Source organism: Leucopleurus acutus (assembly GCF_964270905.1).
Source record: "Leucopleurus acutus genome assembly, chromosome: 13".
NCBI classification, from domain to species: Eukaryota; Metazoa; Chordata; class Mammalia; order Artiodactyla; family Delphinidae; genus Leucopleurus; species Leucopleurus acutus.
In genome coordinates, this window is record NC_139155.1 from 66,378,945 (window position 1) to 66,638,273 (window position 259,329).

The 259,329-nt window shown below is 45.6% G+C and overlaps 5 protein-coding genes across 7 annotated transcripts; 3 read left to right on the forward strand and 2 right to left on the reverse strand.

Moving 5' to 3' along the window:
- Nucleotides 1-12,803: 12,803 nt before the first annotated feature.
- On the forward strand, nucleotides 12,804-48,978 carry PISD (phosphatidylserine decarboxylase). Of its 2 annotated transcripts, XM_082853115.1 has the most exons (8): nucleotides 12,804-12,886; nucleotides 19,188-19,267; nucleotides 22,989-23,164; nucleotides 46,699-46,935; nucleotides 47,106-47,244; nucleotides 47,477-47,623; nucleotides 47,889-48,049; nucleotides 48,636-48,978. In XM_082853115.1, exons 1-8 carry the CDS (start codon nucleotides 12,822-12,824, stop codon nucleotides 48,858-48,860), a joined length of 1,230 nt encoding a protein of 409 aa, XP_082709241.1. In that variant the 5' UTR covers nucleotides 12,804-12,821; the 3' UTR covers nucleotides 48,861-48,978. The 2 variants fall into 2 exon arrangements, with proteins under 2 accessions (XP_082709241.1, XP_082709242.1); XM_082853116.1 differs by lacking the exons at nucleotides 12,804-12,886; nucleotides 19,188-19,267; nucleotides 22,989-23,164 and adding exons at nucleotides 43,286-43,485; nucleotides 45,077-45,242.
- Nucleotides 48,979-49,892: 914 nt separating this feature from the next.
- Nucleotides 49,893-128,888, reverse strand: SFI1 (SFI1 centrin binding protein). The gene is made up of 32 exons (XM_082853117.1): nucleotides 128,760-128,888; nucleotides 120,087-120,214; nucleotides 111,865-112,038; nucleotides 110,320-110,391; nucleotides 102,416-102,526; nucleotides 98,810-98,904; nucleotides 95,224-95,341; nucleotides 94,093-94,195; nucleotides 85,234-85,390; nucleotides 83,367-83,528; nucleotides 81,535-81,605; nucleotides 80,423-80,515; nucleotides 78,664-78,761; nucleotides 77,178-77,244; nucleotides 73,793-73,923; nucleotides 62,091-62,172; nucleotides 61,595-61,773; nucleotides 60,828-60,903; nucleotides 60,229-60,324; nucleotides 59,740-59,816; nucleotides 58,806-58,908; nucleotides 57,513-57,609; nucleotides 54,891-55,051; nucleotides 54,387-54,461; nucleotides 53,766-53,840; nucleotides 53,498-53,674; nucleotides 53,198-53,424; nucleotides 52,472-52,576; nucleotides 52,157-52,370; nucleotides 50,689-51,026; nucleotides 50,105-50,216; nucleotides 49,893-50,031 (listed from the first exon to the last, which is right to left on the reverse strand). Exons 2-32 carry the CDS (start codon nucleotides 120,182-120,184, stop codon nucleotides 49,927-49,929), a joined length of 3,849 nt encoding a protein of 1,282 aa, XP_082709243.1. The 5' UTR covers nucleotides 120,185-120,214; nucleotides 128,760-128,888; the 3' UTR covers nucleotides 49,893-49,926.
- A 4,470-nt stretch (nucleotides 128,889-133,358) lies between these two features.
- On the forward strand, nucleotides 133,359-175,766 carry EIF4ENIF1 (eukaryotic translation initiation factor 4E nuclear import factor 1). Its single transcript, XM_082853764.1, has 19 exons — nucleotides 133,359-133,409; nucleotides 134,360-134,479; nucleotides 146,745-146,818; nucleotides 149,064-149,191; nucleotides 152,187-152,473; nucleotides 152,723-152,921; nucleotides 156,468-156,643; nucleotides 161,675-161,810; nucleotides 162,030-162,209; nucleotides 162,847-163,079; nucleotides 166,116-166,187; nucleotides 166,627-166,810; nucleotides 167,746-167,825; nucleotides 168,165-168,304; nucleotides 170,821-170,905; nucleotides 172,172-172,304; nucleotides 173,467-173,811; nucleotides 174,065-174,229; nucleotides 174,809-175,766. Exons 2-19 carry the CDS (start codon nucleotides 134,387-134,389, stop codon nucleotides 175,048-175,050), a joined length of 2,952 nt encoding a protein of 983 aa, XP_082709890.1. The 5' UTR covers nucleotides 133,359-133,409; nucleotides 134,360-134,386; the 3' UTR covers nucleotides 175,051-175,766.
- A 3,787-nt stretch (nucleotides 175,767-179,553) lies between these two features.
- Nucleotides 179,554-200,212, reverse strand: DRG1 (developmentally regulated GTP binding protein 1). The gene is made up of 9 exons (XM_082852636.1): nucleotides 200,082-200,212; nucleotides 199,180-199,303; nucleotides 197,686-197,861; nucleotides 191,830-191,899; nucleotides 189,020-189,189; nucleotides 186,581-186,711; nucleotides 185,051-185,218; nucleotides 184,663-184,785; nucleotides 179,554-180,086 (listed from the first exon to the last, which is right to left on the reverse strand). Exons 1-9 carry the CDS (start codon nucleotides 200,121-200,123, stop codon nucleotides 179,987-179,989), a joined length of 1,104 nt encoding a protein of 367 aa, XP_082708762.1. The 5' UTR covers nucleotides 200,124-200,212; the 3' UTR covers nucleotides 179,554-179,986.
- Nucleotides 200,213-231,143: 30,931 nt separating this feature from the next.
- On the forward strand, nucleotides 231,144-249,279 carry PATZ1 (POZ/BTB and AT hook containing zinc finger 1; the record flags this gene model as incomplete). 2 transcript variants are annotated; one of them, XM_082852962.1, is made up of 4 exons in its annotated part: nucleotides 231,144-232,421; nucleotides 233,804-233,867; nucleotides 240,258-240,429; nucleotides 247,822-249,279. In XM_082852962.1, the coding sequence occupies exons 1-4, from the start codon at nucleotides 231,151-231,153 to the stop codon at nucleotides 248,238-248,240; spliced, it is 1,926 nt and encodes a 641-aa protein (XP_082709088.1). In that variant the 5' UTR covers nucleotides 231,144-231,150. The 2 variants fall into 2 exon arrangements, with proteins under 2 accessions (XP_082709088.1, XP_082709089.1); XM_082852963.1 differs by lacking the exons at nucleotides 240,258-240,429; nucleotides 247,822-249,279 and adding an exon at nucleotides 235,091-235,369.
- Between the last annotated feature and the right edge of the window lie 10,050 nt (nucleotides 249,280-259,329).

The following is a 259,329-nucleotide window of genomic DNA, read 5'->3' on the forward strand; positions in this document are numbered from 1 at the left end:
GAGAGGAGTGAGTGGTGCCGTCCTGGATCATGTCTCCTGGGTCCCTTTGGTTTCCCTGTCTGTCAGGGGATGGGAGGATGGGGTGGGGGTGGGGGTTTCTATGTGCCTTTCCTTTGCAGGTTGACAGTCTGTGCCACACTGGAGCAGAAAAACTGACAGTGCGAGAAAAACGAAGTGCCACGTCTGTCTTGTAGGTCCAATGCCTCAGACAGAGCATTTAGTAAGTGAAATACACACCTGGTGATCCATGGAGGCTTCTAAGGCCACAGCCACGTAGCATTAGAGGGGAGCCTGGCTTCCGCACCAGCTCTGAACAGTGCAAACCAGATGCTGCCATCGTGCATTCGCTTTGCCCAGACTGTGTAGACACGACCTGTGTTTCCCCTCAGTACCTCTCCCTTCCTGGGACAGGGTCCTTAGACACAAATGCTTCTCTCTGTCTTTTTGCTTAAGGGAGTGAGATGAATTTGTGCCCTTGTACAAACGTTTTTAGGAATCTCCTGCTGCACAGCTTGCAAACTCCCAGCAAATCTACAGAGCCCTGTTTGCCAGCTCCATTGCCAGTGTAGATGGGTCTGCAACGTGGCAAGCGTGGCAGACTGAAGTTGACGTGGTTGCAGCTGTGGCATCACCAACATTACGGAGATACAATTTCAAGTTTGCCCGTTGCAGGAGTGGCACTTGTCAGGGCCAGGAGCAATGATTTGGAACATTGGCGTTTGGAATGGGGGCTTGGGGGAAGTGGAGACCTGGGTTCCTTCCTTGTCCTGGGAACATAGGAAAAAGCTCCGCTGAGGCCAACCCTCTCCTTGTAATTCTTGGCGTGCATCTGGCCGAGGCCCTTCCTCATTCCAAAGTTAAGAAGGGGCCCCCACTGCAAACTTGAAATTGCGTACCTGAAGTTGCCACATCGTGTTCTAGCCGTGCTTAGCCATACCTGTCTTAACATCCATTTTTACCAGTGGCCTAGCCAGCTGCAGTGCTGTCTGTGGTCCTCGGAGCCAGCCACCTGCCCATAGCTACAGGAGGTCTGGTTCTGGGGTGGGACTTGGTACAGTTTCTGAGTATGGGGACTTACCACCCAAAGACACTTAGTGTTTTTAATATGGGAAAGAGAGGAGAAATCTCAGGTCCAATCAGGGTTCTGCACGTCAGCTTTTCACTGAAACTTTCAACTATAGTGTTTTCCATCTGTCAGTTTATAGCTATATTTGCCCCCCCCCACCTTCCCCCTCCTCTTTTCTTTTGGTTTCATTTCTCTATTAATTTAAATGTACCTCATCACCTGTTCAAGCAGATTATGTCCACTTTTTTTTACTGACCTTATTCTAAGAGCTACAGCTGAGGGAGGTACAGTGGAGAGACATACAGCGTTTGCCTTACTCGGAGCCTGAAGAGCTCAGAAACTCATGCTGTGAATCCTGAAACAGCGCTCCTCCAAGAGCTGTGAAAAACATGACGCTTCGTCACAACTTTGCCTGAAAGGGTCTTTTGCACGAGTGCCAGAGCCAACCTGAGGTAGATTCCAGATCCCACCCTCTGGGCATGATCCTACCCCTGTGGCTGGTTCCCTGTCTGCCAGGCTAAGGGCTGCACAGAGTGCAGGACTGGGGCTGCCGGTCCAAGGCTTGGTGCGGCCTGATGGAATGCAGAGCCAGTGCTCCGTCTCCAGGCTGGGATTTCATCTCATAATCAATGTACATCAAGATCCGCGAAAGACGAACTTTTAGACGGTGGTACTTTTCTCCCATTCCCTGGGGGCAGAGTATGCAGTTGGTGCTTTCTTTAATTCCCTTGTGTTTTGTTTCTGTAAGCTTCCCTCACCCCGGTATCATGGAAAGGACCTTTGAAACACCACATCATGGGTGGCTGTATCCAAAGTCTTTAAGTAGTTGGCCAGAGGTGCGGAGTATCCTTTCCTGGATTCATGCGAGGGAAGGGCTCCTTGCCACGACTGAACTTCCTGTGTAAAAAGCTGGCCGGGAAGAAGGCTTGATTTACTGAAATCAAAGTTTAGTACTATTATCTAGCCACAAATTGATCAGCAAAGGCTATTTATTTTTATTGTGAAGTGAGGGCCCCCACATAGCCTGCCATCTAGCACAGCACTCTCTCAGATTGGATGTTTGTTCATTGTGTGTCTCCACGAGCCCCTCTCTGGTGCTGAATCGGATTTTAATTCTTGGCAAGAGGCCTCAGCATCATTTCCTTGGGCTGGTCTAGGCCAGTAAATAGCTGCCTGAAGTGTTTGTATATTATCATGGTCAATAGTTCAGTGAAATTTGTACATTTTTGGTAACATTGGCATACATGATGCCCCTGCAGTTCCTTTTCTGTTTGGTAGTTTGTGACTCTAAAATTCCCACTGTTATGTGTGTTAATTTATGAAAATAAAAAGGAATTTTTTTTGGAAAACCTTTCAAATAACTCTCAAGGCTGTTACTTTATTCTTATGGCTTCATAATAAGTTAAAATTCTACCTGTAATATCATGAGGTTGCTGTTGTTGGTTTTTAATAAAACATTCCAAAGTTATATATATAATCCCACAAGCATTTTCTCTTCCAAAGTGGTCACCATTTTCTGAGGACGGCGCTGTGCTCAGAACATGTGTAGAGCTCCACCTCTGGGTGGCCTTCCAAGACTGTCGTGGAGCTTTTAAAATTTACTCAGGTGGCAGATCATCTCTTGTGAGGGACTTTAGTATTTGGAAATGCCAAGACTCACTCAAATGAGTCACACCCAATTAAGTTAGGTAGGGATGCCGAGCCAGTATTCTAGGTGTGATTTTTGAATAGTGTTTATTTTCTCGCATGGCTGAGAAATGAAAAAGCAATAATAAATTCAGGTCAATGGGGCTTCCCTGCTGGCGCAGTGGTTAAGAATCCGCCTGCCAATGCAGGGGACACGGGTTCGAGCCCTGGTCCGGGAAGATCACACATGCCGTGGAGCAACTGGGCCCGTGTGCCACACTACTGAACCTGCGCTCTAGAGCCCGTGAGCCACAGCTACTGAAGCCCACATTCCTAGAGTCTGTGCTCCACAACAAGAGAATCCACCGCAGTGAGAAGCCCGTGCACTGAAACAGAGTAGCCCCTGCTCACCGCAACTAGAGAAAGCCTGTGTTCAGCAACAGACCCAACGCAGCCAAAAATAAATAAGAAAAATTCAGGTCAAAATGTCAAATATTAGCAACATATCTGGAATAAGAGCTTAGCTTGCTAAGGAGGCTACTTGGGAGAGTATAAATATGGTGGAGCACATTCATTTACTTTTTTTTTTTTTTTTTTTGCGGTACGCGGGCCTCTTACTGTTGTGGCCTCTTCCGTTGTGGAGCACAGGCTCCGGACGCACAGGCTCAGCGGCCATGGCTCACGGGCCCAGCCACTCCGCGGCATGTGGGATCTTCCCGGACCAGGGCACGAACACGTGTCCCCTGCATCGGCAGGTGGACTCTCAACCACTGCGCCACCAGGGAAGCCCCATTCATTTACTTTTTAAAAGGTCTTAAAAAAAATAAAAAGGTCTTGCCTTTTAGCTCATATCCTTCCCAGCTGTACATGAGGTTAGGTTGCGAGTCCTCTGATTCTCAACTCTTTGTTTAACCAGTGGAAACTGGTGAAAGAATGACTGAAAATAAGGCTGTTTAACACCACGCCTACGTGTTCCAGAAAGAAGCGAGATTCCTGAGGATGTTCTTCCTCTGTCCAGAGGGAAAGCAGTGCCCAATGTGCCTTCCTGGCCTTCTTCCAATTCTTGGATTTCTACAGTCAAGACCTCTCTCTGTCCTCCTGCCTGGCAGTTGTGTTTCTGCTGCTTAGGTTTCACAATTACCTGGAGAAGAATCCTCTCTGCAATTTTTCTTGCTTTAGAAGGAAGAGGCCAGTGATCACCTACGGCCCTGTCATTCCTTTAGCACCCCCATCACAGAATCTTAGCCTTGGTAGGGCCTCCTGAGAGTAAGAGGTCCAAACCGATGGGAGAATCCTCCACCGTGTCCTGCCCTCTTCACATGGTGGAGACCTCATTTCTTCAGTTCCTTCTGTGACTTCTCTTGAGAAGTGTTCTAGAAAACTCCCAATACTTCAAGCAACTTTCAGGGTCACCGGTGAGTCTTTCTAACATCCTTCTCAAACTTACAGCGTCTTCTCCCTCCTTGCCGTCAGCTGGTGCTTCTGCTTCCGCGTTTTCCTGAGGTGGAAGCCGTTTGTATAGGACTTCCATGCGGACCCTTTTTGCAGTTCCTTGGCCAGCGCCGGCATGGTCCTCCCTGATATGTTCACCCAGCGCTCTCTGTGCCCGGAGGGCTCTTCTCCCACACGGCCACATGGTTCCCGCAGGCACTGTTCAGATCTCTGCCTTCCCAGATCACTCTTCCTAAAAGTGTATCTCCCCCCACCCCACATCCTCCTTCTGATGCTTTCTTTTTCTTTTTCCTTTTTTTTCAGGCCGCCCCTGCAGCCTGCGGGATCTTAGTTCCCCGACCAGGGGTCAAACCCGTGCGCCCTGCATTGGGAGCATGGAGTCTTAACCAATGGACCATCAGGGAACTCCCCGACGCTTTATTTTTGAGGCTCCTCTCTGGTCCCTCCTGTGACCCCTCAGGCACCTAAAACAGTGCCTGGTATAAATCGTAGGGGCTCAGTAAACACTTGATGGGTGAATGAATGGCCGCCTTCATTAACAGACCCTGTTGCTTGACAGAACGGCCGAGGTCCTCTTCCTCCTGCCGATTCTGAGTATTTGAAGACCTCGTAATTCCCCTCCCTTCAATTACTCTTCAAAGGACCAGTCGCAGGTGAACCGGGAGCTTTTCTGGTGCAGCCACACCCACTGCTGACCTCGCGCCGTCTGATTGGCTGTAGCTCACAGGCTGGGCGGGGCCAGTCGAGGAGTTACCACCTCCTGTGAGATCTACCTGGAAGGTAGGTTCACGCGGCCCAACCCGGAGCCTGCATCCCTGCCTCTGGGCACGGGCATGCTGGGATGCTGAGGGTGGAGGCTCATGTGGATAAGAATCGGCTTGAGAATCTTTCTCCCTTTTGCATTTTCATTTCAGATTTTGGGAGAGGGTAAAATGGTCTGGAAGAATACAAACGCGGCGGCAAATAACCCAGGTGCTGCAGCAGCCGATGAGTTTTTCCCCTACTGCTGCCAGCCTAAGTGATCTTTGTAAAATACAACTTCGCACTTGTCAGAACCACTGCCCTAAAATCCTTCTGCGGGTTCCCCTCGCCCCCACATAAGGATAGTAACTCGGCGTTTGTTGAGCTCTGACCAAGTGCCAAGCATTCTGTGTTTATTACCTTCTTGAATCCTCACAACAACTTGATGAGGTAGATGTTTTTAATCCCCACTTTGTAGATGAGGAAACTGAGGCTTAAAGACATTAGACATTAGGCGGCGCCTGTGTGGTAAGTGTTAGAGCCCAGGTCTATTCCTGCCCCCAGGATCTGCTCTAGCAAACCAGACACCTCCCCCGACACCTGCCTCTCCAGCTCGGCTTCCCACAGGCGCTCCACACTCTGAATTTCCTCTAGTTCCTCAAATCCTACATGCTGTCTCTTGCCTCGAAGCTTTTGCACAAAAGCTGTACCATCAGCTGCAAATATTCTTTCTCCCACCCCTTCACTTGACTGCCTCCATGTCTTCAGATCTCTGGAGGTTTCCCCCACCTGTTCCTTCTCCCGCTCCCCTCCCTGTCAGGCAGGCTTCTTATCTGCTCCCTCAGCCCACACCCCCCCACCTTCTGAACTGCCTGCTGTAACTTCTGCACCCCACACCACCCTGTGAGCTTCCGGAGAAGCCCCACCGGCTACATTTATCTGCGTACAGGTCACGCACCACAGTTAGGTCTGCAACACAGCTTTGGAACAACTTTCACAATGTTCTCTAAGAGGCCGGGCGCTGGAGGTGAGGCCCCCCACCCCCCCGTGAACCCGCCGCCTTCCTTACAGTCTCCTTTTTCTATCTGCAGCTCCTTATGGGTGTGTTTGTTTCCATCGCTGCTTCTTCCTTTTCTCCCAACTTCTCTCCCTCCCCCTCTCTTTGTCCAATACCTCTCCCTTCTCCTCATTAGACACAATCAAGAACTGATTTATTATTTTAAAAATTTATAGAACAGAATCCCAAATCAGGCACATATTGCCTTAAAATCGTAGAACTTTATAGCTGGAAAGAGGCCTTAAAGCTTTGATATATAAATAATTTACATACACACAGACACATATATGTATATATTCTTAAAATTTAAGAGGGTTGGAACACGTCCATGTGTATACATATATATGCATATATATATACACACGTCCACGCTTATATATATACTTAAAATGTAAGGGGTTGTATCTTGATGTCTTTTAATTTGTTTTGTTGTTGTTCACTGTTGAAAAGTGTTGATGACCTTCCCCTGCAGAATTGTGCTAGGGATTTCTATAGGAAGTTTCTGTGCCCACAACCTATGTGGAGCCTCAGATATGAGATGAGGTGCTGAAAGCCATGACCTCCACTCCTCTGGACTGGCTGGGTACTTGCTTGTCCCTTTACCACCTCTGAACTCATCAGCAAGCCTTCCCTGGCCTTTTCCACAAAGATTTCCAGTTCTCCAAAGCCCTCTGTGTCTTTCTCCACCAGGACAGTTAACCTGATCCAGGTTCCTCTGATTCAAATCTGAATTCTTGGTAGTAACTGAAGGTCAAAGAGCATAAATCATCCTGTGGAGATACTTTTCCCTTTTGGTAAACTATATCCAAACCCTGTCCTTTATGTTTTTTTGTGAGGCTGTGGCCGGCCCCTATCTCTGATGCCAGGACAGAGGCCCCCCAGGGAGGGTGCTCTAGACCACAGTTGAGCCAGCTTTCTCTATGAAGGGTCAGATAGTAAATATTTCAGGCTTTGCAAGCCATATGATCTTTCTTGCAGCTACTCATCTCTGTGGTTGTAGCAGGAAATCAGTTGTAGGTGATATATGAACAAATGAGTGTGGCAGTGTTCCAATAAAACTTTATTTACAAAACAGGCAGTGACACCTAGTTTGCCAACCTTCACTCTGGAGGATAAGCATCTCTACTTGTACTCAGGAAACTCCTCCCCCTAGGATTTTACCAGGGGACTCACCAATCTAATGTGTTTCTAAATGAGATGACTTAAAGGAAAAATGAGATGAAACAAAATCTGTCAGCACATGAAATCCATATACTTACCCTGACCAAAGAAGACCATTGTCAACACAGAAGTAGCTGGAAGCCTCTAGTCCAGTGCATGTCAAAGGGCTGCTGGGAGGTAGCCAGGGGAGTCTGGAGCAGAGGGTTCCATCTGACCATGGCAAATTCCCTGGAATCTATTTCAAGCAGCTGCACTGTTTCCTCCTCCTTTTAATACAACTAGGACCTGGTGTGACAGTAGGCGGGCTGGAAAGAAAAGGGTCATGTCCCTCACTGTACATCGAGCCTGGGCTTTAAAAGGATCATTCCAGAAATGGTCTCTGGAAAACAAAAGTAGAAAACTGTTTTTTCAAAACTTGCTTGGCTGCAGTACAAGTCAGAGAGAAAATGGAAAAGTTTTCATGGAACAAACTAATAAAAAAAAGAAAAAGAAAAAAAAAGTAAATCAGTAGTTTTTGGTTTTGGTTTTCCCAGATATTTTCTTTTTCTTGATGTATAATTTACCCACTGGAGAATGCACAGAGCTAACATTTATTATTTGATGAGGTCTGACAAATGTATACCCATGTAACCACCACCCAGATATTTCCATTGCCCCAGAAAGTTCCCTCAGGCACCTTCCAGTTAATCACTCCTGCCTTGAGGAAGGCAACTATTCATAATTCTATCCCTCTAATATTATAGTTTTGCCCGCTGTTAAATTTCATAGCACTGCAACCAGACAATGTTACTCTATGGATGTCTGACTTATTTTGCTCAATGTAATGTTTTTGAGATTCATCCTCCTTGTTGCAAGGAGGATGTGAGTTTGTTTGTTGCAAGGAGGATGTGAGTTTGTTCATTTTGTTGCACAGTCACATTCCATTGTATGAACACACCATGATTTGTTCATCCATAGTCTCGCCCGCTGATGGACATTTGTGTTGTTTCCAGTTTGGGCATCTTACGAATACAGCTGCTATGTACATCCTCATGAAAACAAAATCTAATAGAATGAAGTATAACAATGTCATCACAAAAGGCTGGAAGAGAATAAATAGAATTTAAATGTTCTAAGGTGCTTGCATTGGCCAGGAATGAATAAAAGTATAGGCAAACCTCAGAGATATTGGGCATTGGGTTCCAGACCACCGCAATAAAGCTAATATTGCAATAAAGTGAGTTGCACATGTTTTTTTGTTTCCCAGTGCATATAAAGTTATGTTTATGCTATACGTTAGTCTATTAAGTGTGCAATATCATTACATCTAAAAATATACACACCTTAATTAAAATTTTATTTTTAAAAAGTGCTAACCATCATCTGGGTCCTCAGCGAGTCATAATCTTTTTGCAATAGTAACGTCACAGGACACTGATCACAGATCACCATAACAAATATAATAATAATGAAAAAGTTAGAAACAGTGTGAGAATTACCAAAATATGACACAGAGGCACAAAGTGAGCAAATGCTTTTGGGAAAATGGTGCCAGTAGATTTGCTAGACAGAGGGTTGCCACAAACCTTCAATTTGTGAAAAACCACAATAACTGTGAAGCACAATAAAGCAAAGTGCAATAAAATGAGTATGCCAGTACTAATTTACATACCATATTTTTGGTTGTAAACAGTCAAAGATGGAGCGATTTATCAGGTCCATGTATTGGGAGGCTCAATATTGTTAAAATGTCAGTTCTCCTCAAATTGATCTCTCGTTTCAACACAGTCCCAATCAAAATCCCACCAGACATTTTGCTAAAATTGACCAACTGATTCTAAATTTTTTATGGAAATGCAAAGGACTTATAAAAGCCAAAATAATCTTGAAAGTGAAGAACAAAGTTGAAGAATCCATGCTACCTGATTTCAAGACTTATAAGTAAAGCAGCCATAATTAAGATAGATCAATGGAACAAATGGAAATCTTTGGAACCCAGAAATAGACCCATGCATGGATGTTCAGTTGATTTTGACAAAGACACCATGCAATTCAATGGGGAAAGGAAAGTCTTTTCAGCAATAGTAGTGGAATAACTGGATAAGTGTATGGTGAAATGAACCTAACTTCATACACCTGAATCAGTTTGAGATGAAAGTAATAGTCCAATTCTCTCTCATAAAGTAGATACAAAAATCCTAAACAGAATATTAGCAAATTGAATCCAGTGATAGATAAAAAGGATAATACACAATAACCAGCAATGTCAGGTTGATTTAACAAACGAAAATCAATCAACGGACAACTGGATAGCCACAGGCAAAGGATGAAGTTGGATCTTTACCTCACACCATATACAAAACTTTTTTAAACTTTAAAACTCTTAGATGAAAACGTGGTATAATCTTCATGACCTTGGATTTGGCAAAGGATTCTTAGATATGACACCAAAAGCACAATTAACAAAGGAAAAAATAAATGAGATTTCATCAAAATTAAAAACTTTTTGCTTCAAAGGACACCATCAAGAAATGAAAAGACAACCTAAAGGATGGGAGAAAATACTTGCAAATCATATATATGATAAGGGAATTGTATCTAGCATATATAAAGAACACAACTCAATAATAAAAAGATAAATAACCCAATTTAAAAATAGGCAATGAATCTGAATAGATATTTCTACAAGGAAGATATGCAAATGACCAATAAGCACATGAAAAATTTCTCAACAGCATTAGTTATCAGAGAAATACAAATCAAAACCACAATGAAACACCACTTCATACCCATTAGATTGGATATAATGATAGTAATTTTGAAAAGAGAGAAAATAACAAGTGTTGGTGAGGATGTGGAGAAATTGGAACCTTCATACACTACTGGTGGGAATGTAAAATGGGGCAGCCACTTTGGAAGACCATCTGTCAGTTCCTCAAATAATTAAGCTATACAACCCAGCAATTCCACTCCTAGGTATACACAGAAGAGAAATGAAATTATATGTCTATACAATAAACTGTATATGAATGTTTATAGCAGCATTTTTCATAATTGCTAAAAGGCGGAAATGACTCAAATGTCCATAGCTATGACTGGATAAAGGAATGTGGTCTATCCATATAATGGAATACTATTCAATCATGAAAAGGAATGAAGTACTGATACATGTTACAACATGGACAAACCCTGAAAATATTATGCTAAGTGAAAGAAGCCAGTTACAAAAGTCCACATATTATATGATTCCATTCATATGAAAATGCAGAATAGGGACAGAAAGATTATTCTGATTTCTCCACATCCTCATCAACACTTGTTATTAACTGCTTTGTGTGTGTGTGTGTTGAAATATAATAAAATTTACCATTTTAACCTTTTAATTCATTTTTAACTTAATGTATAATTCAGTGTCATTCAGTACATTCACATGTTAAACAACCATCACACTATCCATTTCCAGAACTTAATCATCATCTCAAACAGAGACTCTGAACCCATCCCTCTTCCCTGTCCTCTCAGCCTCTGGTAACCTTTATTCTAATTTTTGTGTTTATCAATATGCCTATTCTAAGCACTTCATATAAGTGGAATTAAACAATATGTGTCCTTTTGTGTCTGGCTAATTTTACTTACCATAATGTTTTCAAAGTTTATTCCTGTTGTAGCATGTAACAGTACTTCATACATGCTTTTATAGCTGAATAATATTCTATTATATGGATATATCACATTATATTTATTCATCTATTGAACCACTTTCTGGCTATTGTGAATAATGTTGCTATGAACATTGGTGTATAAGTCTCTATTTGAGTCCCCGCTTTCATTCTTTTAGATTATACCTAGGTGCTGGATCATTTGATAATTCTGTTTAACTTTTTGAGGAACAACCGAATTGTTTTGCACAGCCATTTTACATTGTTACAGCAATGCAAAAGTGTTCCAATTTTTCCACATCTTTGCCAACACTTGTCACTTGTTATTTTCCTTTTTCGATAATAGCCATCCTAATGGGTGTGAAGTTGATATCTCATTGTGCTTTTGATGTGCATTTCCCTAATGATTAGTGATGTTGAGCATCTTTTATTGGTCATTTGTATATTATTTTTTGAGAAATGTCTGTTCAAGTCCTTTGCCTATTTTTGAATTCGGTTATTTTTTTGTTGAATTTTAGGAATTATTTATATATTCTGGATACCAGACCCTTATCAGATATATTGTGACTATTTTCTCCCATTCTCAGGGTTGTCTTTTCACTTTGTTGACAGTGTCCTTTGATGCACAAAACTTTTTAACTTTGATGAAATACAATTTATCTTATTTTGTTGTTGCCTGTGCTTTCGGCGTAATATCCAAGAAATCATTGCTGAATTCAATGTCATGAAAATTTCCCTTATATTTTAAGAGTTTTATAGTTGTAGTTCTTAGCTTTAGGTCTTTGATCCATTTTGAGTTAATTTTTGTATATGGTGTAAAGTAAGGGTCCACTTCATTCTTTTGCATGTGAATATCCAGTTTCCCCAAATGCGTTTCATTTTGAAATAATCTCCCCCTCCCATTTTTTTCTTCCCCCTGGTTTTGAGTTACTACTCTCAATTGAATAGTAAAACCAATTCTATACTTTTTTTTTTCCTCCTCTTCAGACTTTTGAAAACCATAGAGGGAAGTGTCTCCTCTCCAATAGGAAATCTGCTCCCTGTTAGGCTCCCTGTAGGGCCCCGTTATGCCCTAGTTGAGCTTAAATAACCATGTAGAAATAATTGCAGGTACCAGGCAACATACCCCTCCTCCTGTGTCAAACGCTTGGTGAAGACAAGTGCTATTAGCAGCTTAGGGGAGAAAAAAGAGGAGCTGTATTCCTTCAGTTTGGGGACCCATACTCAGCCAGATTGTAGGCAAAGGGCTTAAAAGGAAGGATGTTAGATCATGGGTTTGGGAATCAGAGATGTATGTTCAAATTCTAGCTTTTCTCCTTTATAGCTGTGTGCCCTTGAGCGTTCTAATGGTTAACTTTCCTGAGCTCTGTTTTCTCTATCTTTAAAATGAGAATAATTCTCAGGGCTGGCTAGCGGTCTCTAGTCTCTGCCCACTAAAAAAAAAAAAAAAAAAAAAAGCTTATACTACTGAAAAGTCTATTTTTCCTTAAATCTGAAGATCAGGAATCTTTGCAGGAGCACGCGCTATCACACCCGGCACCTTGTTCGACGACTAATTGCACTTCTAGGTGATCCAAGACCTCTGGTCTCTGGACTCCCAGATAGTACAGCGATGGGAGGTAAGAATGAGACACCATGCATGCTAAGTCATCAGCACAGAGCCTGGCACTTAGGAAGCGCTAAGTCAATGGTAGCTGAGTTGTGGACGCTCTCAGTTTCCCCATCCGTAAAATGAACGATTTAGCTCAGTTGATCCATTCTCGGACCTTGAGTAAATCAGATTTTCCAGGCAGATGCGGAAACGCACGTCAGAAGGAAATAGGAGAACTGGCAACGCTGTGCCCAGGTCCAGGTTTAGCACTGTAAGCACCGCCACCGGCTGCACCTATCCGACCTAGCCCATTAGCTGCCGGAAGTGTCAGGCAGAGGGTACCCGGAGCAGCCGGGGGAGGAGCTTAGACAGCTCCGCCCACACACGCTCCGCGTTCTTCATTGGCGCTGTGAGTTCGAGCTCGTGACGTCACGCGCGTGCGACCAGCGTGTAAAAGGGGGCGTATCCCGCCGAGAAGCTGGGGACAAGATGGCGGCGTCCGTGGGGCCGGGTTGTTTGAGGTTGCTGCGCGGGGTCGCGCCGTGGCGGAGCAGGTACAGCTGCTTGGGGACCTGCCGGGGGGTGGCCCGAGCCAAACTGGGGTCTGGAGAGAGGAATCGTTTCTCTGTCGCGGGCTCGCCCTGAGCAGAGCTCGAGTGGAGACGTAGGCACTCACCTTAACCTGGAGCTCTCGAGCAGGTGCGACTGCCGCCGGGTAGGGCGTTCCGCGTCTATCCTAAGCGCTCTCTCCTTGCCCTTTTCACAAGGGACAAAAAACAAAGATATAAACAAAAAGACCCAACCAGTGAAATAGGCTGTGTGCCCGCCACTTATAGCCGAGGCAGGGCTGGACGCCTCTTTCTCAGGGATTCGTGTTGCTGGGAGGGGCGGCGTGATGTGGGAAGAGCACTGGACTGGGAGTCGGGCGGCTTTCACTTCGGATTCTTGGTCTTTGAAGCGAGAGGGTTGGACTCGGTTATCTCAAAATCGTCCATGATGGAAATGGGGTCTTAGTTACCCTGGTGACTCCCAACTCTTAGGTTGTTAGAGGGGTCATCTAAATCAACCTCTTTTTGGAGTTAGCAAAATTGAGGCCATGAGAGAGGAAGGGACTTGCTCAGTTTCACCCGGCCAGTTAGTAGCAGAGCCGGGACCCCTACCCGGATACCTCTGTCTCTCTCAGGCAAGGACCTTTCCCTCAGGCTGCCCACCGTGAGGACATTCATTATTCGAAATAGCTTATGTAAGAACCAGCTTGGGAACATTTGGACTCTCAGAAAATGGATTAAAATGTTGGTAGCTATGACTCAGAGTCTGCTGTTCCGTGTCATTTCAAAGAGCTAAGGTTTGAGAGACACACAGTACTTTTGTGTTTCAGGCAACCTTCATTTTGTCAGCGTTGACCAAAGCTTGCGCTGTAATTTTGGGAAGTAAGGACACTGGTTTCGGACTGAAAGGGAACAGAAACTGTCATTGCCCTGAACAGGAAGCTTCACTCTATTATTAACTACTCAGAACTGGTGTAACTTTCTCAGGAGGGGGCTCTGCAATGTGATGGTAACTGTTAGGACTTGGACAGGAGAGTCTCTGTGGTTTTAATATTGTTACCAGGTGTGCTGTTTATGAGTCAGTAGTGAAATCATCTAAAATGTGTCATAAGTTGTGTCATAAGTTGGAAAGACTAAAAAATGACCCTCCTAAAATTTTTTCTTTTTTTTGTTTTTGTTTAACGATGGTGAGGAGGATGTACTTCACTCATTATCATTTAAAAAGGGAAAGGGAAAAGAGTCATAACTTTAGTACCAGTGTAGGTAGATAAGACTGGATTTAGGTGCAATTTAAGGAGGGTGAGGATTTGGGTACAATAAGAACTCAGTTTTCAAAGGTATTACATATCCAGGTGGGAACTATATTTAGATGCAAAAAAACCCCAAAAGAGAACATTTCCATGATTTTTAAGTAAAGCAGTGTCTGTGAGACATATGTTTGAAAACCTCATATTGCAGGGAAGTTTTTCAGTACCTGGGTGATAGGTGACAGGTGAGAGAACCAAAAGAAGGCAATTATGGGTGATAATTTAGGGCCATGTTTCCCAAATTTGTTTGATGAAAAAATGGGGTGGGTGTTTATCAGAAAAAGAGAGTCCCAGGTATATCCCCCAATACTGCCAAATTCAGGTTCAGTAGATGTAGGTTGGGGCCCCGGCAGCTGTGTTCTTTACACGTGTCCTGGATGATTCTTAGGTTCAGGCAAGTATGGACATAGTGCCCAAGGAGTGGTTGCTTGTGCAAGACTTTCCTTCAGGAATACTTATGACATTCCTACCACTGCCAACTGCAGTGCCAGGGATCGGGAGGGGGAGGGAGAGCAGGGGAAGAGAGAGGAATTAAAAGATATAGGCCTCATGTTTAAAGAACTTTACAGTTTAGTAGCAGAGCAAGGAAACATTACTAAATAATATGAGATAGAACGTGGAATGAGGCCTTCAAGAGGCCTGCCCGTTCATTTTCAGAACTTTCACAGTTCTAAAAAGCAGGAGAGACACAAGGACTATAGTTAGTGTTACCACCAGGGGTGATGTTAAAAATAATTTAAAACTATGACAGTGTGGACACAAACCATTCAGAGTGGTCACAGACAGTTAATATGGCCATCCCAGTGTGTGCCAGCTGAATATCAACTCTGTTACTTTTAATAATAGTAATATGTAACTAGGTGCCAGGGCCTGGGCTTAAGGTTTTATGTGATTGTCTCATTTATTCCTAATGAGGTAGGTCCTGTTTTTACAGGTGGAGAAACTGAGGCTTAAGATTAGTTAAGAAATGCCTTAAGGTCACACAGCTAATTAATAAGTGGCAGGATGGAGATTTGAGCCCCACAATCAGACTTGAGTGCTTAATCCTGGGCTTTAATTGCCCTCTTGCAGGAGGCCCACGTGAGTTCACCATGTAGACGGTACATGTGATTGAACCTAGCCAGCCGTTCATTTCTCTGAAGCTTAATCTCACTGCTGAGATTGAGGTCCAGGGGGAAGACAGACAAACCCCTGCATTTGAGGGGTACAGACAGTAAACAAATGAGTGAATATATATAAAATCTGTTCATTTCGGGTAGTGAGAAGTGTTACGAAGAAAAATAAAGGCAGGTAATTAAGGGGTTAGAGAACGCTCCAGAGGGACAACTTTTGGGCTTGTGGTGAGGAGAAACCAACCAGGAGGAAGCATTTGAGCAGAGAACTGAATGAGGAGGGACTGAGCCAGCTGGAGGGGTATGCCCAGCAGAGCAAACAGCAAATGCAGAGGCATGAGTGTGCAAGGAATGGGGGCAGGTGAGTGAGAAGGGAAGCAGCAGGAGGTCTGAGGGTTCAGCGAGGACCACTTACATAGGGTCTCGTCTTATTTTCTGTTTTGAAAAGGTCACTCTGGCTGTTCTGTGGTGAATGGGACACAGAAGCCAAGCAGGGAGAACAGGCTAGTGCAGTCCTTCAGTGCAGTGATAGATCTGGTGGCTCAGGCCAGAGTGAGAGTGGTGGCAGAGAAGTAGGCAGATACGGGTATATTTTGAAGGTAGAGACTTCATGCCTTGTCACTGGATTGAATGTGGATAGTGAGAAAGAAAGGACTTACAAAAGGAGTCCCTAGGGTTTCGACTTGTGCAGTTGGGTGAATGGTGGTGCCTTTTTTCTGAGATGGTATATTAATTATAGCAGTGTTGCTGTGGTAACAGGTAAACTCCAGCATCTCAGTGATTTAACACAGTAAAAGTGTTGGTCTCAATCATGTAAAGTCCCAGTGGGTGCTCCTGATCTGCAGGACAGCAGTGATTTGAGGACCCATCTCCTGACATCTTTAACACATGGCTTCCAAAGGTCTGCATGTTTGCATCAAACAGGCTGAAAAGGGACAGCCTGGGAAGCCTGAATGGTTCTTACAGTGGTTAGAACTCAGTTATGTGGCCACACCCTATTGCAAGGGAGGCTGGGAAATGTAGTCTGTTGGGTAGAGGAAGTGGATTTAATAACCATCTGGCTAGTCTCTGCCACAGATGGACAACTCTGGGGGTGGAGCAGGTTGAACGGGAGTGAGGGAGTGTCAGGAATTCTGTTCTGGACAAACTCAGTTTGAGGTGATTCAGAGTGGGGATGTTGGGTAGCCAGGTGGAAATATGGTCCAGAGGTCTTTGAAGGAGCAGCGAGGGAGTCCTCAGTATCTGGCTATTTAAAGCTGCAGGACTGGGTGAACATGTCTCAGGGAGAGCACAGAGAAGAGGTCTGAACCCTGGGCACGGCAGCTGTTTGAAGTTAGGGAGAGGCTGGAGAGGTAGGAAGATCAGGGTCCCAAAGGCTAAATGTGTTTCAAGAAGGAGAAAGTGAATGAAGTCAAAAGATACAACTTATAAAATACCTAAGTCCTGCGGATGTAATGTGCAGCATGGTGACTACAGTTAACAATACTGTATTGTATATTTAAAAGTTGCTAAGAGAGTAGATCTTTTTCATCACAAGAAAAAAGTTTTTGTAAATATGTATGGTGAGGGATGTTAACTAGACTTATTGTGGTGATCCTTTCACAATATATGCAAATAGGGAATAATGTTGTACATCTGAAACTAATATAATGTTACATGTCAATTATACCTCAGTGGGGAAAAAAAAAAGGAGGAAGGGCTTACCAGTGGCAGATGCTGCTGAGAAGTCACATAACACGAGGTCCAAGAAATATGTGTTGGGGTTGACAATGTGGAAGTTGGTGACCTTGACAAGAGATGAGGTGGTGGGAACAAAAGCCTGGTTGAGTGGGATGAAGAGAGGGGGGGAGGGGAGGAAGTGATGACAGGGAACATTGCTCTTTTAAAGAGCCTGCAGTGGGGTGGACAGTGTTTCTGTAAGATTGGAGAAAGTACAACATTTATATGAGGATAGGAATGATCCAGGAATGAAAGACAAGCTGATGCAACTGGGGCGTTTGCCAGGCACTTGTTCCAGGAGCTGGGGCTATAGCAGTGGACAAGAGACCAAGACTCTGCTCTCAGGAAGATCCGTATGCAAACCAGCCACCTGAGTGCCGTGCATTGGGTTACAGTGGATAAATGATTATCTCCCACTTGTACCTCCCCCAGCCCACACCCCCTTCCCCACAAAAAAAGCCTTTTTCAACAGTCTGCAAACGTTCTTTCAGTTAGGGGGTTCAGCAGCAATTCTGGAACACACAATGTAGCAGTGTGCACAACACAACAATACAGCCTTTAGTCAGATTTTACACTTCTTGTTCTTATTCCATTTGGAAAGCAGGGTTTTAGGCGCTTAGCTTTTGCAGTGGGAGTGCCCAGTCTAAGAGATGAGCATTGTTCACTGCTGAAAGAACATTCAGATACTGCAACACACCCTCCTTTGTGTTAATAACTGTCCATCCACCTGGCCTCTGAGGGGGTGGTGATTGTCATGGTTCCAGGCTTGTTCTCCATACAGACCTTGCTTGCCTGTAGGAGAATCAGAGTCGTCATGTTACCACCATGCTGTGAGAGTGTTGTTAAGTCAAGGAAATTTCATGTGAAAAAACGAAGGTGTTTAAATCTGATAAAATCTACAGGATGTCTGTGTGAGACATAACTACTGACTATCCATGAATGTCAATATCATTGTATGAAAGTCATAAATGCAGTTCTGTTCTCCACAGAAATAGCAGTTTAGACATTTATAGAGTAAATTTCTGCTTCTCTCATAAAGGGCTTCAAGGGAAAAAAAAACACTGACAAGGACATAGTTTCTTTACTTTAGATTTCAGGCCAATATTTGGGGGAACTTAAGTGCTATCTGAATTGAAGGTGGGGTGTTTGCTTTTTGATTAAGGAGAGAGCCAGTTCACTAAAAATTCATTCATGCTTTCCTTGCTGGCCAAGTCACTTATTGCCACTGGGTATATGTCCAGTTTCCCTGGGTGAAGAGGAAACAAAGAAGAGAAACAAAGAATTGGAAATAATATTTTCTTAGAGCTTGAAGCCATGAAAGTAGTCATTTTTTTCTCAGAATGCCTGAAAACCCTCTTCACTCTTTGAAAGTAGCTTTTGTGGCAAAGTAGCCACAAATATTAATTTAAAAATTCCAAACCAGTTGAGCCTTCCAAACTCAAAGTAGATTAGAATAGTTCAGCCTGGTTTGTGTCATTTCTTTTCCAGGGCAAACATTTAAAGTTTAAAATTTTAGGGAATTCACTGGTGGTCCAGTGATTAGTAGGACTCCACACTTCCTGCTGCAGTACCATGGGTTCGATCCTGCAAGCTGTGGCGCAGCCAAAAAAAAAAAAAAAAAAAAAGTTTAAAATTTCAACCACTTTATTAGGTTCTTTAATGAGTAGGGGTTAGAGGCTACAAGGCTGTGTATAGCTCTTTGTTTGTGGTGAGGAAACGTATGGCTTTGTGTAAGTGCCGGGTTTACTTCTTATTATGCTCTTATACTTAATTAAGAAAAGAGCAGCTTTGTGTGTGAAAAAATTTTAGACTTACAGAGAAGTTATAAAAATAGTACAGAGTATTCCCAAATACCCTGTCCTCTGATTCCCCAAATATCAACTATATTTGCTTTATCATTCTCTCTCCCTTTTTTTCTCTTTGTGAGTGTGTGTTTGTATATATTTTTTTCTGAAACACTTGATGCCCCTTTACCTTTAAATATTTGAGCCCTTTTTGTATAAGGACGTTTTCTTATGAAAACCACAGTACAATGGTCAAAGCCAGGAAATTAACACAGACACAATACTATTATTGAATCTATAGACTATATTCAAATTTTAGAAGTTGATCCACTAATTTCTTTTTAATTAAAAAAATATTTAATGCTTCATTTTTGCTTGATTGTAGGCGCCGTCACTGTGAAGACATTGCCCTGAGCCATTTCCTTCAGTCCTTAAGGAAGCTGCCTCTCAGAACCTTTTCCACAAGTAAGTAGCAATTAGAGGCAATGCTGGCCTCTCTGCTTCAGTTTGTCAGTAAATTGGGATAAACACAGCACATATTTCATAGGGTTGTTGTTAGAATCAGATGGAATTGTGCTTGCAAAGTGCTTAGAGTACCTGGCGTGTAGGTACCACTGAAGCATTATCTGCTGTTATCTGATTGTTCTTACTGGCTGTGTAGTATTCCGTCGCATGACTGTACTGTTTGGTGTTGGACATTTAAGTTGCTCCTAGTCTTTTCCTATTACAGTTCTGTACTAACATACTTTTGTGCATCCTCAGGATAAATTTGTAGACTTAGAATTACTGGATCAAAAGGTTTATGTATTATATAATTTGGTATTTAAGCCAAATTACTCTTCAGAGAAGGTTGTCCCAGTTTACACTCCTCTGAGCAGGATGTGCTCATGAGTACATCAGTTCCCCACACCCTCATCAGCACTGGATTATGAACTTTTTGCATCTTGTAAGCAGCTATTTGAACCTGTACAAAAATGTATATTGTCTTTATTAACTAAAAATCCTTTTTATTCTATCATACTGGAGGCTATTTTTGACTGTCCAGTAATCATACCTTGGGAATAAAATGAGATGGTTAATGAGAATAAAAACAAAAGGCTTATTAAGGTAGTTAATAGGGGCACATCTGGGTGTTACTTATTTAATTAGGACTTGCAGGCTGGAACACAGGAATCACTTGAAGGGTTCAGGGGGAGCCTCAGAAATCAAGCCAGAATCTTGGATCTGCAGAAAAGCTGTGCTTTTTTAAAGTGACAAATGCAGCAGAGAGGCGGTCAGGAGTGGAGGCACCCTCTGCTTACTACTTCCTGTTGGAGGAGTAAAGTAAGCCTGTGGAAGGTAAGAGAAAGACCTATAGTTGAAGAAAGGTCCCGTGTAGCAGAAGCATGCAGGAGAGTGTGACCAGTCAGCCTAGGGTGCTGGTTCAGTGCAAGTAGGGAGTGTACAACAGTTCTCTCATCATCAAATATTTCAGAAAGAGGGAAAAAAAATGTTTCTTGCTTTTTGACAAGATTTTCTGGTCAGAGGTAGAATATTTAGTTGTTAAGTAGTAAGGGTTCATTAGGAGTAATCAGAAAATGGAGGAGATTAATGACATCTATACTTGTTCATTTAAAAAAAAGGAACAGGGCTTCCCTGGTGGCGCAGTGGTTGAGAGTCCGCCTGCCGATGCAGGGGACACGGGTTCGTGCCCTGGTCCGGGAAGATCCCACATGCCGCGGAGCGGCTGGGCCCGTGAGCCATGGCTGCTGAGCCTGTGCGTCCGGAGCCTGTGCTCCGCAATGGGAGAGGCCACAACAGTGAGAGGCCTGTGTACCGCAAAAATAAATAAATAAAAAATAAAAAAAGAAAAATAAAAAAAGAAACAGCAGGAAATTCCCTGACGGTCCAGTGGTCAGGACTCCACGCTCTCACTGCTGAGGACCCAGGTTCAATCCCTGGTTGGGGAACTAAAATCCCACAAGCCTCTCGGCACGGCCAAAAAAAAGAAAGAAAGAAAGAAAAAGAAACAGCAACAACCAAAAGGTGGTGGAGGGACAGGGACAAATGGGCAGGATGATTTCCTTCCATTGGAAGCCAAGGACAGGATGAAGGTTTTGTGCAGGCTACTGAGAAGTCAGCTCTTGAGATTTTGTTTTAACAATAACTTTGAGATACAATTTTCATACCATAAAGTTCACCCTTTTAAGTACGCAATTCAGTGTTTTTTTTATACTTACAGAGTTGTACAACCATTAGCACTACCTAATTTTAGAATATTTTCATTCCCTCCTCGCCCTCCCCACAATAGTAGCACTTGATCCATTAAACTGTCACTCCCCATTTCTCCCTACCCCTAGTCCCTGGCACCCACTAACCTACTTTATGTCTCTCTAGTATGTTTCCTATACCAGACACTTCATATAAGTGGAATCATACAATATGCAGCCTTTTGTGGCTGACTTCTTTTACATAATGTATTCAAGGTTCATGTGTAGCATGTGTCATTACTTCATTCCTTTTTTCCTTTTTTATTATCAATATTCCATTGTATTGGTATACTACTTTTTTATTCATTTGTCAGTTGATGGACATTTGGGTTATTTTCACTTTTTGGCTATTATGAATAATGCTGCTGTGGAGCATGCATGACAAATTTTTGTGTAGATGTATGTTTCACTTCCCTAAGAGCTGAATTGCTAGGTCATGTGGTAATTTTATGTTTAACATTTTGAAGAACTGAAGCCCCATTTTACAATCCCATCAGCAGTGTATGCGTGTTCCAGTTTCTCCACATCCTTACCAACAATTATCTGTCTTTTTGATAAAACCATCCTAGTGGGTGTGAAGTTGTATCTCATCATGGTTTTGATTTGCATTTCCCTGATTACTAATGATGTATTGGTTTGCTAGGGCTACTGGAACAGAGTACCACAAACTGAGTGGCTTAAACGGTAGAAATTTATTCTCCCATAGTTCTGGAGACGAGAGGTCCAAGATCAAGGTGTCATAGGGCTGCTTCCTTCTGAGGGGTGTGAGGGAGAGCCTCTTGTCTAGCTTCTGATGGATTGCTGGCAATATTTGGCTTTTTTGGCTTGTATTATAGAAGCATCACCCTGATCCCTGCCTTCGTCTTCAGATAGCATTCTCCCTGTGTGCGTGTCTGTCTCCAAATTTTCTCTTTTTATTTTTTAATTTATTTTTTAAAAATTTATTTACTTATTTGTTTTCTGGCTGCGTCGGGTCTTAGTTGCAGCATGCAGGATCCTTCATTGCGGCGCATGGGCTCTTCGCTTTGTTGCTGTGCGTGCACAGGCTCCTCTCTAGTTGTGGCGCGTGGGCTCAGTAGTTGTGGTGCGTGGGCTTAGTTGCCCTGTGGCATGTGGGATTTTAGTTCCCCAACCAGGGATCGAACTGGTGTCCCCTGTATTGTAAGACAGATTCTTATCCACTGGACTACCAGGGAAGCCCCCAAATTTTCTCATTTTATAAGCACACTAGTCATATTGGATTAGGGCCCACTGTGCTGACCTTATTTTAACTTGATTACCTCTGTAGAGACCTTTTATCCAAGTAAGGTCACATTCTGAGGTGCTAAGGCTTAGGACTTAAGCATATGAATTTTAGGGGGACATAATTCAACCATAACAGATGTTGAGCATCTTTACATGTGCTTACTGCCCACTCATATATCTTCTTTGGAGAAATATCTATTCAAATTCTTAGTACGTTTTAAAATTGGACTATTTATCTTTTATCGTTGAATTGTTAGAGCTTACGAGATTTTGCATTTGGGAGAATACTACTGTCCAGTCAGAACTGGGCCTGGATCGTAAAAGTAAAATCAGAGAGCCTGCGTGAGAAATGGTACCTGTCCCAGTCCTGGCCCTGTTGGTATCCAGCGGGGCAACCTGGATTCGTTTCTTGACCTCTTTGCAATTCAATGTTTTCATCTTAAATTCTGTAATTATGGTGGCATTTGGGGTGCACTGTAGTGTCACAGGAAAGAAGCTTGTACCTTACTAGATAGAATTTGGAGGCAGCAGGGTCTTTGCAGTGACTCAGGGCTGCACCTCCCTGTCAGATCCCTTCCGGGTCCAGTCAGCTTTGCTGAGGGCTTTTCCCAGCCCTCCTGTTGGTGCTGTGTTTGCGTGACTCATACCCGTCCCTTTTCTCAGGCTCAAAATTTTCCTGCTTTTTGTTACAGATGCCAGAAAAGTCCACACTGCCCCTGCCCGAACCTTGTCCCTGCTGCGCCCCCTGCTCTTTTTGGTCGCGACGGGTGGCGGGTACGCAGGTTACCGGCAGTATGAGAAGTACCAGGAGCGAGAATGGGAGAAGCTGGGCTTGGAGATCCCGCCCAAACTTGCTGGTCACTGGGAGGTAACAGGATGGAACCACCTTGGGTTCTCATGGAGCACAACTGCCTGTCACTTTGTAAATTGCTCCAAAGTTAAACTGTTTGAAAAAGTGAAATGTGCTTTCTTGGAGCTCACATCTCCAGTGGTTTTAGGGCTATTACAGAAGTTATACCTTGGGCATCATGTCCGGCTTCCCTCTGTCTCCAGATCCACCCCTGGTCTCCCCAAGGCCTCCGAGTGGAAATTTCCTGCTGTTGAAATATTCAGAGCTCGTGCCTTATACTCAGGCTGGCGTCCTGACAGTTCACGCCTTCTCAAATCTGAGGATGAGCTGGAAGGGTTGGACTTTTGTGATGTGGATAAGTTCTCACCAGAGACCAGACTGAAATCATCAAATTCCTTTATCGTTACTGCTCAAAATGCTCTCCCCGCAATTGGGCCGTGCAGTTGGGGCGGCCTTCGGTGTCGTTGTACCTTGTGTGATACGTAATGAACTGTCTTACTCATCTGTGCTTCCTGAGGCCCAGGATATCTGACTCAGAGCAGACATTCAGTAAATACTGAAATTGAATATAAAGGTGTAAGTTTAAAAATTGCTTTCTTTTTACCCATAATTTAACAAGTGAAATATCTGAAATATCAATAGACCCTGATAGCTTGGGCAACAGAGGGGGTGAAAGCAGAGACGATGGTATTTGGGATGATGCATTTGGATTTCCCCATGAGCTGCGCCATATCAGTAATCCAGCTCAGCTGCACCCAGCAGCCAGGGTCCCAGTCCTGAAGGCAGGTTCTAACCATGCTCCTAGTAGCTGTGTGGACTTGGACACGTCACTTGCCAAGTTTTCTGTTTTTGGTTGTATATTACAGAGTCCTTTTTTACAGAATTGTATAGTATGTGAGTCATACTTTTTAAGTATGCTGAACACTGTTTCCCATAACATTGGTTGTTTCCTCTGTAAACATACCCTTCTCCTTCAAACTAGTAAAGTACTTGTTAAGACTGTGATTCATGACCCCACTCCAGTGTTAAACCCAAGCTGGCTTCGCTCTGACCCCAGGCATCTGTCAGGCTGACCCACCTGGTGACATGCCCACCTGCTTTCAGGAGATTCCCACTCATTTCAAAGGTATCCCAAGAGAATCTACATTTGGAAGAAATTTGCTACTTCCTCATTCATAAAAGACTAATGTCAGTAGTTTTTCATAGCATCCACTGTTTGTATAATTGGGATTACTGCCATATATGAGTCAATACCTGAAAAACGATTATTTGTAAAGAGGACAGGGTTGATTAGCTTCTAAGTTCTAGGCTCTGGACAGTGACAGGACACAGGAGCAGAGTGGCCTAGTACAGTGAGAAGTCTGAAGCCCCTTTTGGTAAAGAACTGGGCTTAAGTTAGGTCCTGTTCTTTCGGTGGAATAAGATGCCTCCTGGGTTTGCAAGTTGGGCAACATTTCATTTATGAAGGGGAAATGGTCTGGGCTCAGAGTAGATGCTGTAAGATTTCAGGAGAGGCAGCAGGTTTGGGGGGGAGGGGCAGGTTTGGGGGGCAGTTCTTGAATGGGCAGATGGGGGCTGGATCTTAGTCCCACCCCCGGCTCTACCTAATCACTGACACCTCATATGAAAAATGAGAGAGTACCCCAGTCTGGCTGATCCTCAGAATTGTTTGGGGAGCTTTAATGATATGGACTCTTTGGTCTCAGCTCACTCTAGAGATTTAGAAACTTTGGGCAAGGCTTCAAGATGTTTGTTCTTACAAGGCCCTGCGGGTGATTCTCATAAGTCAGATTTAGGAATCATGGGCAGATGAGCTGTAAGGGTCCCTTCAGGGCTCCATTAGTATGTGGCAGGTGACAATTTCTGGTGGCGATTTTGCTGGAATATAATCCCTTCCTATCCCTGAAGTCAAGTCTGGCATCTCCAGAGCTAAGAAAGAAGACAGGTTGGAAGTTACTGCTGAGATGGCCTCTGGGGTCAATGGCACAGTTGAGGTGACTGGGTGATTTTTTCTTACCAAATAGTGTTTTCTGGGTTTCCAGGAGACAGACATGGGCTGTATAGCCATCCCCACACATGAAGCCTTCCTATTAGCCCCTCTTGGTCAGAGTGCCAGAGTGCCAAAAGCAGGAAGCTTTTGTCCTTTCCTAGCTTGTGAATTTCTCTTGTTGCAGAGAACCCTCTGGTCTTCCCTCTGTATCAAAACTCTCAAGAGCATGGTTGTAGTACCTTATGTTGAACAGCACCTCGCAGTTTTTCTGAACCCTTTTAGTTACAACAGTTCACTGAGGTAGGAAGGGCAGGTGTTAGAGCTATTTTACAAATGGAAAGACTGGTTGGTGGCAGAATAGGTTCCAGAACAGAGGTCTATCGATGCCAAATGCCGTACTCTTGGAACAATAAATACCATGTTGCTCATAGAAGGTGCTCTTAGTATAGGAGCTCGACGGTGGCAGTGAGAGATGGAGGGAGGGCTTGCTGTGTATTTGAGGTACCTCCATTCTCTGGGGCTGACGGTTTAAAATGGGAGGTGAATTTGAGTGGCCTGACTTGAACAGTTGTTGTCTGCGATAATGTGACGAGCATTCACATTATCCACCGCGCCCCCCGCCCAGCCCCCAGCACAGCACTCCTGAAGAATTCATGCTCACATCTTTCCTTCATGTAAATAGAATTTCCTCTTTTTTTTTTTTGAATTTCCTCTTTTTGGTAACAGTTTAGAGGAAACCATAACTCCAAAATCTATGCTGCCTCACTCCCTGCAGGCTGTCCTCTGGGCTGGGGTGGGTGCAGCGCTCACGTAGGAGCAGTAAGGAGGGAGGGACAGGGTGTCAGGAGACTTGAGATCTGGGCACCAGCAACTGCGAGGCCTTGGGTGAGTGGTGTCACCTTGGGGCTTCTGTTTTTACACATTTAAGAAAATGTTTCTAAGATTTTTGCCTGATCTAAGATTCATGTTGTTTTTATGGTAGAAAAGAAGAAAAAAAAAGTTCATGCAGGGACTTCCCTGGTGGCAAAGTGGTTAAGAATCCGCCTGCCAATGCAGGGGACACGGGTTTGAGCCCTGGTCCGGGAAAATCCCACATGCTGCGGAGCAACTAAGCCCGTGCGCCACAGCTACTGAGCCTGCGCTCTAGAGCCCGCAAGCCACAACTACTGAGCCCGCGTGCCACAACTACTGAAGCCTGTGCGCCTAGAGCCTGTGCTCTACAACAAGAGAAGCCACTGCAATGAGAAGCCCGTGCTCCGCAGCAAGAGAAGCCACTGCAATGAGAAGCCTGCGCACTGCGACGAAGAGTAGCCGCTGCTCGCCACAACTAGAGAAAGCCTGCGCGCAGCAAAGAAGACCCAATGCAGCAATCAATCAATCAATAAATTTATAAAATTAAAAAAAAAAAGTTCATGCAATCTGCTGAGTAGAAATGAAACCTATGTGTTTGCTGCTGTGGGATTAAAGGGAATTCTGTAACTAGCAACAAAGTAACCTGTTAAGGAGAGTGGAGTCTCTGGAAGCTTTCAGGAGCATTCAGGTTCCAGTAGCTCCACTCTTTCTCTCTCTATATATATGGCATCACTTTCCCCAATGTGGAAATAGCTTTGTCCTTTATCTACTTATAAAGATGTGTTCATCTACAAAAAATAAGGAAGTGTTGCAAAATATGAAGATGAAAAGAGTTGATGACCTGTAATCCTACAACCCACAGGAAACCAGTTAACATTTTGGTGAACATCACCCTTCTAAGCTTTTGGCTCTGTTTAGGAGTATGTATTGTTAAATTAATTTTTATTTTTAGTAAGATAGTTTAAAAATTTTAAATAAAATATGATCATGTGAAAATTCAAATAGTAAAGAAGGGATTACATAAAAATGAGCCTTCCACTCTCCACCCCATCTGCTAATCCCATTCCTGCTCTCCAGAAGCAAGCAAGAGTTTTTCATGTTTTTTTTTAAATTTATTTGTTTATTTTATTTTTGGCTGTGTTGTGTTTTCATTGCTGTGGGCGGTCTTTCTCTAGTTGCAGCAAGCGGGGGCTACTCTTCGTTGTGGTGTGCAGACTTCTCATTGCGGTGGCTTCTCTTGTTGCGGAGCATGGGCTCTAGGCATGTGGGCTTCAGTAGTTGCAGCACGCAGGCTCGGTAGTTGTGGTTCACGGGCTCTAGAGCACAGGCTCAGTAGTTGTGGCTCATGGGCTTAGTTGCTCCGCAGCATGTGGGATCTTCCCAGACCAGGGCTCAAACGTGTGTCCCTTGCATTGGCAGGCGGATTCTTAACCACTGCGCCACCAGGGAAGCCCCAAGCAAGAATTTTTAACATTTCTTGTGTATCTTCCAGAAAGTCCCTCCATACTTACATATTTATTGAAAGTTGATTTAATTTTTTTCCAATTTCATTGAGAAACAATTGATATATATCACTGTATATGTTTAAGGTGTACAGCATGATAGCTTGATACATTGTGAAATGATTACCACAGTAGGTTCAGCTAATATCCATCATCTTATATAGATACAATAAAAAGAAAATAAAGAAGAAAAGAAAAAAGGAAAAAAAAAAGTTTCTCCTTGTGATGAGAACTCTTAGGATTAACTCTCTTAATTTTCCTGTATGTTAATACAGCAGTGGTAACTATAGTCATCATATTGTACATTACATCCCTAGTACTTATTTCTCTTATATCTGGAAGTTTGTACCTTTTGTCCACCTTCCTCTAATTCCCCGCTCCCCCTCCTCCTCAGTCTGATCTGTTTTTCTGAGTTTGGTGGGATTTTTTGTTTTGTTTTTTGTAAGATTCCACATATAAGTGAGATCATATGGTATTTGTCTTTTTCTGTCTGAGTCATTCCACTTAGCATAATGCCTTTAAGGTCCATCCATGTTGTCGCAAATGGTAGAATTTCCTTATTTTTTATGGCTGATTAATACTCCATTGTAAATATATACACCATAACTTCTTTATTCATTCATCACTTGATGGACACTTAAGTTGTTTCCACGTCTTGGCTACTGTAAATAATGCTACTGTGGTGATTTAATTTCTTTTTTTAAAAAAAATTTATTTATTCTTTGCTGCATTGAGTCTTCGTTGCTGAGCGTGGGCTTTCTCTAGTTGCAGAGAGCAGGGACTACTCTTCGTTCTGGTGTGCCGGCTTCTCATTGTGGTGACTTCTCTTGTTGCAGAACACAGGCTTTAGGCACGGGCTTCAGTAGTTGTGGCTCGCGGGGTCTAGAGCACAGACTCAGTAGCTGTGGCGCACAGGATTAGTTGCTCTGCAGCATGTGGGATCTTCCCTGACCAGGGCTCAAACCCATGTCCCCTGCATTGGCAGGTGGATTCTTAACCGTTGTGCCACCAGGGAAGCCCTGATTCAATTTCTAAGTCGACTTTACTGAGGTATTGTTTACATGCAATAAAACCCTTTTTAAGCATATAATTCATTGGTTTTAATAAATATATAGACTTGTGTCATCACAACCACACTGGAGATATAAAATATGTATCCCTTTGCAGTCAGTATCCACCCATGGTTCCAGGCAATCACTGGTCTGCTTCCTATCACTATAGATGAGATTTTTCTTTTAAGAAATTTTATTTAAATGGAATGTACTCTGTTCTGTGTGGTTTATTTCGCTGACCATAATGTTGAAATTCATTCCTCTTTATTGCTGAATAGTATTTCATTGGGTGGATATGCCACAGTTTTTTTTTTTTATTTTACTTATTTATTTTTGGTTGTGTTGGGTCTTCGTTGCTGTGCACGGGCTTTCTCTAGTTGCGTGAGTGGGGGCTTCTCTTCATTGTGGTGCGCGGGCTTCTCGTTGCAGTGTTTTCTCTTCTTGTGGAGCACGGGCTCTAGGCACGTGGGCTTCAGTAGTTATGGCACGAGGGCTCAGTAGTTGTGGCTCTCGGGCTCTAGAGTGCAGGCTCAGTAGTTGTGGTGCACGGGCTTAGTTGTTCTGCAGCATGTGGGATCTTCCTGGACCAGGGCTCGAACTCGTGTCCCCTGCATTGGCAGGAGGATTTTTAACCACTGTGCCACCAAGGAAGCCCCACATATTATTTTTAACCCTTCATCTGTTGGTGGACATTTGGGTTGTTTGCATCTTTTGACTATTATGTATAAAGTCTATATGAATATTTGTGTTTAAGTCTTTGTGTAGACATTTGTTTTCATTTCTTTTGTGTAAATACCTAAAAGTACAATTACTATTCATAGGTAACTGTGTATTTATAAGAAACCACCAAACTGTTTTGAAAGTATTAATAGTTGTTTTACCATTTTGTATTCCCATTAGCAATATATGAAAATTTCTGTAATCTTATTAGATTCACTTATTCTAGTAGCTTTTTGTAGAAATTTTCATTGAAGACATTCTGGTTTTCATTTTGGAAGTTTCAAGTTGTTCTTTTTTATGTCTTCCATTTCTCTCATTATGATCATATTTTCCCGTAAATCTTTGAGCATATTGTGCTTGTTTATTTAGCTGTCTCAAAGTCCTTTTCTCCTTTTCATCATCTTCTGTCATTTTGGGGTCTATTTCTTTTTCTTTTTTTCAAAAAATAAATTTATTTATTTATTTTTGGCTGCATTGGGTCTTCGTTGCTGTGCGCGGGCTTTCTCTAGTTGCGGTGAGTGGGGGCTACTCTTCGTTGCAGTGCGTGGGCTTCTCATTGCGGTGGCTTCTTTTGTTGCGGAGCACAGGCTCTAGGTGTGCAGGCTTCAGTAGTTGTGGTGCACGGGCTCAGTAGTTGTGGTGCACGGGCTCAGTAGTTGTGGCTTGTGTGCTCTAGAGCTCAGGCTCAGTAGTTGTGGCATACGGGCTTAGTTGCTCCACAGCATGTGGGATCTTCCTGGACCAGCGATGGAACCCATGTTCCCTGCATTGTATTTTTGGCTGTGTTGGGTCTTTATTGCTGCACGCGGGCTTTCTCTAGTTGCGGCAGCAGGGGTACTCTTTTGTTGTGGTGTGCAGGCTTCTTGTTGAGGTGGCTTCTCTTGTTGCAGAGCACGGGCTCTAGGTGCACGGGCTTCAGTAGTTGTGGCTCATGAGCTCTAGAACACAGGCTCAGTAGTTGTGGCATACGGTCTTAGTTGCTCTGCGGCATGTGGGATCTTCCCGGACCAGGGCTCGAACCCGTGTCGCCTGCATTGGCAGGCAGATTCTTAACCACTACGCCACCAGTGAAGCCCCATCATATTGTTTTGCAACCATTACCACTATCCGTTCCTAGAACTTTTTCATCATCTCAAACAGAAGCTTTGTACCTTTTAAATAATATTCCCTAGTCTACCTCCCACCCAACCCCCTTAAGCACTGTTCTACTCTGTCTCTGTGAAGACTGTTCTAGGTTCTTCATATTAGTGGAATCATACATTTGTCTTTTGGTGTCTGGCTTATTATTTCACTTACCAGATTTTCAAGATTCATCCATGTTTAAAGCATGTTTCAGAGTTTCTTTCCTTTTTAAGGCTGAATAGTATTCTATTTTATGGATGGACCATGTTTTGTTTATCATCTATTGATAGATAGTGGGTTGTTTCCACTTTGGCTGTTGGAATAGTGCTTCTGTGAGCATTGGTGTACAAGTATCTGCTTGAGTCTTTGTTTTCAGTTCTTTTGGGTGTATAACTAGGAGTGGAGTTTCTGGATCATATGGTCAATCTATGTTTAACTTTTTGAGGAACTGCCAAACTTTTCCACAGTGGCTGTACCATTTTATATTCCAATTCGCATTGTATGAGGATTCCACTTTCTCCACATCCTCACCAACACCTTTTTTAAAAAAAATTTTTGAATTTTATTTATTTTTTTATACAGCAGGTTCTTATTAGTCATCAATTTTATACACATCAGTGTATACATGTCAGTCCCAATCGCCCAATTCATCACACCACCATCCCCACCCTGCCCGCCGCTTTCCCCCCTTGGTGTCCATATGTTTGTTCTCTACGTCTGTGTCTCAACTTTTGCTCTGCAAACCGGTTCATCTGTACCATTTTTCTAGGTTCCACATACATGCATTAATATACGATATTTGTTTTTCTCTTTCTGACTTACTTCACTCTGTACAACAGTCTCTAGATCCATCCACGTCTCAACAAATGACCCAATTTCATTCCTTTTTATGGCTGAGTAATATTCCATTGTATGTATGTACCATGTCTTCTTTATCCATTCGTCTGTCAATGGGCATTTAGGTTGCTTTCATGACCTAGCTGTTGTAAATAGTGCTGCAATGAACATTGGGGTGCATGTGTCTTTTTGAATTATGGTTTTCTCTGGGTATATGCCCAAGAATGGGATTGCTGGATCATATGGTAATTCTATTTTTAGTTTTTTAAGGAACCTCCATACTGTTCTCCATAGTGGCTGTATCAATTTACATTCCCACCAACAGTGCAAGAGGGTTCCCTTTTCTCCACACCCTCTCCAGCATTTGTTGTTTGTAGATTTTCTGATGATGCCCATTCTAACTTGTGTGAAGTGATACCTCATTGTAATTTTTTTTTTTTTTTTTGCGGTATGCGGGCCTCTCACTGTTGTGGCCTCTCTCGTTGCGAAGCACAGGCTCCGGACGCACAGGCTCAGTGGCCATGGCTCACGGGCCCAGCTGCTCCGCGGCATGTGGGATCCTCCTGGACCAGGGCACGAACCCGTGTCCCCTGCACTGGCAGGTGGACTCCCAACCACTACGCCACCAGGGAAGCCCCTCATTGTAATTTTTGATTTTCATTTCTCTGATAATTAGTGATGTTGAGCAGGTTTTCATGTGCTTCTTGGCCATCTGTATGTCTTCTTTGGAGAAATGTCTATTTAGGTCTTCTGCCCATTTTTGGATTGGGTTGTTTGTTTTTTTAATATTGAGCTGCATGAGCTGTTTATATATTTTGGAGATTAATCCTTTGTCTGTTGATTCATTTGCAAATATTTTCTCCCATTCTGAGGGTTGTCTTTTCGTCTTGTTTATAGTTTCCTTTGCTGTGCAAAAGCTTTTAAGTTTCATTAGGTCCCATTTGTTTATTTTTTTTATTTCCATTACTCTAGGAGGTGGATCAAAAAAGATCTTGCTGTGATTTATGTCAAAGAGTGTTCTTCCTATGTTTTCCTCTAGGAGTTTTATAGTGTCTGGTCTTACATTTAGGTCTCTAATCCACCTTTTAATTTTTTTATAATAGCCATCCTAATGGGTGTGAAATTGTATATCATTGAGGTTTGGATTTTCATTTCCTAATGACTAGTAATGTTGAGCATCCTTTCACATGCTTATTTGCTATTTATATATCTTTGGAGAAACGTCTATTCAAGCCCTTAGTCCATTTTTAAAAATATTTATTTATTTATGGCTGCGTTGGGTCTTCGTTGCTGCACGCGGGCTTTCTCTAGTTGTGGCGAGCGGGGGCTACTCTTTGTTGTGGTGCGCGAGCTTCTCATTACGGTGGCTTCTCTTGCTGCAGAGCACGGGCTCAAGAGCACAGGTTCAGTAGTTGTGGTGCATGGGCTTTGTTGCTCTGTGGTGCGTGAGATCTTCCCAGACCAGGGCTTGAACCCATGTCCCCTGTATTGGCAGGTGGATTCTTTTTTTTTTTTTTTTTTTTTAATTTATTTGGTTGCACCGGGTTTTAGTTGCGGCACGCATGTGGGATCCAGTTCCCGGCCAGGGATCGAACCCAGGCCCCCTGCATTGGGAGCATGGAGTCCTAACCACTGTACCACCAGGGAAGTCCCGGCAGGTGGATTCTTAACCACTGCACCACCAGGGAAGTCCCCCTTTGTCCATTTTTGAATTGTGTGGTTTTTCGTTGCTGAGTTGCAGGAGTTCTTTATTTTTCTGGATACTAGACCCTTATCTGGTATATGTATTTGCAAATATTTTTCTCCTATTCTATGGCTTATCTTTTTACTCTCTTGATCATATCTTTTGATGAAGTCCAATTTATCTATTTATACTTTTATTTCCTGTGTTTCTGGTGTCATATCTAAGAAATCATTTCTGAATCCAGTGTCATGATTTTCTCCTGTTTTCCTCTAAGAATTTTATAGTTTTAAGTCTTACGTTTAGGTCTTTGATCCATTTTGAGTTGTTTTTTTATATCGTGTAAGGTTAAGTATCTGACTTCATTCATGGGGATGTGCAGTTTTCCCAGCACATTCCCATTGAATGGTCTTGGCCCCCTTCTGGAAGTCAGTCTCATTCTCTTGTAAATGACAGAGGTGATGTAACGCTCTGACAGAATGTTGGAGAACTGGGAGGACAGTCATGATTCCCATCCCTTCTCACCTGACGACTTGTTGCATAATCACGGGCTTTATTTTTCACTTGATGTCTGTCTGTTTTTTAAATGGATATACAGTTGACGCTTGAACAATGCGGGTGTTAGCGGCACTGACTCCCCTCCCCCCAGCGACTGAAAATATGCGTATAACTTTACAGGCCACTCTCGGTATGCGTGGCTTCACATCCTCCAATTACGTAGTACTGTAGTGCGTATTTATTGAAAAAAGTCTGCTTATAAGTGGACCTACGCATTCAAACCTGTGTTGTTCAGGGGTCAGCTACTCCTGTTTTGTATCTTGCCTTTTTTACCTTATACATATTGCTACATATGATGATTTTGCAAGACTTCATGTAACTACATACATTAAGTGGCTCTGCTACCATAGTGGATTCTGGTGCCCTGGTGGTTTTTACCATCGTGATTAACGTTGTAGAGCACATCTTTGCACGTAGGCCTTTTCCTCAGGCTGAATGCCTCAGTGTAGAATTGCTGTCTGAAGGGGTCTGGGCACCTGCACGATTTTTGCTACATGTTTGCCGTCTAAAACTATTGTACCTGTTTGTAACAGGCATTGTTGGGTATATGAACCACACTGGGTGTTACTGAAACAGTTGTCATAGATGAACACCATTCCTCTCTTCTTGCATTTGCTGCTTCATTCAACAGATCTTTGAGCTCCTTCCATATGCCAGGCCCTGTTGAGATGCTGGGGATCCACTGGTAGAGCTAGAGCTCCCATCCTCAGAGAGCTTCCCTTATTAGGGGCTGAGATAGCTGAGAAACAGATGGACACATGGACATGTCTAGTGGTTGAAAGGCCGTGGAGAGAACATAGGTAAAGGGCACAGTGTCTCAGGCTGGGGCAGAGCTGGGCTGGGACCAAGGCAGTCAGGGAAGGAAGGAAGGCCCCGCTTAGTGCCATGTGGGCTGAGAGGGCATCTGAGGGGCCGGGAGAGTGGTCCAAGTAGAGGCTTGAGATGGATAGAGAACACTTGTCTCTCTTTAGGGAGAACAAAGAGCCCCTGTGGCTGGAGGCACAGAAGGCAGGAAGGTAGGAGGGCAGGAGGACCCGTGGCGCCAGCTCAGCCTGTCCTCTGAGTGAGTGCTGAATGATCTGGGTTCTGATCCAGTTGTCCTGGCTGCTATGGAGACAGATTAGGGGACCTGTTGGGAGGCTCTGACAGGATCCCAGCAAGAGAAGGTGGTGGCCTGGATCAGAGTGGGGAGCAGTGGAGTTGGGGTAGGGGGGAGGCACTCGATTCTGGTATTTTTTTATTGAAGTATAGTTGATGTACAGTATAAGTTACAGGTGTGCGATATAGTGATTCATAATTTTTAAAGGTTAAACTCCTTTTAAGGTTATTATAAACTATTGGCTATATTCCCTATGTTGTACAGTATATTCTTGCAACTTATTTAATTCATTAACTTATTTATTTTTGGCTGTGTTCGGTCTTCGTTGCCGTGTGCGGGCTTTCTCTAGTTGTGGCTAGCGGGGACTACTCTTCATTGCACTGCGCGGGCTTCTCATTCTTCTCATTGCGGTGGCTTCTCTTGTGGCGGAGCGTGGTCTCTAGGCATGTGGGCTTCAGTAGTTGTGGCACGCGGGCTCCGTAGTTGTGGCTCTCGGGCTCTAGAGTGCAGGTTCAGTAGTTGTGGCACACAGGCTTAGTTGCTCCGTGGCATGTGGGATCTTCCCGGACCGGGGCTCGAACCCGTGTCTCCTGCATTGGGCAGGCAGATTCATAACCATTGCGTCACCAGGGAAGTCCTTGTAACTTATTTTATACCTAATAGTTTGTACCTCTTACTCTCCTATCCCAATATTCCTCCCCACCCACACCCCCCTGCCACTGGTAACCACTAGTTCTCTATATCTGTGAGTTTGCTTCTTTTTTGTTATATTCACTAGTTTGCTGTATTTTTTAGATTCCACATTCGATTCTGGGTATGTTTTGAGGGGAGAGTGGACAGGATGCACTGATGGATTGCATACGAGGGGAGAGAGAAATTGAAAATGACTCGTGAGTTTTGACTTGAATGGATGCGAGGGGTGGAGTAGCTCTTTACTGAGAGCAGTGGAGGAAATAGGGAACATCAAGAATCATACCTTAATACAGTTTGTAATTTGCTTTTCTTTAAATGTGAGTCCACTTCAACATTTTCATGTGTTTATTCTCTGTCTATACTGGCTCAGAGTATTTGTAAGTTTAACGTTTAGTCTGAATAGCACGGAACAAGGAATCCACCACATTCCTCTGGCTCTGGTCAGACCAGGAGTACGCCCTGCCCTTAGAACTGGAGCCTCGAGCAGGCCGAGTGCCGCACATGAAGGAGGGGACGCTTCCATGAGTTTCTTTTCAGGAACTCATGGTGTCCTTCCTGAAAAAGGTCAGGGTTTGGGGTCAAAGAGCCCGGCTACCTTATTTGGGCTACCTGGGCCTGGCGTTTGGCCTCAGTGGGGAGGGTGGTCGCCACCAGGCCTCTCTGGAGAACTGGCTTCAAGGGAGCAACACTGACCGGAGCTGGAAGGCCACCGCCTGTGCCCGAGCATCGCAGTCTGCGTTTGTGTGGCAGCTATAATTTCAGATATGCTGTCCTTTTTGTCCCTATAAGTCAAAGGGGGGAACAGACCTTCATAAGTGCTTCTTACCAAGAGGGATGGAAGGTGTGTAGCGTCTGTAAGCCCAGGTCACCAGGTGACCTGGATGGCAGGTGTGTATGGGGGGAGTGCCCAGGTGTGCCGCCCCCCTCCCGCCGGGGTTTCCTGTTCCATGAAGGGTGGCATCTGGTGGCAGATTTCCCTTGGTCTCTGGTGCTTCTGAGGAGTCCTTTTTGCCTTCACGGGTCTTGAGGACAGAGGTGCAGGCGGTGGGGAAGCTGGCCTGGTAGAAAGGGGGGCCCTTTGGGGAAGAAGCCGTCCATGTGTCCCTCCTCCTGCAAACCAAGGAGCTGACTCTGCAGAGATGGGGCCCTAGGCTGCAGAGTGGGCTGTGGTCATGGGAGGGCTGCTGCCTGGACAGGAGGGAGGGGTTCGGCTCGGAACTGCCCCACCCGCCTCATGAAGCAGGAGTGGTGGGCATGATGCTGCCTCAGGGCCAGAGAGGCGCTGTATGCTGAGTGTGGTCTTGAGTTTTTCTCCCTAGTAGAATTTAGAGGTTTTTCTGTGGCTTAAAGCAAAGTCTTCCAGTATTTTATTGTGAACACTTTTGAACAGAGTAGAAAAGTTGAGAGAATTGTTACCCACACACACTGCTTGAGTGACCAGTTATTAATGTTTCCTCGTATCTGCTTTGTCTCTATGCATATGTACAGACTCTCCTCTGAGCCACTGAAAGTACATAGCAGACATTATGAAACTTCACCCCTAAACACTTCAGTCCACATCTGAGCACATCTGGTTTGTTGTCATCTCGTCTGGCCATGGGGTGCGTTAGCACTGCTTCCTTGTTTCTGCCCTCAGTTTAGTATTTTTTAAATGTGAGGTGTGACTTTACAGTTCTGAAAAGGAATAAAGCCAGATCAGCCTGTCAGGTCTCCCACGTCGCTCACCGCTACCCTGTCGATCTGCACTTGGCATTTCCTTCGCTCCACGAGTCCATGACCTTGGACAGTGTAGAACATGTTTTGCATGTTTTTAAACTTCCTGTAATTTTTATAGCTTTATTGTTCCCCTCTGTGAACAGGCTGCTGTTAAATGAGAATGACATAGGTGTAAATAAATACCTGGTCCTATGCTGGCAGGGGGTGGAGATTCAGGAAGTACTATTTTACCTCTTACCTAATAGGTGTTGAGAAGACAGTTCTGGATGTTAAAATGGGCAGACAGCCAAGTTGGTGGGAAGTAGACCCTGCTGCCTGCCCAGCTCTGACCTCAGAGAATCCTGGCCTCATTCCAGGGCAGGAGGACATCTCAAGGCCTCAGGGACCTCCTTCGTGGTATGTGCCAGGAGCTGTGGCAGCCACTCCAGCCTTTCCTCTCCCTTGCCTCCTCCAGCCCAAGGGGGTGCTCTGTGCCTGCACCACTAAGGGGAAAGGGAATGGACAAGGCTGGGCTCCTGCCTGGAGGGAGCTTTCTGCTGCGCTTCCTTACCCTGCTGCACCCTCCTCGCTGCCTGGGTGGCAGAGAAGTCATCTGGGCTGGTGGGATTGCTAGGAAACATTCGAGAACACGAAGGGAGAATTTGGCAGGGCTGTGAGAAGCCTTCACATGAAGGAATCACCTGAGGGTAGTCCGTGCTTGTCTGGGCTCCTGCCCAGGCTTCTGTGAGGCTGATAACCTGCCCCTGGCTCCTCGTGCCAGCCTTGGGACACCGACCATCACCTCTCTTCTTCGAGGGGCCTCCATCGGCCCCCAGGGAATGAGAATTAACAGAGAGCACCTGCCACCCCTGCCCCGCCACTCCCTTCTGTCCTCTGGCACAGCAGGGCACGGAGTTCACTCTGCAAGGAGCGGGGGAGTGGCAGTGGGTTGCCTGAGGAGGTTGGCCTGTCCACGGGTGCTGCGGCCAAGTGGCCTGGGGCCTGCAGAGCCTCGCAGTGGCACTAGGTGGCACTCCCGCCCAGGGGAGTCCAAAGAAGGTGGGAGGACTAGAAATTAAGGACCAAGTGTGGGTAGCCGGAAGGGACCTCATTTGGGCTGGGAGAGTAAACTTTCCAAGGGGGTTTTTCTTACTCCCAGAAATTATGTTGAGTATTGTCTGGAATATTGTCCAGAAGGCATTTCCCTCCTGAGATGTACGTGGTGGAGGGCAGGTTAGAAGGCTGGGCGGGCTAATCTCAGGGCAGACCTGTGGGCTGGTTTATGAGTTTCCTAGACACCAGTCAGCCTGAGAGGCTTTGAATGATTACAGAGGAGTTCTGGTCCACGTGGAGCGGCCTAGTTGGTCATTTTACAGTGGAGAGCATCAGCGCTCCACAGGCCGCTCAGCGAATAAGAATCTGGGCTTTTGATCCAGACTTGTTTTTCCCCCTTAGGTCTAACTTCGGTCCTGCTGGATGCACTGCAGGCTTTGGAGAAGTCAGGACGGTCTTCCTGGATTTCTGGTTCTGGAATTTAGTGTTGCTAAGATTGTGTGTCAGCATCTTCCTGTGCTTTTAACTCCTTTTTATTCCATCTCGAGTGGTGGTTGGTTGGAGCTCTGAGGTGAGCAGGGGTCTAAAGTCTCGCTGGGGCTCCGAGAATGCTGTGAGCCCAGGCAAGGAGGCTGAGTGGGCTGTGCACCTCCCTGCCTCCCAGTTCCTACTGGCGTCCCAAGGATCCCTCCAGCTTGTTATGGAGCACTTGGTTGGGCTGGATCCAGATGAGGGGGCAGGTGTGTGGGGCTGTGTCTGCATGTTGCTGTGTCCTCTTCCAGGCTGCTTTGGCTGAGCTGGCCATCTCTTCACAAGCCCTGTCAGCTCTCTTCCGGGTCTAAATGTTGCTGTAGAAACTAAATTCCCAGTGGTCAAAAGAAGCTGGGGTTGTTCAGCTAATCAGGCTCCTGAATTCCACATGCTTTTTGTGGTTGAGTAGTGGTGGTGTTCCCCGCTGGACCCTCCCCCTCCCCTAAAAAGTGTTAAGCTGGTTCATTCCATCCCACGTTGCCTGCTTTCAGTGGGCGTGGGGGTAGGGTGCTGACCCTGCAGTGGGGTACCATCTAGTGGGGTAGAAAGATAAGGTGAGAATCACCCCACAGGTCTTGATCCCCGCTAGGAAGCCTACGTGCTGGGCGGGGGTGGACCTTGCCCACTGGGTCTTGTTTGCTGGTCTGCACCAGGGGCTTTTGTGTGTCAGGGTGTGTCTGCCTGGAGGAGAGGGGGTGGGGTGAGGAGCAGCCTTTGTCTTCAGGGTCGGGTGTATGAAGGAGCGAGGGCTTTGAGGGCTAGAAAAGGTGTCTGGAGGTGGCTTTGTGTTCAGTCTAGAGAAGCCGGCCCTCGGGTGAGGTCGGCAGCACGTGGAGGCCCTGGCGGCCCGGAGGGGTGTGTGGGAGGCGCTCACGGCCCAGGGAGCCCAGCCCCGCCCTCAGGAGGCACCCGCGAAGTCCTGTGGCCGCCTGCCGGTCGCCTGTTCCCGCCGCTCCCCTGGCCCCGCCCCTTCCCTTAAAGGAACCCCAGGCTGGGGGGCGGGGCGCAGCTGACTAGCGAGCCTGGTGTCCGGTCTCCTGCCGCTGCCCCTGACTGGGTGGAGCCGAGCCCCCGCACGCAGTCAGGCTTCCGAGGAGCGAGGAGCGGCGCCTCCCTGCGAGTTCAGCCGGTGCGCGGCGCCGCGGAAGCCAGCGGAGCGGACCACCTGCTGGTGAGTGAGCGGCCGCGGCCGAGCCGTCCCGCGCAAGCGGAAGGCCTGCTCGCGTAGCCGGGAGGCCGGTCGCCCCTCACCGCTTGGGGCCTGAGGAGCCCACCCCCCAACCCCGATCGAGTGTGGCTTCCCTGGCCCCACACGGTGGGTCACGGGGCCGGGCAGGATGAGCTCACTTCCTTCGCGTCGTGTAGCATCTCCTTGCCTCCCGGCCCGGAAAAGGGAAATGTGGGCGTTGCGGGCGGCTCGATGTCCTCCTGCGCCCATTTCCTCAGTTCTGCCCGAAGGGTCTGGGACGGGCGCCAGAGGGGTAGGGAAGCAGCAGTGTTCCTCGGTGGGACCCGGACATGCTGCAGTTGTCACCATGTACCAGCCAAGGGGCAGGAGGGGGTGACACTCTGCCCTTCCCAGGACCCCGTTCCCCGCTAGTGCCAAGGATTGCCCCAGAGAAGGTTGCTTTCCTTCAGGGGATTTAAGAAAGAGTCTTGCCGAGTCCTGTCCCCATCTCTACCGCCCTTGAAAGAGGTGCCTCTGGATCCTTCTCTCTGCTTCCTCTTCTCTCGCCCAAGGCTTCCCCAAGATGGCTCACCCGTTTCACCTGGGAGAATCCATTTTCCTGGTTCCCTACTTCTGACATTTTGTCAGCTTCTAGCCTTGGAACTCAGGGGAGGAATGGTTGGTGGCCCCACCTGGACACAGCTACCCAGCAGCCCTGCCCTCCAGAGCCGGGAGTGTGCACAGCAAGTCAGGCTGGGGACACATGTTTTGGGGGGCACTGGGGGTTTCTGCTGAGGCTTCAGGCCAGGTAACTGGCACCCGGTGAGCTTTCCACTCAGGGAGCAGGAGCACATCCTTGGGCTCTCAGGCTGGACACGTGCAGGGTTGCAAGGCCTTCATCTAGGGCGGTGAGGGGTGGGTGGGGATGTTGTAGCACCTCTGGGGTGTGAACCCCCAGAACAGCATGTCCTGACAAAGGTGAGCTCCCCCCAGCATGGTCCTGTTGAGCCATCCCTTCCTACTCACATCATCGCTGCGCCTGTGGTTTGGGCTCCTCTGTCAGAACTGCCTCCTCTGCCCTGTTCCTTCCATCTTCCCAGCGGTAGCAAACTTCTGTCCTCCCAGAGCGTGGGTTTGGAAAGGGAGGGGAGGCACTGGGAGCCAGGTCTGGGGGGTGAGGCTGCACTAAGCTCTTGGATGGAAGAGAGGCATGGGGTTTCTAAGCAGAGTTGTTCTTGGCCTTGGTCACAGCTTTGATGTGAGACTCAGGGCGGGTGAGCAGGAGGAAGGACCCTTCGCATTTCCAGATGAGGAAACTGAGACTCAGAGAGCACGTGTGACTTGCAAGGCCTTTCCTAGCTCTCAGGGCGAGGGTGGGGGGAGGGCGTCCAGGATCACAGTAACCAGATTGTCCTTGCCCCCCACCAAAGCCTCTGTGTTCTCATGTTCCATATGGCCATGTAATGACTTTAAAGTCCTACTGGTCATAGCCCCAAACTCACCTCCACAGAGTGTCCTTGAGACTCTCAGGAGAGAGGGAAGGGGTCTGTACTTCTCTGCTTCAGGGCGCTCTCCTTGCAGGCTCCTCCTTCAGGCCTGAACTCCCCAAGTTGCACTCAGGGAACCAGAAAGGGAGAAAGCTCTAGCTTGGCCTCCAAAGGCCACTGTAGGCGCAGAGGGCAAGTGGGGCTCTGAGATGGGGATGCTGGGAGCACTGTTGGTTGAGGAAGTGGCTCTGCTCCTGGGAAGTGAAAAGGGGTGACCTCTAGGGACCCCCTTCCCTCCGTCCTGCGGCTCTGAGCTAGTCAGAGGGAGTTGGCCCGTTTCCTGGTGGACAGCTGAATTCATGTCAGCTTGCTGGGGGCCTTTTGGGGAACACTGGTGATTTAAAAGAAACCTGACCCTGGTCTCAGTGTCTCATTTTAGAAGAGGAAGTAGAGTAGTGACAGAGACAGGACTGAGGCGTGAAGACCTCCTGCCCAGCTTCTCAGGGCAGTTCCTGGAGTCTCTCCAGGATAGCAGCTCCTTGGGCTGGTCCCCCAGAGTCCCCTCCACTGCCCTGGTGGGCTGTGTGGCCCGGTCAGGCCCCTGGACTGGAGGCCTTGGGGGAGAATGCAATGCAAAGGCACACACGGGGGATCTGCTTTGAGGTCCTGAGGTCTTGGGCCAAGCTGGGTTTGTCTGTGGCTTCCTGAATGTGCCTTTCTGACAACATCCTGCAGCGGTCAAGGTCCCACTGTGGAAAACTGGGAGGAGGAGGCCTGGCTCCCATCCCCGCCCACAAGGCGTCGCCAGCCCCCACTGTGAATCCCGGGTGTGCGAGCAGCCCAAGCTTTCTAGAGTTTCTAGAGTCGGGGAGAGAGCCTTGTCCTGGAGCCTAGCTTCAGGCGCAAACCTGACTGCCCATCACCCCGCTGGGCCTGTTTCCTGGGGAGCCACGGGGAGGCGAGTTTGGGGCCCCGAGGCTGGGAGGGCGGGGCAGGGCTGTGCTCCGCAGGTGGGTGGGGCTGTGCTCGGCAGGTGGGCTGTAGGAAGGGACTTAGCGGGACCTCAGCTCGAGCCTGGCCAGGCAAAAGCCAGAGTGTCCATGGGGCCTTGGGCAGGAGGAGGCCTGTGCGGGCACCCTCCTGCCATTCAACGGCCATTCAGCGAGGCGGGTAGCCTGGGGAGATGAGCTTGCCGAGGGGTCCTGGTCTGAGGTGGGGTGGGCCTTGGCAGGGGTGGAAATCCATGCTAACGTCCAAACCTTAGTCAGCCTCATCCAGCCCCATGGCCACTCACACCTAGAGATCTGGCAGGTGTCAGGCTGGCGGTTTTAACCTCCTTGGCTGAGGTGGGTTTGCCCAGGACCTCAGAAGTTCAGCCTGTGAGGGTCGAGCTATGTCCGAGTTGGGGCCTCCTGTTCGGTCTTGGCGTGGGGGCCTGGGCCGGGTCAGTTCTCTGCCTTTGGAGCAGCCCTGGGACCCCGCATGTCTTCATCTAAAGACGACGTGGGGCACGTGGGTTGGGGGCTGCGCTGGGCGGGGCTGTGACTCCCAGGCTGCAGAATGTTTGCTCTCCCCCTGCCTGTGATCTGCAGAGGCTGGGCGTCCTCTCAGGGAGCTGGGTGGCCGCGGACCAAAGTGCTGTTCCTCCCGAGAGAGATGGGAAGGCGGGGTGGCCGTTTTCCCTGAGGTCGCCCTGGTGCCCCTCTTCAGAGGAGGCAGGTATGGGGGACCCTGAGGCGGGGGCTGGGGACGACGACGAGGAGAGAGCCGGAGCAGGCCAGATGCTGGGGTCTCACTGCCGTGCCTCTCCCGCCTTCCTGCGCCCTCATCCCTCAGATGCTACTTTGTCATCTGAAAGGAAAATGGGTCAGGTCCCAGCGAGGGAGGGGCCGCCGGGGCCGCAGACAGGCCGACGCTGGGCGCCCGCCTGGAGCGCGGGGCTCAGATTCCCGCTTGTGCTCCTGGGTTCAGAGGCGCCGGGTCCCCTCCCTGCTGGAAGCAGGCAGGCAGCCAGGCCAGGGACAGAACGGGCCGAGGGCGGGGCCGGTGCGCAGGCCGAGCAGGTGTGTGATGGGTGCCTGTCTCTGCAACAGCCCTGATCCGTTGGACTGGACCTAGCCAGGGAGCGGTCCCCCAGCCGCAGCCGCCGGGGCGAGGAGCGGTGACAGCGCAGGAGCTCCGGGGGGGAAGGGAGGAAGGAGGAGAGACAAAGGGAGCGAGCCTGGCACTGCCTCCCTGCGCCGCCCACCATGTGTCAGTCAGAGGCGCGGCGAGGACCGGAGCTCCGCGCGGCAAAATGGTGAGATGCTGTGGGCCACGCCTGCGTCCTAACCTGGCCTCACCCCGCCTTGACCTCCGAAAGGTCAGAGTTCACGTCCAGCGGCCCCATGGTGGAGGTGGTGGCGGCAGCAGGGGGCCAGGGTACCAGCTCCCGCGGCTGGAGGGGCCCGGTCCGGGGGACCAGAGTCAGAGAGCCCATTTCAGGTACTGGGGGGCCAGCAGGCTGGTGGGCCAGTGTCTGCGCTGCGCCTCCACCCCGCTGCAGCGCAGCTCCTCCGAGATTGGTCCCTGTACTTCTGCAGAGAGCGAGGTGGATGGGGGGAGCCCAGGGGAGAGCAGTGATGTGTCAGGCTTTGCTTGGCCCCTACCCACTTGCCAGACCTTTTTAAAGCTGGAGGGGGTGGGATGGGAGAGACAGTGGACACAGGGGGTCTGGTGAGCAGTGGAGAAGCAGCGCCTCCCAGGGCCACCATTGAGCTGCAGGGCCTGGCCTTCGGCTCAGTTCTCCATTTTTTTCTGCTTTTCATATCAGCTGAGGTGCCTCTTTGTTCCTTGGTTTGTTGAGCAATTGGGGGCAGAGGACAGAGCTTCTCTGAGAGCACACAGGCACAGATGGAGCCTTATTCTCCAGTTGAACGCAGTGTTTCTGTAGATGAGGAAACCGAAGCCCCGGGACATTCTCAGAGTGGGTAGCAGTGTGATCTTGTGATGGCCACACTGGGGCCTCAGGAGCACTTTCTAGGTCCTAGGCATGTGGCAAGGTAACTTGGGCCTCAGTGTCATGCCTCAGGAGGGCCAGGGTTCCGGTGGAAAGGCTCATCCCAAAGTCTGGCTCCCTCGAGGCTGAGCCTGGCTTAATGCGCTGAATTTGAGCTGGTGGGGTCTGGGAAAGGCCCACCTACCTTTATTGGAAGGAGGGGCCTGGGTCAGGTGTATGTGGCCCCAGCAGACCTGGAAGGTGGCCTGAGGGTTGGCGGGGAGCTTATCCCCACCAACCTCTGGATCGTTTTGGAGAACCTGACCTGATGCAGAAAGAGCACGGGGATGGATGGAGCAGTAGCGTGCGTGCGTGTGTGTGTGTGTGTGTGTGTGTGTGTGTGTGTGTGTACACGCGCACTAGTGCTTGTGCATGTTTGTGTGTTCCTTTGTGATCTTGTCAGGCCCCTCAAATGAGGAAATAAGATGCTTGGAGCCATGAAGAGATTTTCCCAGATCCTGCGCTGCCAGGGGCTAAGGGGGATCAGACTAGCTCTCCTTGGAGCCTGTGTGGGCAGAGCTGGCCCCAGGCCGGTAGGGAGCCGCAAGGCAGGTTCTGCACCATCTTCCTGGTGCACTCAGCCCCAAGGTCCTCTCCGGGGTCCCTGCCAGGTTCAGAAGCTACTCCATCTGAGAGGCGCCTCACCCTGTGTGTCTCAGCTGACAGGCAGGTGGGGAGACTGGGAAGTGAGTCTGCCAACCAGAGGCAGCCAAGCCCCCACCTCAGAGTGGGGTTGGGATGAAGGAGTTTGGCCGGTGCTGCCCGGCTCCATCGAGAGGCGAGCCTGCTGAGGGTGAGGTGGGGCCCCCAGTCCTCCACTGACCCTGGCTGTGTGCGGACATGTGCCCTGCAGGTTGTACTTCCCCCAGCTGGCCCTGAGGCGAAGGCTGGGACAGCTGAGCTGCATGTCCAAACCCGCCCTGAAACTGCGCTCCTGGCCCCTGACGGTCCTCTACTACCTCCTGCCCCTTGGCGCCCTCAGGCCACTCAGCCGGGTGGGATGGAGACCCGTGAGCAGGGTAAGTGTGCAGGGGCTGCTGGCCTGGCCTCCCCCCAGGCAGGCCTGAGGTTGGGGCCCAGGAGACCGAGGAGGAGAAGACATTTGTCAGATCAGAGGTGGTGCTGTGGGGCCTGAGCGCTCCAGCAGGGTCACATTGGAAGGCGAGCCTGTGGAGAGGGTGGGCTGCAGACAGGTGACTGTAATGGCCCACCGTCCACTGCCTGCTGTCTCTGCCTGCATTTCTGCCATGTGGGGACTCTGCTTCTGGAAAGAACCCACATTGGGCATTCAGAAAATGGTGCCTGAAAAGAGCTTAGGGGTGATTTTGAGAAGAATCCAAATTAATTTCTGGATGCCAGAGGGTGGTTCAGGGAGGCTGGAGCCTGTGTGGGCCCCTTTGAGTGAGGATGCCTTTGAGGACCCAGGAGCCCCAGGCAGGGCTGCGTGAGGGAACGGCCTGGCTGCGCCCGGCTCTCAGGCAAGCTGGCCCCAAGGAAGAAACCCTGCTCCCAGGCCCTTGGACAGCCCAGGTGGGCGTTGCCAGGGCTTGAAAGCTCAGGGGCACCTCTGGGCATTAGGCCTGGGGTCATAGGGCAGCCCTGGGCTGCCCCCGCGGATGGGCGTCAGCTGGGAGTGCTGGGAGCCGCTAACTTATTGCCTCTTTAAAGGTGTTTAAAGTTGGAGTGGAATTGCTTTTATGCTTTGGGGACTTGGTGTCTTGGTTGTGTTCAGCAAGCAGCAGCCACCAATTAGAAGCACGTCCCACTATGGCAGAGGCACTTGAGGTTTAAGAGGCTGCCCCTTCTGGGTCGTCTGGCCCCGAGTTTGGCTGAGAGGCCGAGTCCCCTCTGCCTCCTGGAGGAGCACCAGGTGGGGACAGCTGTGTGGACAGGTGGGCTCGGCGGGCGTGTCCAGGTCCTCGGAGCGCAGGTGTCAGTGGTCAACCCGTCTGCATGAGTCCCCAACCTCAGGGTGGGGGGCGACGAGCACATGCGCGTTGGGCTGTGGACTTGCCCACACACCAGAGGCCTCTCCTTTCTGTGCTGGTCTGGGACTCGGGCAGTAGTGCCCGCGCCACGGCCTGTGTGACTGTGTCAGATCTGTTTGCCCCTCCCCACCTCAAGAAGTGAGGCTGTGTTGGCCAGTCTCCCCGGGGACTGGGGAGGGAGTGGGGTAGCTGCTGTGGGAAGTCTGCAGGAAATGGCTGACAGCTGAGCTGTAAGTCACTGTGTCACAGGCCTGGCCAGTACTGTGTGTGAGAGATGAGAGATTTGGAAGCTCAGTCTGGTTCCTGGTGAGAGACGACCATGTCACAAAGCCCTCGTGGGGACAAGCTGCTCAGGCCTCGGGAGGTGGCCCCCATGGGGAGGGGAGAGGGTACCGGCTGATGGGGAGGAGGGGGGTTGGGGGGTGAGCACACCGTGTGGCTGACTCACCCGGTGTGGCTGACTCACCCGCCTGCCCGCGGCCTGCAGGTGGCCCTGTACAAGTCGGTGCCGACGCGCTTGCTATCGCGGGCTTGGGGCCGCCTCAACCAAGTGGAGCTGCCGCACTGGTTGCGCAGGCCCGTCTACAGCCTGTACATCTGGACTTTCGGGGTTAACATGAAGGAGGCCGCCGTGGAGGACCTGCACCACTACCGCAACCTCAGCGAGTTCTTCCGGCGCAAGCTGAAGCCACAGGCCCGGCCAGTGTGCGACCTCCACAGCGTGGTGAGGCCCCAACCCCACCTTCTACTCCTGCCTCCGTACAGGCAGCTCTTGGCTGTGCCTTTAGGAAGAGGTGGCCTGGTGGGCACTCCTCCCAGGCCAAACCCCAAGGAAGTGGCCCTGCCCTCTGCCCCCTGCCCTCCCCCACAGCGAGCCTCTCCTGGCCCTTCCAGATCAGTCCATCGGATGGGAAGATCCTCAACTTCGGGCAGGTGAAGAACTGCGAGGTGGAGCAGGTGAAGGGGGTCACCTACTCACTGGAGTCGTTCCTGGGCCCTCGCATCCCCGCTGAGGACCTGCCCTTCCCACCAGGTGGGTCCTGGCCTGGTGGCGGCCAGGCAGCTGTGCTGTGGCGTGGCTGCGCTGGATGTCAGAGGGTAGAGGGTGGGGATGGGAGTGGGTCCGGGAGGGAGGCCTGTGGACCAGTAGTTACTCTGCCCGCAGCTTCAGGCCTCCCTGGAGCCAGTATCCAGGCTGCACGCAGGCTCCGTGTTGGGTAGCATCAAGTGCTTGTCTGAGCGCCTGGTTCGTGTCTGCCCCACAGCCACCTCCTGTGGCTCCTTCAGGAGCCAGCTGGTCACCCGAGAAGGGAACGAGCTCTACCACTGCGTCATCTACCTGGCCCCCGGGGACTACCACTGCTTCCATTCCCCCACTGACTGGACTGTCTCCCACCGGCGCCACTTCCCAGGTAGGCCTGGGCCAGCACATGGGTGGGACCTGCCCCTGGGGGACTCAGAGAGGTCCTCAGCTTCTTGGTATCAGGAGACGCAGGCTCCAAAGCTGTGAGGTGACTGCTGGGCATGGGTGGCAGGGGCAGGCTGGGAGCCAGCCTGCTCTGCATTTGGAATGACATGGGGGTACAGTGGGTCGTGGGCCCTCCCAGAGTAGACACACTGGGCTCTGGGAGGCTTGTCCTCCCGATGGGCAGGGAGTGGCAGTGTCTGTCCCCACAGGCTCCCTGATGTCCGTGAACCCCGGCATGGCCCGCTGGATCAAAGAGCTCTTCTGCCACAATGAGCGGGTAGTCCTGACTGGGGACTGGAAACACGGCTTCTTCTCACTGACGGCTGTTGGGGCCACCAACGTGGGCTCCATCCGCATCTACTTTGACCGGGTAAGCAGAGCCCAGACCCTGCCGAAGCCCAAGGGCTAGGCCACTTGCACTGTCTCCTGTGCAGCCAGATCCATCTGGACTGTAAGTTCTAGGAGGGCACATCCCCCACCAGGCCTGGCTGTGCAGAGCAGCTGCCCTGAGGAGGGGCTGGGCCCTGAGCTCCTGCTCTGCTTATCCCCCACCCACCCCTGTCTCGAGGTGGCTGGTGAGGGAGGGAATTAACTTCCCTTCCTGGCACTTTGCTTCTGCAGAAACCCAAGGGGAACTTGGGTGGGGCATGCTGATGGAGGCCAAGTGTGTGAGGGGTGCCAGTACCCATGCCTGCAGGGCTTCCCCTCTTGGTGTCAGTTTGCCCCTCAGCCCTCCGGGTGCTGGTGTTGTGGCACCGTTCGTACTAGTGAACAGTTGGGGGTCTGAATCCTCCATTTCTCTCCAGTTCAGAGCTGGTCAGGGGCTATCAGGTTAGGCCTAGTCCATGGCCTGAGCTGCTGTCCGGACCTCCCTTTCTGAGCAGGGTGGGGGACAGGTTCGGGACGGCAGCAGAGGTGTGTTCAAGGTCCACGTGCTCTGCCTCCGCCTCCCACAGGACCTGCACACAAACAGCCCACGGTACAGCAAGGGCTCCTACAATGACTTCAGCTTCGTGACGCACATGAACAAGGAGGGCATCCCCATGCGCAAGGGCGAGCACCTGGGCGAGTTCAACCTGGGCTCCACCATTGTGCTCATCTTCGAGGCCCCCAAGGACTTCAACTTCAAGCTGAAAGCGGGACAGAAAATCCGATTCGGGGAGGCTCTGGGCTCTCTCTAGAGCCTCTTTCATGGCCACAGCTGCTGAGGGGTCTTTTCCACAGAAATGTGAGGGTCTTTTCAAGGGGAACCTCTGAGGCTATCTAGGGAGGGGACCATCGGGTCTGACCAGGCAGGACCTGGGTTGTCAGAGCCCCTCTCATGTCCTAGACCTACATCTTCCCCCTACCCACCTGAAGAGAAAGTGCAGGCCAGGACGATTGATTCCCTCTTGGAGATCTTCTAACGTGTTGTATAAACTGGAGATTCTACATGTCCTGGCTGAGCATTCAGTTGTTCTGATTTCCGTTTTAAGATAAGTGGTAGTTAAAGTACCTTCTTGCTGCTCCTCCTATCACTGCTTTTTGGCCTCCCTTGCATGGGGCGAGGTGCCTCCTGGCACTGACTGTGGGTCCCAGACCAGGACCTTTAACGCAACTGCTCCCAACCTGCTTGTTGGGAAAAGCTGTCTTCTCTCTTTGCACTTATGGCTGAATGCATCACCTCCGACTCTGCCATCAACTTCCGAGGGTGCTCACTAATGGTTCAGGGCGTTGCAGGCCCCGCTGAGTGACCTTCTGGAGCTGGCAGGTCCTCTTTCCAGTAGGCAGGACCCATCACCAAACCCCCTCAGTGGTGTCCAAAGCAAAAGGGGCAGGCAGCTAGCTGGTGGTGGCCCAGCTGGGGCCAGGGGAGAGCTTGGGTCCCCTCCCTGTAATCCAGACCTACAGAAAAGTTGCTGCTATTGATCAGGGGCTTATGTTGGAGGCAAAGGAACCTTGGTGGTGTATTTGATGTGTGGGGGAGGGGAGAATGTCAGTGCCTAGAAAACCCGTCCCCAGGCAACAGGTACGCAGTCCTTGGGGAGCCACTGATTGTGGGGACAGGGCCAGATTTCATGTTTCCTGGGGATGCTGTGAATTTCTCCTGCAGGAGAAGCCATTTGAACTTTTTCAACTGTATCAGTAGCACAGTATTTTTGTATGAAAAGTGGGAGACTTCTGAACAGTAATTCATTTAATTGCAACATTTTGAAATAAAAAAACTCGCTGCAGTTTTGCATTCTGTTCCTGGACGTGGGGTGGTGACTAGCACAGAGCCTGCCGCAGGGCATGGATGCGGGCGATACAGGTGCGGATGGGCTGGCGCTGGGCCTGCAACTTGGAGGCCAGCTGCTGGATCTGCGCTTCCACCTGGGGAGGTTGAGGGGGCAGGCTAAGAGGAAGCCCCGCCTGGGAGCCTTCCGGGGGCTGCCCAAGGTCTCACCTCCTGCAGTTCTTCCTGAACCTGCTGCTCTGCTTCCTGGTCCTCGGGCCTGGGCTCCTCCTGGCTCAGCTCCAGCCACTGCCGCAGGCTGCTCGCTTGCCGTTGGCAGGACCTGAGGGAGTAACGCACCTGCTGCCTGGCTTGGCCCCAGGCAGAGGCCCAGCACACTTCTGGTGTGGGTGGAGGGAGAAGGGCTCCTGTTCCACCATCACGCAGAAACGCCCTCTGTCCTCTTCCCTGTGCAGAGCTGGCCGTGTGGGACCTGCCCGCTTCCCTCTGATTAAGGTTGCTGCTCACACTGAGGGTCCCAGGCCTGGCCGTGGGGTACGTGGGCTGTGGACCCAGACAAAGCAGGGCGGCTCACTGCATCATCCCGTGTCAGTCACACTCGCCCGGTAGACCACCGGCTTCCACAAGACACAGGTGTAAAGTTTTGCTTAGCTTTTCCTGAAGGTAAGGCCAACCTGGGCCTTCCTGAGCAGGACGGAAGGGGAGAGGTGCCGCCTGCATGCAGGGGCCATCACTGGGCAGACAACTCCCCCTGTTCCCCATGGATGGGTGCCACGTGGGTTTCTGGGTCTCACCTGAGATTCTGCTTCGTGGTCTGGTAGTCTTGCAGTTGCTGCTGGATGCCCTCAAGCTCGGCCTCCAGGTCCATGTGGCCAGTGGCAATAGGAGAATAAGCTTGATCTTGACCATCCTCCTGTCTGGGCCCGGGCTGAACCCAGGGATTCCAGGTGCCGGGAGTGACCTGAGCACTTGAGGCACTGACAGGCTCCAGGTACACACCTGCAGTGTCAGAGCCAGGCCCAGGCCTGGTGCCTGTGAAGTCCCCAGGAAGGAGCAGACGGGGGTTGGGGACACTGGCCAGGGATGAAGGGGCCTGGGACTTAAGCCCAGGTATCGTCGGCTGGGCTGATGCCTGTAAAAGAAGGATGAACACTGAGCAGGGAAGTGGGAGAAAGGTGGGGAGCTGGGGCTCCCCACACCTGCACCTGCTGCGGCCAGCTCACCTGGTCCTGCCCCTTCATTCAGCACCTGACACCAGACCACCCAAGCAGCTGTTTCCAGCCTTACTGACCTTTCACACCCACTCCTGCAATGACCGTGCATTTCAGTGGCAACTGTTCTTGTCCAACCACAGCTACAACCCTCCTCCCTTCCCTCCTGGTGACAATGTCCTCTGGTGGGAATGGACACTCTCCCATCCCCCACCCTCTCCCCACCCCTACTTAGGTCGCAGCTCTTCAGGCACCAGCGCCTTGGGGGGCCCAAGCCCAATGCACACTCCTGCTTCCTCACCTCCTTGCCCGAACTCCTTGACTCCTACGTTACAGGCCCCAGAGTCTCGGCCCCACTCCTCCCCATGACCCCATCAGTTCTTTACCTTCAACCTGTGCTGCGAATTGTTAACTTTGATCTCCAGCCCTGACCTTGTTCCTGAAGGCCAGGCTGAATCTGTTGTGTTACCTCAAATCTGACAGGTTCAAGACACACTTGTGATGCTTCAGCTGTTGGGTTCCCACCCTCCGTCTTCCCTCTCACAGTAAAGAATGCATCACTCCCTGAGCTTTTCAGGCCGGAAACCCAGGAGCCATCCGCAATTCCTTCTTTCCCTCTTATCAGACTCATCAGAGCAAGCCCTACGTAGTCTGCCTCCCACGACATCCACAGCCACCGCCCCGCAGTCCCAGCCACCAGCACCCTTTGCTGGACCCGAGCACAGCCGCCAACCATCCTCCACAACTTCCTGTTCTTAAAGTCCAGACTTATCACCAGGGCCTGTATGACCCTCCATGATCCACAGTCTCTTCATTCGTCTGCATGCTAGGGTTTCTTTTGTCTCCACCACCATGTAAGTGTCACGAGCAGGGATGGGCCTCGGGGGCTGTTCCCTGCTGTGCCCCTAGGATGCTGGCCCCTGCACAGGCCTCCCTGCATCTTCCTGAAGCAATGAGTACTGCTGTGGCTACAGCACCAAGCGCACAAAGGAGAGCACTGGCACGAAGACCAGACCAAAGAACAGGACCCCAGGTAACCAGGGGGACTTACCCAGGTGTGTGCTTCCGCCCCACGCAGCATGAAGGAAGAAGGGGGCAACAGCTCCAGGCCTGTACTCGCTGTGGGCGGCGGCTTCAGGCCAGGGGCGCTTGGCAGGGGGCTGCTTGGGTCCAGTGCTGTCTGGGCCTTTGCCAGGAAGGGTGTTGTCAGCGCAAGGCCTATTGGCTGGACCTCGCCTAGGCCATGCTCCCACAGTGCCTCAGGCCTGAGCAGAGGGAAGACAGGAGGTGGTCAGGCGCGGTACCCTCCTGAGGAGGACAGAAGGGGGGCCACTGGCCCTAAAGTCCCCAGAATCATACCACCTACCCCTGCGCCCCGAGGGTGCCACACCCCAGGGGCGTCTGGCTCTCAATGGGCTCCAGCAGGAAGCTTGGGCGTCGCGGTTGCTTTCTTGCCCAGCGGGCAGCATTCCTGGGAAGAAACACAGGCTGTTCCTCCAGGCTGCCCAGGGGGTGCTTGGAGCCTGAGACCTCTGTGGGGTGGGGTAATCCAGTCCGACCCCTTCCATCTTACAGGGAGACTGAAGAGAGAAGGAAAGGCTCCGCCCCAGGCACCCTACTGAACTTCTAGTAATTCCAGTGAGCCTGCTGGTGACGGGTGCTCCACCCATGCTGTCTCACTTGACCCAGGCAACCAGGCTGGAGCAGGCTCAGAGATGGGGCCCTTGTCAGCTACAGCAGCACAGCATGTGGGGATGGGGTGGGGCCAGGTCACAAAAAAGTGGGGTTTCCAAGAGGGTACCTGTTTCCTGGCTGTCACGGGAGACGTGGGGAGACTACCAGGTCTTGCGGGGGAGGGGGGCTGCCCAACGGCCCATTCCTTTGCTAAGGAACCGTACATTCTCTCCCACGTTCGGGAGGAACAGAGGCTGTGGTCCCTTTGGTTAGGGCCGAAGAATGGGGGCACAGGATCCTGTATAGAGGGTTCCGAGTGGCTCGGCCATGACCCTCGAGGCCCAGTGTCATTCCTGTACCATCCAAGCTTTGCCGCAGGTGGAAGCGAGGAGGAAGAGGTGAGGGAAGGGCTACTCACAGCTCCAGAAGTTGGGTGTCCCCAGCGGCCGATGGCAGGCTGTCCAGAGCTCCTCTTGTCCTCTTGGTCTCCAGGGAGGCATCGCCAGCCCCAGCAGCAAGGTGGCTGGGAAGGGGACCCTCAAACGTCACTCTCCTGCTGCACACAGTGGACCTGCCCAGGCCCAGCGCCGCCTTCTTCCAGAGCGTGGCACAGCGACGGACCACGCGGTGGAGACTGTGGGCCGCCTGCAACCAGCCTCTGGTCAGGTCGTGCTGTGCCTACCCGCTCCCCACAGAAGGGTGGGGGACCCCGGCCCACCTGCACCTGCTGCTGGGCGTGCAGCTGCTGCCGGAATGCCTTCATGCCCGCTGCAAAGCACAGGAGGCGCGTGACGCCCTCCCGGAGGAGCTGCTGGTGGTAGGCCTGCACTGCCCGCTCCTGCCGCGCCTTCTTTCTCCTCATCTCCAGCACGAAGCCCAGCCATGCAGCCCACACCTCCAGGGAGAGGAGGAGGTGAGGCCCAGCCCTCCTGCTCAGGCTCCCTCCACCGGGGCACGGTCCACTCCTGGGACAGGGAGCCCATTACCTTCGCCTGTAGTGAGAAGGCCCAGAACCACAGGGCCCGCGCCGTGTCCTGCTGCTCCCGCCTCCTGTCCGCCAGCTACGGGCCAGAAAGGAAATGTCTCCTTAGGGAGGCCACCCTGACCCCATGGCCCCGGTCTCTCTCCGACCCTCTCTAGTCAGGCCTGCCCTGAGGTGGGGGGGGGGGGGGGGTCAAGGAAGCTCTTTTGGGAAGAACAAAGGCCAGGAGCTCTGGGGTCGGGAGCAGTGAGGCAGTGCGCCAGGCTCCAGTGAGAAAAGCTAGGACTGCTTGCACTGCGGGCCCGAGGGTGAGGGACCTGGCCCACGAAGGGCCACTAAGCAGGACGCAGCCCCACTGGGTGTTTTATCAAGGCCTTGGCAAAGACCTAAAATGCATTTCCTATTCATTTCTGGATATTACCCTGACAAGTTTTCAACATGACACTGTAGAAACATGGCCCTGAAGTGGCTTGGCTTTAAACAGATTCCAAGTGAAGGAAGCTGATGGTGCCAGGAGGTGGCTGGGGGTGAGGGAACCCTGGGAAGAGGGTGGTATGAGAAATGATGAGCTAGAGGCAGGCTCAGGAGGCAGCGGAGCGAGAAGGGGCTTCTCCACGGCTCCCACCTGCTGTCTCCACTGGTGGAAGCAGGTCCGACTGAGTGTCTGGGCCAGGAGTCGGGCAGCCTGTCTCTGCAGAAGCTGGGGAGAGCGTGCGCACAGGGGGCTGTGTGCCCGGTGCAGCCAGGTGTCCATACCCGGACCCCTGTGGGCGGTACAGGCTCCAGGCCCAAGTGAACCATCCTCCCACCACCAGGAGTCATCCTGGTTGAAGCCAAGGGCCTCCTGCCCCAGACAGGGGTGCCCAGATGCCTCAGTAGGTCACCCAGCTCTGACAGGCATGGTTCACACTGAACCAAGTTCTTTGCTGAGCCATCTTCCACCCGGAAGGCCGGCTGCCCCAGCCTTCACTGAACACCCAGAAGGGCAGCCTTGCGCCCGCAGGACTCCAAGCATCCACAACAGAAGCAGTAAGTGCTTCTGGAAAGACCTTTCCTCCTCGCGATGCGGTCTCCTGGCCCAGACAGCCCCGCCGCACAGGGGAACTCGGGGGGTTGCCGTCTGCCTCACCCTCTTCCTGATGCAGCTCAGATGGTGCACCTTCCACCGGGTCATGGCCTGCAGCAGCAGCTGCCGGCGGTAATGCTGCACGACCCTCTCCATCTGGACCCTCTGCTGGGCTGCGCTCCAGCTGCGGTCCCTCCAGCGCCGAAACCAGATCCTGAGACAGCCTAAGGCAGGTCGGAGTCAGTTTGCTCTTTTGGAGGAAGTATCAATATATGGACGACTATGCAATGGTGAAAGTTTAGAGGGTGGAGAAGGCTGTGTGGGGACAGAACTAGGGTGTCAGCCTACACTCGGTGAGACACCACGTGTGGACGGTAGCCACCCTGGGAGGAGAGCTCCGGCCACCCACCTTCAGTGACTAGGCACTCCCTGACTAGAACCAGATATGCTGCTTACCACTGGGCCCTCCAAGGACCCCCCGCCCCCAGCCATAATCCTGTGCACAGCGACCACAGGTGTGCCAGGGCCCCAGCGGAACTGCCCACAAGATGCTGCTGGGCACATGAACGAGAAGACCCTGGGTCTGAGGGAGTGGGAGGCAGTGGCCCCATTTTCCAGAGAGGAAAACGAGGCTCAGAGGCCCAGGCAGCCTGAGACAGGCTGGGGAGAAGCAAGGTGTCTGCTGGCCGTGTCCTGCCCGGGCTCCACAGGCAGGCAGGGGCCACACCCTGCACTGCATCTGTGTCACCAGATTCTCTCTTGAGGGAGCGAGCACTCTCTTCTGATTTATTTCCTCTTCTTCAGCCCCAAGAGAAGTTTCTTTTAGAGAAAACAGAAGAGAGCTGACCCCAAGGCACAGAGGCCAAGATGGGGTTGTCCTCCAGGACCTGCCGGAGGTGGGCAGGGAAAGCCACGTTCACAAGCTTGGAGGCGTTAGCACTAAGTGCTGAAATTTCCCAGGTCCTGCTTTATGCGGGGATATCTTAGCCTCACTGGACCCTCGTGATCAACTCCAGAGGCAGGTACTATCATCCCCATCCACAGACGGAGACACCAAGGCTGAGAGGAGGCCGTGCCCGAGGTCGTATAGCCAGCAGGCGGCCCTGCCTGCACCTCTCAAGCACCGATCAGCGTGAGTGTCCACGACTCTGTCCTCCTGCACCACCTAGCCCAGCCCTGGACCGCTAAGGTGTGCCTGAGACTCAGAGGCCTTAATTAAGCCAAGACATGGTCCCACAGGTACTGACTGCACATCTGCTGTGTGCTGACAACACAGTGTCTTCTCACATGGTCTCCCCGGTCCTCTGTACCAGCCCTAATGGACACAGCGAGCCCAGGGCCAGCCACGTGCTGCCACCCCGTCTAAGGAAAGCTGCTGCCTGCAGGCCAGCGGAGGGAAGAAGCTTTAGCTGTGTCCTGTGCCTGTCACCTCCCCACCGTGGCCGCCTGACCCAAACTGGAAGGCCCATGCAGCACCGGTGCCAAAACTCTAGTCCAAGCAGAGGCCAGGGACGGGCTGAGCCCCTCGGCATCTTTCCTGGGAATGACTAGAAACACAGCCCTGGTTTCCGGGGCAAGGGGCAGCCTGAGGACACAGAGAAGCATGCTGAGGGCGGACCAGGTGCGGGATTCTGGACCCCAGGATTCCATTCAGGGGGAAGCAGGATCTGTGTTCATCAACACAAGAAAATAGTCAGAACCAAACCTAAGTGGATTGTCCTGGAACAAATGCTATTAAGCCAATTTAACAACGTGGTCCGTTTTCTCTCTGGTCTGATTTAAACCATTTCCATTTGTTTTCTCATTTATTCTAATAGGAGCTGCCTCTTTAGAGCATCAGACTCCCCGCAGCAGAGCCAAGGGCCTCTGTTTCCACGCGTCTCTTGAACAGAGGCTCCATCTGGACCGTTTCCCAGGCTGTTTGTTCGGCAGGTCACGGGACTACCTGGTGCCAACCAGGCAAGTCCCTGCTCCCGAAACGGGCAAGGAAGCGGACTCTGACACGACGGGGCTCACTTGACAAGCAGCCGCCGCCTTCCCATCAAAGCGCCCCACCCCGGCAACCCCCAAGTCCCCCCTTCCAGCTCCGTGTCTGCATTTCTCTGTAGGTCTCAAGCCTTGGCCTTTCATTTTAATATAAACTGGTTGGCAATCAGTTGGGAAGAGAAAGTGAAGATGTACTGGACTGAATAGTTACTCCCTACCAAGTTCACGTCCATCCTGGAACCTCAGAGCTGATGTTATTTGGGCAGAGGGTCAGTGCAGTGCAGTAACTGACAGCTAAAGTGGGCTGGGGCTGGGCCCTTAATCCCGTATGACTGGTGTCCTTCTAAGGAGAGACACAGATACACAGGGAAGACAGCCATGTGACAACAGGGCCGAGGCTGGAGTGACCTGTCTACAACCTGAGGAACAGCAAGGATTGCCGGGAGCCACCAGAAGTTGGACAAGGCAGGAAAAGGGGCCTCCCCTAGAGCCTTCGGAGGGAGCACAGCCCTGCCGACACCCGAGTTTGGACTCAGAGAACAATTTTCTGTTGTTTTAAAGTCTGTGGTCCTTGGTTACCTCAGCAACAGGAAGCTAATACACATGAGAAAGAGACAAGAGACTGAGGGGAAGCACCTTGGGAGAATAAAGAAAGCTGTGTCCTTCACAGGCCTCTCCTCAGCTTCCGGGCCCACTTACCCCTATTCAGCGCCACCTGGGCGTCCCTGACAGCCTGGCCCTCCTGCTGTCGGTAGTATATCTGCACTGACACTGCCTCCCGCCACGCGATCAGGACCTATGGGCAGAAGAAGAATAGAGGGGTGATCACGGCATGTCCCGACTCCCCGGGGTCACCCCAGCTCTGCAGGCAGCTCCTTGTGGAATGAGGCCAGGTGTACGGCACTCACACACGTTCCAGAAAGCGCCCGCCGTCCACGCAGATGGCAGGCAACCATGCCCAGCACCCTCGCTGGAAGCCCTGTATCTCAGGCGACAGGACCAGAGGAGCTAAACTTCATACCATGTCACGAAGAAGTCAAGTCCTCACGTGGGCTTTCATTCTACTATTTGTTAAATGGAAGCCTTACGTTTCACGCACTTTCACATATGAGGTACATACGAAATCACAGTAGCAGAACACAGTAGCAGAACACAAATCACACGCCTGCTCCCCAGTCACGAACTCCATCCCCCCACAAAGGCCTCCTCCCTTCTGAGCCCTGAAGCCAAGCAGAGTCCTGACCGTCCTTCCAGGGGGAGGGGACACACATGCTGGCCTCGGAGCATTCCTGAGAGCAGACTGCACCCTGACCATGTGTAATTAACACTCATCTGTGGAGGCTCCAAAGCTGTCAGCACCAGTTCTGGCCTGCCAGTGCGGGGCTCCCAGCGAAGTGCTTTCTTCTAAAACACCCCAGAGTCCAGGGACCACCTCTGTCATGTCATTTGAGTCTCCTGTCTAGTGACACGTCTTCTTCTCATAGCCATGTCTCTCCCCCAGCACGTGGGCCCAGGCCACACCAAGTGGCATTTTGGGGGCCACTTCCCAGCGACAATGACCAATGACCTCACATTCCTGGATGCTCTACAGAAAGCCCGCACAGTCACGAATCCCGCAAGGCCGATGAGCAGGATGGGGGAAAGGGGGCACCCAAGCATCCTATGCCCACACAAAGGGACAGAGGTGTGGTGACTTACACGATTTGTCCCAGCGGAAAATTCCATGTGTGTGGGAAATACTGGTTCTGGTAAGAGCTGGTTCATACTCACTACATGCCATGCTTTTGTTTTAACGGATATTGGTCCATACTTCAGTACAATAAACGAGTGAAGAAACCCACCTGCGGGCACAGCTGTGTGTGCTGGAGAAGGGAGCCATCTCGTTTTCTAGGCTCCTCATTCAGCTCAAACCTCCACAGCCACCCCCCACGCCACCCCTCACAGGAACACGGCCCCCACCCCCCGGCGACCAGCTGGCTTGCCAGGGCTCACCTTGGAGCACAGGGTCCTTTTGTAGTGAGCTGCTGCTCGAGAGGCTTTCTTTGCTTCGTCCGCTTGGGCCAAGGCATTCTCTCTCCAGCGACGTAATGCACCCCTGCGGTACATGGGGGGACAGGGTGATATGGATGTGAACAGTGCGAGGCTCTTCAGCCTGGTCCTGAATTGAGGTCTCCCTGTGCCCAAGTGTATCTGTCGCGCTGACAGCCACGTTTACGTTGACTCCACACCCTGCACACGGCTGAGCTGCTCTGTGCAGGTGCCATGCGAGCACCACAGGCACTGCAGCCTCGTGCATTCACGCACCACGGGGAATGCTAAGCCGTTTCCAGGTGACGATGACACAGGTGATGCACCCATGATAAGAGAGGTGGAGACGGGGAAAATGGAGGAAGGGCACGGGCAGCCTGGAACAGCACGTGCTGAACAAACACAGAGGCAGGAAAAGAGCGAGCGGAAATGAGGGAGGGAGTAGTTTAGAGATTGGCTCAGCAGGAGCTGCGGGACAGGCTTTGGAGGCAGTGGAGCCAAGGGGTATAAGTGAGTCCACGGGTGTGAGAGACACAGATGGTCCCAGAGGCTGGGAGAAAGGCCTGGAGAGCCGGGGGTGGGGGGACTGACTGGGAGCTGAGAGGAGGTGAAAAGGCGAATCCTGCAGGTCTGAACTGGGCAGGGAGAGGCGCTCAGACGAGCAAGACACGCAGGAGATGGCTCAGCTGCTTCCCAGAGGCCCTGCTCTGCACAAAGTGTGGGTGCAAGACATGAGGGGCCCAGGAAACGGTGCTTGCTGTGGAAAAGCCAAAGCCATGCTCTGAGCAGCACGAGGCAGCCAGGCCCCATCGCCTGGCCCTCGTCAGGGCCCCCAACCCACCCGGGTCTGCAGTCTGTTCCCTGTTCCTCAGGCTGGGCTGGGGCCATGGAGACTCACCGCAGCAGCCGCCTCTCGTGCCGGCTCTCCCTGGCTGCCACCTCCTGAAGGACGCTCCGCACCCGGCTCTGGTAAACCTGCAGACGACCAGGAGGACTGGAGGCTACCCCAGGCCCACACCACTCCCCACTCTCAGGCAGCCGCAGAGGTACAGGGGCTGTGATGCCCAGAGCGCTTACCACAGAGGGCGGGGAGTGGGCAGGAGCCCACCCAACAACAGGGAGATGACTTGCTAAGCTCTCACCTGGTGAGTCCAACCACTGGACCCCTGACAAGGAGTCCCCCTGGTGGTAAGGCTGGTACCCTGGGCAAGGATGGGAGAACTTAGCTCTGCAGTTTAAGACCCACTGGCCAGGGCACTTGCCCTGAGTCTTGTGGAATTACTACTCTGTTTTGGGAGGGGCAGGAAGAAAAAGGAAGGGAAACAAAGCCTCCAGAATCCCCCTCCCTACCAGGCAAGGAGATTTGGAGGAAAGCAGCATCTCCTACCCCCCAGGTCTGCAGCGCGCTGTACAGCAAGGTGTGCTGGCGATGCAGGTCGGCTCGCATCAGCTTCTGCTGCTCGGCACTGTGCAGGGCCAGGCGCTGCGGACACAGGAGACAGCTGGCTGCTGTGGGCCCAGTGCCAAGGAGGGCTCGGACGTGCCTCCGTTTCACACTTCGTTTGGGGGAGCTTGGGTAAGGTGCTTATCAACCTCCGAGCCCCAGCATCTGCCTCCATAAACGTGCTCCTCTTAGGGGTTTGTGAGGCTCACAGGGAGCAAGTGCCTGGCTGTGGGTAAACGCTGACCAATTTCAGCTTTAACATTTTTCATCCTGAAGAGGATGCCTGTGACCAGTTAGATCAGGAACTTTAAATTCAGAGCGTTACGGAAGAACAGCCTGGCAGTTAACAGAACATGGAACTGTGAGCCAATCATCTCATGAAACCAGGTTAGCACTGCACCTGCACCCTGGCCTCCTCCCCACACTCAGAAGCAGGTGGTTTCCGAGGGACCGTGGAGGAGACCGTATGTTCGCCCTGAGCCTGACACATGGCTCCACCTGCCCATAACCCCACGCGGGCCGCACTTGTGCCAAAGCCTCACCTCCCTCCACCTGCTCCAGGCCCAACACAGGAGCTGTGCCGCGTGGAACCGTGCAGCCCGTGCCCTGCCCGTCCTCCTGTGGGGAGACAGTCAGTGCTCAACCCAGGTCCTCCAAAGGCCCTCTCGAGGGGTACTCCTTCGCAGCCCCTGGCCCCTGCTCAGTGGTTCTTCAACATGGACGGGAACGAAGACCCTTTCAGAAGAGCTGCCAAAGGATTTAGGTTCTCCACCCAGAAAAGCACACATAAAATCAAATTTTTGTGGACAACTTCACAGGGCTCTGTATTCGTGTGGTAATAGGTAACTGAAGAGGAGGTTAAATGTGGCCAGAGTTTGAGAGGTGAGAGACCCTCAGAGCATGAAGGAGATCTAGAGAGGAACCAAGGCAGGATGACGCCTGCAGGGAACACAGGGGCACCTGCCCTGGCCCCTAACCACATGGCGAGGTAAAAAATGCCACGACCTGCCCCTGGGCACGGTTGCTTCGAATGGGCCCCAATCAGTGAGCAGGATGTAGCTGATGGACAGGACCTAAGATCCACAGGCACATCTGACCAGCCGAGTTCCTGAGTCCAGAGATCCATGTGGTGCCCCAGGAGCCTCTCCCTACAGCCCTGGTCTTGCTTAGACTGTTTCAAGTTGAATTTCCAGAACTTAAGACCAGAGTCTACGCTAACACGACCCCTCAGACTGATGCTCAGTGCTGCTACTACAGTCAAAGCTGCCCTGACCTGGGAAGGGCTTCAAAGGCAGAAGCGGCCACTCACTCTGTTCTGAGCCCTCGGGCACTCTCTCTCCAGACACAGAAAGCCTTCCTGAGCCACCTGAGGCGGTGGTGGGCACAGGCCACTGCTTGTCGCTGCCGCTCCAGGCGATGTGCTACTGCTTGCTGGCACCACATGGACCAGGACCTCCGCAGAAACTGCCGCTCTGCGTGGAGTATGGCCTGCGGCAGGGAGAGATCAGAATGGGTCAAGTAGGAGGCGACACAGAAGCCAGGGAGTCTGCACGCCACAAAGGATGACCAAGGCAGAAGAACTGGATGTGCAGGAGCTGCTCTGGCCCAGAAGCCATCTGTAAACTCCACTGACAAAGGAAACAGATGCCCAGACCCTGCCCCTGCCTCATGAGTCCTGTTCACAGGCAGGTCGCCCTTCAGGGTGGGTCTGGGTCTGGATAGCGTCCTAGGAGGGGAGGCAGTGAGTGCAAAGGCTTGAAGCAGGTCCTCCCGGTCCCAGTACCTCCTAGGGGAGAACCACTTACCATTCTCTCTGCCAAGCGGTGTTCTCGATGCTGAGATACCTTCTGACACCAAAGTGCAAACAACCGCTTCTCTAACATCACCCTAAAAGAACCCAAATGAATAAGAGTAAACAACTCCAAAAGAATGAGAAGTTCCAAATAATTGGATTTTTTCTTTTATACGCTTCCATTAAGAGCGAAATAAGCCTAGGTGGGGAGGAAGGAAAGCATACAATAGACAAAAACCCCACAAATGACCCAACACATTCCACATTATTTCTGGCCTCACCCAGACGGTACGAAAAAGACTCAGACTTTGAGACCCTATTTCTTCATCCACCCCACGCTGAATCACCAATGGTGCTCAACGCTCACAGTGAAAGTCTTTCCAGTCCATGCTGAGCAGCCAGGCTGCTGCTATACAAATTCTTGGGGGAAGTAGTTAAAAAAACAGATGCCAGGGCTTTCCTGGTGGCGCAGTGGTTGAGAGTCCACCTGCCGATGCAGGGGACACGGGTTCATGCCCCGGTCCGGGAGGATCCCACATGCTGCGGAGCGGCTGGGCCCATGAGCCATGGCCACTGGGCCTGCGCGTCCGGAGCCTGTGCTTCCCAACAGGAGAGGCCACAACGGTGAGAGGCCCGCGTACCGCAAACAAAACAAAACAAAACAAAACAAAACAAAACAAACAGATGCCAGACCCCCAAAGCTGAGCTGGGCCCTAGGAAATGGAATTTTAAACAAGTATTCCAGGTGAGGTGAAAAGAGAGACAGGTTTGTCACCTTTGCCTACTTGCACACCATAATGACATCAAAACCTGCAAAAGCAGCACTGGGATGACTGGTCAACAGCCTGCAGGGGATGTGTCTCAGCAAAGCCATCAGGACTGACACTGTGGGACAGAAGAAGACGGCTCCCCTGGCATTTAACCCATCAGACACACCACTCAAAACACTTCCAACCACGACACAGCAACTGGTCCTAGGCCTGCCCTCCAGCCATGTGTATTACAAAATGGGACAAGCTATATGAAGCACCTGCTTCCAGGCACTGGGCAATAGGCAATGCACACGTGATACTTAAGAGATGGGAAACATGCAAGGTTAGCCCCTTGGCTGCCCAGGCCCTCTACTGGGGGCAGTTTCTGGGCACTGGAGGCAGGGGAGGGAGTCCAAGGAGAGCACGACAGTCTCACTGAGCTGAGGCAGAGACTGGAATTCGAGACCAGAGAGGAGGAACTGGGTGGACATGTGTGGCCTTCCCAGGCCTGGGCGGTAGTGACCCTACCCCACCCCCAGGCATGCTCATGGACACCTTGTGCCCTCCACAGATGAGGCTGCACAAGCAGACTCCATGAGCCCTAGCAGAGCAGCTGCTGCAGAGCTAAGAGATGAATGGAGATACCAGAGGTTGGACAGGGCTGGGAGAGGGAGTTCTGGCCTAGTCAGAGTGAAGAGACCTCCCTGGGAACCTCAGACTCAGAAAGCCTAGGCCCTAAGAATAAAAGTCATGCCCTAACCCTGAATACAAAATAAAAAAAGACCCACACAAACCACACTGGACAGGATCAACAGGAACCACCAGAATAAACATGAACTGTCACCTGCCAGAACAAAATGCAACACATTGAAAAGAAGCTGAAAATAATGACCCAAATGTTGGAATTGGCAAACACTTAAAAAGAGCTATTATATGTAAGTTTTGTATTTTAATGAAAAGATGAACAGAATTAGTTACCAGACAGGGACTCTCATAAGAGAAACAAACTACAAAAAAAGAACTAAATGGTTTGGTGGTTCCTCAAAAAGTTAAACACAGAATTACCATATTGATCCAGTAATTCCACTCCTAGGTATATAGCCAAAGGATTAAAAGCAGGGACTCAAACAGGTGCTCACAGCAGCATTATTCACAATAGCCAAAAGGTGGAAACAACCTATCTATCAACCTGACCTATCTATCAACACATGGATGGAAAAACAAATTGTGGTATGTCCATACAATGGAATGTTATTAAGCCATAAAAAGGAATGAAATTCTTACATGTGCTACAATACGGATAAACCTTGAAAACGTCATGCTAAGTGGACTAAGTCAGGCACAAAATGACAAATATTTTATGGTTCCACTTACGGGAGGTACATAGAATAGGCATTGCAGAGACAGAAAGTAGGTTAGAGGTTACCTGGGCTGGGAGTAGATGAGAGTGAAAAGTTACTGTTTAATGGGTACAGAGTTTCTGTTTAGGATGATGAAAAAGTTCTAAAAGTGGATAGTGGTGATGACTGTATAATATTGTGAATGTACTTAATGCCACTGAATTGTGTACTTGAAAATGGTTAAAATGGTAAGTTTTAAAAAAAATTATCTTAATGATTCAGTTTATTTCAGTGGAATATTAGAACTGGAAATAGATGCATATGTATATATACATGTTTTAATTTAAAAGTAAATGGAAAATAAAGCCAAACAAATTGAAGAGGGAAGATTTGAGGAGACTAATCAACTAAGCATCTTGAAAACGTAACTTCTCTTTGAACTAAGAAATATTATATCCTTTTGGCAAGTCTTTCCTTTCAGTATAATAATAGCTACTAAGACATATAACTTATTTATTTTAGGTCCAAGAGACATTCACGGATTAAGATTAAAAGATAAATTCTTTCCCATTCCTCTCTTCTCCACATTTTCCTTCCATTTTCTCAGCTTTTATTTTACTGTCTGCTGTGATGCTATGTGTATAACTCATTTTTTAAAAAAGAATTTATTTATTTTTGGCTGCACTGGGTCTCTGTTGTGCACACAGGCTTTCTCTAGTTGCGGCGAACGGGGGCTACGCTTTGTTGCGGTGCACGGGCTTCAGTAGTTGTGGCTTGCGGGCTCTAGAGCGCAGGCTCAGTAGTTGTGGTGCACGGGCTTAGTTGCTCCGCGGCATGTGGGATCTTCCCAGACCAGGGCTCAAACCCGTGTCCCCTGCATTGGCAGGCAGATTCTTAACCACTGCGCCACCAAGGAAGTCCCCCACAACTCATTTTTGACTGAAATACTTCCAACTATCAAATGATACAGTAGACAAAAACACCAATTGACAAGACAATTAATTACCTTTACAGAAATCTTGCCAATTTATACTGAAATATTTAAAATCATGTTCTTTACACCAAAATGAAACTAATTTTATATTTTAAAAAAATTAATAATTACAATTCCTCTTTGGTTGTTTCTTTTGTGATTGTAATAAATACATAAAATACTGAGCAAACTTCACCTTTTAAAATATAAAATGGTAAGTTTTATGTTACATGTTTTACCACAATTTTAAAAATAAAAGGAAGCAAATGAAAATCCCAGAACTGATAAGTACCGTATCTGAAGTAGAAAAGTCACTGGATGGGCTACAAATTAGAAACTGCATAAGAAAGACCACTGAACTTGAAGACACATCAAGAGAAAAGTATCCAATCCAAACACCAGAGAGAAAAAGGGAAGAAAAATATTGAACAGAGCCTCGGTGACCTGTGGGACAATATTAAGTGGTCTAACATAGTATAATTTGAGTCTCAGAAGGAGAGAAGAGCAGATATAGGGTAGATAAATTACATGAAGAAATAAAAGACTTCCCAAATTTGGTTGGAGTGGGGGTGGGGTGACACCTCTGATCCAAGCAGCTCAGTGAACCCCAAGCAGGACAAACATAAGAAAACTACACCTAAATACATCACACCCTAAATGCTGAAAACCAAAGATTGGTAAGAACGTCTTAAAAGGAAAGGAAGAGAGATTACATTCAGGGATACAGTACAAATGACACGTGACTTTTCATCAGAAATAATGGAGGTGAGAAGACAACAGAACACTGTCTTAAAAACACTTGGACTGATTCACTTTGTTATAAAGCAGAAACTAACACACCATTGTAAAGCAATTATACTCCAATAAAGATGTTAAAAACAAAACAAAACCAAAAAAACACTTGGAAGTGAGGGGATGGAGAAGACAACTCATTGTTCCGTAGCCAGGGAAAAGTCCTTTAAATATGAGACAGTGAAATGAGCATAAAACAAAAGCTGAGATGGTTCATCTCCAGCTAACCTGTACTCTATAAAAATGCCAAAGGAGGGCTTCCCTGGTGGCACAGTGGTTCAGAGTCTGCCTGCCAATGCAGGGGACACGGGTTCATGCCCCGGTCCGGGAAGATTCCACATGCTGCAGAGCAGCTGGGCCCGTGAGCCATGGCCGCTGAGCCTGTGCGTCTGGAGCCTGTGCTCCGCAACAGGAGAGGCCACAACAGTGAGAGGCCCATGTACCGCAAAAAAAAAAAAAAAAAAAGCCAAAGGATCTTCTTCAGGATGAAAGGAAATGATACAAATAAAACCCACAAATCTACAAAAAGAAACAAAGTACACCAGATATGTAAAATATGTGGGTAAATATAAAAGACTATATTTTTTCTTCTCCTTATTTAAAAAAAATAATTCTGATTGTTTAAAGCAAAAATAGTAACATTGTATTGGGTAAAAAGTATTGTAGACACAAAATATATGACAACAAATACCATCAAGATAAAGAGGAAACAAATTTTACTATTTTTATGTTCTTACATTTAACATGAAGTAGTACAGTAGTGTTCTAAATAGGGCTTCCCTGGTGGCACAGTGGTTAAGAATCCGCCTGCCAATGCAGGGGACACATGTTCGAGCCCTGGTCCAGGAAGATCCCATATGCCGCGGAGCAACTAAGCCCCTGTGCCACAACTACTGAGCCTGTGCTCTAGAGCCTGTGAGCCACAATTACGGAGCCCATGTGGCACTACTGAAGCCCGCACACCTAGGAGAAGCCACCCCAATGAAAAGCCTGCGTACTGCAACAAAGAGTAGCCTCCGCTCGCCACAACTAGAGAAAGCCCACGTGCAGCAACGAAGACCCAACACAGCCAAAAAAAAAAAGTATTCTAAATAGAACTGTAATAAGTTAATGATGCATACTGTAATTCCTAGAACTACTTTAAAAAAATACAAAAGGTAGACCCCGAAATGCCAAAGCAATCCTTAGAAAAAAAGAACAAAGCTAGAGGTATCATACTCCCTGACTTCAAATTATACTACAAAGCTGTATTAATCAAAACAACATGGCACTAGCAGGAAAAAAAAAAAGACACACAGATTAATGGAACAGAATTGAGAGCCCAGAAATAAATCCACACATATATGGACAACTGATTTATGATAAAGAAGCAAAGAACATACAATGCAGAAAGGATAGTCTCTTCAAAAAATAGTGTTGAGGGCTTCCCTGGTGGCGCACTGGTTAAGAGTCCACCTGCCGATGCAGGGGACACGGGTTCGTGCCCGGGTCCGGGAAGATCCCACATGCTGCGGAGTGGCTGGGCCCGTGAACCATAGCCGCTGAGCCTGTGCTCCTCAACGGGAGAAGCCACAACAGTGAAAGGCCCGCATACCGCAAAAAAAAAAACAAAAACAAAATAGTGTTGAGAAAACTGGACAACCACATGTAAAAGAATAAAACTAGACCACTATTTTACAGCACACACAAAAATTAACTCAAAATGTATTAAACACTTGAATGCATGACCTGAAACCATAAAAATCCTAGAAGAAAATACAGGCAGTACAACCTCTGACATTGGTCTTAGCAATATCTTTCTGGATACACCTCATTCAGGCAAAAGAAACAAAAGCAAAAATAAACAAATGGACTACGTCAAACTAAAAATCTAGGTAGAAATAACAAAATAAAGAGCTTACATCAATTAAAGAAAAATAAACAAGAAAATTAGCAAAAGTTGGCTTTTTAAAAAAACAAATTCTTAGCAAGACTGATCAAGAAAAAAAGAGAAAACACACAAATTACCAAAATCAGGAATGAAAGTGGTGGTATCATTCCAGATTCTACAGACAATAAAGGGCACCTTTTTAAATTAAAAAAAGAATAAAAAGAAAAATCAGAAACTCTAGGCCCAGATAATTTCACTAGGAAATTCCATCAAAAATTTAAAGAAATAATACCAACCTTAAAAAGCCTTTCAGAAAATAAAGGCAAAACATTACAAGAGAACTATAGACCAATATCCCTTGTGAAAGTATATGTAAAAAATTTTAACAAAACATTAACAGACCAAAATCAATATGTAAAACGGATAATACATCACGACCAAGTTGGGTTTGTCTCAGGAATACAAGGTTGATTTAACATTTGAAAACCAGGAAAACTATATGATCATCTCAGTAAATGTGGAAAGAGCATTTGGCAAAATTTATCCACCATTCATAATAAAAACAGTCAGAAAACTAAGAATAGAAGGGAACATTCTCAGTCTAATAAAGGGCATCTATAAAAAGCTAATGCCTCAACAGTGAAATACTAACTACTTTTGTTTTCCCCCTAAGATTGGGAAAAAGACAAGTATGTACCCTCTTATCACTTCTATTCAATACCTTATTGGAGATCTTAGCCAGTGCAATAAGAGGGGAAAAAAAGCATACAGACTGAGAAGTATAATTAAGTTGCCTTTGTTTACACATGACATGATTATTTATGCAGAAACCCTATGCAATTTTAAAAGGAAGGAAGGATGAACTAAAACTAGTAAGTGAATTTAGAAATTTAGAATGGTCATGGAACTCAAGGTATCGACTGTACTTCTATATATTAGGACAAACAATTAGAAAATGAATTTTAAAAGTAATTCCATTTACAACAGCATCAAAAAAATTAGATATTTAGGAATAAATTTAACAAAATATATACATAACTTCAATACAAAGTTACAAAACACTGCTGAGAAAAATTAAAGAAAACCTATATAAATGGAGGATGTACCAAGTTCTTTTTATGGGAAGTCTCAATATGGTTAAGATATCGAATCGCCCCTAAATTGATCTATACAGATTCAGTGTTATTCCAAACAAAATCCCAGGAAGAATAAACTGATTTCAAAACCTGCTATAAAGATACAGTAATCAAGATAGTATCTTAATGGCATAAGAATAAACACATTAAACACATAGACAAATGAAACAGAAGAGAAAGTCCAGAAATAGATACAAACATATATGGCCGGGTTTCCCTGGCGGCGCAGTGGTTGAGAGTCCGCCTACCGATGCAGAGAACACGGGTTCGTGCCCCGGTCCGGGAAGATCCCACGTGCCGTGGAGCGGCTGGGCCCGTGAGCCATGGCCGTTGAGCCTGCGTGTCCGGAGCCTGTGCTCTGCAACGGGAGAGGCCACAACAGTGAGAGGCCCACATACCGCAAAAAAAAAAAAAATACATGGCCAATTGATTTTCAACAATGGTGCCAAGGCAATTCAATGGGGGAATGCAAATCTCAAGAAATGGTGGACTGCATGTTGCAACTAAGAGTCCGCAAGCCACAACTAAGAAGTCCTCATGCCGCAACTAAGAAGTCCGCATGCTGCAACTAAGAAGTCCACATGCTGCAACTAAGAAGTACGCATGCCACAACAAAGATCCTGTGTGCCACAACTAAGACCTGGCACAGCATGCACGCATGAATGAATAAATAAATAAATATTTAAAAAAAAAAGAAGTGGTGCTGGAAAAAACTGAAGAACAGAAAAAAAAAAATCCTTGACTCCTACCTCATACCATATACAGAAAAAAATTCAAGATGATCACAGACCTAAATGTAAATGCTAAAACTAGAAAGCTTCTGGAGAAAATGTAGGAAGATATCTTTTGAGATCTTGGAGTAGGCAAATTATTTTAGAGAGAACCCCCAAATCACTAATTATAAAAGAAAAAAACTGAGGAAATGGACTGTATTAAAAAATTTTTTAAACCACCACAATATAATTTTTCTACTTTTAATTTTTATTATTATTTTTAATTTCTTTTTTTTGGCCGCACTGTGCAGCATGTGGGATCTTAGTTCCCTGACCAGGGATTGAACCCGGGCCCCCTGCACTGGAAGCACAGAGTCTTAACCACTGGACCACCAGGAAAGTTCCCCTGGACTGTATCGAAATTAAACACTTCGACTCATCAAGAAAAAAAAATATATATATATATTAATTCATTTCAGTACATATATAACCAGCTACTTTGCTCTCAATTAAAAAAAATACTGTTAAAAAATGGAAAAGCAAGCCACACACTGGAAGAAAATATTTTAATACCTAGTCCAATAAAAGAAATAATACGAACCAGAATATATTTTTTAAAAACTTCTACAAATCAATAAGAATTTTAAAAAGACATATGACCCAATTTTTTAAAAAGCGAGGAAAAAGACTTGAACAGACACTTCACAAAAGATATAAAATGGTCAATGAGCACATGATAAAGGCTGAAAGAGTCAAAACCTGTCTGGTATTCAAAGAATGAAAATCAGTTCAGATTGAAAAGAAAGAACAAGTCTACCATTCATCAGTCACACAGAAAGCCAACTGCAAAGAAACACTGTTTCTCTCAACATCATGCAAGATGCCACAAGGACTCCCTCTTTGGGTGGTTATTGCTTCCTCACCACTGATGCCCCAGACAGGCTTTGCTATGTCCATTCACTCCTGAGGATACTCATGACAGCTCTCCCTAGTGAGTCCCTCCTCAACTTGCCTCAGAAACAGCAATCAATCCAAAACAGATCCCTGTTTCTCTTAGAGTCTCCTCAGTTCCTTCAGTGGGAGCCCAAATATTACAAATTCCCTTCCCTCAGGTACAGCAGCAATCCAGAGTTCCTCTAGAATTCCCTCCTTCCTGGCAATCAATCTGACTTGGTCAAATTACAGAGGCTTCTGTTCCTGGCTCATTAGGCTTTAAAGAAATGCTGGACAATCATTAGTCATCAGGAAAATGAGACAGCACTCCACACCCACCGCAACGGCTAAGTTAAAAAGACTGTCAAAAACAAAGTTGGTGAGGATGTGGAGCAACCAGAATTCTCAGATTTGCTGGTGGGAGCATAAAATGATGCAACCACCTGTAAGATTAAGCATAAACCCACCCCTGATCCAGAAGTCTACTTCTTGGTATCTACCCAAGAGAAATGAAAACATATTCCACTAAAACAAATGTTCACGGCAGCCTTACGCATAATGGCCTCAAACTGGAAACAACTCCTCTGTTAAAATGGATCAAAATACTGTCTTAGATTCATACAATAGAATACTACTCGGCAAACAAAAAACAGCTACAGATACATGCTACAACCTGGCACAATCTCAAAAACATTACGCTGAACTTTAAAAGACTTGCAGGCACAATAGAGTACGTACTGCATGATCCCACTGTACAAAGTTCAAAAACATGCAAAATTAACCTAGAATGCCAGAAATCAGAACAGTGGTTATTTATGCAGGATAGGAACTGGCTGGAAAATGGCTTGAAGGAGCTTCCTGGGGTGACGGAAGTGTTCCGTATCTTGACTGGGGTGTTGATTATCCAGAGATGTAATTTGTAAAAACTGATCAATCTCTTTACTTAACATCTGTACCTTTCACTGTATGTAAATTTTAGCTCAACTAAAAAAAAAAAAGGCAAACCAGTCTTGTCTCATTCTCAGTATAATATTTCACTGGCAGGTTAATAAACTACCATTTTTATTCATAATTCGAGATTCCACCATAAATTCCATCCGTATTCCTAAAATATTTTTTAACTACCCTAAGAATTATGGAAAGATAGAACATACACATTTATTTAGAACTTTGATTTGCTAAACTCCAAACCAAACCTCTGGATATTAACTTACCCTAAGAGTCACAAATCAATTCTAGGGGTCAGGGGACAGTTAATATTTTATGCTGGGCACTCTGCTTGTATTTTACATGGATTATCCCACTTAGTTTTCATGACAACGCTGTGAGATAAGGACTATTATCAAATCATCTCCATTTTAAACTTGAGGAAACTGGGGCCCAGAGAGACTGAGTGACTTGTCCAGGGTCACAGAGCTGGCAAGCATGGAGCAAGGGTCGGAATTCGGGCAGGCCTCTCGGCTTCTAGGCCAGGTTCTCAATCACTCTGCCTTCTTGTGAACCAGGACGGTGGGAACCTGAAAAACTAACTTTTCTAAAAAGATCTCACTAAACCCGAAAAAAATAACGCCTAGATCCTCTTCGCCATCCTTCAAGCCTCTGTGCTACTTCCTGCCTGATTCACCTTCCACCCTCTTGTCTCAAGTGATGGTTCTAAACTCACCCATGCCTGCCCCCCAGCAAAAGCCGTTTTAGGAGCTCCTCTTGGCTGCTTTGAAGGTACCCTCAATTTCTGGTCCCCACAACATGCCAAAATACGAAAAAGCAATAGAACCAAACATGACTCATTTGTAAAGAAAACAAAGGGGTGTGTATGTGTGTGTTTTCGTAGTGAAGCCATTTTTTGAATGAATCTTACACTAGACCTCAACACAGGAACTAAGGAAAGGCGCAGCTGCTCTCTGCAGGGGAGGGGGCAGAGGTAAGTGCTAGCCCACGTCAGCCACTTTTCCTTGTGGCCACCCCCTAGAAACATCTTGAACTTCGTGTAAGGAGCCCGGGGTTCTGGCTGATCCTCTCAAACCAGCATTCAGAGTCCTCCAAAGCCAAGTTCACTGCAACTTCTCCCAATGCATGTCCCTCCCCCTTGTTTCACTGTCCTAAGTTGATGCACACTGTCCTCAGGGCAAACTCCCAAACTGTCAACGTACTAGTTCCATGCACCTGCTCAAACACCTGTCCATCATCTACCTGTAGGAGCAGGCAGCCCCTCAGTCTGGCCCTCCTCATCCCGCCAGCCATCCTCACCCCCAGCTCACAGAGAGCCTCCCCAGGGCACTTCCCTCAGCACCAGCTCTGAGCTCTGGAAGAACTTGTGCTGACACCATTGAGGACACATGGGTCTATTCTCTTGAATTGTTCTTCAATTGTCCCTTGTATATCAGTCTCTCCTCCTCACCAAGATTTAAAGTTCCTACCCAGTCATCAAAAAGATATTCCTCTTGATCCAGTAGCAAGTACTTGGACTTTGGAATCAGGGAGACTGAATGTAAACCCTAGCTCTGCCACTTAATGGTTGCTACACGGGTGAGTCATTTATCACTTTGAACCTGTTCTCTCAGGACTGCTGTGACAAGGAAATTATTAGTGAAGATGATGATGTCACAGGCAAATGAGCTTCTATATTTTCCTTTTTCCCATCACACCGCACCCACCACAGTGGCCAACAGTTAGTCATTAATAATCTCTTCATGAGATTCCACCAATAGGTAGCACGGACCTGGCTCTGGGCAAGTTTGCCCCTGTGAGAGTTAAAAGGATGGAGCTCTGCTCCTTGCCTGTTCTAATTTTGTTGACAACGATAATTTCAAGACTTCAAAAAGCCAGGTCTAGCCGAACAGGAACCAAGCGTTTCAGGGAAATCACGCTCAAGAAAGCCTGCCAAGGCGATGCGAGGTCCAACCACACTCTGATCCAGAAAGCTAATGGGCAGCTTTAATGCGGCTCACTGCGGCTTGTAACGAGGGAACGGGCATAAAACCAGGGCTGTTCTGAAAGCACTTGCTACACAGATAGACACAAGTTTTCCCAGGAGAAATACTGTCTTTTTCTGCTAGATGAGCTCAAAGAGCCCACATTATTGAAAATCAAGGAAGAACCAGGGTGTAGGGGACTGGCAGGCTAAGAAACAAAGCAAATGGCTATGTGGGTGGCAGAACTGAACCTGAGACACCTGGCCCAGGGCAGACAGGAGCCGCATGGTGTACCTGTGAAAGCGTGCTGCTCTGGCATAGAGGACTCTCTCCTGCTGGTGCCACTGCCAGAGCCTTCTCCATGCCTGGAAGGCCCCAGGGAGGGCTTGCCGCTGAAAGTGACTGTCTGCTCTGGCCTGCAACAGCTAAAGTAAAACAATGAATGACCTTTATTTGTACTTTACATTAAAAAGAAAAAGACCTTTCAGGGTCACACTCTCGAGGAAGGGATGCTTCCTACACAAACATTTTTTAAAATGAAAATCATTATTTCTAATCTTTGCCAACATGACAGGTGAAAAATGAAATATGATAGGTGAAAATGCTTCCCTTTAATTAAAAGTGAGTTAAGCATCTCTTTATACATTTGTCTATGTATGTGTATAGATATATATTTATCTAAACTTTTTTCCTGTGTTCAGGAAAAAGTGTTCATCCTCATTGCCCATTTTACTGATTGTCAGCATCTTAACTCTGATATATATGGGCTTTTTCAACCTTAAATTTATTAGTCCTTTGTCTCATGTGTTATCAATTTTGTTCCTACCCTGTAAAATATCTTTTGATTTTGTTTATAACGTTTATTTGTAGTACAGATTCTTTTAATTTGAATGTAATTATAAATTTCACTGATACATTAGTAAGAAGACAGACAACTGACATAAGACTATATATGCCTCCATGATCCAAAATTTGGGAGGAAAAGCATATACACGTGTGGTGGCTTTTAAAACAGGACTGCAAATTCTTTCATCCTCCTTCCCTTGAATGTGGGTGGACAGTGACTACTTTGACCAGTAGAGTATAGCGAAAGTGACACTAAGTGACTTCCCAGGCTAGGTCTTAAAGGGCCACACAGCTTTTGTCTTGTTCACTGGAACACTCACTTTTGTTGCCCTGAGCTGCGACACAGGAAGTCTGGCTACCCAGGGGCCACCATGCTGTAAGGAAGCCCAAGCCTCTTGGAGAAGTCATATGCAGGCACTCTGGTTAATAGTCCCAGTAGAGCCCCATCTTCAAGTAATTCCAGCCCAGGAACCAGACTTGTAAGTGAAGAAACTTCTAGATGACTCTAACCCCCTACCGCTAGGTCTTCCCAGTGGAGGTCCCAGTAATCACAGAGCAGAGACCAGCCATCCTTGCTATGTCCTGTCTCAATTTTTGACCCACAAAATCCTTAAGCATAATAAAATGGTAGTTGTTTTAAGCCACTGAGCTTGGGGTGAGTTTTTACAGAGCAACAGAAAACTACAAGCATTCCTATGTGTGTGTTTGTGAATACATGGGTACACACATTCCTACCCACACAGAGGAAAAAAAATACCAGGTTTACTCATCAAATGTCATCTTAAGAGGCAGGATTATGGGTGTTTTAATTTTTTCTTCTTTATGTCTTCTTATACTTCCCAAATTTTCTGTGATGTCTACATATTGCTTATGGGCATTTTCAAATGTAAACAAGAGTAGAAGCAATAGTATAATGAATCCCCTCAAACTTATTGCCCAGCTTCAACAATTAACATTCTTGCCATTCTTTATATATTACTTTTTAAATAGAAAGAAACCCATAATAAATAATATTTTTATCTTTTCCTAAAATAGAAGGAACTGATGAGCTCCTCGGATATCTAAACCAAGAGATAACATTCAGATTGTTAGCTAAAGATTTTTTAAAAAACAACAGCTGAAAAAAACCAAAACAACAGCTGAGCAGGGCTCTTACTATTTTTCAGACCTTCACTGTGCAGGCCGTGCTGGAGCCCTGTAAGAGATAAGGACTCTGACCCTCGACCTTCTACCAGTGCTGGGCGCCAGGGTCGAGGAGATCCCTTTTTTCAGGGAGAAACTAAATGAGACCCTTTGCTTCTTTTCCACCTTGAATAAACATAACCTTTCAACTCTGGGGCTCATGTTCTTTTTCTAAAAGGGCTCTTTCTTCACATTCTGTTGTGCTTGCATTCAATGAGCTTAAGAGACCCAGTGGCAATGTCCTTTCCGAAACAGCCACATAATCCAAAGGGACGTGAAAGAATGTACCAATTCTAAACATTTTCTAGGTGTGGAAGGCAAAGGTGACACAAAAACAAGCCATACCCTGGGTTAGTCCCATCCAAACACCAAGAACTGAGGTGATCCTTGGGGAAAACTCTGAAGCAATCACCGGCAGCTCATCTGTTTGTTCACTTGTGTGTTCATTCACTCATCCAAATACTAGTCAGCAGCTACCCTTTGTCAACAGTTCAGGAGAAGAATGAGGCAGGACAGGCTGTACCCTCAAGGAGCCCCCAGCCTGGCAGGGAGGGAGGCCAGCCAACAACATGCTATGAGAAAGCTACACGAGGGGTGGAGCAGGGGGAAGAGGTGACACCTGAGCTGAAAGGGCAGCAGGCAGATTGGGAAGCAGGAGCTAGCAGAGAATATTCAGGGAAGGACCGGCAGCTTGACTGAGTGCAGCTGTGAAGGGGCAGAGCGGTAACAGGAATAGGGAGAGAAGTAGATAGAACCAGCTCCCAAAGGAGTCTGTATGCCTCCCCAAACTGAGGAGCCAGCCAAACTCTTTAGATTCACTGTTAGACTCGAGCAGCAGATAGAGGAGGGGGTGGAGAGGACAGCACAAAAATAACCAGGAGGAGCTTCGTTTGTGTCCTCCCCGTTTCACTGCAGGGATGGCCAAACAGAGGCCTGCGTAGTCTACCTCCCACTGCAAGGCCTGTGCAGACATCATCAGTTGAACACACACTCCCCTGAGCCTGAACGTGGCCTGGAAAATCCTTCTCGGTTCAGCGCTCCAGACGGCTACCTATCATCATTAGAGCCACCCTGGGGCTAAACTACAAGCCCCCCGAGAGCAGGAACTTTGCCTGCTTTGCATCACAGCTGTATCCTCAGTTCTTGGCCTGGCATCTAAGGCATAGCAGCCACTCAGTAAGTCTTTCTTTAATGGAACTGAATCCATCTTTTTCTACCTGCCTTCATTAATCACTCAGCCTGACCCCCACCTCCTCCCACCACTGTGGGCACCTGTGTCTCACATCATTTAGCTCTGGGATATGGCACTCAGGCTCTGCACCTTCCCCAACATCTCCTGAAGGTCTCAGGAGGGGCTGGCTGAGTAATATAATCAACAATTTGGGTCAAGATGTGAATGGAATGGCTGATACGCTCACCACCTTCAGAGAGCAGCTGCATTTTCAAAGCAGATGAAGGGACAGGAGTTATGCAGACTTTCTGACATCCCTGGGGGGGTCTGGGGCAGATACCTTTGAGCTTTTCACAGTACCCTCTCTTCCAAATCAGAACACCAGACCTCTTGGTACAGGCCTTTCCTGAGAATCTTTCCAAAGCAAACGCATCCAAGAATGTAAGCCAACAGAGCTCCCTGCTCTGAGGAACTCCATACCTGCTGGGATCGCCTCTTCTGAGTATACTGTAACCACAATTTGAAACACTTGCGTAGCAATGTTATTCTGAAATGAAACACATAACACCAAGGTAACTGCCCTCCCACTTTCAGGTTTCAGGTTTTCAGAATTTTGTTTTGATTTTAAGGAAGGTAAATCTGGGCATAGGTACATCTTGAGCGGTAAAGGCACCCCAGGGGTTTCATTCTAAGGGAAATAAGAACCTGTTTTCTGTCATGAAATCTGCCAAACCCCCACCCCGACTTTGGACTGTGGCTTGCCCCCAAAATTTGACAACTTTCTTGTAAAGGTAATTAGACCACCAAGCACAGTGTCTCTGGAACTCAGGTAATATGTATGAAATCCCCCAAATATCCTGAATTTTCTGATTTTACGGCCAAACTCTGGGGCCTGTTTAGGACCACCTGGGTCTGTGACATGCTTTCACACAGTGATACTGAGAGTGAGAACCACATTCAGCTTTATAAACCAGGATTTAGAATAATGATACATCCTGACAACTCCAAATTGACTCAGTTAAATATTGTGATTCTCACTGACTCATTAAAAAGTGCCCCAAAATTATACCTACAACTATGCAAAATAAGTTAATTATACTCTTGGGAGAGGGTTTATCGAACATTTCTTTTCTTTCTTTTTTTAATTTTATTTTTGGCTGCATTGTGTCCGCATTGCTATGTGCGGGCTTTCTCTAGTTGCTGCGAGCAGGGGCCTCTCTTCATTGTGGTGCTCTGGCTTCTCATTGCGGTGGATTCTCTTGTAGCGGAGCTCAGGCTCTAGGCACATGGGCTTCAGTAGCTATGGCCCGCGGGCTCTAGACCGCAGGCTCAGCAGTGGTGGCTCACGGGCCCATGCTCTGAGGCATGTGGGATCTTCCCGGACCAGGGCCTGACCCGTGACCCCTGCATTGGCAGGCAGATTCCCAACCACTGCGTCACCAGGGAAGCACTATCGAACATTTCTTGCAGCAAGAAAGTGAACAGTGGTTCCCTCTGAATAGTAAGACTAAGGGGTCGAAGGAAGGGGTCCAGGCATACTTTATTTTTAACTTTCTACTTCTTTCCTATACATTCTGAGTTTTTCTTGTGGACATGTGGTGCTTTTATTTATTTTAACTGAATGATTAACTCTAAAAAATTGAGGACACACTCTACACCCTCCAAGACCAAGCCACAAACACCCACTTGCCTGGGCCGTCTCTGTAACACTATCAATGCCTACATTCCACGATGGAACGTCACTAACATCTGAAAACTGAGGCAGTGGTAGCCGAGCACCAGCACAAACATCCTCATTCTATCTCGCATCCCATCAACCAAAAGGAAAAGGCAAGCTCAGGAACACTGGTTTACAGCAGGGCCTTTCTCAATCTGCCACAGTAACACTGAGGGTGATGATGACTCCTGGAGACCAGCCAGTCAGTCACAACGGGCCCCTGGGGAGCCTGAAGGCCACAGTCCCTACCTGTAGTGGTCCCACGCAGCACACAGGAAGGGGAGCTGCTCACTTTCCTCCCTCTGTTCAATCTGAGACTGCCAGAGGTTCCAGAACCTGTGCAGTAGCTGCAGCAAAACAGGAAGGAAACAGAAGTTGATTAAGGCAAAAGGTAAAATGATCTCTCTTGACCCATTAGTTAGCAAATCTGTAACTCCAGAAGACTGTAAGCTCCCCCAAAGCAGTAATTACCTCAATTTGGAGCACCCAACATATAAAAGATTTGCAAAATAATTATGGCCAAGCAATATGGAATTATTCTGGGCCAACATAAAAGGCAAAAAGCTGGATCTACCAAATCTATGTAAATCAGAATGAAGAAGGTATTCCTAATCTGGGCCTCATGGAAGACAAAGCCATTTTAGAAGTTAAAACTGATCTTATCACCTACTACTGCCTATAAAGTAGTCTTGCCAAAAAGTGTTTAACTTCAATCTAATCAAGACCTTAGATCTAACTTCTAGTTTATAAGAGCTACACAGGAAAAAGGAAAATCAAATGACGTCAGAATGAAACAGAAAATTGGAGAATATGGAAGACTGTACAAAATAATTGGCATTCCTTTTCAAAAGGTTAATGTTATTAAGAAAGATAGTGTACGTTATGCTAAGTGAAATAAGCCAATCACAAAAGGGCAAATACTGTAAATATGAGGTACCTAGAACAGTCAAATTCAAAGAGACAGAAAGGAGAATGGTGGTTGCCAGGGGCTGGGGGAGAAGGAGAATGGGAGTTATTGTTTAATTCACAGAGTTTCAGTTTTGCAAGATGAAAAAGGTTCTGGACGTGGATAATGGTGATGGTTGCACAATAATGTGAATGTACTTAATGCCACTGAACTGTACACTTAAAAACGGTTAAGATGATAAATTCTGTGTATTTTACAATTAAAAAATAAACATGTTAAACAAAAGAAGTGGGGGTGGGGGGACTGTTATTGACTAAGAGTCTTAAGAGACATAACCAAATGTAGAGTGAGCCATCAATCCTTAATTGAATCCTGGTTTTAATAAAACAGCTATTAAGACATTTTGGGGGCAACTGGGGAAATTTGAATATGGGTTGGGTATTGGTTAATATTAGAGCATTACTGTTCATTTTGTTAGGGATGATAATGATACTGTGGTTATGCAGGAAAATGTTCTTACTTTTGGGCAATGCATACTGAAATGTTTAGGTGTAAAAGTGTCATAATGTCTGCAATTTACTTTGAAATGATTTGGGAAAAAAGAGCAAATATTAACAATTGTTGAATTTAGATGGTAAAATAGAGGTTTATTACACTATTCTTTGTATTTTTCTGTATGCTTGAACATTTTCACAATTAGAATGCCCCTTTCTCCTACACTCAGAAACACAATCTACAGGGGGAGATAGAATGTTTGTTGCCCTCAGGTAAGTTTAACCACTAAAGACAACAGACTCACAGTGCAAACATAACCAAAGCCTCCTGGAATGCAAAACTTAAAGTGTATTCCCTAGGTCAAGGTTGGAATCCACAGTCCCTGACCTCTGATTCAACTATCAATTTTTTTAGCAAACAGATAAAAAAATGGGATTAAACAAGAGAAGAATAAGAGTTTCTCTAGCCTCTGGCATAGATTACTAAAGAAAATGGACACTAAGGATTTGGCGTCTAAAGGTCTGAACAAACCTCTAAGCACAAAGGTTAAAAGAAAAAGAGAATGGCCATCAGAAGAGGTGCCTTGATACAGAAGAGGACTCTCACCGTGACATCATGTTGCTGGTGAGCAAGATTCTTTCTTATTCGTTGGAGATGGGCACGGGCCACATTGTCTTTTAGGGCTCTAAAGCAAAAATGCTGTGAAAAGAAGAATGGACACAAATCAGTGGTGTGTCTGTAACAATAAGAGCAATGCCCAAGAGGGTGGCAAGAAGCTCAGTAGTAGCTGTTCACAGCTGCTCCCATGTCCCAGAGAGTGTTTCTCTGTTTTGAGATTCAACTGAGAGCCTGATACAAGCCAGCCTGCACAGTAGACACTTAATAAATAGCTGTGGGACCACTCCCTGCGGTCCACAGATACTGCACAGGAACAAACACACCCGCACCTCTGACCAGGAGAGGTCCCTGTGACCCAGATGGAAACACCAGACAAAGGTCAAAACATCAACTCTGCCTCTCAGAAAAGAGACAGACTTCCAGCCTATGGTGGGTTTTTTTTTTTTTTTTTTGCCATGTGGGGTCAATGTGTATGCTTACACAATTATAAATGCAGTTTTGTAAGAGTAAAATAGAAGGGAGAGAAGGAATTTTGACAGAAGGTGACTGGCGGTGGGGGTGGGGTAGAGGCAGGACATGCTGGCCTGGCTCCAGCTCTGTCAAAAATGCCTCATGTGTGACTAAGCAAAGCACATTCCCTCACAGCCTGGCTTCAGTTTTCTGAGACAGAAGTGAAGCAGCTAGGGCTTTTCATATCGTGCTCTGTGGACCCCCCGAGGCTCCTGAAAGTGTTCGGATGGCACCTCATGTGGTGAGGGTGGGGAAGAGCAGCCGGTAGAACAGACACTACTCCCCAGACCTAGCTTTGTCCACAGCATCTCTACTTTGATTGATTTCGAAGACTAGGTTTCCACCACTTAAAAAGGGGGTCTGCCATGTAGAACACCCCAGGACTAGATCACTTTTAAGGCTCCTTTGCAGCCCCAAAACCCTCTGATCCCACACCATCACCATCTCTGATCCAAAATGAAAATAGGGACATGACAATGAAGGGAGGCTTCATGATGGAAGCCATCCACACAACCAGATGCACTTAAGGAGCATGACGTGGGCCAGGTCCCCCAGGAATGGCTGCCTGAGCGAGGCTGTAGCGCCCTTACCAGCAAGCCTCGCCTGTGGTGCTCTTCTGCCACCTTCCGCTGCACAGCTGTCTCTGCGCACAGCAGCACGTCTACCAGAGTTAAGGCTTCTTGTCTCAACAAGGTCCCACCCCAGCCCAGAGTGATCCTAGTGACCCATCTGAAGGGTCCCGGCTGCAGGAGATGATGGGCATGCCAGGTGGGCTGGTGTCCGCCTCTGTCTCCCCCTGACAACCCAGGGAAGAAAGAACTAAGGGGAACCATGTGAGTTACTTATCTGCCTTTCTCCCCTCTCATGCCCATTTCATGAGAGGCAAAAATAGTTGAGATAAACTGCCACCAGTTTGAGTAAACATTTCAAAATCTAAGCAGAACCTGCTCCAAGTTCTCCTGCATTCTGTTTTGGCATCACAATCCAGTCAGAAGTTTGTGCTAAAAACCTTGGAGTTATTTTCAAACCTTTTCTCCTCCCACCCCTTCCATCTTCTCAACTGCCAAGTCCATCTGCTGCTCCCCTAGGTCTCCCTGGTTCTGTCCCCACCCCCAGCACCGTGCAGTACACTTGACTTGGTCCCCCTGTGCCAGCTTTGCTGCTACCATCGAGCTTTAGCCTTTCTAAAGTACAGATCTGCTGCATCACTTCTCTTCTCAAAAACCTGCAGAGGATCCCCAGCGCCACTGGGATTAAGCCCAAATTCCTGACCACTGCACACAAGGGCCCTACAAGCCGGTCCCCAGCCTGCATCTACCTGCCCTCCATACCCCACAACTCACTGCAGACCCCGGTCATCACCCCTGGCTGCTCTTCCTCACCTACACCTGCGTAAATGCCACTCCTTACACCTGAACCACCCTTCCCGACCTCCCTGTTGGGAGAACGTGTCATCCCCCAAGGCTTAAATTCAGCTCAAACATCACCTCCTCGGCTAGATCTCCACAGTAGCCCTAGCAGGACTTGATACAAACTTTTATGATAGCACTTATCACGCCACATTACAAAGACTGGTTTTCATGTCTACTTTCCCCACTAGACAATGAGCTACTGTTAGTCTCTAAGTTTCCCTGTATTCCAGAATTTAGGCAGGAGTTTAAAACAAAGCAAGAGTTCAGTGAACAAATAAAAGTGTGGGTGAACACCCAAGGCGGTCCAAATCCCACACCTGGGCACGTATTGCAGCAGGGGCAGTGATTAAGAAGGTGCACTGGAGTCAAAAGCCTGGCTCTGCCAATGAGTTTGAAAATCACTTAGCACCCCCCAACCTGTTCCCTCATCTGTAAAATGGAGACGGTGAGACCTACTCCACAGGGTTGCTATGAGGATTAATGAGATAATGCAAAATGTCTGCACACAGTAAACAGCTCAATGAATGGAAGCTAGGATCATAATGACAGGGCCATCAAGGACAGATGGCTTTCTGAAAAAGCAATGAAATGAAACAAATCTGAAACAGAAATGAAATGAAGCAGAAATGGCTGTGGCTATTTCTACCATCTAATGGGTAGAAAAAAGCAATGAAATGATAACAAAATCAGGGCAGTGGCAATGCCTCTGAGGGGGAGGAAAGGGAATGTAGTCAGGGAGGAGCAGACTGGGGTGTGAGCAATGTTCTAATTTTTTGAGTTGTGCTCATTTTACCATTATTCTTTAGACTATAAATGTTTGTTATATGCACTCTTTTGTATGAATATGCCCAAAACGAAACAAAATATTTTAAAAAGAAGTCAACAGAGATCCGAATTGTCTTAAACTGCTGGGTAACTACTTCCTATGTATCTCCTGACTCTTGTCCTATAGGCTGGTGAGCTCTTGCTGTTCTTGCTGTACAGACAGGGCTGGATAGTGCAAAGGATACAGTGTTTCCAGTGAATAAAGGCCCTCCGCAGCACCATCCTCCTGGCCAGCCCCTCTACCCGCTCGTGGTTGATGTACAAGCTCTCCCTCCGCTTCCAGGCCCACCGCCAATCACAGAAGTGTGTCTGGAGCACAATGACGCAGTGGAATCCCTCAGCCATCTCTGCAACAGAGAAAATAGCTTAAGTGCTGCCCCCTCAAGGTTGGGCGATGAGCTGGAAGCACCTTTAAGACAGGATGAAACCCACTACTGGCAGGCATCAGGGCTTCAAGGCTGCTTGAAGAACGTTAGAATAAAAGGTGTTTTCTTGTTTTTTTTTTTCGGCCGTGCCATGCAGCATGTGGGATCTTAGTTCCCCCACCAGGGATCAAACCCATGCCCCCGGCACTGGAAGCGCGAGTCTTAACCACTGGACTGCCAGGGAAGTCCCAGAATAAAAGGTTTTTAAACACGGGAGGAATCCCTTAGCTATCAGTGTATCTCTTCTCTCCCAGCAAAGAGTAAAGGGTTCTATCAAAGGGCTGAGGCTCCTAGTTAGCTACTGAGGAGCAGTAATGGCGACTGCTGCTTTCAAAGAAGACTCCGTTTCACTTTTGCCTCTTTATCAGTGTTTCCCGGATGGGATTTCAGGGTCTGAGTCAATGACACACAACTTGGTCAACATGCTGTCAAAGGCTTTTGTGAGCTTTCAGCCAGGCTGCTACAGGCTGCCAGCTCCATCTCCTTTTAAGACTAATTAGCAACTGGCCTGATGAGCTTAAGTCCAGCAAGTGGAAGGGAACTGGTCCTGGAATGAGAATGCCATAACTGGAGGCATGTTAGTCGGCAGCTCATCATTAAATAGCTTCATGCCTTCAACTTCCAGGCTTGGGCAACCAGACAGGTGGTCTCCCGTCACTATTTTCACACGGACACATTCCCTTTCCCAAGAGACAGTGTAGGCAGCCTAGGAGGTCCCACAGGGAGGCCTAGGGTAAGCAGGAGAGCCTAACCCTGCGGCCAGCACAGTGTTCAACTCACTTCTCTGTGGGCTCAAGAAACTGAAGTACAAAAAGTACCTATGATCATGACCTATTTATCATTACTTCTGACCTCTCTCGGGGAAACAAAACCATCAGAATAGTGTTCAAAAGCTCAACATCATAAATCACATGCATCTGCATAACTGAGGACAAACAACCCAAATATCTATTAATACAAGAATGGCTAGGGACTTCCCTGGCGATCCAGTGGTTAGGATTCTGCGCTTCCACTGCATGGGGCATGGGTTCGATCCCTGGTCGGGGAACTAAGATCCTGCAAGATGCACAGCGAGGCCAAAAAAAATAAATAAATAAGGTAAGCCCCTCTCCTGTAAAATACAATCATTTAAAAACTAACATTTATTAAAAACACTTAAAGACACAGGAAAGTATTGATTAGTTGTGTGAAAAAAAAAAGCAAGATACAGCCTAGATGGGAGAGGAGTCTAGGGGAGAATGGATACATACATGTATATGTATGGCTGAGTCTCTTTGCTGTGCACCTGAAACTATCACAACATTATTAATCGGATATACTCCAATATAAAATAAAGTTAAAAAAAGATACAAAATTGTGTGTATCATACTAATCATAATAATCACAGTATTTATAGCATAATTAAAATCCTATTGAATTAAATATTGATTAAAAAACAGAAGGAAATATCTTAACTGTGAATTGAGGATGATTTATCTTCCTCCTCAATCTCCTTTTTGAAAATCTGTGGTGTAACACGGTTATATCTCCCCTTAATAAGTTACCACCCTATTGGCAGTAACAGGCAACAGGAGAGTGGGCACTCTGACCAACCCTCTGTCCCTGGAGCCCAGGACTTCCTGCTCACCTTTCCGCTGCCTCTTCTCTCTGCGCACCTGCAGGTATTCCAGCCAGGCCCTCAGGGCTCTCCACTGTTGCCAGTGCTGATGGTGTTTCACTGCGGAGACCATCTTCTGCCTCTCCCTCCAGACATGCAGAAGCCGTTCCTGCCACCGTGACCAAGCCTGAAAACCAGAGAAAAGACAACAGTCAATGGAGGCAGGAAAACAGAGGTGAAGTACTGGTGAGGGAAAAGAGAAACACACACACTGGAAAGGCTAAAATTAGATACCCACACAGGAAAGGCTAAAAAGGAGGGGAAATTCCCAAGGAGAATCGTAAGTGATGGGAGTCTGGGGTGAAAAGATCTTTAAGAAGGGCATTCTCTGCTTCCAAAAAGTAATTTTTTTTTGGATTAAGAAGGGGGAAAAAAAAGGACTAATAAAATCAATGCATATACAAGAAGCAGGGACAATCCAAGGGGTGATATAATTAATTCAGATTGGGGATAGGAGAGGAGGGTCTGCCTTTTCTTTCAAAGTGGGAGGAAGCCTACGGTCAAGAGGCCCTTTCTCAGGGACATTAGTCTCCAAGACGTGGACCTACAGAAACTGAGGGTCTACAGAAGGATTCCCTTAAGATTATCCATAAATGCACACCCTTGGGAAAGTCTTCGTGCACACTCAACAAAACGCATGCCCTACTTTGAAGGTGACTGTCATAGATGACTTGATACCTTCTCTTATACCTTATACCTTTTTTTTTGGTTTTGTGTTTTTTTTTTTTTTTGCGGTACACGGGCCTCTCACTGTTGTGGCCTCTCCCGTTGCGGAGCACAGGCTCCGGACGCGCAGGCTCAGCAGCCATGGCTCACGGGCCCAGCCGCTCCGTGGCATGTGGGATCTTCCCAGACTGGGGCATGAACCCGTGTCCCCTGCATCGGCAGGCAGACTCTCAACCACTGCACCACCAGGGAAGCCCCCCCCCCCCGCTTATACCTTTTTAAACCTATAACACCTCTTCCCCTTTCCTTCCTCTCAGCTGAATACCATTTTTCCTATTTCACCAAGAAAATAAAAGCAATCAAAAGACAATTTTCTCAAGCTCCCACACGTCCCCCACCTGCCAACAGGCTCTGCCTTCTCTCCTGTTGCTCTGGATAAATTGTCCACTCTCCCATCACAGGTTACCCCTGCCATGCATACAGCCCATCTTCTCAAGTTTATCACTCTGGCAATTCCCCCCACTCCCTTCTGCATCATCAGTTTCCACTCTCTACTAGATTTTTAAAATCAGCATTCGAGTGTGTTGTTATTTCTCCCTTAGGGGATGTGACAACCAAAAGCAATGGGTGACCTTTGATTGTACCCTGTACCTGACACTAAAAGAGCAACAATATACAGCTGCAATATGAACTGTATTCTAGATATTACTATATCAACATTACATTTCTTAGATATGACTGATATTGTGGTTATATAGAAGAACATCCTTATTTTTAGGAGATATGAGCTTAAGTATTTAGGGTAAACTTTATGTCTGCAACTTTAAAGCAACTCAGAAAATGTAAAAAATATACTGATACACTTGAGAGAAAGCAAATGTGGAAAGATGTTAAGGATGGGTTAAACTAGTGAAGAGAACCCAGAATCCACCTTTTCTGTGATTTGTTATTTGTCAAAATTAAAAAGTTGGGGATGAAAGATTATTGTCACACAAATACTTCCTGAAGGGAATAAATCAGTGATCCTCAAACCAACCACCGAACACCCCTCTCTAGACCACTATGCCACCCAGCTAACACCCAAGTGCTTTCCTTTCCAAACTCTTCAAAAGGGCTCTCTACCTTTCTCATTTCTCGTCTAAGCTGGTTTTCTTGAATCCTCTCCCCATTGGGTTCACTGAAACTGCTCTTATCAAGGGCATCAATGACCTCCACGTGGCTCAATCCGAAGGCCAAATCTCAGTCCTCATCTGCCCTGGCCTGCCAGAAGCACGTGACACAGCTCATCACACCCGCCTCCACCCGGCTTCCAGTATACCTTGGCCACTCCTCTGTTCCTGCCGCTGATTCCCATCACTTCACCAGATAGGCTCAGTTCCACTGGCTATACCCATTCCCTTTGTGCTTTCACCTAGTCTCATGGCTCTAAATGTCATCTGCATGCTGAGGACTCCCAACTTTACATCTCAGGTTTGGACTCATCCTCAAGACTCCACACATATATCCAGCTGCCTCCCTGACACCCCCTCGTGGACATTTGGAAGGCCCATCAGGCTGAAGATATGGAGCTCAGAATGGAGCTCCTCCTAATCTTTCCCTACAAATCTGCCTCTCCCTCCAACACCCCCATTTCAGTAAATAGCAACTCCATTGTTCCAATTACTTAGGCCAAAAACCTGGGAGTCCTCTTAGACTTTTTCTCTAACACTTCACATCTTAACTATCCACTAGCAAATCCTGTCGGCAATACCTTCAAAACATACCCAGAATCCAAAACCATCTTCCTATCATCCTTGTCCAGAATCTCTCGTGGAACTTTGTAATCGCTTCCTAACTGTCCTCCCTGCTTTTATCCTTGATTTTCTGAGGTCTGTTCTTAACACAACAGCCAGAATTGTACTTTCTCATTTGTTGTGGTTATGTCACTTAAATCTCTCCATCTTATATGACAATTTCCCTCCCTGCCTTTTTTCTCTTCACGCTACCAATTTGTTAGAGAAACCAGGTCATGTACGCTATAAACTGTCCCACGTTTTAGATTTGTCCGATTGTCTCCTCCAGATGTCTCTAACTTGTCCCTCTGATCCCTGTATTTCCCATGAACTGATAGTCAGATTCATGTTTGGCTTGGTGGGAGTCATGTTCAAATTTTAGGCAAGAACATGTCTCAAGTGCTGCTGGGTACTTCCTGTTACATCACATTGTGGTTGGCTGCCATAGTTTTAGCAATGCCAAGACTGTTCCAGTGGCTTCAGATGGCATTAATCTGATTCCTCCCTTATATTTCCCTGTTGTCTTTCCTCTGGGTGATTGCTGCCTAGATCCATTTTCTCACTGGGGTGGCAATTTTATAATTCTAATACTCCTACGTTTATTAACTGAAATTCTATAAAGAAGCCTTACTCTCTCATTAACCCTCTCGTTTTTCAAAGATTAGTTTGTATAGGAAAGGCAGGATAAATGCTTGACTTTGGCCTTCATTAATTTCCAAAGAGTTGAATTAATGCTCTAACAACCCAAAATTGTGACCAATGAGTTTTTTCTCATTATGAATGCATGAATTTTTACATATTTGATATGTTTTCAATCCACGGCAGTCATTATTCTTTTTGATGCTCAAATTGTTCTATCTTAAGCCTATGGGAGTCCTTCTGACACAACCCCATTAACCTCTGTTAATTTCCTCATACTCCTGCACACTATCTCCTAGGCTTATGATGTCTATTTCCTGCTCTATACCTGGAATCAGCCATTTCTCCAAAAAGCCTCAGTTCCCTTTAGTGGGAAACAGAAGAGACCACAACTTGGGCACTGGGGATGCTAGAAGCAGTGCCAGTAACAAAGCATTTAAGTCTTTTCAGTAAATAGAGTTAGAAATTCACTATTTTAGGGGGAAAAAAACCATGAGTCCATACTGATATTGACATTTCCAATTTCAGATAACAGGGCTTTTGTTTAATTTCTGATTTTGTACCTGTAATCTTTCCTTTTACACTGAAAATCATGTTTCCTAATGACACAGCCATAGTTATTTGCTTTATCTTACAATGTAGCTGTAACAGATTCAACCCAACAATCCAAACCTGCTACTTACAATAAGACCACTGAATGCACTTTTAGATCTCTTAGTAGTTCTTTGTGTCCTTAGAACACATCCCACTCGGGATGAACAGCCAAAATATTGTATTTTAAAGTAATTCTTTTCTCTTTGTAGTCATTGCTACAAACTTGGTATGTTTGTTTCAGCGTGTTCTAAAATCCTAGGGATTGGTTCTTTTCCTTTTTGATTAATTTTTTGTTTTTATCAAATATTTACATGGTTCCAAAGTTAAACCTATGTAACAAAGTAAATTCACAGAAGTACTTTGTTCCCTCCCTTCCCCCATAGGTAACCACTTTTCCTTAGTTTTTGGTTTATTTTTCCATTGTTTCTTCTTGAAAACGGAACACACACACACACACTCTCCCTTTCTCTCATATCTCTCTCTCTCTCCCTTCCTTCCTCAAAAGGCAGCACACGATGAACCAGAGGGAGCCTGTTAAGAGGTGGGGTGTGATCACATCACTCCTCCTCTCAAAGCCAGTAGCTTCCCCCTCCCCTGGAAAAAGAGCCAAAGCCTTTATGGGCACAGCCTGCAGAGCCTTACTATTACATCTGCCTCCTTGTCACCTCATGGCCTAATCTTTCCTACTCTCCCTCTCACGCCCATCAATAGATCACAAGCTACGTCAAGCTCACGGGTGGGGTGACTCAATATCACAAACATGACAATTTTCTCCAATCTAATGTAAAAAGTCAGTGTACTATAATAAAAAATCCTAGTAGGCTTTGTTGTGGAACTTGACGAGTTGATCCTAAAATTAATAAGAGTAAAGAACAACTGCCAAGACAATTTTTAAAAAGAACAAGAATAAAGAAGATCTCTTTCCACATATGAAAACTTAAGAGCTATACAGTAAGATCAGGAGTAGTAATGAACAGTTAGCATTTACTGAGGATTTCCATACTCAAAGCATTGCTCTAAGCATATTACATATATCACTACACTTAATCCTCAACAATCCTATGAGGTAGGTACCATTATTATTTACTTACAGATAAGAAATATAAGGTGGGGTGGTGGTGGGATGAATTGGGAGACTGGGATTGACATATATATACTAATATGTATAACCTGCTGTATAAAAAAAATGAAATTAAAAAATAAAATGCAATAAAAACCAAAACGCAATATTAAAAAGAAGTCAAGGTACAGGGAGATTAGGTAACTCATTAAAAAAGGCACAAAGCTAATAGGTAATGGCAGCAGAATTTCCACCTGGGCAGTCTGACTAGAGAACCTCTGTTCTTTCCTACCTGCTTCATTAAATCATAATCAAAACAGTGTGTACTGGCTCAGAGATAGACAAATAGACCAATGGAATACAGAGCCCAGAATAGACCCATGAACAAATGGGACGTTGCTCTATAATGGAGGTGGACTAATAGTCAGTATAAAAAAGATAAAGGATGAACTAACCAGTAAACAGTGCTGTAGAAATTATCCATAAGGAAAATGACAAACTAAGACCCTGTTACACACAATTTATAAAATTAAACCCAAGATGGATTAAAGACCAAACCATAAGATACAAGAATTAGGTACACTGAAAATAATAACACTTGTATGAAAAAAAACCCACCATAAACAAAGCAAAATAACAAGCTATGGACTAGAAGAAAATACTTGCAATGTACCTAACAGTCAAAAGATTAGTAAGCAGAATGTATGACAATGTCCACAGAGCAGAAAAAGGTAAATAACCCAACAGAAAAAAAGGAGTGAGGGATAGTAACAAGCTGAAAAACAGAAATTCAAATGGCAAACAAGCGTCTGAAAAGATGCTGGGCTTCATTAGGAATCAGCGAAATGTAAATTAAAGCAACAAGGAATTACCACTTCAGACCTATCAAACTGGTGAAAATGACCAAGTCTGACAATGCAAAGCGCTGATGAGGCCAAAAGAAATGGGAACTGAAATGTTAGCACATAAACTGGCACAGCACTGGAGCAAATAGGTGATGCTTGATAAGGATGACGAGATGATACCCAAAGAAGTTTCACTTCCAGGAACAAGAGAAACTCAGACTCTTGCACAGGGATCTGAGTTTAAGAGTGCTGTCTGCCACATTGTTTGTAATTGTAAAAAACATAATCAGAAGGAATCAACAGGTCAGCAGCACTGAGCAGGTAAATTGAGCCTTATTCAGTACAAAGACATATTATAGGTAGTTAACAGACGTCTATGTATCAACATGGATAAACCTCAAAAATACACTGTTGCATTAAAAAAAAGCAAGCTGCAAAGTAAATGTACAGTATGACACCATTCATAAGTTTCCTAACAACACAAAGTCAGAACACTTATTCTTTTTTTTTTAAAAATTATTTATTTATTTATGGCTGTGTTGGGTCTTCGTTTCTGTGCGAGGGCTTTCTCCAGTTGTGGCAAGCGGGGGCCACTCTTCATCGCGGTGCGTGGGCCTCTCACCATCGCGGCCTCTCCTGCTGCGGAGCACAGGCTCCAGATGCGCAGGCTCAGTAGTTGTGGCTCACGGGCCTAGCTGCTCCGCGGCATGTGGGATCCTCCCAGACCAGGGCTCGAACCTGTGTCCCCTGCATTGGCAGGCAGACTCCCAACCACTGCGCCAACAGGGAAGTCCAGAACACTTATTCTTTACGTATATGTATGCACACATTTTTACAAGTGCAAAAGAACACAAGAAAATGGGGACTTCAGTATCAGGGTACAGGTTATCGCTAAGGAGGAAAGGTGGCGGAAGGAAGGAAGTGGGGGGCTTAAACTGTGAATTTAATTACATTAAATTCTGGGGCAAGTATGGAAAATGCTAACACCTTTTAAACCTGTATGTTGGGTACTTGGATATCTTTTAATATTTTTAATAAATGTTTTATATTTAATGTTTTTATTTTTGAAGTACATAATTTAATTTTTTAAAATTTCACATATCTCATGACGTCTGCCCTGCTTAGTTCAGAGATGCTGTGAGGATTAAGAGAATGACTTAAATTTAAGTTCTTGGTAAATCATATGGTACTTATCAGGCACAAGGATTTTATTTACAATCTGCACTATAAAATTTGCCTTAGAGTCTCATATAGTGTGCTCCGTATCAGTGTTATCTTGATTGCTCACGTTTTTCATTGGATTTGATTCTGAATGACTCTCAGCTGTCTTCTAAGTTAAATCTAACCTCAAACAATGAAAACCTGCTATCACTAAAAATATTCATTCAAATCTGTTGTTGCAAGCTTTGAAGGCAACAGTAAAAAAGGAATTCTAAAAGTGTTCTGAGCAATAGCAGCACCAGGAGAACGAGTTTATAGGTTCTCAAAGTGACTATCTGAAAGGGACGATAGCTGAAGTCCATCAGCGACAGAAAACCAGCCTCATTATGTTCCTATGCTTCTGGCATTTTCACATTCATAGCTCCCTCTCCCTCCTGAGAGCACAAGTCTACTGAGGACAAGGCAGCATGATAGTTAAAAGAACAGCTTTGCACTTTTCAGGCTGCCTCAGTTCAAATACTGGCTCTGACCTTTGCTAGGTGCATGACCCTCATTTGAGTTATTTAACCTATAATAATACAGGATTTAAAAAGTAATTTTGAAAATTGAGATAACACATATAAAGCACTTAGTCCAGCACCTAGGACAGTAAGACCACAATAAATACTATTACTGCTCCTGCTGTTCTTGTTACCGTTATTATCACTGGCAAGAACTATGTCTATTTCCTTGCTACTGCTTCAGAAGACCTTATGAGTTCAGAGGTCAGCAAATTTTTTTCTTAAAGGGTCAGATAATACTTTTTTTAGGCTTTGCAGGCCACATGGTCTCTGTTGCAACTACTCTACTGTTGTAGCCTGAAAGCAGCTTAGACAATACATAAATGAACAGGTGTAACTGCGTCCCAATAAAACTTTATTTACAACAACAATCAGCTGGCCAAATCTGATCCATGGGCAAGTTTGCTGACCCCAATCTATGCTGTCTGCATATGATCTCCATATACTGCATATTCTTCCATGGATGATACAAAATGTTGTCAGATTAAAAAGCTATTACTCCTACAGGGACTTCCCTGGTGGTGCAGTGGTTAAGAATCCGCCTGCCAGTGCAGGGGACACAGGTTCGAGCCCTGGTCCGGGAAGATCCCACATGCCCCGGAGCAACTAAGCACATGTGCCACGGCTACCGAGCCTGAGCTCTAGAGCCCACGAGCCACAACTACTGAGCCCATGTGCCACAACTACTGAAGCCTGCGTGCCTAGAGCCTGTGCTCTGCAACAAGAGAAGCCACCACAATGAGAAGCCCGCTCACTGCAACGAAGAGTAGCCCCTGCTCGCTGCAACTAGAGAAAGCCTATGCACAAAAACAAAGACCCAACGCAGCCAAAAATAAATCAATAAATAAATGAAAAAAAGAAGTTATTACTCCTACAATATAGTAACACGCACTTCTTTTTCTCCTCCTCCCTGTTCTATTCTCTATGACTGACTTGGCAGCCCTATAAGTACCCAGGAGACACTAAAAAGTGACTGAAGTTCAGAAAGCTTATCAAAGGCCATAAAAAAGCTTCACCAGAGCATACATTTGGTACAGATGTTAAGCCTTTATAACTGACCAAAAGCTAGTGGCTTTCCCAAAAGGAACTCTAAGAAATAAGCAAAATTATATGAAAAAGCCAGGTTTTCTTTTCAGTCTTAGTTTCTTTTCTGCCCTCGTTTTCTAATTTGCTGTAGGAAAAGAGTAATGAGGAAATAAAGAATATACTGCTGTTTCTTTAAACATATTTATAATTAATTCATAAATCCCGTTCCGGCTCCACAATTAACAGGAGCTCTCTAAAGATTACTGGAAATCACATCTAGCAGATTCCTTCCAGCGGCCTCTGTCTGTTGAAGAGTCCAGCCTTCCAAGTTGCCTCGCACCCCACTTCCATCCCTTGAGCTGCAGGGAGGGCCCAGCAGAGAGGCAGCAGCATGACGGTCAGCTTTCTGCTTGGGCGTCCGACCCCACCTGCCCAAGCTCCCACTGTGGGTATGGTGCCTGACGACGTGGACAGAGGACACCAAAGCCCGAGTCTGCTGGACTCACCTGCAGCTGGAGGCTCCGGGCCCTGTGCTTCACAGCCGAGGCATGGAGGGCACGGCCCAGGTGAACCTGTCCCAGTTGCCGTCTCCACGTGCTCCACCACACCCTGTCAGAGAGCAAATCAAAGATGGGACCAGTCAGAGCAAGGCCAGCCAGAAAAGAGAAGGGCAGTGAGGGCTGGGCCTCAGACCCTGAGCTCAAGTCCCTCTCCCTAAACAGCCAAGAAACAGTTCTAGAGCTGCCAGTTAAGGGTTGGAAACGGATGGTTCCTAAGGTCAGATCCAGCCTTAGACACTACAGACACGCTCTGGAACTGAGCTTTTAAGACACTGCCATTTGGGACACCAGAGGACCACTGGGAACAATGTACAGTGGAATCAGTCCCATTATAAAGCAGCTCATTGCTACGCACACCTGGCTTTCAGAGTGGACTAACTCACCCTCCAATGTGTGGACAATGCTGCTGAGATGCAGTGCAAGGCAGCAGTTAAGAGCATGAGCTTTGGCATCAGAGAGATGGGTGGGTAAGCCCTAGTTCTGCTAATTACAACTTATACAGTAAGTCTCAGAAAGGTTGAGTAACTTGCCTGAGCTCATATATCTTAATCTGTGCAATAACAGTATTTCATAGTTTATGGTAAGGATTAAATGAGACACTTTACATTAAAAAATTAACACACACAGAAACTTAACACAGGGTTTTCTAGTAAGTACTCAATTAGTGTTACTTATGATTTAGTGAAAACCTGATCTCAATGTTGAACAAGTTATCAATAAATATTTATTAGGTATCAATTATGTTCAAAACATTGTTTTTGGGTTTTTTTTAAAAATACTTATTTATTTGGCTGATTGGGTCTTAGTTGCGGCGCGTGAACTTCTGTCTAGTTGTGGCGCGCGGGCTCCAGAGCGTGTGGTTTTAGTTGCCCCGCGGAATGTGGGATCTTAGTTCCCCAACCAGGGATCAAACCCACGTCCCCTACATTGGAAGGCAGATTCTTAACCACTGGACTACCAGGGAAATCCCCAAAACATTGTTTTAAGGTGGGTTTTTATGCTGGTTTTCCAGTAGCATAAAGCAAAGCTGAGGTAAAGTGAACGCTGCTGATCTGTAGGGCAATGGAGCACACTCACCACAAAGTACTCCGCTGTCTAAACTCCAGGGCAGTGGTCTGCATCCGAAGTTTGGTCCTACGAAAAACCACGTAGATCAACCAGGACTTCCAGGCCTGTCGCATCTTTTGTTTTGCATCTAGATGGCACCAAAGAGATTTTCAAAATGGGGCTGGGGGAGATGGATCACTCTGGGTTAAGACAAAAGTTCAAAAGCTCTGACATCCCTCCTTTGAATATCTAAATTCCTCCAGTCTTCTAGTGCCCTCTGCTGGAAAACTTGTGAAGCTCTACAAAATTAATAAGGATGATGTGAAGAATGGTTATATAAGTGATAACATTTACAAAACTTTTAAAGGAAAATCAGTGTACTGCACTGTTCAGAAATCTTTTATTTTAAAAGTCCTTATTTTTTTTAGAGTTATATTCTGCAATATTTACACATGAAATAACAGAGGAAGCAGAGAAGTGAATGTGGATATGGATATATGTGAGTCGATAATTATTGGAAGCTGGATGATGGGTACACGGAAGTTCATTATTCTACCGTTCCATTTTGTAGATATTTTTAAATTTCCATAATATAAAGTTAAAGAAGTCATGTTATAAAATTTGCTGTTTGAAACAATAATTGTAAAGTAGAATAAGCAAGACAAAAGGAAAGGATACTATCTGTACTGGTTTGAGAAACAGAATAAGAAGGACCAGTAATGATCCTGGAGGAAAGAGAATTTACTAAATATGGGAGGCACAAAAGTCCATAGGTCTCCCTTTGTGGTAAATTCCATTTTCATTATGAAAGTCATCACTGACGACATAAGTTTCTTTTCTTTTTAGAACACAAAGGAGAAAATAAAATTATGTAAAACATTTTGAGGACATTCTCCAAAATGTGGTCAGGATGACTAGAGCTATACTTTATATGTCATAGTTGTTGACAAGTCAAGTCAAAATATGAAAAAGAATTTAACATGCAGCTTCTTTGGGCCCACCTCAGACCTCATGAATCAGCACATCTCAGGCAACAAGGACTAGTATGGTGCTGTAGCTTAGAGTTTAAGCTCCTGAGTAAGATAAGCTGGGCCTGAGTACTGACCTTGTCACTGAGCTAAGTAACCTCACACCAGTTCCTCATCTGCAAAATGGTGCTTCCCTTCAAGGTATGTTTGCAAAGAGTAAACGAGATTATCTATAAAAAGAAGAAAATAAATCCAAGGAGATAAAAGAAGAGGTACTTATAATATTCTGGGGAAAGAGATGAGGCTTAATCTCAGGCATTGGCAAAGAAAAGATGAGTGCAAGGGACACCTCAGGAAGGCATGTTTTAAGAGAAGATAACTAAATGCTGTTATGACGAAGCCGTTCGTAAGTAAGGTTTCTTGCTTAGCTAGGAAAAGTAGGAAGAGCAGGTCTAAACGGGGAGCAGTGGACAAGCTGTACTGGGGACTTGCTGAGTTTGAGGTGCCTATAGGACATTCATGTGAAATGGCTATGAGAAACAGCAGGCTGCATTATCATTTTGAAAGTTAGTGCCTTTTTTCCCTTAGGCTCCCCACATGGGTTTCTGGGTTCAACTCGAGGAATCAGACACTGACCAGAGCTAAACTGTCCACAAGATCACTAAGGGACAACCTGGACAAAGAAGATCAGAAGTAAGCACTGCAATGTGACACATGGCAGCAAGACAGACAACAGTCCCAAGTGCTGCGAGAGAAACACAGCCAGAACACTGCACCAGCAGGGCAGGAACAGCCAGTTCACACAAATCATGCTTAAGTGAGTGGTAAGGTGCCAAAACCATGCCGTATAGAGAAAACCATAGGGATATGATCACACAGGAGTTCCTGCTCAGAGATCACACATCCTGGAAAACAGGAAAGGGAATCGAACAAGTCTTCCCTTTGACTTGGAGTTATTCTCTCTCAGAGACAATGCACTCATCCTTCACAAAAGCTTCTGAGATTTTGTGAAGGCAAAAGTAAATCTGGGCTCTCAGTAAACTAGGAAAAGTGGGGATTTTCCTCAACTTGATAAAGAATATCTACAGAAAGCCTATAGCATACTTAATGGTGAGAAACTCAAAAGCTTTTCCACTAATCAAGTATAAGGCAAGGATGATCCCTCTCACTCCCTTTCAACATCATATTAGAAGTTCTAGCTAGTGCAACTAGACAAAAGCAATAAAAGGTATACAGATTGGGAAGGAAGAAATAAAACTGTCTTTGTTTGCAAATGACATGACTGTCTATGTAAAGAAGCCAAAAAGAATTGACAAAAAAACTCCTGGAACTAATAAGCAATTCATAGCAAGGCTGCAGGATGCAAGGTTAATATACAAAAGTCAACTGATTTCCTATATAACAGCAATGAACAAGTGGAATTTGAAATAAAAAATACACCATCATTCACAGTAGCACTCAAAAAAATGAAATATTTAGGTATAAATCTAACAAAACATATATGAAATCTGTGTGAGGAAACTACAAAACTGTGATGAAAGACATAAAAGAAGAACTAAATAAACGGGGAGAGAGTCCATGTTCAGGATAGGAAGACTCAATATTGTCAAGATGTCAGTTCTTCCCAACCTGATTCATAGTCAATGCAACCCCAACCAAAATCCCAGCAAGTTATCCTGTGGATATCACAAAATGATTATAACATTTATATGGAGGCAAAAGACCTGGAATACCCAACACAATATTAAAGAAGGAGGCTGGAGGACTGACACAACCTGAGTTGAAGAATTACTATAAAGCTACAGTAACCAAAACAGTGTGATATTGACAAAAGAAGTGACAGATCAGTGGAACACAGCAGAGAGCCTGGCAACAGGCTCTTATAGTCAACTTATCTTTGACAAAGGAGCAAAGGAATACAATGGAGCAAAGACAGTCTTTTTAACAAATGGTATAGAAACAACTGGACATCCACATGCAAAACAGACACAGACCTTACACCCTTCATAAAAATTAACTCAAAATGGATCACAGACCTAAATGTAAAACACAAAACTATAAAACTTCTAGATGATAATGTAAGAGAAAACCTAGATGACCCTGGGTATGGTGATGACTTTTTAGATACAACACCAAAGGCACCATCCATGAAAGAAAAGATTGATAAGCTGGACTTCATTAAAATTAAAAACTTCTGCTCTGCAGAAGACAATGTCAAGAGAATGAGAAGACAAGCCACAGAGTGGAAGAAAATATTTGCAAAGGACGTATCTGACAAAGGATTATTATCCAAAATATACAAAGAACTCTTAAAACTCAACAAGAAAACAAACGATCCAATTAAAAATGGGCAAAAGAACTTCATCGACACCTCACCAAAGAAAATACACCCTAATGTAAACTATGGACTTTGAGTGATTATGATGTGTCAGTATAAGTTCACCAGCTGTAACAAATGTACCACACTGATGGGGGATGCTGATAATGGGAGAGGCTATGTATGTGTTGGGGAGTGGGTATATGGGCAATTACTACCTTCCCCTCAACTTTGCTGTGAGCCTAAAACTGCTCTTAAAAATAAAATCTTAATAAAGGAAAAAAAAGACAAATGGAGGCATTTTCTTTAGACGTGTACTTCCTTTTCTCACCATGATCCTCGGCTCTCAGGTACTTGTTCCTCATCTCCCGCTGCTGATGCACGTAGGTCTTCCAGGTTTGGAACATCAGGTTATACAAGTAATATCTGAGGAGCCAAAAAAGCAAATAGCGTTTCTTTAAAACAAAACAACTCCTAATCCGACATACCCAGTCCGTTCTGTACTTAGGAGAAATTAACAGGAACACTTCTGACACAAAAAAGCCAATCTATATCCTAAGCTAAAATTGGAGTGTCGTTCTCCACACCTTATATTATTACCAAGTAAGAAAGGTGTGAATTATCCTAGAATAACTTCACCTTCAGCACCCACAAAGCTGTGGCATTTGGAATGACAGTCATATCTCAATCATCCACACCATGTAAAACATAACCTCTCCTTTGCACTAAAACACAATGTTCTCCTTTGTCTTTTCTGTCTCAATACATACATTATACACATTAAGTCTGTCAGTCCCAGGGCTTCCCTGGTGGCGCAGTGGTTAAGAATCCACCTGCCAATGCAGGGAACACAGGTTCGAGCCCTGGTCCGGGAAGATCCCACATGCCGCAGAGCAACTAAGCCTGTGTGCCACAACTACTGAGCCTGTGCTCCAGAGCCCGCAAGCCACAACTACTGAAGCCCACGCTCTGCAACAAGAGAATCCACTGCAATGAGAAGCCTGCACCGCAAGGAAGAGTAGCCCCTCCTCGCTCCAACTAGAGAAAGCCGCGAACAGCAAAAAACCAAAAAGCACCCAAAAAAAAAAAAAAAAAAGACTGTCAATCCCTCCATATCTTCACTATCCCATTTCCTAAAACTTGATTTCATACTCTGTCAGCTTCTTAGAACGATTCAGCGATGTCTGTATTTATGGATATCTGAAATATCCATAAATCAGAAACCCTGCCCCGAAGAGCTTAAAGACATGATTATAATGAGTGAATACCATTTGAAAAAGACACAATGTATAAGACATACTAAGTTTTTACTTTAAAAAAGGTATAGGGCTTCCCTGGTGGCGCAGTGGTTGAGAGTCCGCCTGCCGATGCAGGGGACACGGTTTCATGCCCCAGTCCGGGAAGATCCCACATGCCGCGGAGCGGCTAGGCCCGTGAGCCATGGCCGCTGAGGCTGCGCGTCCGGAGCCTGTGCTCCGCAACGGGAGAGGCCACAACAGTGAGAGGCCCGTGTACCGCAAAATAAGATGTATAAAGATACGTATGTGATGTAATTCCCAATTTTTACTTTTTCTTCCACTTATCTTTGGGAATACAAATGTCAAAGATTAAGAGTTTCTTCTCTCTACTGCTAAAAAAATAAATAAATTTTTAAAGTTTTTTCTATTTCTATTTTCTTAATGTTCTATATTGGGCATATATTTTCTCCCAATCAATACAAATTAAAACTTTATTATTTTAAAACACAGAATTAGAAATTATACAGAAGTGAGAGTCAGTGAGAAAAACATATTCAAATCATTAGCATGATCATTACATAACGATTACTTGAATTAGAGGGGTATCTCTGTGTATATGTGCTCACATGCACACAGTATTGTGTGCTTGGGCTTAATTTAGGACTTTGATCTTGCTTACTCTAAAAAGAATTTGAAGAAATACAGAAAATAATCCAAAACCCTTCTCGTTGCAAGGATGGTCCAACCTCCTGAAACCATGAAATTCCTAGAAGAAAATATAGGAAAAAAGCTCCTTCACATAAGTCTTAGCAATGATTTTTTGGATATGACACCTAAAGCACAAGCAACAAAATAAAAAATAAACAAGTGGGACTACAGCAAACCAAAAGGCTTATGCACAGCAAAAGACACAGCCAACAAAGTGACAACAACAACCTACAAAATGGGAAAAAAATATTTGCAACCCACATAGCTGATAAGGAATATCCAAAATATATGAAGAACTCATATAACCCAATAGCAAAAAAAACAAATAATCCAATTTAAAAGTGGGCAAAGGACCTAAACAGACATTTTTCCAAAGGAGATATACAAATGGCCAACAGGTACATGAAAAGATGCTCAACACTACTAGTCATTAGGAAAATATAAATCAAAATCACAATGAGATCAAAATCACCGCACACCTGTTAAAATGGCCGTCGTCAAAAAGACAAAATAGAATTATAATGTGCACCTAAATTTATATAATGTTATAAACCAATTTTACCTCAATTAAAAAGGAAAAGTAGGAAATTAGGTCTCCAAAAAATAAGACATAAGAAAAAAAAAGAAAAGAGAGAACAAACGCTGGTGAGGATATGGAGAAAAGGGAAACTTGTGGACTGTTGGTAGGATTGTAAATTGGTATAGCCAAACTACCAGACAATCCAGCAATCCCACTTCTGGAAATATATCCAAAGGAAACAAAAACACTAACTTGAAAAGATATCTGCACCACCATGCTCACAGCAGCATTATGTACAATAGCCACGACAGGGAAACAACCTAAGTGTCCAAAGGTGGATGAATGGGTAAAGTTGTGGTATCTATATACAATGGAATTTACTCAGCCATTAAAAAATGAGGAAATCCCATAAAAACATATACATTAAAAAAAAAGAGGGTGCTTCCCTGGTGGCGCAGTGGTTGAGAGTCCGCCTGCCGATGCAGGGGACACGGGTTCGTGCCCGGGTTCAGGAGGATCCCACATGCCGCGGAGCGGCTGGACCCGTGAGCCATGGCCACTGAGCCTGCGCGTCCGAAGCCTGTGCTCCGGAACGGGAGAGGCCACAACAGTGAGAGGCCCGCATACCGCAAAAAAAAAAAAAAAAAAAAAAAAAAAAAGAGGAAACCCTGCCATTTGCCACGACATGGGCCTTGAGGGCATTAGGCTAAGTGACATATATCAGACAGAGAAAGACCAATACTATATGATCTCACTTATATGTGGAATCTTAAAAAAAAAAAAAAAAAAACAACTCAGAAAAAGATCAGATTTGTGGTTACCAGAGGCCGGGGTGGGTTGGGGGAGGCAGTCAAAAGATACAAACTTCCAGTTATGAGACAAAGAGGTTCTAGGGATGTAATGTACAACATGATGACTATAGTTACCACTGCTGTATGATATATATGAAAGTTGTTAAGACAGTAAATCCTAGAAGTTCTCATTACAAGGAGAAAATTTTTTTCTTTTTTTCCCCCCTTTTTTTTTTTTTTGCAGTACGCGGGCCCCTCACCGTTGCGGCCTCTCCCGCTGCAGAGCACAGGCTCCGGACGCACAGGCTCAGCGGCCATGGCTCATGGGCCCAGCCGCTCCGCGGCATGTGGGATCCTCCCGGACCGGGGCACGAACCCATGTCCCCTGCATCAGCAGGTGGACTCTCAACCCCTGCGCCACCAAGGAAGCCCTCCCCTTTTCTTTTTATCTATATGAGATGATAAACATTAGCTAAACTTATTGTGGTAATCATTTCATAATATGTAAGTCAAACCTTTATTCTGTACACCTGAAACTCATACAGTAATTAATATATGTCAATTATATCTCAATAAAACCAGAAAAAAAATTTCTATCCTTCTGACCAGAAACATGCCAACAAGTAATTATTTGATAACGTGTATCAGTAAAATTAAAGTAATGTAACATGAAATCCTACCTATAGTGACAGTCAGCGCGAACACGGAGTTTCCACTCTCGATGGGAAACCCACCACTCTTCTTTCCATTCTTCAAAGACCTTCTGCAGAATTCTTTGCTCATAGTAAAACCTAGGGCAATGAAAAAAAAAACCAGAGAGACATAACTGACAATGTTGGAGCTGATATCTATTCCCAAATCACCGTTTCATATGGCCATTGCTTTCTCATAGAAAAGTGTGGTTCATTATTTGATAACACCAAAGTAGATTAAAAATAGACATATTCAACTTTTTCAGATCAAAACGTTAGAAATACTTAAACTAGAAATGAGGCTAAAAACTTTTATACTCTAGATCTCACCAATTAAAGAGGTGAAAGTAAAAAAATCTGACTTTTCAAATACCATAAGTGAGTTGAGAATTAACATTCTCAATTTTTTTCATTCACCAGACTAAAAAATATATTTGATTAGTAAAAGATAGTAGCTACACTTCTCATTTACATACCCAGGAGATTAAAAGTTATAAAATAAGCAAATGCCTTATGATATTCCTAGGACTTAACAGAATATATTAGTTTAACTGAAATCTGACTAGGGGAGTTATAACAAGAGCAAAAGAGAAGAGAGAATAAGAAGGGAAAAAGCTATTAAGAAAGAAAGCAGCAGGGCAGTGAGACTGTGCTGATGTTAACAGGCATGGTCAAGAAGACTGGTAACTCAGGAACTCTGGCCTGTCAGTCACTCCAAATTTCTTTTCATGGTTCTGTAGGTTACTAACATGTCCTTCATCCTCACCCACTCACAGGTTTTAAAAAACTGGCTGGCAAAAATATACATAAATTCACCTCCCAATGTTTATTGCAGCACTATTTACAACAGCCAAGACATGGGACTTCCTGGTGGTCCAGTGGGTAGGGCTCTATGCTCCCAATGCAGGGGGCCTGGGTTTGATCCCTGGTTGGGGAATTAGATTCCACATGCTGCAACTAAAAGCCTGCATGCTGCAACAAAGATCCAGCATGCCGCAACTAAGACCCTTCGCAGCCTCAATAAATATTTTTAAAAACAAAAAAAACAATAGCCAAGACATGGAAGTAACCTAAATGTCCAATGACAGATGAATGGATTAAGAAGGTGTGGTACATAAATATACAATGGAATATAACTCAGCCATAAAAAAGAATGAAATAATGCCATTTGTAGCAACATGGATGGACCTGGAGATTACCATACTAAGTGAAGTAAGTCAGACAAAGAAAGACAAATAGCATATGATATCACTCATATGCAGAATCTAAAAAAAAAAAAAAAAAAAGGATACAAATGAACTTATCTACAAACAGAAACAGACTCACAGACTTAGAGAATGAACTTATGGTTACCGGGGGGAAGGCTGGGGGAGAACAAACTGGGAATTTGGGATTGGCTGCTATATTTAAAATAGATAACCAGGGCTTCCCTGGTGGCGCAATGGTTAAGAATCCGCCTGCCGGGCTTCCCTGGTGGCGCGGTGGTTGAGAGTCCACCTGCCGATGCAGGGGACATGGGTTCGTGCCCCGGTCCGGGAAGATCCCACATGCCGCGGAGCGGCTAGGCCCGTGAGCCACGGTCGCTGAGCCTGCACGTCCGGAGCCTGTGCTCCGCAACGGGAGAGGCCACAACAGTGAGAGGCCCGCGTATTGCAGAAAACAAAAAAACAAACAAACAAGAGATGCCAACAAATTTTTGATGACAGAAAGCAGGCAGGTGAGTGGCAACTGAATCAACAGGTGAAAGAAGGCGGAGAACTAAGTGTTGGTGGGAGGAGAGTCGAGAGGCAAGGGGCTGGTGGCATGAACCCCAGAAAGGCATGGGAACAAGAGGTATCAGGAAGCGGGGAGCCCTGGGTGGAAATGAAAACACAGGATTGTTTGGAAGCCTGTGAGTAAGAAACAGTTAGGCCCTTGGATCCCATTATTCACCTGGGCAGAGACTCAGGCTTATCTCTGGAGAGGCTGAACCTGAGGGGCACTGGACTCTCCAACACCAGGCACAGCTCGGGAGACAGTCCTAAACCGAGAGTCTACATACTGAACAGTGAGACCCACATTCCCTCTCCTCTGCTTGCCGCCAAGCTTATATCCACCGCCCCCCGCCTCCACCCCACTCTACCCCAGAAGGAGTTTGGAGGACTCCTCTCCTCTGGGGAAAACTGATCAATCTAAGGGAAAAGGACTTCAGATACTGACAGATGGAGTTCCCCCAATGAAACTATCTGGTCTCTGCCTCAAAAGCCTAAAGGGAAACCCTCAGCTTACAAGTCCCTATACATACATTGAATGGGTATATAAGCTTCTAATATTAACTCTTAAATATGAGCAGACAATAAAAGGATCTCTTGACATTTGAGGAAAGACTACAACATGAGACAGTGAACAAAAGCACACAGAAAAAAGGAGCTTGGAAGAAACAGAGCAGTCAAAAACCTTAGAAATAAATCATTACATTAACCTCAAAAAAATTATGAGCCTCCAGGATGTTATTTTTTTTAAAAAAGGACTATTCAGAGAGCAAAAAAGAGCTCTTGGAAATTAAAACTATGATGGCAGAAATGAAAAAGAAAAGATCCATAGATAGGTAAAACAAAAAGGTGACTAGTCTATAGGTCACAGTAAGGACTCTGGCTTTTACTGTAAGCAGGATGGGAAGCTGCCCAAGGTCTGAGCCGAAGAGTGACGTGACTGGATTACTCAGACCGCCTGTGTGAAGAGACTGACTAAGGACAAGGCTCGGAGCAGGAGACCAGTGAGGAGGCTCCTGGAGTCATTCAGGGGAGACATGATGGCCTGGACCAGGGTGGTAGCAACTGGAGGTACTGAGAAGAGCTTGGAGTCTGAATCTATTTTGAAGGTTGAATCAACGTAATTTTGGCATTTGGCATTGCAATCGGGGAGTGAGGGAATAAGATACCAAGGATGACTCCTAGGTTTCTGACCCGAGTCCCTGGAAGGATGGGAGCTTCCTTTACTGGAGAGAGTAACACTCAGCAGGGAGGTCTGTGGGGAAGGTCTAGACTTTGGTTATGAACATACTGAGTTGTGACGTCTATTGGGCGCAGAGTGGAATGTCACGTGTGTAGCAGTCCAGGAAGAGGTCTGGGCTGGGTGTGTACCTTTGGGAATCATGGGATGAGGTTGACATGGTTGGGAGGTAGACAGAGAGGCAGTGCAAGGACTGGGGGTGGGATATTTAGATGAGGAGGAACCAACCAAAGAGAGTTAGAGGGGACAAAGAGGTGGAAGGGAAACAGAGAGAATGGTAACCTTGACGCTGGGAGAAGAAAGGGCTCCTTGAAGAAGGGAATGATGGGCTGTCTAATGCTTCTTGGTAAGTCAAGTGAGAGGAAATTTAAGAATTCACCATTGATTTTAGCAAATGTAGTGACCTTACAAAAGCAAAAACAATTTTGGTGGCATGATGCAATCAAAAGCCTCGTAGGATGGACTTGAGACTACAAAAAGAGGTGCTGGAGAGGTTGGGGATGGCCAGGAAATGTAGAGGGAAGCAAAGAGATGGAGAGCTAGCTGCAGAAAGAAGTAGCATCAAAGAGACTTTTTTTCTTTCAGGATAGGAAAATAATAGCATTGTATGCTGGTACAAATGATCCAGTAAAGAGGGAAAAATTGATACAGAAGAGACAGAAAAAAAACTGCTAGTGTGATGGCCTGGAGTAGGCACAAGGGGAACGCAACACAAAAGGATTTTGCCACAGATGCCACAGTTGGGAAAGCAGGTCATACGGCAATAGATGCTGGCGGTCAGTAGACTGAGTGATGGTCTCTTCTGTTACTTCTATTTTCTCAAGAAAATAGGAAGCAAAGCCTTAACCAAGAATGACGAAAAATACGGATAAATTAAATACTATAAATGGACGTGACTGTTTTATCTACTTCCCAAATTAGCCAAGTAATTTTGTTCAGACCTTCTCTTCAGAAAAAGAGGTGATACTTCCTATTTAAGACTGCCTTACATATGGACACATACTGTATGTATTATTTTTGCCCTATTAATTCAGTGGTCATTTTGGTTCCATTTATTAATGATAAAACAACTCCAGTTTATAGAAGTTAAAACATTCTCCAAGCACATAAAGGTATTATTCTGAAGTTTCTGGTATATCATTACCCTCTAACATTTCTAAAAGTGAGAAATAAATAATTCAATATGGAAAAAGACCAAAAAGAAAAAAAAAAAAAGCAAAGATTAATATGCCCAACTTTACCCAAAGTAACAAATAACCCACTTGATTTAAAAAGAGATTACAAGTTGAAACTGACCACCCCATCACAAATTTCAAAGTCAATGAAAACATAGTATCAGAATTACAATTCTGGTAGATACTTAGAGAAAAAATATTCTCTCTCTCTCATTTTACAATTTGAGAAACTGAGGCCTAGAGCCGTAACTTAACCCCAGATCAAACCATTATCTAGGGTCTAGGTAAGAACCAAAATTCAGGTCTCCTAAAATCCAGTCCAGTATTCTTTCCTGCCACCATAAAAGAGCAAAGAAAGGAAAAAGAGTACAATGTGAATGCTCTAACAGTGAGGCAGACATCAGTCGTAGATACCCGACACCCACCGCCAAGCCTCTGCTTCCTCACCAGCATCCACTAGGAAGGCTGGAAAGGTTTCTCTCCCAGCCTCTTCAGAAGCTAAAGATGGCCAGTGACATAGCTCTGGCCAATGAGGCAGAAGCAGCTGAGGGTTTCTAGGAAAGTTTTGCCTTCCTGATAGAGACAGGTCCAGCTGACACCACCCTTCCTCCCCCTTCCTGTGTAAAGCTAGAACAGTCATCTTGCAACTATACAGTGTCATCTCTAAGGACAAAGGGCCAGTATACTAAGGATGGTAAACTGGAAAGGATCTAAAAGCCTGAGTCTCTGATGACATCACTAAACAGCTGAACCAATACCAACCTCCAAACTGTGAGAAGAAGCAAATCCCGATTTGTTTAAGCCATCGTCAGAATTTCTCTTACTTTGAGTTAAATGCATTTCTAACATAATCAGCGTTTCCCGAGTACTTGGAATATAAATAGATATTATTTGAAAAGAGGTTTCCAGTTAAATATGAGTCAAATATGAGTTTAACAAAATCAAGCAGGAAAAGGATTTGGGGAAGAGAGTGAAGGTGGCAACATAGTTTTTCAGTCTCTGAATCCCTACAAAACACACAGAGCAATCATGTAGCAAAACCAAAAACTCATGTATCTATTACAACAAAACTAGGTGACAAGGTATCCCTACAACCCCAAAATGCAAGCAGGTGAGGACAAATCACCCAGAGTCAAAAGACCACCATGGTATTAACATTTGTACAGAAGAAAGAAGGAGCGATGAAGGTGGTATCTGAGGAACCTGAGAACAGAAGAACCTGAATCAGCCAATAAGTAGTCACTGGAAAGTGCAGAGGCCCAACTTGAGACCAGAAGTTGAAACTGAGAGGAGTTTTGTTCTCTCCAAAACCAGGGCTCATGTAAGAGCTGAAGCTGCTGGAGCAGTCTGGCCCCAACAGTCTCAAAACCGACCTGACCTCAAAAACAGACAGGGCTTCATACTGAGGAGGAACTGCTGGGAGCAGAATAGAAACTGAGCAGGAGAAGGACAAGGAGACAGGAGGACAAGGAGGACAAGGACAAGAAGGACAAGGAGGATCAGACCAAGCGTGGTAGGGGAACAAGCCAGGATACCCCATAGAGCAAGCCGCCGCATCTGTGAACACCACGACAGAGACAGAAGAGGGAGCTCTGTGAAATTAGGAAAGCTTAACTAAACCTCACTTCACTCTAAAAGTTCAGAAAAATTAATATCATATAAAAGTGAGCAACAGAAAAGTAAATGAAGTAAAATCATATACAAAGTTACTGTAGGGCTTCCCTGGTGGCGCAGTGGTTGAGAGTCTGCCTGCCGATGCAGGGGACGCGGGTTCATGCCCCGGATCCCACATGCCGCGGAGCAGCTGGGCCCGTGAGCCATGGCCGCTGAGCCTGTGCGTCCGGAGCCTGTGCTCCGCAGCGGGAGAGGCCACAGCAGTGAGAGGCCCACAAAACAGGAAAATAAAAACAAAAACAAAACCCAAGAAAACCCTGTAACCTATCTCAAAATGAGCTAAGACGTTAAGAAAATAAACCCACACCCAGGCATACCATATTAAATCTTTGAATAATAAGTCTTCAAAAGAGCAACAATTAGATCAACATATTACAAATGGAAGTCACAGAACAATGGAATATCTTCAAAATGCTGGGGGAAAAAACTGGCAATGTAGCCTAATATACCCAGTGAAATATCTTTCAAAACTGAAAGCGAAATAAAAACAATTTTAGACAAAATCTCAGAGAATTCATCACAAGCAGACCTACTGTAAAGGAAATGTTCAGGAACATTTAAATGATAGAAAGAAAATATTCACAGATAGAAACCTGGAGATACAGGAAGAAACAAAGAACAAAAAGTGTAAACACATGCATAAATATAAATGAATACTGGCTGTGCAAAATGAGAGTAATAACGTTCTGCAGATTTTAAAATATAAACTGAATTAAGGGAATTCCCTGGCAGTCCAGTGGTTAAGATTCGGCGCTTTCACTGCTGTGGCCTGGATTCGATCCCTGGTTGGGGAACTAAGATCCTGTAAGCTGCATGGCCCAGCCAAAAAAAAAAATTTTTAATTTAATTAAAAAAAATAAACAATTAAAATACCTTACAATAAGGGCATATAAGTGGGGACAGAGACAGGAGAGTTAAAGTGTTCGAAGGACCCTGCCTTGTTTGAGAAGAGGGCAAAAAGAAACAATTAACATTAGACCCCAGTAAGTTAAACAAACACATTATATTTGTTACGGCAGTCAGTAAAAGAAGGATAGAAGAGTATATAATTTCTAAGCTAACAGGGAGGAAGATAAATAAAATACTCAACTGAGTAAAAATAAGAAAAACAAGAGTCTTCCGATAATGGCAAACTATGTTACTCCTATCAGTTCTCCCACTGAGAACAAGAAAAGACAAAAAAAAAAATTATTGAAGGCACGAAGAGCTACCAAGGCAGTAAAGAAGGGCAGGGCCAAGGTCCAGGGAAAGAAGGAAAAGCAGAAGTAGACTATGCCTCATCCCTGCAGCTGCGATGGGCTGTGGCCACATTGGGAGCCTCACTGGTAAAGACACACGAAAAAGATGGGAAGAGCAAGGCCCTCCACAAGGTATACCAAGAAAAAATTTCAGAGAACACACACAGGCCAAATTTGCTTGAGAAACCTTGAATCAAGAGACCTTGATGTTCCAGATCAGGAAAGCCATACTGTCAGAAAAATGAAACAGGAAAGGGTATAGTAAGTGGAGAAGTGAAGGGTGAGAACCCATAACATTTCAGTTTTTAAAAAACACTTACATTTTCAATGGCTGTCAGTTCTCTGAAACATTCCCTACACTGCCCCTTCTTTCTCTCCATCCCTCTGGCTTTCTGCACAGTGTCCCTGACCCCTTGCGATCCACTTAGGGCGCTGCAGCTAAAGCAATGTTAACCAAAACCCACAGCAGCAGGTGGTAGCCTAGAAAAAGTGAAGCTACCGGGCAGAGGGACTTACACTTGACTCAGTTTCACTCCTCTTGCCAATGCCAACTTTTTCCCCAGGTTCTGCCCTAGACCAAGTCAATCTGCCAGTCTCGCCAGGGACCTGAAAGAGCTCATTTACTTCTCCTGGGCAAACATTCATTCAAACTAATATGTGTTAAGTTACCATTATATGATATACCTCCTGGAGGCTGGGGAGGAGCAGGAAAGGAATGCAACACATGCCATAGTAAAGGTTATATATGGGCTTAATACAAAACAAAATCCTAGAATGAACTCAACAGAAGTGCAGTGTTCTGAACTAATACTACCTGGCTTTAGAGGGAAATACTCTTCCAAAAGTCATTCGAATCCACAAATACAAGAACTTTCTGGCCATGCATCTGAAAGAAATGACATACACATTTTAAAACTGCATTTAGTTTATATCATCAATTTTCTGGAAAGGAGACAGAAACTTTAAGGTCCCAGGAAGTGGGATACTAGTATGAGTCAAAAGGTGAATCATATATAGATAATATTGCATCAAACAGAGCACAGGATGGGACAGATTTGTAAAGCTAACATCAAGCAGATTATTTTTAAAAAATACTTTCAGGGCTTCCCTGGTGGCGCAGTGGTTGAGAGTCTGCCTGCCGATGCAGGGGACACGGGTTCGTGCCCCGGTCCAGGAAGATCCCATATGCCGCGGAGCGGCTGGGCCCGAGAGCCATGGCCGCTGAGCCTGCGCGTCCAGAGCCTGTGCTCCGCAACGGGAGAGGCCACAACAGTGAGAGGCCCGCGTACAGCAAAAAAAGAAAAAAAAAAAAACCAAAACTTTCAATGTAAAGTATTTTGTTGATGAAGATTTCAGAGATGAGGGAAAGGAAGTACATGCTAGTGCTTTTGCTCGTATTATTCTTCCTGCCTAAAACACCTGGCAAATGCCCACTTACCCACCAAGGCTCATCTTCAATGCTCACTCCTACATGAAGCCTTCCTGGACCTTCCCCAACCAAACAGAGCAAGTAGCTTGGTACTCTCAGACCCCGGCTCCAACCCCTAGTGTAACATTATGACACCAAATCCCAGGGAGCGGCTCGCAGGGTGCCTGTTGTTCCCTCTGCACTGTGAGCCCCTGAGAGCAGGGACCATGGCTCACAGTATCCCCAGCTAGCACAGTGCCTGGAACACACAGAAAAAGTTGGCTTGTCTTGGCCAGTTGATCTCCAGGTTCAGCTTGGAATGCTCTTCCTCCCGCCCTTTACCTGGCTTTCTTACATTATCCTTCAGGACTTGGCTAAACTCCACCTCCTCCAGGAAGTCACTGCTGGCTACGCTGGCATGGCTGTTCTTGCCAGGTGGCCTATGGCACCACATCCTCCCTTCTCACAGCACTTACCACACTTCGCTGTTGTGGCTTGTTTAACAGTCTGCCAAGCCTACCTGATTTTACGCTTTCATGAGGTCTTGGACCAGGAATGTCTTATTCACCTTGTACGCTCAGCATCTAGCATAACACCTGGCTGGGTAGGCACCTGATAAATTTTTGTTGAATGAGTAAAAGGATACCTTTCAAAGACCTAAACAAGAGTAGCAGAAAATGATCATTTTCTTGGACTATGCTTAGACTTCTTCTGGAAGACTCTTTATAGCTTATACATTGTGGGGCACAACTGGAGACCATGAATGAAAACAATGACAGATCTTACATCAGCAGATTCCTAAATATTTTGAACATTCTGCCATGAAGAACAGTCAGCAAGGTCTCCAATTAACTGAGATAAGAGAATAAGAATCATCCCCTCATTTTAACCAACAAGGGAAGACAATGGAAAAGTCACTGAGACAGGGGAGGGGAGCCCTCGCAAGCTCACCTGATGCGCAGTTCTCTTAGCCGGCCCCTTCGGGTCCAGGCATATGAGGGATGATACTGTACAGGGTGCCTGGCCCTAGGTATCTCACTGCAGATCCCAGAAAAGGCAGAAGACTTCTTTTTGGACATTATCTTTGGAGAATAAGGTTTCTTAACTGCACCATCCCTTGAAGACCTTAAATTTGAGGAGTAAGGGAGAAAGGAGAGAATCGAATTATCTCTGCATGTGACGCAAATACTTTTTAACATACAAGTGAAATTAAACAGATAAGCTCATTGAGACGGAATGATAATAACTCCCCTTCAAGGACAATAAGCAGCCCAATCTCTGACAGAAATACCCACCCTATCTGGAGGTGGGTACTGCTGGCTCAGCTCTAAGCAGGAGCTATAGAGCTGGAGGGTACCTTGGAGTCCTAACACACTCTTTTTTAATGTGTCATTTAACGGGAATCATTTACAAATTGGAAACAGATTCCTTTACATAAAAAACTAGGAATGATTTTCAGATTGTGACAACTGTAACAATACACAACTACACACTTTTACTAAACACTAAACTTATGACTTTTAATCCCATTCCAGAAACATTAAGAGATCTTATTGGTATGAACTCAAGATTTTTAAAAAATGTATGTCAGAGATCTGCCTGCAGGAAATACCTAGAGGCAACAACATCCCATCAGCAATAAGCAAACTGATAGCTCAAATATTGTTTCTAAAATACCACTGCCAACTAGTATTCCAAGTAATGGGCCCTAGGAAAGCCGTCTCTAAAAAAAATAAAATAAAACAAAACCAAATAAAATAAAATACCATTGCCAACTAAGAGGAAGCAGCAGTCCTTGGAAATATAGCTGACTTTTAGGTCTGAGACAAGGAAAATACAAGATGAGCCTGGAATATCTTAATGGGTCAAAAAGTAAAGAAATGATCAAAGAATGACAAGGGCATGTGAAAAGGACACAGGAGCCAGCTTGAAAGGGCTCCCACTGGCCAAATCTGGGACAATTTCGGCAGTAATATATTAAAACCCACCAAATAAAATACGAAATAAAATACAAATCCACAAAATACTGATATAAGTAAATAAATACATTAGGGAGAATGGAAAGCTCTACTTTGCAGTAGAATGCAATTAATAAACTTTTAGGAACCATCACAGTAGCAACTGATTCAGACAAGAATCATCAACGGATGTAAAAACAAGTGGGTGCTAGTTTGATGAGAAACAGGCTATTAATGTAATTTCAAAATATCTTGCCACAAGATACTTACTCATTTCTTTATAGTGGAGAAACCTGGCAGACATCATCTTAACCAAGTGATAAAAGTGAACATCAGGCTTCCCTGGTGGCGCAGTGGTTAAGAATCCGCCTGCCAGTGCAGGGGACATGGGTTCGAGCTCTGGTCTGGGAAGATACCACATGCTGCTGAGCCACTAAGCCTGTGCGCCACAACTACTGAGCCTGCGAGCCACAACTACTGAAGCCCGTGTGCCTAAAGCACATGCTCCGCAACAAGAGAAGCCACTGCAATGAGAAGCCGGCATACCACAACAAAGGGTAGGCCCCGCTCGCCGCAATTAGAGAAAGCCCGCACACAGCAACGAAGACCCAACACAGCCAAAAATAAATAATAAAAAAAAAAGAGCAGCCCCTGCTCGCCACAACTAGAGAAAGCCCACGCACAGCGACGAAGACCCAACGCAGCCAAAAATAAATTAAAAAAAAAAAAAAGTTAACATCAATGGTAATAGGACCAAATATCCTGGTATTGATGCACTGAGAACACAGCATCACTTCTGCGAAATTCCTGCCAAAAATGCACAACCTGAGTTCAATCATGAAGAAACACTGAACAAACCCAAACTGAGAAATATGCATAAAAGGTAAGTGATCTGAACTCTTCAAAATGCTTAGGTCATGGAAGATAAGGAAATACTGAGAAATATTTCCAAATTAAAGGGGACTAAAAGTACAAAATGAACAAAAAGGGAAGTTTTTCTTACATTTTGTTTTCTTTTTGCTATAAATAACATTTTTGGAACAACTGGCTTCAACTTACTCTCAAGTGGTCCAGGGGAGGGGGGAAATATAGATATTTGATTCTCGTTATTTGCGATAAGTTCTATAAAGTCCATAAACACTGAGTTAGTGAATATACTGAACCATTGTCCCTAAGGGAAAATACATGGTTAGGTTCCTGCCAGCCTTCAAAAACATTCTCATCAACTAATCAATACAGAACCTTGTGGGCTTCCTTGGTGGCGCAGTGGTTGAGAGTCCGCCTGCCGATGCAGGGGACACGGGTTCATGCCCTGGTCCGGGAAGGTCCCACATGCCGCGGAGAGGCTGAGCCCGTGAGCCTTGGCCACTGAGCCTGCGCATCCGGAGCCTGTGCTCCTCAACGGAAGAGGCCACAACAGTGAGAGGCCCGCGTACTGGAAAAACAAACAAACAAACAGAACCTTGTTTTATGTGTACTTCTGTTTAAAGACACCTTATTTAATACATATAGTGAATCATTAAATTGAACTCACAGCCAACAGCCCTATAACTCATGCCTGAACAAAGCTCACCTAACATACACTTTCTTCATAAGGTACATCACAGCGTTCCTGCACTTAAGAACACTAGACAGAACTTCAGCACTACGTTTGGGGGCCACTTTAAACAGCAAAACTGTCAACAAAAAGCACAAAACTGTGAAAACGTGGGACTACACAGACTGGGAAAAGGACCCTTGCTTAAAGTATGAGCTGAAACAAAAAGGCAGAACACTGCCTTGTTTGGCCTCAGCTGGGAGCATGTGCATCAGTGAGTAAAATGTTTTGCCCCTCTGCACATGTCCACAAATGAAATGAAAATGCTGAGACAGACAGAGAGAGAGAGAGAGAAACAAACAGGCAGACAGACGAATGTGGTAAAATGTTAACAACAAGAGAATCTGGGAGAAGAAAGGTTCTTTGTCCTATTCTTGCAACTTTTCTCTAAATTTGAAATTATTTCAAAATAAAACTAACAAAAATTTTAAAAATAAGACTTTCATCCCACTCATTTTAAAATAAAAATGAAAGAGGCTCTAAAAAGTTAATAGCCTATGAAACAGCAAATTGAGGGAAGGTGTGCGGGGACAGTGCCCTCTTGAAGCCCTGTTACATAATCAAATAGGTAGTCAGACTGGGAAGCCCATGCCTAAAAGTCCCTGCCCACTGCTCTCTCCTTTCATCAGACTCTGAGCTCCTTCTCACCAGCTACTGAATCAGGCAGCAGATGAACTCTTTACAGCTCTGGAAATTTAAAGACCATAAAGATACCAACATTGGTGTAAGTCAGGTGGCTCCAGAAATCTAAGTTATTTTAACACCTAAAGGAAGAGATCACAAACTGAAACCACAGATTTGTCTATGTACATATGTGCCTGTTCCCCATCGGAAAACCTCATGATGATAGGGACCATTTTTATCTGCTAATATATACTGAGCCCCTAATATATTGCCAGGCACTCATAGTAGGCAGGCATATAAAATTTGTTAAATTGGTCTTCCCTGGTTGCGCAGTGGTTAAGAATCCGCCTGCCAATGCAGGGGACACAGGTTAGAGCCCTGGTTCGGGAAGATCCCACACGCCGCGGGGCAACTAAGCCCGTGCGCCACAACTACTGAGCCTGCGCTCTAGAGCCCGTGAGCCATAACTACTAAGCCCGCGTGCCACAACTACTGAAGCCTGCATGCCTAGAGCCCGTGCTCCACAACAAGAGAAGCCACCACAACGAGAAGCCCGCACACCTCAACAAAGAGTAGCCCCCACTCGCCGCAACTAGAGAAAGTCCGTGTGCAGCAATGAGGACCCAATGCAGCCAAAAATAAAATAAAATAAAAATATATAAATATTTAAAAAATTGTTAAATTATGGAACAGAGGAAAGGCAGAATGATGGAAAGAAATATGAAACAGAAGGCACTTCAAAAACAATATCAGAATCCAAAAATCATGAAGAATGGGGGAGAAGAATAAAAACATAGGAATTCAATTTTTTTTTTTAATGTCAATGGGAGGACTGATTAGCCAAGAAATACAGAAAAATGGAAGTGAGGAGAAAGACAGAATTTGAAAATGTTCATCCAAAAGTGACAAGGGGGAAAGACGATAACTAATTTGAGGGACTTCCCTTGGTGGTCCAGTGGGTAAGACTCCACGCTCCCGATGCAGGGGGCCCAGGTTCGATCCCTGGTCAGAAAACTAGATCCTGCATGCACGCTTCAACTAAGAGTTCGCATGCCGCAACTAAGATCCCACGTGCCGTGTCCCAGCACAGCCAAAATAAATAAATTAAAAAAACTAATTCGAAAAGATACATGTACCCCAATGTTCACAGCAGCACTATTTACAATAGTGAAGACATGGAAGCTACCTAAATGTCCATCGACAGATGAATGGATAGACAAGATGTGTATATTCCATATACACAATGGAGTATTACTCAGCCATAAAAAAGAATGAAATAATGCCATCTGCAGCAACATGGATGGACCTAGAGATTATCACATGAAGTGAAGTAAGTCAGACAAAGACAAATTTCATGTAATACACATATATGGAACCTAAAAAATGATACAAATGAACTTACAAAACAGAGACAGACTCATAGATATAGAAAACTTACAGTTACCAAGTGAAAGGGGGGGAGGGATAAATTAGGAGTTTGAGATTAACAGATACACACTACTATATATAAAATAAACAACAAGGACCTGCTGTATAGCACAGGGAACTATATTTAATGTCTTGTAATATCCTACAATGGAAAAGAATCTGAAATAGATATATATATGTATGACTGAATCACTTTGCTGTACACCTGAAACTAACACAACATTGTAAATCAACTATACTTCAATTTTTGAAAAATTAAGAAAAATTAGAAAAACAAAGAAGTGCCAAGGCGAAGGCATGCACTGACCAATTCATTTAACTGTTTACTTGGCAGGTGTATCCTGTAATGTTTGTTTATTCAATCAATATCAAGGACCTACTATACGCCCAGCAACATAGCAAGGCCAGGGGCTACGAAGACAAATATGTATTCAATGTGTTTCTCATGTCTTACAATGAGAAAATAAGACACTGATAGCTTACAGCAAGCATAGGACACTGACACACACCCAATATCTATAAAAGACAGTTTCTCAAGAGCTTATGGTGTATTGAGATGATAATGAGAACACCAATCGTTAAATGCTAAGAAAAAGGTAAATTTAGGGTGTTATGGGAACGTACACACTGGGTGGGAATAGGGCAGTCAGAAGAGGCTTCCTGGAGATCATATTAGAGTTGAGTTTGGAAATATGAGTAGAAATTAGCTGGGAGTAGGGAACTGGAAAGAGTTGGATGGGAATACTCGGCACATGCAGTGTAGAAGGAAAGTTCACAGAGAGTCAAGGAACTCCAAGGAGTCCTATAGGACTCACAACAGGGGATCTCAGATTGCTTTACAGCAGAATACTTAGGGAATTCATTCCCTTCTCAAGGCTCCCCAACCTAAAGCCGCAGAGTATCTGAGGAAACAGAGCTTCATTTTAAGGCCGTGGTTAATTTGCTTCAGAAGATGAAGTAAGGCAGGCCTGACGAGTACTCTGTGGATCGTTGGTAAACACTGTCAGGGTGTTGATTCAGCTTTCAAGGATGGATCCCTCTTCTGTGGGATCAGCAAGGGTAGGACCTCAGCAGCTGTGCTGGGAGCTCCATGTCCCACTTGATCAGAGCAGCAGAAGAAATTTGACTCACGCTGGATGAACCAGATTAATTCTCCCAGGATTGAATTTTGAGCTGAGACACAGTCTGAACAGGAGGTGGGGGGTGAAGCACAAAGATTGCACTGCTCAGGAGGAAGGGTCCAAACACTGCTGAATAGGTCTCTCCAGCTACCTGACTTCCACCTTGTCCAAGACCTAGTCGATTCTATAAAAAACTTCTGTATGTTAGTTAGGATCCTAGGTTTCAAGCAATAGGAACCCAACTCAAATTAGCTGCTGCTAGTATAACAACAGGAGCCCTTCAGCAAAATTGATAACCTTTTAGCTAAAACCAAGAAAAAAGAGAGAAAAGACACAGATCACCAAAAGTAGGAATGAAAGAAAGGACATTATCATTGACCCTTCATAAATTAAAAGAATTATAAAGGAATACTATGAACTTTATGCCAACAAATTAGACAACTTAGAGAAAATGAACACATTCCCAGAAAAACACAAATCACAAAAACTGACTAGAGAATAAATAGAAACTCTGAATAGATCTATAACAAGAATTGAATTAGTAACTATAAATTTTCCTAAAAAGTCCAGATCTTGATAGCTTAATTGATGAGTTCTATCAGACATTTAAAAAATAAATGATGGGGACTTCCCTGGTGGCGCAGTGGTTAAGAATCTGTGGGAGGGAGGGAGACGCAAGAGGGAAGAGATATGGGAACATATGTATATGTATAACTAACTGATTCACTTTGTTATAAAGCAGAAACTAACACACCATTGTAAAGCAATTATACCCCAATAAAGATGTTTTAAAAAAAATTAATTAATTAAATAAATGATACCAGTACTCTATAAACTCTTCCAGAAACAAAAGTGGTCAGAACACTTCTAGAATTATTCTTTTAGGCCAGTATCACACCCGGATGCCAAAATCAGACAAAAATATGACACACACACAAAATATAGACCAATATCCCTTGTGGCTATAAACACAGAAATGATCAAAAAATATTAGCAAACCAAATCCAACATACAAAAACCATATAACAAATACTATAACCAAGTTGGATTTATCTTAGGAATACAAAGCTAGTTTAACATCTGAAAATCGATTAATGTAATACACCTTACTAGTAGAAAAAAGGACAAAAACCATATGATCATTTCAGTAGATGCCAAACAAATATTTGACAAAACCCAACACCAGTCATGATAAAAACTCTCAAGGGTCCCAAAAGAAAACAGATGACATACTAAACACAGGATAATTTGAGGATGGCATATTAACAAAGGTATGGGTGTAGACGAACCACTAGGGAAAGTGCAGGAACCTCAAGCTGGTGAAAGCGAAGGCGGTACCACCTCTAGGCCCAAAGGGATAAAAGAGAGAATAATCACTAGAATCCAGGAGAGTCATACAAAGTCTGCTACCTTATGAGGTACTGTGGGCTTCAGCAGAGGGACACAGCCAACCCAAGGCATCTTGCAAGGAGGGAGCCAAGGGGATAAATAGTCTGGCCTCACTCTCCTCTCTCCCTCCTCACTATCTCCTGACAGAGCACCTCTTTGACCAAATCAAATGGGAAGCACTGGATACACGAGTGGAGATTAGATCTGGATGGTTATATTGAAGACAGCCAGCACAAAGAGGTAATTCCCTAGCTCACGTACTTCAGAAGAATTCTGAACCAGAGACTCAAGGACTAGAACCGGTGTCTCAAATTGTTAGCTCTTCCTGCTTCTCCCAGTGTGCTGACCTGCGTAACTCCTACGGTATAGGGTCCCCTATTGCCTATGCAGGGTGGAGACTGAAACAGCTGCTACAGCAACCCATTAGGTAGGTCTCTCTCTCTCTCTCTAATGCCTGTCTCGGCCTTAGAGGAGAACTTCTGATTGGCCCCATGCAGTCACATGCACATCCCTGAACCAATCCCTCTTAGGGGGCGGGATACTCATGAAGGGCCAGCTGCAAGTCACAGGCCCGCCACTGTGAGTCTGAGGTTTGTTAGTAAACTGCAGTCTCCTTCTTGTAAACTCCCTCCTTTTTCCTAGGCGAGCCATAGTTGGGAGTCTCCTATTTGGAATCAAAAGAACCTCAAAGCAGGCTGAAAGCAATCATAATCAAAAGTAGGAGAAAGATATACTAGCTAGCCTCGATGTTATAACTTCTCGGGAAAATCATCCTTATTTCAGCTCAAAGTCAAAATTTCAATGACAGATATCTCCACACACTCAAAATGGATTTTGACTGTAACATAAAGTGTGAAATGTGCATTATACGCTATACTCTAGATAAGAAACCCAAAATACCAACAAAAAACTGTTACCCAAAATTCCTATCTCACTACCCATGATTTAGGAAAAAACTACTTTTAAAAAATTTATTATTTTCACACACAAAATATTTACAGGCTTTTATATGGGCCATAGTTTCAGTTATCTTTTTTGTCAAGTCCCATCACTCACCTGGAATCAACCTTCCTCTCCATTCTCCACTTAATCCCTTTTTGATGAAAATTCAACCAGTGGCTTGATACACACTTCTCAGTGAGCAGATTCTTCATGAATCAAAGTCTTTTATCTTCCTCTTCTAACTATAAGAAAAAGTAGAATGAGAGTAATTTACCTGAAGCCTCTAAGGAGCCACATTCCTCAACAGCTACACATCAGCTTCTAGTCTCCTGCACCTCCTTCTTAATTCAACAATAGATGAACATGGGAAGTCACTGATTTTTTTTTTTTCTGGGCCTCACTGAGTGGCTTGCAGGATCTTGGTTCCCCGACCAGAGATGGAACCCTTGCCCTCAGCAGTGGAAGCGTGGGAGTCCTATCCACTGGACCTCCAAGGAATTCCTGGGAAGTCGCTGATTTAGAAACAAAATTTTTCATTGCATTTTTTTTTAATACATTTATTTACTTATTTATTTATGGCTGTGTTGGGTCTTCGTTGCTGCTCGCGGGCTTCTCTAGTTGCGGAGAGCGGGAGCTACTCTTCGTTGCAGTGCGTGGGCTTCCCACTGTGGTGGCCTTTCTCGTTGCGGAGCACCGGTTCTAGGCGCGCGGGCTCAGTAGTTGTGGCGCGCAGGCTCAGTAGTTGGGGCACACGGGCCCAGTTGCTCCGCGGCACGTGGGATCCTCCCAGACCAGGGCTCAAACCCGTGCCCCCTGCATTGGCAGGCGGATTCCTATCCACTGTGCCACCAGGGAAGTCCTCATTGCATTTTTAAAAGTTATTTTCTAAGAAACAAAACTGAGAGGAGAGTGAGCCATACTAAAAAGGTTATGACTGACTCACCCATCCTGTTCAGGTGATGCTCCAAGACCTTCAACTTCCCTTCATAAGAACACCAGGAGAGGCCAAGATTTCCTATTCCCCCCCACTCCAAGATTAATATTTATGGTTGTCAATGTTATCTATAAGAATCTTCAGGCAGTTTTTGATCAGTGTACAGTTTTCATTTTCATTTAGTGATAAAGTCTACCAATAATATTCATTATGAACTTAATAAATAACATAGTTTTTATTTATTTCTTAGTACAAAGAAAAGCAATGTTGTAGGTTGAATTGTGCCCCCCAGAAAGATATATTGAAGTCCTAACCCCTAGTACCTATGAATGTGACCTTGTTTGGAAACAGCCTTTGCAGATGTAATTATATATAAGTTAGGATGAGGTCTTACTGGAATAGGGTGGACCCTTAATCCAATAATGATTGGCGTTTTTATAAAAAGAGGAGAAGAGACAGAGGGACAGATACACACAGAGAGGAGAATGCCATGTGAAGACACAGACACACAAGGAGAACAGCATATTATGATGAAAGCTGAAACTGGAGTAATGGGTCTACAAGTCAAGGAACACCAAGGACTGTTGGCAACACCAGAAGCTAGAGAAAGGCACAGAACAGATCCTTCCCCAGAGCATTCAGAAAGAGGATGGCCCTGCCTACATCTTGATTCCAGATTTCCAGCCTCCAGAACTATCAGACAATAAGTTTGTTGTTTTAAGCCTCCCAGGTTGTGGGTTTTGTTACAGCAGCCTTTGGAAACTAACATTAAGTAGTAAAACAAAGGAGGAAAATTTAAGTATGTGGTGGAAGAAAGCTAACAAACAGGGTGGACATGTCCCGTGTTGAGTAACTGTGATGCATTCATGAGACATTAATTCTAAAAGAATGAAATTACCCTTTATAATCAAGGTCACATATTTCAATGACAATCAGATAAGAAATCAGCCAGAAAAGAGAGTTTATCCATACAAAATGAATAGTCCTTATTGAGCTCAAACCTATGTCCTAGTCTTTCTGGTACTACATTCCAAGTAACAAAAGTCACAATTACTGACTATTTCTGTAAATAAATTAAACTGAAAGATGATTCAAATAGAGATTTTTTTGGTGTGAAATACTGCTATAATAAATGGGTCACTGCCTTAGGTTTAATAATGATGCTATGGAATGTTTTCTGCAGTCAAAGACTCCTTTGACACTCTGTGCCAACATTCTAATTACTTTACATATCTGCCTTCCCTATTAGGATATAAATTCCAGGGACTTCCCTGTTGGCACAGTGGTTAAGAATCCGCCTGCCAATGCAGGGGACACGGGTTCGAGCCCTGGTCCGGGAAGATACCAAATGCTGCAGAGTAACTAAGCCCATGTGCCACAACTACCGAGCCTGTGCCCTAGAGCCCGCGAGCCACAACTACTGAGCCCACATGCCACAACTACTGAAGCCCATGCGCCTAGAGCCCATGCCCCACAACAGACAAGCCACTGCAATGAGAAGCCCGTGCACCACAACATAGTCCCTGCTCGCTGCAACTAGAGAAACCCCACGGGCAGCAACAAAGACCCAACGCAAAAAAAATTTTTTTTTAAATTTTTAATAAAGAATATAAATTCCATGAAAACAGGAGCCGTATCTGATCTCCTCATTACTGTATTTTCAGGACCTAAAACACTGTCTGGAAACTAACAGGTGAGATACATAAATACTGGAAAGATCAGGACATAAGTTTGATCTCAGTAAGGATTTGTATGAATATGAACTTATGTCTGAGTTGGAATATACATAATGATAACCAAATATAAAAGACAGCCCAAGAAAAACAAAAATCATTAGGTGTGGACTCCAAGGTAAACCTACAGACTGACCTCCTAAGATGACAGTAAAGGATAAAAGGGTATAAACCATAAGGTCCAAGAGATGGGAGAAGAGATCACAGGAAATGAAAGATTTCCACAAATTTTTGCAACAACTAGGAAGAAAATTAACTGGCCTAACAGACTTGAAGAAGCGAAAACCTACAGAGTGGGATACCAAAGAGAAGCAGGCCAATAGAATTCCCGAAGCGCTCAGAACTAGAAGGAACAAGGAAAGGCGCTCAGAACTGAAGCCACAGGCCACAAATGAGGGGACTGACTGTAAGTCTATTTGGTGAGCATTTGGGGCCCCTAGTCTCTTCCCCAACCCTGCTAGGTAGGGTATCCAGCTCCCTCCCCCCAGCCTCCATTCAGAATTCTGGCAGCTACACTTCTTGGCTCCCAATCAGAAGACTGGAAGAGTCTTCTCAAAAGTAGATAAGACTTGGGCTTCCCTGGTGGCGCAGTGGTTGAGAGTCCGCCTGCCGATGCAGGGGACACGGGTTCATGCCCCGGATCCCACATGCCGCGGAGCGGCTGGGCCCGTGAGCCATGGCCGCTGAGCCTGCGCGACTGGAGCCTGTGCTCCACAACGGGAGAGGCCACGATAGTGAGAGGCCCGCGTACCGCAAAAAAAAAAAAAAAGTAGATAAGACTTAACAGACTTTGAAATAAAGACATCTGTGCCCCACCTCCATCAATGAAAAGGCAGGCTTGCCCCTAGAGAAAAGCGCACAAACTGACAAGCGGGCTCAGACACTGGAAGCTTCCGATTAATTTCTCAGTTGCTGATACTCAAGTATGAACGGACAGTCAAGAATCACAAGACATTTGGAAATGACCTCCAACAAAAAAGAATGAAACCAAAATATGGGATTTCCCTGGTGGTTCACTGGTTAAGACGCTCCGCTTCAAATGCAGGGGGAATGGGTTTGATCCCTGGTTGGGGAACTAAGATCCCGCATGCCACGCAGTGCAGCCAAAAATTTTTTTTAAAAAAGGAAAAAAAAGAAAGAATGAAACCAAAACAAAGGAATCCTGAGGAAGCGCCACTACTTGTGATGTATTCCTGCCAAAAACTTGAAACTAAATATCATCAAGCGTCATCTAGAACTAAGTACCATCTTACAAAAAATACAAGGGACAAATAAAAATGACTTTAAAATCAGCAAAATCAATGATGTAGGAAACTTTACAGGACAAACGACTCAGTTCTTTCAATAAACTGCTAAGGAAAGATAGGAAAACTTATACATTAAAAGAGACTTAAGATGCTTATTGGGACTTCCCTGGTGGCGCAGTGGTTAAGAATCTGCCTGCCAATGCAGGGGACACGGGTTCAATCCCTGGTCCAAGAAGATCCCACATGCCACGGAGCAACTAAGCCTGCGAGCCACAACTACTGAGCCTGCGCTCTAGAGCCCGTGAGCCACAACTACTGAGCCCGCGTGCCTAAAGACCATGCTCCACAACAAGAGAAGCCACCTCTTGCTGCAACAACAGAAAAGCCCATGTGCAGCAACGAAGACCCAATGCAGCCAAAAAAATAATAATTTAAAAAAATAAAAATTAAGAAAATTATAATTAAAAAATTATTTTTAAAAGGATGCTTATCGGGCTTCCCTGGTGGCACAGTGGTTGAGAGTCCGCCTGCCAATGCAGGGGATCCGGGTTCGTGCCCCGGTCCGGGAAGATCCCACATGCCGCGGAGCGGCTGGGCCCGTGAGCCATGGCCGCTGAGCCTGCACGTCCGGAGCCTACTGTGCTCCGCAACAGTGAGAGGCCCGCATACCGCAGAAAAAAAAAAAGGATGCTTATCAACTAAATGTAATGCATGGACTTTGATTCTGGATCTTGATTTTAACAAACTACAACTGTCAAACAAAAAATATGAAACAATGAGGGAAATTTAAACTTTAACTTTTTTGAACTTAATGTTTTAATGAGTTATTAAAGAATTATCATTTTTTTTGCTGTGATAGTGGTGTTGGTTCTTTTAAAAGGATACTGTGTCTTTTACCGAATATGGAGAACAATTTACAGATAAAATATAAATTTAAGCACTAAAATAATTAAGGACAGTAATAAATTATAACACATTAAACAAAATGGGAATCCATGAGTCCAATCTGACAATAAAGGGATGAACAGATAGTTAGATAAATGGGATAGAAAGGAGGGCTTATCCATACACAAAATGCCCAGAGACAAATATGGAGGGAGTTGTAGAGTTGGATAACCCCCATCTTATGACAATCATGGAGAAAATGATTTAAAAAAAAAAAAAAAGCTAAAAAGTGATAAATGTGAATAAAGGTATATGGGGGTTCTCTGTATTATTTTTGCAACTTCTCTGAAGACTGAGATTATTTCAAAATAAAAAACAAAGCAAAAATAATACAGTCGCAGAGATATAAATGAAAGAAGATAGGTCATGAGTTAATTTTTGAAAATGGGTGATGGGTACATACTATACACGGTTGAAATTCTTCATAATAAAATTTTTTAAAATTCTGGAGTAAACAAAGATAATATGGGAAAGAAAAGAAAAAACCACCAACAGCAAAAAAGAAAACCCTATGATTAATATCCTCAGTGAGATAAGAGAACATATTATATACACATAGAATAAAATAAGGATATTATTTAAAAGAAAACAAAAAGAGAAGAAGAAAGATATAGGAGAATCAAAACATTAGAAGGTGGCTAATAAAGTTGAAGAAATGTCCCAGAAATAGGAAGAGGGGGGAAAATGACGAAAGGAAATAAAGTTAGAAAATCAAAGGCTCAATCCAGGGGATCAGATATATAACTAGCAGGAATTCCAGAGAGATATGAGAGAACGAAAGAGGAAGAAATTATCAAAGAAATAAGAATTGTCTCAAAACTGAAAGATGTAAATCCTCAGATGAGAGGTCCTGAACCAAGGCCAAATGTCACGGTAGATCAAACACTTTTTCCAACATGCAAGGAGAAAAGGCTTAAGATATGCATTTATTGAGAAGATACAGGAAAACTGGACATTATCAAAATTAAACATTGGTGGGACTTCCTTGGTGGTCCAGTGGGTAAGACTGCACTCCCAATGCAGGAGGCCCGGGGTTCGATCCCTGGTCGGGGAACTAGATCCCTCATGCATGCCACAACTAAGAAGTCCACGTGCCACAACTAAAGATCCGTGTGCCGCAACTAAGACCCAGAGCAGCCAAAATTAAATAAATAAATTTTTTTATTGAACATTCGTGCTTCAAAGGACATCATCAGGAAAGTGAAAAGAAAAAAAAAAGAAAGTGAAAAGATAACTCAATGAATGGGAAAAATATTTGCATATTTGCTAAGGAACTTGTGTCTAGATTATATTTTTTAAATTCCTGTAACTCAATAATAAAGACAATTAACCAAATTTAAAAATGGATAAAGGATGTGACTAGATATTTCTTCAAAGAAGATATATAATCAGCCAATAAGAACATTGAGATGCTCAACACCATTAGCCATCAGGGAAATAAAAATCAAATCACAATGAGGTACCCATCAGAATGGGCATAATCAAAAAGACAGAAGGATAATAATAAGTATTGGTGAAGATGTAGAGAAACTGAAACCCTCCTACACTGCTGGTAGTAATGTAAAATGGTGCAGCCACTTTGGAAAACAACCTGGCAGTTACTAAAAAGACAAATACAGAGTTACCATTTGATCCAGCAATCCCACTCTTGGTATATATCTAAGAGAACTGAAACCGTATGTCTATACAAAAACTTGTACATGAATATTCGTAGCAGCATTATTCGTAACAGCCAAAAAGTAGAAGCCCAAATGCCCACCAACTAAAGGATGGATAAACAAAATATGATATATCCATACAATGGAATATTACTCAGCCATAGAAAGAAATGCAGTACTGTTACATGCTAAAACATGGATGAGCCTGGAAAACATTATGCTAAGTGAAAGACGCCAATAACAAAGGACCACGTATTGTATGATTCCATTTATATGAAATGCTCAGAACAGGAAAATCTATAGAGTCTGTAAGTAAAATGGTGGTTGCCTACAGCTGGGAGGATTGAAGGGAAACAGTGAAGTGACTTACTAATAGGTAAGGGTTTCTTTTTTGGGTAATTAAAATGTTCTAAAATTGATTAAGGTGATGGTTGGATAACTGGGAATATACTAAAAACAACTGAACACTTTAAATGTGTGAACTGTATGGTATGTGAATTATATCACAATAAAGCTATTAAAAAAAGAAGAGGAGGAAGTACTAGAAGTAGTAGTAGTACAGGAAAATGTGCTCCAAAAACCAAGGAAATAAATCAAGAAAAAAAAAAACAAAAAAAAAACCAGGGATCTGGGAACAGTGAGTCTAAAACAAAAGAATAGTAAAAAGAAACAAACTCCAGGACAGATGTGAAAGTAAGTGTCTGGATTAGAACTGGGAACAGCAGGCACAGAGCCACCAGAACAGATTAGAGCAGAGGAGGAAAGTCTCCAGGAAAGAAATGGAACTGATGGTTTTGAGAGTATGCAAAAAATTACTGACAGGTCTATGAGAAATACTGAAGCATTCAGAAAAAAAACATTAGTGATCTGTGCATGGAACACTAGGAAAATAAGAAAATAAGACAATTATTAATTCTCAGAAAAAGTGACGGGATGTAAGAGAAAGGAAGAATTGCAGTTAGTCTACTCGGTTCAGCAGTGAATATCTGTTATATAATGTAAACACTGACTATTAACAACAAATTACCACATAACCACGTTGGTGAGATGAGGGAAGAAAACCTGTGCATTTCCCATGAATGGTCAACACTTAACGTGTAAACCTAACAAATCAAGAAATATCACCTATAAGGTTATTTACTTCCAATTTACAAAGAACATCAGGAGGAACAGAATGGAAATTGGAATTAGAGCCTGGAAACTATTTTCTAATTTAAGGTTTTAATATTAATTTTTAAATACACATGTGAATTCGAAAAATGTAAAAGTATCTTAAAGAAGTTTCTACAGTATTCTGCAGCTCCTAACAATAACTGAGAAATGAATGATCTTACTAAAGAAAAGCAAGAAAATACCCAAATTTATATACTAGGTCGCAGAATAAGCTTCAACTACTTCTTCCAGGAAGCCTTCCATTACACCTCCAAGTCTCATATTTCCATGGCACTTAGGCGGGTACCATGCCACCTAGAGTGTATAGATTAGATTCAAAATAGCATTCATGGGGGCTTCCCTGGTGGCGCAGTGGTTGAGAGTCCGCCTGCCGATGCAGGGGACACGGGTTCGTGCCCTGGTCTGGGAAGATCCCACATGCCGCGGAGCGGCTGGGCCCGTGAGCCATGGCCGCTGCGCCTGCGCGTCCGGAGCCTGTGCTCCGCAACGGGAGAGACCACAACAGTGAGAGGCCCGCGTACCGCAAAAAAAAAAAAAAAAAAAAAAATAGCATTCATGGAGCTGGTACTCTGTGCCAGGCACAGTACTAAACAGTTTTCATTAATTACCTGCTTTAATACAACCACCCCAACAGGTGGTAACCATCTTTAAAGAAGAAGTGCCCCAGGTCACCAGCTAAGTAGGACAGCTGGGGCTGGTACTCAGGGCCCTAACACGATTCAGTCAACTAATAACAAATCTTCACTATAATCCTGAGATTAACAATAAATCTGAACGGCCTCCCATCAAATAAAAACGGAGCACTAATCTCCCGCTGTGGGTGTTTGCCCAATTAGCCCTCGGGGCTCAGGTGTGGCCCCTACGGTCTGAAAACCCTCGCCCGTCGCTCGGCCACGCAGCAGGGATCCAGAAACCCCGAATTCGGATACGCGCACGCTAACGAGCCTTGCACTGACGCGGCACCAGCACCCGCCTGCGGCGCCCCAGACGCGCAGGAGGACGTCGGACGAGGAACGTGGGCCCCGGGAGCCGTCCTGCACGCCCTTTCCACCTCTCCTCCATTCTCGGACCTCAGCCCCATGGGGAGGTAGCCTCACCTGCACTTCTAGAGGAGGAGGAAACGGACGCTCCCACAGGGCAGTCACCGGCCAGGCTCGGAGGGACGTGCGCTCGTCGCTGGGCTCCGGCCGGAGAGGCCGAGCACTCCCGCCTCACGCTTCAGAGAAATCCCGGTAGACGCGGTGCAGCCTCCTCAAGCCCGCGCGGCCTACGCCAGCCTCCGCGCTTTCCCGCCCCTTAAGACGCAGATCTCGCGCCGGCCCCGCCCCCATCTCCACGGCGACGCGGCGTGCGTGAGGGACGCCCAGCCCGAGACCCGAGAGACAGCCGAGCCTCAGGGCAGCAGGCGACTCACCTCCCCGTGGCCGCCTTGGAGCCTCAGCAATGCGAGTTGGCCTTGAGGTGCGTGGATAGACGCGCTGTCAGGGCGGCCTCGCGGAGGGCTCTCTGCCCCTGTGGCCCACTCGCTTCTTTCACAGCTCAGCCTCCCACTGCTACTCTTAGACACGAGGAGTGGGAGCTATCTTGAAGCGGATTTCCGAGTTACGCTTCGCGTGGCAAGCACCAGGGACGAGGCTCCCGTGTAGAGGCCGGCGCGGACCGAGGCCCTCTTTCCCCCACCTCCCGGCTCCCGCGTGAGCCACTCTGGCTCTCGGTTCTCGATGGTTTCCGGGGAACGCAAGCCGGTCCCCGGGGCCTGGGGCGCGCGCATTCGTAGACTGGGAAGTCGTCAATCTTGACCGCGCGGGTGAGGGTTGCGCCGCCGGCGAATTAAGATTATCCCAGGTTGATGGCGTCTCTTAACCATTACTTTTAAAATGTAATTAACAAGCATTGTTAGTAAATAGTCATTAATTTAAAAGATGATCAGAGTGGGCCCAAATTTTAAAAAGTGGGGATGGGTAGGTAGGGCATTTTTTTAAATTAACGAATAGTTGGTTTACAATGCTGTTTCAGGTATACAGGAAAGTGATTCAGTTTTATGTATATATATACACTATTCTTTTTCAGATTATTTTTCATTATAGGTTATTAAGGTAGGGCATTTTTATATCCTTTTCTCCTGTGCTTCGTAAAGCATCATTTGAAAGCACTTGATATTTCTGGTGGAGAGCGCAAAACAAAGGCTAGCATTATGCATTTAAATGCCTGAAAGATTTTACATTAAAAACATGAAGGAAAAAAAACTTGTTGGGTGCCTTGGTATTAGAATCACAGGTAATTTGCATTTTTGCTTTTTTTTAACCTATGTTAATTTTTGTAATTAAAAGTGTTTAAAAGCAGTTCCATTTTAGCGGGACACGGGAACCAATCTTTAATCTGAAGTTATGTGGCAAAGTAGTTTTTAAATAATTTAGTTACTTTCAAAGTCCTGATTAACACTGTAACTAATATTTACTTACTGTAATGTTACTCTTATGAGTACTTTATTAAATTACATTTATACAAATTATGACAATCCAGGATGAAAAATCAGTAAGCACGCTTTCTAAATGATTTGCTGATACTTTGTCATGTACATTTACCACCATCAGCTTTGACTAATTTAGGAAGGAATTAAAGGCATTTGCATTTGAATTATAATGAAAATAATTAGTCCCATTGGGTAAGATTAGATAACAATATAGAATAACAATAGCTAGTGCAGCAGCGCTTGGTGATGTCAGACTCTTTTAACTACTTTGCATATATAAAATCAAAGATGTAAAGTGCCAGAAAGGGTTTAGGCTCAGCAAATAATTTGCTCTATGGTCTTACAGAAGTCTCTTAATAATTTCTTTGTAGTCGTTGAATACATGATGCCGCAACTGTGAAACTGTTCAAATCCTATTTTCTTGGAAGTAGGGATTACCCTTGGAGAAAGAAAAGCTGAGTAGGAAAAAGCTCATTTAGAAAGGTGGAGAGCAGTGGAGGTCTGAGTTGAGGCTGCTCTCAAAATTTTTAGGTTTCTGATTTCTATTTGCTTCTCTGCTGTTCTTGGACTGTTAATTTCCCCAACTGACTGAAAGTTGGGAGTCCCCTTATGCCAAATTTTGAAACAAGAATTTGAACCTAAACCAAGATCTTACAAATATTTAGTAAAGAAGTAGAATCTTTTTTCTCTTATTCTCTCAAAGGGGGTTCCTATACTGATATTTGAAAATTCATTATCATTGCAAAAGGGGGCATTTAGAATTACAAATTATCATTCCTGCCAAAGAGAATAACATTCAAAAGCAACAATGAAACAAGGATTTGCAAGCATCTAGCTTTTACATGACACAGGTGAAAGAAGTTCACAGATGCCCTCCCTTAGTAAATGATTACCTTTATTCCTAGGTAATAATTGTCTTCTCCTTTAATAAGGATAGATTAAGGCTTTGAGAGGTAAGAAGTGAGTTGAGAACATGGTTCTACAAGACATTAAAGAAGAGCCTGGGGGAAGAGTACATCCTCCATAGGATAGACTAGAAGACACCCAGGAAATGAGCTTCAGGCCAGGCCTTTATGATAATACCTACAATGCCTTGAGCACATTTCATATATGGCTGGTGGTAATTTTAAAATATGCCCACAAATTCTGTGACACTCTTCCCGTATAAAGGTGTAGTCTAAGTCCTCTTCCCTTGAATATAGGCCAGCCTTAGCGATGCCTATCTAAGGAACAGCATGTGGCATAAGAGACAGTGACTTCGAGGCTAGGCTGTACAACTGTCTGGCCCTCTCCTAATTGGACACTTGCCTGGGAATCTAGCCACCATGTTATGAGGGAGCTCACGCCACAGAGAGACCAGGTGTAAGTGTTCCAGCAGTAGCTCCATTGGCTCCAGCTGACAGCCACCAACAACCACCAAACATGTGAGTGAGTGAGCCATTAGATGTTCCTAGCACACAGCTTTCCAGCTGATGTTGAAGGGAGCAGAGACGAGCTGTCCCAGTTAGGACCACCCCAAATTACAGATTTGGTGCAAAATAAATGTTGGGTTAAGCCATTGAGTTTGGGGGTAGTTTGTTACACAGCAAAAGATAACCAGAACAGTGGTTTTAATGTTATCTCTTTAAAGCCTGAAAATTAGGTACTACTATCTCTTTCTGCGGTACGCGGGCTCCTCACTGTTGTGGCCTCTCCCATTGCGGAGCACAGGCTCCGGACGCGCAGGCTCAGCGGCCATGACTCACGGGCCCAGCCGCTCCGCGGCATGTGGGATCTTCCCGGACCGGGGCACGAACCCTTATCCCCTAAGCATCGACAGGCAGACTCTCAACCACTGCGCCACCAGGGAAGCCCTGCTATCTCTCTTTCATAGATGAGTAAACAGGTTCAAAAAAGTGAAGTGACTGACTCCAGTTTCACACTGAGTGGCAGAGCCAGAATTTAAGAGCTTCAAAAAAATAGGCCTTCTCCACTTCTCCACAGTGGCTTGCAGAGAGAGGATAGTTGTGAGAAACTCATTTTATTCATCATTACAGACGAAAAGAAAAAGTTTTCATAATTGTTTTGTCCGTTGCCAATATACAAGGACGGGAACTTAGTGCGAAATCACTGCCCAATCGGCTGATTTCACAAGTGAAGCTCAAAGAAAGTAGGCCCCTTCAAAGAAATGTAGACTTCACTATACTTTGGCGAGAAAAATTACATTTCCCTCCACAGCCATGTATCATTCCACTGTCCCACGGGGCAGAAACCGGCTCACACGTGACCTCCGTCAAACCTTTCCTCCCCGCATGGCAATTACTCTCATTTGTTCACAGAGGAGGAAAATTATATGTGCGTCTGTGTGGCCGTCAGCCGGTCTCAGCACTACATACTAACCACCTGACATTCGCAGTTTCATCTTTCACCCAAACGCACTTGCACTTCTTCCCGTGCAGGCTATGGGGCGGGAAAGAACATTTCAATGAATCTGTCAGTCGCCTGTAGCTCATTCAAAAGCAACCGTGGCAAGTTTGCTTATCAATGCAGCAACGCGTAATCTCGCTTATTCCTCATACACATAGAGGCCATTTTAATAAGAGCGAAACTCAGAAATCAGAACTTTGCCCAAGATTACACCACCAGTAAAAAAAGAGCCAAGGTTCGAACCCCAACCGGAAGGCGCACAGCCCTCAAGTTCGCCTAACTCAAGATTCCCGCTGCCGAAGCCCCAGGGTTCTCTGCCGACGCGAACCGTGCAAACGCATCGGCCGACCCACTGCCCGACCGCGGTCACCCTGCCTGGAGAGCAGCCGGGCGGGGGTCGCGGGCTTCAAGCTCCGCCCCGCCCCGAAGCGCACGTGGGAACTGGGCGTCCTCCCCAGGGCTGCCCAAGACGACCGCCTGAGCACACCTGGGAGGGTTTCCGCGGCCCCCGGCCAGGCCTCCTCCCCCTGCCGTCATCCCCTCCCGGCCTCCGCCTCCCCGCCACCGTGCGTACGCAGGGGCCGGCGCCCAGGGAGCGCGCCGCGATGTTTCCTTTTTCCGGCCGGCACCGCCGCGGACACCTCACATCCGGGCGCGCGTCGGCGAAGGCTGCGCTGGGGCCTGGGTGCGTGGAGGGAGATATTAAGGGGGAGGGGGCCGGGGAGGAGGGGCGGAGGGCTGGGTTGCGGTTACGGCGGCTGAAGGGAGGCAATCCGAGCGGGTTGGGGGGGGCGAGAGCGAAGGCCGCGCGGAGCAGCCCTCGGACCGGCGCGGGCGGCGGGCAGGGGAGCGGCGGCCGAGGCACCGAGTAAGGGCTGGGTGGCGGTGGGGGCGCTGGGATTCGCGGCGTCGCACGCCTGGGCCCGCGGGAAGAGAAGGGGCGCGGGTGCGCTGCGCCCAGGTTCGCGGGCGTGAGCGCGAGCGCCGGGGCGCGCGCGGGGGCCGGGCAGGGGCGCGAGGCCAGCGGGGCGGCCGGCTAGCAGCGGGCGGGCTGGTGGGGCCCGAGCCGCCGGGCTGGATGGCGGCGGGCCTGTACCGGCTCCAGCTCGGAGTGCCCGGGCCGGGGGATTCGGCCTCCCCGCTTCCTCCGGCCCACCTCCCCTCCGTGAGTACTGTCCCCGCCCATTCTCCGAAGGAGGCCGCTGGGTGGGGGCCTGCGCTAGAGGCCGGGGGTTGGGGTCTCGGCCAGGGGAAGCTGAGCTTTGGAGCTGAAGCCTGCGCTCGCCCCTTCCTTGCCAGGGGCTCCCCTGACATGTCCACAGGTGCGGCTGGCCTAGTGAGGGGCGCTCTGGCCCCGTCCCCAGTCCCTGGCCTCCGGTAACAAGGGGCAGCTGGCGCCGTCCATTGGCAAGTGACAGGCACTTTACCACTGCCCGACTTCCCGGATCCCCAGCTCCAGCCAATCTCCTACCTGCCCCCACTACGAGAAACTTCTCCACTACTGCCTGAACGGCCCTCACGGGTGGCAGCGACTAATGTTGGTTTCTTTTTGTATTAAAACTGCTTAAAGGGTGGACCCTGATTTGGGCATGTTGCACTTCTCCTTTCCTTATCCTGTGATGCTTAGCTCTTTGATAGAAGAGGTATCTAAGTACCAGTGTTTCTGTTTCTAAGTGGGTTCTGGTTTATAGCGTAATTGTTGGGTGAGGGTTTTTTAAAGGTAGTCAGTCTAAGAGATATGAATTTCTGTTTCTTAAACAGTCAGGACTTATGAAAATTTATTGTTCTCAGTGACAGTTTTGTGCTGATTTCTTCCAGGTGCAAAGAACTGTAGACCAAGGAGCCATGGATAGAAGTGTGGGTGAAACAGAAAATGGAGATGCCTTCCTTGACCTGAAGAAGCAACCGGCCTCCAAATCCCCGCATCGCTATACAAAAGTAGGCTTTGTGGGCTTCCCTGGTGGCGCAGTGGTTGGGAGTCCGCCTGCCGATGCGGGGGGCGCGGGTTCGTGCCCTGGTCCGGGAGGATCCCACGAGCTGCGGAGTGGCTGGGCCCGTGGGCCATGGCCGCTGGGCCTGCGCGTCTGGAGCCTGTGCTCCGCAGCGGGAGAGGCCACAACAGTGAGAGGCCCGCGTACCGCAAAAAAAAAAAAAGTATGGTTTGTTATTAATGAAATAGTGTTTTATAGGTGAGGAGATTAGTAACATTGTGTAGGAATTTCATTAGTATTATTTAAAGTGGTAGTCTCATTCTGACTCACTATGTGAACTAAATATTAACTAGATTTAGTAAAGCATTGCTTTGAACTTTTTTCTGCAGTGTGAATACCCAGAGTTTAAACTAGAATTTGCCCCTAAGTAGCCTTCAGGTGAAGGGAATATTGGCTCGATATTCCCTGTGTGAATTTGCGGATCAGTATATGTTGGCAGACAAATTCTGTAACAGCTGTGTAATTGATGTGTTATTGACTTACATTCCATAGAGTAAGGATTTCAGCTCTGGGATGCCTCACAGAAATCAGTGTCCTCTGTATTGATGTTTCCTTGAGAGGCGAACTCCCCACAGGAATACTCTGGTGTGCTTGCCTAGGGTAACCAGATTTTTTAATTCTTTTTTTTTTTTTTTTTTACTTCCTGTTGTAAAATGCATATGGACTCAACAAAAGTTAAGACGTCAAGCTAAAAACTTGTCGTGATTTAAAACTCCTCCAGATATCTCCTCTTTCAGGGGGGTGGGGGAGGAGGAATCACCTGAAGGTTGTATATTTATTGAAGCTATTGTTTCACTGTCCTGTGGGCTACTGAACATTTCTGAAGAGGTTGACTGGAGCAGTGAATTCTCCTAGTGCACTGAACTGTGTTGAGCTGGAGTACATAAAATGTGCATGGGACTGTTGACGGGAAGGGTTGTGCCCTAGTTGGGCCCATATCTGTTATTTCCCTGGTGTGAACCCCATCAAGGATTCTAACGTGGTTATCATCCCTGGCTTCCCAGAATACCGATTGGTTAGTATTTTAAACTCGGGCTTTGTTTGTGTACTGATGCTACTACTCTTAACTACTTGATAAACTATCCGATGCTATTGGAGTAATATTCATTTTTAGCATTAAAAAAAAAAACTTGAGGAAAAGAGTGTTTTCAGGTGTAAAAGAGTTTTGGTTAATTGCTGTATTAGTACAATCTGTTTTGGCATGACAGAATGTGAGTTGATAGAAAGCACTTTACTTCTTCATTCAGATTTGGTCTTCCCAAATATAGTTTCCCTCAAACCTGAGAGTGCTTGTATAGTATTTCACAACTTAAATTCATTACCTAAAATGTTGACAGGTGAAATCTGAATGGAGAAAAGCTTATTAAATGAAGGGAAAGTGATTTAAACTGCTCTTATTGATATAAGCTCATGTGAATTCAGGTCTCCCAGCAGTTTTTGAATAAAAGTTCTGACTGGTACTTTATGTGTAGAGTCCAGGCATAGAGGCTTTTGAATCACTGTCACACACTCATCAGAGGGTAGTATGTATATTTCATCTTTAATGTATATGCATCTTTATGCATAAGTCATTTTTAGGAAGATATTATTAGTCTTTCTTAGTGTGGAACTTATATATGTCTACAGTAAAGACTGAGAAGCTCAATATTGCCCATTTTTGACAATCCAACCTCAGAATTCTGCCATGCTTAGATAAATGTGCCTTAAAGAAATTTTTAGGTTGTCAGTTAAGTTTACATTCAATGGTCTTCTCTCCCCAATTTAGTTAGAAATAGTTTTACTTTCCACTTCATTCAAGAGTACTTAGTTAATGGCAATTTTAGGGTCATGTTTAGGCAGTGTTGGGGTATTAGGGTAGTGCTTTCATATATATGTTTCTCAACACTCTGGTAATTTTATGTGGGATTTGAGGCAAACTAAGCCTTTTTCCTTTTGAAGGAAGTTTGAAACAGTCCTATGTTCTGAGCACTATAATAAATGTCTTTTGGTTCCACAACGGGAATAATATTTGAGCCATCGTACTCCCTATATACATACTGGGATCAAACTATTGGAATAAATAAAACATTTAGTAATGTTTCTGCCACTTCAGGTTCACAAGCTAGAAAGTTTAGAAGCAGTAGAAGGAAACTGTTCTCAGTGATTTTTGTAAGTGATGTCTTTTCTGAAAACTTTTGTAATTGAGGGATTTGTAATTAACTACAGGGTCAAGAAAACACTGGCCAGATGAGAGGGTTTCTTAAGCTTTGACCCTTCTCCACTTAGTAGTATTCAGTTGTTTTATGGAATAACGTGAATAGTCTGTTCAGAATTCGAGGTTTTTTCCCTATGCAGGAGGAGGAGTTCAGATGTTTGGCGAGTGCTTTTCAAGGTAACAGACCAGAGTTTCCTGTGTGGTAGGACATCCTTTAGTCCAGCTAGCTTCTCAAACCTTAATGTGTCTGGGGATCAGCTGTGAACCTTGGTAAAGTGTGAATTCTGATTGTTAGGGCAGGGGTGGACTTGAAAATGTGGCCTCTTAACCAGCTCCCAGGTGGTGCCCATTCTGCTGGTCCACTGACCATGCTTTGAGTAGCAAGGCTTTAGTCTTCTGTGGAGAACTTAAAATATGGTGTTGATGTTGTCAAGCAACTCAGGTGCATAGTTACTCCCCAGGGTTCAGTTGGTGTCGATTGTGTTTCCATGAATGTCTCAGGAACTCAAGTTAGGGTCACATTGGGAATTTTCAGGCCTACTACTAAGCCTCAGTGATTATTAATTTGGATGGTTATGAGTAGCTTTATTATATGCACCTGCTATCCTGAGGGTCTTGAGCCCTTAATTTATAAGCCCACTCAGGTCCATTTTGCCAGGCCAGATTCCTAAGATCAAAAGCTATGTTTTGGTAGTATTCAAATGTGCAATTTTTCTAAAGTGATTGCATTATGTTGAAGGACTTTGGGAGGTTATAGACTGGGGTCTCACATCAAAAGTCATGGATTAAAAATGGTTTAGACAGTGGTTCTCAAAGTGTGGTCCTCAAAACTACCATTTAGTATCATCTGGTAAATTGTTAGAAATACAAAATCTCGGGCCCCATCTCAGAGGTATTGAATCAAACTCTAGGGTTAGGGCCAGCCATCACTGGCTGAATAACAAGTAATTCAGAGAATTCTGACTCAGATTCAAGTTTGAGAACCATTAGTTTAGAAAACAGGAGGTAGTGAGGCTTATTAGTGGAAAAAGTTTGGGACTCATTCAGCTTTTTCTTACCTTCATCAGTGGTCCTTGTTTACCAGTTCTTGAGATGTAGTACCTGCTCTTCTATCAGTGATACCATCTTCTGCTTGAAGTACAAAATAGAAATGCTTTGGCCTGTCCCACTATTCAGATCCATGTTTTTTCCTTCAAGCGAACAGACTGATCTTCTTAGATCACAAAGTATTACGTACTTTGTGCTTTCTTCTTTGCTCCTGTAGCTTGCCACTGACTCCTTGTTGAATGCAGTCACCTGCCAGTTGGACACGGAATAAAAGCGGAGGACACTCAGAATATTCAGCTTGATACTGACCATTGTTAACCATGCATGTTAAATCTACCAGCTGAAAAATAGGTGTTGGATTTTCTGAGTTATACCTGTGTGCTCTTCATTGCCTTGACCAGTTATAAATTGGCACCATTTTATTTGTCATTGTAGGGATCTTTAAAGGAGCCCACCCTAATTTGTGGCTGATGGGCAGTTGGTCACAGTGGTACAGCCATGTTTGTGTCTTTGCTTTGTTTCTTTGTTTTGTTTTGTTTGTTTTGGCCATGCCACACAGCTTGCAGGATCTTAGTTCCCTGGCCAGGGATTGAACCCGGGCCCCAGCAGTGAAAGCACCAAGTCCTAGCCACTGGACCACCAGAGAATTCCCTGTCTTTGCTTTAAAATCATTAAGAAAACAGACAAGCAACTGAATTGGACTGATTTGAGTAATCCTTCTAGCCTTCTTGGAGAGAATCATTTGCAAGACTTGAAGTCAAGCCTTTGAGAATACTCTTTGATTTAAATTCTAGGTTGAAATCAGTAGTCCGATGGTCAGTTTTTGCTATACAAAGATCTCATTTGATAACTTCATGGGTATCTCATAAACTGAGTTGAATAGTAGGCTCTAACAGGTGGCATTTCAGTAAGGCACTTAGCTATAAACTTCTAAGCTAGGATAAAAATAGGGGTGCCTGTTTATATGGGGGAAGGCAGAATTGTGGTACCAAAAATCATGATACCATGTTAATGTTTCAGCTGTCCAGAAACCTGACTGGAAGTTCTTAGAGGGGGCTGGCTGGCAACACCATAGATACTGTCTTCTGACTGCTCTTTCCTACCTGTTCCGATTTTAAGTCATCTTGAAAAGTTGGGATTAAGGGCCCTTGCCCCCTTGGGTATCCTCTCCTCCTTCCTCATGGTGGGAACTTCTAGCTAGATAATGAGCCAGTAATTTCACAATTGGAACGTCTGACATAGAAATCTGTGGTTCTAGCACCCCTTCCTAAATCTTTGGTTCAGGAAGGGGTGCTGTAAGAGGAGCTGGCCTAGGGGGAGCCTGCCCGAGGAGTTGGCAGTTCGTTCAGGGTTCCCAGCAGTCCCACTGGACTGGGACAGACCGAACACTGAGTGACAAAGCTGCTGAGAGGGGTTGGGCACCTTCCCCTGTCCTCTCAAGAGAATCACTGGAGAGGAGAGGATAAGGGGCCACTGAGCCCCACTGCCTGGTTTGGGATCCCCCACTCTTCCACCTACTTAACCTGTGTTGCCTTCAGTCATATTCTCAACTTCTCTGACTCTCATCTTTTTCCCCTGTAAAATGCAGATAGAATAGTATCTAACCCATAGGATTTTTGTGGGGAATAAATGAGAAAATGAATATTAAGTGCTTAGAAAAGTGGCTGGCACACTATAAGTGTTAAAAACTGCTTATGATGGGGGCCTCCCTGGTGGCGCAGTGGTTGAGAGTCCGCCTGCCGATGCAGGGGACACGGGTTCGTGCCCCGGTCCGGGAAGATCCTACATGCCGCGGAGCGGCTGGGCCCGTGAGCCATGGCCGCTGAGCCTGCGCATCCCGGAGCCTGTGCTCCGCAACGGGAGAGGCCACAACAGTGAGAGGCCCGCGTACTGCAAAAAAAAAAACTGCTTATGATGTAATAAAGGTGGGGGAGATACTGAAAGATAGCTTCTTTAGATACCACCTTTAGATCAAGGTGCTTATTTTCTAAATGTCACAGTAACAATCTCCATTTTGATATGAAACCAGAAAGCACTATGAAGATGTAATGCTACCACCCTAAAAATGATTTTCATAAGTTTCCTTCTGGTACTTATTTACCTGCTTACTTCATGTTTTACATTGCTTTTATCGGTTGTATAAACGCATTTAAAAGCCAAGGTTTATTTTTATTGTGTTGGCCAGATCAACAGAAAAAGCAGGGTTTCCTTTTTTTTTTTTCCCCTATTCCCATTTTCTTAGCTTCACATAAATCCTTTCAATAGAAGAAAGTCTTTGCATCAAATCAGCCACCATTAGAGGCTTGGGTGAATCCAGGTGCTGAGTCCTGCTTATCAGCTCTGCAGGATCCAGTTTGCATCCTGACCTGCCTGTAAGAACTGTTCTAAACGGTGCCCCTTTAGCAACAAACCTCATGAATGGGGGATGGTGGAAGGTATCTCAGGCACCCCCTGTGTCATTCGTTCACCATTGCCCTGGCTGTCATCTATGAATGCCATTACCCCATTGTGATCTATTTTTAAAAGCTTTCTAAGCCTTTCAGAAAAGTCATGTGACTCATAGATTGAAATATCAGGTCAGTCAGCAACCATCTGAGAGCCTGATGGGCCAAGCCCAATGTTAGTGGGTGTGTGGAGGGTGGGGACTAGAAGAGGAGGTCAAAGGGGGACCCAACCCAAGCGCTGCTCCAGGGACATGCGCCTTCTTTAGGAAGAGCCAGGCACACATAGGTGAGATACTGGGGCACTTCTACGGCGCTCAGACCACTAACAGTAAAATAACAATATCCACGGTAATCATAAAAAGTTGGGCTTTTTACTCTTGTGAATTGAATTCAGCTCACGGAGGTAAAGAACATTTCCCCTTTCATCTCCTTCTATAAGTGACTTGTGTGAAATTCTATAATAGATTGTCATCAGAATGCATAGCTGCTTCTGCAGGGGATTTCTGCAGAAAGAAACTGTATAAGGTTTTAACCACTGTTGCTTTGGGCTTATACTCACATCATTTGCTTTCTACTTTAATTCTGATCACTGAAAGTGGGTGTCCATATTAGTAATTCCCAAATAGACTCTTTGGGAAGACTTGACACATTTTCTTTAAGGAAGGCTGCTAAAACTAAGAAAATGTGTTTATACTTCCTTGGGTGTGGGACTCTTAGCCAGTTAGCAGCTTGTTCTTGCCTGGTCAGGTTTTAGTAACCTATGCAAAAATTAAGGTCTCTGTTGATAACTCTTCTCTTGTCCAGATAATAATTTTAGTGAACTTGTTCACAATGTAAGTTTCTGTGGATTGTCAGGACTCTACAAAAGGGTAATCTCACATTCCCTCCTGAAATACTCATAGGGAAGGAGCACTCCCAGTTCAAAATGGGCACTTCGAAGTATTTTGCCTTTAGCCAAACTTGAAGGTTTTCTTTGAAAATATCCCAGAGGGATTCCTTTCCAGGAATAGTTGCTGTTAAGGACTCTTGAGATGGCAAGTTCAAGAAGACTTCTTTTGAGAGATTGGAGAGCAGTGGGGCCAGGGACCACAGTCATCTGCCTGTGCTAGCCACTAAGCATGGCACACAGGAAGTGTTCTGTGGACAGTTACGAAAGAGCAAACTCTGTGTTGACTTAGCGTATGGTTTCTCTCCTCCGCACTTAACTGGGGAATCCTCTCAAGCTGGGATACCATCTTAAGCAACTTAAGACATTGCTGAAGGTAATAGGTTTAGTTCTCTAAACCTAATGAGGAGGATCTCATTTTTCCCTAAATGTTGGGGTGGACCTTGGGCCACATTTTGAGAAACGTGATTGGTTTAAAGCACTACTTTTTAACCTCTGTGGGGTCCATTGGAGGTCTTTGGATAACCATTGGAGATGAACACTCATTGCAGAAATTGCACAAATGCGTTTTGTGTATGGTTTCCTTGATGCTGTGAAACTGGTTTAAGAAGCCCTGCTCTTAAGAACAGTACCTGTAGTGTGACCTAGATGTTTAAAGTTATTCCTAGGAGCTATTCAATCCAAGAATTGTTTTGTTTCCCCAGTTCTCAGCCTATTAATAAAGAAAATTGCTCTTCATCCTCTGTAGACAGGTGGGCTGTGTTTTGGACATTGCATTTGGTCAGAGGCATACCGTGGCACAGTCGGTGCTGCTGGCGTGGTTGATGCCTGTGTGCAACTCGCCCACTGTTCCACTTTGTGCTCTTACAGGCCTGTCAAGTTTGTACATTGAGCATTCACACCTAGAATACACCAAGCGTATAAAGTCAACAAAGAAAACTGGAATAATATGGGAGGGAAAATTAAAACATTTTTACCAACCTGAGCCACTCTTTTGTATCCAAGGGTAGTTGGCATTTATAAATCTGTGATTAGAGCAGTAAGTCTGTAACAAGAGAAATTAAACAAAACATTAACCTCTGGTAACTAAACCTCTTAGTTTAATTTACTTAAAAAATTTTTTTTTGAGATAGAATTCACATACATAAAATTCACCCCTTTTAAAGTGTACCATTTAGTGGTTTTTAGTAAATTCACAGAGTTGTACAACCATCACTACTATCTAATCCAGAATATTTTCATCTTGGCAAACAAACAACCCATTAACAATCACCCCTGCCCCTTATCCCCTTCCCCCAGGCCCTGGCAACCATTAACCTACTTTCTGACTCAATGGATTTACCCATTTTGAACGTTGCATATAAAGAGAATCTACGGTATGTGGCCTCTTGTGTCTGACTTCTTACACTTAACATAGTGTTTTCAAGGTTCATGTTGTACCATGTATGAGTACTTTATTCTGTTTTGTTGCTACATATTAATTGTATAGGTTTACCACATTTTGTTTAACCATTTATCATTTGATGGACACATGGGTTGTTTAAACTTTTTGGCTGTTGTGAATAATGCTGTGAGCATTTGTGTACAAGGTTTTTGTGTGAACATAATTTTTCATTTTTCTTTGGTTTATAACTAGGAGTGGGATTGCTGGATCATGTGGTAACTGTGTTTAAGTTTTTGAAGAACTGCCACCATTTTCCACAGCAGCCGCACCATTTTCCATTCCCATCAGCAATGTTAGAGGGTTCTAGTTTCTTTACATCCTTGTTAATACTTATTTTCCCTTTTTTTAAAAATAGCCATCCTAGTAGCCATTACATGGTATCTCGCTGTGGTTTTGACTTGCATTTGCCTGATGACTAATGATGTTGAACATCTTTCATGTGTTTGTTGGCCATTTGTGTATCTTTGGAGAAAAATCTATTGATCTTTTACCTGTTTTTTAAATTGGGTTATTGTCTTTTTGTTGTTGAGTTGTACGCGTTCTATGTTCTAGACTCTTATCAGATACGTGATTTGTAAATATTTTTTTCTGTCCCATGGGTTGTCATTTCACTTTCTTGACAGTGTCATAGGAAGCAAAAAAATTTCTAAATTTGAAGTCAAATTTATCTTTTTTCTTTGGTTGCTTAGGCTTTTGTTGTCATAGCTAAATAACATTGCTTAATCCAAGGTCATGAAGATTTATACCTATGTCTTCTTCTAAGAGTTTTATAGTCATAGCTCATATGTTTAAGTCTTTGATACATTTTGAGTTTCTTTTTGTATATAGTATGAGACAGGGGTAAACTTTATTTTTTTGAACAGTCAGATTTACAGAAAAGCTGGAAACATATCTTATATTGGTATGGTACCGTTATTACAATTAACAATGTTGATACATTGTGATTAACTAAAGTCCATACTTTATTCACATTTCCTTAGTTTTAAACCAGTGTCCTTTTTCTGTTCCAGGATTCCATCCAGGAGACCATATTACATTTAGTTGTCATCTCTCCTTAGCCTCCTCATTTCCCTTTTTTGTAAGGCTTTTTTTTTACCTTTGTTCAAATATTTTTTGATCCCCGCAAATAGAACATTTTGGTCCATCTACATGTTTTGCGGCTGTGTTAAAATTTTAATCTTTGCAAGTTGACTCCTAAATAAATAGATAAAATCATTAGCATTTCAGCAAACAGCTGCAGTAATAATAGAGAACACCTATCACTTGGGCTCCCTATTATCATTTGGAGTTAAAAGTTTCAAACAGAGCCTCATTGTTTAGAAACTTTTTGTATATTGAGAATATACATATTTAAGTATGAAATATATTGCCCTTGGTTTAATAGTATACTAGGATTCTTAGTTTAATATTTGGATTTGAGGGTGGTGGAGCGAGGGGATATGTAATAATCTTTGGGTTGCTTCTAATAGCAGAAGATTGCTTTGCAGTGTTTTTTCCTGTAGTGTATAAGTATTTCCTATATTGCAAGGTCCTTCCTGTTTTTACTGGAAAATGTTTTAAGCCCTACTGTTCTTAGGATTTCTGTATTGTTGCATCTGCAATCATCATAACTACTATTGGTCCATCTTCCCCACCCCTCACCACCAAATTTGTGTCACCCCTGCCCTGTGACGCTGTGTTCACCATGCAGATTTCACTGGACTCCAGTCTCTACTGGCAATTTGCAGGTGGTATGTCAGTACTTCGACAGTTTTTTCAGAATTTTGAGTAGCCTTTAGACATTTTCTTATATTTGGAATTCTGTTTATCTCAGACTTCCAAATTTTTCTAGGTATATCTACCCAATTAATAAGACATAATTCATAAATGAATCCTAAATAAATGTAAATAATTGATATTCTGGTTTTAAAACTAAAATGTCATCTTGTTCTAGGGCATTTTGCTATTTCTCACCTAATGGAGAAAACATTTAGGTGCCTCAGGTGTCTGAAGATACTGAGTAACTTGGCATGCTTATATGCTGTGATTCCTGTAGGCTGAGAGAGTAACTCTATCCCTCCGTATTTACCCCAAGATATGGGAAGCAGTGATCAGAGAAGCAGCAAGCATTCTGTTGTGAGGCCTGTGACAGGGGTGTTGGAGAGGCCACAGCACAATGGTATACGCTTTTTTGCAAGGCAGTTGTAGCATTTTACTGGTACTGAGAGTTTGGGAATTGCTGGGTTTTTTTTTTTTTTTTGCAGTACGCGGGCCTCTCACCGCTGCGGCCTCTCCCGTTGTGGAGCACAGGCTCCGGACGCGCAGGCCCAGCGGCCACGGCTCACAGGGCCAGCCGCTCGCGGCATGTGGGATCTTCCCGGACCGGGGCACGAACCCGTGTCCCCTGCATCGGCAGGTGGACTCTCAACCACTGCACCACCAGGGAAGCCCTGGGAATTGCTGTTTTTAACTTTACTATGAAAATGTTTATATAAAAAGGAGGCAGTGGTTTTGTGTATACGCATGTGTATGAGCAGGTGTGCGTGTGGGCACACGTGTGCATATATAACCGCAATATTTCCTAGTTCTGCTGAGAGGGCCTAGAAGCAATGAGGATACCCAGTTCCCAAATCTTGATTTATTATACTATTCCCCACTTAAAGGAACTTGGATTTCTCAAGAAATGGCTGACTCTGGGGTTAGGACAGGATGAGTACAACATAAGATAGAAGGTAAGAAAGTGCTTTTAAAAAATGATGGGGCATGTCAAAAGGATGCAGGAGCCTGCTTGAAGAGACTCTCAATTTGAGCACCAAAATAATTAAGGACATTAATGAATTATAGACCATTGGAAAAGCTGGGAATCTGTGAGCCCATGTCAATAATAAATAGGTAAATAAAAGGGGGAGAAGGGAGGGTTTGTATTTACAGTGGAATGCCAAGTGCCTGACTGGTAATTATGGAGGGAGGCCTACAGTTGAAAAATCAATATTGGTTTGGCTCAGAATCACCAGCAGATGCTAAATTTATGGGGAAATTTTGATGAAGGCTAGAATATTTGAATGATTTTAAAGTGTCTCCCCACAGATTGCATACTGATTGCAAATGGGAATGTAGTAACTAAAGAGTAAAACTGGAGAGTACCTTGACCAGGTGGTTAACATCAAGTTAACATCACTGATGAGGGGCACATGGGTGACATAGGCATCCAGAGGTGATGCTCTGAGGTGGACATCTCTTAGGTTAGTATTCTGCTCCAGAGATGCTTACCCTCAATCTAATCATGAAGAAACATTAGACAAACCTAAAATGAATAATGTTCTTTTTTTTAAAAAAAAAAAAAAAAGTAGGCTTTATTCTTTAGAAATGCTGATATCATAAAAGACAAAAGAAGTTGTAGAAATGTTCCAGATTAGAGACCAAAGAGACATGACAACCAATATCTGGTTCTAGACTGGATCCTGTGTTAGATTCTAATAAAAGGTAATATAAAGGACATTATTGGGTCATTTGACAAAATTGGAATCCAGAGAGATAAAGTGTTATTGATAACTGGTTGTATAAAACTGACAACACTTCTCAACCAGGTTCTGCAGAAGTGAGCCCTTATGCCCTAAGGCATCCATTGTATGTAATAGATTCTTTTCTCTCCTGTGCATCTAAAGTGATACTGGCCAAGTATAATCCTTGGGAGAATGGAAAAATAGTCACTCAAATTATTTTCTATAGGGCTTAATTCTCTCATGGAGCCACAAAAAAAGGCTGTGAAAGAATATGCTCATTTTTAGGAAACAGGCACTGAAGTATTTAGGGGTAAAGGACCATGTACATTAAAAAAAAAAAAAAAATCTGTCCCTTTGTAAGTTGGCATCTAATGCATTTAAGACCAGTCAGAATAGCTGAAGGTTTTATGTAAGCCTAAAGCTACCATGGCTTGATCAGCGTTCAGTGTTGTGGGGTGTATTATTGGACAGAAGTTTATGAGAGAGTGTGTTTTAGCAATAAACTGATCACTTACGTTATTTGCCAATTCTGCTTGAGCTTCTGCTGAGAACCTTGAGCTGACTCTGGTTCTTTCTGGAATAAGTCAGGGTATAAATAAATAAGAACTGTATGAACTGCTTAAGGTAGACAGTCAGTTACTGATAACAAAAATAAGTTGAAAATATGTGGCCCAAGAAATATTGTTCAAAATCACCATATGATTTCTCTTTCTAGGAGGAGCTCTTGGATATTAAAGAACGCCCTCATTCCAAACAAAGGCCTTCGTGCCTCTCTGAGAAATATGACAGGTATCTGTGGGGGTCAACTTCTTGTTACACCAAACTTAATAAATGGAGTTGTATTGTTTTGCTGGAATTACGAGTGGGGAGATTTCAGGGGTAATGACATTGGGCTTCCACACAAATAAATTGCACGTAAGCTATGAACATGACTAAATAGCATCTCACTGCACTGTCTTCATCGGCTTTGTTATTAATTAGCTGAAATTCAGAGATTTAAGCTGCAAGGAACTCTAAGGACAACTAAACCAATTCTCTTTCAACTAACTGGTGATGAAACTAAAACTAGAAAATGACACATTGGTCAAAGGCACCTTGTCAAAAAGCAGAAGTAAGACTTGAACACAGGAGTCCTGACCAGAGTCTTTTCTCTCTACCAGTGGTTTTTTGCACTGTGCTTTGAGGGTCCTTCCAGGGCCTGCCTGGGGCAGGACGATCAGGAGGACTCTGGGCCTTCTATCAGTCCCCCACCCCTCACCCCCAAACAAAAGAGCCATTCAGATTTTTTGGGGTGGTTTGTTTTGTTTTCGCCGCACTTACGGCATGCGGCATCTTAGTTCCCTGACCATGGATGGAACCTGAGCCCCCTGCAGTGGAAGCACAGAGTCTTAACCACTGGACTGCCAAGGAAGTCCCCACATTAGCCCTTTTGCATCTTGGGCTCCTTCATAAGGTAGAAAGCTTTGGTTTGAGAAGGCTATAGCTAAAAATGGTCTGAAAGTCTCTTAGAATAACCCTACATTGCACTTCTTATGGTTATCTTAAGACGTTAAGGTCACTTTTTTTTTTTTTTTTTCCCGGTACGCGGGCCTCTCACTGTCGTGGCCTCTCCCATCGCGGAGCACAGGCTCTGGACGTGCAGGCCCAGCGGCCATGGCTCACAGGCCCAGCCGCTCCGCGGCATGTGGGATCTTCCCGGACCAGGGCATGAACCCGTGTCCCCTGCATCGGCAGGCGGACTCTCAACCACTGCGCCACCAGGGAAGCCCTAAGGTCACTTCTTAAATATCAAGGTAGATGGTTCATATTGGCCCACATTTTTAAAAATATATATAGTGTTTAATTTTTTGATAGACTAGCACACGCTTTTTTTTTTTCTTTTTTTGTGGTACGCGGACCTCTCACTGCCGTGGCCCCTCCCGCCGTGGAGCACAGACTCCGGGCACGCAGGCCCAGCGGCCACGGCCCATGGGCCCAGCTGCTCCGCGGCATGTAGGATCCTCCTGGACCAGGGCAGGAACCCGCATCCCCTGCATCGGCAGGTGGACCCCCAGCCACTGCGCCACCAGGGAAGCCCGCACATGCTTTTTTTAATTTTGTACATGGACAGTTCAGAAGGTTGCTAAATCTGGACTCCTCACCACTTTCCCCTGGTGAGGGTGATACTTGAATAATGGCTATTCTAATTGGTTAGGAGTTTTTGCTAAGTCTCAGATTAGCTGGGGGTTTTCTTTGTTTTTGTTTAGTTTTTTCTTCATTAAAGCTGTAAAGGTTTTTTATGCCTCAAATTCAATTTTCTTGTTACAGCTGTTTCTTCTTGGCGTAAAATAGTTATCATGGGCACATACTCCCTTTGATTCTGAAGTGGAGACATTGTGCCTAATAATAATAATGAAAATAAGAGAGATGGAGGAAACAGTTTCTCATCCTAGCAGAGCTAGAGTTAGGTACCAGATCGTTGGGCTCCAAAGCTTCTCCTCTGCACACTGTACCACCTGCCACCCCATCATTAGTGTGGGAGTAACGAAGTCAAACCCAGACTACACACTTTAGGCTCTTAAATAGCTGTCTGTCCTACTTGTGGGAAAAACTGAGACTGTACATAGAAATTCTGGAAAATACACACTAAGCCTTCCAGGAGCTGCTTCCAATAAGAGGATTAAGGGGCTTTTTCCTCCCTTTACTAATCTTCAGTAAACTGAGTAATCAATATTTATGGAGCATTTCTTTGTATAGGACAGGCATAGATACTATAATCCATATGCACCCCAAGGTTTGTGGTCTGGATGTTTCATTTATGCACAAACCACTGCTTTTCAAGTGACTATTGCTATTATGTGAACAACAACAATGTATTGCTGAATTTATTAGTTGTTTTTATTTTCATCTTAAAAGAGAGAACCATTCTGATGGCAACCATAAAGTTTTATATTGGAAAGGGGTTTCCATAACCTGTCACCTGAAGTAGTAGAAATTAGACTACGTGTGTTATTCATGGTGCAAGTTCTAACTGTTGGTGCCCTTTGACTTGCAGTGATGGTGTCTGGGATCCTGAGAAGTGGCATGCCTCCCTCTACCCAGCTTCAGGACGGAGTTCACCAATGGAAAGTCTGAAGAAAGAGTTAGATACAGATCGGCCTTCCCTGGTGCGCAGGATAGTAGGTGAGCACAGTCTCTGAGAAGTGGGGGCAGCAGTTTTGGAGACAGTGCTCTTTGCTGCTGGCTTCATTCTTAGCTGTGAGAGTTTTATGCATTGGGAGAAAGTATCATTATCAGGAAACTGACTTAACAGTTTATTTCTTTTTTTTGAATATTATTTTATTTTTTTAAAGTTCATTTCTGATTAGCAGAGTAAAATCATAGCCTTCCTATGTAGCAGTGGTGAGTAGACTGTATTAGGCTATGTGCTTTTGAATTAAAAGTACCAGGTCTTTCATTGAAGTGGATAACTGAGTTAGATGTGGGGACCCTAAAGCTGTGCTGGAGAGCTGGTTATGCCCAGTCTCAGGTGAGACTTTTCCTCAGGTATAAGTTAGTTCCGGCAGTTCTTAATTCACAATAGAGTATGATCTGAATACTGGGTTTCGATGTGGTTTGCGTCTGGAGTAAAGTTTGATCTTCCATACCTTTCCCCCTTTAAACTAGAAAAGTGAAATGGATAGCGGGCAATATAAAAGCTAGTCAAGGAACTAGTTGCAAGAGGGAACTCTTTTTGAGATGAGAGGAACATGCATCATAAAACCAACTTGGAATTGAACAAAGATGGGGTGATGACTGTAGCTTGAGCTGTAAGACCCTTCTACACAGATGAAAACTTAGAAGCAACCTAAATGTCCAGCAGTAGAAATGAAGTTGAGTAAACTTTAGTATATCCATATATAGGAGTGTTCAGCTGTAAAAACATGTTGGAGACATGTTCACCAAGTTATGCAAAACTGTCTATTTTGTGTCTTATTTTTGGACGAAAACAGTGCATGGAAAGTCTGGAAAAGTGCATACCAAAACATTTTAGGAAATGTTTCTAGTGAGAGGATTAAAGGAGGTTTTCCTCACTTGGACTTATCTTTAGTTTTCTGATTTTCCTAGGAAGAATTTTTGTGTGTGGTGACATGTTTTTCTTTCATCTTTATTGAGGTAAAATTGGCATTCGATAGACTGGTACATAAATGGCACATAAAGTGTACCATTTGATGTTTTGACATGTGAATACAATGTGAAACCATTACCACAATCAAAGTAATAAGCATTTCCATCACAGCTAAAAGTTCCCTAGCACCCCATGTGTCCCTTCTTACACTCCACCCCCGCCCCACAGGCAAGCACTGGTCGGCTTTCTGTCACTATAGATTAGTTTACATTTCCTAAAGTTTAACATAAATGGACTTATACAGTACGTATTCTTTGGGTAGCTTCTTCCACTCAAAATAATTGTTTTAAGATTCATTCATGTTTTGGGGTATATAAAAGTTCGTTCCTTTTTATTGCCTAGGAGTATTCCATTGTGTGAATTTGCCATAGTTTATCAATTTATCTGTTGATAGACATTTGGGTTGTTTCAAGTTTCTGACTATTAACCAAAACTACTCTGAACATTCATGTACAAGTCTCTCTATAGACATGCTTTCTTTTTTCGGCTGAATATCTAAGAGTCGGATGGCTGGGTTCTATAGTAGATGTATCTTTAATGTTTTGAGAAACTGCCAAGCTGTTTTGCAAAGTGGTTATCCCATTTTACATTTCCACCAGCAGTGTGTGAAAGTTCTACTTGCTTCACATCCTCATCAGCACTTGGAACGGTCAGTCTTTTTGATTTTAGCCAGTCTAACAGGCATGTATCACATTACTGTTTGATTTACATTTCCCTAATGATTAATGTTGAGTATCTTTTCATATACTTATTTGCCATCCATATATCATCTTTGGTGAAGTGGCTCTTCAAACCAGTTGTCCTTTTTAGTTTTTAAGAGTTGTTATATGTATCGGATACAGGTCCTTTATGAGATATATTCTTTTCTTTTATTGGCCACGCCTTGTGGCTTGCAGGATCTTAGTTCCCCAACCAGGGTTCAAACCGGCACCCTCGGCAGTGAGAGCTCAGAGCCCTAACCACGGAAATTCCCTCAGATATATTCTTTGAAATATGTTCTCCCAATCTGTGGCTTGTTTTTGTATTCTCTGAACAGTAACTTACAAAATGCAAAAGTTTTAGATTTTGATCAAATCCAGTTTATCTTTTTTTTTTTTTTTTTTTTTTTGCGGTACACGGGCCTCTCACTCTTGTGGCCTTTCCCGTTGCGGAGCACAGGCTCTGGACGTGCAGGCTCAGCAGCCATGGCTCACGGGCCCAGCCGCTCCGCGGCATGTGGGGTCTTCCCGGACCAGGGCACGAACCCATGTCCCCTGCATAGGCAGGCGGACTCTCAACCATTGCGCCACCAGGGAAGCCCCAGTTTATCATTTTTTAAGATAGATTGTGCTCCTGGTGTCATGCCTAAGAAAACTGTGCTAACCCAGTGTCACAGATTTCCTCCATATTTTCTTCTAGAAGTTTTATAGCTTTAGGGGTTACATTTAGATCTATGATCCATTTTGAGTTCATTTTTGTATATGGTGGTAGGTATGAATTTAAGTCTTTTCTTTTTGCATGTGGATATTCAGCTGTTCAATACTTTCAATACTTTCTTTTTAAGTGGTTACTGTTTCAAATACTGACACCTACTGTAGTTTATTAATTGACAAAACATTTGCTAATAATTACATAGATAAGAATTTAGTCAAGGGACTTCCCTGGCGGTCCAGTGATTAACACTTCGTATTTCCACTGGAGGGGGCGAGGGTTCGATCCCTGGTGAGGGAACTAAGATCCTGCATGCTGCACTGCGCAGCAAATTTAAAAAAAAAGGCGGGGGAGGGGGGGATTTAGTCAAAACAAAGGGATTATGGAGATTAATCATGGAAAATTATTAATTATAAAGTATATTTATTCCTCCGAAAAGATGAAGGTTTGCTCATCTTCGTTAAATATGTGAGCTCTCTAGCTGTTTTAGTGGTGACTCTTTTCCAGTACCCCCATGGCCACCAGTCATGGACAGACCACCTAGAGAGGAAGAATGCCCTTGCTGGTTTGCTTAACTTTCTCTTTCCGGCATCTTTCCAGATCCTCGAGAGCGTGTGAAAGAAGATGACTTAGATGTTGTTCTCAGCCCACAGAGACGAAGCTTTGGAGGGGGCTGCCACGTGACAGCTGCTGTTAGCTCCCGGCGCTCAGGAAGCCCATTGGAGAAAGACAGTGATGGGCTCCGCCTGCTTGGTGGACGAAGGATTGGCAGTGGGAGGATAATCTCTGCTCGGACCTTTGAGAAGGATCACCGTCTTAGCGATAAGGACCTGCGAGACTTGAGAGACAGAGACCGAGAGAGGGACTACAAGGACAAGCGTTTCAGGGTTTGTCTCCTAGATCCTCTGGCACCTTGTGTGTTCACTTCGTTTATACCCGGTTACCCTGAAATGCTGGGTGAACATAGCCCGTTGTTAAGCCGGAGGGAGGAACAGAGAGCTGGGGAGGGGCTTCAGGTCTATAGCATAGCATCTTCATTGTACTACTGAGCGTTATTTAATTCATCAGTCCTTGATTGAGGTAGAAATGCCGTAACTAGAATCCTATTTTTTATTTTGCATTATGTACTTTTCCAGAGGGAGTTTGTGGATAGTAAGCGTGTCTTTGAGCGTAGAAGAAATGATTCCTACACAGAAGAAGAACCAGAATGGTTCTCAGCTGGACCCACAAGTCAGTCTGAAACCATTGAGCTGACTGGCTTTGATGATAAGATACTGGAAGAAGACCATAAGGGGAGAAAAAGAACAAGGCGACGGACAGCCTCTGTGAAGGAAGGTCAGCAGAAACTTTCAGAGGAAAGCTCACTGTTCTGAAATGAGATGTGCTTATAATTGGCTTAATTGTACACTTAGGAATAGGCACCAGTGTTAAAAGTGGCAAGTTTTTAATGTTGAAGTCTGATTTTGAAACTTCTTCCTGAGTGTGAGTTCAGTGTGTGTAGATTGTACTACTGTCTCCTCAATTTGTCCTGCCTGCAGTGCTAAACAGAAAAGTCTCCCATTACCCAGTAAGAGAACTATGTACACCAAAGGGTTCCCCAGAGGTAAGAGGATGTGATAGAAATAATGAGGGGTCTCATTTATTGAGCATGTATGTACTGGACACGTGGTAAGCGTTTTGTCAGTATAATCCTACTTCTGACAACCCTGTGAAGCAGATATTATTGCGCCCATCTTATAGATGAGCAAATGGAGATGCAGGCAGCTTATGTGACTTGTCTGTGGACACTGAAGAAGTGAGTAGGGAAGTTCGGAGTTGAATAAGATGCTGTGCTTCAGAGCCCACCTCCTTCACCATGGTGTTAGGCCTTCATAGTGTTGTCACTTGGCTTCTCCCAAACTCACTTTTCTCAGGTATCTTCCTTGCTAAACTGAAGAAGCCAGAGCTAATGTGCGAGGGGTACCTGGTGAAGGGTGGGGGCCCACTAGTCGTGTTCAGAGCAGTGACCAGGCTGGTGGTCTTGGGAGGAAGCAGGGAAGAGGCAGGTGGGTAACCTGGGAGACTTTGCTGTTAAATTGCCTTTGAGAGATAGCTTTGTCTCACACTCAGACTAAAGCAGCACCAGCAAGTGTGGTCTTTTCACCTCATGGTAAAGATCAGGCTTCTGATGAGAAAAAGCCCATCTTTTTCTTAACTGAGATGAAATCTGAATTTCAACCATTCTTGTATCAACATGGGAGGAGCCAAAAGTAGCAAAATATATCAGTAGTGTCACCTCCTCACCTTACAGATGCAAAGAGACAGGACTGGAAAGAGGTGACAACCAAGACCCTGTCCCGTGGGTTTAATGGCAGTGCCTCAAGTATCAATAGAATCCAGGGGTCTGGGCTCTCTCACCCCATTGGTTAATTGCCCTAGCTACTGTGTTTAAGATAAACAGGTATTCTAGTTGCATCTTGGCTGCAAGAACGAAAGGACTGGGAGGGATGATGAGCACCTTTGAATCCATTTATGTCTGTGTTCCAGCTTTCCATTGAACTTGGTATGTAGAGTTCTCTGCAGGCATGTAATAGTGCTGGGAGTATAGCCATGGACAAGACAAATGTGTTCCTTGCCTGCATGATTTTAATACAGGTGTGTGTTGAGCACCTACTCTACAGGGCCCAGTGCTAGGTATTGTACAGATGGTGATGAATGAAACAATTTGAATATGTATTTCACTTATAAACAAAAAACAATTATGTAGAAGGAGGAAATGGTTAGAACCCTCCACTGATAGAAAATTTTAATTTGTATTCTCTCTAATGAAAAGTGTATGTTCATTCTGGACTTCCTGGCAGTCCAGTGGTTAAGACTCCACGGGGCATGGGTTCGATCACTAGTCGGGGAACTAAGATCCTGCATGCCGTGCAATGCAGCCAAAAAAAAAAAAAGAAAAAGAAAAGAAAAGTATATGTTCATTCTGAAATGTGATAATAACACTTGCCCTTAGTTATCTTTCCTGGGTCCCTGGCTTTTGAGACTATCATAATAAATGGCCAGTTGTGTTTGTCTGCTAATGCATGTTCCTACCCACTCTCAGTTGTCAGGCCCAGTTTGCTCTCAAGCTGGCATAAAATTACATGTGGGGCACTTCTGCTGCTTGCATCTCTGTTAAGAGATGTTCTCATCTCAACACAAAATAAAAGAGAATAGGAGAAATACTGAAGTTTTTTTGTAAGAGTATGAACTAAGTACAGACTCTCTTCTGGCTGTCATCCTAAAGTAGGTAGACAGGTTCTGGTGGGTTAAATGAGTTAGAGAGAAGCACTGCTCTAGTGGAAAAGGACACAAACTTGGCATTGATTAGGCTATTAAGTTGTTTACCTTTTCTAGAGCTTGGTTTCTGTGTCTGTAAAATGAGGAAAATACCGCCACCAAAGTAGTCGTTATAGTTAAATGTCAGTCTTTAAGGAACATCGTTTACCTCTGCTGGTTGGCAGTAAGTGTGTGCTGACCCACTGGAGAGGCTGCCCGTTGCCTTGTCCATGGCTCACAAACGTCCGTCTCGCCAGTTGCCTTAGGCCCTCAGAAGGCCCAGGGTTCTGAGGCGGCAGGCACCTCTGTGGAGGGGCAGTGCTGCCTTACACACACAGCACAGCATGGAAGAGCACTGCTGGCCCACCTAGGGTTGAAGTTTCTGCCACCTGCTAGTATTGAGACCTTGGGTAAGCAAGCCACTTAACCTTTCAGTTGTTGTCCCCTGCCTTGTTGTCTAGCTTTTTGAAGTGTTATTGGAATGAAAGCAGATGATAGCATTTAGCCTCTCTTGGTCTAGAATATCCTGGATGAATAATGAGACTACAGTCCTGTTGGGGCCTTTTGAGAAGGGATGGGTCCAGGCTTTGGCACTTTTTTTTTCCTAGGAGGACTTCATGTCTGCTGTGATCTTGAAACTATAGGCAGCTTTTACATTGGTGCTTTTGCAGGGAGGGGCTTTAGGAGTTCTGTTCTTCAAATTAATAAGTTGATTTTCCAGTATCTCAGTGCACTTATTTTAAAAGGAAAAAGTCTGTTTTTATCTGAAGGATTTTGCCTTTTGCCCATCCTCTGGCTAAAACTAAGATGTTAGCTTCCGTCAATGGAAACTTGGTAGCTTCTCTTAGACCTTATCTTCCCATGCTAACAACCAGACATAACTCAGTTTTAAATGAACCGGGCACTGCGGAGTAAGACACAGCTGATGAGAGCAGCTTTCCTGCCTCAGAAAGCTCAGTCTCACCAGACTGTTCCTATAATATAGTGTGATAAGTACTCTGAGAGATAACACAAACATTATAGAGAAGGTGGTGATTAATTTTTTGGTAGGGTAAAAATGGGTAGGCAGTGCAGACTTTGTAGTGGAGGTGACATTTGAGCTTTGCCTTGAAGGATGAACTACAATCAGTAGGCAAATGAAACTTGCCCTTGGACTAGGTTTCACATAAATACCTTAGGTTGCTGAACCCTGACTTAAGGTGGTGATGCAGATGCATGGGTGAAAGCAGAGCCAAATTAATTTCATTCCATTTTTAAGCAGTAAGAGAGGCTCAAAAATTGTCCTTTAAAAAAAAAATTAGAAAAAAAATCCACTACATTATAGAAAACTTGAAGAATGGGCAGAGGAGGGATCATAATCCTTCCTAAATCATGTTGGTGTTCTGACTTGTTACTAAGTCTTTTTTCCTCCTCTAGCTCCCATAGGAAGGGAACTGTTTTACTATTGCAAGTGCTGCACTGGCACAAGAAGTCTGCTTTTAAAGTCATCTGTGGCTCTTCTGCATGTGTGATGATGCTGAGGCCACAAAATATGTCTGGAGCAGTTTACATGATCAGACTGTCTTTGTCCGGTTTTGCTTTCAGGCATGGTCGAGTGCAATGGAGGAGTGGCCGAAGAGGATGAGGTGGAGGTCATCCTTGAACAGGAGCCTGCTGCTGATCAGGAAGTGCCAAGGGATGCCGTCTTGCCCGAGCAGTCCCCAGGAGAATTTGACTTTAATGAGTTCTTTAACCTTGATAAGGTGCCATGCTTGGCTTCGGTGAGTGTAGCAGCATGCTTATCAACATGGATGGAGCAACTGTAGGGTTAAATTTGACCTGAGTCTTTAAGATACCTCTTTTTAAAGTTTTGTTTTGCTAGATGATTGGGAGTTTCTTGGCTTTTATTCTTAAATATTATTTGAATTTTTGTTGGCTTCGTTTTGAGAGGCTAAGTGGAAATGACTAAGTGAGAATTCTATACCAGTTAACTTTTTCCAGGTTGTTAGCATTGGATTAAGAATTCTTCAGATGTTTAAGAACATTGTCTGCTTTTATTTTTAAGTTGTTAAGTGTTTGTTACAGAGCCTTATTGTGGAGGTGGATTTTTATTACTGATGATCAGTATCATACTGATCTGCATTCCTTGGGTAAGGCTGGTTAGGTGGTACCTGTGTGATGTGATGGTTCTGAAAACCTTTCATGAAAAGGAATGTGGGATACTATCACTGTTGCTGTTAAACTGTTGAGGTCTAATCTTTCTCGACTTTTAAAGTAGAAACAGTAAGACATCCCAAATCTTCACTTGGTACCTGCCCTTGCTCCTGTCCCCTTTGGCCATTTAGGGATTAGTAATGCCTCATCAAATTTTTGGAGAAAAGATAAAACTGTGGCCTATGCCCCCAGAATTGAGATTTTTCTGTGGTTGCTGAAAGAGTGCATAGGACTGATGAAATAGAATTTTAAAAACCATTTGACCAAAAGCATCTGTACGTCCCAGATGTTCTTTACAGGACATGAAATACAGCAAGTAAGTTTGACCAGTCCTTTAGAACTAGTGGTTCTAACTTAACTTACTCTACTCCTTAACTGTAACTGCTTCTTGTTTGATCATTGTATGAGTGGACAAAGCTGGGCATGACAGAGAGGCATGCCTTTGTCATTTGCCTGCCCCCAAAAGCCTAAAAGATGGCCACCTGGAATAGGTGAGCAGACACTGCATAGCACTGATAGGTACAAGGCCACAGGTGAGTTCTAGGGCAGTACTTCTCAAATTCTCTATGGTGAAGGCCAGGTTTTATTTCCAATCCATTGAGGACCAGTACCTTAGTATAAAGTACAAATATCACAGCAATGCCCAGTTGCTATAAAAGTTGCTAAGCATTTACTCCGGCTCTCAGCTTACCTCATTGTGGACCAGCTTGGCCCAAGAGCACACTTTTCTATAGCGCTGTTCAGGAATATGTGGAGGGCGGCTGCAGATCAACCGGCAGCTGCGTGGTTTTGCTCCTTAAGTTCTAGCACAGTTTTAACTGTAAGTCCTCTAGCCAGATACGTCACTTACAGTGAGCTGGCCAGTAGTCCTTTGGCTCACTATGAGCGGAAGGGTTGCATCCAGATATGAGTTTAATTTACTTGATGTAAAACTGAGTGATCCTCTCAAATTCTTAGCTTTTGAGGGGACAGTAATTTTTTATTTTTATACCAGCTGTGTTTAGTGACATTTTTTTTTTTGCATTCTCCTAGAAGACAGATGGAAATCTTATTGTAAAAAGTTTTCACAGCAAAAGGTCAAAATTTAGAGGCCTGTACTTGGCTCCAAATGTGAGTACCTGTGAAACATACCTGTGTAACTAGGCAGAGGAAGAATTCAAAACTAAACTTTTAATAATAGGTAACATGCATACAGTGCTGATTGTTTTAGGCTTTGTATCCAATAAGTCATTTAATCCCCACAAAACTCTTGTAAGTTAGATTACTACTGTTTCTGTTTTACAGGTGAGGAAGGCAGGCACAGAGAGGTTTAAATAACTTGCCTAAAGTCACATAGCTAGTTAGTAGTGGAAACTGAATTCTAATTTTTGTAGTTTCAGTTAACAGTCTTTACTCCTAATTCCCCCCAACTATACTGCCTATAAAGCATAAAAGGGAGGAATAGGAACTCAGCACCATCTTATCCTTTGGCCCTCACCCTCAATCAAAACTTGGTTAATTCTGAGAAGGTACCTGGCTAGGAAATCTCTCCATGCTTTTCATGGAGGTACTACTCATTAAGGTGTATATTCTATAATAGATTCACTTAAAAGCAAAGCTGGGATCAGTAAAAAGAGATGCTCTGGTTGTGCTGTATAACCAGCTGGACTCTATTATAATGCTCAGAAAATGACCAGTCATTTGGGAAAAATAAGAAGGGCTATATAAGATTTGAATATCAACTGACAAATAATATAAACTGTTTGAGGTATAGTACCTGGCACTTAGTAGGCCCCACAGATGTTGGGTATTAATTGGCATAAACAGAATTACACCTATATTTTTAAGCTATATTTACTGGCATTGCAATACATCAGAAGTTGACAGCCACGAAAATCTGTACAAAATGAAAATTTAGATCACATGTGCAAATAATTTCAGTTATGTAATTAAAAATAAGCTGATTTTAGATATGCAGCTCTTACTACAGTACCTGATACATAACAGGTACATAGAAGTATTTTGTTTTTGTTTTTTTTGCGGTACGCGGGCCTCTCACCGCTGTGGCCTCTCCCGTTGCGGAGCACAGGCTCAGCCGCTCCGCGGCATGTGGGATCCTCCCAAACCGGGGCACGAACCCACATCCCATGCATTGGTAGGTGGACCCCCAACCACTGCGCCACCAGGGAAGCCCTATAGAAGTATTTTGAATGAAGAAAAACGAAATCAAAACAAATCCTAAACTATGTAGAGTGATGAACAGGAGCATGACATAGAAAAACCTTGGTGAAATAATCAAAAGTGTGCTAAGGTGAAAGTGTGTAACCTTAAATGCATTCATTATAAATCCAAAGAAAAATCAAGCTAGAGTGAAACAAATACAAAAATATGGAAATTCCCATAAAAGTGGAAAGTAATGAAAGAAAAGCATTGATTAGTAAAACTTAGTAATTGTCAAAGAGCAAAAATATTTCACAATATCTGTATCAGAATAATATGAATCCTAGGATATGACTAGTCTAAATGACCCTTAACGGACCAAACTAACAGTCATATAGGTTACCTTAAAAATGCTATTAAAAATGTAGTCTAGAAAGAGCAGCTGAAACATACCAGACTGCAGTTCACAGTCTCCTCTTCTTGACTAGCTTAGGCTGTGGGATGTAGCGGCAGTCAGCTGAGTACCAATGTGCATAAGGGGAGGGAGGGAGGGACTGGTATTAGAGTATCCCTGCTGGCTCTGGTAAAAAATGACTGACTAGATAAACTCTTAAGATTCTTTTTGGGTTCAAAATGCTCTAGCTTCTTGAAATTGGCATTTATAGTAAGTGGTGTGTAAAAGCGACTGTCTCTACTTATGTTTTAGCTATAATAAAACTTAACTTCTCTAACAAACAAAGTTGGTCACTGACAAAATATGGAAATGACTTTCTTAACACTTACTGTCAAATCTTTAGAAAATGTCCAGATACCTTATATTCACTTCCTTTACTTTTTCATGTTCCTCCTGTGTATCTTCTGGCTTTTTTCCTATACAATATGATCAGAGGAAATAAAAACAAAGTGCAAAGCTATTTTTACTATTTTTAAAATTTCAAACTCTTTTCAAAATTAAAATATTTTAAACAGCTGTAGCTTTTACTTTTAAAAATTCCTGTTTATCACCAAGGTGGTTGGGTTTTGGGTACAATTCCCAATTTTTCACAGTGAAACATCACTATAATGCTTCTCCTATAATTTAATGATTGCAAATTAGTGGACTTGAAAGTCAGCATTTGCTGGCACAGCCTGTTTGTTTACAATCATTTTGTATTCATGTCTGCAGGGTTTGCCAGTACTTGTCAAAGCCAAATCCAATAAAAAAAATTGGTCTTTGCCCTAAAAAAAAGAAAAAAGAAAAAGTCAGCATTATTTAAGGTATGAGAGTCTACAAGTGGAATGTGATTGAAACTGTTGAATAATACCTAAGAAAATAGAAGTACCACAAGTAATCAATGTCTCGGTCTTGTGTTGAAGAGAATTATTTGTGGCTTAGATTGGGTATGTGTTATGAGAAAATTCTTCCAGATAAGAATAAAAGAATAAATCTAACCTTCCACTGCTGAACTTTGACTAGAAACTGGGGGTTTTAGACTTCAGATAAAACAAAGTCCCTAACTCTGTCATCTATGTACCAGTCTTGAGAAAAACCTGTTTTCTGTTTATGCCTTATTGTCAAGGATGTGCCTCATTTTGGGATTGATATTTGCTTTATCTTGTCTTTTCTAAATATTGATAAGAGAACTGCATAAAGGTCATTTTGGATATTTAATTAGATTTATAATAGGGTACAACTGAAAATTTCATTTTCAATGCTTAAATTTAGTTTTTAAGAAGGATTGGTAATAGAAATTGCTGTTATGAAACAGCATTGAAGAAATTACTTCTGATCATAGTGCATCATTTAATTGCTCTTATTATTAAACCGAAAACTATGGAGGTCAGATCTAAAAGAAAACGAACACCTGAAAACTTTCCATTAAGTTCAAACAGATATTAGAGATCAATTAAAAGTTCATCTTTCACATTCTGACTTGGACTTTGACTAGGAAACATGATCTTTATGAACTCTACTTTTTAGCTTTTGGGTTCTGAAATTGTCAGCATTGGATTTCATGATGTTTATTACAACCTTGAGGTTGCTGAAGTCTGAAGCAAGGGTTTTCTTTCATCAGCTCTCCATACCTGATGCTTAGTTGAAGGTCACTCATCAGCTTGGCAATGGAATGCTTTACTCTGGTGCTGATTTTGATTTCAAAACTATACCCTCTTAGAACATTGATGGATTTTCTAATGAGGCAAAAATAGAAAACCAGAACACTTTCTGTAGCACAGATGTTTTGCTTTATATGCTTAGAGAATACATGGTTGGTTATGCCCAAGTTTGGGTTACTCAGAAATGATCCAGGAGGGGAAGAAAAGTTAAAGATGATCAGAATCCTAAGTTCTGAGGGTGTTTGCCTTCAGGTCAGCAGCATCAAAGGAAGTTTCAAAGTAAGTGACCCTTTCTTAAAATTTGAACCTTCTTGTCCTTTTCACCTAGAAACTATTATCTTAGCTTCTTTTATCTTTCCCTTTAGATGATAGAAGATGTTTTGGGAGAAGGGTCAGTCTCTGCCAGTCGATTTAGTAGGTGGTTCTCTAACCCGAGCCGATCAGGAAGCCGATCCAGCAGTCTTGGATCAACACCACATGAAGAGCTGGAGAGACTTGCAGGTAAAATTGCTTCAGGTTCTGGTCTTAATGTAGACTTGAGCTTTCCCTGATATGGTTCATTTTGTCTTCATTAGTCAGGGGTCCATTAAAGGGTTTCTGGATACTGAAAAAACCCTTCAATTGGTGTCCTTTTAATACTGTTGAAGATATGTTTTATTGGGACATATGTGTGCTTTATTGGGACCAATTAATTATGAATATATTTACTTGCAATACTAGGTCTGGAACAAGCCATCCTCTCTCCTGGACAGAACTCGGGGAATTATTTTGCTCCTATACCATTAGAAGACCATGCTGAAAATAAAGTGGATATTCTAGAAATGCTACAGAAAGCCAAAGTGGATTTAAAACCTCTCCTTTCCAGCCTTTCTGCAAATAAAGAAAAGCTTAAAGAGAGCTGTAAGTTTTTATTAGAGTCTGCTTTAGATATTTGAAACATTTGGATGCTCTGTCTTAATGGCAGAATTGGTTCTAACAGACTGCTATCTCATCAAAAGTCAGATAATGGTGGGTTTTGTTTAATGTTCTTCAAAAAAACTTTTTATCAAACACTACCACCTCTTTGAGAATCTGGTAGTCACTGGGTCACAAGCTCCATGGTAAGAACTTTTCTTCTAAGTCCTCCTTACCTGGAGCCTGAGTATAACACTCCCGTGAATGTTGTAGTCCTCCCGAGCATAACTTGGCAGCTCCTCACACCTCTGCCCCAGTCTGCCATGTTCTTGCTTAGGTTATTAAGCCCTCAACATACAACCTTCGTGATATATTAACCATAGTGCAGGTAGCACTCTTTCTCATGTTGGGCCATCTGGGATTCCTGTCCCTGGTAATAAGTCTCCAAAAGACTCATTATAAGAAGTCCTCCTGCAGGATCTCAGTGCCTTAAGTTTGTCTGTTTTTGGTGTCAGCCTTTTCTGACCACCTCAATTCAACTGTGAAATAAATTATTTTCACCTTAACCATCATGGTATACAAAGAGAATTCCTACCACATATTCCTTTGCTTCGCTTAACCTGGACTTTTTTCAACCTTTCAGCACATTCAGGGGTTGTGCTTTCAGTGGAAGAGGTAGAAGCAGGGCTCAAGGGCTTGAAGGTGGACCAGCAGGTGAAGAATTCAACTCCCTTTATGGCAGAGCATTTAGAGGAGACCCTGAGTACTGTGACCAGCAATCGACAGCTCAGAAAAGATGGAGATATGACTGCATTCAACAAGCTAGTGAGCACCATGAAGGCAAGTGGGACTTTGCCTTCTCAGCCCAAAGTCAGCGTAAGTATTTGGCACAAACCCCAACCTTTTCTCCTTCTCCCTCTTTCTATTCCACTTCCCACCCAATAAATGGCTTTTAAAAAAGGTATTCCGAGTAAGTTGGAAATTCTTTAGTAGTCAGTTGGTCCTTGCTACTTTTGTGTGTTTTTTAATTATCGCTATACTGTTTGTTACTTGAAAAAGCAGGCTTGTGGTTAATCTGTAGTTACTGTGCATGACAGTACAGCGATTGAAAGATTCAGACATAACTTGCTTATCTTAACTCACTGCTGAAAAAAAAAAAGGTGTAAACATACCTTTTGGAATGAGCTCCAGAGAAGGTTTTCAGTTTATTCAGCTACTTAAGTTAAAGTAACTTACCATATTTTTTAGAGTAAAATCTTTTCACAACTTCTAATTACTCCCAGATACCTGAGATTACTTGCTTTCTTGATTAGGCAGTTGACAGGTATACATATCATTTGTAAAGTATCTAAGATGAATTTTTCAAGACAGTTGCATTCTGTTAATTTACTAATAAAAAAAAGCTGTGACTCCAAACTTATAAAACACCTTTAGACATGAAGTTGGGTTACAAGGTGACTGCATGTCAGTAAATGCAGGTGTGTAGCACATACTGGTCTTTGTCATAACACATTTAGAGGGCGCCTCTCAGCCATGGTCTGTGTGTTACTGTTGCTAACCCTTGATGATACAAAGTGAAAGGGAAATGGTAAATCTGAATAGTAAATAAAAACATAGACTTACTCTAGTTGCTATGTTATAGCAAATTTACCAAACTGAGTTTTGCCTCTTGTTTTTCCTGACACCTTCTTGTCTGAGAGCTATAGGTTAACCATGGGAGAAGTAGCTGTTTCATTGTGCCTTGTACCAGTGGAGGGCAGCTGATTTTTGATGTTTCTTTTCTGACCAGCTGTTAGTGCTAGATCCTAACAGACGCCATTGTTCCTGGCCTACCTACCTGACTCTCTGCCTCTGAAAGGAGGCATCTCAGATAGGTATAAGATAGACTTATTTCTGTGTATCTGACCACACCATGCCAGTAATAGGGGAATGTTCCTTGTAAGCTGCTTTAGATAATTTCCATGCAAAGAATTACTAGATATAAATGCTTTCAAATGAGGACCAGATTACAGGACTGCAAACTATCCTGTTCTGCTTTCTTGTTATTGGGTTGGCCAAAAAGTCCATTTAGGGTTTTCTGTGATTTAACGGAAAAACCCAAACAAACTTTTTGGTCAACCCAGTACCTTTATGTCATGGTGATTACGTGCTGACTACAGTGGTAGGGGTCAAATCTTGTAAATAGCCACTTTTATTGTAAGTAAAGAAATGGGAGCAGGGGAATTCAACAGTTTACCTGATGCTTTTGAACATCTTCTTTCAGATATGATTCTAGGGTTTGATATTAACACAGTTGACCCGGAGTTGTGAGGATAACTGGTATGATGTTGGGGTTTCAGTGCTCTGAAATATATCTGGCTTCAGCTGAGGGAATGAGCCTCAAACACACGCATAAAGGAATGGATGATATAATTTAAGGTGCTACAAAGAGTAACACAAACTCAACCTAGAAAAGAAAGCAACAAGAAAATAATGTAATAAGTGCACCGGGCATTATCCCAAAATATTACTTGATTTGCATATTGTTGTTTAAGTCATGGAATTCTTCCAAGCTGTTTCTGATCTGCCTCTGTTTTGGTTCAATCATACTGTTTATCCCCAAAATAGGACATGTTGGTTCCGTCTAAACTCTATTTCAAATTAAATTGTAGACACTATCCTCCAAATATAGTAAGCCATGTAGTATAAAGTTGCCTATTTGGTTTTTTTTTGTTTTTTTTAAATAAATTTATTTATTTTATTTATTTACTTTTGGCTGTGTTGGGTCTTCGTTGCTGGGCGCGGGCTTTCTCTAGTTGCGGCGAGCGGGGGCTACTTTCCGTTGCGGTGCACGGGCTTCTCATTGCGGTGGCTTCTCTTGTTGTGGAGCACAGGCTGTAGGCGCACAGGCTTCAGTAGTTGTGGCACGCAGGCTCAGTAGTTGTGGCACACAGGCCTGCTCCACGGCATGTGGGATCTTCCCAGAGCAGGGCTCGAACCTGTGTCCCCTGCCTTGGCAGGCGGATTCTTAACCACTGCGCCACCAAGGAAGCCCGCCTATTTGTTTTTGTTAAACGGAATTAAATGACTCTTGAGGAGATCTTATTAAAATCATTTACAGTCAGTTCCAATTCCAAAACCAGCAATGAAACACTTGGATATCTTTGGGCTATTTGTCACTCCCGAGGACATTGCTGTGGACCTTGGCAGTTCCAGCTTGTGGAAGGGAAACTGACAGAGAAAGCACTTCAGGCAGAGCTAAATGGACACAAGGATGTCCTGAAGCACCAGAGGTAATACAAGTTCGATGCAAAATATAACTGCTGCTGCATTAAAAGAGCTAAAAGTGGAGGATATGAATTTTGCCCTGTATATGAGACCCATTTGGAGTAGCTTGTTAAAAAATAATAAAGTTTAAATTTCCTGAAATATGAAACTCTGAAATATCACAATTTTGGCCAAACTCACATGTTGTTACTAGGTTTTTCGTACCATCTATGGTCTATAAATCTTGTTAAAGACAATGGGTAGCAAAGGTTGCCTCAAATTAAAATCTATAGATTATCAAAATTTCCTACTTGTGCCTTCTCAGTAAGTAAGTGTTCCCCTGTTTCACCATTTTCTTTTCCCCTTCTTTTGGTCACAGTGTTAGAAATAGTAAAATGGACTTAGGGTTACCACAGAAAAGACCTTGTCTGAGGGTCTCTGAGTGGACTTTGCACGTACATGTGAAAATTCTTTCTGTTCCGAGATCTTTGGGACCTGTGTGATGAGAGAGTGGGACAAGTTGATCTGACTTTTCTGTGATATGGACATCATTCTGCTGTTAAGTGCCAACTCCCTGGGGAGTTTTTATGTTTTCTTGTGGTGGTCCCCAATTAATAAGTTTAGTATGTAAGAAGGTTAAAACCAGTTTTCCTTTGATTTTTTTAGCGAACGCTTGAAAGCCATTTGATGTCCCCTGCTGAGATTCCAAGCCAGCCTGTCCCTAAGAACATCTTGCAGGTACTTCACAATCTTATACCGAGGCCTTGGAGTCCTGAACAGTAGTCCTCCGAACTGGTTTTGTGTAGTGGTCCACCTTTGGGCCTTAGAGAATGATCCATGTTGCCCGGCAACGAAGGATACGATGTTGCTGCCTGACATAGTTCTGTGTCGCTTGTTAATCTCAATGTGGGGTGGGTAGGTGGCTAAAAAAGATGATGAAGTAAGTGCTTGGTTTCCAGTTTGCAGGTTTGCAATTTCTATGGAAATTTAAAGTATCTAACTTATATTTGTAGCACTAACTTAAAGGAAATGTTGGTAGCTGAACATTCAGAGCAATTTGTTGAATGTACATGTGCCAAGTCCTTTAGTGCAACAGGAGGGAGATTCATCATTGGCAACCTCTGACTAGGAGGAAGAACTAGGTTTGTTCACAAGGATTTGACTTTTCTGCCTTTAGGAACTTCTGGGTCCACCTGTTCAGAGACCTGCTTCTTCCAATCTTCTGAGTGGCCTTATGGGGAGCTTGGAGCCTACGACATCTTTACTGGGCCAAAGAGCACCCTCTCCTCCCTTGTCACAGGTGTTTCAGACGAGAGCAGCCTCAGCAGACTACCTTCGTCCCAGAATACCATCACCAATTGGTAAATGCTTTTGTGCGTAGATGCCTATCTGTTATCATTTCCCCTCCCTTTCCCCTAGGTTATACCTCTCCCTTAAAACTGGCAAAGTCTTTTTCATGGGTATCCTTGAAGAGTTTAAAAAGAAATGTCTTAATTTGTTATGATTTTTTCAGGGGGTGGTAAGGACACAGATGTGGAAGATAGTTTATTATCCAGCTGCCCTTCTAGATAAATAGGTTCATGTTGAAGTTTTGTACTTTTTCTCTTGAGGTTGATCTAAATTGGATCCAGCTTTTTAGTCATCTTCCTTATTTTGGGAATTCAATCTAGAAAAGTTAATTTGGCTCCATAGGTTTTTCCTTAATAGAGAAGTCAGAGTAGTGGCTCTCTACCAACCTGGTGAAGTTGTACACGACCAACTGGGAGGTCTTGTGGCTAATTCAGAACATGAATGGAAGAAGCACTTCCAGAAAGCTGTCTTAGCAAAGTGTTGTACACAATCTCAGTGTTCTTGCACCTGCGACCACTTTAGGCTGCTGGCTGCTCTGGCCCCTGCCAGTCATACCTTGAGAGGAAGTTTTTGTAATCTTTCCACAATTAGGGAGATATAATGGAAAGAGTATGAACCTCACAGCACTGGCCTCTGCTTTGGTATCAGCTGGTGTGGTTGCAATGGGCCAAATCACTGGCTAGAAAAGCTATTCTCTCCCAGATAGAGGTCTCGGCTCTGAAAGAAACAAAACTGACAGCTTAGCTGGGAAGATAGATACCAGCAGTTTGAGTCATTAAGTGCTCTGATTGAGGTCCACAGAAGAAGAGAGACATCATCAGCCCAGGGAATCAGTACTTCCTGAAAGAGATGGTGTTCAGCGAGGAGCAGCATGCATTGGTGATAATGCCTCTTGGAGGGACAGGTGCTATCTTGACATGCACTGAATCTTTAACCTTCCCAACAGGTTTCACACCAGGACCACAGCAGCTTCTCGGAGATCCATTCCAAGGCATGCGCAAGCCCATGAGCCCTGTCACAGCCCAGGTCTGGCTGAGCTCTTTCTCAAACTTAATCTGTTGCTTGCTTTTTACCCTTATTGTTGCTTGTGGGATAGAGAATTAAATTGCTGCAATGCTTGGAAGTGGTTTTGAATTACAACTCAAGCTCAGTGAAGGCTAGAAAATTGGTGAAATTATGTCATACTTAAATAGCTGAAATTCTGTTCAGTGGATGGCAGCATAGTTTAGTCAGGTTCGCAGTATCTAATTTCTCTCAGCTGCTGCTTAAACATACCTTTCCCAAAAGAGCAAAGAGAGACCTTTGTAGAAAGTGCACTGACTGTCATTCTTCTGCTGACCCCCCTCTGCCACTTCTGTTCAGCAGATGAGCCAGCTAGAATTGCAACAGGCAGCTTTGGAGGGACTGGCCCTGCCACATGACCTTGCAGTGCAGGCAGCAAACTTCTACCAGCCTGGTTTTGGCAAACCACAGGTGGACAGAACCAGAGATGGATTCAGAAACAGGTAAATTATTAATCCTACCCTTGTGGAGATTTGCAAATTAGTTATCCATAGTATAACTTCTGTTTTACACACTGATATATTATACAATATATGGTGACAGTTCCATCTCCTGAATGTTCAGTAGAGGAAATCGTATGATTGAATTCTAGTGCAGGGGCATAGGCTTTTCATCCTATATAATTTTATTTATATTTTTCATTTAGCGGATTCGTTTTTACAGATGTAGCTAGCATAGCTACTTATTTGCAGTTATGCTTATGAAATGATGAAAAGTAAAACTACACCTAGCTTCCTCCCCCTCAGATTCCTTGTTGAGTATCAAACTGTGCCTTGATTCAGGTTTGTTGGTCAGAGCTGTTAACAAATGATGACTGACTTCACTCTCCTCCCATTCTCTCCACTAGTTTCAACAAGTAGTGAAATGAAATGAACCATAAGTTGGGGAGGAAAGGGTAGCAATATTGTTTTTTATTGTAAAATAAAATAAGCAGAAAACTGCATGAAGCAAATGTATGGCTTATTGTAAGGTAAACTCTTGTTAGCTACCCAGAAGCCCTCCTTGTGCCTTATCCCGATAATACCCCTTTTCTCCAGAAGTGACCATTGTCCAGTCTTTAAAAGTAATCACCACCTTCGTATTTTTAATTTTATCACCAAAATATGCATCCTTGAACACTGTACTCCTGCCCCATATAGTATTTGGTACTTAAGCCGTATTTGTTTTGATGTGATTATTAAAATTGCTGTCTCAGTGTCTTCCTTTAGCTGGTTTTGTATGTTGAAACTTTCAGAAAACATTGGGACCAGTAAGTACCCCATTCCCTTGCATAAATGTGTCTGATCTATAGCCCTCAGCCTAAACAGAGAGCTCAGGACTGGTCTGCCAAGCCCCTTCACTGGACTTCTCTCTACAATGTAACGATTTGTTGACCTTCAAAGCACTTTTGATATCCACAATTTAATTTGCTCTTGGCAACAACTCTGTGAGGTAGATGGGGTAAAGAACTGCATTTTACAGATACAGAAACTTAGGTTTTTAAAATGTGACTTACTTGAAGCTAGGAGGTAGATCCAAGTCACTGTCAGTGGAGCCTTCAATTTTTAGATCAAATGGCAGGCCTTCCCTGAATACCCTGTACACAATTGTGTCCCCCAACAGATATGGTTTCTCCTTGCCTTGCTTTATTTTTTTATTGAACCTATCACCTTCTAGCATATTTTTTTTTCTGTCTCCCTGCCCATAGTAACCCTTCTATCCTGCAAACACAAGAATGTAATGAAGCCAGAGATTTTTGTTTTGTTTACTGCTGTATCCCCAGCACCTAGAACAGTGTCTAGCACATAGTAGGTGCTTAAATATGTTTATCAGAAGGAATAAATGATAGGTCGTGCAGAACCACCAGATTGGAGGTTACCTCTTAGTCACCCAGAGTACTACTGTCTCTCTCTCCCCTTGTCGTCATACTCATAGAGTCTCAGGGTGGCAGCACTGGGGCTTACCTGGTACAGACTGGAAAGAAGCCATGAGTTTAGGATTCCCATCTGCTTATGAGTCAGAGAACTTCCAGAATCACTGACTGTACTTGGAGCTTTGGCCTTTGCAGAACAAGGTCTGACATGGCTGAAATGCAGTGAAGCTTTGATTAGCCAGTGAACTCACATAGTTCATTCTTCTCTCAGCCTGTTTATGTCATCATCAACTGTTTCCTGTTTTCTTCCAAGTTAAGAGAGAATAAGTAGGATGTCTGGGGAGAGAAGGGAAGTCTGCTCTTTTAAACTTTATAAGGGAAGCCTGGGACCAACCCTGTGTGTAGACCAGGAGTAGCGGGGAATGCTTCATGTAACTGGGTCCTAAAATAGCTCAAAGTCTTGGTGCTCTATTTGACTTGAATCAGTGTCTCACAGAGCCTCAGTTCTATGCCAGGCACTATACTACTCAGTGTTGCTCCCTACCTTCTGGAGCACAGCCTGCCCTACAGAATAAAGGCCCTCCCTAGCCTACCTCACTGGAATAGTCAGCAAGTAAACTACACACTAGCGCTGGATAACCCTACATTCCCAAGGCCTTCCTGAGTCCCTGTACCTGTTCCTTCTACCTGAATCATTGTTCTCCGTCTGTAGTTTATCATTGGCACACTCAATGCAGCTCCTTCCAAGAGAAGCTTTTGCAAAGTCCCTGCATCGTAGGGGTATCCTCTCATTCCTTCTACCCCTCATTTTCCCATTGTACTTTGTTGGTACCCTAATATTGACATTCCTTGTTTGCCCTAGGTTAGTAAGTATCTCCCCTAGATGAGAGTTCTTGCAAGGCACGGGACCATGTATCATTAAGCTTTTGTTTTTCCTCAGAACTTAGCACATGGTTTTGCATATGTTAGACACTTACTAAATGCTTGGGAAATTGAATTGAAGAAAGGAAATGGGATGCTTCCTAGGCTGGCCTTGAGTTTTATGTGGTTTTAGAACTTGGAGTTTGAGCAGCTTGGGGCTCACACTGATAATTGGTTTGTTCACAGGCAACCGCGAGTGACCAAGTCACCAGCACCTGTGCACGGAGGGAATTCCTCTTCCCCTGCCCCAGCCGCCTCCATCACAAGCATGGTCAGTGACCTTTGCCTTTGTGAATGACTCCTAGGCTTCTCCCTGTTTGGTTGTGCCTATGTTGGATCACTGTGTACCCCAAAATGTCCTTGAGTGCCTTCCACAAGAGTCAGTGATTTAATAGACTTTTATGCCTGCCTATTTATTAGGCCCTCCCCTCTCAGGATACAGTCTAACTCAGGATTCTAAGTTCTAGTGAAGCCCCTACCTTGGGGAAAGTGTGTTCCAGGAGATAGACAAGTAAGGGCCAGAGCATACAGCGTGGTGTGATATGTTCAAACAAATGAAGAATTGGAGTGAGGAGCAGGGAGGACAGGGGTAAGGATAGGAGGTGAGGTGACTGGGCTTGGAGCATGGGAAGTCCAGAGAAACATGGTGGGAGTTCACGAATTCAGATTCAGGTCTCAATACAAGTTAAGGCTGGGATAGAGAGGTTTGCTTACTTGTGGTGACAAGTCAAGTTTTACAGCCGACTCGTGTACCAGCATTATTTACCTTTTTTAGGTTTCATCCCCCCACAGACCTTTATCACCTAGTCAAAGCTGATAAGGGGAAAAGACTATTGCTCTGTACTTCAGGACCTCAAGTGGGTCTTTGCACTAAGCACCCTGAAGGCAGAATCTAAGAGCTTTTCTGTTCATAATTCATGCCCTGTCTCCTGTCATCAAGGATTTGGGATTGTTTAATGAGAAAAGTTGCATGCATAATAAAATCATCAATGTAAAAGTAGGCAATAAAGAGGTGGGAAGAAATGACCCCAAATAGTGAGTACTGGTGGCTGAGGAGACCTTTAAGAACATAATTGTGGATTTTCTGGTAGCCAGGTTAAGATGGGAAACACTACAAGTATAGAGAAATTTAGGTTCTGTGGTTGTCGCTGAAATGTCCTTTCCTAGCTGGGAGGGCTGCTGTTGCAGGGTATACTTCTGGCCATGTTCTTTCCCCCTTCCCAGCCTAATCCTGAAGCAGAGGCTGCCATAGGCAGATCCCCATCACCGCAGACAGGTAGATTGAAGCTTCTGTGCTTCAACTACCTTTATGCTAGAGCTAAATCTATGTTTTGATGAAATTGTGAGCATGGGATGGTGCACTTGGGCCACCGCCTATTTGGCCCATCCTGTTGCTTTTCTTCCAGCAGCTAGAGACCAGACGTTGGAGTTGGCCTCTGCCACATGTAGCCAGAAGGGGACTCTTCAGCTTCAGTAGTTTGGCCAGTTGATTAGGAAAGGCATTTAAAGAATGTGTTAATACTGTTTTTCTCTGCAGCTTTCTCCTTCCTTCACTCCTACCTCAGTGATTCGTAAGATGTACGAGAGCAAAGAGAAAAGCAAGGAGGAGCCAGCATCTGGAAAAGCAGCTCTTGGTGACAGTAAAGAGGACACTCAGAAGCCCAGTGAAGGTACTGCAGAGCTGTTGAGGATGTACTGCCCAATAACGTATGTGACAGAGCATCAGCCTGCAAAGCCCTGGGCAAGACCCCTGGTTGCTTTGGACCACAGTTCTGTGTCTAACAGTGAGAAGGGTTGGACCAGCTCACAGTTACTTAAGCCACTTGAAATTCTGACCAATCTAACAGTGGCAGGCATGAGTGCTGGTATTAGGAAGAACAAGCATTAGTTTAGGATCCTTATTTTGGCTTGAATTATTAGTACATTTATTTGGCAAATTAATAAAAGTTCAACCAGGTTTATTTCTGAAAGGTTCTCTCCAGTCTGTGGAGACTAATCATCTAATAAAACCTGCAGTGGGTGAAGCATATAGGAGGTGTGTGAGAGCCTTTTATAAATATGTAGAAAATGTAAGAGGTTTTTAGGGGTTGCACAGTTGGGATTTTAAGGACATGGTGAAACAGATTCTAATGAGTGAGGTTTACATAGGTCTAGAGTATTGGTCTGAGAGCTTTTTGCCTGTGAGAAAGCTTCTGAGAAAAAAAGAAAAAAGAAATCCTGTTGGTCCTACTAAAAGGCAGTTCAGATTCCTTCACCAGACTATACTTACTCTTTAAGCTTTCTGTTGTGATGGATTTGCATAATTTTACTCACTTGATTTTCCCCTTAGACTAAAAAGCATGTTAATCCCAAGCAGCTGACTAGGATAGGACTAGCTCCCACACAGATGCAGACCACAGGCATATGGGCAGACCAGGGTGCCCAACTGAGTTAGACCACCAGACCTGATATGCCAGGCTTGCTTGCCCATAGCTATTCCTGGATTGGGAAGGTTGTAAGAACAAAGATGTGGGCTTCTTAAGTTATCTCATTTACAACTTCAGAGTCTTTGGTTTTTTAGAGTGTAGCAAAAATAAACTCTTGCAGCAAGGTGTTGGAAGACTGGAAAACTTGGGGTCTGCTCCCAGGTCTGTCCTTAACTACCCATGACCTTGACTAGGCCTGTTCATAAGGCCAAACGATGGTCCCTACGATGCAATCCTCTAAATTTGTTGAGGGGATCAAATAAGGATTGTGAGCTTTCTAAGAAATGAGTTACTGGATCATTGGGAGGACAATGTGTTTGAGAAAAGTTTGCCAATACCAAAATATTCTCTTTCTGGATCCTTACAGAGAACCTCCTGTCATCCAGCTCTGTGCCCACTGCTGATCAAGACTCTTCTCCCACTACAAATCCCAAACTATCAACCCTACAGCGGTTTTCATGTTCCACCCCACTATCACAGACCAGTCGTTACACCAAAGAACAAGATTATCGACCTAAAGCAACTGGGAGAAAAACACCCACCTTGGCATCCCCAGTTCCAGGAACACCTTTTCTCCGCCCTGTGCACCAAGTCCCCCTTGTCCCCCATGTCCCCATCGTTCGGCCTGCTCACCAGCTTCACCCAGGGTTGGTCCAAAGGATGCTGGCCCAGGGAGTACATCCACAGCATCTTCCAAGTTTGCTCCAAGCTGGTGAGTTTCTGACCTGGCATGATGACAGTTGCTAGAACTGATGGTTTTCATCCCTAAAAAGATGTTACTAGGTTTTTTCCATTTTAACCAGTGGGTCCAATCTGATCTATCCCTTAGTCGATTAAAAGATTAGGAACCTAGCATTGAGCATTCTTCATTCTTAATAAACTTTCTGATTAGCAAAACTGTATAGTCAGGCTTGAAAATTTCCAGGTAGATTATTTCTCACCAGTTTCTTCTTTCTGCCCAATAGGTGTGCTTCCTCCTGGGATGGACCTGACTCATTTACAGGGACTATCTGGCCCAATCCTGGGTCAACCCTTTTACCCTTTACCTGCCACTAGTCACCCTCTCCTAAACCCTCGTCCTGGGACACCTCTGCATCTGGCAATGATGCAACAGCAGCTACAGCGCTCAGGTAAGTTCAGAAATGGGCCAGATGAGCTGAGGATGGGCTCGGGCTTAAAGTTTTTGAACCAGTTTCCAGTGAAGGGGATAAAATGACACTGACCATTCACCCTAGCAAGACTGGGATAAGGGTGTAATCAGAGAATAGGATGAAGTAAACCGACCTCTGTGGGATTTGGAATTCCTGTGAAGACAGTGGGAGAGCCAGGTGTGCTCTGGCTTTTTTTTTTTTCTTTTGTCCCTTTGCCTCTTAGGAGAGGAGGCTGAGAATCCTGACAGATTCAGCATAGGGACTGCCGAGAGTAGATGCTCTCTCGCCAGCTTATGTCATTGCTTCTGCTTGTCTTGGGAAGTAGTGGGCATGTCATCTAGGATGGGCTCTCAATATGGATTGCTTCTGAATAGCTCAGCTTTCTAAGGTACTGTCTTCTGGCATTTTGCAAAGGAATTTCCTAAAGAAGCCTAGAATCAATCACGTGGTAAAGAATTCTGTTTGGAGTTTCATGGATAGGATTTGAGTGAAGCAGGGTCTGCTAGAGAACTACTTCCCCTCCTTGTGCTCTGAATGATAACGTTCTTATCGCCACAGTTCTTCATCCTCCAGGGTCTGGTTCCCAGGCAGCTGCTGTTAGCGTTCAGACGACGCCTCAGAATGTGCCCAGCCGGTCAGGCCTGCCTCATGTGCACTCCCAACTAGAGCACCGCCCCAGCCAGAGGAGCAGCTCCCCCGTGGGCCTTGCCAAATGGTTTGGCTCAGATGTGCTACAGCAGCCCCTGCCCTCCATGCCCGCCAAAGTCATCAGTGTAGATGAACTGGAGTACCGACAATGAGCAGGGCAGCAGGCTTGTCTAAGCCTGGACCTTTTGGTGGCACCCTGGTCAGGACTCTGCTTCCTCATCTCATGTTGGTTTATGGGCTTTTACTTTGTAGCACTCTGTGCGAAGCTGTTGAAGGGCACCTAGGCACCTGGTGTTGTCTGCATTATGATGGAAGGAACTTATTAACCAATCGAGTGGAGGCTACATGGTCTGAATACAGGATGCAGTGTTGTCAGTCCTGAATACAGGAAACAGTCTTTTTTTGTAAGATATGTGAATGAAGTGTTGGTGTCTTCACCAAAAGGTGGCACCTTAAGGGTTCTGAGGAAATAAATGTGTAGACCCTTATGTACAGACCTGTGTATAAACAACTTTTGTACATACATATAGGATAGCTTTTTTGAACTTATACAGCTGTACATAAAAGTAGCTGATATTAGTTAAGCCTGTGTCAACAGTTTGGATTTTTTTTCACTTGTACATTTGGGACTTTTTCTTTTGGTTGATTAAAGTTGCATATGCTAAGTGTGTGAATGAAGTGAATGGCACTGTTGTGTTTATTTCTTCCTGAATCCCTTCCTCTTCACTAGGTTCTTTGAGGGAAGTTATCTTAAGTTTTTTCTTTAGAACTCATGGAATTGAACTCTGATTTGGGAGAAGGAAACTATGGCCCTCTTTCTTGAGCCTTAAAGACCCCAATGGGCCAGTTCAGGCTGGGCTGACCTTACAGGTAGTATTGATTGTGGCTAATACCAGATGATGGTGTGCAATTTCTAAAATTAAACCCACCTAGTGAAAACTATTTGTTTATTGGGGTAAAAGTCAGCGGTTTGTTGCCTTCCTGTTCTCCAGGTCAAAGTCCCCTATAGGGAAAAATGGGGCCTTAGAGTTCTGATTCAATCCATAAATTTTTTCCATATAAAACTTCCCTCAAGACTCTGGTGCCTGTGTTAACTGATTTCTTGTGTGCTCTACCTCATTCCTCAACTCACAATTATTTTAATTATTCATCTTAACTACATGCACAACATTGGAGACAAGGATTCTACTATAATACTCTAACTATGGCCTCAAGTCCCCTTTCCTCACTTAAGGTTTTTTAGTCCCACCAATCTGAGGTGACAGATCTTCTTGATTTGTCATCCAGTATCTCGATAACTCACCCAGTATCTCGACACTTGTCTATTTAGGGCCATCAAAGCTACTTTGACTTCATACTAGAGGGTCAAATAATGAGGCCATTCTCTGATTCACAGGTGAAATGAGCAAGATGGGTGGATTTTGAGTACAAGGGTGAAAAACAGCCTCAGTGTTAAGGGTGCAGCCTATAAACCTGGAGCTGCCCACCCTGCCCTATATTCTTCCAGGAACACAAGAAAGCAGGTTGCTTTTCAACCAAACCTGGCTTTGTGGACTGAGCATGAGGTCTGTCTCTTCCTAGTACTTCAACTTCATTAGCCCTCCCTCCCTGCAGTAGGATTTGGTGAGTGATTCTTCAACTTCAGAAATAAGCCCTGTTTAGAATTCTCACAAATGCTTTGTTTCTATAAACAAAAGCTGGAAAACAATCTCAAGTAACAGTGGCAGAACATAGACACCTGAATCTAATTCCATCTTTCCTGTGTGTCCTTTCACCTTCCCTTTCATGTTGAACCAATAGTTAATAGGTGTAGAGTGGGGAGGATTGGTTTGAAGCTGCCTGTGAGGGCCTCCTTTTCAGACTTAGAAGCTGGTATGACAGAAATGAACAAATGCAGGCACCAAGCAGAGGGCAAAGCCATTAGCCAATAACTGGTGAGATGGAGCCAGAAGGAAATAAAGGAGTGTTGCTAAGAATAGCACAGCAGAAGCTAAACGGCACAAAAACTATTTTGGTGAATGGAAGAGTAGAGGCAAAAGAGGAAGTTAATGCAGTCTTCAGGAGCTAAAAGCCAGATATAGAGTAAGGGCAATGGAAGAGTAGAGGCAAAAGAGGAAGTTAATGCAGTCTTCAAGAGTTAAAAGCCAGACATAGAGTAAGGGCAGGAGGACTTGATGACATGATGTCTCAGCTAACAAGGTATCTTACGTGGAGCAACTTTGGAAAGTCTAGCAGGCATGAAATGAGTTTAGAAGCAATCAAGACTGGAAGGATGTGCAAGGCCTCCTCAAAGTAAAAAGGCAGAGGGCCACAGAGAACCTCGTGGAAGTTAAGGAGGGGGGTCAGGTAGGAAAGAATAGTGCCCCCACCCCCCAAGGAAGCAGTTGAGCAGCCAGTACTTGGCAAGTTAGTAGTAATCAAAAGTAGGGGGAAAAAATGGGAAAGTACAGCTAGGCCTTCTTCCAGGAGACAGCTGTTAAGTATCTTATAAGCCAGGCTCTTAAGATGGAAGGGAGGTCAGGTACACTGGCCTGAATGAAAGAGACAAACTCCAGGAATGAAGATAACTTATTGGAGTAAACTGATTCAATAGTTCTATTCCCTACACAATTGGTTCAAGAATGGGAATGAGATGCAGAGACAAATTGGCTGGGCAGCTTCTAGGAAATGGCTTCCCCAAAAGATAAAGACTCAGCGCTCTTTAGTATCCTCTGGATACTGATACAAAGCCTGGGACTGAGCAGACATTCTTTGACAGTGAGGGGAGCCAACTGCCCAGCAAAGCCAACAAACTGCAGTGGACAAGAGTAGCTTGATGGAAAGAATCTGGATCCTCAATGACATACCAGCTACCATAAGCCCATCTGAGCTCCAGAAAACTTATGTGAGAGACCAAGTTTTCTTCCATTTCAGCTGGTTAAGTTAGCGTCTGCTATGAAACACAGCTAAAAGCATTCTAACTAGTTAATGGCACAGGACAGTGAGTCTGCTTAGCTGTGCTATAAAAGATTAGGAAAGAAAAATGGAAATTCACAGGAAATTCAAGCCATGCTATGACAGCCAAACAACTCTAGTCTTGGGAGTTCATGAAGAGAAAGCTTTGCGCTATAGGAATAACCCTCCTTGGTGGCCCTACCCCAGGCAGCATTCCTAATACAAGACTGTACCTCTCTCCCAGAACTCCCAAGTCTGAGCCCAAAAGGGAGAGAAAGGAGGGGTAGGGTAATGCTCTCCTCAAACACCAGGGGCCACCGATGGGGGAAGGGGAGGGTGTTGAATGATGGAAGCAAGGCCTGTTCAAAGCACATCCTGAGGCCTTGGATGAACTTGGGTTTCAGCATCCTTCTCTCCCCAACATCCTGGCATTTCATTGCCCAATGAAAGTGAGTCTGAGGATTCCCCCAAAACCCATATGCCCTGGCTGGAAAGTAAACCTTGCTGGAAATCCCATAGCTCAGGAAGCCAATGTCTCTCTGAAGAGCCGGGGTAGGTTCTAAATTATGGCCTCTATCATGAATGTACCAGTGATATCAAGGTCTACACCCTGCAAAGTGACTAGGATACCAGGCCTGAGAGGCTTATATCCTGGCTGTGGGGACAGTGCTAAACCCAGGCTCTAGGAAGACTATGAGAGGGAAATAACTGTCACTAAGGTAATAGGAGTAACAAGTACTGGAAAAGGCTGAGTATGTGGAAAATCCCATATCCTCATTCCTCACAACCTGCTAGAAGCTCTAGCTCACTTCACCTAAAATCAAACTCTGTCTTCCTTTAAATGTTTCCCTTCTCGATTTTCTCAGGGACTCCCCTTCTCTATCATCCCTGTAATCCATACTGAAATAATCTTTGACTTCTCTTCCAAAGAGCAAGCCAGTCAATTACCGAGTTTAGATTTCTCCTCTATAGCTATATGTCCACTCCCTCCCTCTCCCCATATTCTCACTAGTCCAGTCCAGCACACAAAGATTTCTGCCAATTTTGCATTATCAAGGAAATCCCTTATTTCCAGTCTAAAACCTCTACTTATGCCCTTAGTACCCTCTCAAGTAGTCTTGACCCCACCCCTCCTTATAACCTAACCTCCCACCTCCATACATATGTGTACCCACAAACCTGCTCTGATCACACTGGTTGCCTCACTTGCAATGTTCTGCCTCCATGCTTTCACTCAGGTTATGTGGCTGGGGCCAGGGCTGCCATGGGAGTTCAGGAGAAGGGCTGGGCTATGGGAAAGTAGACACTTAGTGGCGCCCAGTTGGCACCATGGTTCAGCTCAACTTTCAGCCCAACACTGATACACAGCTGTGCTCTAACTAAAGGAAAGGAACCAGTGAAAACAAGAGCCAACATTCCCCAAGTACTTATATGCCAGATACTGCGCTAGTAAGCATTTTACAAGTACCATCTCTCTTAATACTAAGAATCTCCACTCTAGAAGGTAAGTGTTATTACCATCTCCATGTTACATGAGAAAACTAAAGCTTATAGAGATTGAGTAATTTATGCAGGATTCCACAGTTAATTAGAGGTGGGCCTGCCATTCAAAGCCTGATGTGCCTGGTCAGAGTATTTTACTCAACCGCCACACTACACCATCTCCCAAAATGGCTAGCATTGCAGGGAATAATCAGTTAACTTACATCAAGTCCTTCCTTTCTCCAGTATCATCTGGGAAAGACCACCTGAAAGGACCAAAACCCACACTGAGTTGGAAGGGTTTCTCACAACTAACCATCAAGTGAGATGTTGCAGTCACATTTTTACCCATTTCACATACAAGACCAAGCTCCCAAGTACTCCTTCTGCAGCTGCCTCACTACACATACCCATCCTCATTCAGTCCTCCTCAAAACAAATTCTGACAATGACACATGAACTGTACATAGTTCGCTGGCCTACCAGGTCCTTTATGAAGCTCAACATACAAGGTGACACCAAGTTAAGACAAGTGAAGTTCCAATTTGGGTGCCTCCATCTCCCTCCCCTGTATCCTGGTCCAGTGGCTACCAAAGCCAGGAGGGGCTTGGAGTCAGGTGTTTGATCATGGAGAAAGCTGCCATGGCCTGGCAGATGGTGAAGGGGATGGTGTCACTTCTTCACAATCTGAATGACATCCTCGTCCTCCAACGTATGGTCTTTACCCACTTTTTGAGGATTGTGTTTCACAGAGAGACCCCACACCAGAGCGCTGTATGGAAGGAAAAAAAGAACAGTTAGCGTAAATAATCACCTAGCTTCTATCTACCTAGGTGCCACTTTCTGCTCAGATTTAGCATTCCAGCTCTTAAGAGCCAAAGGCCTGCAATATCCAAGGTCCCCTGTCCCCAGTCAAAGCCCAAAGGCTTTAGCTTCCCAAGCAGTGTGGCACACTGGAACCTTCACATAAAAAGTGGCAAAGATTTTCGGAAGTTGTGTGGTTCCTCTTGCTCCAAAGCCAACTTATGAAAGTCAAAGAGAAAAAATACAAATGAGAAGTATGACAAGACTAATTTAAAATTAAAAGGAGAAAGCATAGGTTTTTAATAGAGAAAAACCCTGAAATAACTGATTGGAAATTGATTCCTACAAATGCAATGTTATTTACAGACTGTTAGAGTTTTTTGGGGTCTATTGAAACCATCAGTGGGTACTAATTTTTTATGGGGTCTATTGAAACCATCAGTGGGTACTAATAAGAAATGTAGGACCTCCTTCCTCAGTCAAACTAGGAAAACTCTCCTTCCCTATCAAGAAGCCATAACTGATAGGTCTCCTGATTTCTTAGAATATAGGAAGGTAATTTTTATCCATGGGCTTCCAATACTAACAGTATGATGTGCTACTGATGGAAATGAGTGAACAAGACACTGATACCAGCCTCACAGAGACTAAGAACTATGTACCAAGGGGTAGAAAACATTGGCCATATTATTTTTATATTGTCTTTGCTTTAAAAATCTTTATTCCCCCCAAAAAATAATCATTAAGCAAGATTTCACTTTTTTAAATAAAAACAGATAAACAAATAACAAGAACTGATACATCACCGTTAGTAAAACATATACATATAAAATCTTTCAAATGTACTAACAAGCAAGATAAATGCAGCGTAACCATTTTACTATCTTAATTTACAAAACTAATTTTTAGCAGTCAAATTCAATGCCTGCAATAGAGTCAGTGCCTTGTATTTTGCTGATGGCAAAATGTAAACAGGTTCAGCCCTTTTGGAAAGCAATGCAGCAAAACATATAAGCCATATAATCATTAATCCTACTTTTGGATTAAAGAAATAAAAAGGGAAAGGTCTGTGCATTAAGACTAGAAACTTACATAAAGTAGCAAAAGATAAGAAAAATATGGTTATAAAAATTATAGATATAAATCTTATAACAGAGAAAACATTTATATAGTAAATTATCAAAGGATGTGTGCATGTGGTCAAGGACACAAAGGGAATGCAACAGGGACATGTCATAATTAGTAGGCCTAAAGCTGAATTTTTTTTTATTATTAAGACAGTTAAAATGCTATTTGTGCAATAATTTAAAATCAAAAACAGGAAAATAGTGACCAAATAAAATTCTATTTGCCTTCATATGTCTCTTCTCCAAAATATTTTTCTCCCCTTTCATTTAATTCCTTGGTTAAGCTACAATTCAGAGGCTTTGAACAGTGTTCTGTTACCATGGAAGGCAGGAACTACCCAGAAATCTATAAATTTTGAAAAAAGAAAATGTCTAACTTCTCCCAAGATTCTCCTTCACTGATTCAAGTATGTGTCAAAATATAATGATTTGAGGGCAGTAGAAATTAGCACCTGTGTGTGGATAGTTACTTTTGATAAAAGGAATGTGAAGCTTAATAAAGGACTTCACTCTTTCAGTATTCTTAGGGTCAGAAACAAGTATGAATATTTTAAAAACTATTTCTGGACTTCCCCTGCAGTCCAGTGGCTAAGACTCCACGCTTCCACTACAGGGGGCATGGGTTCGATCTCTGTCAGGGAACTAAGATCCCTCATGCCACACAGCCAAAAATAAATTAATTAATTAATTAAATAAAATAAAAACTATTTCTATGCTTTCCTAATTTTCTACAATTACTTTCTATTTTCTCTTGTTTTTATTTTATTTTTTTTGTTATTTTTGTTTTTTCTCTTGTTTTTAAAACAATTTTTAAAATTTCAGCCTGTGAAGATAAAAAGAATTATTTATAAATACTGTAATTCAGTTAGTTAAAATATTTCTCACAGAATTATAGGTTGCAGGTCTGAACTACTTTTTATATATACTAGAATTAAATAAGTAGATTATAGATAATGACAGCCACGTTTCTCACTGCTGGAGAGAGAAGTTAAAATAAGAAAAAGGAGAAGGCTAAAATGAACCCTGTGGTGTTGAACTGGAATCAGAGGTAACAATAAATAAACTGATGGTTCTTAATATAGATAAGGATGGATGGGTAAATTAAATAGATACATACATAAGACAAGAGAGAGAAAGAAATACAGATGGACTTGTAAGTACAGGTTAGTATCCTTATATACATTTCCTAACTCTGTCTGCTAAGAGGGCCTTACAAGCAACAACAGCCCACTAACAATGAGGATGCCTAGCACACAGATCTTGTAAACCCAGGCTTCTTGGATAAGTGACTGATTCCACGGCTGGTGTAGGAAAAATCACTATGAATCAGGAACATCTAGTAGTGCCAAAAGGTAAGGAAATGTTTAAAAAAAAAAAAAGATGGCAGCCTATCAAAAGAACATAGGAGCCAATCTGAAGGAGCTCCTAACGGAAAAAGCTGGAACAACTTGAGTGACAAAATAATGACAGGATTGGATTATAACACCATTGAATAAATATCCAAGAGCTCATACTAATAAAAATAAATTATGAATTAACTTAATAAACAGGGGAGAAGAGCTAGCTGTAACTCACAATAGAATTCCAATAAATAAATGTAAAATGAAAGAGGGAAATAAAGAATTACCATTAAGCAAACAACACAGCAATAAATGTTGCAGACAAGCTCCACCATAGATGTTAAAATCATCAGGTAAACATCTAAAGAGAAACAGATCTTCATAGTCTCAAAGTACCTCCCCAAGACATTTATCAAATAAGAGAGAACAGTATCTTTACAGTAGAGAAACCCAGCCAACACCAACATAACCAAGTTATCAAAGTAAATATTACCATCAATAAGATATATCAACATCAGGCTTCCCTAGTGGCGCAGTGGTTAAGAATCTGCCTGCCAATGCAGGCGACATGGGTTCGAGCCGTGGTCCAGAAAGATCCCACATGCCGCGCAGCAACTAAGCCCATGCGCCACAACTACTGAGCCTGCGCTCTAGAGCCCACGAGCCACAACTACGGAAGCCTGCATGCCTAGAGCCTGTGCTCCACAACGAGAAGCCACCACAATGAGAAGCCCGCGCACTGCAATGAAAAGTAGCCCCCACTCCCCGCAACTAGAGAAAGCCTGCGTGCAGCAACTAAGACCCAACACAGCCAAAAATAAATAAGTAAAATAAATTTAAAAATAATAATAATCAGGGCTTCCCTGGTGGTGCAGTGGTTGAGAGTCCGCCTGCTGATGCAGGGGCCACGGGTTCGTGCCCCGGTCCGGGAAGATCCCACATGCCGCAGAGCGGCTAGGCCCATGAGCCATGGCCGCTGAGCCTGCACGTCCGGAGCCTGTGCTCCGCGACGGGAGAGGCCACAACAGTGAGAGGCCCACGTACCGCAAAAAAAAATTAAAAAAATAAATAATAATAAGATACATCAACATCATGAATCCGGTGATATGATGCAAACTGAGGACACATCATCATTTTTGTGGTATTCTTACCAAAAATGCATAATCCCACTTCAATCATGAGAGAACATTAGACAAACCCAAAGTGAGGGACATTCTACAAAATAACTGATCAGTACTCTTCAAAAAGGCCAAGATCAAAGACACTGAAAGACTTAAGGAAATATTACTGGCAGACTGGAAGACTGGGGAGAAGTAACAGCTAAAATCCCATGTAGATTCCTGAAACACAAAGAGGATGCTGGTAGCAAAGGTATTAAAATTCAAATAAGGTCTATAGTTTAGTTAATAATATTGTACCAATACTAACCTCTGTTCTTGATGATTGTATTATGCTTATGTGAGCTGATAATGTTAGGGAAAGTAGGGTTAAGGATGTAAGGAAACTCTATTACTATTTTTGCAACTATTCTGTAAGTCTAAAATTAGTTCAAAATAAGATGTTAAAAGAAGTATATTTCGGGACTTCCCTAGTGGTCTAGTGGTTAAGACTCCGCGCTTCCAATGCAGGGGGCATGGGTTCAATCCCTGGTCAGGGAACTAAGATCCCACGTGCCACACATTGCGGCAAAAAAAAAAAAAAAATTCCACCTGTATCAGCAGTGAGGAGTATGAGAAAGATCAGGGGGACTTACTCATGCAAAAGGTTTAGAGAGGCCCTCAGTACCCAGTGAAGCCCAGTATGATGCTGGCAGGAAGAATTAACATTTTGTGTTTGCCAAGAGGAAGACGAATTAAAAAGAGAAAGTCAGAGCACTTTGTACTGTCAGCCCTCCCAACCTGAAAAGGCTTTTAGGATTCTTCCTGCTCCAAGCTGGCATGGTTTTAAGAAGACACTGCAAAGTTCTAACCAAGCAAGCATCTCCTGATGCCTAATTTCTATAATACTATCCTAAGAATTATTAGTAGAACCAGTGGCTCACAGGGAAAAGAAGGCACCATGGGCCCACGATACTTACTATTTAAATTCTTTGATAAGATTTTTGTGAATCTTCATGCAGAAATCCTCCACCGTGGTCCTGGAGTAAGGCAGCACCACTGGGGATGTGTAATCTGGCAACTGGCCTTTGGGTTTGGTGTAACTAGAACACAGAGGGAATAGAGGTTGCCTACTTCTTGGAATGTTTCATGTGTGAATGCAAATCAACCCTCCATCACCCCGGAGATCAGACCCAGATAACCTCTATCTTGAGGAAGAAAGTGCCCTCAATATAGCCTCGCAGATGAGAGGAATTAACTTATTTATATCTCCAAAAATAGATTATGTTAATGAGCTCTAGAGGGTATCATTTTAGGACAGTCTGGTTTAAATCCTACAGTAATATTACCCTATCCACTAAGACTTACATCCTCACTAGTTTCAGATAGTCCCAGATCTTTTCCAACAGGTCATCAAAATTCCAGCGGTGATGCGCAGAGATGGGTACACAGTGAGGCACCTTATAGATGATATCCAATTCCTCAATGGAGATCTGATCAATCTTATTTAACACATAGATACAGGGGATATAGACTCTGTAGAACAAAAACAGTACGTGAGTCTGGAGCTGTGGACAAGACTGTCAGTCTGATTATCAGCACCCTCTCACCCAGGACCCCAGATCAGAGACTCTTAAATGGGGTCATAAGAAAGTCAGCCAAAAAAAAGAAAAAGCTTCCTACCAAAATCAGGTAGAATATCCAAAAAGTGAACTATGGGTTGAGAAGTAACAAAACTCAAGCCGTAGTCCCTAGTCATGCAACTAATTACTGAGAAAGCATCCTGCAGTGGAAAAGAACACAAGCTTTGGAGTCACAAAGAATGAATTTATTCCCAGCTCTGTTGCTTTCTATACATGTGTCCCTGGGCAAGTCTCAGAGTCCAGTTCCCAGAGTTCTTTTATGAACTGTAAGAATGTAAATATATTTCTAATAATATAACTTTTAAAGAATAAAAAAGAATTTTTTAATACATCTAGCAAAGTCATAATCCTAATGTTCAATCAATAGGGCAGCTAAGTTACTAATAATTAGGCAAGCCACAACTTCTCACGCTTCAATTACCTCACTTCCAAAACACGTAACTCAAAGCACTAGCTTTTATTTGTTTTCAAAATGCCAGAAATGGACTTTCGTGGTGGCGCAGTGGTTAAGAATCTGTCTGCCAATGCAGGGGACATGGGTTCGAACCCTGGTCCAGGAAGATCCCACATGCCGTGGAGCAACTAAGCCCAGGTGCCACAACTACTGAGCCTGTGCGCCTAGAGTACATGCTCCACAACAAGAGAAGCCACTGCAATGAGAAGCCCGCGCACCGCAACAAAGAGTAGCCCCCGCTTGCCGCAACTAGAGAAAGCCTGCGTGCAGCAACGAAGACCCAACGCAGCTATAAATAAATAAATAAATAAATAGTTTATTTTAAAATGCCAGAAATAATTTTAACAGTAGTTTCAATTATAATTTAATTTCAAATACTAGTAATAGTAATGTCTCATGGAATAGGGTTTCAGCTCTGTTCCCTTAGAGAAAATAGACACAGCCAGTCTGCTCTCAGTTCTTCAGAACAGCCTACAGGATTTCTCAGATGGATTAATTCTGTGAGAGCAGATTGAGAACCTACCCTCTTCAACCATCATATGACACAGAGCTTAGGGGATAGCCTAGTTCACAGCAAGTAACTGAAACAAGCAATTAGATTATCATGATCAAATTGCAGAGCAAAGAAGGATGTCAGCAATCAAGACCAACCCTTCATTTTACAGCTAAAGAAAGCAAGGCCCACTATTATTTAAGATAACAGCACAACTGGAGTTAGAATCAATGTCTGCCAGATTCATAATCCAATGTTGTTGCCATTACAAGGCTTCAAATTCAAACTCAGGCACATTTAGTCAGTACCTGTTTCCTTCCACCACGTCAATGAGGTCATCTGCTGTGGCATCACTACGCAGAGTCACATCAGCATTATGGATTTTGTATTCAGCCAGAATGCTCTTCACAGTTTCAGCATCCAGTTCACTCTGAGGGCACTGAATGGGCATAGAAGACAATGACTGGTCAGAGAGCAAAAAAAAACCTCCTAAGAGTATCTACCGATGTACCTGGATAATCCTAGATAAGGTGCAAACTTATTTCTAAAGACCATTATCCTGGATGAGAGTACCTGACTTTTAGTAGGAAATACTCAAAAACTAAAAATCTTTCCAAACTCAAAGGAATGTGCTATGGCATGAATTGTGTCCCCATCCCCACCCAAATTCATATGTTGAAGACCTAATCCCAGCATCTCAGAATGTGACTGGAGATAGGGTCTTTAAAGAGGTAATTAAATTAAAATGAGGTCATATGGGTGGGCCCTAATCCAATGTGACTCACATCCTTACAAGAAAAGGAGATTAGGACACAGACACAGAGGGGAAGGTCATATGAAGACAGAGAAGACAGCCATCTACAAGCCAAGGAGAGAGGCCTCAGAAGAAACCAGTCCTGCTCACACCTTGATGTCAGATATCCAGTCTCCAAAATTAAGAGAATTAAATTTCTGTTGTTCAAGCCACCCAGTCTATATAGTACTTTATTATGGCAGCCTTAGCAAAAATACAGAAAGAATGTTCAAACATTATGACAGGATAATAGAAAAGATCTTTTGGGCAGGACAGCTTAAACCTATGCCAGTCAAATAATCTGGACCTCTAGAATGTTAAATGTTGTAGGAAATTCTCATTCCTCAATTATATGACTTAGAAGCAGCATTTGACAGAATTGATCGTTCTACCAATCTGCAACACTTTCTTTAATTGGCTTCCAGGATTCCAAACTCTTCCAGTTTTCCTTCTTCTTTGTCTGAGATGTCTTATTTGCTGATTCTTCCCATCTCCCAGCGTCTAATCATTGTGGGGGACGGAGGGTGGTGTCACAAAGCTCAATCCTTGAACCTCTTTTCTATTTATATTTGCTTCCTCAGCTAAGCTCATGGCTTTAAAATTGATAACCACTAAATGTATAGCTCCAACCCAGATCATTCCTCACATGCCTATTTGACAGTAACACTTGGAGGTCTAATTTGAGTGTCACTGGCATCTCAAACTGAACATCTGATCTTCCCCTCCTCTCCAAACCTATTCTACACAAAGTTCTACTATTTTAGTCATGAGAGTCCATTTTTCTAGCTCAGAACAAAAACTCACCATCACCTCCTTCTCTCACAACCCATATCCAGTCCAGCTGTAATTCCTACCAACTATTTCCAAAATCTTTCCACAATCAACCACTCCACATCTCCTCCACTGTTACAACTCTGGTCTAAGAAGCCATCACTTCTTGACTAGATTATTGCAATAACCTCTTAAATGGGTTCTGTGCATCTGTACTTAACCCATTTCAGTCTGTTCTCAACAACCAGATTGATTCCATTAAAACCTGAATCAATTTTACTCCACAGACTGGAACCCAACCAAAAGTTACCCATCTCCTGCAAAGTAAAAGCATGTTTGGCCCTATACTATGACTTTGTTTCTTACCACTCTCCTGCCTGCTCACTCTTCTGTTCCTCAAACGTGCAAAGGAACCCTCTACCTCAGGGCCTTGCACTTGGATGTTCCCTCAACATGAAACGCTCTTCCTCAAGATATTCACTTGGTTCACTCCTGCATGTCACCCCAGTGAAGATTTCTCTGATCAACCTACTTAAAACTGCAACCCAGGAGACGCAAGAAGGAAGAGGTATGGGAACATATGTATAACTGATTCACTTTGTTATAAAGCAGAAACTAACACACAATTGTAAAGCAATTATACTCCAATAAAGATGTAAAAAAAAAAAACTGCAACCCTCCCACCAACACTCTCCATCCTCTTTCCCTAGTTTACTTTTGTCCTTAGTTTATCATTATCTAATATACTATAATCACTCATTAATTTTGTTTGCTACTTTCTCCATTAGAATCTAAGGGCCGGAATTTTTGTCTATTTTGCTCCCTGTTCCATTCCCCCTGAAAGCCTAAAACAATGTGTGGCCCATGGTAGGTGCTCTATAAATCTGTGTTGAATGAATGAAAATAGACGATATCAGCAGCCATCTACTTCATGCAAACATAAGATTGGTCTTTAGTCCCATATCACCCCAAATAACCCAAAGGAAGAAATAAAGTCACAAAGGTTAAGTAAGTCTGAGACCAACTCTTGTCCTACTCTCTCAGTCATTACGACATCATTGTGTTACCTCAATTAGTCCTGGGAGAAGCCAGGCAATTTCCAAATGTCAATGTCTATGTACCACAATCCACTCTCCACCCCAGTCCCTTCAGCAACCTGCCCCATATCACCTTTTCCACTTACAGTGGCCGTGAGATTAATGCCTCCTTTATCCTTCTTCTTAAAGCCAATGTTGGGGGGTTTGCTGTTCAAGCGAATGCCAAAGCCTTCCAGCTCATTTTCTATTATCTTCTTATGTCCCAAGGGTTTCAGGACATCCAGAACAATCAAGATCAAGTTACACGTTCTGGCCACTGAAGAATTGAAAATAAAATTTTTTTCAAAGCTCATTAAAGACTTAACATAATTCAAATACTCCAAAAGGGGGAGGGGGTGGAACATAATTCAAATACTCCAAAAGGGGGAGGGGGTGGTAACATAATTCAAATACTCCAAAAGGGGGAGGGGGTGGTCTAGAGTTCCAACACTTAAGAGACAAAGGATTTTTTTTTTTTTTATAAATACACAGACACACATGAAGTTCTTAAGCTTTCCAAAGATTTATGCCAGAAGTCAATCTGCAATGTATTCTTTGTTTTCTATTAGTGTATCTAGAGGATGTGTCAACTTCTAGATACACTAGTAGAAAAATAATTGGGGATGAAGATACAAACCAGGCAATAACCTGAATTCCTGAAAAAGTTCAGAAAGATTTAAAACAGTAAGAATTCTAAAAGAATAAGATTATCCAGTTAGCATATTTTTTGTCGACTTTTTTGAGATATAATTTATAAAAAATAGTGTTAAGCACATGGTTTGATGACAAATGTATATACCTGTATAACCACCACAGCAACTGAGATTCAGAGGATTTCCATCACCTCCAAAAGCTCCCTTATACCCCTTTGCAATGAATCTTCCCCTCCATTCCCAGTCAACCACTAATCTGCTTTTCTTCTTTTTTTTTTCATTTATTTATTTTTGGCTGCGTTGGGTCTTCATTGCTGCTGAGCACAGGCTTTCTCTTGTTGCAGTATGCAGGCTTCTCATTGCAGTGGCTTCTCTTGTTGCAGAGCACGAGCTCTAGGCGCACAGGCTTCAGTAGTTGCAACACGTGGGCTCAGTAGTTGTGGCTCATGGGCTCTAGAGCACAGGCTCAGTAGTTGTGGCACACGGGCTTAGTTGCTCTGCAGCATGTGGGATCTTCCCAGAGCAGGGCTCGAACCTGTGTCCCCTGCATTGGCAGGCAGATTCTGAACCACTGTGCCACCAGGGAAGTCCACTGATCTGCTTTTCTGTCACCATAGATTAAGTTGCATGTTTTAGAATTGCATATAAATAGAATTATACAAAATCTAGTCTTTTGTGCCTGGCTCTTTTAATTTAGCATATTTCTGATAGTCATCCATGAATGACTTCAAACCTATAATTCCATAAATAGCTAAATTAATAATTAAGGGTAGAATAAAAATACTTTCAAACATGAAAAGAAAAACCAGAACAATATACCTATCATTCACTCTTTTTCAGTAAGTTTCTAAAGAATGTGCTTCAGCAAAACATGAAAATAACCCAAAAAAGGTAAGACGCTGACTCTAAGAAATAGGGGATCCCACACAAGAACACAAAAGAAAATCTCAGGATGACAGCCATGCAAAAAGCCTAGAGCTGCATTATCCAATACAGCATCCACTAGCTACCTGGGGCTATTCAAATTTAAATTAATTAAAATTCAATAAAATTTAAAATTCAGTTACTCAATTGCACCAGGCACACTTTAAGTGATCAACAGCCACACACACCTACAACTACCATATTGGACAGCACAAATTCAAAACATTTCCATTACTGTAGAACATTTCCATTACTGGACAGTGTTGGTCTAGAAAGCAATCAATCCAGATTGAGGCATAAAGACAAAGGGTAAAGGAAGGTAGTGTCAGGGTTGAGGGGAGATAATGAAATCAGTAAGACTGTATTTGGAACTGTATTCAAGTATCTAGAAAACTACTGATTAATAGGCATTTGATCTATTGGAACATTTGAAAAATATTAACAAACAGAAAAGTAAACAAAATAAAACAAGAACCAATTATTAACTCCATGAAAAACAAACTTCAAAAACAGATCTCAACAGAAAAGAAACCAAGTCATAACACAGACTTATCTCAGCACAACAAAAGTCAGACAGTCATTACATAATAATATATACCACAACTAGTGAGTTAACTAAAAATTATGATACAACTTCTTTGAAAGAATAGGAAAAGAGACATGGAGTATGAGAGAGCTAATTTCCTACCATAACATGAAACCAACAGATGGTATCTAAAATTAATTAGTCATGAAATAGCAATATAACATTTTAAAATATGAAATAGAAGAAACAGTTGAAGACTTGTCAGTACCTGCCAATGGGGAATGACACTAAAGGTGTCAGATTATCTGCTACCTGGGGTAGCAGATTATTGCCATTTATGATTAGCCTTTATTTATTTTTGGCCGTGCCTTGCAGCCTGTGGGATTTTAGTTCCCCGACCAGGGATTGAACCCGGGCCCTCGGCAGTGAGAGTGCAGAGTCCTAACCACTGGACTGCCAGGGAATTCCCCTATGATTATCCTTTTATAGTATTTTACCTCAAATAAAAAGGAAAGAAGAAGAAAAGGCATGGGTGAGAGTCAGGAAACCTGAGTTCTAGCTCTGAATCTGCCACAACAGTGCAACACTGCACCAACGCACTTCACTTCTCCTGTCCTTAGTGTTTCTCTGCAAATGGGTATCTGGACTGATACTCTCTGAGGTCCCTTTAAGTTCCGACATTCTACTCCAGTGAGAAGTCAGTTAAAACTATGCCCTTCATTGTGGTACCAACTCCAAGCCCAACAGTCCCATCTAAAGGAACAGTACCCAGTAAAGGGATGATATCCTGGGATGGTGGCCCTGGAACACTCACCTGCAATGACTTGACGGCCTCTACCTTTCCCATCCTTGGCACCCTCAATGATACCTGGGAGATCCAGAAGCTGGAAGATTACGGAGAGAAAAGGAAAAACTGATTATAAATCTGAACAGATCAAATAGAATGATTTATTTCTCAAGTAGTCAAAATTTAGGAGATCCAAATCCAATCTTCCTTATAAATGAATGTGTAAATCTTACTTTTACTAAGCATCTACTAAATGTCAGCTGCAAGATTCTTACATACTTTATCTAGTTCAAAATGCCTAGTAAGTCTGTGAATAAGGATATTGGTTGAGATTCATAGAGATTAAGTAGTTTGCCCAAAGTCACAGTCTTAATAAACAAGATTATAATCCACATTTTGGGGGCCTTAATCCATTATTCTACACTAATATTTTTCAATATTCCCCCACTTTTCAGAAGGCTGATCCTCCATACAAATTCCTTACTATAGATAATAAGTGGATCATAACATTCACAAGCAATAAATCCTGAGACCTTTGTGAATCCTCCAGTTCACAAAAATTTCTGCAGCCATTCTTAATCAGGCAAGCACATAAAAATCACCTATAAAACAATTAAAAATGCAGGGGCTTCTCTGGTGGCGCAGTGGTTGAGAGTCCACCTGCCGATGCAGGGGACACGGGTTCGTGCCCCGGTCCGGGAGGATTCCACATACTGCGAAGCGGCTGGGCCCATGAGCCATGGCCGCTGAGCCTGCGCGTCCGGAGCCTGTGCTCCGCAACAGGAGAGGCTACAACAGTGAGAGGCCCGCATATCGCCAAAAAAAAAAAAAAAAAAAAAAAAGCAGATATCTGAGCTTCATCCCTGTATATTCTGATTTGGAAGGGCCAAAGTAGGATTCACATATTGATCTGTATTTCAGAAGGCTCCATGGGTGACTCTGATAGGTGTCCCCAGTTGAAAATGACCACTCAATTGCCCAGGAAATGCAATAAAGTAAAACTTCACAGAAGTCACAGTGTATGTACTTAATGATGAGAACATCAAAACCAAATCCATAGCACCGATGATTCAAATTCACAAACTATAGTTATAAGCCCTTGAGAGTCTGTTAAGAGCACATGTAAAATCTGAAAATACGAAGGGCCATACTACTGTATGGCCAATATTGAATTATCCATATGCACAGACAGGTATATAGCTGCAGCTTATCAAAACATCATTTAAAACTAGCTTTTGCTGGGGAATTCCCTGGCGGTGCAGTGGTTAAGACTCCGCGCTTTCACTGCCGAGGGCCTGGGTTCGATCCCTGGTCTGGGAACTAAGATCCCACAAGCCTCGCGGCAAGGCAAAAAACAGCAACAACAACAATAACTAGTCTTTGCTATAAGCATATCTGATATTACAGAAATAAACTTCACATTAAATAAACCACAAGGAAAAACAACAAACTCAGGAGGTGCTTAGAGAGTTCAACTTTTCCATTCAAGAACCTGCTCAAAATGTCCTTCCTATTCCTCACTACATAATAAATAACATTACCTCCTCTAAAACTGATACAACGCACCAGTTAAATTGAGCTAGGCACCAGTTAAATTGAGCTACCCTTTCTTTCAAAAAACATAATTTATATTCAATACACCTGCCTTGACTTGGAAACTTTAGTTACACTGATTTAAAAGGCTACATGGGGGCTAATGAGCACACCAGATCTTGATTTCTAAACATCTGTCTCCAATAAAAGGAACGAGCACTCCTTCAGAAGTGGCAGATTCCAGGGCTGGGGCAGGGAAAATATAAGATTAGCCTGGAACATCATGTGGTACCAAAAAATAAGGCATTACACACAAAAAGATGGGGGCTTCTGGAAAGAACAAAGGAGCCAACCTGAAGAAGTTCCTAATAGTCACACCTGGAACAATGTGAGTAATAAAATAATGGTAGTACTGGATTATAATCCATAAAATAAGATAAATATCCATGAGCCCACAATGACACAAATTCAATAAATAAATGGGAGAGAAGGAATAGCTCCTCCATATAATAGAATTCCAATTAACAAATGTAGTAGGAAAGAGAAAAATAGAGAATCACCATTAAGCAAGAAGCACAGTAATAACTGTTGCATATGAGATCCAGATGAATGCTAAAATGAGTGGGCAAGTTTGTGAAACAGGATTTGTATCTTCTCAAAGTATCTCCCCCAAGATATTTATTAACTACAAAAAGAAAGATAATAGCTTTACAGTAGAGAAACCCCACAGACACCACTTTAACCAACTGATGGGGGTCAATATTACCAATAATATATACTAACATCATGAATCCCTAAGATGCACTGAGAAGGACATACCACCATTTCTGTAGTATGCTTGCCAAAAAAATATAATACCTCAGTTTAATCGTAAGAAAACATCAGAGAAATCCAAATTGAGGAACAGTCTACAAAATAACTAATCAGCACTCTTTTAAGAGTGTCAGGATCATGAAGGACAGGACTGAGGAACTATTACAGGTGGCAGGAGAATAGGAGAAAGAACCGAACATAACATGGGATGATCACAAATAGAATCTTGAAAAAGAACACTGGTCGGGAAACTGGTAAAAATTCGAACAAGTTCTATAGTTTAGTGACTAGTACTGCACCAGAGTTAATCTATTACTGATAATTATTCTATGTTTATGTAAGGTGCTAATATTAGGGGAAGCAGGGTGATATAAGAGAACCTCAAAATAATTATGCTAAGTGAAAGAAGCCAGCCAAAAAGAGAGTTCATTTATATTTACACATGGTCTTATTTATATAAAACTCTTAACATGTAAACTACAGGATGAAAGGGGCATGAGGAAACTTTGGGGATGATATGCTCACAATCTTGATTGTGGTGATATTTTCACCAGTTTATAGATATGTCAAAACTTATCAAATTGTATACTTCCTGTGCAGTTAACTGTATGTGAATTACATTTCAATAAAGATGTCTGAAAAAACAAAACGTCTATCATCAGTTGTTCCTAAGAAGTTAAGTCTAAAGTGTATTTCTTCAGCCCTCCCAAAGATTCTGTAATCTACTTCCACCACTTTGTAAATCCCTGCCTGCTTTAAAAAATAAAAAAAAAGTATTCCATCAGCAAAAGGCTTTATACTGAGACAAGAGAGCAAGAGCCATGGCAGCTGAACATGGCGGAGAAATTTATTGAAGCCCCTACAAATGTAAAAGCAAGTTAACTTTAGCTTTTCTTGAGAGGGAAATATTTAAAATTACATTAAACTATTTAAATATTTAAAATTACATTGAACTATTTGAATGTGGCAACTATATTTCATCCAATAAAAACAGTCTATGCTTTACAATTCTGAATTTCAGATTACAACCAACTAAGAGATGAGAAAATAAAAAATATTTCTTCAAATCATGTAACTGTAGGATTTTAAGAATTGGAATGTTAACCTACTTCAAACTCAAATGCCTTCAGAGATTAAAGCAGGTACAAGTCTATATATATACATATATATATATACACACACACATATACGTATACACATATATATGTATACATATGTACATCCCTGGTTAAGTGGTGGTTCAGCCATTACTTGAACACCTCCAGACATAGTAATTAATTACCTCAAGAGGTACCATTCCATTTTTAGGCACCTTTATTGTTAAAAAGATCTTCTTTCCTAACAACAAAAAAAAAAACAGAACTCTACCTCTTTATAATTCTTATTAGGTGGTTCTAATTTTGTACACCATTCCCCACCAAGTCACAGATAATGAGTCCTCTGCCACAAAACAGCCTTTTAAAAGAACATTTGAAAAAAAAAAAAAAAAAAAAAGAACATTTGAGGGCATTTTAATGCAGTTAAACACACCTACTAGTATGCTTACTTAACTTGGTTTCTGGAGAAAGTCAGAAGGAAAAACAGAGGCAGAGGGCACAGACGGAAAAGAAAGTACCATGGAAAAAAGGAAGAAAAAAACCTGAAAAGATCAAGAGACTGAAATAAATGAAGGTTTTGAGGAAAAGACAAGGAAAGAGAGGGGTTAAGTGGCTATTTATTCTGATATACCCAGAAGCCCTGAGAGAGGTGCCATAACATCTCATCAGGAAAGAGGTTACTCTCTGAGCTGCCAAAGACTCTGAAACCAGATGAAATTAAGCAATGGTCCAGATATGCCCAAGTGTCCTCATTCTTGTTACTATATACATTTGGACATGGAGTCCTAGAAAGGTACATGTCCTAACAGTATCTGCATGGATACCTAACCAGAAAGAAAAAAAGCCACTGAAAATACTACCAGGACACTGGTCCCTCACTACTTCAGATTCTATAATAAAGAAGCATGAATGTACTTCACAACTCACTGTGTAGCTCAGCAAGAGGGAAAACAAATACCTACACCAAGAGTTTCCACACGATGTGCCAAGGCACTCAGGGCGTTCTAAATTTTCAAAAGAAACAGCAGTTCTTATTATCTGTCAGGCACTGAGGGAACTACTAAATCCAAGAAGCTCACAATTTCACCATTAGATCCTAGTACACTGCTTTCAACCACATCAGATCCGAATCTTTGGGAAGTTGGATTTTTCAGCGATTACTATGGTAAAAAATAAGCACCACACAAAAATCGGTGTCGAAAAGGAAACACATGTGGCAGTATCCAATCTGATTCCAAAATTTGAGAAGTTATATGGTACCCAACAGTGCCCATATCCCATTAGTAAATAACTGTAGCTGTAAGGACATAAATAATTGTTTGGATCTACCTATTTAACAAACAGAACCATTAGGTTATTTCTTTTAGCCTGGAGCACCATAAAAAATTACTGGGACCAGAAAACTATCAGGAAATAATTGCTGAGACACTAAGGATGCTGTGAACTAGAAAGTTTGGGAACCTCTAGTCTAGATTCAAATGCCATGAAATTCAGAACCTTACCTTCTTAGCTGTGGAGCAAAAAAGAATGTGTTCCATTACATTTTACACATTCCTTCTTTCATACCCAAGTGGACTCCTCATTTGGGAGCCCTAAATCTATCATCTATCTGAGAACTTCTGAAGATGACAACTTCATTAAGTCTCACAGATAAGAATTATTTTCTAAAAAGGGTCTGATCGGGCTTCCCTGGTGGCGCAGTGGTTGAGAGTCCACCTGCCGATGCAGGGGACACGGGTTCGTGCCCCGGTCTGGGAAGATCCCACATGCCGCGGAGCGGCTGGGCCCGTGAGCCATGGCCGCTGAGCCTGCGCGTCTGGAGCCTGTGCTCCGCAACGGGAGAGGCCACAACAGTGAGAGGCCCGCGTACCGCAAAAATAAATAAATTAATTAAAAATAAATAAATAAATAAAAAGGGTCCGATCATGGTATTTATTAAAGTTTCTGATGGCTCCTAGCTATGTACAAGATAAAATTCAACTTCCTAAGCAGGCACATAAGATCCTTCATAATTCAGCTCCAACCTACCTTTCCAGATTCAGTTTCTACCACTCACTGTCCCACAGCTAAGCTCACACCACAGCAGGCTGTTCACTGTTATGGCTCCTTAAAACTGTCCTTTACATTCTCCAGTTGGTGAAATTCTATTTGAACTTCAAAACCCACCCCATTGTCACTTTCTACATGCAGCTTTTTCTGTCTTACCAGACCTTCCCCCACCTCCATCCTCAGGTGGAAAAAGTAGTCCTTCCTTTCTCTGTGTTTTCACAAACGATATCCCACTGTATTATTGTTTTTATGTACTGCGCTATCTCCTCTACTAGACACTGAGGGCCTGGTAGATCAAAGATCAGGCCTGGCATATACAGAGCTCCAAGTAAGTGTTTTTTAAATGAAAGAATTGATTTCTTCCCTTCCTTGGCCTGCAGGCCTGACTCACCTGGATCTTGGCACCTTTGTATCTGATGACACCAGGTACAGTGGTCAGAGTAGTGAACTCATAGGCTGCCACCTCCGAATATACCCCTGCCAGGTTACTGAGCAGTGTTGACTTCCCCACAGATGGAAAACCCACAAACCCAATTCGAGCATCACCTGTCTTGGCAACGTCAAATCCTAAAACATCAACAAATATAAAAAGGAGGAGGAAAGTTATCCCTGGGAGTGTTGAGACTCATGTAATTCCTTTTACATTCTGGTTGCCTATCCCTCTAGAACCTATTTCTCCAACTTTTTACAGTTTATCTCTAGGGTAGAGCTTAAGCACACAAAATTCCCCCATAGCAATTCAAAATATTTAATGGAGTGGGTTTTATTTTATTTTTTATTTTTTTATTGGTGTATAATTGCTTTACAATGGTGTGTTAAGTTTCTGCTTCACAACAAAATGAATCAGTTATATATACACACATATTCCCATATCTCTTCCCTCTTGCGTCTCCCTCCCTCCCACCCTCCCTATCCCACCCCTCCAGGCAGTGGCAAAGCACTGAGCTGATCTCCCTGTGCTATGTGGCTGCTTCCCACTAGCTATCTACCTTACGTTTGGTAGTGTATATATGTCCATGCCTCTCTCTCGCTTCGTCACAGCTTACCCTTCCCCCTCCCCATATCCTCAAGTCCATTCTCTAGTAAGTCTGTGTCTTTATTCCTGTTTTACCCCTAGGTTCTTCATGACATTTTTTTTTTTCTTAAATTAAATGGAGTGTTTGATGTAAAAACTTTACACCTCTACATGTTATATACCTTTCTAGTACCCACAGTATTTAGGGCCCAAATATTATATAACCACTGATCTAAAAAATCGGTTTCTTTTTTTTTTCTTATAAACTCTGGGGACTGTGTCACTGACAGAGTTTTCTTTTCTTACAGTGCGTTGCAAACAAATTCAAAGCCAAATTTGTGGCCCTTCTCTAAGAAGTGTACAGACTTTATGACATTACTTTTCATCCTAACTTTATCTCTCGGCTTCAACTTATTCTTTCTACCTTCATTTCCCTTTGTATTAATTTCCTTTATCTTGTTGACTATTTATTTACATATTTCAGTGAGCCAATGTAAAACTATTTTGGATCAGTACAGGACATACATAAATAAAACCCCAGTTCACTTAGAGAATATTCGTTTGCCTTTGAAATCAGTAAAATTGGGAATTCCCTGGCAGTCCAGTGGTTAGGACTCGGTGCTTTCGCTGCCAGGGCCCAGGTTCGATCCCTGCTCAGGAAACTAAGATCCCACAAGTCGCATAGCATGGCCAAAAAAAAAAAGAAAAATAAAGAAATCAGTAGAATAAAATAAACACAATTCAAGAATTTAGGCTTAGGAAACACAAATCGACTTTGATATAAAATTTAAAATTATTTTTAAACCATATGCCTTTATTACTTTAATAAAAATTATACCAAGAAAAAGAAAGTCGAAGCAAAACACAAACCTTCTCCTGGTCCACCACCACCACCACCTTTTGGAGTAATGAGTTCCCTGCGGAGCTTAGCAAGGCGAGCCTTAAGCAGCCCTAGATGATGTGCTGTGGCCTTGTTCTTTTGCGTCCGAGCCATCTATAAGGGAGGAATCACAGCCATAAATCAGAAGCAGTTCCTACAAGTTAAAACATCCAGAATGAATGCGCCCCCAGCTCTGAGAGAATGATGTTTTTTATCTAGGTCCCACTAACTTCAATACACCCATTTTAACTCAGACTTAAAAGAGTAAAAATCCATTCTCTCCATCACGCAGACTATTCCCCGCATTACAGAGCAAACAGCTGAGGCCCAAACAGAAGAAACATGACCAAGGTCATTACAATCAGCATTCACAGATTAGACTAAAACTCAGCTGCTGATTCCTTTTCAACTGCTTGTACCTGGTGTGCCCCAATCGATTTTAAAGAGCTCTGAGCACTTCAGACCATACAATCACACAACAATCCAGGTGGAATCAACAGCCACCGCAGATGACAAGTTACATCCAGATCATATTCCCGGGAGCAATACTCTGGGAAAGGGGGTCATCAAAGTAGAGAGTGGGGAAGGGGAGGGCGGTTCGAGGGGCGATAAAGAAAGATACTTAAGTACGCGAGCAGGTCAGGGCAGAAGTGGGGGGATAGGATTCAGTGTTGCTCACATAAAAAGAAGAGAAGACTGAGAGAAACAATGTTCAGACAGGAGCAGAACGCTGGAAGGGGGCACTGACTAAGTTGCACAGGTGTAGAACGCGGGCCCGGGATGAGGGGAGTCGGGGAACGCGGGCCCGGTCCTGAGGAGGCTGAGGGAAGTTCAGGCAGGAGAGACGCCGCCGAAGAGGAACGCTCGGACGAAGTGTTCGAGCGCCCATTACCTCGGCTTCGATCTCCGCGATCTTAGCTAAAGTGCTGCTCATGGTGGTGAGTCGCGGGGGGCGCAGTGGCCTCCACACGGACAGTCAGTCTCCCTTCGGACACCCGCCAGCGGACCTTCCACAGCCACCAGACGCTACAGCAGTGCGCAAGCGCGGTAGTTCCTATTTCTCGCGAGAGTTCCGCGCGAGACTTACTGAGAGATATATAGCGTGAAGTGGTCTCCTCCTCCTCAGCCAACCGCGCCCCGTCCCGCGAGCCAGCGCGGTGTCATAGAGCCCGCGGGAATGGGGGCCAGAGAGGCCACCCCGGTCCTTACCTCCCCGAGCGCGCCGAGGGTCGCGCGCCGCTCGGCCCCGCCTCGCCGGACTTGCGCCCCGCGTCCTGCTCCGCGCCCAGCCCCCGGCACGTAGTGTGTGATGAGTGACTCTTCGCTGCAGGCCCGCAGCTCTCAGACCCTCTTCCTGAAAAGCGCGCTCGCGGCGTCCACCCGTCTTCGCCGGCACCGACGGGTCCTGGGGCCCCTTTCACTGCTGGGAAGACACGGCGGGGGACTCCTCGGCCTCCAGGGTCGATGTAGAGACCGATTTTCAGCCTGTCTTCTTGGGAAAAGAAAATGCCCCCTTTCCATCACTCAAAACTATTTTTAGGTGTTTGTTTTGTTTACCCCCAACCCCGAGTAGAGTGCGCGGCACATAGTGAGCCCACAATAAATGCATGATTGACTGGATAATTCCCAGAGAACCGGTCCTTGAAATACTGAAAAATTCGAAACTATGTGAAGGATAAATAAATAGTGGTACCTCTGTGCTGTGAAATATTATTTCAGCCGTTAAAACATAGATCTGTGTGGTCTAACTGGAAGGATGTCCAGGACATATTGTTTAAAAAAAAAAAATGGTAGCAGAACTTCACTAGGTTGTGATCCCATTTATGTTAGTTTTAAAATTAGATGTTTATTTACATAGGTGTACATGTCGGAAAGCGCATTGTTAAATGGTCTGAATAAAAGGATACAATCTCAAACTGTTAACAGTGGGATAGGATGCAAGGAAAGGCAGAGAAAGCCTTTCACTTGTTATTCCACATATTACTGTGTCGTTCAATTTTTTTAAAAGATTAACATATCCATGTATTATTTGTGTAATAATTATAATAGAATTTAAAATTTCAAAAGACGCCTCTTCCCCAAGTGTCTTGTGAAGAGGATGCCAGGACGCCCAGGAGCTGTGTGCTGATTTTGAAAGCTGCTTCCTGTGGGATCAATGAATTCTTGTTGATAGATTGATTGATCCATCGGGAGTCCGCAGGCCAGGCTTAACCTGCAGGGCTGGCCTCCACTCAGCCCTGGGAGGGAAGTTTATTTATCTAAAATTGTAAGTAAGACCAATTCCAACTTGCCAGAGACGCAAAAGGAGGTTATATCCGGCACAAAGGAGGGAATGGGAAAAGGCAAGCTTTTACAGAAGGTCCCGAAGGGCTCAGGAGTTTCTTTCTCTTCTTTAACCTCAGGCTTTTCATAAATAAATTAAGGGGTGATGAGGTAATTAGATCCCACACTGTCAGTAATGGAGGAGGGAAGGAGAGGAGAGGAAGTCCAGCTGGAATGGGATATGATCAAAGATCAGTCTTAAAAGACAGATAAAATCAAATCAGCAGGACTTTACTAACTTAGAGTACTTAAGGAATTAATTGGCTGACAATATCAAGGGTATGATGCTCTGTGAGTAGGTTCTACTTAGCAAATCTGTCACAGGAAGCCTGCAGCTAAGTTAACCACTTCATTGCTCAAAGACACCCCAGGACCCACCTTAGGGGCCCAAAACTGTCAGGATTGTGCCAAAGGGTAATATTGACCTCCCCCAGGGTACTGGGTGGCCATCTTTTTTTTTTTTTTTTTTTTGTGGTACGCGGGCTTCTCACTGTTGTGGCCTCTCCTGTTGCGGAGCACAGGCTCCGGACGCGCAGGCTCAGCGGCCATGGCTCACGGGCCCAGCCGCTCCGCGTCATGTGGGATCTTCCTGGACCGGGGCACGAACCCGTGTCCCCTGCATTGGCAGGCAGACTCTCAACCACTGGCCCATGGGTGGCCATCTTATTCATCCAACAAATATTAACTGAGCTCCTTCTGTTGTTTAGCACCGTACCAGGTCTGAGGACAGAGCAGAGAGTGAATCAGATACTGTCCCTGCACTTAAGAAGTATCTAGGTTGGGAAGCCAAGGCCAGGCCTTTAAGCTCAGCTCCTAAGAGCCAGAGCCAGCCCAGGTCTGCTGGGCACTAACCACAACAGAGGGCCTGTTTGCCATAGGGCTAAACCACTAATGCCTTGGCATTGTATTTCTTAAAAAAAAAAAAAATTAATGAAACAGAGGAAGGACAGACAGAAAAGCTTTGTCTCTTGCCAGGACACTCCAATCATTCTGAAATAACTGGTTCTTCAAATGGGCAGGTGTTCTCTGCACTTGCGTGTTCTGCTCAGTATGCTTTTCTCCCACCCTTTCCTACTACCACCCACATCTTTTCTGATCCACACAGTCTCTGAGATGCTTTCCTTGGAACTCAAGCTTGGGTGGAGGCCCACCGATGGCTGCCCCAGGTTCTTACCCCATCAGAGCACAGTCACCCTGCTTGGTTACTCCTCTGACTTCCCACCAACCCCTGAGCCCACGAGGGAGGAGCAGCATAAATCTCCAACACCAGCATTGGGGCAGCTACAGCAAGCCCTTGAAACACATTTATTAAACAAATGGAAACAAAAACAAGGGGACAGGAAAAAAGAATTTTTAAGAAGCAGGAAAGATTTTTTCTTTCCTAAATGAGCATTTATACCTTATTACAGACAGCATAGTAATTGAGAGCTAAACAACTGTGTCTGGTTGGTGGCAAGAGAAATAACAGGATAATGATACATGAAAAATCCATGTTACCACTTTTTTAGGCTTAGCTTCTAAACAGATCAAAATTCCCAGATACCCTAACAGTAGAGGGTGGGAAGCCCTCCATGAAGGATAGGTATTAATACCAGTAGTGAGTGATGTATGTTTTGCTTTTAGATGGGGGATTCTCAAGAATGTGCAGATCTAGGGCACGATGAAGACAATTCTCTACAAACACTTTGTCTCTTAGATGCAAAAAAATGAAAATACACAAAAGTCTTCACTAAGTAAAAGTCTGCCTCTTCTGCCATTCAAGTGGGTGATTCCTTGACCCATATAATAGTCTAGTCATTTCAGTTCAGTACATGTTATGTGCGAGGGACTGTGCTAGGCACTGGGAATACAAAGGTAAGATGCCTTTTAACCCCCAGGAGAGGAGTAAAGGTATGAAGATACCCAAAACTCAGTAATACAAAGCCCAGTGAGTGAGGCAAGTGTCAGAAGAGATATAAACAAGGTACCTTGTGGGGTTCAAAGAAGGAAGTGCTTACATCTGGTTTGGGTCAGAAAATGGCTCCGCACGAGATGTGCCCGGGAAGATGGAGATGAAAAAAAGGGAACATTCCAGGCAGATGAGCAAAGGCAGGGAAGAGGGAAGCACAGCACACATCTGTGGGCTTCACAAGTGCCACTGGGCTGGAGCGAGTGTGTGTGCTAAGGGTGTCCCAAAACAGGAAATCATTCCTAAACATCAACAGACGGCCTGCTCACCTGAGATTGTGAATACGGTCAGCATGGGCAGTCATTTTTTGGGTAAAGAGCAAACAGTACTTTGCTAAAAGATAATTCACTTTCTTTCCTTAACCTTCTTCTGAGAAAATTGTAAACATATCCCAAAACGTGTATTGTTTGTTCTAAGTATGCTCAGAACCGAATAAATGAACTAATGAGAAATCTTATTAAGAAATGTCAACCTAGTTTAGCAAAATGGATGTAGAATAGAGAAATAACTGTGCCTCCAAAGGCTTACTCATATTTAATTGTGGTATGTTAATAAAGAAATAGACATTCAATTCTGATGTTAGCAAGCGATGGGAAGGTAACAGTGGTAGAATTGAAAAGTATAGGAGATCTTCTAAAATAACGGGAGGGATAAGGAATATGATTAAGGCAGCAAAAGTAAGGAAAAAGAAAAGAGAAAATAATAAGGTAGATAGTAAATAGTAAATAGCAATAGTAATAGTAATAAATAATAGTAATAAAATAGTAATAGTAAGCATAAAATAGAATGAAAGGAATAACATCCAATATATCTGTTATCATACGATAAAGAGACCGAATTCCCCTTTCAAAAACAGAAATTTGGGGGCTTCCCTGGTGGCGCAGTGGTTGAGAATCTGCCTGCCAATGCAGGGGACACAGGTTCGAGCCCTGGTCTGGGAAGATCCCACATGCCGCAGAGCAACTAGGCCCGTGAGCCACAACTACTGAGCCTGCGCGTCTGGAGCCTGTGGCTCCACAAGAGAGGCCGCGACAGTGAGAGGCCCGCGCACCGCGATGAAGACTGGCCCCCACTTGCTGCAACTAGAGAAAGCCCTCGCACAGAAACGAAGACCCAACACAGCCAAAAAATTAATTAATTAATTAATTAATAAAAAAAACCCAGAAATTTGGATTTTTAAAAAATCTAGCTGGTTCTTAAATATGAAAAAAACACCTATACAATTGACAAAGAAAGGTTAAAAATAAAAGAATGAAAATAGACTGATACATAGATGGTTAAAGATGTGCCAGATAAATGCAAACAAGAAGAAAAAGGGCATTATTCATAATAGGTAAAAAGTGGAAATAATCCACATATCTATCAACTGATGATGGATAAATAAAACGTGGTATATCAGTAAAATGGAATATTATTCAGTAATAAAAAGGAATGAAGTACTGATGCATGCTACAATACACAAAACCTTAAAAACATTATATTGAGTGAAAGAAGCCAGTCTCAAAAGACCATATATTATAAGATTTATTTTATATGAAATGTCCAGGACAGGAAAATCTATGGAGACAGAAAGTAGATTAGTGACTGCCTAGGCCTTGGGGGTAGGGTGGGAATGGTGAGTTGATGACTGCTAAAGGGAAGGGGAGTTGATGACTGCTAAAGGGAAGGGGGTTCTTTTAGAGGCGATGAAAACGTTATAAACTTGATTGTGGAGATAGCTGCACAACATTGTGAATATACTAAAAACCATTGAATTGTATTTTTTAAATTTTCTAAATAGTCCAAATAGTAGAGATTATATAGGCTGTTTTCTCTGAACAGAATCCAATTAAACTAAACATCAGCAACAAAAATATGAGGAAAATGTAACCACTTGGAAATTAAAAAACACTCTCCTAAATAAATTTTAAAAAGTGAAATTTCAGGGGCAAGATAGAGGTATAGTATTAAGAGATACAAACTACTATGTATAAAATAAGTAAGCAACAAAAATATATTGTACAGCACAGGGAAATAGAGCCATTATTTTGTAATAAATTTAAATAGGTATTGGGAATTCCGTGGTGGTACAGTGGTTAGGACTTCATGCTTCCACTGCTGGGGGCCTGGGTTCAGTCCCTGGTCGGGGAACTAAGATTCTGCAAGCCACACAGCGTGGCCAAAAAATTAAAAAATAAAACAAATAAATAAATGGAGTATACTCTATTAAAAAATTGAATCACTATGTTGTATACCTGAAACTAATATAATATTGTAACTCAACTATACATAAATAAATAAATAAATAATAAAAAGTGAAATTTCAAATTATCTATAATCTTATGAATAAAACGTTTCATACAAAACCATAGGAATACTGCTAAAGTTGTATTCAGAGGAAATTGTGTAGTCTTAAAGGTTTTAATTATTTTTAATAAGATAGGGCTTCCCTGGTGGCGCAGTGGTTGAGAGTCCACCTGCCGATGCAGGGGACACGGGTTCGTGCCCCAGTCCGGGAAGATCCCACATGCCGCGGAGCGGCTGGGCCCATGAGCCATGGCCGCTGAGCCTGCGCGTCCGGAGCCTGTGCTCCGCAACGGGAGAGGCCACAGCAGTGAGAGGCCCGCGTACCACAAAAAAAAAAAAAAAAAAAAGATAAATGAGTTACATATTCAAAATTTTAAATTAGTACAAGAACCATGTAAAGTAGAAAGAAAATTCTAAAAAAATTAAAATAGAAAATTAATAAAATAACAGTTTGTCAAAACAGTTGAAAGGATTTGAAAGGCCCAATAAAATAGGAAGGAAAAATATCCTGGCAAGCCTGAAACATGGGTAAAGGATAGAAAAAAAATAATAAACAGTAACCATGAGTCAGAAAGGACATATAACCACTAATAATAGCAATTAAAATGATTACAAAAGGCTATTCTGTATAACTCTATACCAAAGGATTAGAAAATCTAAGGAAATATTGTCATTCCTGGCAAAAAAATAAAATACTACAATTCCCCCAGCAGAGAAAGAAGACCTAAATAGACTAGTATGTAACTCTAAAAGAGTTTGGAAAAGTAATCAATCATTTTAGAAGGCACCAGGTTCAGATGGTTTTACAGCTGAGACGTCTTCAATTTTAAAAAGCAAGAGGAAACTTGGGGGTTATAGATATGTTCATTATCTTCATGTCTTTATTATGGTGATGGTTCCATAGGGATATTCATAAATCAAAACTCATCAGCTGTACACTTTACATATGTACTGTATGTCAATTATACCTCCAAAAATATGTTTACGAAAAGACAGAGAAAGTAGGACTTCCACTTCCAATGATGAGGAACTAATCCTTTAATTCTAAACAACTGTAAGCCTGGACAAAATCAGAGGTGATTGCTTTCAGGCTTTGTAAAACAGGCAACACAGACTGTGATCCTTGAGAAAAGAGAAATAGACAAGATGAGCCCCATGTTTGTCCTGGCTTTCTGCCTGGTGACAATTTCCCAACTGCAGTGGATCCCAAGCAAAGGAGTGGTCTCCCTGAGCTGAAAAGGCAGAAATCAGTATTTGGGGCTGCTGAAGCAGCAGGAATTTGCAGGTCAGGGTACAGGAGCAGCACAACAGTGGGTGGGAGGAGGCAAAAGTCTACATGGGAATTCCTCTTGATTCTTTGGCCAAAGAAGGCTGGGCTGTGGGCTCTGTGTGTACAGAGTGAGACTCTGTGAGGCTCAGCAGAGAGCAACTGCTCAGGGCTGAGAGCTGAACAGAGATACCAAAGTTTGCTCAATACTGGAACATGGAGTTCAAGCCCAGGCATAGTGGACGTGCTGAACATTTGGGGCATTCAGTTGAGACTCCCAAAAAGCCGTGATTTAGGAGTAAGAACTAAGTCCTATAGTAAAGGCCATGCCCAAGGACCAAAGACAAAACCAAAAGAGACTCTCCCAAACACAACTTAAAACCAAACGTGAAAGGAACAAGAGGCTCCATCAGTAACTTAACTACCTGCCAGACCAAAACTCAAAACCCTTGAAAAGAATGCAGGAAAATCCAGACTGCCTACAATGTGTCATCCATGTCTTCCATACAATAAAAAATTATTACCTGTGCAAAGTTGAAGGAAAGTGAGATACATAGTCTAGAGAAAAAAATCAATAGAAAAAGACCCCAAGAGGACCTAGATGTTGGAATGAGCAGAAAAGGATTTAACACAACTATTATAAACATGTTTGAGGATTTAAAGGAAGAAGTGGACATAATGAGGGAACATCTTAGCAGAGACATGGAAAATATTTTTAAAATGGGATTTATAAAACAGATAAGTACAATATCTGAAATGAAAATTTCACCTTATAAAGTCAACAGAAGATTAAAAAGTGCAGAGAAAACTTTAAACTTGAAGAATCAATAGAAAGTATCTAAATTGAAAAACAAAGAGAAAAAAATTGGGGGAAAAAAATGAACATAGTCTTAGTGTCCCATGGGACAATATCAAACTGTAACATACCTGTATCAGGAGCCCAGAAGGGAAGTGGAGATAATACGGTAGAAAAACCATGCAAAGAAATAAGGGCCAAAATTTCCCAAATTTGGCAGAAAACATCATCCTACAGATCCAAGAAGCTCAGCAAATCTCAAGTAGGATAAATACAAACACACACCTAGGAATATAATATCCAAAGGGCTGAAAACCATGGATAAAGAGAAAGTCTAAGCAGCAGCCAGAGGAAAAAAGACATATGGGGGAAAACAATACAAATGACGACTCACTTCTCATCAGAAACAGATGCAAGAAGACACCAGAGCAAGGTCTTTAAAGTGCTGAAATAGAGAAAGTGTTCTCTAGAATACACAATAGAATTCTATCCAGTAAAAATATTCTAGGAGTGAATTCCCTGGCTGTCCAGTGGTTAGGACTCCACACTTGCACTACCAAGAACCTGGGTTCAATCCCTGGTCAGGGAACTAAGATCTCGCAAGCCAAGTGGTGAGGCCAAAAAAAAAAAAATTCTAAGAAAATGAGGGTGAAATAAAGACGTGCTCAGATAAACGAAGGTTGAAGAGAGTTCACTGCCAGCCACAAGAAATGCTCAAGGAAATTCTCCAGATGGGACTCAGATGAGCAAAAAGGAATGAAGAGCACTGGAAATAACAAATATGTAGATCAATATTTTTTAAATTGCCTTAAATTACATATTAATTATGTCTTAGTAAAACTGGAAAATTTTGTCTTTTGCATTTTCTTAAAAAGACAACTATTTAAAGCAAAAACAGTAATATTGTATTGTGAGTTTTGTATATGCTCATGAAATATAAGACTCTCAGCATAAAGGACAATATTGGGGGTGTAAATGGCATTATATTATTGTAAGAGTGTCATGTTTTACATGAAATGGTACAATATTAAATCTTTTTAAAAGGACTATAATCAAAAGTATTCAAAGAAACTTTAGGAAAACATTTATAAAACCTTAGGTGAGTGAAGCCTCCTAAAATAAGACAAACCCAGGGGCCTTAAAGGAAATGACTGGCAAATTTAACTACAAAACAACATATTTTTTTGCATGTCTCCTGGACTGCAGGATACACTCAAAACAACATCAAATATAAATAACCAACTGGTAAAAAATATTTACAACACATATGAAAGACAAAGGTTTATCATTCTTACTATACAAAAAAAGCCTCTACAAATTGTTGTGAAAAAAAGATGAACAATCCAACAGAGGAGAGAGCAAAGGATATGAACATGCAATTCCAAGAAGAGAAAACCCAAATAGTAAATATAGGAAAAACTGCTTACCCTGTCTACTGACTAGGGGAATTCCAATTAAAGAAACAATGAGATAACATTTTGTCCCCAGTATATTGATAAAAATAGAGAAATGACATCCAGTGCTAGTGAGAATGTGGAAAAAAGGAGCATTCTCATTCCTTGCTACCAGAAAGGTGAATTGTTATAATCCTTTTGGGAAATAAGATGACAGTATTTACTAAAATTTAAAACATACATGTCCTTTGACCCTGTATTCCCACTTTGGGGAATCTATCATATAATTCCTGAATAAGTACAAGAATGTTTATGGCAGTATTGTTTGCAGTTCCCCCCCTCAAAAAACAACAAAAACCTGAAACAATCCAAAGTCCATCAGTAAGAAAACAGTAGAATCCATTCTGTATATGAACAATATAGAATTATACATAGATACTAAAAAGGAATGAGTAAGATCTTTATTTTTTTAAGATCTTTATTTTTTTTAACTAGGTGGGATATACATGATACTTTTATTTTTAGGTGGAAAATTAATTTATAGAGTAATAGATACAGTTTACCTAATTTTTATGAAAATACAAACAAAAAACCTCAGATAAAGTCCTGCAGATACAAGCTCCCAATGGCCAAAGCTAGAACAATTTGAGCAATAAGATAAATAAAGAAGCATAGGGCTTCCCTGGTGGTGCAGTGGTTAAGAATCCACCTACCAATGCAGGGGACACGGGTTCGAGCCCTGGCCCAGGATGATACCACATGCCACGGAGCAACTAAGCCTGTGCGCCACAACTACTGAGCCTGTGCTCTAGAGCCCACGAGCCACAACTACTGAAGTCTGCATGCCTAGAGCCCGTGCTCCACAGCAAGAGAAGCCACTGCAATGAGAAACCCACGCACCACAACGAGTAGTAGCCCCCACTTGCCACAGCTAGAGAAAGCCTGTGTGCAGCAACAAAGACCCAACTCAGCCAAAAATAAATAAATTTATTTATTTATTTAAAAAAAAGAAAAGAAGCATACAGCCAAAGTATAAATAATAAATATCCATGAGTCCATACTGGTATAAATTATTGGTTAATAAATACATGGGGAGAAGTGACAAATCTGTGCAGAATTCCAAATGATTTATGTAGGTACTCTGTCCACGAGAAGTCCCCACTACTTAGGTGAGGGCTCTACATAGTGACTTCTTTCTAAAGAGTATAGCATATATGGAGGGAGGTGGTAGCTTGACCCTGGAAAACCCTGAAAACACTGTCTCAACCAGGTGATCAAGGTCAACCTCAACAGTGATAAGTCATGCAGATGGTATGTACCCTGGATATGATGTGATGAATGGTGGTCTTCCTCCTCCAAAGCCATAACCTCAGTCTAATTATGAGAAAAACATCGGACAAATCCCAGTAGAGGAACATTCTACAAAATACCTGGCAGATACTCTTCAAAACTGTCAAGGTCATCAAAAACAAGGAAAGTCTGGGAAGCTGTCACAGCCAAGAGGAGCCTAAGGAGACATGACAATTCAATATAATGTGGTGTCCTGGATGGGATCTAGGACATTAGGTAAAAATGAAGGAAATCTTAAACCATGGACGTTAGTTAAGGATAATGTATCAATAATGTTCATTCATTGTAATAAATGTACCTTACTAATATAAGACATTCATAATAGGGGAAACTGGGTGTGGGGTATATGGGAACTCTCTATACTCTCTCCTGAGATTTTCTGTAAATCTAAAACGGTCCTAAAAGTTAAAGTCTGTTTTTCAAAAATCCTATACATACATGTAGTTATATTTATCCACAGATATATGTATGGATGTGGAGAAAGAGGTAGAAGGACACACACTGGGCTGCAAAACCTGGTTATATTCATGGGGTGGAAAGAGAGGCCAGTGGGAAGAGATGATTAAGATAGTTTCACTGTGGGGACTTCCCTGGTGGTCCAGTGGTTAAAGCTCCTTGCTCCCAATGCAGAGGGCCCAGATTCGATCCCTGGTTGGGGAACTAGATCCCGCATGCCGCAGATCCCGAGTGCCACAACTAAGACCTGGCACAGCCAAATAAATAAATATTTTTTAAAAAAGATAGTTTCACCTGTTAAAACAAGTATGTACAGAATATTGCTTCTGAAATTTAAAATTATATATTAAAAATAGTAACAGAAATACCAATGGATGTGTAATTGTACACATCTTAAGGAGTCAGTTGAAATGAGGAATTTTGACTCTATGCCTCTATGGATGGTCCCATGTTGCCCTTCTGTGTCAAAAGTGTAAAATCCTATGACCATCACCTGACCATTCTCTTTCCCAAATCTATCTCAATAGGAACACACTACTACATTGAACCTAGACCCATGAAATGGAATGCATCCCTGGAAAAGGTAGGATTCTTCAATTCTTTGTTTGCTTTTTAATTAATTAATTGATTGATTTTAATTTTTTTAATTATGATTTTAAAAAATGTCTTCTTGGGAATTCCCTGGTTGTCCAGTGATTAGCACTCGGCCCTTTCACAGCCGGGCCCCGGGTTCAATCCCTGGTCAGTGAACTAAGATCCCACAAGCTGTACGGCAGGGTCAAAAAAAAAAAAAGTCTTCTTGTAGACAGTTTGGAATATACAAAAATGTATAAGGAAAACAATATCAAACACCTACAGCTCCAGTATCCACTATCATTATTTTTTGATTATTTTTAAATTTCCTTCTAGGGCTTCTTTCAATGCACACATGGAGTAGTTTGATTTTTTTCTCATTACAAAAATAATAAATATTCAATACAGAAACAAATCTTCAAAACAGAAAACACGGATATACAAAAAGAAGAAAATGAAAATCACATATAATCCCACCACTTAGCATTTATCCATGTATCCTGCAGACATTTTTCTCTGCATTTACTTTTCTCTAGACAAAATTGGGACTCATTCTTTTTTTTTTTTTTTTGTGGTACACGGGCCTCTCACTGTTGTGGCCTCTCCCGTTGTGGAGCACAGGCTCATGATGCGCAGGCTCAGCGGCCATGGCTCACGGGCCCAGCCACTCCGCGGCACGTGGGATCTTCCCAAACCGGGGCAAGAACCCGTGTCCCCTGAATCGGCAGGAGGACTCTCAACCACTGTGCCACCAGGGAAGCCCTCATTCTTTTTTTTTAATTGGAGTATAGTTGATTTACAATGTTTCACGGTACAACAATGTGTTTCAGTTATACATATATATACATATTCTTTTCCAGATCTTTTTCCATTATAGGTTATTATAAGATATTGAATATAGTTCCCTGTGCTATGTTGTTTACCTATTTTATTTATAGTAGTGTGTATCCGTTAACCCCAAATTCCTAAGTTATCCCTCCCCGCCCTTTCCCCTCTGGTAACCATAAGTTTGTTTTCTATGTCTGTGAGTCTGTTTCTTTTTTTTTTTAATAATTAAATAATGATTTTTTAAAATACATAAATTATTTTATTTATTTTGCGTTGGGTCTTGCTGCGCGTGGGCTTTCTCTAGTTGCTGTGACCAGGGGCTATTCTTCGTTGTGGTGTGCGGGCTTCTCATTGTGGTGGCTTCTCTTGCTGCGGAGCACAGGATCTAGGTGGGCAGGCTTCAGTAGTTGTGGCACGTGGGCTCAGTAGTTGTGGCACGTGGGCTCAGTAGTTGTGGCTCGAGGGCTTTAGAGCGCAGGCTCAGTAGTTGTGGCTCATGGGCTTAGTTGCTCCGCGGCATGTGGGATCTTCCCGGACAAGGGCTTGAACCCGTGTTCCCTGCATTGGCAGGCAGATTCTTAACCACTGCACCACCAGAGAAGTCCCAGGAATCATTCTTTATATCCAGTTTTGTTTCCCCTGTTTCTTTGAACTCAATATATATCATGAGCACCTTTTCTCTTCATTAACAATCGTGGTTCATCAGAATCCCTATGGGGAAATACTCCTGGAGCTCACCTCTCCTTCAAACAGGTGTTTTCCGAGCACCTGCTCTGTGCTACAACCAACATATTGCCTGGCCTGGAAGAGCTGACACTCTGGTGGCGGAGGCAGGAAAAAACCCAAACACACGAATCAATATATAATCACAATTTGAAGAAGTGTTATGACGGAAATACAGAGGGTATAGTGATAGAAACAATATTGAGGGTGGGATTTGTTGGGGTGGTCAGGGGAGGCCTCTGTAAGGAGGTGGTGTTTAAGCTGAGACCTGAGACCGAGAGGAAGCTGGGGTGGGCTTTGGTGCTGGCAGAAAATAATCTTATAGGTGTATCTGGAACCTCGTGAGGTCCTGCCCAAACTAGCAGCATCACTGGAGCCAGAACACGACTCCTAGCTCCCCATCCAAAGCTCTCTGCACTTGACTGCTGTGGCTAGTGTGGGCTCCACTGTGCTGAGGTGGGGAACAGCCACACTGGCATCATGGATGTGCGACCTATATAGCCCCATGGGGCCCTCCCCCATAAGGGCCTCGCCCTTGGAGTTTAATGCTCTGCTGTCACTGTCTTGAAATTCTTAAAAATTTATCTTTGAACTGGTGTTTTGTAAGTGAAGGCCCATGGACAGTGAGCAGAGGAGAGAAGTACAGCATGGGTTTGCTTATGGATAAGGATGTATACTGATACGTTGAGAATTGTCCCAGCATTCTCGATGCCCGGTGAGCACAGATTCCAGTGGACCCACGCTGCATGGGAATTCAGCGAGACTCAAGGCAAGCACAAGGTAAAAGGGTTACTCTGAGAATAAGTGGGGACAGAGCCCTGAGAGGCCATGCCTTCCATTTGAGTTGGGACTTGCTTGAATGCAGAAAGAAGGCGCCAATGTTCTAAGAAAGATGAATGACCAAAGAACCCTATCATATTCTCTCTTACTCATGTGCCTTTGTGTTAGCCAACTATTTATGCTGAAGATGACAGCAGAAGGAAAAGAAAAGACAGAGCAACCCAGAGTTCCTTTTCCTTCCAGTCTTCCCTGACTCATCAGTAAGCTGTGGCTGGAACATGCATGTCTCAAGAAGTGAAATAAAAACAGTTGAGTATATTCTGTGCAGCACTTCCACTACTGTGGCAAGCACAAAATACAAACACGTGGACAAGTTACAAAATGCAAACTGTGTAATTCAGTGATTCCACACGTGAGATAAACTCTCATAGATGTTTGCATTTAAAACTGGCATTGAGGGACTTCCCTGGTGGCACAGTGGTTAAGAATCTGCCTGCTAAAGCAGGGGACATGGGTTCGAGCTCTGGTCCTGGAAGATCCCACATGCCGCAGAGCAACTAAGCCTGTGCACCGCAACTACTGAGCCTGCGCTCTAGAGCCCGTGAGCCACTACTGCTGAGCCCGCGAGCCACTACTGCTGAGCCCGCATGCCACAACTGCTGAAGCCTGTGCACCTAAAACTCTGCAACAAGAGAAGCCACCGCAATGAGAAGCCCATGCACCGCAATGAAGAGTAACCCCCACTCGCCGCAACTAGGGAAAGCCCGCGTGCAGCAACGAAGACCCAGTGCAGCTAAAAAAACAAATAAATAAATTTATATAAAAAAATAAAATAAAATAAAACTGGCATTGCACAATGTGAACACAAATGGTAAAATTCGTGCTGATAATTTACAATTTTATTTTTTCTTTCCTTAGAACAACATTAAATAGCAAATGAAAAACACCATGACAAGTTGAGATAATAGAGAGACCACAGAAGAAAGGAGAAAGCCTTACATGCTATTACTTTCAACAGCACTTTTCTTCCTGTCTTTTGTACAAGGGGCCCTGAATTTTCATTTTGCACGGGCTCCTGCAGATTAGAGAGCTGGCCCTGGGGGCAGCCTAGAGAAAAACCCTGGGATCTCGGCTTCTGAGTGAGGCACATGAGATAAAAGAAGAGAAAAAAACCTGGCTGAGACAGCAGCACAGTTTATTTAGCTTTAATTCAAAATGATATTAGCAGCAACATGTACCTACATATGTTAAAAGCTGATGCTCAACTTTTTTTTTTTTGATGTGGACCATTTTTTAAAAAGTCTTTATTGAATTTGTTGCAACATTGCTTCTTTTTTTTTTTTTTTTTTTTTATGTTTTGGTTTTTTGGCCACAAGCCATGTGGGATCTTAGCTCCCCGACCAGGGGTCGAACCCATACCCCCTGCATTGGAAGGCAAAGTCTCAACCACTGGACTGCCAGGAAAGTCCCATCAATTTTTTTTTTTAATTTGTCTTTGCCCATTCTACTCGGAATCTTTAAAATTTGTTTTAAAAATCATAAGATATACATAAGCTCTCCGTAGTTAATTCAGAAACTATCTAACGAAGCAATATGTGCAAATTTCCTTTTGCTGCTCACTGAAATCCCTGGCTCCACCCAGAACTTGTGGCAGTGAGTCCCTTGTTCTGCGCCCTTTTCTCTGAGGCTCAGAGAGGGGAGATGAGCCACCCACAGTGCCCAGCTCATAAATGGAAGGATCTGGACTGGTATCCACATGGGTCTGCGTCCTGCATTGAGTGTGTTCCCCTCATGCCTTCAGCAGAACCATTAGTAACACGAGGAGCCAAGGCAGACACTGGAGAGGATCACGAGTGTGTCTGGCCCAGATTCTGCTCTATAATGACAGGCCTCCGCGGCTGCCTGGGAAATCCTAACCGGATATTAATTTCACCACCGTCAATGGCCTTCATAATATTTTTGTTTTAAAAAATTATGATTCCAAGTAAGAAGATCAAGTACATTATAAGTTCCTGTGATCTCAACTCTCAGATGAATTCATGCAATTTAGTGCCTCCCAATGCAGTCAGATGGAAGTTGCAAAGCAGGCTGTGTCGGACATAACAGATTTCTAAATGAACTTGACTAATATAAACACAGTATTGGGGGCAAGGGCAGGCTCTACTGAGTGGAGATGATATCTGATCGTCTTTGGATGGTCAGGGCCCAGTAGAGTGTCTAGCTCGAGGTAAATACTCAATATGTTGGCCAGACTGAATTAGTCAGTGTGCACAAAGGTTTCTCATCCTTATGTCCTTAAAAGGAAAAGATGCCCCAGTTTTTCTGGTGTTTCAATGCAACATAGCAAAGCTAGTCCCTCATTTGTGAAGATGCTTTCAAGCTTAGCAGCTTAGCAGCTATGACACGATGTAATTGCACCAGGAAGACCCTTCATCTTGTAAGGTATCTGACCAGTTCGTAACAATCCACATTTTCTGAGAACTGCCCTCTCCCCACAGTGGGGAGCCATTTGTTAGGACAGGACCCCTTCCTTTCTCCTGGCCACAGGGCATGGTACCAGGGTGAATAAGATACCTGAATTGGGCTCATCCAATTCTCTTTCCAAGGGACTAAGCATTGGGGTTCAGCAGTTCTGCTTGGTTTCTAGTGTGACTGGGATGAGGAAAATAACAAAATTTGGGATCCATACTGTAGCCCTCTTGTGCCATGTGCCTGTATAGATAGAGAAAACCAATCTGTAGAGGGCAAGATTGCTTGGGAGAAAGAAGAGATGAGGGCTGGCTCCAGGCAGCCATGTTTGCACCATGTGATCTTGCCTTTGACCACAGCTGACTGGACCCACGTGGCAGCAGATCCAAGTCTGGCCAGTGAGACCTTCCCCCAGGAATTTCTCCATGGCTGGAACTACACACGTGGCATTTGGAAACTAGGGAGCAGACATGTTCTAGACCGAAGAAACAGAGAATCTGGTCTGCACGCAGCCTGGGAAAAGCATGTCTGTGACAAATGATGGCGAGAAAGGCCTTCGTTGGTCCCCAGAGTGCTCTTCTCCCTCCTTCTGGGCCCGCTGGCATTCCTGCTTGTGGGTTCCAGGAGACACAGTGGGGTCTTTCAAGTGAATTCCTTTTTTTTTTTTTTTTATAAATGTATTTATTTTATTTTTGGCTGCATTGGGTCTTCGTTGCTGCACATGGGTTTTCTCTAGTTGCAGCGAGTGGAGGCTGCTCTTCGTTGCACTGCACGGGCTTCTCACTGTGGTGGCTTCTCTTGTTGAGGAGCATGGGCTTTAGGCCTGTGGGCTTCAGTAGTTGTGGTGCGTGGGTTTCAGTAGTTGTGGCACATGGGCTCAGTAGTTGTGGCTCGTGGGCTTAGTAGCTCCGTGGCATGTGGGATCTTCCCTGACCAGGGCTTGAACCCATGTCCCCTGCACTGGCAGGTGGATTTTTAACCAATGAGCCACGAGGGAAGCCCCGTGAAGTCCTTTTTTATTTAAGGAGTTTGAGTTGACTTTGTTACCTGCAACCAAAAGAGTTCTAACTGATTCTCAGGACTCCCATGCCTTGTGCCAAGCCTCCTGAAGCACCCATTACTTTTGGATTCGGTGAGATGTGACAGTGCCCTTCTGGTAAATTCATATTCCCGTCACTTAAGCTAGTTTGAATACGTCTTTGCTGTTTGTTTCCAAAAGAGCTTCCACTTCCAGAGTCCCTTCCACTTCATTTTAAATGCTGCATAGTATTTCATCCCAGAGAGAAATCTTAATTTTCACAACCATTCCCCCTTCATTGCAAGACCCCATACCGGGAACTGTGGTAGTTTAATGATAGTAGAATTCATAGATACTAGAATAGGGTTTCCCTGGTGGCGCAGTGGTTAAGAATCTGCCTGCCAAGGCAGGGGACATGGGTTCGAGCCCTGGTCCCCGAAGATCCCACATGCCACAGAGCAACTAAATCCTTGCGCGACAACTACTGAGCCTGTGCTCTAGACCCTGCGAGCCACATGCCGAGAGCCCGTCCGTGCTCTGCAACAAGAGAAGCCACCGCAATGAGAAGCCTGCGCACCGCAACAAAGAGTAGCCCCCGCTCTCCACAACTAGAGAAAGACTGCAGGCAGCAACAAACACCCAACATGGACAAAAAAAAAAAAAAAAAAAAGATACTGGAATAAAGGCTAGAGATCAAGAAAGACTTCATTCTTAACATATACACACTACTATGTATAAAATAGATAACAAGGACTTACTGTACAGCACGGTGAACTACACTCAATATCTTGTAATAATCTATAATGGAAAAGAGTCTGAAAAAAGAATATATGCATACCGAACATATACTAAATCACTTTGCTGTACACTTGAAACTAACACAACATTGTAAATTAACTACACTTCAATTAAAAAAGAAAGACAGATGGGGACTTCCCTGACGGTCCAGTGGTTAAGACTTCGCCTTCCAATTCAAGGGGTACGGGTTCGATCCCTGGTTGGGGAGCTAAGATCCCACATGCCTTGCAGCCAAAACACCAAATATAAAACAGAAGCAATGTTGTAGCAAATTCAATAAAGACTTTAAAAATGGTCCACATCAAAAAAAAAAAGAAAATCTTTTAAAAAAAAAAAGAAAGGAAAATGATTTCATTCCATATGAACTTTGAATGTATTACCTATGCAAATGAATAGATGCATGAAAGTCTTCACAACGGAGCTGAAATCTGTGTTGACTGTTGAACAAGCAGGGTGTTTTTCTAGAAGAGAAAAATGTAGGGAAAGGGGAATTCCTAATAGAGGGACAGCAAAAGCAAAGATGTAGAGGCAAGAAACAGAAGTGGATTATGGAACAGACTTTTTTATCTAGAAAAAGGAGCTGGCATCTCTAAATTCGAATCTGCATTAGACTAACAGTCCCAAATGTTAAGGTATACTGGTCATCCAAATAAAGTCCAACTTTTAAAAAAGTTAAAATAAAAAAAAAAGAAAAGGAGTTGGCAAGTGACAAAGTCAAGATTTAAACCCAGGCCTAGGTCTGGCTCCTACGTGCTCATGAGTGACCACTGCCCCTTTTGCAGGGATCTGGGCCCCTTTGGATTTGGGGCAGATTGCTTCCCACTGGGGGTCTGTTAAAGGAGGATTGAAGTAGATGATACCTAAGGCTCAGTCTAGGCTTACATCCTGTGAATCTAAGTTCCAACTGACCACATTTTGTTTGCCGGCCACCCTGGATCTGGTGGATCAGATGAGCCTTTCAAGGACAGGAGATTCTGCGGGGTTTCTAGGAATTTCTAAGAAAGCTCTAAGTTTCTCAGAGGCAACCAGGGACTTGTTTCGAGGCCCAGGCCCCATCTCAGAACGCGTTTGAGATGGGAGTACAGCCTGCAGCCTCAAAGCACTTGACCTCCTGGCCCAAGATCATATATTACATCCCATTGGGGGAGAAATACCCACCAGGGAATTCCAAGAGCCATTTCCAGGCACATCCAATGGCAAACTGTGAGTAACAGGATTCCTCTGAAAGGACCCACTCCAGGGATGATAAACTGGGGACTGAGGGCCCACTCGGGCCCTCTGGCCTGTTTCAGCAGCACCATGTTCACTAAAAACTTTGGACTACTTGACACACATTTAAAAATGGGAGATTTCCAGATTTCTAGATTCTCATGAAAAATGGAAAGACCTGACAACACTGGGCCCTTTTTCCCACGACCCGCTGGACCCTGGCTGCCCCTGTGTGGTGGCGCCTGCCTCACCCTGGAGTCCCCACTCGCCTCACACACCTCACCAAGTCAGCCTGGCCCCTGGAGGCACGTGAGTTTGAGACCCTTGATCTAGGTCAACTCTCTGGTTTTATAGGTGAAGAAACTGAATCCTTGAGAGGGGAAGGGATTTAACTAAAGTCACAGAGACTGGAGACTCCAGCTAGTTTCCAAGGTCCGACTTCCAATCCTTTGTTTCTTTTAGAGCGCAAGCCAGGAACGAGAAAACCAGCAATCCCTGTGTCTGTCGTGAAGGTTGAGGGCCTACTGTATGCCAGGTGCCTCTCGCAGAATGAAGTAGCAGTTCCCGCCGGGCTGCTGTCCCCAGAGTCTCAAGTAACCCCCCACCCCCACCCCCATCCCAACAGGTTTGGGAATCCCTGCTATATTCTCACTCAGAAAGGTCCAGCTGTCAGAAGAGAAATACCCTGGGCCCTTCCTTCTTTACCGCTCAGCATTTGGCCATGGCTCCCTGTAGGAAGCCTGCCCTAGCACCCCAAGGCTGAGTTCCATCATGCCTGATATGAGTTTTAATTCTTGTGCTTCCCTCATCAGGGCATTTAACACTGAATTGCAGGTAACAACAACAACAACAAAGACATCAACAAAATAGATACCGTTTGATTAGACATTTACAATGTGCATAACAATACTCTCACTCATCTCTGTAAGAACCCCCTAGGCTCTGGGAAGTAAAGTAAATTGACCCCAAATCTCACAGTTGGAAGGGGATTCAGGCCTCCTTGCCTGACAAGAAGCTGATGCTCTTCCTATTTTCTGTACCTCAGTTGCTAGAAAGGGGTTTTCAGAATCAAGGGAGACCTGAAGCCCTGAGGTTGTGGGTTTACCCCATCACCCTAACTTTCCAGGTTCTGCACATGAATCTTACAATGTCAGGCTGCACAGATGGGGAGCTTGGGAGTCGCCCTAGGAGGGAACCGCAAGGGGCTTGGCAGGGGTTTTGTAAATGTGGACGGCGGACTGCAAGCTTCTGCATGTGTCCTGTCCACCGCCCCCCCCGCCCCCAACCCCTCGCCCCAGCTCAGGACTGAGGTGAGTCACCACTAACCAGTTTGGATTGACACCCCAAATTTCTGAGCCAGAGTGGAGGTAAGGCTCATTTAGCTAAACTCCGGTAATTTACATGATAATTCTTATTTTAAAATCTAAGTTCTAGGGGACTGTCCTCGTGGTCCAGTGGGTAGGACTCCATGCTCCCAATGCAGGAGGCCTGGGTTCGATCCCTGGTCAGGGAACTAGATCCTGCATGCATGCTTCAACTAAGAGTTCACATGCCGCAACTAAGATCCCACGTGCTGCAACTAAGTCCTGGTGCAGTCAAAATAAATAAATATTTTAAAATCTAAGTTTTGGATTTCTGAATAAATTTCTGTTGTTGTAAGCGCCCTGCCCAAATTCTATTTATATCCCACCCCTCCCCCCCAATAAAAAACACCTTTTGAAAGCACATTGGCCCGACAAACTGTCTCCCTCTATTTCCAGCCTAACGTATAAAATCAGTTGATCATTTAAAAACTTCTGCTATGTTTGATGTGCAAAGATGTTCATCTGAGTGCTGACTCTAACAGCAAAGAAAAAGAACACAACCTAAATTTCCAACATGGAAACTGATTAAAGAGTCAAGGTACTATACATCCACGCAGTAGGAAACTCTGCAGGGAGTGAAAATATGTACTTATTTTATTTTTTAATGTTTATGTAATGACTTGAAAAGTACTCATGATATTATGGATTCCTCATTGCTTTTCAAATTACAAAAGTAACCCCTTTTCACTATAAAAATAAAATAAAACACTCCAGAAATGTTTAAGGTAAGAGGTGAAGCTGCCCCACAAACATACCTACCTCCAGCCCCAGTGGTAACATGCAGTGCATTCATGATATACTGGTACTTTAAGAATCAGAATAAAATTGTATATATTCATTAGTATCATTTTTTTAAAAACCTATGCATTGGAATAGAAAAAAAGCGTATTTATACATCCATGTTCATAGCAGCATTATTCACAATAGCTAAATGTGGAAGTAACCCATGTGTCCATCAGTGGATAAATAGATAAGTAAAATATGGTCTATCCATACAATGGAATATGAGTCAGCCTCAAAAAGGAAGGAAATTCTGACATACGCTACAACATGGATGAACCCTAAGGACACTATGCTAAGTGAAAGAAGCCACTCACAAAAAGACAAATACAGTATGATTCCACTTATATGAGGCACTTAGAGGAGTCAAAATCATAGAGACAGACAGTAGATTGGTGGTCGCCAGGGGCTGGGAAGAGGAGGGAATGGGGAGTTATTGTTTAATGAGTACAGAGTTTCAGCTTTACAAGATGAAAAGAGCTACAGAGATGGATGGCAGTGATGCTTGCACAACATTATGAATGTATTTAAAACCACTGAACCGTACACTTAAAAATGGTTAGGATGGCGAATTTCATGTTATGTGTATTTTACCACGATAAGAAGAAAATGGGGGAAAAAAGGCTAGACAAAAATACAACAACATTTTAGTACTTTTGTTTGGGTGATGGGGCTGTGGGTAATTTGTTTTTCTTTCTGCTTTTCTTCGTTTTCCAAATAATCCTTTTTTGGAAAAATTAACAATAAAAATAAAAATGATAGATTGCATCTTTTCTCTTTCTTCATCTTACTTCACCCAAGAATCAGTACTAGTTCAAGATTCCGTTTGTGTAGAGTTTGGCTGCATCCAAGCCAGGTTGACCATCACCATGGTGAGCCATAATAATGAGTTACCTTTTTTGAGCCAGCTTGTTGGTAAGGAAACTGAGGCTCAGAGGAGGTCAGTGATGTGGGAAAAGCCCGAGATAGAGACCCAGCATGGAGATCCATGGGAAGTCACCCTGTGGTCTCTCCATTGAGGTCAGTTCAGTTCAACAACCATGTTTTGTTTTGAGCACCGAGGGTGCGCCAGGATCTGTGTCCTGTGCCAAGGGCTGGGGAACGAGAGTGACCCAGGGACCATCCTGCCTTATAGTCTGGTTGTGCTGACACAGAGTGCTCAAAAGGAGCTGGTGGTTGGGCCACATGTTACCATGGAATCTCCAGCTAAAAGCTTAACTCAACCCAAGCACCATCACCTTTCATGCAACCAACTGATGATTTCCAGTTTTCATGATTAGAAACAGTGCTCCAGTGAACATTCTTGAACCTACATCTTTTTTTTAAATAAATTTATTTTATTTTATTATTTATTTTTGGCTGCATTGGGTCTCTGTTGCTGTGCATGGGCTTTCTTTAGTTGCTGTGAGCGGGGGCTACTCTTCCTTGCAGTGTGTGGGCTTCTCTTGTTGTGGAACACGGGCTTCAGTAGCTGTGGCGCACGGGCTTAGTTTCTCTGTGGCATGTGGGATCTTCCTGGACCAGGTATCAAACCCGTGTCCCCTGCATTGGCAGGCGGATTCTTAACCACCGCGCCACCAGGGAAGCCTATTCCTGAACGTACATCTTAGAGCGCAGCTGTGCTTATTTCATCATTTCATTCCAACAAATGAAATTGCTGGATCAAAGGGTAAGTGTATTTCCTACGCTTTTAAAACATATTGCCCTTGACTGCTTTCCAGAAAGTTGTACCAATGTACCCTCTCAGCAGCAGGGTATAATGGTCCTCTTGGGCCCTTGCAGCCATAATGGCAGTTAGCAAAATATTTGATAATTTGATGGCCAAAAATGATTTTTTTCATAGATTCATTCAAGTATTTATGAGTCACATGCACTGTGCTGGTCAGTGGAGATACTGTGGGGACAAGATAGGAGGAGTCTCTGCCATGGGAGCCTCTGTCTAGTGGGAAAGAAGACAATTTAAGGAGTAATTACTACCTTGAGAAGTAGTGGTGTCAGAGGTGTTGTGAAAAGGGGAAAGGAGCAGCTTTGGGCACTACTGGAAACATAGGAGGAGTTAACTACTTATGGTGTCTGGGGAAGCCACATTTAAACAGAGACCAATCAGTACACTGGAAATAGTATTTGGTTTTTATAGGCCATTTGCATTTCCTCTTTTTGTGCGTTGCTTCTTTGTGTCCTTTGCACATTTTTTCCTTTAGGGTTTTCTTTAAAAAAATTTTTTTAAATTAAAGTAAGATTCACATAACATAAAATTCAACAGTTTTGGACTTCCCTGGTGGTGCAGTGGTTAAGAATCCACCCGCCAATGCATGGGACACGGGTTCGAGCCCTGGTCCGGGAAAATCCCACATGACACGGAGGAACTAAGCCCATGTGCCACAACTACTGAAGCCCGCGCGCCTAGAGCCTGTGCTCTGCAACAGACAAGCCACTGCAATGAGAAGCCCCCACACCGCAACGAAGAGTAGCCCCCCACTCGCCGTGACTAGAGAAAGCCTGCACGCAGCAACGAAGACCCAACGCAGCCAAAAATAAATAAACTTATTTTTTTAAATGGTTCCTTTAAAAAAAACACACCATTTTTTAAAACTTTTTATTTTATATTGGACTATAGCCAATTAACAATGTTGTGATAGTTTCAGGTGCACAGCAAAGGGACTCAGCCATACATATCCATGTATCCATTCTCCCTCAAACTCCCCTCCCATCCAGGCTGCCACATGACATTGAGCAGAGTTCCCTGTGCTATACAGTAGGTCCGTGTTGGTTATCCATTTTAAATATAGCAGTGTGTACATGTCGACCCCAAACTCCCTATCTCTTTCCCCCACCCTTCCCCAAACTCACCATTTTAACATACGTAATTCAGTGGCATTTACTACATTCACAATATTGTGCAGTGTGGAGTTCTTTTTTTACTTAATTTATTTTGAAAAATTTCAAGTTCACAAAATGCTTAAAAAGCAATAAAACAGGGACTTCCCTGGTGGTGCTGTGGTTAAGAATCCGCCTGCCAGTGCAGGGGACACGGGTTTGATACCTGGTCCAGGAAGATCCCACATGCCGCGGAGCAACTAAACCCGTGCACCACAACTACTGAGCCTGCGCGCCACAACTACTGAAGCCCGCGTGCCTAGAGCCCGCTCCGTGACAAGAGAAGCCACCAAAATGAAAAGCCCGCATGTTGCAACGAAGAGTAGCCCCGCTCACCACAACTAAAGAAAGTCCGTGCGCAGCAATGAAGACCCAATGCAGCCAAAAAAAAAAAAAGCAGTAAAACAAATACTTTTTACTTGTTTACTTTTTAACTGCACTTGAAGAACTCTTTCCATGTTAAGGATATTAACTCCTTCTCTGGCTTCTGGAGCCAATTTTCTTTGGTTGGCCACTTGTCTTTCACGTACATGTGTGGGCACGCGTGTGCACGTGTGACAGTTTATCATCTGCCATGTTTCTTGTCCCCATGTCACCAGTGGCACCATAACTCTCCTTCAGTTAATTAGGAACAAAACAGAAAATCCTCATAGATTTGCATATAGAAAAAATAAAACAATTACATAGAAAGAAAGTTTTGCTTTTTTTTGTTCCCGATTAAGTGAAAGAAAGTCCTGCTGGTGACAAAGAGGCAGGAAATATGCCTGATGATAAACCACGGCCCATAGGGTCCCTGTCAGGCCCTGGAGACCACAGCACAGAGGGGTCGAGATAAGCCGGGTGGGGGTGGGGAGGCAGGAATTCCTGGGCCTCTTTTCAGGCTCCTCAGTGAAGCTCAAAAAGCTAGGCCTCCAGAACAGGCAGATGATTTGCACACTTCCCAGTCACAAAGGAAACCCAATAGTCAAGAAAGAAAAGAGGCCCAGGGTTCGGTGTTATGAGACTGGCTGTTAAGACTCAGGGAGGGCTGTACTCGACTTGGACCCCACCCTCCACCAGTGCAGGCTTGGACAAACCACCTAACTTCCCAGTTACCTTACCTATAAAAAGAAGGCAGTAAGCCTATCCTCAGAGGAGGGCTGGGGGCACTAAACTTCTGGCACAGTTCACCCAAAGCTACACTGTCTGTCTGGCTCCAAACCCTGAGCTCCGCTCCTGCACGAGGTGCCATGATGGCTCAATGAATGACCTTCCTACTGTTATTAGGAAGCCAAACACAGCCCAGCACTGAAGAGTCAGCCAAGGAAGCGCACTGGCGTCACAGGCCTTCTAAGCATGCCTGATAAAGGTGAGAAGGGTGCTTTCTTCTTGTCCGGCAGAAACGAGGGTGCCCCTCCATCACCCCCTCCTGTTGGGTCCCTGGCTCATGGCCAATCACTCAACCAAAGCCTGGCAGTCTGGGTTCATGGGGAAGGCCCCAGGAGCGGCCGGGGTCTAGGTGCCACTTTGTCTTATGCACACTCGGCCATCCCTGTCCCTTCCTCATCTGGCAGTGCCCTTATCAGTAAGATGAGAACCCCAGAGTAGGTACCTCACGGGGGAGTTTCAAGAATCACAGAGGGTAAACCAAGTAATGCTCTCAGTACCACACCTGACAGTTAGTGTTCAATAAATGTTCGCTGTTATTGTTAACCCCCTGTTCCAAAACAGGAACACCGAAACATGTTGGGAAGAAACTATATTGTTATGAGGCAAGATTATAAAGCGGTATATGAAACAGGACCCAATTATTTAAAACAAAAAAAAATTATACATATGTAGAAGGGGAAAAAGACCAGAAGGATATGTTGGCAGCACTTAACTCTTGGTGATGAAATTATAAGGAATCTTTTTTTTTTCTTTGTGTTTTCATGCATTGTCTACATTTTCCTGCAATGCACGTATCACTTTTGCAATCGGGGGGAAAAAAAAATAAGCATTGTGAGAGATGAGAGGAGCTATCACTTGGATCTGGGCTTGTGGAGAGGATACCCCAGAGGAAGTGGGGTTTGAGCAGGGCTTGGAAGGATGGGAGAATTTGAAGAATGGGGGAGGAGAGCCAGGAGAAGCCTTTTTCATGTCCTTGTTTTTTTTGTCTGTCTCCTCCCCTAGGCTGTGGGCTCCTTGAGGGCACGGTCCATGGTCTAATTTGTTCACTGCTGTATCCCTAGCATCTAAAACAAATTTAAAAAAATTCGAAGGACTGGTGCTTAGTAGGTGCTCAATAAATACGGATCTAGTGAGCAAGTAACCTTGAAGCTCCACTTAGCTTGGGAGACAAGGATGTTCTCAGTTCGCTGTCCAGCTGGTGCACTGCCAAAACGGAGGTGCGTGGTTTCCATGGGAACAGAAGAGGGCCTGCCAGGCCAGCAGCAGGAGGCAGACGCAGGGATTGTGAGCTCTGCATCTTGTCAAGGTGCGGCCTGGAAATTGGGAACATGGCGGTGGGCTCTTTCAACAGATGTTGAGAGAAGAGAAGGAGCTTCATAATACAGTTAACTTAGTTGTTCACTGGACAGGTTTGTCAAATCAGTGAATGCTCAGGTAATTAGTTCAGGTCTTTGAAGGAGGTTGGGAGGCTCTTAGTGGGTGGAAGGCTAGGGACTCTGGAAAGTTTGGTTCTAGTCTGAACCTTGCTGTGTGACCTTGGACAAGTTACTTAATCTCTCTGGGCTTCAGCATGTTTATTCATAAAATAGGTTTGATCAGCTCTACAATTGCTCATAAAAAGACGTGTGTGGTAGTAATATAAAATGGTGCAGCCACTGTGGAAAACAGTTAAACACAGAATTATCATAGATTATCATATGATACCAATTCCACTGGTAGGTATATACCCAAGAGAACTGAAAACAGATACTTAAACAAAAACTTGTACTCAAATGTTCATAGTGGTACTATTCACAATAACCATAAGACCATCAACGGATGAATAAAGGAAAGGTAGTATATCCATATGGTGGAATTCAGCCACAACAAGGAATAACAGTGCTACAACGTGGATGAACCTCGAAAACATTATGCTAAGTGAAAAGAGCCAGACTCAAAAGATCAAATATTGTATGAGTCCATTTATATTAAATATCTAGAACAGGTAAATCCACAGAAACAGAATGCAGATTGGTGGTTGCCAGGGGCTGGAGGAAGTGGGGATTGGGGACAGAATTTTCTTTTAGAAACGTAAATGTCTTGGAACTTGACAGAGGTCTTGTTTGCACAATATTGGGAATGTAGTAAGTGCTGCTGAATTACACACTTTAAAATGGTTAATTTTGTTATGTCAATTTCACCTCAATTCAAAAAAAAAGAAAGAGCCTAAGATATAGGCAAGACTGAAGGTTCAGTTATAGATGAAATTGGGAGAGCATCACAGGCCTCCTACACAATTACACCGCCAAGGTGACATGCAGGAAAAAGCTCCCAGTTGCGGTCAGGACTGGGATCTGGATCTGTGTCTGGCCACTTCCTCATGGTGGGATCCTAGGCCAATCACTCAAGCTCCCTGAGCCTCAGGCTTCCTCTCTGCAAAATGGGGCTGGTGCATCTTCCCTGTTTTCCTCAGAGCACTGTGGATCAGTGATCTGAGAGCACTCTGTGAACCCACGTTCACAGCATGACCCCTCTGGGAGGAACATCTCAGCACCCTGTTTTCTAAGCACGGCAGACTGAGAACCAATTCCTCGTTCATGTGGAGACACTGAGGGGGTTCAGAAGCCACTGGCAAGGAAGGGGCACACCCGGGTTAACCGGTTGGATTTCTGGCTCCACCACTATCTGTGTGGCCTTGGGCAAGTCATTCATTTTCCTGTTTCTTCATTGGTAGAATGGGAATATATTTACCTTGGAGAGAGTCTGTGTGTATACTGTAGGCCCTCAATAATCAGATCCCTCTTTCTTTCTTTCTTTTTTTTTTGCGGTACGCGGGCCTCTCACTGCTGTGGCCACTCCCGTTGCGGAGCACAGGCTCTGGACACGCAGGCTCAGCGGCCATGGCTCACGGGCCCAGCCGCTCCGCGGCATGTGGGATCTTCCCGGACCGGGGCACGAACCCGTGTCCCCTGCATCGGCAGGCGGACTCTCAACCACTGCGCCACCAGGGAAGCCCCAGATCCCTCTTTCTTTGTGGCTGCTCTCAAACACAAAAATTGCCGGTTCCCCGAATCCACCAAAGAATCTGAGCTGTGGGTCAGAGAGGTTAGGGCACTGGCCTGAGGTGGCACAGCTAGTTTGGGCTTAGAACACAGATCGCCTGGCTCCGGGTCCGGGGAACTTCCCTCAGCCCTCTAAGCTTCATCATTTATTTTCTCCAACAGGCATTTGGCACCTACTATGACCTAGGAAGGGCGGAGTTGTGTAAGGAGAGACACCCAGCCCAGAATTATGTGCTGTGCAGACCTCACCACTTCAAGAGACAGGTGTTGCTGTCCCCGGTTTTCATATTAGGAAACTGTGTTTAACTAAGGCTCAGAAAGGCCAAGTGACCGTCACCAAAACACTCAACCAGAGAGCACAGGTGTCGAATTCGAACTCTGGTCCTCCCGCGGCGCCACCCCCGGAACCCGTGGGCACGCGTGGCTCTGCGCAAGCAGGGAGCGCGGCGGTGGGAATCCCGAGCGGAGCTGGAAGCCTGGCCCGTTCATTTGCATGCTAATACCCAGAATGCTTTTCCCCCGCACACCGCTTTTCTTAATGGAAGCGCTCAGTTTGGAACCGTGGAAAGTTTGGAACACATACTTCGCTCCCTCTTTGCAACTGTGGGAACTTCCCGCCCGCACACGCGGTGCCTGCAGCCCAGGGCTCCAAGTTGGGCTGCCTGGCAGCGGCCGCCAGCTCTTCCCAGGCAGATGAACCTCTGTGTCCAACCCGCGCGCGGCAGCATCTCCCGGACGGCCGGGACAAAGCGCCCAGGCCCGCCGGCGGGGCTCATGGCCCGAGCGCTCGGCGACTCGCTGGGCTGCGGGCGCCGGGGATGCTCCCGACCTCAGGAGGCCAAAGGGTGCTCCCTGGAGGGTCCAGTACCCCCATTTCCCTGGGGTGCGCGGGGACCCCTGCCCCTTCCCATCGCCCTTGCCTCTATGTTGTCGCCTCCCCGAGCTGGTTACTTTCCGCTCCCTGGGGCACAAAGCTTGGCGTGTGGCGGTTTGGGGGAGAGGGTGGACGATGGCCTCGTATCCCCAGCTTTCCCGGGCGCGCAGCCCCTTCGGTTCAGTCAGTGAGCGGGGTCCAGAAGCAGCTCCGAAGGTTCGGCCTGCCCCCAGCCAGGACCCCGAGCCCTCTCTGGGGTTGGTAGCGGGGAGGCGCTTGCAGACGACTTCTGGGGATTTCGGGTATCGAAGGGGGGCTCCGAAGGGTAACCAACGCCCGCTCGACTTACGGGTGCACATCGCTGGCTGGGGGGCCCACATCAGCGCCCCTCGGTCTCCCCCCACCCCCCGCCCCGTCCGCTCTCCGCCACTCTTGGCGGGGAGGGAGGGGCAGTGGGAGCTGGTTTGCTGGCTAGGCGCTTCGTTTGCATTGGTCCGGGGGGGCTGAGACTGCAGCCCCCGGCCCCGCGGGCGGGGTGGCGAGGCGGGGGCCGGACGGGGGCTCAGTCTGCGCTAGCATTGGCGGAGCAGGGGACTGGGGAGGGGGGGCAGGAAGCGGGGGGGAGCGGAGCTGCGGGGGGGGGTATAAATAGGGAAGGGGGGACGTGCATCCTCGGCTGGGTGAGGGGGGGGGCTCGGGACAAAGAAAGTGGAAAGTTTGCAGCGCTGGGCGGTCCGGGCCAGGGATTCGGGTGCGCACGTGCAGGGCCGGGGGCGCCGGGGGCCCCCCAAGCCGAGCTCGCCGTTTCTTTTTTTTTCTGCAAGCGGAGGGGGGGTGTTGTTGGTATCGCCCCCTCCTTCTCCTCCCCCCAGGGGTGAAAGTGCAAGAGGAAGTGCAGCCGCTGCCATCTTTCCTCCGCTCCGAACACACGGAGCCCAGGGCCGCAGCGCCGCCGCGCCGCCGCTCCGCCGCCGCCTTCGCTCGGCCCGGGAAAGGGCCCGCCCTACCGCTGCCGCCGCCCGCCCGCTCCAGCCTTCGCTACCGACTCCGCCCGCCAAGCTCCGGGACCCGGCCCGCGCTGCCGCCCCGGTGCGCGCCCCGCCGCCGCCTTAGCCTTAGCCTTTTGTTTCCTCCGCTCCGGCGCCCCCGCCCCGGCTCGCGCTTTGCAGGGGACGCAGCGCGCGCCCCCAGCGGGCCCGGGTAAAACCGCGGCGCGCGCGCCTGCGCGACAAACCCCTCCTCCTCCTCCCTGCGCGCGCGCGCGCGCGCGCGCGCGCTCCCCCTTGGCTGCGCGCCGGCGCCGCCTGGCGGGCGGGAGGGGAGGTGGCAGGCGCGTTTGCGGGAGGGGCGCACCTCTGTGCTCGCGTACCCCCCAGAGGTAGACCGAGAAGGGGAGGCGGGCGGGCGGAGAGGAGAGAGGAGTGCACGATCCAGCAGGGGTGGGGGCAGCTATGTGGGAGGTGGTGTGCCCTGCCGTCTAGACAGTCCGATCCGGGCAGGGGGTGTGTGCGCTCCGCGCACCTGCGAGACTACAGAGCCCCGGGCCGGCACGTGTGGGGAGTGTAGACACGTTCGTTGCACCCCGCTTCTTGCTGCCTAGGGGAAGGGAGTGGGGCTGGCAAGTGACGCGGCCCGGTTTGTGGGGAGGGGGCGGCGGCCATGGAGCGAGTGAACGACGCTTCCTGCGGCCCGTCGGGCTGCTACACCTACCAGGTGAGCAGACACAGCACGGAGATGCTGCACAACCTGAACCAGCAGCGCAAAAACGGCGGGCGCTTCTGCGACGTGCTCCTGCGGGTGGGCGACGAGAGCTTCCCAGCGCACCGCGCGGTGCTGGCTGCCTGCAGCGAGTACTTTGAGTCGGTGTTCAGCGCCCAGTTGGGCGACGGCGGAGCTGCGGACGGGGGTCCCGCTGACGTGGGGGGCGCAGCGGCGGCCCCGGGCGGCGGGGCTGGGGGCAGCCGGGAGCTGGAGATGCACACCATCAGCTCCAAGGTGTTCGGGGACATCCTGGACTTCGCCTACACTTCCCGCATTGTGGTTCGCCTGGAGAGCTTCCCCGAGCTTATGACGGCCGCCAAGTTTCTGCTGATGAGGTCGGTCATTGAGATCTGCCAGGAAGTCATCAAACAGTCCAATGTGCAGATCCTGGTGCCCCCTGCCCGGGCTGACATCATGCTGTTTCGTCCCCCTGGGACCTCGGACTTGGGTTTCCCTTTGGACATGACCAATGGGGCAGCCTTGGCAGCCAACAGCAATGGCATCGCAGGCAGCATGCAGCCTGAGGAGGAGGCAGCTCGGGCGGCTGGTGCAGCCATTGCGAGCCAAGCCTCCCTGCCTGTGTTACCTGGGGTGGACCGCTTGCCCATGGTGGCCGGACCCCTGTCCCCCCAACTGCTGACTTCCCCATTCCCCAATGTGGCATCCAGTGCCCCTCCCCTGACTGGCAAGCGAGGCCGGGGCCGCCCAAGGAAGGCCAACCTGCTGGACTCAATGTTCGGGTCCCCAGGGGGCCTGAGGGAGGCAGGCATCCTTCCATGTGGCCTGTGTGGGAAGGTGTTCACTGATGCCAACCGGCTCCGGCAGCACGAGGCCCAGCATGGTGTCACCAGCCTCCAGCTGGGCTACATCGACCTTCCTCCTCCGAGGCTGGGTGAGAATGGGCTACCCATCTCTGAGGACCCCGACGGCCCCCGAAAGAGGAGCCGGACCAGGAAGCAGGTGGCCTGCGAGATCTGCGGCAAGATCTTTCGTGATGTGTACCATCTCAATCGGCACAAGCTGTCCCACTCGGGGGAGAAGCCCTATTCCTGCCCCGTGTGTGGGCTGCGGTTCAAGAGGAAAGATCGCATGTCCTACCACGTGCGGTCCCACGATGGGTCCGTGGGCAAGCCCTACATCTGCCAGAGCTGTGGGAAAGGCTTCTCCAGGTGAGGAATGGTGCCCACCCCCCATGACTTGTCCTATTCCTAACTCATGGAATAGCTCCTCTCCAAGAGCTGGGGGTGTGAGACTTGCAGGGGGCTCACTTGACCTTGCAGGGCCATGTCAGGTTTGGGGAGAGTGTTTTAACGGCCCTGATTTTGAGATGATGTGGCCAAGAACTGCTTTCTCTTCCCTCAGGGAAGTTCTCTGGCACTAGGCATGCCCTACCATCTCTCTTCCTTGGGGCCTGTGGGAAGGGGCCGGATTCTTCAGGCCGCAGCCACCGGGCCTCACCATTCTTCTCCCTGGGCTCCCTTTGTGTTTCCGGCACCAGACGAGGGGCCCCCTCTGGGGGCGGGAGGCCAGGCTCCTCCAGCGACTTTCCCCGCTTGAATGGCCGCCGGGGGAGGGACCGAAACAAGTGCATCTGGGACTCCTTATGCTCCCATGCCTCCATGTCCCCCCGCACAGCACTGGCAATCCTGGGTCAGTAGAGTCTGGCCTTGCCTCTCACAGCCCCGGGATCACGGGGCACAGAGCTGGGCACCCAGAGTCTCTTCTGAACAGCAAAGCCTTTGATCTGCTCTGACCTGGTGGCTCCAAAGCCCACCTGAACCCACAGATCCCCTTTATGTTCACTGGACAGAGAGGAAGGAGGGCAGGATGTCGTTTTAGATTGACTTTTTAGTGAGCCTGATAAGGAACTGAAGACTTGTCTGCAAGCAGAGGGTTGTTTTTCCTCTTAAGAGAATATTCAGAATAAAAGGCTCGTTTTAACTTGCCTGGGTACTGAGGGCCTTGTGTGTATGAATGTAGGGATGGAAAACTCCCTCAGAGGGGCCCCAAGCAGGAACCAGTTTTACCGGTCAGGCAGCCCCTGCCCACCTGCTCTGTCGGGCATCTGGTTTACCAGCCCAGCTGGGGGCTTAAGGCTTCATCCCTTGGCCTCTGGGGACTGAATTCCATCCGGGTGGCATTCATTGGCTGCTGTGGTGGGAGAGGCTGGGGGAGGGGAATGCTGAGTTTCTACGGGGCTTTAGTCTGGACAATGAATCACACATACCCCCTCCCGGAAAGGCTGCAGCAAGGCAGCCCAGTCTCATTCTAAAGTCCCCTCCTTGGGTCCTAGAAATCATTGAGTGAAATGGTGGGGGGAGGCGGGTAGGCAAGGTCAGAGACAAATGCTCACTCCCCTTCCCCCTCTAGAGAAATCCAGGGCAGAGAGGCCTGGGCCTCAGGAGCCAGAGCTGGGTGGTGACTTTTCTTTGTCATGCTGGGGTGGGGTGAGGGAGTCCTCTCCAGCCTTGTCGGGGCAGGGGTCTGGCCAAGCTTGTAGCCCCCTTTCTTAAGGTCTTGTTTTAAAGTCTCTTTTGGTTCTCTTTTCTAGGCCTGATCACTTGAACGGACATATCAAGCAGGTGCACACTTCTGAGCGGCCTCACAAGTGTCAGGTAGGGGCTGGGCCGGGGCAGAGATGGGCTGAAAGAGAATGCTGCTGTCCTCACAGCTACGGCCATGAGCCAGCTGCTGTGCGTGCTGGGCTGGCTGACTGACCACCGCTGTGCACACCTCCCCCTCTGTCCCCCCACCGTCTGTCTGCTCTTCTCCTTTGTTCTCCCCCAGCCCCCTCCCTCCCACCGCTGATGTCCCCTCCTTCCTGGTCGCTGGGTCCTGGTTCCCAACCCGTCTCTGTCTTTGCTCTGTTGCTTGGCTTTCCTCTCCTGGCGTTTGCCAGCTCCTTGGATGGTGGGCCACATTGGACAAGTGTCGTCCTGGGGGCACTGGCACCCCACTGGGTCCGGCTTCTGGTTCCCAGCAGTTTGCAGGGGCCACCGTGGGGTGGGAATGGCTTCTTAAGGGCTCCTGGTGGTCCAGCCAACAACTCTTCCCCTTGTATGCCCAGCAGCCTGACCTGAGTTGGAGCTGCTTCTGGGTCCCCTCAGCTCAGAGCACCAGGCCGCAGGGGTGGGGGTGAAGGAGGCAGGGAGTGGTGCGATCACTGGCACCTGCTTAACCCATCCTGAGCCACGTGTGCACACAGCCAAGGGCTTCTGAGAACTGGAAAGCGAGGTGGTTTCCTGTCCTTGAGAGCTCTTTGTGTAGCAGTAGGTAGGGGAGGCTGGGCAAGATTCTCACCCTTGGTTTGTCTGCTTGAACAATATCTGGGGGCTCTGTGATGCCCAGAAAATTGAGCTTCCTCTCCTGGCCACTGAGCATTCCTGTGTGGGTGGAAAACACACTTCTATCTTCTCCTTGGTCGTACCCCCTTTCCTGGGCCAAGTTCCTACCATCTGAGTGGGAAACAGAGTTGTGGGGTGTTTACTGCAACGTCTGATGGGGTGACCTGCTTCTCTTTATCCTGTTGGTGGCAAGGAGGAGGGTCTGGGGAGACCGATAATAGGGAGGGATGGACGGACGTGCTGTAGGTGGGGCAGAGAGCCCCCAGGGGCCAGGTGCGGTGGTGTTCCCAGACGGCCAGGAGACCGGGGGTGGGCCTGCTGGGATGCGCCTGTGCCTCGCTGCCTCCTCTCCGTCTGTCTCTCATCACGGAGCACATTCTGACTCTCCCAGGTAGTGTGCTGAGCGGCCCAGCAGAGTAGGAGGAGCCCAGAGGGCAGTGGGGGCATGCCCGGTGGCCTGGGGGGGTAACCTGCACTCTCTGCCCTTTTTCCAGGTGTGGGTTGGGAGCAGCAGCGGCCTGCCGCCCCTGGAATCTCTTCCTAGCGACCTGCCATCATGGGACTTTGCCCAGCCTGCTTTGTGGAGGTCGTCCCATTCGGTTCCTGACACCGCCTTTTCCCTTTCTCTAAAAAAATCCTTCCCAGCCCTCGAAAACCTGGGCCCGGCACCCTCCAGCAACGCTCTCTTCTGCCCAGCCCCGCCGGGCTATCTGAGGCAGGGTTGGACTGCCCCAGAGGGCAGCCGGGCCTTTACCCAGTGGCCTGTGGGCTAGCCGGGGCCTCCCGAGAGGGTTTTCTGTGGAGGGGAACGGCAGTGGCAGTGGTCTGAGCCCCCTGCTTTTGGGAGAGGCCAGCAGAGTGGTCCCTGCCCACCATGCCCAGCTCCTCCCTGGGTGACTTGGACTCTTTCCCAGCTCAAGGACCCCAAATAGGGGTAGGAAAGGGCTCCTTCCTGGGTCCTCCCCATGGTCTCCACGTTTCTTTCTGGGCTCTCTTGCCTTGTTTTCCCTCTTTAGCAGATGGTACCCCTGGGTGTCTGACCTTGCCTGGAGGTTGATGCTTTCCTAGGAACTAAGCCACTGGCTTACATGCTTCCCCTCCCCTGGCATCACCTCCCCTAAGGGGTTTCTAGAATGGGGCCTGGCCACCCCTCCCCCCACCCTGGGAGTGAATCCTCCAGAGGAGAGGAGACTCCGGCGCAACTCCAACTGGGCCAACCGTGCTGCCCTCGTCCCTTCCCACTCACACAGGTCCGCTTTCATTTCTGGCTTGTGAATTAGACTTTTGTGGTTTTGAGGTTTATTAGCAGGTCTGCTCAGGAACTAGATTAACCAGTAGCTTTACATTGGGTCATCCCAATATATGGCTTTGGGTGCTGATAAAGCAGATGTAGACCTCCGTCGGATCCCAGTGGTGTGCCCTTCAGTCCCCGCGGGCTCTGCGGGGATAATAGGAGTGATGATAAAAGTTTTCATTCTAACGTTTGAGGCTTTGTGTGTTTTGTCCTTGGTCTGTGTCATAACACTGACATCACTGTCCCTTGGTGTATGAGCCTGCTCCTGCCCTGCCCCTCCGACACACACTCTCACAAGCCTGCTGGCCCTGCCTCCAGCCCCACAGCCAGAACTCCCCTAACAGTGACCTGGCAGGTGCAGGTGAAGACGTGCTGCCTCTCAGGCTCTGAGCTGGCTGGCCAGGTGTGCCTGGGCTTTGTTAAACAGCCGGGGCATCTGTTTTGCATGGTGTGTCTGCTGAAAGTATCAGAGGTGAAGAGACAGCTCTCTGGGAGTTGGTTCCTTTAGCCCCTGGCAGAGTTGGGCATGGGCCATACCTCTCGGTCCCTCCTGATGCCACAGAGGAGACAGTAGGGGCCAGTTACAGAGACGGGTGCCGCAGCTTGAGGGGAAAGGCCCTCCGAACGTGGGCGCATGGGGGCTCAGGCTTGGCAGTGACACGCAAGTCTCCTTGGGGTTTGGCCTCAGTGTGCTTAAATGGCCCAGATGTCCCAATGCTGCTCGATCTGTGAGTGCTGTGGGCTGGGACATTGACCCCAGATGGAGTTCAGCCTGAAGCCGAGAGGCTAGAACAGCTCAGACCTCTCCCATTGCTCCCAGTGGCCCCACTTCTTGGGGGCTGGTTGGGGGGTTTGGGCTGGAGGGATAACTCATTAGGAATTGAAATGGGAATAAGGGAGCTGACACCCTTGAGAAGAAGGGTGTGACAGCAAGGGTATGACAGCAAGGCCCATGGTGCTAAGCCCACATGCATTGCCCTCAGACTTTTCCAAGGCTATGGAAAAGACTACTTAAGATACCCCCTGAGGCTGCCAGGCTCAAAGGCCACCAAGAGTAGGCGTGCACCGGTGCCCCTGGTACCACTGAGGCCCCATTCCTGAGCTGTTCAACCCTTGGGAAGAAAAGCATTTGGAAGTCTGGGACGGGGAGAAACTGGCAGGGAGGGAAGGGAGCCTGGCTGGGGCTCAGTGTTGAGTGGTGATGAACCTCTCTGGGGGCTGGGCCAGGACCTGGCAGGTGCGCCTCCAGCAATAGCAGGCTGCCTGTGCGCAGGGCTGGGGGCGAGGCGGCCGTTCCCAGCACCACCGGCGATCGATTGGGGTGCTGATCCTGTCAGGGTCCCTCTGCCTTCTCCCTGCCTCCAGGACAGGAAGTGTTTTTCTCTTGAGTGGCCCCAGCATGGAGGTTCCGGGCACCCCCTTCTTTGAGATCCATCTCTCTCCTCAGCCTTTCTCTCCTTTCTCTCCTGGGTTAAGTGACCAGGCCTTTTATGTTTGGTGTTGTCTGAACTTCTGGCAGGCCTAGACTCGGACTTGGGCACTTTCACAGTTCAGAAAGCCTTGGGTACTCCAGCCACAAAGGGTCAATCCTGGCACAGAGAAGCCAACCACCATTTCAGCTTGGCTTTGTAACACAGTGATAGTTTTTGTTGCGTTTGTGTTTCGTTTTGTTTTGTTTTCCCAGCAGCAGATTTACATTCCTAATTATGTTTGCTCAGGCTAAAGTTTGCTTTCATTCCTTGAGAGATAATCAATGGAGGACAGGGTGGGAGAACTCAGCCTGGTCTGCAGCTTTAATTTTGCTTAGCTAATCCCCCAAATGGATAATCCACTTGTGGATAATTGAAGTCTGGCTGTCCATTATCTTTCGTTAGCAAAGTATGACAGGCAGTGCTTTAAGGGACACATCCCAAAAGAAAGTTGGCAAGAGAAACAAGGCATCTCTTTCACATCCCTCTAGTGGCACCCTCTCCCAGGGGCCACAGAAGGTGGGATCCTGAATGTGTGCTTTCAGCTGCATTTTCGTAACACCTGGTCCATGGTTGGCTCCTTTGAGTTCTGCGGTGTAGACCACACTGCCTCTCGCCATTGTGGCGGTGGTCCTCAAGTCGCTGTCTGGCCAAGCCGGCTCCCGTCCCCAGATAAATCGACAGGTGCACCCCTATCTCCCGCAGGTGTTCACGGCACCCCTTACTCTGGTTTACAGTCTGGTGGGGCTGGGGAAAGATTCAGTTTTCCACCCACTGTGGCCTATGATTGGGTCACAAGGTCCCTGCCGGTGGGGCCCACCTGTGGCCATGAGACCGCACCCATGGTGCTTTCTGAGTCACCTAAGTGCTCAAGTTTCCCTGCACAGAACCTGTCACCTCTATCAGGACAGCCCTGGCTACCAAGTACACTGATAAAAACTATCCACACCTTTTACCAGAAGCTACCTCTGCTGAGGCTGCAGGTGGTAAGAACACATGCTCAGGGGCTGGTTCTCAGTCCAGCTGCCCCGAGTCCTCTCAGGACCTCTGTCTGCCCGGCTGTAAATCGGGGAGGAGGGGAATACCCCAGGGTGGTCAGGAGGATCGGGAGGGCACTGGCCCGGCAGTGGCAGGGTGTTGCTTTCTCTAGTAGCTGAGCCCTGTGCTTTGTGCAAATTACTCTCTAAACTTAGCTCCCTCATTTGTCAGATGAATAAACTCAATATATAAAACATGAAAGCAGTACACTTGACCCTTGAACAACACGGAGGTTAGGGGCGTCGACCCTCCGAGCAGTCAAAAATACACATACAACTTAGTGTCGGCCCTCTGTGTATGTGATTCTTCCACGTCCGCGGTTCCACATCTGCGGGTTCAGCAAACTGCAGATGGTGTACCACCTACCATAGTATTTACTGTTGAAAAAGATTCGCATATAAGTGGACTCATTCAGTTCAAACCCTGGAAAACTGTTCAAGGGTCAACTGTATTTTGTTAGCATAAATTGTTCTATTCAAATGCGTAACATTTATTCAAAAGATAACGACTAAGAGCTCAGCTGGTCCTGATGCAGACATTTGGGGTTGGGGTAGCAACCACGGTGTCTTCTACCTCCACAGCATCGAATGCATTTGTTTCTCCCTCTGATTGTACAGTAAAGCAATGGATAGACGTTGTACATGGTGACAGTGTTCAGACGCTTACCTTAAGGTCTCAGGATCTGTTTCTGTTCAGTGGAGCCGCAGGAACACCCCCATTCTAGCCAGTTAACGGGGTGGCGGGTCTTCAGTGGGTTAACGTTTGGTCTGTGATGCAATTAAAGGTGAATGTTGCTTTCTCTTGTGGCTCTAAAAGGGTAAACACAGGTACAGAGAAAAGCAATGAGTCAACCTTGACTAGAACTCCTGAGACATGTCCGTGGATCCAAAATAGTGAAGGTCACCAGATTCAACTCTCCTGAGGGCTTTCCCGACATTCCGTGACCTCCAAGGCTGGGCAGCCATGCAGGCCCGGGCTGGGGGAGAGATGTTGGGGGTAGACCCAGGGCTGAGACCAAGTCAGGGGACCCGGGGCTGCCTTCCCAGGGTGTGGTACTGACTGCAGCTCCTGGCCGGTGGGGTGAGAGCACGGCCTGCCTCGAGGGCCACCGTGAGGATGCACTGCATGCGACGAAGGGCTCTGAAGGTGAAGTCTGGGGCCTGCCTGGCACAGTGGGGGGCACTGGTCAGCGCAGGGTGGCGCCATCCTTGTTGGCACCAGCACTGGGGTTCCACAGATGCCCCCGGAGCCTCCGGCCCTCACTCTCTGCTAATTTTCACATTCGCAAAATTGACACTGTCACTTCATGGGCTGCTTTCTCAATACAAACGCACACAGATATTATGAAGAGTAATCTCTGTGTTCTGTCCTGCCTTTCCTTTCCATTTCCCTGTGGCCACGATTAATGTCGCTTTTGAATAAAGTGAGTAAATTGGATTCTTTGTATAAAGCAACCAGGGGAAACCCAGGGTGGAGAAGGTGAAGACTGTTCCGTTTATATGCCAATAGCTCTTCTATAAATTCACTTACAGCCAATGCAACAAACATCAGTTCTTAAATGTTTAAGAATGAAAAGCCCCTAGCTCTTTTGTTTTGCAGAGCTCAGCCTGCCATGTAATGTGCATGTTGGGGGCCAGTGGGAACCAGTCATCCCAGCTCAGGGGTCCTGTGGGGAAGACCATGGGGAGTAGGAGCGGCTTACTTGGCATCTGGGGAGGAAGCCTGGCCGCATTCTGAAGTTCTCTTTATACAGCGAGTCCCTGTGTTGGCCGGAAATGGCTTTGTGCCACAGTGTGCTCGGTAGGGAGTTGGGTGTGGACGCCAGCTTTTACCTCACCCCGTTTTCCTTTCTGCCCTCAGACCTGCAATGCTTCTTTTGCCACCCGAGACCGTCTGCGCTCCCACCTGGCCTGTCACGAAGACAAGGTGCCCTGCCAGGTATGCGGGAAGTACTTGAGGGCAGCGTACATGGCAGACCACCTGAAGAAGCACAGCGAGGGGCCCAGCAACTTCTGCAGTATCTGTAACCGAGGTAATCTCCCTGCTACTCCCTCATGTCCAGGGGATGGGCCTGAGCCCATGTGGGAGGCTGGGGGGTGTCTGACCACCCTGCTTCAGGCTCCACTCTGCATGGCCAGCCCTCCCTCCCTTCCCACTGAGCGATAAACACCTTATCCCCCAGCCAGCTGTTTGTCACCCTTTCCTTTCCAAGAAACCTGGGGTGCTTGGAACAGGAGTTGCCAGGAGCTCAGCAAGTGAGAACAGCAGAGAGTGTTGTTCCCAGGCTTGGGCCCATGACACACCTGCTGCCCAGGGGGCAGGATGGATGCGCTGAGCTACTGAGGTTGGTGGGAGTCATTAGGCCCCAAGAGGTGGGAGAATGAGGGGTCCTGCTCAAGAGCTTTGCTGGCTGATCCACTGGCACGTGAAAGTCAGCAGCCAGGTAAGGACGTCGAGTCTGGAGATGGACAAGGGCCGAAACTTTCTAGCACAAATGGTCGGAAGAGCCCAGGCCCAGGTAGATTGTGGCCTTGACGAGAGCGGAAAGTGGCAGGTGCTCTGAGCAGGGCAGCGTGCTTGCGGCTGAGGTTGGCCTAGGTGGCATCTGTGGCCCTGGTGTTGTGTTGGATGAAGTCTGTCCTGTCCCTGAGCTTCTGCCAGGGCTCGTTGGCTGCTAGAAGGGCTGAGGTTCGTGTTTTGCAAGCAGCGTCAGTGGAGGAGGCTGCGCCTTATCTGCTGAAGGAGTTGGGGCAGCTGTCTGGTGAGCGTGAGGATGCTTCTGCATGGTGCGCTTGCTTTGGCCAGGTGGGGACGTGGCTGGAGAGTCCTATCTCCTGGGACACTCTTGTCGCAACACTTCTGGAAGTCTTGAGTGTGGCTTAGTGGATTGAGCACTAAGCCAGGAGGCAGGGGACCCAGGGTTTAGCTGGCCCCTCCCACTTCACCCTCCTGTGTGACCTTGAACTCTCCCTTCGCCTCTCGAAGGCTCAGTCTCTTCACCTCTAAACGGGGTTGAGAACATCCCCCTTGCCCACCTCACAGGGCTGCTGTGAGGATCCCAGGAGACAAGGTAGGTGAAAGTTCTCTGAACCCTGCAAGCAGCAGCACACTTGGGAGGCCCTCCTTACACTTTGTAACTGTCAGGAAAGACACAGCTCGCTGACACTCTGATTTGGACCAGGTGCAGCCCTCCTGCAGTCCTTGGCTGGAAACTTTGCGTCCTGTGCTATCTCCACATGCCCTGAGGTTGCTGGTGGAGGGAGCCTGCTGAGTGGCTGGGTGTTCTCTTGGTGCCCTGAGCTGGGTTCCTCCCGGGGACTGCACACCTGGGGTTTGCCTTGAAGGCCATTCGATGTCAACGTTTGTACCACCAGGAAACCTGCTGTGGAAGCAGGGAGGTGGTCAGAAAAGCTGCTTAAGCATCTGTCCTATTTTCTGATATGTCAATAGAGCCCTTTCTGGCAGGAGCTTCCTCCGGGGAGCTAGCAGTGGGGCTGTGTGTGGAAAGAGCTATCAGGCTGTGGCTGCCCAGCTCTAGGAAGAGATGGTTCCTTGTCTTGCTTCATCCCGTGGCTTCCTGACCGCGCCCCCAACTAACTCGAGACCTGCTGCAACGGTGCTGTCAGCGGGCGTACTGTCGGGGTTTCAGGGTTGAAGTTCTCAGCCTGAGAGTTGGGGTCAGAGACCAGAGGCGGTAAACCAGTTAGGGCGGAGGAGGACGCCAATGAGGAAACAGAGATAAAGCCTGATTACAAAGTGGCAGGGAGCTGAGTGGGGGACCCAGGGCCACAGCCCCTGTGGGCCCCACTCAGGAGGAAAGAAAAGCTGCGAGCAGCCGGGAATAGCAGGGAACGTCGACCCAGTTAGGAGACAGCTGATGTGGCAAAGCCCACAACTATTGTACATCAGGATTTGTTTTCCCTGGGCTGGTAAAGAGGACTTGGGCAGCAGCCACAGGCCATGTGGCCAGGGTGGGGGTGCCTGGAGAGTAGAACCAGAGCCCACCTTTCCTCAGAAAAGCCAACGCTAGATCTGGGTCGTAAGCAAAAGAGCTTTGGGGGAATTCCCTGTCAGCCCAGTGGTTAGGACTCTGCGCTCTTGCTCCCTAGGGCCTGGGTTCAGTCCCTGCTCAGGGAAATAGGATCCCACAAGCCGCGTGGCATGGCCAAAAAAAACCCCAAAAGCTAAAACAGAAAAACCCAGCTTTGGGTCCCAGAGTCGGAGCAGAAAGTCCCATTCCTCCAAGAAGACAGAAGAGGGCTCTAGTCTAAACCACCCTGGATCCTCAGAAGGAAGAGAAAACAATTTTGCTCTTCATCAGAAGAGAAGGAGCAGGATTCTACCTCTGGACTCATTTCTTCGGCAGAAATGGGAAAAGACGCCTCCCTTCCCCTCCAAAAAAGAAAAGGAAGGGGAAGGCAGTTTTTCCAGGAAGAGGATAGGCCGCCAAAGACACTGAGACACTGGAATCAGAATGCAGGACGCTCTGGGCCGTCCTTTCAAGGCTGTGACTACAGGAGGAGCTGCAGAAATAAATGGATGTTCTCTCTACAAGGGTTCAAGCAAAGGCTAACGTTCAGCCAGCCGGTTAGCGGGTGAGGCAGGATCAGATGAATTTCCAGGTGCCCTGAGATCCTCCAGTCCCAGCAGTTCTTAAGCAATCAGCTTAACCACCCATCCATCTGCCTACTTTCAGCCACACAAACAACTCTTGCCTGTGAAGAACGGGAGAGAGGAGATGCAGCCGGTGGTCCAGCCCCACACTGGAGACAGATGACCTTGTCTTTGTCCTGGAGACATATCAGGACGTAGACCATCCCATCTGCAGAGAAGATAACTTGCAGTGGGAGGAGTATGATGGCTACAAAAGCCTGTTTCCCACGTTCAAGTTGAGGAAATCAGTTGAGTTGAACAGTGGGAAGGACCTGGTAGATTGCCATGATTTCCCTTCTTTTGAAGTTTCTGTAGCAGGGTCTTTATGTAGATGTGTATGTACTGCTGTGAGGGAGGAAGCGGGAAAGCATATTGGAAATCGGTCTTTGACCGAGACAACACTTGCACTCAAATATCTGCTTAAAGGGTAGAGAAAGCCTTCTCTCCAGCCAGAGGCAAGCGCCAGTGGTAGACGCAGACAGCCTGCTGTCCCCTGGACTGAGCTGACCCAAGCCTACTTGGTGCCCCCACTCCAGCACGGCTCAGTTGGGCACAGCCCCACCAAGGTGTGGACAAGAAGAAAGCCGTCCCTGACCCCTGCACAGATGTGGAAGCTGCCAAGGAGAGTTTGCTTCCAGAGTGCGAATTACAGCACACCAGGCAAGAAAATGCAGTGGAGAAGCAGTAGCCTCGTGGTAGCATATTCTCCGTATCTGGAGCGTGAGAGAGGGTGGCCCGTCGGTGGTGGTGGAGTCACGTGTGTGCTCAGTGTTCCCATCACTCTGATGCTTGTAGAAAGCTTCCTCTTTGGTTCTTGGTTAATCAGTGGTGAACAGGCAGGTGAGTTTAGAATTCTGGCCAAATGTGTCTGGCTTCAGAGATACGTTCACAGAAACTCGGCTTCTGTTTTACCCCAAAACTTGGCTGCTGAGCTGCTCTGTGTTTAAATTCTGGGCCTTAGGTGGCAACTGTGGATCCACGCCTACCACCCGCCATGTGGTTTTGCTATAGATAGTAAGTAGTCTACAGCTGGGGCAGCGTCAAGGGGACCCTGCCACGTGGTCCCCAGACCATTTTTCGGGAGAAAACAGTGAGTTTTCATTGAGCATCTGCTGTGTTCCCCAGCACAGCTCTTCCCACAAGGAGTAAACATAATAGTTCCTGGTGCTCCTTCCCTCCTTTCCTGTCCCTCTTGATTGCAGTGGCCCTGCCCTGAGGCACCGTGGAGAGAGCTTCAAACCAGTTCAGAGGGCCCCGCAAGGGATTAAAAAACAAAGAAAAAAATTCCCTTCTAAAGTGGTATCATCGCATCAGTTGGAAAGTCCTGATATTTCTGTTGGTTGCCAGGGCTGCAGCGCCATCCATGGGGCAGGGCTGAGATCCTCTGTCCTGTGAGTCTCATCTGCTCCTTCCTGACCACAGCCTCCCTCCGAGGAGTGTTTATATGGGACCCTCGTAAGTCAGTCTGTCCCCTGCTTGGCCCCAGGCAGACCACTTGGTCACAGCGCAGGACATCGTGCTCTACCAGGCAGGGCAGGACAGCAGCATCTGGTCCAGGAGGGTCTTCTTTGTCAGGAAAGGAAGGAAGATTCACCCAGCCCCCCATTTCCCTCCAGAACCACCAGCTGCTACCATCGGGGGGATGTTTGTTGAATAAGATTCCCACAGGTCAGCCTGTCTACCAGCAGCTTTCATTCTAATCCACCAACGTGGCAGAGAAATACAGGAATGTATATGGTGATAATGGAGCCTACTGCAAAAGTTGAAGGGATGTTTCTAGGGCCGGGACCAAGACACAGAGACTATTAGAGAGTCTGCCCAGTGGTGAAGGACCACGTGGTGGCACGTGGTCCTGGGGTTAGAGTCCAGGCTCTGCCATTTAGCAGCTGTACATGTGGCTGCAAAGCACAGAGCGATGCATGCGGTGCGCTGGGCCTGCACACCTCTGTCACTCCCTGAAGGTGACCTTTATTGTAGTTCCAGTAGCATTTGAAAGCCCAGGCCAATTCAGACTTTTTTCAAACAAGTCTTGTGCAGACATTACACAGTACTCTCCAGCCTCTGGCCCATTAGTAGTGGATCCCACTGCCACCCCGTGACTGTAATTTAACGAGGGAATGAAAGTACCCGAGGATGTGTCAGCTGCATCTGGAGTGGACTAAAGGGACACCATCTAGGCATAGCGCCCCAAGTGGGCCTTTTGCCGAAAAGTTTTGGTTCCTGCCGAAGGCACTTTTGGATCCTTGACTGTGGGAGGATTTGATGTCCCAGCTCCTTCCTGCGGAAACCCAAGTGGAAATCCTTTGACTAGCCCACCTGGTTCCATCTCCTCAGACTCGTGGCTGCTGTGGAAATTGGCCCGAGATCACTCTTCCCAGCCTGAGGCATCTCGAGGCTCAAACTGACTGGAGCATCTGAGTGGGTCTGGAGCAGATCCCAGAAGGTTGGATTGCCCCTCCCCCAAAATAAAGACAAGGATTGTGCCTATTTCTTCTTCCTTAAGTGAACCTGTTGGATCCTCCAAAACCGAACCAAGAAGACCACTGTGAATAAGAGATGACTGCACACCCCCTTTAACATAACTTCCTATTTTCATTGTTCTTCAAAAGGTCTAAACAGTTACTAAACCCAGTTATTCTGAAGGTGAGAAAGTTTGCAAAATAGAGCATGTCTTAACAGGTAGAAGAAGGGGGACTCCTGGAGGCATTTCTTTGGGATTTCATCTTGCCTCCGTCTGGCTTCTTGCGCAGATGGTTTGCCTTCACACGTGTTCAGCCGTGTTCTGCCGGCTGGAGTCCCATGGCTGCCCTGGAGCCCTGGAGCCCCATGTACTTTCCCGACAGCATTTCTAGCCGTGGTCCCTGTAGCTGGTCTGGGACTGTGGACCATCCATTCAGACCACTTGTTACTGAGGTGCCAAGCGAGCCGAGGTAGTTGGCCTCTGGCCCTGGCCAGAGTGGGATCTCAGGCCATCCCTCCAGGCAGCCTCCACAGCCTTGCAGAGCGGGCTCTGCAGAGAAGCCGACTCAAGGACAGTGCCACCCTCCCTCCTGAGCCAGGTGGCTCCTGTGGTTGCAGCGCCTTTGAGCCAAGGAGGGGCCCCTTCTAGGAGTGCTAGCCAGTGCGGCCAGAGGAGAGGCGTGGGGGAAGCAGAGAGGTGTCTGTGTGCCGGCTGCGGGATCTCATCTCCTTTTGTCTTGTTTAGGTTTCTCCTCTGCCTCCTACTTAAAGGTCCATGTTAAAACCCACCACGGTGTTCCCCTTCCCCAGGTCTCCAGGCACCAGGAGCCCATCCCGAATGGGGGAGCAGCGTTCCACTGCGCCAGGACCTATGGCAACAAAGGCAAGCGACCCCTTGCTCTGCACTTTGCTTCTCTGCGCAGGCTGTGTTGTGGGGGCGCTGGGCCGGGCGTGGGGAGGCGTGAAGGCTGCCGGCTTGCTGGCCGCCTCAAGGAGGCTCGAGATCTGAGTGGCAGTGGCCTCCAGGACAAAAGTCACAATGGGGAATCTCACTCCAGGGCGGTGAGTGAGGCTTTAGGGCCCTGCCGAGATCCAGCCCCCGCCTCCTCTTCCCCAGCACCCTCCTCGCTCCTGGCCAGCCCCCACGTCCAGAGCCCTGCAGGGACGCCCCAGGCCCAGGGCAGGAAGAGGAGCCCTGCATGATGAGCCTCTGGGCCTGTCCATTGCCTGTGGCCCTTTAAGGATGGTGTGGAGCTGTGGCTGAATGCTTTCTTCTCCTTTGACCCTGTGGGCAGAGGGAGCCAAGGTCTGGCTTCCCCCTCGGTAGGGGTGGTTGGTTGCTGTGACCAGCCCTTTCCGGAGAGCCTCTGGCCGCGTTTGTGAGATGCATGGTGCCGACTCCGAGTTGGTTTGCGTAGAGCTCCCTAGGCCCCACCTCCACTTGTTGATTCGGGTTGTTCTGTGGTTTTTCAAGTCGTCGTTGCCTTGGGGATGACGCCAGGGGCTTGGCAGATGGCAAAGATGGCATGCTCCACGCTCCCATCACAGACTTCCCTTCCCGGCATGGCGCTCTGAACCCAGGCAGGAAGGAGCTCATTGTGGAGGCTTCACGTGTGGGCCGGGCAAGGCAGATCAGTGAGGGCTGTCTCGAGGACCACCTTGTTCTGGGCCCTGCGTAGGGACAGCTGGCCGATTGAGTTGTTTAGTTCCTTCTAAGCTGTGTGCTTTGGCAACTTGGCCTGGAAGGCTTCTGGCAGGCAGAGGCAGTGAGGGCAGGGCTTGTGTTTGCAGCGTTGGGAAAAGGACTGGCTCTGACTCAGCCGTCGATAGGGTCTGCCTGGGTTGAAGAGCCCGCGGCTCTGGTTCTGGCTTGCTAGGGTGCAGCCAGTCTGGTGCAGAGGTGAGGCCACTGGCGTACCTGCTCAGCATCATCACAACAGCTGTTTTACCCTCAGAGGCACCCAAGAGAGCACCTAGGAGCTGGGGGTCTTGGGTTGTCCTGGGTGGAGACAGAGGCGGTCCCCTCTCCATACCCTTCCTTGAAGCAGGCCGAGATGGTGGTGAGCAGTACACGTGCGCCTGCATGAAGAGTCCGCGGCGAGGGAGGCTGGCAGCCCCAGGCCCTGCTGTCTCACCCCTGTAGGCACGCCAGGCTCCCTGACTGACCAGCTGAACCTCTGTGGGTTCTGCTGGGCGGTGGCTGGCCATCGGCTGCCCTCCACGAGCCTGTGAGCTGGCCCCTGGCGACCCCTCCGAGGGGGCATCCCCATAGCCTGGCCTCACCGCTCCTCTGTGTTCTGTTTCCTCCTAGAAGGCCAGAAATGCTCACATCAGGATCCGATTGAGAGCTCCGACTCTTACGGTGACCTCTCGGATGCCAGCGACCTGAAGACGCCCGAGAAACAGAGCACCAATGGATCCTTCTCCTGTGACATGGCGGTCCCCAAAAACAAAATGGAGTCTGACGGGGAGAAGAAGTACCCCTGCCCCGAGTGCGGGAGCTTCTTCCGCTCCAAGTCCTACTTGAACAAACACATCCAGAAGGTGCATGTCCGGGCCCTCGGGGGCCCTCTGGGGGACCTGGGCCCTGCCCTTGGCTCGCCTTTCTCTCCCCAGCAGAACATGTCTCTCCTTGAGTCCTTTGGGTTTCAGATTGTTCAGTCGGCGTTTGCATCATCTCTGGTAGATCCTGAGGTCGACCAGCAGCCCATGGGGCCTGAGGGCAAGTGAGGCAGATGCTGCGTCCCCGCAGAAACGGCCACCGGGGACCGCTGAGAAATGCTGTGAATGCGGAGGGAAGTGGTGTCTTTGGGTTCTGTAGCTGAGAGATTTTTATTCGTTTTTAACTCCCCCTCTAGCCCTGTCACCCACCCCTAACCCCCAATGGTCTTTAGAAATAGATTCTCATCTGATACTCGGCAGAAATATCTGTGAGACCCGGTATGGGATGAGGGCAGAAAACACTACACAGGCCTCCAAGGCAACACCAGGGCTGGTTTCTCTAACAGGCGGAAGCTGGAGCTCCTGGTGCTCAGGCTTAGTGACCCCCATTCCACACCTGCACCTGACAGCATTCTGGGACCTCGGTGATTTTGGTCCCCTGCCCCTTCTCTAATCCCTCATTCCCCCTTCTCATCTCCCTCAAAAGATACCACAGTAGGGTCTCCGCCCACTTACACAATGCTGATGCCCAACTGTTTTTAAGGAAGCTGGAAGCCTACAGCATCCCGTGGACCATGGGGTGAGTGTCCTCTGAGAGCCCCCTGAGCTTGACCTTTGACCCGGAGGGCCCCAGACCTTTCTGAGCCCTGCTTGAAGGCTAGCATTTTGCCACTAGGACAAGCTTAGCAATCGAGGACACTCCTACCCCAAATTTCAGTTCTTAGGTGATTTTAACCATTCAACTTGCTGTTGGGTTTTAATTCTCTAATTATTATTATTATTGTTATTATTTTTTAGGACCAGTTGTAGTGAATTGCTACTGAAAGCTATCCCAGGTGATACAGAGCTCTTTGTAAACCGCAGTCACACGTTAGGGTTTAGGATTAAACTTTGTTTAGATGTACCATAATTAACTTGGCTAGTTGATTGTTTGGAGTCTATGGAAGAAATAGTTTTATGCAAAATTTTAAAAATGCCAGTCTGGTCAGGGAGGGAGGGGGTTTCAGTGCTGTTGGAAGGCAGGAGAGCTGGCAGGTGGGGACATCATACACCTCAGTTGTATCACACGTGAGCAAGCCAAGGTTGACCCTGTGATGTGAGTTGATCTGATCAGACTGTATTAAAAATGTTAGTACGTTACTCTGCCTGCTCCCCTGAGTCTGGTTTTTTCTCTGGGACCCAGAGGGTGGGCAGTCTGTGCCCCTGCACCTGGGTGGGGTGGGATCCCAGGAGACCTCTCTTCCTCTTCACTGCACCAGTCCCACTGGGATTGACAGGTGGGTGCTTCCCCTGCAGACTCAGCTGCCACCATCCACCCACCCGCTCTCTCCTGGTATTCACTGCTCTGTGCCCCAGACCCTGGGGTACAGTGGTGCATGGGACACCCTTGTGGAGCTTAAAGGGAGAGAGGGAACCAGTAAGCAGATTTAACCACAGAGTTCAGATAGGGAGACATCCAAGGAGAGAAACGGGCAAGGGAGGGATAGTGATGGTGGGAGAGCAGGTAGGTGGTCCAGGCTGGTGAGAGGTGGGGGTGGGACTCTGGAGGGAGACCTGGAGCCAGAGAGGACCAAAGAAGCTAGGACCTAAGGGGAGATGTGGGCAGGGAGAAAACTCTCAGGGCGGCTCTAAGAAGCTCAGCAACTTGAGTCCCCCCTAACCCTGTGCTACCCAGAGGTTAAGTAAAAGGCTGCTGTACCCTTAGTGTGAATGTATGAGGAGAAGGGGAAAGAGAACAGCAAACAGACAAGAAGGGAGCACAATGGAGAACTAATGGGAGCAAGAGTCAGAGCACGAGGGCACAGGCAGACTGTTGGCAGCCTGGGTGTTGAGGGAAACCCAGAACTAACAGAGATAGCATTTAAGCTCCAAACAGGTAGAAAAGAAAAGAGTGACAAAGGGGAGAAAAATAAACAGACCGGGAGGAGCGAACAAAGCACAAAATGATTTAGACCCACATTAATACTAGTAATAACATTGTTCTGGCTTAAAGGCAAAGACTCAGCTGGATGTCTTTTTTTTAATTGAAATATAGTTGACATACATTATGTCAGTTTCAGGTGTACTGCATAATTTGAGCTTTGCCTACATTAAGAAACCATCACCAGGGCTTCCCTGGTGGTACAGCGGTTAAGAATCCGCCTGCCAATGCAGGGGACGTGGGTTCGAGCCCTGGTCCAGGAAGATCCCATATGCCGCGGAGCAACTAAGCCCATGCACCACAACTACTGAGCCTGCACTCTAGAACCCGCAAGCCACAACTGCTGAGCCCACGCACCGCAACTACTGAAGCCCACGAGCCTACAGCCCGTGCTCCGCAACAAGAGAAACCACCACAATAAGAAGCCCGTGCACCGCAACGAAGAGCAGCCCCCACTCGCTGCAACTAGAGAAATCTGCATGCAGCAATGAAGACCCAACACAGCCAAAAATAAATAAATAAAATTTTAAAAAATCTTAAAAAAAAAAACTATTACTAGCATAAGTCTAATAACCACCTGTCCCCATAAAAAGTTATCACACTACTGACCGTATTTCTTGAGCTGTATATTACATCCCTGTGGCTTGTTTTATAACTGGAGGTTTCTACCTCTTAATCCCCTTCAGCTATTTTGCCCCCGCCTTCCACACTTCCCCCAGCTGGATTTTTTTTTCTTTTAAACCCTAAGCGTCTACATGAAATCTTGGGTAAGTTGCTGGGCTCTGTGGAGCGTGCGGGATGGAGGCTTTGGGCCCTTTGGGGTGAGTGTCAGAGGAAAGGGCAGGCCCAGAATGCTGAGGCCCCGTGGACGGGCAGCCTTGTGACCACCACAGAATCTGCCAGCTGGGGACACCCAGCAGGCATTAAAGCAGAGAACCAGGCCTTGAACCAAGGTCTTCATTGGAGACTTCTCAGTCCTGCCCCCACAAAAGCACCGGTCACGTCTGTGGACAGGCAGGCGCCTATCCACAGTATCTGTCACCTGGCAGGAGTGGGACGACAGAGCAAGCACTACTCACTGAGGCCTGGGCAGCAAGCAGAGGCCCCTGGCCCCTTGCCTGGCGTCTCCTCGGGCTCCTCGGGCTGTGGCGAGAAAAGCTGTGCAGAACGTGGTGCATAATGGCGGGGCGGCTCCTCTTGTCCTGGTCAAAGGTGAAGGCCCTAAGTTCTGGCTGTCTAGCCCCACCATCTGCCCACCCCCAACCCCGGGCAAATTTCTGAGCCTCGGTTTCCTCACCAGGAAAACAGGCTGTGAAGACTAAGGAGGCCTGAGCTAAGCTCTGTGCCTAATTCTCAGCACAGCCTGTGAGGTGGGTTCCATTACTCCCCCTCCTGCAGATGAACAAACAGGCTGAGAGGTGGAAGCATCCCCGCCCTGCCCCCACCCTCACCCTACCCCAGCCCTACCCCACCCGGCTCCCACCCCCATCACATAGGAACGGGTAGAGCCAGGATTCAAACTCAGGTCTGTCCTCTGACTCCAGAACCTCTGTTCCCAAGCTCCAGTAACAGTGTCTCTATACACAAGAAAATGCCCACTACTGTGGCTGGCACAGAGCAGGCTCTCTACTCTCCCAGTCCCCCAGGACAGGGGCCAGCACAGGGCAGCAGAAAAAAGCCACAGAGGAAGTCAGGGTCAGTGCCAGAGGGAGTGCCCAGAGAGCTGAGTGAGTGAACACACTCTTCATCCTGAGACTGACCCTCTGGGCTCCAGAGCCACCCTAGGCCCCCACTGAATGAAGGTGTTCCTGGCACCACCAGCAGCCTGGTCGACTTGCTCTGGGCAGACCTGTCACACCAGGAAGCCTGTCCAGCCACTGCCCCATGGCCTGGGCCAAGGCAGGAGCACTGGCCTCACCTCCCCAGGGCAGTGATTACCCACAGGGAGGCCCCGTGGCACCAAGGGACCCCGGCACATATGGTTACAAAGAAACATGACCACTGACAGCCGGGAGTGGATGGGGCCTAGTGAGCCTGTGGCCAGTCTCAAGAGGTGCTTCTGAGATACTTTTACAGCTGTGGCAACTCTCCAAGCCTTGGCCTCCCCTCTGTGAAGTGGGGACGACCACACAGACTTGCAAGGTTGTAACAAGGCTGAATCACACACATCCGGTGCATCCTCTGGACATGAGAGAACCCTGGCCCCTTCCCTGGCCCCCTGTTTCTAGTCTCTGCCTTTCTCTCTCCAGAGCCTTGTGGGGGTCCCCAAAACAAACTCTCCACAGCAGCTTGCCTCCTCTGGATTTCCCTGCTCCAATCCCACACTTTCTACTAGGGATGCCCCAAGCACAAGCTCCCACTTGTGCTCTTGTTTTTCAAATATCAGGCCTTTATTTGGGCCAACCTGCAGTCACATCCTGTGCTTAACAACAATAAGCAAAATAACAATGGTACTAAGCGCCAGGCACCCTTCTAAACACTTTACACTTATAAATCTGTTTACCCTCCAATCTCCCAAAGAGGTACGTGCCGTTATTACAATTGAGCAACTTGCCCCAAACACATGGCTTTGAGTGGTACGGTAAGGATCTGAACCCAGGCCCAGAGCTGCATCTTCATTGCGACCCTGCACTGGGGCATGTCCTTGCCTCTCGGCTCCACACTCAGACCCTCCCCTTCTCAGCAAGTCCCACTGGCCCCCAGCCCCGAGCCTTTACCCTGGAACACCCTCCACCTGGAAGGCTCTTCCTTCACAGCCCTGTGCATCTGAGTCTTACCGTTTCCATGGCCTTGTTTGCCTCTGCCCTCCTCCGACCTTCCACGGCGCTGCACCTGCCCCTTCCCCGGGGGGTCACCAGGGGCCCTGTCTCATGGTGGTCTCCAGAGATGGCCAGAGGGTGCAGATCCCAGCACCACCTCTTTCTAACCGGGTGTGCTCTGGCAGGTGCAGCTCTTATTCTCGCAGCTGCTGTGAGGATTACACGGGCTGGTACCTGTAAAGCAAATTAGGAAACACTCAGAAAGCTCCCTTTTAGTTTGCCCGCATTATTATCTCCTCCACCAGACTACACCCGCACAAAAATGCACAAGAGCAGGGACAGGCAAACTTCTGTAAAGAGTTAGAGGGTGAACATCATCAGCTTTGTGAGCCGTGTGGCCACTGTCACAGCTGTTCCACTCTGCTGTACAGGAGTAGCCAGGCACAGACACAGCTCGGTTCCAACAAACCTTCATTGATGGACACTGAAATTTGAATGTCATATACTTTTTACGTGTTACAAAATATTCTTCCTTTGAGTTTTTTCCCAACCATTTAAAAATATAAAGCTCATCGGCTGTACAAAACCAGGTGCAGGCTGGCTCCTGTACAGCCCGAGTCTGCCAACCACCACTCAAGACCAGCTTCTCTTTCTGCTACTCCGGGCGGGCCTCTCTCTCCTGGCTTCAGAGCTCAGATTTCCCCCAGATTCGGGTCCCAGCCTATGGGACATAAGCTCATGGTTTATGTGAGTAAAATGGATCCGACACCCAGAGCTTGTGATTTCTTGGTCTGCCGATCAATCCATTGATCCCTGCAGAGTGCAATGCCACGTCCCCCAAACAAGGTCGTTCTAAGGAACTACAGAGCCCACACAAAGGAGAGCCTAGTGTGCCCAGAACAAGAACTGCCTGCCCAGTTTTCTGGTCATTTTGTTTTCATTCATGTCTCTTTTGGGTTCAGGGGCAGAGGAGGCAGGACAGAGGGAAGAGGGTAGGTGGCGAGCTGGCAGATGTGGGAGTGGGAGAAGTGGGGAATGAGGTCAGTGACTGAGTCCGGTTCTTGTCTGCTCTCGTTCTTCCCGGCTTTCCCCGAAGGTTTGTGCTCAGAGGCACCAGGGGTGAAGTGAGAGCTGCCAGTTTTGGCAGTGAGCTCAGAATTTCAGTTCTCTTGAGGGCCTTGCAGGAGGAAATTCCACAGGCGTGCCCTCTCTTATGTTGAGTGGTGAGGCCAGACTCGCCCTAAAGTTATCTTCAGAGCCCCACCAGTTCCCACCAGTTCCCGTAACCATGCCAGCTGCCCAGCACCTGGCAGCAGGCCTCCAGGACTCCAGTCTTTACACACCCCACCTCTGCCCTTCTCTTTGTGGCCACCGGCCTGACCCTTCTGGGATCTCCCGAGGTGCCTGTTGGACCCTGAGGCTCACTGGGGAGAGCGAGGTGGGCAGAATGTCTATCTGGACCTGCATCTCTCGCTAAACCGTGTGAAAGGAAACGCCAAACATTCATCTAAGAGATGAATCTGTCCTAAGAAAACAAGACTCTTTTGAAGACAAGGCAGTGCGGAGGTAGGCACCTCTGAATAAAGCTCTTTGTATCGCTGTGGATGCCACAACAGGAAAATCACTGACTTTTGCTTCAGGGAAAGCCTGTGGCCTGCACTCAGCCTGGTGCCCCACCCGGGGCCAGTCCACACTGGGCAGAGGCCGAGGCCTGTGGCTCTGAGGACGGACCTGCAAGACTGTCCTCACCTCTCCCTTCTTAAAGAGCATTCGTTCTCTTCTGATTCTCTCCTCTTCCAAATCAGAATCTGTGCCCTGAGCCTGCTGGATGTCCTGGTATCCACATTGAGAAACACAAACTCCACACGTGGCAGGGCCTGTGTTTATTTTTTTTTAAGCTTTTCTCTGGATGATGATAAACTATTTGCTTTTTCATGTCCTTTCCTCCACCTGTAAAATCCTTAACTCCTGTTTCCCTGAAGAACTCTTATTCATCTTATTCAGCTCAAGTGGCCCCTTGTCTACAAAGTTTTCCCCGCTCCCTCCAGGAGGAGGCAACTTTCATCCTCACATAATTGCTTTGTACCACGAACTGTGCCGGGGCCTCACGTACATCAAGAACTCTGTGGAGTAGGTACTGTTTAATCTCACTGAGGCCCAGAGAGGCCAAGTAATTGCCCATGTCACACAGCTGTGCAGTGGCAGAATTAAGACCCGAATCCTGAACTGTCTGACTGTGGGTCCCAGGGCCCCATCACTGTGTGCCATCTCCTCTGTGCCAGCTCCCTGTTCTGCACATATTACTTTTACATCACGCTTTATGGATCTATCTCCCCATATGAGGCCAGGTTTCGCGGCAAATGGGGTTCGTGCAAAGATAATTCGTCTCTGTATTCCCAAAACCTAGAATAATGCTTGGCACTTAGCAGCTGCTGATTTGGCAGATGTTCTGAGTGGGTGACTGTGCCAGGAAGGACTGAATTCCTGCTCTCAAGGAGCTTAAACACACAAAGCAGGACAGGACATGGGACATACACATAAACAAATGTCTGAACCACAAGAGAGAACGAGATATGAGAGGGGAGGGAAAGTAAATGCTATGATGGTTTGGAGAAGGTCTGAGAAGGTGGTGGCATTAGAGCAGGACCCTGGAGCATGCTTAGGACTCGGAGATGTAGGGATGGGTGTGGGGGAAACTGGGGGGGGGGGTGCTCAGAGAAGGGAAGAGGTGGGCAAGCTTGCTCTTGAAGTCCAAATACCAGCTGACAAAGTGACAAATGCCTTCATGTCATCAAGGGAGAAAAGGGCCATTTCAGACTGTGTAGGAGCTGCTAGAAAAAGTCAGCCAGCAATCAGACAGTGAAGAAGAGCTGGTTGGGGCAGACCATGCTCCAATATCTGAACAAAGACATTTTCCTAAGAGGACTATGCAGCCAGCTTTTTTTTTTTAATTAATTAATTAATTTTATTTTTGGCTGCGCTGGGTCTTCGTAGCTGCGTGCGGGCTTTCTCTAGTTGTGGCGAGCAGGGGCTACTCTTCATTGCGGTGCATGGGCTCTAGGCACATGGGCTTCAGTAGCTGTGGCTTGCGGGCTCTAGAGCACAGGCTCAGTAGTTGTGGTGCATGGGCTTAGTTGCTCCGTGGCATGTGGGATCTTCCTGGACCAGGACTCGAACCCATGTCCCCCTGCATTGGCAGGTGGATTCTTAACCACCGTGCCACCAGGGAAGTTCCTGCAGGCAGCTTTAAATAACAAATCTTCTCTCATTAAAATAGTAACTCCCCCCCATTTATTCAGCACATGGTTTTTCTGATTCTCGTGACTGTGACTGGGCAGTCGTCCCCATTTCACAGATAAGAAAATCGAGGTTCATATATCTAGCTCAGAATAAAAAGCCTGAGATTTAGAGTCAGCAGATCTTGGCTCCAGGGCTCACTCTTACTTTCCTGTACTGATAGAAGAACTTTTTTGGAAAATAATTTGTTAGAATTTATCAAGAGTCTAAAAATGTTCATATCCTTTAAACCAGTAATTCTACTTGTAGGAAGCTATCTAACAAAGTGATACTAAAGAGCTTAACACACAAAGATGTACGTAAAATGTGAAAGCAGCCTAAATAGCTGGTTAATATACAGCCACTTAAAAATGATTACAACAATGTTCAATATCATAGAGGGAAATGTTTATATTAAAAGTGGTTATGAGAAAACAGCAGGTTATGAGAAAATAAAATTGCCTAGGTGGTAACATCTGAAAAATGTTAAAAAGATGCATGGAAAAAGAGTGGAAGAAAATGCACTTGCAACTGGTTTATTGGGGTATCTCATCCTGTATAAATGTGAATCCTTTTTTATATCTTTCAATAGCTGCCCTTAGTAACACCATGTCTAAGCCCTTTTTCTCACTGGGTAGCTTAATGACGGACACCATAGATTCTCAACTACTTTCAGAAATTAGAATAGTCTCCTTCTGGTTTTTCAGATTCATTTAAAATGTTTATACAAATAAAAATACTCACTTAAAAATGTCCAGGTCAAGCTCTCCTTCAAAGCTCTCGGCCTCCACTCCCAGGGAAGCTAGATGTGGCCATGGCCCTGGTGGCCTGAGTGGAGGGTGGCGGAAGGCGGTCTGTCCCTTGTCACATCCCCCCTGCTCCTGTCTGCGGCGGGGCTGTGGACAGGGGCCAGGAGGCCATGGGGAAGTGGCCATCTCTCTGTTGGTTGGCTGCTGCTCTTCAAGACTGACTGGCTGTCGTCTCTCTCTGTGTGGCAGCATCCAAAAATTGGCTCTCTTGTGCAGAACCCTTCTGAATCTCAGCTTTCTTACCTGCAAAATGGAAAGAAAATGCACTCCCTTATGTGGGTGACGTGAAAACAGAGTAAGATAACATGACTGGGAACACTGTCAACTGTAAAGCACAATGTAAATGTCATTAGCTATTATTATTCCTCTGAGGAGCCTATTCTTTGAAACATCTACTGTTATTTGAAGTGGATACCTTTACTCGCAGAACGTAAAAACAGAACTGATGAATTTTCTCTCAGACCTACTGTTCTCCAGCCCCCTCACCTCAGTAAAGGGTAGCACGTACTCCTGGGGATGCAGGCCAGGCCTCTGCAGGCAGCCCGGGCTCTCTCCTCCTCTCACACCCAACATTCACTCCACCTGCAGGCCCTGCTGGCTGTCCATTCAACCGTATCTGCAAGTCAAGAGCTCCTTCACTTCTGCTACTACCCCATCCAGGCCACCTCACCTCTCTCTGTCCTCCAGTTGGTCCCCCTTCCCCACCTTTGCCTCCCCGTGATCAGTCTCAGCAGCCAGAGTGAGTCTTTTTAGACATCAGTTGGTTCATGTTACTCTGGGCTCCATCTGACGGCTTTCTCTCTGACGGTTTTCCATCTCACTCAGAGCGAATCCAAATCCCTCACCGAAGTGTACAAGGCCCCTCATGACCTGGCCCCTGGTTCTCTCTCTGACCCTCCCTCCCTCGCCCGGCTCCAGACACAATGGTCTCCTCACTGTTCCTCTCACAAGCAAGCACGTGCCTGCCTCTGGGCCTCTGCACTTGCTGTCCCCTGCCTCACAGGGCTTGCTGCCTCACTTCAGCAGGGCTGTTCTCCCTGACCACCAAATTTAAAACGACGTACTCCTACCTTATCCCTTTCCCCTGATTCTTTTTCCTTCTTAGTACCTAGCACCCCTGACATACTGTATACTTATATAAGTGTATGGTCTGCCTTCCCCCATTAGAATGCAGTACACTGTCCACCGCTCCATCCCCACCACCCTGCACAGAAATTAATTCCTTCCAAACAGTTCATTATAAGGACTGCTTCATAGTTATACCTGCCCAAGTCCAATGGCAATTTTCATGCCCTGGGGTTCTTCTGGATTGGGTTCCCTTCCTTGTGTATTGGGGAAACGCTATACCCTGAAAGGGAACAAAAGCCTATTTTCCATGTTCAGCTCAGCGTGCAATTACCCTGGCACTTGCGGCTTGGGGTGGAGAGAAGAAGAGGGGCTCTGCCCTTAGCATCTGACCATCTTCAACCCTCTTCCAGACACCTGCAGCTGGCTGGAGTCAGGCGAGATGCATTCTGCCACAGCCCACTTTCTGGGAAGTTGTGCCGTGGAAAAGACAAATACATGTAAATAACCAAGAAATGTGATGGAAGGGGTTGACAGATGTGGGGAATTTATTATATTTACAGACAGTGGAGGGAGGAGCCCCCACAGAAACATGCACCCAGAGTTCCACAGAGTCATTACTTGTCTTTAGAGCTAGGAGGTGGGGTCATGTATCCCACGTGGGACCATGAACTCTGGGGATGCTCCCACCTACGTTCACCACCCTCCTGGCCTCAATTTTCATGGAGGCTGAGATAAAACTCTGTAGCCCCTCTGCTTGCCTGGTGACCATGTCTGACCCCAGGCTGCTTTGTCTTAAGGGGATAAGGAGCCCATCTCTATTGTTAGTATAGGCCCCAATCCCCACACAACGACCAGCTCATTTACGGGCCCATGTGGTCTTCCAGTGCTGAGGCCTCAACCCTGCCCTCCTGACTTTGTGGGCAGTGGCCCACCTTCCCTGTCCCTTACCCAGAAAGCTGCCCTTCCCAGAACGGTTCTCAAGCTGCTCTTCTCCTACTGAGACCTGCCTGGACTAGCCCGGGCACTTCACAACAATGTTCTACTTTCCCTTGGCAGAACTTGGCTCTGGCTCCAGTCTTACGCCACCAGAGGCACCTGTATGCAGCTGCCCAGGAGTGGCCAGCAGGGGGAGCCAGGAAAATCCAGACTCTGCAGCTGGACAGAAGCAGTGGCGAGGCTCAGGTAAATTCCTCCTCATTTAAGATACACAGAACCAAGTGCACTGTTAAAACAGCTGAGTGTGAGGTTCAGGTGAGTGGAAAGCCAAACAGAATACATCCAGTCAGTCATCAACAACTCGTTATTAAGCACCTTCTACCTGCCAG

Coding starts and splice junctions, on each gene's coding strand:
- EIF4ENIF1 (XM_082853764.1), top strand. CDS start 134,387: ATGGATAGAAGTGTGGGTGAAACAGAAAATGGAGATGCCTTCCTTGAC. Junction 163,080..166,115: donor CTTCTCAGCCCAAAGTCAGC/GTAAGTATTTGG, acceptor TGATTTTTTTAG/CGAACGCTTGAAAGCCATTT. Junction 173,812..174,064: donor TCCAAGTTTGCTCCAAGCTG/GTGAGTTTCTGA, acceptor TCTGCCCAATAG/GTGTGCTTCCTCCTGGGATG.
- DRG1 (XM_082852636.1), bottom strand. CDS start 200,123: ATGAGCAGCACTTTAGCTAAGATCGCGGAGATCGAAGCCGAG. Junction 199,304..200,081: donor TCGCGGAGATCGAAGCCGAG/GTAATGGGCGCT, acceptor CCTCCCTTATAG/ATGGCTCGGACGCAAAAGAA. Junction 191,900..197,685: donor ACAAAGGTGCCAAGATCCAG/GTGAGTCAGGCC, acceptor GTAATCTTCCAG/CTTCTGGATCTCCCAGGTAT.
- SFI1 (XM_082853117.1), bottom strand. CDS start 120,184: ATGAAGAATCTGCTCACTGAGAAGTGTGTATCAAGCCACTGGTTGAAT. Junction 98,905..102,415: donor CGCGCTGACTGTCACTATAG/GTAGGATTTCAT, acceptor TTGGCTCCTCAG/ATATTACTTGTATAACCTGA. Junction 80,516..81,534: donor ACCACAGGCGAGGCTTGCTG/GTAAGGGCGCTA, acceptor TTCTTTTCACAG/CATTTTTGCTTTAGAGCCCT.
- PISD (XM_082853115.1), top strand. CDS start 12,822: ATGGCGGCGTCCGTGGGGCCGGGTTGTTTGAGGTTGCTGCGCGGGGTC. Junction 47,624..47,888: donor CCACCGGCGCCACTTCCCAG/GTAGGCCTGGGC, acceptor CTGTCCCCACAG/GCTCCCTGATGTCCGTGAAC. Junction 48,050..48,635: donor TCCGCATCTACTTTGACCGG/GTAAGCAGAGCC, acceptor CGCCTCCCACAG/GACCTGCACACAAACAGCCC.